Below are 241,486 nucleotides of genomic sequence, written 5' to 3'. Positions count from 1 at the left end.
GTGGCGGGAAGGCCCAGAGAGGCTTGGGGCCTCACCCCGGTGTGATGGGCCCCTGGCCTGAAGCCCACAGGTAGGTACTAGGAGACATTGGTTCCTGCAAGAGCCCAGGTGTGACTGAGCACTGTGCGGGGCCCTGTGGGAGGACGTTGTCTGGAGATGAGGAGAGAGACGGGGAGGCTGACGATGTGGTCAGAACTGCTGTCTGCCGAGAGCCACAGAGAGAGGGGCAATGAGAGCAGGCTGTGGGCCAGTCTCAGGGAAGGAAGCTGGGGGCAGGGCCAAGGACTTGGGGGGGGGCATCAGTAAATCCCACTGGTACCCCCAAGCGATGGGCAGATGAGGCTCCCGGGGAAGAGTGGGAGTGTGGACTGTGCCTCTGTGATGAGGGGCAGATTTGGGATCCAGGAAAGTGGGGCCTTGGGCCAGGGCTGCTGCAGAAGTGGGAGGGACAGCTGGCCCCCTTAAGTCTGGACGGCTGCTCTGTCTCTAAGGAGAGCACCCCGAGCTCATGTCCGGCCTCGCTCATATTGAGCCTCACTGACCAGGCTCGTATCGCTGGTGCTGCTTGCTGACATGAGGACCCAGATATGACAGGGAAAGTCTTGCTGGTCTCCTTGGAGAGTTGGAGGCAGGGGGAGCGCCACAGCTCAGAATGGGGGACCCCACAGAAGCTGGAGAGAAGCCCACAGTCTCCCAGGGAGGACTGAAGGGTCCCCAGAGCACTTGAGATGAGGCTCATCGTCCTAATTACAGGCGTCTTTGCTTTCTGCAAGTGAGACCCTGGCTGGCGCACTTGGCATCCGGTCCCCAGGCCCATAGACCCCAGGGCTCCACATTTCACAGGGCGGGTGGCTGGATCACAGATCACGAAGAGCCTTGGACTCTGGGGGCAGTGGGCTCTTGGGGCCCCTTCAGGAGCAAAATGTGGGGCCCTGGCCCCAGGCCTGCCCACTGAGCGTGCCCCGTCAGGGAGAGGCTCTACCATGGTCTGACAGCAGAAAGCAAAGAGCCAGGCTGTCCTGGGCTCCGGGCTCTGTTCTGCACTGAATACATGTGTGCCCACTTAACCTCTCTAAGGCGGGGTCGGGGTCCGCAGGGGGCGGTTCACCTCTGACACAGGTGGCTCCACCTCAGGATGGCTGTGAGTAGTAACCTTCATTCATCAGGCACAGTGTCTGGCAATTAGAAGGTGTTCCACAACTGGTAGTGTTTGCATATTACTATAATTTTCTGACAGACAAGACTGGACAGTGCTTCCACCTTGCTTCAGTCTCAGGTTTGTATTCTCTGGAAACATGATAAAAATGACCGTCAAGTCCTGCTTTTCGGAGTTCCAGGATGAAAAGAAATGAGGGTTCTTCCCTGGCTTGCACGCTCAAGCTCTGGAAGGGCGAGGGCGCCCCCTGCCGGTGAAATGGGGGAATGTGCCGCAGACTGTGAAGGCAGTTTGAGGCTGTGGAAGTATTGTCTCCTTACTTACCAGCTGAGTGACCTTGGCAAATCGCCTAAGGGCTTTGATCCTAGGTGTTTGCATCCGGTATAATGGACTAAATAAATCCTTATATCATAGGCTGTTCTGCAGACTAAAAGAGAGAATGCATTTAAGGCACTTAGCATGGTGCCTGGCCTACGAAATCACTCACTGCATGAAAGGTATTTAATATTAAGAGAAATTCTCTTTGTAGAGCTGCTAAATGGAGAGAATGCATGGGAAGGTGTTTTATAAAGTCTGCAACACATTAGTTATTAACATTGTTTCATCCGGGCTATCTGTTTGAGGGCACACATCTGCATATTTACAAGATGATAAGTAAATATTTGCCTGGCATGTTTATAGAAATGTGTAGGTATGTGAATTTGTGTGTGTGCATATGTGTATCTATTGACCTAACCGGTACCCCCTCCTCTCCCTGATTTTTTAAAGGGTGCTAGACCAGAATGCCTTTAATTATGATGCACCTTCCAGGTTTTCTGGCGGAGAAGGCAATGGCACCCCACTCCAGTACTCTTGCCTGGAAAATCCCATGGACAGAGGAGCCTGGTAGGCTGCAGTCCATGGGGTCGCTGAGTCGGACACGACTGAGCGACTTCACTTTCACTTTTCACTTCCATGCATTGGAGAAGGAAATGGCAACCCACTCCAGTGTTCTTGCCTGGAGAATCCCAGGGACGGGGGGAGCCTTGTGGACTACCATCTATGGGGTCACACAGAGTCGGACACGACTGAACTGACTTAGCAGCAGCAGCAGTAGGTTTTCTGGAACCCTTGCTTGAGTTTTTTGTTTGCTTCCTAAAATCGTGTCCGTTCTCCAAGATGACTGATTTGCTGTGAAAAGAAGCTACATCCGTGATTATTAAAGACATGGAAGTTATCAACCAGGACCACCTAGGTTTATCCAAATGTAGCGTAAAATAGTACAAGGGTAGGTATTAAATGACTATAAAAAGGAAAGTTCTGGAAAGAGAAGACACACACAGAAGACAGAGCTGTAAAAATCATGGCCAAAAGATATGAATGACTGATATATCTAAAGACAGAAATTATGTATCTGTAAGGTTAATCCCAACAGATTACTCAATTAGCGTTCAAAGGAGAGAGAGAAAGGGTTCACTTCGAAAGGGCAGAGAATAATAACAATTATAGCACTTTTTGCATCGTGAATGAGACATGCCAGCAAAAGTAAATAACAAATGTAAGACCCAAATGTTGTCAGAGATGTGGAGAAAGGGGCACATTTACAGATTTCTAGTTATATTGTGTATCTGTTCCTTTTTTGAGAACAATTTGGCAAAATCACAATAAAAATACCCTAAGGAAGTCAAAAGGAAAAAAATTTTTTTTCTTGAAAAAGGAGGTCCCAGTGGCACTGTATCTAACAGTGAAAGGCTTGAAACAACACAGATACTTAACCAGAGAGGCTTGGGCAAAGCAAACTCAGATGTTTGCAACAGGATGCCAGCAATGGTGAGTCGGGAAAGCAGATCAAACTGGTCTGTGCCTGCTGCTTGTGAGTGTGGACCAACAGGTAGGTGCAGGAACCGACCTGGAGAGAATTTGGGGGATATAAACAGGGTTAATATCCATTCGGCTCTTGATAATTGTTTTTAAAAGTGAAAGTTTTGTTTGCTTAGGGCATGTTCTAAAGAGGAGTGGGCAAATGTTTGGAGCATAGACAGCAAGGATTCCTTTGGAGGGACTCCGGGTGGCACTAATGGTAAAGAACCCGCCTGCCAATGCAGAAGGCATAAGAGACGCGGGTTCGATCCTTGGGCCAGGAAGATCTCCTGGAGGAGGCCATGGCAACCCACTCCAGTATTCTTGCCTGGAGAATCCCATGGACAGAGGAGCCTGGTGGGCTACAGTCCCTAAAATAGGGTCGCAAAGAGTCGGACACAACTGAAGCAACTTAGCACACACGTACCTCACTGGATGTGAAACTGGGGTGCTTGCTGATAGGTGAATGACCACATCAGGTTTTGCTCACATTTTGCACTCACGTGTGTATGTGTGTGTAGACACCAGAAGGTTGCCTGAAGCAGGGGAGCTGGGCCCAGGCAGGCCCCAGTGAAAAGTGGGATTTGCTTAATTACTCCTAACCTGTCAGCCCCATAGGGTTTCCCGATACCCAGTTCAATACTGAGGATAAAAAGGCTCGTGGTCACAGTTACAGGGTTTTTCTTTCTTTTTTAACCTCTTCTCCTTGCATTAGGCTCAAACTTACCTAACCTTCTGGGGTTTGTGTCTCTGCCCACTCCAGGTCCACTTTCCATACGATTGTTTCCATCTCAGAATTCTTCGAAGCCCAGGATGCAGTAAGGTTGAGGCAGGTAGAGATGGATTTAGCAGCTGTGTGGACACACCCTGGGCACTTAATTGGTGCCTGTATCTTCCTCTGGTTCCTCCAGTCAGCCGTCACTGTGAGCCAAGCGCAGGAAGAGGGAGCTGGGGGTGCACCCGCCCCTCTCCAAGACCTCACAGCCCATCGGGGAGGGGGCACAGACAGGGTAACGACTTTCTTCAGTGACCTGCAAACATACTGCGGAGCAGGGAGGTCAGCCCACAGCAGAACAGAAAGGCCGATGCCACCTGTGTATCTACAGGGGCTTAGAGCGCAGAACCCCACCTGGGGCCCACAGGCTGAGTGAAGGCGGAGTTGGAGGGGGAGCTCAGCGCCTTCCCTTCTAAAGGCTGCTGTGGGCGTAGCTTCTGGCTGCTCTGCAGAAAGTGGGCCCAGGCTTCCCAGATCTTCACATTAAAAGTCTGGAATCCCCGTTCTTATGTGAAATGTATTTTTAAAAAACACATTGCACACCAAACCCACTTTGCCGGATGAACCTGGCCCATGGGCTTCCAATGAAGACTTCAGTTGAGAGTGAGGGTAGAGGGGAGGTGGCACCTGCAGCTGGGGGCAGGACCAGGCTGCAGCCGGAGCAGCTGGCTGTGTTGGGCTCACCAGTCCCGGAGCCCAAACCAGGTGCTCCTTGTCCTCACCTCTCCGCTTCTTCTCTGGTCCCCTACTCTCATCTCTGGTCCTTCCTCTCATCACTAGAGGGCGCCACAAGCCCAGCATCTCAGTACAGAGCAAACCAGGCTCCCTAGTCGGGGAACCCCAGTTTACCTGGTAATCTTGCTACCATGGGGCACCCTGGGGACTTCTTGGCTTCTTCTTGTTTCTTCCAGTTTTTATTAAGTTAAAAAAAAAAAGTTTATGTCAGGTTTCTTCTTTCCTTCAGGCCAGTGCTGCCCAATAGAAATACAATGCAAGCCATGTTTTAAATTTTCTGGTAGGCATACTACAAGGAAAAAAGCGACACAGGTGACATTAATTTTAAAAACGTTTATGTAACTCAATATAGCCAAAATATTATCATTTCAATATGTAATCTATATACACTGTGTTAATGAGGTATTTTAGATGTTTTTGGTACTGTTGGAAATCCAGTGTGTGTTTCATATGTATAGCACATCTCAGTGTGGATGAGCCATGTTTCAGGAGCTCTATAGCCAGATTTGGCTGCTGGCTATGGAACTGGCCTGGTTGGGCTGGTCAGGGGTAGGTCCATAGGGCCTGAGTCCTCCCCACCAAGAGTGAGCTTCTAGATTGTAACATGGAATTCTGGGAAGCTGGACACTGACTTATAGTCTAGGATTCTCGGGCATCCAAACTGCCACCATCTGCAGAAGGTCTCTTATTTAAAATTTTTTTTAGTCTTTTTATTTTGGGCCCTGCCTCAAAGCTCATGGGATCTTAGTTCTGCAACCAGGGATTGAACCCAGGCCCCCTGCAGTGAGAGCTTGGAGTCCTAACCACTGGACTGCCAGGGAATTCCTGAAGGTCTCTTATTTTAAAAGCACGTTTCTAGAAGTTCCTGGGCAGAAGGGCCCAGTTCACTCCCCTTGCCCCGTCCCTTCTTCCACTTTGTGGCCAGCTCACACTCTCTGCCCATCACACCCTCTTCCAGCTTGTCTTGGCTCTTGTTGGAAGCAGCATTTCTGAAGCCAGTGTGATACACAATCCAGAGCTACTTCTTTCTGCTAAAATGGCTCATCTTGCTGCAAACCATTCTCTGGATGTGATGGATTGATGCCTAATTGGGATACAGTTTGAAATGAGTCTGGGTTTCGGTTTCCTAACCTCTGATCTCAAATGAACTCTACAACCTCTGAGACCCCTGCTCACCTCTAATTTCTCACCCCCATCCCACATGACCTACGCCCTCCTCCAAACCACAGACAAGCATCCAGATGCACACACAAACCCTGGTGGTTCTGGGTCACCTTATAAGACAATGTAAGCCGGGAGACTGGAGATGTGGAAAGAGATGCAGAGAATAGAGAAGGTGGCAGAAAGAGAGGGAGGAGATGTGAGAGAACTAGGAGAGATGGAACAGGCAGCCAAGACCGAGGCCCTTCAAGCTGGCATCTGCCCTAAGGAGCTCCTGAAACAGAAGGATCTTTGCTGGCTCTTTAAAAGCACCTCAGAAAAGCCCTAAGGGCCATGAGATGGGGCCAACGCTCCTCTCTAACAACCCCTCTGCCACCCCTCGGGAGCTGCTCAGACACCCATTCAGAGGGTGCAGACACAATCCTCTTCTAGGGGCCCCATACATACTCACTCTACCCCTCCCTCCAGAGCTTGGAGCCCGGCTCTGGTCTGGACATCTCTTGGGTTTGGGGGGTCAGGTTCAAGGTGGGATGCAATAGCTCCAGAGTTTAGCATTTCACAACAGATAGGAGAAGCAGAAGCCTGCTCCAGAAGAGGAGCAGAGGGCTCAGTCTCCCGGGACAGGTGAAGGCACACCCATTTGGACCCACTTTGCCTTTCTTCCCCATCCAGAGCCCCCAGTGCAGAGGAGGGGGTCCTGGGTCCGCAGTGGGAGCCAGAGGCTCGTCCAAGTCACCCTGGGCAGGGCTGGGCTGGGGCAGAGGCAGAATGCTGCCGGGAGGTTCTCTTGGGAGAAGTGAATTGAAAAGCATCTCCGAGGAGGGCAGGGAGGGAGGGAGGCTGGGTGGTGTGTACACACACACACACACACACACACACATACACACAGCCTTCCTGACTTAGCCCGAGCCTCACTCAGGAGAGGAGCAGTCTTCTCTCCGCTCTTGAAGCTGCTTTCTGTTCCTTCCCCGCCCATCTGAGCTGTCAGCAGCACCAGCGAAGTTGGCCTCAAACTTGAATGGGGCTGAAGGCTCCAGCTTCCTGGAGCTCCACGGGGCGGCAGGCTGGCCGGAGCCTCTGAGTTCAGCTGGCCTGGAGAAGCCGACCTTCCCAGCACCCCCGGCTGACCCTGGCTCTCCTGGGTGACACGTGTGCCCCTGACCTGTAGGCCCCCAGTCCGGGCCAAGGAATGGTGCACTGAGGTCCCTCGGAAGCCCCTCGTCCCATCCTGGAGCTGGAGCAGCCCAAGGCCCAGGCCAGCATGGCCAACCCCGGACAGCCTCAGTTTTCCCCGGCTCGGGATCCAGGCCCTGCCTCACCCCTGGACCTGCCGGAGATGGAGAAGCTCCTTGTGCAGGTCGGAGGCCAGGATGACAAGCCCCTGAAGCCGTCCAAGTCCCTCTCAGGGCCTCTGGACCTGGAGCAGAATGGCCACAGCCTGCCCTTCAGGGTGATATCCGAGAGGCACCGGGAGGTCTTGCACCCCCTCTCGTCCTCCCGGGCCAGCTCCAGGAGGGCGTCCTCCACGGCCACCACCTCCGATGCCCAGGACAGAGAAGTTCCCAGAGATTATCTCATCCTTGCCATCGCCTCCTGTTTCTGCCCTGTCTGGCCCCTCAACCTCATGCCCCTCATCTTTTCCATCATGGTAAGTGCTGCTCTTCATGGCAGGGCGGGGGCTGGTTTTGGTCAGCAGCCATGCTTCCCCGGCAGGCACCAGTCACCCTACCTAGGGTGCTGAGAGAAGAGCTGGGGTGCTGGGGGTGGGGGAGGGGAGACTCCACATCTTAGCTGGCCTATTACTCCCCCTTGGAGAGGGCTCCAGGGCCCCCCCAGAGCTTCAGTTTCCTATCCTCCTTCATCTCTGCTCCTGGACATCACAGTTTGACTTTTCACACATCCCTGCTGGGAAGGAGATCCCAGAGAGACACCTGGAGCTAAATTCTGCATAGAAAAGACAGCCAACTTGGGGGTCTGGCCTTTGCGGGGGTTGGGGGCTTTGTCTCAAGGAGTCATTCCTGAGTGGGGCTGTGAATCAGCAGAGATTGCAGCCAATATGGGGTCTCAGGGCCCCACGTTCTCAGAAGGGGAGCCAGGTAACACCTCCCCACCCCACGCCACCCCACCCCCAGGGCCTCCTGGGTGTTCTAACAGCTTCTGGCAACTCTGGTTTCCAAGAGCGAGCAGTAGCTTCCCTGCCATGGACTGCGGGCCTGGGGCCCAGCTCCCCCAGGGCTGCTCCTCTGGGGGGAACTTCTTGCTGGGGCCCTTTGGGCCTTGCCTTTGTACTGATTTCAATATCTGTCTCCCTGCAGGGGCAGGAGGGGGTGGTCTGGGCCACAGGTGGGAACGCATGTATATCAGAGGGCATGGCTGGCCTGGCCAGGGAGGGGTATGGGGGCTCGTCTTTGCTTCTCCCACGCTTGTGTTGTAGAGTTTTGAGTACCTAACCTTCGATCATCTCCAATCCAAGCCGTTGGGATCGGGCTGCTTGCAGAGGAGGAGCCCCAGGAAATGTTGGTAGCTGTTGGCAAGTGAATTCCATGGTTCAGGAAGTTGAGAGAGACAGAGAGAGAGAGAGGCTGGCAGGGAATGACTTTCAGAATGAGGTTAGGAGCAGGGGATGGTACACCGAGGGGGGAGACACTGTCTGCCTGCCCCTGGAGGGACTCCACTGTTGAGTCATCCGTCATCCAGCCCCCAGGAGCTGTGGTCTTTCCTGCTGCCGCGCTGTCCACTAAGAAAACCCTTATTTCCTTATACATCTCTCTCCACTTTACGGAGGCCCAGTTTCCAGCCAAGGGCACCTTCCCCAACCCCCAGCACCACCTGCCAGGGCTTCAGGGGGAAACTGGCAGCATTCTCAGGCCCCAGCGATTGGCGGGTTGGCGTGGGAAGAAGAGCCAGGGCTGGAGGGCCTTTGAGAAAATCCCTGTGCTGCCTGCGGCTCTTCGGGGGCAGCTGGGGGTGGAGCTGGGCCGCAGGGATTGCCGCCACTGGCTCTGGTTAGGGACAAGCTCTTGGTCACAGGGAGAAGCCCCGGAGGGGAGACCGGCTTTGGGGAGGGAAAGCAGACAAGGGTCCAGGAGAAAACAGTTGCTAAAATCCATCTTCTGGTGGGGGTGGCAGAGTGTGAGCTGGGTAAAAGCTGCCTTTGTCAAAGGAAACCTGGGCCCACAGCTGTGGGACCGCTGAACCCACCCCTGGTGTATTTCTACATCCATCTTGTGTTCTTGAACCAGGTCTGATGGTTGCCAGGCCTGGGGCAGGGACTACGGTGCTAAACCAGACACCATCACCAGTTCCCACAAGCCTCCTCTCCAGCGGGGAGAAATTTATAAACAGATCCTGACAACACATTGCAAGAAGTGCCCACGCTAGACAAAACCACAAGGTATTGTGCAACCTCAGGCAAGTCACTCAAACCTCTATTCTCCTCAGTATTCCCATCTGCAAAATGGGTGTCAACATAATACCTAAGTTATCTGCAGTGATAAAGAATCCGCCTCCAGTGCAGGAGACACAGATAATGCAGGTTTGATCCCTGAGTTGGGAAGATCCCCTGGAGAAGGAAATGGCAACTCACTCTTGCCTGAAAAATCCCATGGACAAAGAAGCCTGGCGGGCTACAGTCCAAAGAGTCCGACACGACTGAGCACCTTAGCACACTGCTATGAGCCATGCAAAGTGCTAAAGCACCCAGCACATAGTAAGTGCTAGAATGTGGAGGCAGAAAATTAGGCAAGTGTCTCCCTGATGGAGGATGGGAAGCCACCACGTGTTTGTTGGGTTTTTTCTTTTAGAGCTTTGAAATAAAATTCACATATCATACCATTTGGGGCTTCCCAGGTGGTGCTAGTGGTAAAGAATTTGCCTGCCAATATAGGAGACGCGGGTTCAATCCCTGGGCTGGGAAGATCCCCTAGAGTAGGAAATGGCAACCCACTCCAGTATTCTTGCCTGGAAAACTCCATGGACAGAGGAACCTGGTGGGCTACAGTGCATGGGTCACAAAGAGTCAGACACAACTGAGAGACTGAGTACTATCATACCCTTCACTCATCTAAAGTGTACAATTCAGCAGTTTTTCGTATATTCAGATAAGTGCAGCCATAACCACAATCAATTTTAAAATATGTTCCTCACCTCTGAAAGAAACCCAGCAACGTTTTTCTATCACTCCTTCTAATACCTACCTGCCAGACCTGAGCAATTACTCATTTTCCTTCTGTCTCCATGGATTTTTCTCTTCTGGGCATTTCATAAGCAGAAATACTTTGTTCTATTGAGCTTTATTGTTCTTCACTGATATTGCATTTTTTACAAATTGAAAGTTGGTGGCAACCCTGCCTCAAGCAAGTCTATCAGTGCTCTTTTTTGCAACTGCATTTGCTTACTTTGTGTCTCGGGGTCATATTTTGTTAATTCTCAAAATATTTCAAACTTTTCATTATTATTATATTTGTCATGGTGATCTGTCATCAGTGGTCTTTAGTGTTACTATTGCAAGAAGATCACAACTCACTGAGCAATAATGATGAGCATTTTTTTTTAAGATCTTTTTTTTTCTGATGTGGACCATTTTTAAAGTCTGGGCTTCCCCAGTGGTGCTGGTGGTAAAGAATTCACCTGCCAACGCAGGAGACTCAAGAGTCGTGGTTTCGATCCCTGGGTCAGGAAGATCCCTTGGAAGAGGGCATGGCAACCCCCTCCAGTATTCTTGCCTGAAGAATCCCCATGGACAGAGGAGCCTGGTGGGCTACCGGTCCATAGGGTCACAAAGAGTTGGACAAGTCTAGAGAGACTTAGCGTGCACGTGTTTTTAAAATCTGTACTGAATTTGTTACAATATTGCTTCTGTTTTTATAAAGTTTTGGTTTTTTGCCTCCAGTCATGTGGGATTTTAGTTCACCAACCAGTAATTGAACCCGAACCCCCTGCACTAGAAGGCAAAGTTTTAACCACCAGATTCTCCGGGAAGTCCCATGGGTTAGCATTTTTAAGCAAAATTTAAAAATTAAGGTAGGTCCATTGTTTCTTCACACATAATGTTATTGCACGCTTAATAGACTACAGTAAGGTATAAAACATAACTTTTATACACACTGAGAAACCAAAACATCTGTGTGGGTCGCTTTGTTGTGATATTCACTTTACTAGTTAATAGGACACTCCCGTGCCCCAGGGAGGGAGGGGGTCAGTTATTTATCTAGAGTTGAAAGAAGTGGTCCCACTCAGCAGTGGGGGTGAAGGAGAGCCAGAAAGTGTGGAGAGTTAAGTCTCTATGCTGGTGTCTCCGGGTCTGACAACAGACTTCAAAGCTCCTCATCTGATGTCCCCCGCTGGTTACCAAGGGAAAGATCAAGCACTTGACCCCAGGGTGGAAGGAGACCTGCAGCCCTGACGCCCCCGCTAGAGCTCACTGTCTGCAGAGCATGTTGTAATATGAGGCTGGCAGAGTCTGGTTAATCATTCCCACTTAACAGATGAGGCAACTGAGACATGCAGAGCAGTGCCTTGCCTTTGTTGACACAACCGGTAAGAGGCACATCAGCTGGCTACTGAATCCAGTGTTCTCTTCACCTGCCCCACCCTGGATCTACCTCTGTGAAGAGGATGGTATGTCCCTCCCAGGGAAGCCAAATGTTTTGGGCATTTGTGCAGGGAGGGAATAATTCTATTCCCTTCTCTCTTTTTCTTCCCTACCTCCCAGTGGCCTCCTCCCTGCCACTCACTCACTCCATCAGTGGAAGACTAATGGACCACCAAGCATTCTTCCTATTGTGGCTTTGACAGAGGCCAACTGGGACCAGGGGCTCTGTTTCAGGAGCTGTGATCACAGGTGTCCAGACCTGGCCCTGCTCAGCACCACAACCTCCCGTAAGCCTCCTGGGATAGCCAGGGCAAGGCTGGCTTCATCCATTTTACTTCCGGGTCAGGCTGCGAAATAACCATGCTTCCTGATCCAGCAAGGTCTCCTGTCAATGAGAGATGCTGGACCCCAAGCAGTGAGCCTTCAACTGCTGACCAAGCAAGCATCAGATACAGTTGGGTGTGTATCACATCTCTATCCCTTTTAAGGCACATGACCATATCCAAACCACTCAGCTTCCTTCTTTAGCTCTAGTTTCCTCATCCATAAAATATGTGTAATAAAACCATCTACCTCCTAGGGCTGTTGGGAGAATTAAATGAACTAATGAGTGTGCCAGAGCCTGGCACATAGTAAATGCTTAATAAATGGAAGTGGTTGCTGTTATTATTAATACTAAATGAAATTGCAATGTCAGAGGAAAGAGCAAACCCCCAGTGCTGTGGTCCCCAATCTTTTTGGCGCCAGGGACTGGTTTCATGAAAGACAAGTTTTCCATGGACCAGGGGGTGGGGGATGGTTTCAGGATGATTCAAGTGCATTCTGTTATTATTATTGTGCATATTTCCATTATTATTATCTCTATTATTATTACATCAGCTCTACCTCAGATCATCAAGCATTAGATCCTGGAGACTGGGGGCCCCTGCCCCAATCTGGCTTTCAGGCAATCCTGGCTTTTAGCAATTTGGATATAATGGAGTCTCACCCCTCATTACATCCCCGGAGGAGGTGGGCAGCCCTGTCTGTGGTTTTGGTGGCAGCCTCTCTGTAAGTTGTTCCCCCAGCATGTGGGAGCGATGCGGAGATCCACAGTGGCTTCAACGCTTCCTTACTTAGGCATTTTTGACAAGTTAATTATTTAACTGATGTGTTGCAGGCTCATTTTCATTCATTTATGATTCATCCCTTCCCTCAATGAGAGTGCTAAGCCTTGACCAGGGCTGATAGTCAGCTGGCATGCAGGCATATAGCTTAAAATATTAACATACTTCTGAAACCGTTGGTAAGCTGCTGCTGTCTCAAGCCCCTCAATCTCCCCAGCCCCTCCCATCCACCACTGCAGCTACCCTGACTCCTCCCCTAGGACCCTCATCCCCCCAATCCGTCCCCTCTCTCAAGCAATGGAGGAGTTAACCTATAGTCAGGGCATTTCAGGGTTTCTCTGGTGATTCAGACAGTAAAGAATCCGCCTGTAATGAGGGAGACCTGGGTTCAATCCCTGGGTTGGGAAGATCCCCTGGAGGAAGGCATGGCTACCCACCCCAGTGTTCTTGCCTGAAGAATCCCCCTGGACAGAGGAGCCTGGTGGAGTACAGTCCATGGGTTGCAAAGAGTCGGACATGACTAAGCCCAGTACAACACAGCAGGGGCCTTTCAGGATGAAGTGCACGTTTGCAGAGAGAATGATGTAAAGAAGGTATGGAGAAGCACACCTTTTGGCTTTCAGAAGCTGGGAGATGCTTGATCTCTGTGGAAGCGCTGATAACTGATCAGTCCTGGCACATCCTTTCTGTTTGTTTTTGACCACACTGTGCGGCTTGTGGGATCTTAGTTCCCCAAGTGAGGATTGAACCCAAGCCCCCTGCAGTGGAAGCACAGAGTGTTAACCAAGGGCCCTGGGCCCTGGCACATCTTGTCTCTTCTGAGATCTGCTGGGCCTTGGCCTGAGCCTCATGGGTGGAGGAAGCTCTTTCCTGAGTTCTGTAGCCTCCTTCCTCTGGCTGGTTTCAGCCTCTGGCAGTTGTCCTCAGCATCCTCTTCACCCCATCCTCCCCGCCCCCAGCATCCTTTCTCCACACTCACACTTTTCTTCAGCATCTTTCCTCACTGATGTATTAACCTGAGTTCATAAATCGTTTTCTCACTCACCATTCCCACAGCCCCTGCGATCACAAATGATCTATTAATTCAGTCATTACAACCGTTACTGCAGTTACTATTATTGTGCCTTCATCTTGAGCTGTTTTGTATAAGAGGAAGATGATGCAACTGATAGGGGTGGAGAGCAGCTGGTAATTTACTCAAAAAAAGAAATGAGGGTTTTCTTATGGATCCTTCATTTGGTAACTCATGGGGGTGGGGAGGAACTTCAGAAATGAGGGCCAGCTAGCAGTGGAGAACTTCTCATGTAAAACCAGGGCTCCGGACTTCCCTGGTGGTCCAGTAGTTAGGACTCTGTGCTTCCACTGCAAGGAGCACAAGTTTGATCACTGGTGGGAGCACTAAGCATGCCATGTGGTATGGCCAAAATAAAAAAAAAAAAAAAGAGGGCTGCATACTTAGAGGCAATTACTTTCCCTCTATTTTACAGATCTGAAAACCAAGATTTACAGAATAGTTGTGATATTTACATTGGATAGAATGTATAAAGTGCCTGACACCACAAAGCAGCCACAATTAGGTCTGCTCTGATCCATCTGGCCATTTCCAGGGTGTCTCCTTAATGGCACCCCTCATGCTTGAAGGCATGTATGGTTGATCACTCTGTGGATAAAGAAGTGCAGTTGGGTTCAGTGTAACTGAAAAAACATCTCTTTCACCTTTCCTCCTCACCTCTCATACCCAAGAAACCACATGTGTGCCTCTCTCCATGGTCCTGAATCATTGCAGCACGGACAACTGTTTTTCTGAAAAATGGGGGTGAGGGGGGGCAGGACACATCTCAAAGCGTCTGCCCTTCCCCCCACCAAGGCCATACTTACAGCCGACAATGAGTCCCTTGATTGTGATTCAAGGTAGCTCCTGGGTTTCAGAACTTGAACTTTCTAGAAATCCCGGAAGACTTTTTGTGTTTCTCCCTTTTCCTCCCATTGTTGCCTTGGTGTTGATGTCCTGAGTTTGGTGACTTGAGCTGCCGGCTGTTAGAGCATTTTATCCTCTACCACTCCTATGAGGCAGGGGTTGTCATTAGGATGTTTTACAGATGAGGAGCTGGAGCACAGAACACCACGCAGGTGTGGGGAGAGAAGTGACTGCAGAAGTGGAGAAAGGCCAGATCAGGAGGATCAGGAGGATCTGTCACAAAATGGAATATGGATTTGGTCCTGTGGGCAGTGGGGAGCTTACAACTGGGTGAGATAAAGAGAGGATTTCTTTGAGACCGAAGAGAAAAATACATAGTCAAGAAGGAGAGGGTGGGAAGACCAAGGAGAGCTGGTACCCTAATGTCCCTGGGGAGCAGAGAGAGACTGAGGTCTGGACTTGAGCTTGCATAGTTCCTGACACGAGGTAAATGTTCAGACGATGCTAGGGATTATGACCATTCCAGTGGAGGTGAGGAATCTCGGTGGGCTTCACAGAAGAGGTGGAATTGGAGCCCGCCATTGAAGGATGGAGAGGATTTGGACATGTGGTGTTGTGGGGGAGCAGGAATGCAGGTGGAAGAAATAGCATGAGCAAAAGCAAGTCGGTGCTCATACCCTGAGCAGCTCAGATCCAGAGGTCATGGAAAAGAATATCAGAGGCTCAAACCAGGAAATGCAAAGCTAACCTGAGTTTGGACTTTGTTCAGCAGACAGTGGGAGGCCATGGGAGATGCTGAGCAAGAGTGATTGCCTCAGCCACCATCATCTCTCTGAGCTTTTATATCAGCTCTTAACTCTCTTCTGATCCCCCACAACAGCTGGGCTGTGGCAGGGGTGGAGGTCTTTTGGAAACTTGTATCCAATCCTACCATCCTCTGCCCCTAGGTTTCAGGTAGCCAAAGTACTGAAACTTCAGCTTTAGCATCTTTCCAATCTCATATCTCAATCCAAATATCCTCCCTTTAGGAAGTGTTCCCTGACTCTCCCCTTTTACAAACTCTCATAGGACCAGGTACCTCTTCTTTGAAACACTACCAAAAGTTGCAATTTTACTTTTGTGGGGTCATGATGGTGGCCTGCCTCCTCCACCAGGAAGCAAGCTCCATGAGCATAACAGCTGGGGGCTCTCTCGTTCACTGCTGCATCCCACGGTCCTGGCACCAGGCCTGGCATGAGTATCTGTAGGATGGACTGGTGGTGTGGGGAGTAGAAAGGAGAGAAAGAGAGCTTAGAGCCAAGGGGGCATCTTCATGAGGCTATTGCCTTGGCTTGAGTGACAAGTGGCACCTGGAACTAAGGCAGGTGCAACAAAGCTCCAGAGGACAGTTGCAGTGGAATTGACGAGGAGAGGAAATTAATTACTATGCTGGGATGGGAGGGGAGCTATGACTCAGTGGGAGAACTCTAGGCTGTTGATAATAATCGGGGCTTGAATAAGAGGAAGGAGGAGCACAAGGCAAGGAGCAGATCTGGAAAGCAGGAAGCTGTGGTTTGGGGCAAACGGAGTCAGGGCACGCTGCAGCGGGCAGGTGGTGCTGGCCTGGAAGGAGCTTGGCAGAGGGAACCAGGGGGTGGGGCTGAGGGATCGGTTAGAATTCTGAGAGATGAAGGTAGGACCCAGGTGCACCATTGAAGAGAACACAGGTGGGAGGGTTGCTGCTCTGAACTTCAGCTTCTTCAAAAGTGGGCAACACTGCCAACCTTGTAGGATGATTCTGAGCCTAAATGAGGTAATTTAGGCTCAGTTGTTAACAAGCTGCATGACATAAAACAAGGGCTCAGTAAGTCTTTGTCATCGTTGTTCACCATCATCATCAAGGTACCTGACGCTTCCATGCTGAACTCAGGAGCTTCCAATAATCAGAACATAAAAATAACCAAACAGGGACTTCCCCACTGGTCCAGTGGCTCCGACTCTGTGCTCCAAGAGCAGGGGGCCTGGGGTCGATCCCTGGTCAGGGAACTAGATCCAACGTGCTGCAACTAAAAATGATCCTGCATCCCACAATTAAGACTTGGCACAGCTAAATAAATTAATAATAATAAAAAAACAAGATGTGAAAGCAGTCACCACCTTTAGTGGACTCCTTCCTGTTCCTGTTCTAGTGGTCCAAGTTCTAGAGCTGGAGGAATCTAGAGGTCAGCAGCCAGCCCTGGGCAGTGGTGAGGGGTCTCTAGGGACAAGCTTGGGACATACCTCCTACTGAGCCACTCCTGGGCCCCTTGGAATACCCTCTGTCTTTACATCCTCTGTTCATCCCCCTCCTCGCACCCACCTGATTTAATCCAACCAAGTGGGGCCAAGAGAAGCTGAGTTCACTGAGGATGATGATAATCAGATATGGTCCCTGTGAAGCCATCCATGGCTCCACCCCAGCCCGAACCTTGCTGGTTCAAACCCAAGACACCTCACCTTTCCAGTGTGATCTAGGAAGTGGGCTTGGTTGAACAAGGATGTGGTACCTGGGTGGGAAATTGGGGGAGGGAGGACCAGTGATTTCTTTCCTTTTATGGCAAAAGGGGGCTCATTGAGAAAAGGAGGCAGGTGTGTTGGGCCGTAGAAAAAGTTGCAGGGGCTGCCTTAGTGTGGCTACAGGAGTGAGCCTTGGGCTGGTGTTCAAGGGGCCTGGCTTATCTTTCCCACCAGCTCAGCATGGCCTGGACATGGTTCACCCTCCCAGGCCCACAGTCTTTACTGTACCACCCTGCCCATCCCTGTCCTGAGATAACACCCTGGGGGCTTCCCTGGCCATCCCGTGGTTAAGACTCCATGCTTCCACTGCAGGGGGCATGGGTTCTATCTCTGGTTGGGGAACTAAGATCCTGAGATAATGCCTGGCATTGCTCGGTTATGTTTCCAGCTGTCCCCAGCCAGCGATGGGCAAGCTTGGTTAGGGATCCCCACAAGAGGTCTGGCCACTTGAGTCCAGGCCACTTCTCCTGAAGGAGGTCCCTGCCTCTCCCCTAGGGGGTCTGCTCAAGTGTGGGCTGCAGCGGGGATGGGGGTTTGTTCGGAGGCTCAGGCAAGGGGCCCCCTGCAAGGCTGCTGAGGACAGGGTTTCTACCACCCTCTCTCTGCAGTCTCGAAGCAGCGTGCAACAGGGGGACCTGGACGGGGCCCGGAGGCTGGGCCGCCTGGCCGGGACGCTCAGCATCACCTTCATCATCATGGGGATCATTATCATCATTGTGGCTGTGACTGTCAACTTTGCAGGTGAGGCCCAGCGGCACCCCAGCTCCCTTGGTGTGGGGACCACAGAAGGATGTGGCCCAGCCCCCCGGACAGGGGTGGTGGTGGGGAGAAGGGTAAGAGCATGTGGGCGCCACAGCCTTCACCTCACACCCCAGAAAAGCAAGCACTCCAGTCGTCTGCAGGGACCGGCTGAGTGGGATTGGCTTTCTGGCTCTCCAATGGCTGGAGAGTGCTACTCACAAAGCCCAGCAACTTTGAGTATTTCTGGGCTATGTGGGTCAGTATTGTCCATTTCCCTCTAATCACACACTGGTATTGGAAGCCTCCAACCACCTCTGCCCCTTTGGTGACCAACCTACGCTTTTCCCTACCACCTGTGCCCCATGGGCCAGCAGCTTGGCTGCTGATACTGGGAACAGGTTGTAAATATAGAATCTCAGGCCCAACCCAGACCCGCTGAATAAAAATCTGCACTTTAGTAAGATTCCCAACCCCATCATTAAAGTTTGGGAGGTACTGGCCTAGAAAACAGAGCGTTCATCTTGGGGCAGAAATCCTGGGATTTGGCTGCAGGGTCATGGCCTCATAGGAGAGGGAAGAGTTCAGGTTTGTAATCAGCTAGTCTGGGTTCAAAAATGCAGGTCCTCTCCTTTACCTGTTTGAGCAGAAGCACGTTCCACAAAGTTTGAGAGGCATGCAGGTCCCTGCAAGGCAGGAGCCCACTGGCCCAGGGCATGAGCCTCAGCATCACTTTCCAGTGCCCCAGTCTCTTTGTCTTGCTCTGCTTGAATCTGACCCAAGACTCTTTCCTTGTGTATTAGTGTTAGCCACTCAACTGTGTCCGACTCTTTGCGGACAGATGGACTGTAAAGCCCACTGTAGTCCATGGAAGTCTCCAGGGAAGAATACTGGAAAGGGTTGCTATTCTTTTCTGCAGATCTTTCAGACCCAGGGATCAAACCTGGGTCTCCTGCATTGGCAGGTGAATTCTTTACCATCTGAGGCACCGGGGAAGCCCATGTTACGTTTCATGGCAAGTAACAACCGCTGAACTCAAATTTGTAAGGGGACTGTTTAGCTTTCACTAAAATATTCAAGCAGGAATGTGTCTAGCCTCAGGGGTCACCATGCCCACCTGTGAAACAATCACTGAGACGCCAGTCCTCTCCTTGGCAGGAGTTTACTTCCACCCGGAACCTCAAAACGAATCACCTCTGCTACCATTTCCCCCTAGGAAACAAAACCCCAAATCCTCCAAAAAGGGCCCGGGAGACCCCGTGTTCTGAGCTCCGTCCTGCTGTCACTGTTCTTTTCTTTACAGTTCCAAAGAAATGAAACTCACTAGGGGGCGGCGCTCACAGAAGCAGCCCCAGCCCATTGAAGAGCTCCACCCACACGCCTCCCGGAGGACAGGACGATCCCCCAGCTCGAAAAGCACAAACTTGGAGGGAACCCCCCAAGTCACCCCATTGCTAGCCCACATCAAATGGCGGGAAAAGAGAGGAAGAAAGGAAAGGAAATGGACTCTGAAACAGATGAATAATGTGGTCCAGTCTCCTGGGCACGTCCCTGTATTTTAACTCCTGGGCTCTGGCTGGTTTCTCATCCCTGTGGTTTCCTGGGATTGGCCAAGCAGGCATATACTGCCAGAGTGAGAAGAAACCACTCCCGCCAATGAGACCATGGTTGGGAGAGAGTCCCTGCGTGTCTCATGATCAAGAACAAAGACACAGACTTTATCTTTTCTATTTTTCTTGAGGTGGGATGAAAAAAAGACTGTCTGCATGCCTTGTGCCACATGCCTGAAGCGATCCCAGTTGGTACCCTGAGCTCAGAGGCCGAACTGCTGCTTAGCACCTTCCCTGTGACCCCTCGGACACATGGGACATGTAGCTGCCCTGAAAAGAGGCAACAGCCACCCTTAAATCCTCCATCGCAGGATGAGGGCACCAAGAGGAGTGTTGTAGAGACAGAAATGGGGACAGCATGACCCATGGACCTCTTCTCAAACATTTCAGCCTCAGGAGCCTCTTGGTTGAGAAACCTGGTCCCAGAACGTCTCCCGGAATGACCCAAGTCTGCCTCTTGTCCCCTACATGGGCTGCAGTCTGGGGCACCAATCAAGAATTCCCGGGGCCCTGACTCCGTCTCCAGGTCGGCTAGTGAAGAGGAACTCAGGCCTGAGCTCTCATCCGGGGACCACCTGGTTGTCTGGGGCACAAACTCAGGGTTTCATGCAGAGGGGCTCAGGGTCCCTGTGCAAAGCGGATGAAGGTCCTCACGCAGAGAGGCTCAGGTGGGGCATGGCTCCCAGCTCCCACCCCAGCTGCCTCTGATGCTCTATGCCTCACCCTGCACCCCTGATAAGCCTCTAACAGCAAAGGTTTTCCCCAGAGTCTGCCTTGGAACCACCCCTGGGGGAAATTCCTATAGGCTCCCAGGCCCTTAGGGATGTCTGTGCCTCCTTTAGGGGTGTGGGTCCAAGAGTTTTTATGAAGGTTTGTTATTTCCTGGGTCTAGAGAATTTCAAGACAGAGGGAAGAGCCTGGCTGAAAGGTCCTGTCTTCGGGAACTCTGGGCTTGGGAACACACTCACATGCCCAGAATCAGGGGCCTGGACACCATGGCCTGTGTCTCAGGACCTAATGGGGCCCCTCAGACTTCCCCCTGGTCTTTCCTGATCCCACTTCCCCAGCTGACTGCAGCCCCCAAGCCCTGGGTAATGGATGCTCTGGGCTCCCCCCACCCCCACCCCAGGAAGCCCTGCCTAGCAGCCAGGGTTCCAGGAGGCTGGGAGGGCATATTGGCTCCAAGTTGGCTGAGAATGTTTTCTCTGCCCCTGATCAGCACCCTCATGCCTCCTTTTAGGGCTCCCGAGTGTCTCCCCCCCGCCTCCTCAGAGGCTCCTGGGGAGGGAGACTGATAGAGGTTCTGTCTCCCGGGAGGAGCTCTGGGGGGTGCAGCTCTGAACCTTCTAGGAGGGCCTGTGTGATGGAGGGGAATTGAAGGGAATGTTCAGTGCCCTGGAACACTGTATAGATCCCTCTGGGGCTGGCATTCCTGCATCAGTGCCCCACCTGGGAATAAACGCCAGCCTTTCTCACATCTAAAGGAGGGGCCTGCTGAATCTGTTTTATGGGACCTTTGAAGCCAAAACAGAGATGCCCCTGTTTGTTGGGGAAGGAAGGAGATGAGTCCAGAGTCTTTATGTCACTTTCAAGGTCAGGCCAGGGGAGTCATGTGGTCTGTGAATCTGACATTCACAGGCCGCAACTCTGGAAGGAGGGGTCATGAGTGAACGTCTCCTGGTAGGCCCCAAGGGGTCCCCAGCTTCAGTCCCCCAGGGAGACAACAGCAGTGAACCAGACTGTTTAGGCATGGTCTCATGGGCAGAGGCAGGATTGCGGCCTCTGTATGCTTCGGGACCATCACACACACCCACACCTGTCCCGCTGTCCACAGTCACACCCATGAAAGCAGACCCTCACTGCTCCCTGCCACCCACACTGGCTCCTCCTCCAAACCCAGAATAGCAGAGAAAGAGAGAAGCCACTGCAGACAGCTGCAGGAGCAGACAGAGCAGGAGCATCCTTCCATTTGGGCAAGAATGACTAGAGTTTTCTACTCATACCGAGAATGTAGCTCAGAGGCCCCAAGAGGCTGGCCCTTCTGGCAAAGAGGAGCCGAGGACGGGAAACCCTTCAGAAGTAAGACTGAGAGAGAAGGTCCTCATTGCCCCTCACCCACAGGGCACCTGACACCCTCAGGCCTTGGTGAAGATGAAGGGACAGTGGCCCTGCCATCCCAGCCCCATTGTGGGTCCAGCACTGGCTGCATGAACACCGTGGTCCCCCGGCTTGTGGTGCTGAACCAGCCCCTGCCCAGGTCCCCTAGGGAACAGCACGCACTACCCCCCACCGGCCCCCAGTTACCAGATCTCGTCTCTGTATTTCTCTGCATGGAAAGAAATAAAGCTGACTGCCCATCAAGGACCTGTGTGTTTGTGCTGCTGGGCTCAAGGGGCTCCAAACAAATTGGGAGCACTGGGGAGCCTGGCAATCCAGGGGTTCTGTTGTGAGCGTGGAGCATTCCCTTGGACAAGCCATTTGTCCTCGCCTAGATGTAGTTCTCCAGTGAGTGATGCTGGTCTTCCCTTGGTTGTTCCTTCTGAACAAAGACCTCAGGAGTTGAAGAGGAGCTCAGGAGGCTGTGCAGGACATTTTGCAAACCTTGATGAATCCACATGGCCATCTGAGGGAGTCGCTGGTGTTATCCTGGGTTTCAGGTTGGTAATCCAAGGCTCAGAGAGGTTCAGACACTTGACCTGGGTCACACAGGACTTGGACATACAGAAGGTAGTGAAGAAATGTTGGTGAACTGTGTCCCTAGGTCTGACTCCAAAGTTGGTTTCTTGCTGCCATCTCTGCTGCCTGGAGAGTAGAGCCCCCCGGAAAGAAGGTGAGTTAGTTGTATGTGTGGTAGGGGGCAGGGTGCGTGGGGAGAATCTATTTCCAGGATGACTGCTTGATGGTGGAAGGTGGCAAGGGCTTTAGGAGTGGGGAGCTGGGCGTAGGCAGAGCCACTGGGCTGGGCAGTCAGCAGGAAAGGAAGGAATGGCCACGTGACCCCGATAAGCTGTTTATACTGAGGGCAAGAGGCTGGGGGAAGGGGGAGGGAAGGGCATAGCACTGGGGTGGGGCAGGTAAGCAGAGAGAGCCCCAGGACCCACAGGGCAGCCCAGCAGAATAGATCTGGGGGTGGGAGTTGGGACCAGCCTGCCTGGGTTCAAATCCAGCCCTTCCACTTATTAGCTGCGTCTCCTTGAGGAAATTCCTTCCAGCTAGACTGGGGTCCAGGGGAGGACTTCTCATGTGCCAGGTGCTGGGCTCCATGTTTTGTGCCAACTGTCTCATTTCGTGGGGCTTCCCAGGTGGCTCAGTGGTAATGAATTCGCCTGTCAATGCAGGAGATTTGGGTTCGATCCCTGGGTCGGGAAGATCCCCTGGGTCGGAAGATCCCCTGGAGAAGGAAATGGCAACCCACTCCAGTATTCTTGCCTGGGAAATTCCATAGACAGAGGAGCCTGGCGGGCTACAGTCCATGGGGTCGCAAAGAGTTGGACACAACTGAACACACACACACACACACACACACGTCTCATTTAATCCTCACATTACCCCCCATGAGGTGTGTCATCCCATTTTCCTAAGAAGAAAATGAAGCTGAGAGAGGCCAGGTGATTTGTCCAAGGTCATACAGTCAGGAACCCATGAGGCAGGACAGTCCTGGGAGCTTTGCTGATGTGAGCTTCCTCTCCCACCTTAGAGAGTCTGCGAGCGGTTCCCAGAGAGCTGGCTATTTCAGCATCCTTTACCTGTACTTCCTGGTATGTGACGGTCACATTTCTCTGCAGCTTTTTGCTTTAGCATTGCATGTGACCTTTCCAAAGGCATTTTGAGCACTACCTGGGGGTCTGAATTAGGATGAAATGCCACCAGTGAACTGCTGCCCATTTAATCACACGCAGGGATCCAGATAGCTTCTCCACATGGTGCTGTGTGTCACTTGACTGCCTGGCTTGGTGATCTGAAAGTTTTTATGGCATCAGTTTTTCAGACCCTACCCAGCTTTAGAAACTTTAAAACGGATGGGGACATGTGTCTGAGATTCAGCAAGGGGAAAGCTGCGGCTTCCACAATGCAGAAGGCTTGAGGTCACAGACGGCTGTGTCCTCCCTGAACTTGGACTCCCCACCTGTGGACAGGGTGCTCCCCACCTGTGGACAGGGTGGCCCTCACCTGTGGATAGGGTGGTGCTCTGCTCTGCACATCCACAGGGCTGGCGGAGGTTCAGCGGTGTGTCCCGGTAAACCACAAGGGCTGGACATACATGGGCAATGCTGCAGCTAGAAGAGCACCTCAGAATCTAGAAGGGCAGCCCAGGCTAGCCTTGGAGACCCTGCTCCCCTCCAGCCCCAGCCTGACCTTCTTCTCATGGACTCACTACCGAGACCACCCCACCTGCCCAGGAGAGCTCTCTAGCCCAAGCCTTAAACCTTCGCTGCCTGGCCGAGTTGTCTTGGTCAGCCCCAGTCTCTCTGGTCCTCAGTCTCCAGGTGACAGGGTGAGCTGAGCAGGTCTTGAGTGAGCTTCTCAAGCCAGACAGTTCACTGGAATCACCCGGGAGCTTGGGTGGTGTTGGCACCTGGCTTCCACTCCCTGTGAATCAGGTTTAAGTGGTCTGGGGTGTGGCCTGAACTTCAGAGTTGTTGAAGCTTTCCAGGTGACCCCAGTGGTCATTTGAGGTGGGAGCCACGGGGCTCTCGAGCCTCACCACTCAGCGTTAATGGGAATCACCAGGAGTGATCAGAGATGCAGACGCTGCAGCCACACCCTGACCGGAATCTCTGCCCTTTCACAGGATCCCCAGGGGTTCATGTGAGCTGAAGTTGGGGCCGCTTAGGGTTAGACGCCTGAAACCAGGTCAAGTGGGTCAGCTTGGCTGCAGTCTACCCCGTGGCTGTATCTTCTGGTGGGGTGGTCTTTTATATTCCCTCTAAAAATAATAATTGTTTTCCTTTCCCTTGGCTTGTAGGATCTTAGTTCCCTGACCAGGAATTGAACTCAGGCCCTGAGTAGTGAGACTACAGAGACCTAACCACTAAGCTGCCAGGGAATTTCCAATTTCATTCCTTTCTTTCAAAAATTTATTGAAACAAATGGAGAAAATATAGGCAATACTGAGAAGCCAGGAGGACATTGAAGAGAACCCCCTGATAAGTTAGGGGGGTCCCATAGCAGAAAAGGTCTTCACTCTGCTTCCCAGAGTGTTTGTGAAGTGAGTCCCCTCTTAAACCGAATTCCCTTACTGAGTTTATGATCACGCTCTCTCCCCAAAACCTGATTCATTTCTTGACCCTCTGACCTGAGTCCTGAGCTAACCAAACATAAATCAACCAGCAATCAGATGACTCAGACTGCTGCTTGCAGATATCAACGCGAATGTACTAAAATTGGTGGTGTAGAGCTTATCATTAACCTGTAGACTCAGGTTGCTTCTCCAGGGCAAGAAGAGCTAACCAACCCCTGAGCCACAGATCATCTGGCCTGAGAATCGTAAACTAGAGACATCCTGACTCCTGAAACTGCGATTAAGGAATGTCACAAGACAATGATTAACCCCAGCCAGTTTGTTCTTCCCCTTTCAAAACAAAACTACGAAGTCAAAGACCAAGTTGGAGTGGATCTGAGGCTTGTCTCCCACTGCTTGGCTGGGTGCTCAATCGGGTCCGACTCTTTGTGACCCCAAGGACTGATGCCCACCAGGCTTCTCTGTCCATAGAAATTTCCAGGCAAGAATCCTGGAGCAGATTGCCATTTCCTCCTCCAGGGGATCTTCCCAACTCAGGGACTGAGCCCATGTCTCTTGCATCGGCAGGTGGATTCTTTACCACTGAGCCACCTGGGAAGCAATAAACCTTGACTTCGCTGCAAACTCCCGCTGTTAGAGTTTGGCTTTCTGGGCTGTGGTCACACGAGCGCTTTGCTCTGTTACATTTGCCCGTGAGCCTGCAGCATGCAAAATGTGCCCAGTGTGCGTATGGGTATGTGTATGGGCGGTGAGTGTGCCCCCAAAGCACAATTCCCTAGGAAGCCAGGACCTTCTCCCCTCCCCAGCCTGTCACCCCACCCCTACCCCATGCACCTGCTGGAACCTGCATGGAGCTGGAGGCGACAAGCAGCTGTTTTAAATCTGCTTTGATGGAAACTTCTATTCACAGTCAAAATGAACACCCCGGAGGAAGCAGGAGGAAGGGATTTTGAGAAGATGTGGTGCCCCTTGCACCCCAGTGCTGTGGCAGAAATTCCTATTCCCAGGGTTGGCCCAGGTACACGTGGTTCCCCTCTACTAATGACCAGATGGGCCCACTGCAGGCAGAGGATGTGTGGAAACTGTGAAAGGTCCCCTCTTCCTGCTTTATCTGCTGCCTGATCCCAGCCTGGAGCCCTGAGAACAGTTGAATTTCCGAGGCCCTGGGCATAGCTGAATGGCCTCCCCCATCAGCCTACCCACCTTGCCCCATTGCTGGAGGGTCCCTCCCTGGAGCTGCCGGGCAGGGCTGGTCAGCTAGAAGCTGGGCCCTGCCAGGGTTTCTCCTTTTGCATTATTGATCTGCTGCCTGGCCGTGGACATGAATAATTCATCAGGGAGGAAGCATGAGGATGGCAAACCCGATGCATCCGGGCTCCTCCCCGCCTCCAGCTCAGGGTTTACTCCACTCTGCTTAATGGGCTTCCAGGGAGGCCCTGCTGATTCTCCAGGGTCTCCTCCTGCTGGATGCTGGGTGAGCCTGTTTGGGGTGCGGGGCGGCCAGAGCACAGAAGTGTGGAATCCCTGGATTTAAGTGCAGGTGAGCAAGGCTGGCAATGTGGGGCAAAGGGGCAATGTCAAAAGAATGACTCAGAACCCCCCAGGAGTTTCCCCTCTGACTGAACTTTTCCAAAGCACAGCCTCAGGGGCTTCAAAGCCTCCAGGGAGAGGCAGAGGGGCTGCGGCTGTTGGCGTCTGCCCGTCCCCTGACACTGTGGCTCTGGCATTAAATTCTGTTTGATGGTCCCACTTAACATGTATTTATTTATTTTTTAATTTATGTATTTTAATTGAAGGATAATTACAATATTGTGATGGTTTTTTGCCATACACTGACATGAATCAGCCATAGGTGCACTAAACACGTATTTATTACGGGTGATGTCTGTGTACAGTCTCAGGCCAGACTCAGGTGTGCAAGAAATGTTTGCTTGTTTTTTTTTTATACTGACTTCATCTCTCCTTTGTCTCCATTCTGCCTAGTGGCAGGAACTTAAGCCCAGTCGTTTCAGAGTTCCTTCCACTTTCCCTGGGGACGACAGCATGCCGGGGTGTCCAGGACACAAGTGGCCACAGTCTGGTCCTCGATGTCATCTCAAGGCATCCCCATTCTGTCCCCCTCAGTTGCAGATGGCTGCTGGGTCAGCTTTCAATGTGCTGAAAATGTTTACTATCTGGTCTCTTACAGAAAAATCTGTCAATCTCTGATTTAGAAGGATTTCTCCACGAGTTCTATTGAAGATATCTGTACCCTGGGCCATAAGGAAAAGTGTCAAGTCTGACAGTAGATTGCAAACACCCTTTCAAAGCAGGAAACAAACAATTTTGTACTCTTCAGCAATTGCTACTAAAAGCAAACTGCAAATAATAAGAATAATAATAATAATGCTGGACATCTCAGCTCTTTGCAGGCCATGCGGACTCTGTTGCAACTCCTTAGCTTTGTTGTTGTAGCACAGATGAGCTATAGACAATACACAAAGGAGTATGACTGTGTTCCAATAAAACTTTATTTATAATAACATGGAGGTGGACAGTGATTGACCTGTATGTTGTAGTTTGCTAACCGTACCCTAAAATCTATTCAATGTACTAGTTTCTGTGGCAGGCTAACTTTTCACTGAACTCATTTTCCTTTGAATCTTGGGCACCTAGCTATATTTCCCAGCTTATCTTGCTGTTGGATGTGGCCATGTGACTAGGTTTTGGCCAAGTGAACAAGGGTGGATGGGACATGCTTCATTTCCAGGCCTGGTCCTTAAAAACATGCCCCCAGAATCCTCCATGTCTCCCATCTGCCAACTGGATGTCAACTCCCAGGACAACTTTGGAAGCTGGTCATTGAAGACAGCAGAGATGTGGCCCCTGGGTCCCTGAATTACTACATGGAGCAGAGCGCCCCCTTCCCCAACCCCAAGCTACTGATTGGGTTTATGTGTATTATGCCACCTGAGATTTCAGGATTTATGTACCTAATTCAATTTCTTTCCTTTCTTCCTACCCATTTTACAGATGGGAAAATTGTTGTTAAGTTGCTAAGTCATGTCTGACTCATTTGCCACCCCATGAGCTGTGGCTTGCCAGGCTCCTCTGTCCTTAGGATTTCCCAGGCAAGGATACTGGAGTGGGTTGCCATTCCCTTCTCCAGGAGATCTTCCTGATCTAAGTATCAAACCCACGTCTCCTGCATTGCAAGTGGATCTTTACTGCTGAGCCATTAAGGAAGCCCTGGGAAAATTAGATGAGCTAATTTAAGATGTGACATACCAAGGGCTTCCCAGGTGGCACTAGTGGTAAAGAATCCGCCTGCTAGTGTAGGAGATGGAAGAGACAGTGATTCGCTCCCTCGGTTGGAAAGATCCCCTGGAGTAGGAAATGGCAACCCACTCCACTATTTTTTCCTGGAAGATTCCATGAACAGAGGAGCCTGGAAGGCTATATACAGTCCACAGGGTCACAAAGAGTCAGACATGACTGAGTATGCACACATGCTACACGCTACATAGCAAGGTATTGGCTAAGTGGTCTAAGAAATATCAAGTTAAAATTCATTCACCGAACAAACATGTGTTGGCCTACTTTGTGCCAGACACTGTGCTGAGTATACCATACTGAACAAAACCAACTAGGTCTCTGCCCTCAAAGATTTTACAGTCTAGTATCTAGAGAGATTGAACAAATGAATACCTAATCAGGGCCTATGACAGGAGGTAAGAAATGTCCATGAAAGTGTGTGATGGAATTAACACAGATGATGGAATCGGGGAAGTTCTCCCTAATGAAATGGCATTTACACTGAGTCCCGAAAGAGCTGCCCGGTGAGGAAGCGGGGAAGGTGTTGAGGCAGAGCCCGGTCAGTGGCCAGCACAGGCCAAGGTCCAGGTGGGAAAGTGCTGGGCTCATCACACCGCGATATCAGGAAGGCCAGTTGATGCACCTGGCTCATGGCCCATCGGTGATTAATCCCTTATTGAAGGTAAATTAATGACAGTGCTGGGGTTGACTGACTGCTCGTTTCTTACAATAAGCACCATTTAAAGAAGTGCAGAAGGAAATGGCAATCCACTCCAGTATTCTTGCCTGGGAAATCCCATGGACAGAGCAGCCTGGTGGGCTATAGTCTATGGGGTCGCAAACAGTTGGGCATGACGTAGTCATAAACAGCAACAGCAGCATTTAAAGAAGAAGGAATGAAAAGTCGGATCATCAGTAGCTAAACTGGAAACAAACATGGACTGTTATTCAGTCCAGTGCCAAAGCTCTTACTGCAAACTCCCAAGTGCCAGGCCATGGGGTGGGAATCAGGGGCAGGGAGAGGAGGTAGGATACGCAGTTCCCATGTCCAGGCACTCTGGGGGGTCTCTAGGGAGGTGTGGGCAGCCCATAGAGTGACCACCCAACAGGGAGACAGGAGGCAGAGGATGACCATGCTTCGGCCCAAAAAGGGGTCTTCACAGAAAAGGGCTCTGTTGTCAAACAGATCCAGAAAACAGTGAGTTAAATAAAGCTAAATACAGCTGCTTTATTGTTGGACTCCTCAGAACCTTGACTATACCGACGTGCAACGTGAATCCGTGAGAGAGGGTAGGGACATGGTATTTCCTAAATTTAATGCACTGCCAAGCCCTCTCTTTGAGATGTGTTTTCTTGCTAAACTGTTTTAGATTTGCTGAGCCAAACATTTCTCTATGTTATTAAAGACTCTTTGTAAATATCATTTTTTAGTGGCTGTATAATAGGTATAACCTGGAGAAGGGCATGGCAACCCACTCCAGTGTTCTTGCCTGGAGAAGTCCATGGACAGAGGAGCCTGGCGGGCTACAGTCCATGGGGTCACAGAGAGTCAGACACGACTGAGTGACTACTGCATAATAGTTATAAACCATCACTAATGTATTTACCTATCTTTTCTCCTGTTGCTGGGCATTTAGGTCTCCAGTTTCTCTCTGATATTTTTTTTCTGCCTATAATTTAAAAACAGGGCTTAAGCACCAGGGGAGCAAATTCTGAAGGTGTGTGAGGAGCAGCTCTGGCTACTAGGGGCTCACTGGGTTCCATTGCTCTCTGGAACCAGGGAGAAGAAAGAGCCGTGCCTGGTGGGGGGCGGGTTGACTCATCACCATGGCAACCACAGGCTCAGGAAGAGGGAAGATGCTGGCAGGTGGGACCACACAAGGAAGCCCCAGTGACTGGGCCCATGGAGCCCCGAGGCCGGCCAGATCTGTTGGAGGACCCTCCGGGAATGATGGATGGGCCTCTAAACTGCTTTTACTTTCTTCACAGCTGCTGGAAGCAGCAGGCTACCAGCCAGAAGACTCCTTGTCCACATGAATCTGCCTGCTGGGGCAAATTGGGAGGCAGAGGTCAGGAGCTGGGGAAGTGGGTGGCTGAGGGTAGATGAGCCCACATTCCTGCCTTCTCATTGGATGGAGAATCTTCTACACATTTCCTAATCACTTGTGAATTCAGGGAAGTTTTAACAAGGATCCCCTTGTACACAGCTGCTTGTCAGGGGAAGAGGTTTCTGGGTGAGAGGCGAAGGTCTCCTTGGAACTCTCCCAGGAATGCAGTGGGCAGGAAGGCCATGGGGTAAGCATCACGGCCCAGAAGCCTCTGTCTGCTCGCCTGACTCTTAGGCCCCTCAGATGTGATCAACAACCTTCCTCCATGAGAACTTTCTGTGTTCCCTGGCCCATGCAATATTCATTCTTAAAGCTTTTTTCTTTTTTAAACATTAAAACTACCCAAGTACTAGACACCACGCTGCTATCAGCAGTCACTATTGGGTGGGGGAGTGGCCCTGGAGTGGTGAGCCAGGCAGCCTTCAGTTTTTATGCCACATACGTCACATCCTTGGAATCTTCCAGCAAGCATTTATATCTGTATTACTTGAACAATTTATAATTTAATTAAAAAAGTAGGAATGTATGACAGAGGAAAAAATCTTTCCCATATTCCATTAGCTGAGGCAATCAATGTGAATATCTGAGCATACTTCTTCCAGGCTTTTAAAAAGGAATCTGTTTTTAATATACAGCAACTCACTTTATAATAAAAGGGCTCATCTAAGTGCTCTTAGCACTGTAGCTGGACTCTACAGTGCTTTTAAGTAACAGGTCCCTTCAAGCCCACCTCCGCACACGAGCCAGTGTCAGAACCACAAAACAGGCGCCATAGGGGTGGGGTGGGGTGGGTGCTGTCAGAGGGGCTGGAAGCCCTCAGGAGCCCTTCCCCTCCTTGGACTGACCGACTGACCGGGTGGGTCTCCAGACAGGCTCCATCCATCATCCCTCAGCAGGGCCAGCAGCCTCTCCCCAGGGCTCACATTTGACCTTTGCTTTGGAGTCAGTACTTGGTCTGGGTCCTTGCCCTAGAACTGGGTACTTCTGTCTGGCTTTTGTGTGGCGTCTCCTCTCAGCCCCGCCCCGGGCCTCCTGGCTGGAACCTGCCCTCCCACGACCAACCCCAGCTGGAGGTAGATGCCCCTGGTACCTCCATCCCCCACTGAGGTCGGAGCTCCTCCCTCTTTGCTGACCTCTCTGGGGACCTGTGGCTGCAGCACACCATCCGCGGAAGGGACAGTTTGGATGCCGTAGAGTCAACTGTGCTGGGCTTAAACCTGGATGGAAAAAAATGGGCCTGTGTGATTTCACCCTTCAAACCAGACCTCACAGTCCACCCCAAACCCATCCACCTGCTGGGAAGCTGACGGAAGTCCCAGGCCAGGCATCCTCTGGGTGGTTGGCCAGGAGAGACGTTCGAGAGCCTGAGGACATTCCCCGAAGGCAGGGACACGCAGTTCCAGGCAGGGCCGGCTTGTTCTCCCCGGGGAACCAAGCACGATGAACTCATGTTTTGATCACGGCCCGGGGGAGCCGCTCTGGCGCTGGGTGAACGGGCAGGAGGTAAACAGGCACCGAGGAGACTGGCTCCGGCTCCCTGTGCAGCTGGTCACATATAAACACAGCACAGTGACGACAGGCTAGAAAGTGGGGGAAGTGTGGGGGAAATCTCTCACCAGCCACTTCTCCCTCATGGGTAACTTTCCCTGGAGTGTGGAGTGGATTTTCCCTCCTTAATTACACTCTGATTGCAAAATTAATACACCTTTATTGTGGCACACTTGGAAAATGCAGAAAGTGTAATAAACAAAAACAAAAATGTCTCCAAATCGCGTTCTCCAGCCACTCTTTCACCAGCCTTCTTTTTGGCATCACACTGGCCAGCAACTGAACTCCTCTTACTGACTTCTTTGCTGATTTACTGTCTGGTCCTCTCCCACCACAATCTTAAATCTATCCTTTTTTTTTTTTTAAGTATCTGCTATTGGGTTTGGTTAGTTGTGTGTATAGAGAGTGTATATAAGTTGAGTTGTACAGAAACCCAAGAAAGAGTTGGTCTTAAGTCTGCCTTGCACACAGTTAATGACTGAGGCCTAGGAAAGAGCTGGGCATATAGTGTGTGCATGCTCAGTCGTGTCCTACTCTTTCACAACTCCATGGACTGTAGCCCTCCAGGCTCCTCTGTGCATGGGATTTCCCAGGCAAGAATACTGGAGTGGGTTGCCATCTTCTCCTCTGAGGGATCTTCCTGACCCAGGGATTGAACCCAAGTCTCCTGCACTGGCAGGTGGATTCTTTACCACTGAGCCACCTGTGTTTTATTGGATGTCTGACAAATGAATGAATCCAGAGTGATGTGTATGTTTTCACTCAGTTGTGATGACCCAGTTCATGCTATTTTGTATACTGATTTCTGCATGTTCTTCACCCAGTTGGGGTGGCGTGGGGGAGAGAGTAGGTGTGGCTCTGGGCCCAGACCTCTACCCAGGGAGGATGGGGAACAATACAGAGAAGGTGGTCCAGTGATGGTGATGTCAGAGTCCTACATCTGCCCTGCGTGGGGACTACATCTCATAACTCTTTGGGGTTGTCTATACAAAAATCTGAGAGCTGAGCTGAACTAGCTCAAGGCCTGAGAACTGATCAGCAGTGGAGTTATACTTGGAACTGAAGCTACAATAATATAAGCTTCTTTTTTTTTGAAAATATCAAATGAGAAATATAGGTTTCATATTAAAAAGGTTTTTAATTAAAAGAAGCTCTGAAGCACATCCTTGTCATCTGCACAGTGTTCTATCAAAAGCCTTAGTCTCTGCTGATAAGCCTGAATTCAACAAAGAGGTTTGGTTAGCTGATTAATTAACCGAGGCAGAGTTCTTACAAGCATTTAAATTGGGTGATCCTGGTCTCATTTAATGCAGAAAGATAAAGATTCTCTTGCTGTCAGATTGGTTTAATGTATGAATTTGCCTTTATCCATCTGAAAGGTAAAGCTCTATGTCTGTAAAGTATATTTGAGATAATTGTGAAAAAATTGTGGTGAAGGCAGGAGATGGTAATAGTTCATCAGCTGTATATATTCATCACTTCAAATGAAATATGTCAATTGCACTTGCCAATTAAAAATAAACTAGCTCACTTTTCTGGGTCTTTGTTCTTTCAAAACCAAAAACTTTCTCTGAATGGCTTTTGAGATGACCGTTGCAATTTGTGGTCACCTACCAGTAACAGCTTGCAAGTGCAATCCAACAAAAGAGCTTCTAGTTTAAAATCCAGCAAAGTGGGACTTCCTTGGTGGTCCAGTGGTTAAGACTTCGCCCTCCAATGTAGGGGGTGCAGGTTCCCTCTCTGGTCTGGAAGCTAAGATCCCATGTGTCTCGAAGCCAAGAAAACCAAAACATGAAACAGAGCAATATTGTAACAAATTCAATAAAGACTTTGAAAATGGTCCACAGTAAAAAAATAATAAAGCCCAGCACAGGTCCATCTGTCCCCCAAACCCAGTCTCTGTCCCAGCTGCCTCCCCCGATGTTGCTTGTCTTTCTGGTCACTCACAGCCATCAGCGCTTACCCAGTCAGAAGTGTGTCTGGTACGGATGGAACTTCATGGACCAAATCATTTCAACAAGAGGTCTTCGGGTTCTCATCTCTGGATGACCACTCCTGTTTCTGGGAGATCTGTTCCCCAAAAGTTTCCTGTAGCTCATACCCAACACCAACAGTAGCCTGGATGGGTCCAACCACACCAAGGGCAAAGTCCCCCGGCCCCAGAAGCCTCCTTGATAAAGCCACGCCCCAGGAGGCTGGAGTCCCCAGAGAACCCTCTACCCCAGGACACATCCCTTGCTCAGAAGCATCTCCCCAGGGCAGATCAGGGGTGCGTGGAGGTGGGGGGTTTGGGGGGCGGGTGCTGAGCACCAGAGGCTCATTCTCAGGAGATACCAGGTCCTGTAGGGAGCAAAAACCACCTCCCCTGAGGCTTCTCCTTGCTTGAAGGAGGGATTCACTGATGTAGAAATTAAGAAAACCTTCCCTCTGAGGACATGGACATGTAACTGGAGAGCAAGACACATGAAAAAGTCACCCCTTTCATGGATGGCTAATAGACGGCAGCTCTACAAGGCACAGGTGAATTAAATCCACAGTAAATTGCAGATTTTCATTTTCACCAAAAGCTTCAGTTTCATTTTTTAACTTTTTATTTTGTATTGGGGTATAGCTGATTAACAACAGCGTGACGGTTTCAGGCGAACAGTGAAGGGACTCAGCCACACATGTATGTGTATCCATTCCCCCCCAAACACCCCATCCATCTAGGCTGCCACACAGCATTGAGCAGAGTTCATGTGGTATACAGTAGGTCTCTGTTGGTTATCCATTTTAAATGTAGTAGTGTGTATGTGTCCATCCCGAACTCCCTACCTATCCCTTCCCCCCATCTGTCTCATTCTTAATGCTAATTACCTGGGGAAAAATCATGAGATACCCCATTTCACTCTCAGAAGCTCTAATTTATTTATTTGGCCACCCTGTGCGGCATGTGGGGTCCTTGTTCCCTGACCAAGGATTGAACCCAAGCCCCCTGCAGTGGAAGCTAGGAGTCTTAACCACTGGACCCCCAGTGGAATTCTCCAGAAGGTCACATTTCTTCTTGCCCTTAGCTGTCCTTATCAGAGTTAAAGACGGCTGCCAGACCCCTGTGAATGGTCTCTCCTTCCCTATATCAGCAAAAGATGGAACTAAGGAAGCATAAGAGACCAGGTTTCTGACCATTCATGCAAACACAAAAATCTCTTCTGTCAGGTCAGGTCTGCACCCCTGCCTCTATTGATATACTTATGAGCATTACCTCTCAGTTTTAATTATGACATAACTATGGCAGCAATCTCTATTTCCACTTAAAAAAATTTTATTTATTTACTTGGCTGTGCTGGGTCTTAGTTGTGGCATGTGGGATCTTTAGCTGTGGCATGCAGGATCTAGTTTCCTAACCAGGAATCAAACCCGAGCCCCCTGCATGGGGAGCGTGGAGTCTTAGCCACTGGACCATCAGGGAGGTCCCTCTAGCTCCAAGGAGTTGATCATTAGCTAGATTGACTGCAAGGCCATGTTGCTAAGCAGACGTAGAGATGAGATTCAAACCCCTGTCTTCTAACTCTGGGTTAATGCTCCCTCCTCCTTGGCTGGCTGTACCCCCAGAATCCTAGTCATGCTCCCCCCTCTTCTCCATCCATCTGGGTACCACCAACTTGCAGGTCCAAAGCGAGGCCCCCTTTCTTTAGGAAATAAATACTGTGACTTAAAGCAAGATGCTTTTGTCTGATGTGAATATAGTATTGCTTAGCTACATAATGTGCTTCTGGGCATTGAAAGCTCAGCCCCAAAAGAGCTTTTTCAGGCAGCGTCTGCTGAAGTCTGTGGCTAATTGACTGTCTGGGGAGGTTGATGCAGCTGTGGTGAAATGCTGATCTTCCAGTCTCATCACTCAGAGTGAGCCGTTGAGCTGGGATACCGTTTCCTCCATGTGTCAGCATTTCTGAAACAGCTGCTGATGACTCTGGTAAACCCCATTGGGAAGTGGGGACTCCCCGAGAGCAGCCTGCGACCTAAAGACATTCAGCCCCCAGGCCAGTAATCCCAGCCCTGCTGGAAGCCAGAAAGCAGAGGTTCTCAGCCCTGGCTGCAAGCTGGACTCACCTAGAGAGCTTATCAAAATTTCCCATGTCTGGGCTCCACCCCAGTGCAATGGGACTGAAACTTCTTGGGGGTAGAAATGGAATGTGCTTGCATGCACAGTTGCATCTGACTCTGCGATCTCATGGACTGTAGCCCGCCAGGCTCCTCTGTCCATGGGATTTCCCAGGCAAGAATACTGGAGTGTGTTGCCATTCCCTTCTCCAGGGGATCTTCTTGACCCACATCTTTAGCATCTCCTGCATTTGTGGGTGGTGGGCAGGTTCTTTACCACTAGTGCCACCTGTGAAGCCCTAGAAATGGAATATACATATACTCATATATATATATAGGGTTGGTCAAAAAGTTCATTCGGGTTTTTCAGTAGGATGTTAATGGAAAGCCTGAGTGAACTTTTTGGCCAACTCAATATATAGTTAACTGTCTCCTTCCCAGGTGATTCTAATATGCCATAAGGCTTGAGAACGATTGTGCTGCTGCTGCTAAGTCGCTTCAGTCGTGTCCGACTCTGTGCGACCCCATAGACGGCAGCCCACCAGGCTCCCTTGTCCCTGGGATTCTCCAGGCAAGAATACTGGAGTGGGTTGCCATTTCCTTCTCCAATGCATGAAAATGAAAAGTGAAAGTGAAGTTGCTCAGTCCTGTCTGACTCTTTGAGACCCCATGGACTACAGCCCACCAGGCTCCTCCATTCATGGGATTTTCCAGGCAAGAGTACTGGAGTGGGCTGCCATTGCCTTCTCCGAACGATCATTGTAGTGAATCAACAAATAGGAGATGGAGTGTTCCAAAGAATGGACAGCACTGTGGTTCCTTTTAAAGGAATCTTGCAAGGGAGGTCACTGAGCTCCCCTGACTCAGCCCTGCTTCCATAAAACCATCCGGCTCCCTCTAAGTGGGCGAGTGCTACTCTCTCCACTCTGGCACCTTCTCCTTTGGGCTCCCTTCTTATATTGACAACCAATAGCCTAGACCTTTCTTCACAGCAAACTGGAGAGCTCAGCTGGGTTCAGTTTAAAAAAGACAAACAAATACACACACTCACACAGAAAGAAACGATGGGGTTGCAGATGTAAGTCTGGGAGTTGGCAGAATGTATCCTGCTTTTAAGATTTTTAAAAATAAAAAGTGTTGCTCAGTTATTTATAATGGGATAAAAATGGGAAATCACTTTATAGTTTAAAAAAGACTGCTATATCCAGGGACTTCCCCTGGTGGTCCAGTGGTTAAGACTCTGTGCTTCCACTGCAGGGGGGCACGGATTTGATTCCTGATCAGGGAACTAAGATTCCACATGCCTCAAGGTGTGGCCCACCTCCCCTCCCAAAACAGTGTTTGCTGTTGCTCAGTCGCTAAGTCATATCTGACTCTTTGTAACCCCATGGACTGCAGCATGCCAGCTTCCTCTTCCCTCCACTATCTCTCGGAGTTTGCTCAAATTCATGTTCATTGAGTAGGTGATGCTCTTTAACCATCTCATCCTTTGCCACCCCCTTCTCCTTTTGCTTTCAATCTAAATATTGTAATATCTGTACAATTAAATAATCAGGAGTGAGGCATCTGCATAATGAAATTCAACACAACCATTGCAAAGAATGGTGTGGCTGAAAATTTAATGACATTGGAGGCTCTATATGCTGTATTGCATGAAAAAACCTGGTCACAAGATAATATGTACCATAGGATCCCAATTTAAAAAATATGCATGTGAGTGTTTAAGATATTTTTTAAAAATGAAAAACATTCCAAGTGTTAACAGCCAATTATCACAGAATGTTGGAGATAAATATGTAGTTTTTATTTTTATTTTTCTACGTGATCTTTATTTCTATAATAAACACCCATTAATTCTGAGGGGAAAAGCATAATAAAAAGCTTAGATGCTGAGCCATTGAACTGATCCCTAAAAATTTGCCATTTTCAACAGAAAGATGCAGAGTTTCAGGCTGAAATAAAGTTTCACAGCATAATTAATGACATTCAAATAATGACAACAATATAGATCCTTCCCTGGGATAAAAAACTTCTTTAAGGCAAATGTCCACATTTCCTTGGAGTTAAATGTTAATCTGATAGAACCCAGCCTCCTGGAGAGGAGATGGATTTTAACTTATGTGAAATTTTTATGAACTCATCAGTGGGTTGGAGCAAAGAGCAGGACCAGAATAGAGTCACAAAGAGGTCTAGGAAGACAAAGCATTTCTTATTAATTCACTACTGCTTTGTTAAAAAGATATGAACTTGGATGAAGCTCTTACCTACCTGGGGTCTGCAGAACAACACCTACAAGCCTAAGTCACGTCCCAAGGTGGGAAGCAGGACTGGAAGCAGCAAGTCTGCAAGACAGGAAAATTTGCCAAATCCTTTACCACAGACAGGCTGGGAAAGCCACGCTTGGCATCTCTTGCCATAGGTCACCTTCTGCAGGGAAAAGAGAAGAAATTAAAAAGCTGGAATGGTATTCACTTAAATAAAAATTATCAAGTTGGCTTGATGGGGTCTAGAGAGCCCAGACATCACCACCGTAAATGATTAAATACGATATGTGAAATCCTCAATGTCTCATGAACAGTCCAGAGCTCTAGTTTTCTACCAGTGTGGATCGATCAGCTCACAGTGCCTAATTTCCCTGATTGAACCCAGGGAAAGGAACCTGAAGGGCTCGGCTGCGGTAAAGCAGGGAGGCGGCAGTTAATGAAGAGGCCGTGGTATCTGACGACATTCATTTCTAGCATTACGACCGCTGCACTTCGATGCAGGGCAACCAGGTTCTTCCATTTATCTTTCTTTCCTTCCTTCTCCTTCTCAGTACTTACTGAGCACCTACTATGTTGATTGATAGTGGCTGTGGGATCAGAGAGGAAAATAGCAGGCACAGAGGAGGAGCAGGTCAGAAAGTCCTCCCAGAGGGAAGACCATTTAAGTGTCTTTGTTTTTTTTTTTTTTTTAATTGAGGTGAAATTAACATAGCATAAAATGTATCATTTATTTTATAATAAAAAATTTTAATTAAAAATTTCAAATTAATTTTTATTGGAGTATAGTTGCTTTATAATGGTGTGCTAGTTTAATGTATAATGGTGTACAGCAAAATGGATTGGCCATACATATACTAAAAATAATCATTTTAAAGTGTACAATTCAGGGACTTCCCTGGTGGTCCAGTGACCTTCCAGTGCAAGGGGTGCAGATTTGATCCCTGATCGAGGAACTAAGATCCCACATGCCTCGGGGGCCAAAAAATCCAAATACAAGCAACATTGTAACAAATTCAATAAAGACTTTAAAAAATGGTCCATATTAAAAAAAAAGTATGGCTAAGCCCCTTTACAGTCCACCTGAAACTATCACAACATTGTTCATCAGCTATATTCCAATTTAAAATAAAAACTTTTTAAAAAAGAGAAAAAAGGAGAAAAAATAATAGAGCACAGTTCAGTGGCATTTAAAACATTCCCATCATTGTGCAATTGTCCCCTATATGTCATTTCCATTCTGTCGCCCCAAAAGGAATCGCCATACCCAATAAGGAGTTACTTCCCATACATAGAGTTTAAAAACAAGAAGCAAGCATTTCACAGGCAGGCTTGGAAAGGAGGCCATTCCAAAAGAGGAAATTCACAAAGCCCTTGGGACATCAGGTCACTTGGGATGGTGCAAATGTGTGTGTTGCAGAGGTGAAGAAGTGATGGGATGAGGCAGGAAGGAAAGGCAGGAGGGGAGGGGAAGATCCTGATGCCACCTAGGTCCGTTAAGCAGCTCGAGTCAGTCAAGGGTGGTAAAGAGGAATCGTGGTGCTGGGACACAGTTGAGTAATCTTCAAGTCTGGGGAGATACTGTCAACTTTAAGATGAATGCAGTTTGAGCTAGGGTTTCTCAACCTTGGCACTGCTGACATTTTGGGGCCTGATGACTCTTTGCTGTCCTTTGCACTGTAAATTTTTTTCACAGCATCTCTGGCTTCTACCCACTACCAGAAGCATCCACCCTACTCCACCCCAGTCCAGTTATGACAACCAAAGAGGTCTCCAGAAGTTGCCAAATATTCCCTGGGGGAGAGGCATATCATTTCCTCACTTAACATATCCTGGGGATCATTCAATATCAGTACACAACAAGTTACCTTTCTTTTTTAGCAGCTGCATAGTAGTCCATGATAGAGATTTGCATAATTTATTTACCCATCCTCCTTCTGATGGATATTTAGGTTACTTACCATCTTTCTTTTACAGTCAATGCTGCTATCAACATCTTTATATATGTGATGTGAAGGTGAAAGTCACTCAGTCATGTCTGACTCTGTGACTCATGGACTGTAGCCTGCTGGGCTTCTCTTTCACGGGATTTTCCAGGCAAGGATCCTAGAATGGGTAGCCATTCCCTTCTCCAGGGGATCTTCCTGACCCAGGGATTGAACCCAGATCTCCAGCATTGCAGGCAGATTCTTTACTGTCTGAGCAGCCCACATTTCTCTTGAAAACATTCTGAGCAATTTTGTCCCACTGTTATTTTTATTTGCTCTCAACCGCTGCATCAAGTTGCTAGAGTCCATTTTGTAGATAAGAAAATTGAACTGAGAGTGGTGTAGTGACTTGCCCTTGGTCTAAGAGCATCACATCCAGTGCCAGAATACAGGATTTCTGACTCCATGCCTTGTTCTTTCCATCACTGCACCCGGTGGCTCTGATGATTCTCGAGAGAGAAGGAAACACTAGTTAGGCAAAGGGCAGCTGATGGCTATCAGGAGGACTCTGATCTCTTCGGCTTGTTTGTATGTAAAAGGAGAAGGCTCCCTCACTAAGACAACAGGATTTTGTATGTGTGATGTGTGTATGCATGCATGCACGTACAAAGCGAAGTACTGGGTGTACATTCCACATGTTAATGTGCTATAATACATTGGCAAGGATGGAAGGAAGCTGCCAAATATTCTTGAACAGAATGATGAGAGATTAGAACTTGTTTAGGAAGATAAACTAGGCAGCTATGTGCAGAGCGGGTGGAGAGAGGTTAGATGGGAGGCAGAGAACCCTGTCTAGAGGGTGGCTGCTATGTGTGGTTTGGAAGTGAATCACAGGGCCCCAGCTTGTGGGAGAGGACTCAGAACTGATTCCAGGGCAAAAAACCCCAAAATGCTATATTCTCAGACTGTTGTCTTTTTTTGGCAGCATGCAGGATCTTATTACCCCAACCAGGGATCAAACCTGTGCCCCCTGCATTGGGAGCATGGAGTCTTAGCTACTGGACCACCAGGGAAGTCTGTGCGTGTTATCCTTAATGAGGAGAACTGTTAAAAAAAAATGTGCCACATTTACTAAGAGAGAACTTGTCATTTTGCAGGAAATAATTATGTTTAAACCGTATTTTCTTGGCGCCGAGTTAAAAGGAGCTTCCAACTATAGTTGCCTGTTCTCCCTCAAGCTGTAAGTTGTTTCATCAGTAAAAGACTCACTGGATGTTTGAAAGAATCTAAAAGAAATGTACTAATTAAGAGAAAGTGACTGTTTCCTAAAGAGCTGTATATCTCAAAGGAGGGAAAATGAATAGCATAGATCAGGATCACAAATTAGCAGGCAATTTTACAAGGATGACGAGAACACTGTTAATCTCTGGGATTCCTCTAAGCAGAAAGTTATGACAGCCTTTCAGCCCCCAATCTTCTTGGCTTTTAAGTGTCTTTGGAGAGTTAGTAATAAAGAGCTTTGCAAGCTCATCAGCTCTGCCAAAGTGGGAAATCTTAGCCGAGTGGAGCAGAAGGTGTTGGGCTGAAGTGTATTCCTCTCTGTTCCAACTCAGTCAGCGAATCAGTCTTTGGAAGGAGGAGGAATACACTTGTTTTTCTCATGGCTCTTGCTTTAGAGAAAATGTCCTGAAAGCAAACACCTTTGGTGAGATTCCCTGACATTTTTTTTTTTTTTTTTTTAAACTTCTAGGCATCTCTGGTAGCAGAGGAGGCATGATGGGGTAGAACCTCAGATCCTAAGGAACATCCAGGTTAAGTAGGAGCTGGCAGCCTGTTAAAGCCACGCCACCTGAAGGGAAAGGCACCACAACATGGTCTGGGTGGCATTGACCGAGGACCGTCCTGAGGTGCTTCTTCAGGATCAGCCTCAGTTCTCATCCTCTAGGAAGACCTCTGAGGTTCTAAACTAGAAGAAATGGGCAGCAAGTTTGGTTCAAAGAGACTTAAAAAAATTTTTTTTTCCCCTACAACTTCAGTGAATTAGTTCTCATAAAGAAATAGTAACTTACAAACGAGAACCCTTTATGAACCACTTGGCTAGTAGTTAGCATTCCTTGAAAATGAGCCACTGGGCTTTAAATATTCTAAATGCATTGCCTATAAAATCAGGCAAAATTGGTAGTTCTTCTATAGCTTCTTGATCATGAATTAAAATATATTTTGCAGAACTATGACAGAACTGCAGCAAGGTTTTGAATCAAAGAGCCCTCAAGATTCAAATCCTTTTTTAACTGTCCACTCTGATTTTGAGCAACTTTTTGAAAAGTTGGAGTGGCCCACAAAGGAAAAACAGTGATACAAGGGATACAGGGGACTGGGGAATCATTACCAGTGGGGACAGGGTTTCTTCTCAGGGTGATATGAATGTTCTAAAGTTACACACAGTAGTGTTGACTGCAGAACTAACATACTAAAATCCATCAGTACATTTCGAAAGAGTGAATTTTGTGATATGTGAATTATATCTCAATTTTACTGTTATTTTTAAAAAGGATGCAGAACACACGAGTGGCAACATTTGGAGAGGCAATGGGAAATGAGGAATTCTCAAATTCCTGGAGGTAGAGAACCAATTCCTGATCTATAGGATAAAATGTCATTCTTTAGGGAGGGCAAGAACCTGTTTTTCTTGCTAAATTCTACAACTGGATATTTTTGTCATACTTCCTGAAGTTTCACTCTGATAGGAGAGGTTCTCCTTCACTTCTTGGGCTAAATTATTAGTGGAATATTCCTATGATGTTTTTGAATGATAGTTTGTTAGCTCCATTGTCCGTATTATTTCACCTTGAGTTTCAGAACGCTGTGAGAAACACTTATTAACACCAAAGATGTCATAATCACTCTCCTAAACTGCCTCAATGGTACTGTCCCAATACAAAGAACCACAGACACACTATTCAGATTTCTAATTTATTATTAAATTACATAACAAAGCTTCTTCTATACAGTCAGAAAATGCACATTTAGATGAGAACAAAAATGAAGTACAAATACAATAAACCTGGTTCCAAGAAGCCATTTTAAAAGCAAAAAATTAAAAAGTGCATTTGGAATAGATTTTTTAAAATCTGTATTGGCATTTTTTTCATGAGGAAACATCTTCCATCATGGTAAAGTGTGATTGGAATTGATTTCTCTTCCTCTCTAAGAGCTAATAGGATAGGAATAGATGCAAATCCTTTGATACCAAAGTGACACTTTGCAGTAGACACAAAGAAAATAAGATGCCTCAGGACGTGGCTCAGCCGTCTCAGCTTCTTACCCAGTAACACCCTGAGTCACTGGTTCCTGATTTCCTTTTGCCCTATAAAACTTATGGGTAGGCAGGTTCATAAAGGAGTAAGATTAGTTTATAAAGATCATGATGAAAAGCTGTATCTTTTTGGAGACCAGGCTAAACAACTCCTATCCCCAAAGAAGAATGGAACAGAATCATTTAAATTCCCAGTAGAATCCATTTCCTCTTTACATTTGCCACAAAATTCAGTGTAACACTAGACATGGCCATTCACCCTCCAAAGCTTCATATTGCAAGTTAGAAAATGCAGTCAGTTTCCAAGAAATCATATCTGGCTAGTGATCAAACATGAGGTATTAGAAAACCAAAAAGGCTAGTCCAGTTCTTTAAAGTCCTTTTCATCAGGTTGAGATCATTAACAATGAAACAGAAAAATTCCTGGTGGGAATGCAAGTCCAAGGTGCCTCAGTTCCAGAGAGGCCAAAAGTCATTGCATCAAAAGGCTCAATAAGTACATTTTTTCTATTCCGCATCCAACAGGAAAGAACTAGAGTCAGTATTATTTGGTTCCAGGTACCAAAAACGCCCTCATGCTGACTTCTCTCTCTCATTACCCATCTCCACTCTCAGGGTCATACTCCCATGGCTGATATGAGTGCTGGGCAGGATGTAAAAAGACATTCTCTAGAAAATTTTGGCAAGCAGGAGAAAGGAAGAATGGAGAAGAAAAGCCCTTTTCTAACATTAGAAAAATATGGGTGAGCAATGCTGCCTGTTACAGGGACTCCCTCAGTATCGTTAATAGTGACAAGAATATAGAAATACCCAGGACAGATCAACTAAAGTACTTGAATATCTGGGCTTGAACTTGAGTAACAGATTCATTAACCATTTTAAACTAAAGTTACTGGCACACAGTAAAGCAAACTCTCAGAGAACTATACTTTTTGAAATCTCCTGCCCTTTTTGTTACCATGATTTCTCATTTCAAGTGAAGTGGGAAGTTCTGAGTGATTTAAGATCCCTAAAAGACATGGGTTATGTAAGACATGACTGAGAGAGAATAACTTCCTGTAACAGGCAACATTTGGGACCAGGAATAGAAAACTCCTTGCACCTGGCTCCAATAAGCAACTTACTGTTGGCCCCTGAGCCTAGTAACTGGTTTGTAACGACAGCAAAAGGTTGAGAAAAGTAAGCTGTTATAAAAAACAAAAAAAAAGGCTAACTGGCATGAAACTGAAGAGAGTTCAAATCAGCCACCATGGGACCCAAAGGGAGCCTCTGCTTGTCGATGGCATACGCCTGTCCCTCCTCCAGGGCTTCCTTCCACAAAGGAAGGAACCGTAGAGGAGAAGCGAGCCCTACGTTTGGCCCTGGGTCACCTCACTATGGGTTACACCACTGCGAGGTTAGTCAGACCTGTCTGACACCAACATCTACACCACACTTTTTCAACTTCCTTAGAAGAACTTGTTTATTTTCATAAAGAAAATAATCAACATAATTCTATTACTTCATTTAAGCATGACCCTAATGGAAAGGCTTACCAGCTATCAAAAGCGTTAGTTTGCTCAGCTGCACCAAGCTAGATTAGCCCAGGTCCTAGTTTTACTCTCATGCCACCATCAGCTTTCATGAACACACCAAATAATCAGACCAGTAAAAAACACTGGTAGTATAATTAAATAAATAACTTTATTTATGATACTTCAGATTTTTATAAATGCTGACTATATAGCAACCAAAGTCCCACAAATTCTGGCTGAGGCACAACCACCGATCAAGACCCTTTGAAAAATCAAAGATAAATAGAGAGTCAGGGGAGAGAAGTTTTGTTCTCCCAGGAGACAATTTAATAAACGAACTTACTTCTCTGATCTTTCAAGGTTCACAGTGGGAAAACTTATATTTTCTTTTAAGGGCATCCCCAATCAACTGATTGATCAATCAACCCATATTTAGAAAAATAAACCCCATAGTTAAAAAAAAAATATATCAATTGTTCTTCATACCCACAACATAATGAAACTCTAATGCCAGAATGAAAAACCTCTCAGTTACTGTACCCAACCAGAGGTTAGTCTACTGATCAGCCTGTAATCAAGTTCATCTGAATGTCACCATCAACACACTGTGATGGAGTGAAGAACTACATGCTAATAGCCTTTTATTTCCTGTGGCATGGTCTCAAACCAATACCATAAACACCACAGTGCATTCCAGAAGTGAAGAGGAGCCTTCTTTCTTGGTAAGAACAGCAGATGTTGGAAGTCTTCGACCTATTTGTCGGTAGTTCAGTTAGAAAAGTTGTAACATTTACAGAAACCAGGAAATGGTTAAACTTGAAAAGAATTCTGGTGGGTGGTTTAAGATTTTGTCACTGTCCAGGGTGGTAACAGAAGACAGATTCTGACAGTGCAGACAGAAACAGATTCTGGTATTTTCTCCTTCAGTAGTAAAGCCCCTCATTCTCTGAATGTTTGGGAAAGCCTAACAGATTTGGAATGAATAGGTTTTCACAGAACACAGAATTCCTGGTACATAAGACAGGGGTTCTTAAACTTTTGCTCCTACATGTGGAACATTTACAAATGGAATCATCTGGATGGTGGCCCCTCACTCAGTGTCTTTTTACATGTGGCTTGTTGAAGAGATCACAAGGAAAATCAAGCATTTTCCTCACTTGGTTGTCAGTGTTAATCATGACATGAGGAGGACAAGTTAGGGGCACTGACTGGCTTTTTGTCGTGATAGAACTGGAATTTTGTTTTCTTGTAGTAATAGATATTACTCAATAGAAGAAATTAACAAAAAGTAAAAAACAATGACTGACCAAAAAAAGGCCTGTCATTTTTGATGGTTTTTCCAGGAATACAGTTAACCCGAGTGTGGGCATGATTAAAAAACAAGATAAAGTCTTTTTTGCAGTGTTTGTCTTCTGTTTCAGATAACCTCAACTGTGTTGAAGATGGCCTGTGAAAAATCTCAAAGATTCTTTGAAAATTGCCATTTTCCTTGAACACCAAAAAAGTTGGGGACAAAGAGTAGAAATTTATAGCACAGATTATCAAGAAATGACTTGGGATTTCTCATCATGAGTGTAAAATAAAAGGAGAAAGCTGTTTTTATTCACAACTCCATCTGGTGGCTGAAAGGAAAGCAGTCTTTGGATATAGAGAAACCTGGTTTTTTGAAGAGTCCAGCTTCATGACCTGGCTTGTCATCAGCCTTCAACACTATCATCGAAGCATGGAAATTCTGTTTCTGATGGGTTTACTTACCTCTTGGGGAGACAAAACATCTTTTTTAGAAACTAAAAACAGAGGGAAATGTGTGTTAGAAAAGATAGCACAGAAAACCTGTGACTTCCGCTCAACCTGACCATGTCAGAGTCCATCACTATCAGTCTTGAATGAATCCTGCCGGTCAGGCTAATTAGCAGGTCAGTCAACTTCTCCTTCCTATTTTTCTTCTTCTGATCAGGGTGTGAAAGTGGTGGCTGTCAAGAGTCCCTGGAGATGTCCCATCAATGGAATGCATACAGCAGCAACAGGATGGTACAGACGCCAATAACACCACCCAGGATGAGGGAGTCTCGCCGCTTCCTAAGGTTGATTCGCTGGATGAGGCTGTTCACAGCAGGAAAACGATCTTTGGGAAATCTTTATTAAGGTCATATGTGGAAGAAGCCTCTTTAATGAAAAGTCACAGGAATCACAAAAAACAGAGACCAGTCGAGCCCAGAAAGACAAACGATGAGAAGAAGCAGAGGGGAAGAAAATTGCACTGCGGGAGCTGCGGCACACACCAATGCCTTAAGCTCAAAGGCCCAGGCAAATCTGAGTCCCTTGGTGCACTGCAAGACACGAGTAAGAATAACAAAAAGGAAAACATTGAGAGAGAGGAGGAGACAGCAGTGATGACTGCTGCCATGTACTGAGGGATTACTGTCCGGGTAGGAGCCAGTGTGGTCAGGAATGAAGGAACCCTGCAAGGCAGGGAGGCAGAGGTACAGCCAGCTACCACCACCACCATCCTGCATTTCCTTCTCTTCCTCTCTCTCTCTCTCTCTTAAATCCCTTTCCTGAGGAGACAGGGAAGTTCTTCCAGAAGGGTTTTGAGGAGTACCTGATCTCCCCACAGGGTGATAAGCCCCCCTGGATCCAGACAATTGGTGGGAACAAACTCTAAGGGTCTATATAATCAAACGCTAGTTAATTATTTAAAAATTTTAAATTCACTTAGCAGGAGTGGGCAGGAATAGGGTCAGAAGGTGGGTTAAACTGCTCTGACTGCCCTTTGTGGGGAACGCAACAAAAGGAAAGAGGAAACTTTGGGTTTCAGGAGTTTTACAGCAGTCACAACTGTATTTTATTTGGTATTGTAAGATATCTTTCTATCTTACTTCGTGGTATGTTGTAATCCAAGCACATGCCTGTGCATCCTGTACCGTTTTGCATTTCCAGCAGTGGTTTCTGACTACAAAAACTTACATGGTGTCAGGTACAAATCTCATATAAAGCAGATGCTTAATCTTTTCTGGCTTGGTACAAGAAGGGTCAACACTGCCCTTAGAAGAAATAAGAAAACTTTTGACAATAGGAAGGAAACCCTGTCTGTAGTGAACACATTTCTAACTAGTTTATCTTTTAGGGGAATCTCGCTGCTCCTTCTCTAATAATCTAGTTCAGTTCATGTAACTGGGTGGGGCTGATGTTGTCCTCTGCCATCAGGTGTACATACCCACTCAGGGCTAGCAAGAGGGAAGAGTCCCTCCCCTTGGCCAGTGGCTGGGTTAGGCAGTGACTCAAGTGAGGGCAACCACAGTCCTCTTTGGACATGTGCCAGAGTTGTTAGAAATTCCAGTTTTTGATCTGGCAGGAGGTGACCCCGTTAGCCATCTCTTATCATCGCAAGGAGAAAATGTGCCTGAGAATAAGGCCATCACATAAGTAAACAGAAATGAGAGATGGAGGAGGGGAACAGAGCGCAGAAAGGCAGATTCTTGAAAATAAAATCTGAGCCTCTGCATCCCAGCCATCCATTAAGTCAAATTCTACGCCTGAATTTTACAGACATATGAACAATTCCTTTTCCTCGCTAGGTCAGTGTAAATTAGGTTTCTATTATCATCTTTCTATGGAGTTCTAACTAATTAAACCCATTTTATTTGGTTTTTTTAAAACATATTTTTGGAAATGATTCTAATTTATGGTACTAATAAAATGAGATAATGTATATCAGAGTACTCTACTAACTGCAAAGCCCTATATAAAACAGAAATGATTTTAGATATATGGTTTTATACTTAGGGTGACAAAGCAAGAACAAAATTCACCAAAAACTGGAAAATATCAATACACTTCAGGATATTCTTTTCCTTAGGCAAATAAGGGATCAAACTAAAAGTGACCTCAAATTATCTAGGATCAGAAGATACTCAACTTTTGAAATTATAGGTCCTTTCCCTATTAAATAATTGGGAAAGGAAACTTTTTTCTCTAAAAGGCTTGACTCCTCAAAGGAAACGGAATGTTTTTGGTCTCAGCAGTTTCCCTGCTGGATTACTCAGAATATGAGTAGTACTAATTTAAACTGGGAAACTGAAGAACTAAAAAAGGCAGAGGTCACAACAAACAAGCAGCAAATCTATACTAGAGTTCAGCTTGTGCAAAAAGAAAATAGTGATCAGTGCTTACACGTGTGGCTATCTACTTCCCTCCCTTTCTAAACATATGCCACTGACTTATTCTCCAAAATGAAAAAAGAAAGAAAAAGCACAAAATTTATGACCTCTGTGTAAAAACAGCATGCACTGTAGAGTTCTAACGTGGATTCAAGAGCTTTTAGGATGCAAAATAATTTTGTGAATAATTTGGAAATTATATTTATCATTTTTTTTCTAGATCTACTAGTATGAAACTTCTGGTGTGCTATCTTTAAGAAATGGCACTAAACAGTATGAACTTTCACAAAGTACAAGTGCAGGGCATATTCATAATACAGAATTACATATGACTTATACTGTCACTGACGATGGCAATCTGCCCAAGGGAGGGAGAGGGTGGTGAAGCACACGGAGATTTCCCCCCCCAAAACACAGATTTCAAACTGTCAAAAAGGATACTGGCCAAAGTGTTCATTTTACTCTGAATTGATTTCAACATTCCTCTCTGTGAAGTCATATTTTCTTTTGTTGCCATAGCAATGCTGCAAGGGAGAAAAAGAGAAGCTCATCAATTGACATTTAAGACGATCATGCATGGATTCATCGTACTTATAAAAATGAACAGAAAACCAAGGTGAATGACACCAGCTTTGAAAAGCACCTGGGAAGGAACATGAAAAAAAAAAATGATTTCCCAAGTCATCTTCCCATTGTTCTTTTTCTGAATGATCACTTTATCCCCAATGCTATCTTCTGATATTTTTTTGGACAAGGCAGTGGACCATTTCCTGTGTTTTTTTTTTTTTTTTAAATTCAAAGTAACAAAGGAAATAAGACAACTGACAAATCAACACAATACAAAAGCTTCTTCTTTTTTTAAAATTTTTTTTCCCATTTATTTTTATTAGCTGGAGGCTAATTACTTTACAATATTGTAGTGGTTTTTGCCATACATTGACATGAATCAGCCATGGATTTACATGTGTTCCCCATCCCGCTCCCCCCCTCCCGCCTTCCTCCCCATCCCATCCCTCTGGGTCTTTCCAATGCACTAGCCCCGAGCACTTGTCTCATGCATCCAACCTGGGCTGGTGATCTGTTTCACCCTTGATAGTATGTTTGTTTCAATGCTATTCTTTCAGAACACCCCACCCTTGCCTTCTCCCACAGAGTCCAAAAGTCTGTTCTGTACATCTGTGTCTCTTTTTCTGTTTTGCATATAGGGTTACCGCTACCATCTTTTTAAATTCCATATATATGTGTTAGTATACTGTATTGGTCTTTATCTTTCTGGCTTACTTCACTCGGTATAATGGGCTCCAGTTTCATCCATCTCATTAGAACTGATTCAAATGAATTCTTTTTAATGGCTGCGTAATATTCCATGGTGTATATGTACCACAGCTTCCTTATCCATTCGTCTGCTGATGGGCATCTAGGTTGCTTCCATGTCCTGGCTATTATAAACAGTGCTGCGATGAACATTGGGGTGCACGTGTCTCTTTCAGATCTGGTTTCCTCGGTGTGTATGCCCAGCAGTGGGATTGCTGGATCATATGGCAGTTCTATTTCCAGTTTTTTAAGGAATCTCCACACTGTTCTCCATAGTGGCGGTACTAGTTTGCATTCCCACCAACAGTGTAAGAGGGTTCCCTTTTCTCCACACCCTCTCCAGCATTTACTGCTTGTAGACTTTTGGATAGCAGCCATTCTGACTGGTGTGTAACGGTACCTCATTGTGGTTTTGATCTGCATTTCTCTGATAATGAGTGACGTTGAGCATCTTTTCATATGTTTGTTAGCCATCTGTATGTCTTCTTTGGAGAAATGTCTGTTTAGTTCTTTGGCCCATTTTTTGATTGGGTCATTTATTTTTCTGGAATTGAGCTTCAGGAGTTGCTTGTATATTTTTGAGATTAATCCTTTGTCTGTTGCTTCATTTGCTATTATTTTCTCCCATTCTGAAGGCTGTCTTTTCACCTTGCTTATAGTTTCCTTTGTTGTGCAAAAGCTTTTAAGTTTCATTAGGTCCCATTTGTTTATTTTTGCTTTTATTTCCAATATTCTGGGAGGTGGGTCAAAGAGGATCCTGCTGCGATTTATGTCGGAGAGTGTTTTGCCTATGTTCTCCTCTAGGAGTTTTATAGTTTCTGGTCTTACATTTAGATCTTTAATCCATTTTGAGTTTATTTTTGTGTATGGTGTTAGAAAGTGTACTAGTTTCATTGTTTTACAAGTGGTTGACCAGTTTTCCCAGCACCACTTGTTAAAGAGGTTGTCTTCTTTCCATTGTATATCCTTGCCTCCTTTGTCAAAGATAAGGTGTCCATAGGTATGTGGATTTATCTCTGGGCTTTTTATTTTGTTCCGTTGATCTATATTTCTGTCTTTGTGCCAGTACTATACTGTCTTGATGACTGTGGCTTTGTAGTATAGTCTGAAGTCAGGCAGGTTGATTCCTCCAGTTCCATTCTTCTTTCTCAAGATTGCTTTGGCTATTCGAGTTTTTTTGTATTTCCATACAAATTGTGAAATTATTTGTTCTAGTTCTGTGAAGAATACCATTGGTAGCTTGATAGAGATTGCATTCAATCTATAGATTGCTTTGGGTAGTATACTCATTTTCACAATATTGATTCTTCCAATCCATGAACACAGTATATTTCTCCATCTATTTGTGTCCTCTTTGATTTCTTTCATCAGTGTTCTATAGTTTTCTATGTATAGGTATTTTGTTCCTTTAGGTAGATATATTCCTAAGTATTTTATTTTTTTTGTTGCAATGGTGAATGGTAATGTTTCCTTAATTTCTCTTTCTGTTTTCTCACTGTTAGTGTATCAGAATGCAAGGGATTTCTGTATGTTAATTTTATATCCTGCAACTTTACTATATTTGTTGATTAGCTCTAGTAATTTTCTGGTAGAGTCTTCAGGGTTTTCTATGTAGAAGATCATGTCATCTGCAAACAGTGAGAGTTTCACTTCTTCTTTTCCAATCTGGATTCCTTTTATTTCTTTTTCTGCTCTGATTGCTGTGGCCAAAACTATGTTGAATAGTAGTCGTCAGAGTGGGCACCCTTGTCTTGTTCCTGATTTTAGGGGAAATGCTTTCAATTTTTCACCATTGAGGATAATGTTTGCTGTGGGTTTGTCATATATAGCTTTTATTATGTTGAGGTATGTTCCTTCTATTCCTGCTTTCTGGAGAGTTTTTTATCATAAATGGATGTTGAATTTTGTCAAAGGCTTCTTCTGCATCTATTGAGATAATCGTATGGTTTTAATCTTTCAATTTGTTAATGTGGTGTATTACACTGATTGATTTGCGGATATTAAAGAATCCTTGCATTCCTGGGATACAGCACACTTGGTCATGACGTATGATCTTTTTAATATGTTGCTGGACTCTGTTTGCTAGAATTTTGTTAAGCATTTTTGCATCTATGTTCCTCAGTGATACTGGCCTGTACTTTTCTTTTTTTGTGGCATCTTTGTCTGGTTTTGGAATTAGGGTGATGGTGGCCTCACAGAATGAGTTTGGAAGTTTACCTTCTTCTGCAATTTTCTGGAAGAGTTTGAGTAGGATGGGTGATAGCTCTTCTCTAAATTTTTGGTAGAATTCAGCTGTGAAGCCATCTGGTCCTGGGCTTTTGTTTGCTGGAAGATTTCTGATTACAGTTTCAATTTCCGTGCTTGTGAAGGGTCTGTTAAGATCTTCTATTTCTTCCTGGTTCAGTTTTGGAAAGTTATACTTTTCTAAGAATTTGTCCATTTCTTCCAAGTTGCCCATTTTTTTGGCATAGAGCTGCTGGTAGTAGTCTCTTATGATCCTTTGTATTTCAGTGTTGTCTGTTGTGATCTCTCCATTTTCATTTCTAATTTTATTGACTTGGTTCTTCTCCCTTTGTTTCTTAATGAGTCTTGCTAATGGTTTATCAATTTTGTTTATCTTTTCAAAAAACCAGCTTTTAGCTTTGTTGACTTTTGCTATGGTCTCTTTTGTTTCTTTTGCATTTATTTCTGCCCTAATTTTTAAGATTTCTTTCCTTCTACTAGGGTTCTTCATTTCTTCCTTCTCTAGTTGCTTTAGGTGTAGAGTTAGGTTATTTACTTGACTTTTTTCTTGTTTCTTGAGGTAAGCCTGTAATGCTATGAACCTTCCCCTTAGCACTGCTTTTACAGTGTCCCATAGGTTTTGGGTTGTTGTGTTTTCATTTTCATTTGTTTCTATGCATATTTTGATTTCTTTTTTGATTTCTTCTATGATTTGTTGGTTATTCAGAAGTGTGTTATTTAGCCTCCATATGTTTGAATTTTTAATAGTTTTTTTCCTGTAACTGAGATCTAATCTTACTGCATTGTGGTCAGAAAAGATGACTGGAATGATTTCAATTTGTTTGAATTTACCAAGGCTAGACTTATGGCCCAGGATGTGATCTATTCTGGAGAAGGTTCCGTGTGCACTTGAGAAAAAGGTGAAATTGATTGTTTTGGGGTGAAATGTTCTATAGATATCAATTAGGTCTAGCTGGTCCATTGTGTTATTTAAAGTTTGTGTTTCCTTGTTAATTTTGTTTAGGTGATCTATCCATAGGTGTGAGTGGGGTATTAAAGTTTCCCACTATTATTGTGTTACTGTTAATTTCCCCTTTCATACTCGTTAGCATTTGCCTTATATATTGTGGTGCTCCTATGTTGGGTGCATATATATTTATAATTGTTATATCTTCTTCTTGGATTGATCCTTTGATCATTATGTAGTGTCCTTCTTTGTCTGTTTTCACAGCCTTTATTTTAAGGTCTATTTTATCTGATATGAGTATTGCGACTCCTGCTTTCTTTTGGTCTCTGTTTGCGTGAAATATTTCTTTCCAGCCCTTCACTTTCAGTCTGTATGTGTCCCTTGTTTTGAGGTGGGTCTCTTGTAGACAGCATATATAGGGGTCTTGTTTTTGTATCCATTCAGCCAGTCTTTGTCTTTTGGTTGGGGCATTCAACCCATTTACATTTAAGGTAAATATTGATAGGTATGGTCCCACTGCCATTACAAAAGCTTCTTAAAATGGTTTTAAAAGGGGCCAGCTACCAAAATATCCTTAATCAGGAAAAACTCTTTGAGAGGGAAGTAGGGAATTACAATTATAAAAACAGAACTAAATGTGTAACATATCACAAAATATTTATATACAACCAGCCCTTAATTTATGAAAAGATTATATTCCAAAATTATATTTGAGAACCAACTAGACAGCATATTAAAAAGCAGAGATATCACTTTGCCGACAAAGGTCCATACAGTCAAAGCTATGGTTTTCCAGTAGCCATGTATGGATTTGAGAGATGGACCATAAAGAAGGCTAAGTGCCAAAGAACTGATGTTTTTGAAATGTGCTGGAGAAGACTCTTAAAAGTCTCTTGGACTACAAGAACATCAAACCAGTTAATCCTAAAGGAAATCAACCCTGAATATTAATTGGAAGGACAAATGAAACTCCAATACTTTGTCCACCTGATGTGAGACACCAACTCACTGGAAAAGACCCCAATGCTGGGAAAGATTGAAGGCAAAAGGAGAAGAGGGTGACAGAGGATGAGATGGTTGGATGGCACCACTGATGCAATGGACATCAATTTGGGCAAACTCCAGGAGATAGTGAGGGACAGGGAGGCCTGGCATGCTGCAGTCCATGTGGTCACGAAGAGTCAGACATGACTTAGCAACTGAACAACAACAGGAACTACACTTCAAAAAAATATAAATTGAAAGATAAAAGGAACCAGGAAAAATGCATGTTGTTGTTCCACCATTCAGTAACTGGCTACAGTAGGGCAGCTCCCTAGACCATCACATATTTCCACCACCCAATTCTTATCCTCGGTCAAGAATAGGAACCCCACTTGCAGTGTCTATAACTAGTATTCTACAAGCAACCCCCTTTCCCTTTTTAGGGGTTAACACTTACCATATGACCCTCTTACAGCTTACTGTTTTAAGTCATGGACAAGTTAGGTGATGGCACAAACTAACCTGCTATGATTAATATCATTCCACTCTTTCTAAATGCATGACTATACATGTGTCTGCCTTTTTTGATGAATATATTAATATTTTAAAAATCATTTTACATAGATACAAAGAGCTACATAGAGAAAAATAAGGAAATGCACCAAATTATTTACCAATGTAGTGGTTGTATTTTAGGTGAATTCTTTTTCTTCCCTGCTTTATTTAGGTATATTTGACAAATATAAATTGCACACATTTTTTAAAAGAAGGATCAAGAAGAAGGAGGGAAGAAAATGATAAATGTAAGAAAATTTCTCAGATCTAAAGATAAGTTTTCAGATTGTAAAAGCCCACCAAATAGACTAAAAATGATGCATGTCAACCTCATCATGGTGAGATTAAACACAAACAAAAACATAGGGGAAAAGGGATGATCCTAAAAGATTCCAGAGGAAAATAGCATATCTTATGAAAAGTGAAAGTGAAAGTTGCTCAGTTGTGTCTGACTCCTGGTGAACTCATGGACTTATACTGCCCATGGAATTTTCCAGGCCAGAATACTGGAGTGGGTAGCCTTTCTCTTCTCCAGGGGATCTTCCCAACCCAGGGATCGAGCCCAGGTCTCCCGCATTGCAGGTGGATTCTTTACCAGCTGAGCCACAAGGGAAGCCCATCATTTACGAAGGACATAAAATTTTAATTGGGACTAGACTTAAAGAGCAGTACTGGAAACAATGCCTTAAAAAATGTGAAAATTATTTTCAACCTACAATTCTGACTTTTAGCTAAACAATGAATCAAGAATATGGGTAGAACAGGGACTTCCCTGGGCCCAGTGGATGGGAATCCGCCTGCCAATGCAGGAGACAGGGGTTTGATCCCTAGTCCAGGATGATTCCACAGGCGGAGCAACTAAGCTCATGCGTCACAACCACTGAGCCCACACTCTAGGGCCTGCTGGCTGCCAACTACTGAGCCTGTGTGCCTAGGGGCTGTGCTCTGCAACAAGAGAAGCTACCACAATAAGAAGCCCGTGCACTGCAATGAAGAGTAGCCTTCATCCACCACAACTAGACAAAGCGCATGCAAAGCAGCAAAGACCTAGTGCAGTTAAAAATAAAATAAATAAAATTGAAAAAAAAAAAAAAAGAATATGGGTAGAATAAAAACTTTTTTGAGATGTGTAAAGTCCAAAACATTTACTTCTTATTCTTTCTGAGGAAGCTACTAAAGAACATGGTCCAACATAATGAGGGGATAAACTAAGAAAGTAGAAGACAGTAAATCCTAGAAATAAGTGATTCCATTTAAGGAGGTCACTGTAGGATAATGGTAAAAAGATATCCCAGGACCCAGACAGTGAATGCACCAGGTCTAAAGCACAGCCAGTCAAGCTTCGAGCAGAAAGAGGCAGGCAATGTCGATTTTATAACACATTAAATTTTATTTTTTTAATTAATTGATTTTAATTGGAGGATAATCACTTTACAATATAGTGATGGTTTTTGCCATACACCAACGTGAATTGGCAACAGGCATATACGTGCCCCCCCAATGCTGAACCTCCCTCTGCACCCTATCCCCTCTGGGTTGTCCCAAAGCACCGGTCTTGGGTGCCCTGCTCCATGCATTGAATTTGCACTGTCATCTATTTCACATATGGTAATGTACATGTTTCAATGCTATTCTCTCAAATTATCCCACCCTCGCCTTCACATTGAATTTTAGATCCAAGAAGATCATAAGAGTGAAACTAACAACATCCTTTGTATCACTAGTTCTTATTCCTAATGTTTCAGGTTAAGTGTCTATCTATGATAGAATATGATACATTTAAAGTGTAGTTGTTTTATAGTAAATTTACTTTACCAGATATTTTAAAATAGGTACTATAGCCTTGAAAAAAGCAACAATTCAAACCTGGGCTGAGCAACAATCTTTGAATCATATATTCCTCTGTTTTCTTAAACTGGGACTATCACTATCTCCTATGCACTCTGCCTCAGAAGTAGAGAAAATTAAAAAATAATTCCCACAAAGCACTTTGTATTCCTTGGAGAACAGATATTATCATCAAACATTATGTTATTATCTTGTTGAATATGCATGATTTCCAGTACCACACAAAGTATATCTAGATATCCTTTCCTATCTCATTCCATCATCTGGAGTCAATTGGAGTGAAATCTAGGCTGTTGTTATTTCAAGGGACAAATATATGCAGGAACAAAACAAATTCCAAATAATAATGCTTTTAAAATGATAAATCATTGATGATTACTGGAACTTCAACATTCTCACCTATCCTGTGAACTAAACTCAGACTTTTTTTTTTTTAACAATTGCTGTTTAGTTGTCCAGTTGTATCCAACTCTTTTGTGACCCCATGGATTGTAGCCCACCAGGCTCCTCTGTCCATGGGATTTTCCTGGCAAGAATACTGGAGTGGGTTGCCACTTCCTTCTCCAGGGGATCTTCCAGACTCAAGGATCCAACCCACATCTCCTGCTTGGCAGGTGGATTCTTTACCAATGAGACACCTGGGAAGCCATTTTTTCAACAATAGATAATACTAATTATACATTTAAAGCTTAAGAATAAACTTATAAATATTAGGTCTTTTCAACAAATTGATGCCAGTTTATATTCAGTTGTGTACATTGTTTTTAAAATGTAGCTCCAAAAGGAAAAGGAAAACTTTACAGCTAGAATTATGGGGAAACTTTAAGAAAAGAATCCCTTCCAACTAATAAAAATAATTGGGAAAAAAAAAAAAAAAGAAGTCAACAATGAAACAAATAAAGATGTGGACAAAGTAAAAAAAAAAAAAAAAAGAATCTCTGATAAAATGTGACCCAACTTCATGCACTGACGAAAGCAAATGAGCCACAAGGGAGATATTTCAGTCAACAATTAAGCAATTTTGTGAAAACTGTGGAGAGGTGGAAGACTCAGTGCATGAAATTCAAACAAAATTCCAAGATATAATAAATTCATCTTATTATAAAATTATAATTTATGATTTTCAATTATAGGAACATACTATAATCCACTGAATAGAATAAGAATCCATGAGCTCATTTCAACATAAAAATTTCAGGATATGAACACTGAAACTGAAATATTTAGAGGTAAAGAGGCATCAGGCCTGGAACTTATTTACAAGTAGTTCAGAAAAAAAAAACAGTGAGAAAGCAAATGTGGCAAAATGATAACATTTGGGGAATCTAAGGTAAAAGGTATGTGTAAACTCTCAGTACCACTGGAACTTTCCTGAAAGCTGAAATATCAAAATAAACAGTTAAAAAATATTAATAATAGAGCTGCCATTTAAATTAACTTAGTAGCAGCCAGGGGATCTTCTCGACTCAAGGGTTTTACTTATATTATCTTTAATCTTCACAACAATCTTTTAGGGTAGGTATTATCATGAATTCTGTATTTTTAAACACATAAGAACATGAAGATTCCAAGAAACTTGTTCAAGAACAGAGATCTAACTAAGTAACACAGTCAGGTTTCAAACCAAATCATACTCCAAAGCTCATCCTCTTTCAATAAGGCAGGAAATGTAGTAGTGGTTTAGACAGAGCTCCTGCTCTAGAGTTATTGACTCAGGTTTGAGGATCTGAGTCCTCAATACTATTTGTTAGTATGTGATTATGGGCAAATTACTTACCTTAACTTCTCTTTTGTATTGAAGATAGTATCTAGTGATCAGTGCCTATCTCATGAGTTACTGAGGAGATTAAACAACATATAGCATGTGCAACCCTTGAACACAATGCATGCTAAGTTGCTTCAGTTGGATCCAACTCTTTGCGACTCTATGGACTGCAGCCCTCCAGGCTCCTCTGTCCATGGGATTCTCCAGCAAGAAGACTGGAGTGGGCTGCCATGCCCTCCTCCAGGGGATTTTCCCAACCCAGGGATCGAACCCACGTCTCTTACGTCTCCTGCACTGGCAGGCAGGGTCTTCACCACCTGGGAAGCCCTGAACACAATACCAAAGTCTATGATAAGAATACAAATGTTTCTATTTCCAGTTTTTTAAGAAATCTCCACACTGTTTTCCATAGCGGCTGTACTAGTTTGCATTCCCACCAACAGTGTAAGAGGGTTCCCTTTTCTCCACACCCTCTCCAGCATTTATTGCTTGTAGACTTTTGGATAGCAGCCATCCTGACTGGCGTGTAATGGTACCTCATTGTGGTTTTGATTTGCATTTCTCTAATAATGAGTGATGTTGAGCATCTTTTCATGTGTTTGTTAGCCATCTGTATGTCTTCTTTGGAGAAATGTCTGTTTAGTTCTTTGGCCCATTTTTTGATTGGGTCATTTATTTTTCTGGAATTGAGCTGCAGGAGTTGCTTGTATATTTTTGAGATTAATCCTTTGTCTGTTGCTTCATTTGCTATTATTTTCTCCCAATCTGAGGGCTGTCTTTTCACCTTACTTATAGTTTCCTTTGTAGTGCAAAAGCTTTTAAGTTTCATTAGGTCCCATTTGTTTATTTTTGCTTTTATTTCCAATATTCTGGGAGGTGGGTCATAGAGGATCTTGCTGTGAATTATGTCGGAGAGTGTTTTGCCTATGTTCTCCTCTAGGAGTTTTATAGTTTCTGGTCTTACATTTAGATCTTTAATCCATTTTGAGTTTATTTTTGTGTATGGTGTTAGAAAGTGTTCTAGTTTCATTGTTTTACAAGTGGTTGACCAGTTTTCCCAGCACCACTTGTTAAAGAGGTTGTCTTTTTTCCATTGTATATCCTTGCCTCCTTTGTCAAAGATAAGGTGTCCATAGGTCTGTGGATTTATCTCTGGGCTTTCTATTCTGTTCCATTGATCTATATTTCTGTCTTTGTGCCAGTACCATACTGTCTTGATGACTGTGGCTTTGTAGTATAGTCTGAAGTCAGGCAGGTTGATTCCTCCAGTTCCATTCTTCTTTCTCAAGATTACTTTGGCTATTCGAGGTTTTTTGTATTTCCATACAAATTGTGAAATTCTTTGGTCTAGTTCTGTGAAAAATACCATTGGTAACTTGATAGGGATTGCATTGAATCTATAGATTGCTTTGGGTAGAATAGCCATTTTGAGAATATTGATTCTTCCAATCCATGAACACAGTATGTTTCTCCATCTGTTTGTGTCCTCTTTGATTTCTTTCATCAGTGTTTTATAGTTTTCTATGTATAGGTCTTTTGTTTCTTTAGGTAGATATACTCCTAAGTATTTTATTCTTTTTGTTGCAATGGTGAATGGTATGACCCAGCAATCCCACTTCTGGGCATACACACTGAGGAAACCAGATCTGAAAGAGACACGTGCACCCCAATGTTCATCGCAGCACTGTTTATAATAGCCAGAACATGGAAGCAACCTAGATGCCCATCAGCAGATGAATGGATAAGGAAGCTGTGGTACATATACACCATGGAATATTACTCAGCCGTTAAAAAGAATTCATTTGAACCAGTCCTAATGAGATGGATGAAACTGGAGCCCCTTATACAGAGTGAAGTAAGCCAGAAAGATAAAGAACATTACAGCATACTAACACATATATATGGAATTTAGAAAGATGGTAACGATAACCCCATATGCAAAACAGAAAAAGAGGCACAGAAATACAGAACAGACTTTTGAACTCTGTGGGAGAATGTGAGGGTGGGATATTTCAAAAGAACAGCATGTATACTATCTATGGTGAAACAGATCACCAGCCCAGGTGGGATGCATGAGACAAGTGCTCGGACCTGGTGCACTGGGAAGACCCAGAGGAATTGGGTGGAGAGGGAGGTGGGAGGGGGGATCGGGATGGGGAATACGTGTAAATCTATGGCTGATTCATATCAATGTATGACCAAAAAAAAATAATAATAATTAAAAAAAAAAAAAAAAAAGAATACAAATGTTTGTTGTTTCTATGTATTTCATGCTACCTTTCCTGAAAAAGTGCTTTAGACAGTGCTTAATTTTGAAGAGTTGAGACCATTACCAGTTAACTTTTTTTTTACTGTCTTAAAATAGGTATTTAAAAATTTATCAAACCTAGAGAATTAAGCAGTTAAAACGAACAAACAAGTTTCCCTTACCTTAAACAAGAAGTTACTTCAATATTATTACAGATAAGACTAATTACTGCAGACTTTCTATAGCTGCTATGACAGAAACCAAGTCTACATAAATGTTACACATAAGACACTTAACAAATCACATGTTCAAGACTGTTTTCCATTAAAAAGTGAGAATAAAAAAAGACAGAGGCTGAAAATATTGAGAATGAATTCACTAGGTAAAACACCCTAATGCCAATAGATCCAAAACAAATGTTTTAGGCTTCAAGTATCTTACAAGGGGAAGTCATAGTAAAAATACATTACCAAGTAATGAAATTCCCATCTTTAAGGAAGATTAACTGACTTTAACTCTAGGTATAGGATTAACTTCATCTGTTCATTAATACGTAAACAAACAAAAAAACCCCATTTTTCCTACCTTATTGTCTCTTCTATTAGACGATCTGAGCTGCAAATAAAAAGAAAATTCAAATTCTGGAATTATTAAAACCACATTTAAAACTTGCACTTAATTTTTCTATATTTTACAGATAGATTATTTTTCCAGTCCTTTATGTGAAAAACACCCAGACTTTTGAAATCAGCTAGAGAAAATTCTGGACTCTGAAATTAGTTAATCCACATATATAGTTCTCATCTTAATTTGTACGCTTAAATCTATTTCTTCCACAGAGATACTTAATGATTAAAGTCAGACAGTTTTAATGAGAGCACAAAAAAATAAAACTACTTCTTTAATCTAGATAGCTCCAAGTTGTCACCACCGTCTATCCAAAACTTCAGAATTACAGCCAAATTGTTGAGACAGGATAGGCAATATAGTTTCAATGCCTATAAGCAGTAATTATCTACATCTTAAAATTTCTTCCTTTTTTGAAAAACAAAATCAAATCTCAGCTTGGCACACTTTAGAATTCAAGAATCTGAATAAAGATACCAATGCACCATGATCGGTAAAACATTTCCACTTATGCATCAAATACTGGAAAGAAAGACTCCTCCAAAAAATCCATTTTAGGGAGGAATGCACAGGTAGCTAAGCTTGGTAAAAGGGCAGCTTTACAGTAGAAAGAAATAAAAACAAACTCCCAGACATATGTATCCATTTGGCATAAAGACAGCATAATCTAGTAAAAACAATTTAAAATTACTCTCCTTTGAGGATACATAATATATAATCAAGTGAAATCATCCTTCATAAACAAATACTTCATAACAGCCCAGAGGTATTCCAAAGAGGCACCTATTGTCTATGATTAAGCAATAAGTTTCTGTTTCTTTCAAGAAACCAATTTAAACTAGCTGAAAACAATGAGCTAAATTTCGTCATCAATTACTGTACCAAGGAATCACTAAAGCCACACTTAGATATTAATTCTGTTTAAAAAGTAACTCACTTCTCTCAATATACAAACTGCAAATGATACAAATTTCAAGCACATATTTTAAAGCAGTTTAACAAAATGTAAGAACATGGCAAAACCATTTAGGTTAATAACTAATAATCTTTTAAAAGAGGAGGTGAATAAAAGAATAAACAAGTAAATGAGTAAGCAAGCAAGAAAACAAACAAGCAAGCATGTAATAAATAAAACTTAAAAACTGATCCCTTTGTAAACTGTAAAAAAAAATCTGATGAAGTTGTCACTGACCAATGAGATAATTTACATCAAGCACTGTGGTGATTTCAGTATTCCACCTACTTATAGTTAACCAGAGGGACCCTATGCCTTATTTACTTTTATATAAATATCTTCTAAGACAGCTGAACAATACTATTAAGCTACAGTAGGACGCAAAAAGCTAAGTGCTAACAGAGTTTTATATTACAGATAACATTTGGAAAATACAGAAAAAACAAAAATGAATGTAGAAATCATTTGTAACCACTCTTCCATTAACACAGAAAGTGAAGAAGAACTAAAGAGCCTCTCAATGAAAGTGAAAGAGGAGAGTGAAAAGTTGGCTTAAAACTCAACATTCAGAAAACTAAGATCATGGCATCTGGTCCCATCACTTCATGGCAAATAGATGGGGAAACAGTGGCTGACTATTTTTCTGGGCTCCAAAATCACTGCAGATGGTGACTGCAGCCGTGAAATCAAAAGACCCTTACTCCTTGGAAGGAAAGTTATGACCAACCAGGATAGCATTTTAAAAAGCAGAGACATTACTTTGCCAACAAAGGTCCGTCTAGTCAAGGCTATGGTTTTTCCAGTGGTCATGTATGGATGTGACAGTTGGACTGTGAAGAAAGCTGAGCGCCAAAGAATTGATGCTTCTGAACTGTGGTGTTGGAGAAGACTCTTGCCTCGGACTGCAAGGAGATCCAGCCAGTCCATCCTAAAGGAGATCGGTTCTGGGCGTTCAATGGAGGGAATGATGTTGAAGCTGAAACTCCAGTACTTTGCCCACCTGATGCAAAGAGCTGACTCATTTGAAAGACCCTGATGCTGGGAAAGATTGAGGGCAGGAGGAGAAGGGAACGACAGAGGATGAGATGGTTGGATGCCATCACTGACTCAATGGACACAGGTGTGGGTGGACTTCGGCAGTTGGTGATGGACAGGGAGGCCTGGCGTGCTGCGGTTCATGGGGTCACAAAGAGTTGGACACAACAGAGTGACTGAACCGAACTGAACTGAAGTTACCTAGAGACAGAGTTAAGCACCTGACAGAATTCTTCCCAGTTCAGTCAAGGGGAGAAAAAAGAGAAAAATAAAAGCTGAATTATTAGCAATGAAATCAGAAAGTTACATTTTCTATTTAAACAAAAAATCAGTAGACTTTTTAGAACAGTTTTAAGTTTGCAGAAATATTCAGCAAAAAGTAACAGTCCATATACCCATCCTCCCACACCTACTATTAACATCTTATATTATTACTGTGGTACACTTGCTACAACTGATGAACCAATATCGATACACTATTAACTAAAGTTCACAGTTTACATTAGGGTTTACTCTTTGCAGTTGTACAGGTCTATGGGTTTTACAAGTGTATAATGTCATGTCATGTATCCACCATTACAGTATGATATAGAATAGTTTCACCGCCCCAAATATCTCCTGTGCTCCAGGTCTTCCTCTTTTTCCCTCCTCTTCCCACTCTGAACCCCTGACAACAGTTGATCATGCCTTGTTATGTAATTGGAATTATATAATATGAAGTATACAAAAAAGAAGACTGACTTATGCACTTCAGGTTCCTCTGTATCTTTTGGGGCTTGAGCCTATTTCTTATATCACTGAATAACAGTCCGTCGAATGTATGTACTTAACAGGTTGTTTATCCATTCACTTTTTGAAAGACATCTTGGTTGCTTCCAACTTTTGACAATTAGAAGTAAAGCAGCTATGAACATTCATGGGCAGGTTTTTACTTAGACATATTTTCAATTTGTTTAGGGCTATGACTGCGGGATGGTATGGTAAGACTATTTAGCTTTTTAAGAAAAACTGCCAAACTGGCTTCCAAAGTGGCTGTTTTTTATGATTTCAAGTGGTTTTTTTTTTTATGATTTATGATTACAATATTTCCCACCAGGAATAAGAATTCCTATTGCTCCATTTGGTGGTGTCAATGTTTTAGATTTTAGTCATTCTAATAGGTATGTGGTGGTATCTAGTAGTTTTAATTTGCAATTCCCTAATGACATACAATGCTGAGCAGTTTTCACATGGTTCTTTGCCAGCTGCTTATCATCTCAGATGAGATACCTGTTTGGATCTTTTGCCCGCTTTTAAATTTCAGTATTCTTGCCTTGAGAACCCCATGAACAGTATGAAAAGGCAAAAAGATAGGACACTGAAAGATGAACTCCCCAGGTCGGTAGGTGCCCAATATGCTACTGGAGATCAGTGGAGAAATAATTCCAGGAAGAAGGAAGAGACGGAGCCAAAGCAAAAACACCACCTAGTTGTGGATGTGACTGGTGATGGAAGTAAAGCCCAATGCTGTAAAGAGCACAGAACCTGGAATGCTGGGAACCTGGAATGTTAGGTCCACGAATCAAGGCAAATTGGAAGTGGTCAAACAGGAGATGGAAAGAGTGAACATTGAAACTGTAGGAATCAGCACACTAAAATGGACTGGAATGGGTAAATTTAACTCAGATGACCATTATATCTACTACTGTGGGCAAGAATCCCTTAGAAGAAATGGAGTAGCCATCATAGTCAACAAAAGAGTCTGAAATGCAATACTTGGATGCAATCTCAAAAACAACAGAATGAACTCTGTTTGTTCCCAAGGCAAACCATTCAATACCACAGTAGTCCAAGTCTATGCCCCGCCCAGTAATGCTGAAGAGCTGAGGTTGTAGGTCTATGAAGACCCACAAGACCTTCTAGAACTAACACACCAAAAAGATGTCCTTTTCATTATAGGGGACTGGAATGCAAAAGTAGGAAGTCAAGAAACACCTGGAGTAACAGGCAAATTTGGCCTTGGAGTACAGAATGAAGCAGGGCAAAGGCTAATAGAGCTTTGCCAAGAGAACGCACTGGTCATAGCAAACACCCTCTTCCAACAACACAACAGAAGACTCTACACATGGACATCACCAGATGGTCAATATAAAAATCAGACTGATTATATTCTTTGCAGCCAAAGATGGAGAAGCTCTATACAGTCAGCAAAAACAAGACAGGGAGCTAGCTGACTGTGGCTCACATCATGAACTCCTTATTGCCAAATTTAGACTTAAATTGAAAAAAGTAGGGAAAACCACTAGACCATTCAGGTATGACCTAAATCAAATCCCTTACAGTGGAAGTGACAAATAGATTCAAGGGATTAGATCTGATAGAGTGCCTGATGAACTATGGATGGAGGTTCGTGCCATTGTATGTGAGGCAGTGATCAAGACCAACCCCAAGAAAAATAAATGCAAAAAGGCAAAATGGTTGTCTGAGGAGGCCTTACAAATAGCTCTGAAAAGAAGAGAAACAAAAGGCAAAGGAGAAAAGGAAAAGGTATACCCATTTGAATGCAGAGTTCCAAAGAATAGCAAGGAGAGAAAAGAAAGCCTTCCTCAGCAATCAATGCAAAGAAATAGAGGAAAACAATAGAATGGGAAAGACTAGAGATCTCTTCAATAAAATCACAGACACCAAAAGAATATTTCATGCAAAGATGAACATAATAAAGTAAAGAAATGGTATGGACCTAAGAGAAGCAGAAAATATTAAGAAGAGGTGGCAAGAATACACAGAAGAACTATACAAAAAAGATCTTCATGACGCACATAATCACGATGGTGTGATCACTCACCTAGAGCCAGACATACTGGAATGCAAAGTCAAGTGGGCCTTAGGAAGCATCACTACGAACAGAGCTAGTGGATGTGATGGAATTCCAGTTGAGCTATTTCAAATCCTAAAAGACGATGCTGTGAAAGCACTGCACTCAATATGCCAGCAAATTTGGAAAACTGAGCAGCGGCCACAGGACTGGAAAAGGTCAGTTTTCATTCCAATCCCAAAGAAACGCAATGCCAAAGAATGCTCAAACCACCACACAATTGCACTCATCTCACACACTAGCAAAGTAATACTCAGAATTCTCCAAGCCAGGCTTCAACAGCACGTGAACTGTGAATTTCCAAATGTTCAAGCTGGATTTAGAAAAGGGAGAGGAACTAGAGATCAAATTGCCAATATCCGCTGGATCACTGAAAAAGCAACAGAGTTCCAGAAAACATCTACTTCTGCTTTATTGACTGTGCCAAAGCCTTTGATTGTGTGGATCACAACAAACTGTGGAAAATTCTTAAAGAGATGGGAATACCAGACCACATAACCTGCCTCTTGAGAAATCTGTATGCAGGTCAGGAAGCAACAGTTAGAACTGGACATGGAACAACTGCCTGGTTCCAAATAGGAAAAGGAGTACATCAAGGCTGTATATTGTCACCCTGCTTATTTAACTTATATGCAGAGTACATCATGAGAAATGCTGGGCTGGATGAAGCACAAGCTGGAATCAAGACTGCCAGGAGAAATATCAATAACCTCAGATTACAGCACCACCCTTGTGGCAGAAAGCAAAAAGGAACTAAAGAGCCTCTTAATGAAAGTGAAAGAGAGTAAAAAAGTTGGCTTAAAACTCAACATTCAGGAAACTAAGCTCATGGCATGTGATCCCATCACTTCATGGCAAATATATGGGGAAACAGTTCAGTTAAGTCGCTCAGTCATGTCCAACTCTTTGTGACCCCATGAGCTGTAGCATGCCAGGCCTCCCTGTCCATCACCAACTCCCAGAGTCCACCCAAACCCATGTCCATTGAGTCAGTGATGCCATCCAACCATCTTATCCTCTGTCGTTCCCTTCTCCTCCTGCCCTCAATCTCTCCCAGCATCAAAGTCTTTTCAAATGAGTCAGCTCTTCGCATCAGGGGGCCAAAGTATTGGAGTTTCAGCTTCAACATCAGACCTTCCAATGAACACCCAGGACTGATCTACTTTAGGATGGACTGGCTGGATCTCCTTGCAGTCCAAGGGACTCTCAAGAGTCTTCTCCAACACCACAGTTCAAAAGCATCAATTCTTTGGGGCTCAGCTTTCTTTATAGTCCAACTCTCACGTCATGACTACTGGAAGAACCATAGACTTGACTAGACGGACCTTTGTTGACAAAGTAATGTCTCTGCTTTTTAACATGCTATCCTGGTTGGTCATAACTTTCCTTCCAAGGAGTAAGCGTCTTTTAATTTCATGGCTGCAATCACCATCTGCAGTGATTTTGGAGCCCCCAAATATAAAGTCTCTCTCTGTTTCCACTGTTTCCCCAACTATCTGCCATGAAGTGACGGGACTGGACGCCATGATCTTAGTTTTCTGAATGTTGAGCTTTAAAGCCAACTTTTTCACCCTCCTCTTTCATTTTCATCAAGAGGCTCTTTTAATTCTTCTTCACTTTCTGCCATAAGGGTGGTGTCATCTGCATATCTGAGGTTACTGGTATTTCTCCCAGCTATCCCATTCCAGCATGTGCTTCCTCAAGCCCAGCCTTTCTCATGATGTACTCTGCATATAAGTTAAATAAGCAGGGTGACAATATACAGCCCTGACGTACTCCTTTTCCTTTTTGGAACCAGGCTGTTGTTCCATGTCCAGTTCTAACTGTTGCTTCCTGACCTGCATACAGGTTTTCCAAGAGGCAGGTCATGTGGTCTGGTATTCCCATCTCCTTCAGAATTTTCCACAGTTTATTGTGATCCACACAGTCAAAGGCTTTGGCACAGTCAATAAAGCAGAAATAGATGTTTTTCTGGAACTCTCTTGCTTTTTCAAGATGATCCAGCAGATGTTGGCAATTTGATCTCTGATTCCTCTACCATTTCTAAATCCAGCTTGAACATCTGGAAGTTCATCGTTCATGTATTGTGGAAACAGTGACTTTATTTTTTGGGACTCCAAAATCACTGCAGATGGTGACTGCCGCCATGAAATTAAAAGATGCTTGCTCCTTGGAAGAAAAGTTACAACCAACCTAGACAGTATATTAAAAAGCAGAGACATTACTTTGCCAACAAAGGTCCATGTAGTGAGAGCTATGGTTTTTCCAGTAGTCATGTATGGATGTGAGAGCTGGACTATAAAGAAAGTTGAGCACTGCTGAATTGATGCTTTTGAACTGTAGTGTTGGAGAAGACTTGAGAGTCCCTCAGACTGCAAGGAGATTCAACCAGTCCATCCTAAAGGAAATGAGTCCTGAATATTCATTGGAAGGACTGATGCTGAAGCTGAAACTCCAGTACTTTGGCCACCTGATTTGAAGAACTGACTCATTGGAAAAGACTCTGATGTTGGGAAAGAGAGAAGGCGGGAGGAGAAGGGGACAACAGAGGATGAGATGGTTGGATGGCATCACCGACTCAATGGACAGGAGTCTGAGTAAACTCCAGTAGTTGGTGATGAACAGGGAGGCCTGGCCTGCTGTAGTCCACAGGGTTGCAAAGAGTCGGACATGATTAAGGGACCGAACTGAACTGAACTGAAACTGTTGAGTTTTAATTAAGAGTTCTCTGTGTATTTTGGATAACAGTCCTTTCAGATATGTTTTACAAATATGTTCTTCCAGTCCATGTCATCATCTTGGAGAGCAGAAGTTTTTCATTTTAATTATGTCAATCTTAACTTTTTTGTTCATGATGTTTTTGGCATTGCATCTAAAAACACATTGCCAAACTCAATGTTACCTAGAATTTCTCCTGTGTTATAAAACTTCTAGTAATTTTGTACTTTATATTTAGATCTATGATCTGTTCTGAGTTATTTCAGGGAAAGGTATAAGGTCACTGTCTATATTAATTTTTTTGCTTGTTGATGTCTGGTTGTTCTCACACCACTTATTCAAAAGACTCTTCTCCACAGGACTGCCTCTACTCTTCTGTCAAAGACTGACTATATTTGTGTGTCTGTTTCTGGACTTTCTCTTCTGTTCCACTGATCTATCTGTCTGTTCTTTCACCAGTACCACACTTGTCTTCATTACAAACAATATACACAGGAAGTCAAGTTTAATGTGGAGACAGTTTTTGCTTCTTCTCCCCCCGCCCAAAGTATTTTAACAAATATTTTGGTGTAAAAAAAAAATTTTTTTTAATGTCAACAAATTTGTTTACAGAAGAAACAGAAAGCCTAAAAGGAAATGTGAGGAATCAGTTTCCATTTGTGGTTCTTTTGATAAATGGTATAAAAGGACTGAAATCATAAAAACCTGAGTCATAAAAAATATGAAATATTAAGGTAGCATTTTATCATTTGTTTCTGAAATCTCTAAAAAAAAACCTTGTATACCAATACAAAATAATCTATTATATAACTTAACAAGTCCTCTCAACTTCATCAGGTCATATTCCACTCATCACCTTATATTCCACTCAATTTCATCCTGCCTCAGTTTCTGTATAGAATGACCACATACAAACTTTTTCACAAGAATGCTGAAAGGAATATATGTAAAGTATATCCTACATAAAATCACCCGAGAAACAAAAATGGAAAATACCTTTTGATAGCCAATCTTACTGCTATTTTTTTATAACCCTAAACACATCATTTAAGCTGTGTGACTCTAAACTAATATATTTTTCCCTCAGTAAAATGGACAGTGGGAAGGGTTTTCTTTGAATTACTGAGTGCAAAAGTAAAAATTTTCATATAGAATTTATGACAATGTGTTCTGAAGTAAAGAATATTAATTTACATAACTGATAAACTCTTTTCAGCATCAAATCATCCTTAAAGTAAACAACTGCCATTTCTCTTTAATTCCTTTTGGGGTTGATGAATATAAAAATGTTAATGCAAGCTCATCTTTATTTTTATGCTACTTGGGTATCCTATTCCTTACATTACTTTGTACCCAAAGAATATATTAATATATTTTCAGATATAATGCAAAATTCTTTTTTGGTGGTCTTTATCAAATACAAAAAGAACTTCCATAGCTATAAATAACTATAAGCTACCCTAGGAAAGACTGCCCCCTTGTGCCAATCAATAATATTTAACATACTAAAAAAAACACTAAAATCTTTCTGACACTAGAAGTAGCCAGACTTCTACTAAAATGGTCTTGATCTTTCCATGTTCTGATTTCAACAGTTCATATTTAAAGTGGTGATCTTCAAAGAAAAGTAAATTGAACAGTACATTAAGCTTGTATGGACATGACTAATTTACAACATTCAGCAACAAAAGCATAAGTTATATCATTTAACTATCATGGTTATTAGCTATTCCAGTGTTTAGAGGTCGAGTTCAGAGAGATTAAGTAATTTTCTGATCCTTAGGTTCTATAACAAAATACAAAGAAAATAATTTAAGAAACCAGTATATTTCAGAAGAAAACTAGATGAAGCAGGAATACAGTAGAGTGGCTTGTTTTAAAATATATATATATACATTTACATATATATGTCTATGTGTGTGTGTGTGTGTGTATGTATATACACACACATACAGTTCATCCAAGTTTTTAGGTATTTTGAGTTCTTAGAAAAGATATTTTCTTTGAATTTGATGTAGGGCTAATTACCCTTTATAAAGCTTCTTGACGTATATAAGTAGTATCAGGCCATTCAAACACAAGTCAGTATCTATATTATTACTATTAATCTACAGTAGTAGACAAAGTATTAGGGCAATAGACTTGCTAAAGAAAACAAACATTAAGGTAATAAAAGACATATTACAGTTACAAATTACATTAACAAATAAGCAATGTGAAAGCAGACATTTGTGTATATATTTGATAGCATCCTATCTTTCCTAATTATGGTCAGAAACGTTGTAATTCTATTTCTACCAAATAGGATCATTAGAAGAATTAAATGAATTAGCATTGGTAAAGCATTCACTATAATAAACAGCATAAAATGTTTGCTATATATGTAAATAAATTAATAAGTATGTACCACACAGTATGCATTTATTCAATAATACCTACTTTCGAAGGTGGTCATGTTCTTTCAAAAATAGTTCAGTTCTTCTGTTGTTTACGCCAGACCCACTTTTATAAGACCTAGAAGAAAGAAAATTTTAGAACGTTTTTGGCAGACACTATAAAAAAGGATTAAGTGATTACTCCAGTAATATCCAAAGTGGACAAATTGAGCCTCTCCATATACAACTAAAATGTATAATCCTTTTTATCTCCTTTTAAAAATGGCATCTATGATAGATAAATATGCATGGCTCTCCAGCTTAAGAATTTATTTTTCACCAAAATAATCCAACATTCTTAGACAAAAATCTTACTTTTCCTTTTTTAAATTTTATATATACATTTGATAACGTCTAAAAATGTATATTTTGTATCAGTTGCCAAAAAGTCCAACTCACTAAAGTACATGAAAAGAGAATATACATTCATTAGTTTATTCATTAACTCAGCAAATATTTATTCAACATCTGTTAGCTACCACACATTCTAATAGTAAAACATGCTACTTAGCCATGAGTTGTTCACAGTTTAGAAAGGTACATAAATTTAATTTTAATTCCATGTAATAGGAACTACTACTATAATATTTATATACAAAAGAAGAGAGTAGTCATTACTATAGGGCAGAAGGTAGATTGGAGAGCTTGTGGGAAATACAGAAACCTTAAACAGAGAAAATCCATAAAGGATACCCTACAGAACAAGTGATAATTTACAGTTGTAAAAAATGGAGGATTATTTCAGGAAGGAAGGATTGCATATGAAGTGTCATGGGGTGTGGAAGAACAGTGTCTTCAAGAAACTTTGTATCGTCCATCTTGCAGAGTGAGGTTTGGGAGGATACTGTAAAAGATGAGAAAAGCAGGGGCTTTTTTAAAGCCTTTTCCTTTCTTTCTTTATTATTTCCTCTTGTCTTTATTTTCCCCAAGTGGGAAAAATACTCCTGATTGATTATGACACAGCACATGAGATAGGGAAGCCACTGAAATGGAATGTTTCCCTAAAAGGATGCTACGGATCTGCCAACTGTGGAGTACCTCAGGATTTCTATCCTGGCCTTCAGTCAGTCAGTCAGTCAGTTCAGTCGCTCAGTCGTGTCCGACTCTTTGCGACCCCATGAATCGCAGCACACTGGGCCTCCCTGTCCATCACCAACTTCCGGAGTTTACTCAAACTCATGTCCATCGAGTCAGTGATGCCATCCAGTCATCTCATCCTCTGTCGTTCCCTTCTCCTGCCCCCAATCCCTCCCAGCATCAGAGTCTTCAGTTCATTACAATTTACAAGAAAATGCTTTGTATCATTACTACTAACATTTTCATGTTTCAATTCTTTACTTACAAAATATCAAGAACCACAACAAAAAAATTCAAGTAACTGCACATATATTGCAGTGAGACAAAAGGGGGTCATGCCATTAAAAGTGAACCACTACCTGAGAGTAGGTTCTAATGTGCAAAGTGCAGCAGGAAAGAAAACACCAGGAAAAGCTGCACAATATAACCAACACCACACTGTACTTGGAAGACTAATGTTGTTTAGTTGGTCAGTCTTGTCCGACTCTTTTGCAACCCCACGGAGCCTACCGAGGCTCCTCAGTTCATGAGATTTCCCAGGCAAGAATACTGGAGTGGATTGCCATTTCCTTCTCCAGGGGATCTTCCAAACCCAGGAATTGGATTGAAACCATGTCTACTGCTTGGCAGGCAGATTCTTTACCACTGAGCCACCTGGGAAGTCCATGAACCAGTTAACCTCAAACAAGACTCCTAATACCTAGTTTTATAAAATGGGACTAATAATTTATATCTATATCAAAAGATTATATGAAGCCAAAAAAGAAACAATATATGAAAAAGCAGTAATTTCAGAAAAAAAAATTCTTAATATCAGTTATTACTACTATCAGTCGTTAAGTTCGCGTCCAACTCTTGGCGACCCCATGGACTGCAGCACACCAGGCCTCCCTGTCCATCACCAACTCCCAGAGTTTACTCAAACTCCTGTCCATTGAGTCAGTGATGCCATCCAACCACCTCATCTTCTGTCATCCCCTTCTCCTCCCGCCTTCTCTCTTTCCCAACATCAGGGTCTTTTCCAATGAGTCAGTTCTTCAAATCAGGTGGCCAAAGTACTGGAGTTTCAGCTTCAGCATCAGTTCTTCCAATGAATATTCAGGACTGATTTCCTTTAGGATGGACTGGTTGAATCCCCTTGCAGTCTGAGGGACTCTCAAGTCTTCTCCAACACTACAGTTCAAAAGCATCAATTCAGCAGTGCTCAACTTTCTTTATAGTCCAGCTCTCACATCCATACATGACTACCGGAAAAACCACAGCTTAGCCTGGATGGATCTTTGTTGGCAAAGTAACGTCTCTGCTTTTTAATATGCTGTCTAGGTTGGTTGTAACTTTTCTTTGAAGGAGCCAGCATCTTTTAATTTCATGCTGCAGTCACCATCTGCAGAGATTTTGGAGTCCCCAAAAATACAGTCTGTCACTGTTTCCATTGTTTCCCCATCTATTTGCCATGAACTGATGGGACTGGATGCCATGATCTTAGTTTTCTGAATGTTGAGTTTTAAGCCAACTTTTTCACTCTCCTCTTTCACTTTCATCAAGAGGCTCTTTAGTTCTTCGCTTTCTGCCATAAGGGTGGTGTCATCTGCATATCTGAGGTTATTGATATTTCTCCTGGCAATCTTGATTCCAGCTAGTGCTTCATCCAGCCCAGCATTTCTCATGATGTACTCTGCATATAAGTTAAATAAGCAGGGTGACAATATACAGCTTTGACATACTCCTTTCCCAATTTGGAACCAGTCTGTTGTTCCATGTCCAGTTCTAACTGTTGCTTCTTGACCTGCATACAGAATTCTCAAGAGGCAGGTCAGGAGGTCTGGTAGTCCCATCTCTTTAAGAATTTTCCATAGTTTATCATGATCCACACAGTGTATTACTTTCTTTAACAGTGATCCACAGAGTGTATTACTACCATATCTCATCTCATTAACCATATTCTGCCATACATTATACATATATATTATATATAATATATATAATATAACATGCATAATTATATATTTAAATATAATTATATGTTAAATATTATATATCAATATATATTAAATATATATTATATATAAATTATATTAAATGTATATTGATATATAATAATTATATACTATATTACAATTATATACAATGTATATAAATATATAATATATTATACATATATTATATTTGAATATGTGCTTACTCCCCTCCAGCATCTAAAGGACCAAGTTAATCTTTTCATTTCTACCTGCTACTGCAACTGACATATTGTCTAACAGTGGGTAATCAAGAAATAGTTTAGCAAATGGATGAACGTGTTTCTTTCATGATAAACTTTAAGAAAACAAGTTACTACACTGGAATGAAGTCTAGCAATTCCCACAAATCGTGTGGTAGCTAAATGACTATACATTAAAGGCTTTCTGTTACACCGGTTCTCAATGCATTCTTTAAAATATATATGTATACAGACTACACAGAAACTACACACAAGACCTATGTGTGCCTGAGAACTAATAATATTCCAAAATTCCAACAGCAAAAATGTTTCATTTTCTTTACTCCTATATGTTATACAAAGTACATGTGACTAAATGTAAGAAAAACAGATAAAACAGAGACAAACAGTAAAAATTTATTTTCCAAGATAATTTCTGCAGGTAAAAACATAACTGATGACAATCCTGGATTTAGAGTTTTGGACAAAAATTTTCAATAGAATGAATACTAAGTGGTTTGTGCTATAAAACTGTCTTAGTGTTACAACAAAATAAAGGAACTCCAAGATAATGTTTATCAGAGTACACATGATATGTAAAGTTCATAATATGGTAGTACACATCACAGTTCATGAATCATAAGTATAATACTTATGAAACCTAAATACCCCAAGTCTATACCCTAAGTGAGACAATGAAAGGTCTCAATAGATGGCCTAAAAGTGGAAAGACTGCAGCTTTAATTAGATGCCCAATGGATTTGACCTTGTCACTCAAGAACAGTTGTAAAAAAAAATTTCAAAACTGTGTATAAAATGCTATATTATTAAAGGTGAGCTAAAGGTAGGGAGGAAAAGAACACAGCCGAAAAATTATGGATTAAGAGCAGCATAAAAATGCTGGGAGTCCTTAAATAATTTGACATAAAGTTATGAGTCTGTATAAGACCTGGAAAAAACAGATTTTGAATTCTGGGGCAGTAAAGGCTACTCTAATAGCTACTTAAGTATGTAATTGTTGTGGTAAGGGAAAGGGTAGAGGGACAGAAAGGGTCATGAGGATGGGAAATGCAGAGAGCTTCGGTTATTGGTAATGTTATTAACATACTGCTCAAGGTGGGTAGGAGGCAATCAGAGAAAAACTCATGAAGACATCTAAACTGGACTTTGAATTAAGACAGGAAAGACACGGTTGGCAAGAGTCAATGATAAAACTAGGGTAAGCTGGAGATAAGATCAGCAAAGTAAATTAGGACCATATCGGACCAGCAATGTTTAAAGAACTGTGAAATGCGAAATAAAAACCTTGAAATCTAAATCATGGTTCTGCTACTCAATTTTTTGTTAATCACAGATACACTTTAAATCTAATTCTGAGTAAACACCCTACAAAATAATATAAAAGGTAACTTACTCAATATCCTTTCGTACGGATCCCATGAGATTCTCCCTTTCCCGTATTGCCACAAAGTTTGCTTTGGTTTTATGGAATTCATGTGTATAATCCTGCAATAAATTAATATCCAGTCTCAACATAAACTTTCACCTTATTGATCCAGTTATGTATTGTTATACTACAAATCTCTGTCAAGAAAACTGCTATTTAAGAAAACTAATCGTCAAGAGGTAAAAATACCGTTATAATCAGTTTTCTGAAGAGTGACCAACTTTTTTCAAATGAAAAGTTTGGCACCGGGGGGGTGGTGGTAGTGGTGTGTGTGTGTGTGTAGTCACTTCAGTTGTATGTATGTACGTGTGTTTGTGTAGTCACTTCAGTCTTGTCCGACTCTTTGCAGCCCAACGGACTGCAGCCTGCCAGGTTCCTCTGTCCATGGGATTCTCCAGGCAAGAATACTGGAGTGGGTTGTCATGTCCTCCTCCAGAGGATTTTCCTGACCCAGGAATTGAACCCATGTCTCTTACATCTCCTTCATTGGCAGGAAGGTTCTCTACCACTAGAGTGCCCCCTGGGAAGCCCAGCACGAGCTTAACAGTGCCATTAGATCACCATCCTGTGTATCCTCTCATACCCTGTCCTATAGGGCAGAATTGTAAAGAAAAAATAATCCTCAGATAAAATAACTTCAAATAGCCTAGGATAAAACTTCAGAAGCTCTTTCTACTCATTAGTGTACCCAATGGGGCTTATTTTCAAATTTCATCGTTTTGGAACTCCTGCAGAAAGTTAATTTCTAAACCAATCAAATGAATAGAATCAAGAGAGTTGTAAAGAATAAAAGAATTTTAGAATATTTCCTTTTCTTTTTTCTACCATATTTTTAAGTTATTAAGGAAAATTCACTGCTTTTAAAAATTTAGATAAGTATATTAAAAAGATAAAAAAAACCATAATCCCACCCCCCAGAGAGCCCCTATTGATCCTTTAGAAGTAAAAATAATACATGCATGTGGGGCACCATAAACTAAAAGAGCACCAAACGAAATATAAGTAAAAACATCCTGCTCCACAGTTCTTATTATCATCATTATTTTCTTTCAGTTTCTTTCAGGAAATATTTTTTTCCATATACAAGTTTATTATTTCTTTCATTTATGCTAGAAACAACATCATACCATAGTCTGCTGTAATCTTTAAGTTCATAAAATATCAAGTAATCTTCCCCTATTAGCAAACTGAATCTATATTCTTTTTAAAATTTAATATATTATTTTTAAACTATGACTGCATGCTAAGTTGCTTCAGTTGTGCCTGACTCTTTGCTAACCCATGGACTGTAGCCTGCCAGGCTCCTCTGTTCAAGGGATTCTCCAGGAAAGAATACTGGAGTGGGTTGCCATACCCTCCTCCAGGGGATCTTCCCAATCCAGGGATCAAACTAGAGTCTCCTGTGTCTCCAGCGTTGGCAGGCAAATTCTTTACCACTAGCGCCACCACTACTGTAATTTAATAAATTCCCTACTGATAAACATTTTAGTTGCCTTTTTTTCTTTTTCTGGCTGTTAAAAAGAGCTTCAATAAACAAGCTGTGTATATATTTTACTGTACTCTCTAGGTATATTTAAACGGTAAATGCCTGATAGAATAACTCGGTCAAACAGTCTTACACAAAAATTTGGTTAGTGCTAAAATGCTTTCTATAAAGGCTACAACTTACATTCTCAGAAAATGGAAGACCACCTATTTTTCTACACTCTTGCCATAAATGGGTTACAAATGCTTCAGTATTTGCTAATCTGACAGGTGAAAAATCTTATCTCATTTTGATTTGCATGTTTTCATTTGAGAATGTGGCTGATCATCTTTTTATGAATTTGGCCACTCATTTCCTGTAAATAAGTTTGAAACCTTTTCCCACTTTTCTACTGGGTTCCCTTTTTCTTATTTCTATCAATGTATCTCTGTATATTAGCAAATCAGTCACTTGTTAAAGTTTCTGCTAATAGGTCTCACTTAGGAAAGTCCTTTACTACCCCAAAACGTATAATTTCACCCACCAAGAAATTTTATAGTTTCTTTTTCTACACATAAATCCTTGACCCATTTGGAATTTACTCTGGATAGAAGGAATGAGATAGAAATTGAGTGCTTTCCCCCTCCCCCACCCTGCCAGAAATTAGCCAGTTGTAACAACTCTATTTATTTTATAATCTCTCTTTTCCCCATTGATTCAAAATATCACCTTTCTCAGAAACTAAATTTTCATGCATATTTGGGTCTGTATATGAATTCTGTTGTATTCTATTGATCTAATTTTTTCCCAGAATCAAATGGTCTTCATTATTCTAGATTCTTAACAGGTTTTAATATGTGGTAGAACTAGGCATCCTTTACTACTTACCTTCATCTTCACATGTTTTCTTGGGTATTTTTGTATGACTATAATTCCAAATAAACTTTGGTGGCATTTTGCCATTTTTTTTAAAAAAATGAAGCAAACAAGAAAAACCCTGTTTATTTCCATTGGGATAACATTCAATGAAAGTCAAAGTCTCTGAGTTGTGTCTGACTCTTTGCGACTCCATGGACTATACAGTCCAAGGAATTCTCTAAGCCAGAATACTGGAATGGGTAGCCTTTCCTTCTCCAGGGGCTCTTCCAAACCCAGAGATCGAACACAGGTCTTCTGCATTGCAGGCAGATTTTTTTACCAGCTGAGCCACAAGGGAAGACCAGGAATACTGGGTTGTGTAGCCTATACCTTCTCCAGTGGATCTTCCCGACCGAGGAATCGAACCAAGGTCTCCTGCATTGCAGGCGGATTCTTTACCAACTGAGGTATCAGGGAATATTCAATGGATAGGCTGATTTAGAGAGAAATCTTTTTTTTTTTTTTAAGCTGTTACAAGTAGAGCTGCTGTGTATAATTGTGTGATAGGTTGTCTGGACACGTTTTCAAAGCTGTTTTTTAAGTGCTAGGCATGTAGTGTTCAGGTCACAGGGGAGCCTTGTTTAGCTGTGGAAAAATCCAGCTAAGTTTCTCTGGCATGTGGGATCTTCCTGGGTAAGGGATCGAACTTGAGGGCCTTGCATTGTCAGGCAGATTCTTTACCACTGAGCCACCAGAGAAGCCCCTTTATACTCCTCAGCAGAACTTTATGTATGTAAGTCCTTCCTATACATTCTTATTAAATTATACATAAAAACTTTTAAGTTTCTTCCACTGTACTTTCTAACAGGTTATTGTTTGTGTATAGGAAAACTGCTTGCTTTATATATTAATTTTGCAAGTCATCAACTTATTGAATTTGTCTCCAATTTTTGTTTAGTTTTCTGGATTATATTAGCTACATAATCTTATCACTAGTACAGAATACAGATTTTCGTCCCCCTTTTCAATTATTTATATCTTGTTCTTTTTACTGTGTAACCGAACTACAAACAACTTCCACACAATGTTAAATAAATATCTTACAGCATGATGATAGATTTTAATCTGATGTACACATTTCTGTACTAGGTAAATAAAGTATTCTATTTCTATTTTTAACATGAGTTTTAAAAATTAGAAATGACTGGATTTTTTCACTATTAAAAAATTTGCTTTCCTATTTGTACTACTATATTTTCAGCACCCTCCCATGTAAATCTTTTAAGAGTTCATTTGTTTCATTGGTATACTTTTAATATTTTTCTCAAACAATATACTAAATATAGCAAATTACTTCTCCTCCCTGCTATGGTCAAAGCCTGATGAAAGAAACCATCATGACTGCTTATGTATAACCACTGGCTGCTTCGCTGCTTCAGCTGGGTAGCAAGATCTCCCACAGCAGTAACATACTCACCTACTGATGAATATGATTCAATTTTACCAGGCAAAAGAAAGAGCTAATGAGCATTTTTAGAATCTTATAATAACAAGAAAAACAAAAAAGCAAAACAGGACAAACCTCCATAGCACATTTACCCTCTTGGAAGATTTTTCCCTTTGTTCTCCTAAATACATGTGCACATGTTCTCTTCAAGGAGTAAAGAAAACTCAAAACCCTCCTATAATGACATAAAGATTTCAAGCCCAACGTATTACCTGCAGTATGTCTCTATGTCGCTGTAATGTATGCATCAGTGCTGCATTCAAGGAGGGGACACCTGCACTGTTGGTATATTCTGCCATTTTATCATTTACTCCTGTAAGCTAAAATAGAAAAAAAAAAAAAAGAAAGAAAATCCACACAAACATTTCAGAAAGCATGATAGAGAGATAAAAGCAAATTAAATGCCTATATGCCCTTCTGGCTAACAGCAAAAAAATAAAAACAAGAAGACAGCATGTAAGGATTCGGTATTTCCCCAAAATATCCAAAAGGGCTAATAAAATAGGACCTTGGAATGGCTGTTATCAAGACTCAAGTGGCCTGGGGAGGCACACATCTTGAATGAAAGGGTAATTTCAATAAATATGTCTGCATTAATATAATCTAGTATCGTACCTAACAAGTACACAGTTACTAGGAAAATAATCCTTTAAAAGAAGGTACTCACTCTTGCCAAAAGCTGTTCAATCTCAATCGCCATAGTTTCAAACATTCTGTCTTGGCTTGATCCATTTAAAAGGGGTGTTGTGTCAGAGCTAAAGAGAAGTTCAAATAAAAGAGAATCTATTACTTAAACCTAATCCTTTAAAATATACTTAAAATGATAAGGTAATTATTTTTAAAAAGGTCAAGTGGAACCCCTGAGACATTCTTTTTGTTTCATAAAAAAATATAATTTTTATTGACATTTTCCTATAAAGATCACACATCCTGAATATTAAATTCAGTATAAAATAAAATTGAATGTACAACTGTCCCAATCTTAATAATGCAAAGAAATTAAAAATGCTTGCTTCCTGTTTCCCAAATGAAAATAACTTAAGCTATGACAGTGCCTAATTAAATGCTGGATCTGAAGGAACAAATATTGTGAAATAAAATTGCAGAACTACATAGTACAGCATGTAAGAGGAGCCATAAAATGTACTAGAGATTATGTTAGATCTGTGAGAAATAACCTTTAAATTTTTTACCTTAATTTAAGTTCTGTCTTCCTTCCATGACTCTTTCCAAAAATAAATAAAATTGAGATTTAAACAATCCACAAACTGGATAAATAATATTAAATAATCAGGAATTGGCTTTAAGTCTAATACAGATAGCCACGTCTGGCAGGGAAGTTTTAATACCAATCTTTTACATTTCCTCTTAGATTATATAATTACTTCTGTTTTGCTTTGCAAAAATGTATTGAACTGTCTTCTAAAGTCTGGAAAGCCAAACTTAATTTTTACAAGTGAAACTTATATTTGACAGATTAAAATTCTAAAACCAAATGTCTTGAAAGTTTCTCTTCTGAAAAACCATTAACCTTCATTAAGTCTCCAAGTGGTGTGTATTACCACATGAGCAGCTGTAGCTCAACACTGATCTCAGTCACACTGAACACAGACAAATACCAGACAGTGACTATGTTCTCCAGTCTCACTAAGACTCTGTCTTGGCCTGTGGCCACTGCTTCATCAGTTTGCTTCCCCGGTGGCTCGGACGGTACAGAATCTGCCTGCAATGCAGGAGACCGGGGTTCAATCTCTGGGTCGGGAAGATCCCCTGGAGAAGAGAATGGCAACCCACCCCAGTACTCTTGCCTGGAGAATTCCAGAGACAGAGGAGCCTGGTGGGCTGCAGTTAAGTATGCAATAGTATCATTCTCAAAAAGACCAATGTACACACCAGAATTTAAAAACACTTTATGGCTTAAAAATCCTAACCATCACCTGAGCCTTCAGTGAGTAATCTTTTTGCTGATGGAGGGTCTTGCCTTGATACTGATAGCTACTGACTGACTAGGGTGGTGGCTGGTAAAGGCTGGGTGGCTGTGGCAATTTTAAAAAGTAAGACAACACTGAAGTTGTTGAATTGACTCTTCTTTTCACGAATGATTTCTCTATAGCATGTGATGCTATTTGACAGTATTTTACCCACAGCAGAACTTCTTTCAAGACTGGAGTCAATCCTCTCAAATTCTGCTGCTGCTCTATCAACTAAGGTTATGTAATATTCTAAATCCTTTGTTGTCATTTCAACGATCTTCATAGCATCTTCACCAGGAGTAGAAGTAGATTCTATCTCAAGAAACCATTTGTCTATAAGAAACTTAGACACACACACACACACACACACATCCATGCATGTGTGCATGCTAAGTTGCTTCACTCAGGTCCGACTCTTTGCAATCCCACGGACTATAGCCTGTCTGTCCTCTGTCCATGGGATTCTCCAGGCAAGAATACTGGAGCGGGTTGCCATGCCCTCCTCCAAGGGATCTTCCTGACCCAGGCATTGAACTCACATCTCTTATGTCTCCTGTACTGGCAGGCTGGTTCTTTACCACCTGGGAAGCCCACACATATCCATATGTATACATATATCTGTATCTATCTATCTGTAAATATATACAAAAAACAACCTGTCATCTGTGGCAGTTCAGTCACAGCTTCAGACTCCACTTCTAACTCTAACTTCTAATTCTCTTGCTATTTCCACCACATGAGCAGTTACTTCCTCCACATAAGTCTTGAACCCCCTCAAAGTTATCCATAAGGTTTGGAATCAACTTCTTCCAAATACCTGATAACATTATTTTGACCTCTTTCTGTGATCTTAATGCTCTTAATGGCATCTAGAATGGTGAATCCTTTCTAGAAGAGTTTCAATTGACTCTGTCCAGACCTATCAAAAGAAGCACTATCTGTGGAAGCCATAGATAGCGGCTTCCATTATTTATTATTTCTTCAGTAATTAGACTTGAAAGTTGAAATTACTCCTTGATCCATGGGCTACAGAATGGACACTAACACAGGCATGAAAATAACATCAATCTCATTGTACATCTCCATGAGAGCTCCTGGGTGAACAAGGTGCATTGTCAATGTGCAGTCATATTTTGAAAGCAATCTTTTTTCCAAAGGGTAGGTTTCATCAGTGGGCTTAAAATATTCTGTTGTAAACACATGTGCTGTCATCCAGGCTTTGTTGTTCAACTTACGGAGCACTGGCAGAGCAGATCTAGCACAATCCTTAAGGGCCCTAGGATTTTTGAAATGGTCAGTGAGCACTGGCTTCAACTTAAAAGTCATCAGCTGCATTAGACCCTAACAAGAGAGTCAATCTGTCCTTTGAAGCTTTCAGACATCAATTTCTCTCTAACTATGAAAGTCCTAGATGACACCTTTCAATAGAAAGCTGTATCATCTATATTGAAAATCTGCTAGTTAATGTCACCACCTTCATTAATTACCTTAGCTGGCTTCGCTAGATAACTTGCTATACAGCGTCTATTAATATGTCAGCACTTGTGGCTTCTCCTTGTTCTTTGACATTATGGGGATGTCTTCTTTCCTTAAACCTCACAAACCAACCTCGACTAGCTTCTGCAGCTTGCCCTCTCAGCTTCACAGAACTGGAGAGAGTTCGTGCTTTGCTCTGGATTAGGCTCTGGCTTAACGGAATGCTGTGGCTGGTTTGATCTGTTCAGACCACTAAAACTTTCTCCGTATCAGCAGTGAGGCTTTTCACTCTCTTATCATTTGTATGTTCACGGGAGCAGCAGTATTTAACTTCCTTCAGGAACTTTTCCTTTGTGTTCAGAACTTGGTTGTTCAGCCTAGCTTTTGACCTATCTAGATTTTCAGTATTAATCATTTCCAGCTTTTGATTTAAAGTGACAGACACATTCACTTGGTCACTGTAGAAGTTATTGATTGGTCTAATTTCAATATTGTTGTGTCTCAGGCACAGGAAGGCCTGAGGAGAGGGAAAGAGAAGGGAGAACGACCTGTGCATGGAGGAGTCAGAACACACACAACATTGATTAACTCTGCCATCTTACAAGGGTGTAGTTTGTGGTGCCCCCAAACAATTACAATAGTAACATCGACTAAGGCCATGTGTCACAACTACTGAGTCTCTGTTGGAGAGCTCAGGAGCCACAACTACTGAAGCTCACATGCCCTAGAGCCTGTGCTGCACAACAAGAGAAGCCCCAGCACTGCAGCGAAGAGCAGCCCCAACTTGCCACAACTAGAGAAAGCCCATGCAGCAACGAAGACCCAGCATAGCCAAAGATAAATAAAATTATTTTTTTAAATAATGTTAAACAAAAAAGCAAGTTAAAAAGTAACCATTATGAATTGTTCAGGAACACAAATATACATAGTAAAAACGTATGGAGATTATAGGGAGGGAGAAAATGGGATGTGATCAGGGGCTTCAAATGAATTGATGATGATTATTTCTTAAAGTGGGAGATAGGCACACAGGGATCCATTACACTATTCTATCTTCCTGTCTTAAGTATTTCCTAATATTTTTTTAAATAAGTGGATGGCCTAAAGTGAGGTTCAAAGATAAGACTACATTTATATCTGTTCAAAGAGCAGTATACCAGTTTCTCAAAAAAGAACAAACGTTACATGTACATGCTGCTATATTTAAAATGGATAACCAACAGGGACCTACTGAATAGCACAGAGAACTCTGCTAAATGTTATGTGGCAGCCTGGATGATGGGAGCGGAGTTTGGGGGAGAATGGATATGTGTATACGTATGGCTGAGTCTCTTCACTATTCATCTAAAATCATCACAACACTGTTAATCAGATATACCCCAATACAAAAAAAAAAAAAAAAGAACCAAAATTTAAAATAGCTTGGATCATTAACAGTGAGGACATATACTGCATTAGCTTAATTCTAAAACACCAGAATAGCAGTAGGTATACTTTGCATTTGAGTAGTCCCTCAGATCCATTTAGCAATCAGAAAATGTAAGAAACACAATGTGGGCAAAGCAACGTTTCCTTATACGAGATGAAAAAGAAATTTATTTCTGACGACTCATTCTTAAGCCTTAGCATTTCCCTCCCGATACCAACACAATATTTGCCTAAGGATTCCAAATAAATGTCAGTCTCTAGAATTAAGAATTTTTATAAATCACTTTAAAAACCACCAAAAATTCACCAATAGACCAAGTTACTATATTTTACTCTATTTTTTTAAATGCTTTAAAAATACTATATAACTATAAGGCAAAAGAGAGAGAATCTGGTAGTACCTATACCTGTCGCGTCTTCCATCTCGGGCACTGCTGTGACTGTAGCTTGTACATAGTTTACTGAAGGAAACTAGTTTCAGGTCAAGTTCATTTTCCAGCTGTCGAGCCTGTTTCCTGAGATCTTTAACAAAATTACAAAAACAAATAATTAGACATAAAAAGTCCATCAGTAGATATAAAAAACACAAAACTTTTGTGAAGAAAACAAACTATGAGGATGATAATATATCTAGAGTACTAAAAGACGCGAACCAAACATTTATCCATGAAAACAGTCACTTATTTAAACTTCAGATGAGGCAAAAAGGGGAGAAATAGTGGGGATGCAAATTTTCGGCTTTATCCTAAAGACAGCTAAACAACAAATGTTGTTCTAACAACTCTGAAATTATTTCTATAGCACTAACTAAAATTTTGTAACTCAGAGGAAAACAGAAGAGAACAAATCACCAAAGGAACTGAATATGGTTTATGACCAGCACTGTATCCATTTACTCGCTAATTTTATAAAAAGGAAACCATCACTGTTTTTGACAGGGATTATCCTATCTCTTGTGTGTGTGCTTTACTAGGCTTATGAAATTTATGAAATTCTTGACAATAGAGTAAGTGATTGTTAAAGAAAAAAAATCACTGACAAAGATTTAAAAAACTATCTTTCAATAAGCGAGGCTGAGTTTAACAGCAAATGAACAATATGCTATGACAAGGTCAACTCTCAGTACGACAGAAGTAAGAGCATAAGTTTGAAAAGAACAGAAGAAAAGATACATGGAGAGAAACTGGCATCATGTAATAGTCTGGCATCTAAGTTGAGTGAGAGAAGCCAGTCCAGTAACTCTTATCTAGAAATGAGCACTTTCATTCATGATGAAGTAGAGGTCAAAATAAAACTGTTGGAATACAGAACACATCTCATCTTTCAGGAATAAGAATATAAAACATTATTTCAATACACTAACGAGCAACCAGATGTAGCAAGCACCACGCAGGTAATACAGAGACCAAACCTCAGAACCTCAGCTCAGCCTAAAGTTCTGAAGTTTTGAGAACTGGCTCTGAGATTTATTCACAATCGATTTAACCTATGAATTTCTGCTTTTTGCTTTATAAATCTTTACCTTTAGAGTTTTTCTATGCATTACTAATCATGTACTTAAAGCACCTGGCACAGAGCAGTCAATAAGCCACTACAGACACAGGGAACAAACGTGCTGGACAGAGGCAGGTGGGGAGGGTGGGATGAACTGGGAGATTAGGTTTGATATAAATACACTGCTTAAAAAAAAAAAAATGTAGGGCTTCCCCCATAGCTCAGTTGGCAAAGAATCTGCCTGCAAGGCAGGAGATCTGGGTTTGATTCATGGGTCGGGAATATCCCCTGGAGAAGGAAATGGCAACCCACTCCAGTATTCTTGCCTGGAGAATCCCATGGACAGAGGAGCCTGGCAGGCTGCAGTCCATGGGATTGCAAGAGTTGGACACAGACTTAGCCACTAGAGAGAGAGAGAGAGATGCCTAAAATAGCTGGTGGGAACCTACTGCCTATAGCACAGGGAGCTCAGCGCGGTGCTCTGTGATAACCTAGATGGGTGGGATGGAGGGGGCAGGAGGGAGTTCAAGAGGGAGGGGATATATGTATACACATAGCTGATGCACTTCACTGTACAATAGCAACTAACACAACTGTAAAGCAAGTATACTCAATAAAAAAATAAGCTGCTATAATGATTATAGCACGATGCTTCAAAAAAGTATAGCCTAATGACTAAAGATACCAATAACCACTTCTACATAATTTAAAAATATTTTCTAGCTAGCACACACATTTCAAATAAGCGCTTTCATACGTTTTAAACTGTTAGCACGCTTCTCTGTAATTAGTCATTGTCTTCTCTAGTAATGAAATATCAAGTAAAAGCATACTGAAAGTATGACAGGCAAGTACTCATGAACTTAGAATAAAGTATTCTAGACCAAGAGGCTGATCATGACAATACTGTTATTTGTGGTGGTCTCCAGAGGCTTCAATGGGGAGCAGGAGGAAATAGTTAAAAGGGAAGGGGTTTCAGAGAGTAGTTTCTATTATATTTTGCAGTAGAGCAAAGAGACAATAGACCAAAAAAAAAAAAAAAAAAAAAAGGTGAGCTCTCTGATCTCTGTTCATCATCATGGTCCAGAAATGAGTTTTACCTGAGACCACTTTATTGAATCATATTTTCAGGAATTAAATAAACATACTTGTCAAGTCACATGATGGGGTATTTTTTTTTTTTTGGTAGAAGAGGTATAACAGATGCAATCATTACAATTCACATTGATTCTCTCAACTTTCTCTTTTTTTAACAAAACCGATCTCCGGAGCAGAGAATAAAGTTATTTCCTCTGCCTTCAAACGCGACTCGCCACCCAATCCTCGAAGTCCCAGCCCGAAGCTGCCAAGGGGACCCTACAGGAGGGAGACATTCCGCTCACACAACTTCCCTCGATGGACCGGACCGACAAGTTCCTCCTTTCTCTTTTCCTACTCAATTGTCCAACAGCGACCTCAACTCTTAAGACGCTGACTGCTCCAGTCTTCTGGACTCAACACTCGCTTCCTCTCAGAGTTCACACTCCAAACCCCTCCGTCCAAGTTCCGCTACCGCCTCAGCCCAGCTCTCCTCCGGAGAATCAGACCCTCTTCCCGTCGGCCGCGGCTTAGCCTTCTCTGCCCAATACCTGCCCCAGGTCCCGCTGCCGATCAGGTCAGCCTCCTCCCCGGACCGTACGGTTTCTACAACTCCCAGGCCCGAGGACTCCCACTAGACCAGCCCTACCCCTCAACTCAGCCGCTCTGGAAGCCAGGCTCTTCCCTCTGCTGCCTCCGCCAAGACCCGTCCTTACTCAGCCCTTCTGCCCCTTGGCAAGACGTACAAGGAGGTCTCCCCTCACCTTCCCAGTAATTGCTCGTTCCTGCCGCCATCTTTGTTGTCCAACGTCAGTGGGGATAGGAGAGTTGAGGCGAGGCGAGCCAGAGAGTCACGTCCACGCCTTCTTCCGCTGGGCGCCAGGGCCGATGGGATACGTGAGCTTCCACAGACACCGCCACCTGGTGGTCGATTTATCATATTACACCTTTTGAGTAGTGAGATGGACAGCTTCAGATTTAGCGCCTGACAGTCCCTGAACATCTTGTCTTTTTGGTGTCTGTATTCGCTCTCCGCGTCCCAAGCCCGCATCATCGCCTTGAGCTGGCTGGGTTTATCCCCTCTTTAGGCGATACCTCCCCTGGAGAAGGACATGGCACCCCACTCCAGTACTCTTGCCTGGAAAATCCCATGGACGGAGGAGCCTGGTAGGCTACGGTCCATGGGGTCGCGAAGAGTCCGACACGACTGAGCGACTTCACTTTCACTTTTCACGTTCACGCATTGGAGAAGGAAATGGCAACCACTCCAGTATTCTTGCCTGGAGAATCCTAGGGACAGAGGATCATGGTGGGCCGCCCTCTATGGGGTCGCACAGAGTCGAACGCGACTTAGCAGCAGCAGCAGCTGCAGCAGGAGCTATCTCCCAGGCTGAGAAGAAAGTCACCCTCAGACCCAACTGCCTGTTTCCTTCACCTTCTTTCAAATGTGTATCTTCAGCCACCTCTTTCTCGGAGCCAGAGGCTCTTTTCTTCCCGAGACCAACCTCTGCATCCTACCTCCGCCTTGTATTATGTTCTGTTTCAAGAACCTCCTTTAGTCATTTGTTAAAAAGTAGTTCAGCTGGAGACAAATTCTATTAGTTTTTCTTCGTCTGAGATATCTGGATTTCCCCATTCCTGAAAAATTTCGTTGCCAGATTAGGAATCTGGGGCTGACAATTGCTTTTTTCCCCCAGCACTTGAAAAACGTGCCAATTCCTTCCTGATTCCACAGTTTCTGATGAGATATTGGCTGTTATTTGAATTTTTTCCACTAAAACTAATATATCTCTTCTCTCTGCTTTAAAAACTTTTTCATTATCTTTAGTTTTAAGACGGTTGATTATGGTGGGTTTTAGGTAGGTTTCTTTGTATTTTTTCAGATCAAAAATTTTCATTTGGTTCCTTATTATGTCTTTTATTTATTTGGTGAGAGTTTTTCTTTGTGGAGATTCTTTTTGTCATCTATTCTAAGATTATTTGTAATTGCTCATTGAAATATTTTTATTATATCCTTGTCAGATAATTTCCATGTCTGTATCATTTTGATGTTGGCATCTGTTGTCTTTTTTCATTCAAGTTGAAATTTTCTGGGGTCTTGGTATAATAAGTGATTTAAAAAATTGTATTCTGGATATTTTAGGCATCATATTGAAGACTCTGGATCTTATTTAACACCTCTGTTTAAGCAGAGCACCTTTGACTCTATGCTGATGAGGATTGTAGAACCTTGTTACTACTAGCTGAGAGTGAAAGTTCACACACACACACACACCACCCCCCCACCCCCCCCATCTTGGCCTTTGTTGTTAACCCAGGTGGGAAGGGTGACTTGTTACTGCTCCCCACTGCCCTCCACTGACACCATGACAGGGGACTTCATTATCACTATGTGGTAGTGACAGTCCTAGCTCCCCACATGGCCCTCTTTGATACCACCCAGGCAGTGGAAAGAGTTCTAGGCTGTCTGTTCAGCCTATGCTGGCGGAGGGTAGAGATGGCCTCGGTTTTTTCCGTAGCAATTGGCTGAATTAGTACAATTGTTATCGTAGACTGTTCTGCCCTGGTAGATTGCCCCTTTCCTGGTTCTTTGACAGGAGAAGGCTTTTCTTTACTTTTTTTTGTCTGCGCCCTTTGGCATTTCTGGGTTGTTAATGTCTCCAGGATCCATTATGGGATACATGAGGCAACATCTATTGTGAGATACATGAGGCCAAAAAGAAAACCCAGGGAACTCACCACTGTGTCATTCCTTGGATGCAGGAGATCACTTGGAGGTTCCTGGGTGGTCTGCCTTCTCTCTACCTGAGTCTCCTTTATTTTATGTATAACGCATGAGTTTTTTGGTTTTTTGCTGTGATTGGTGGGAGGAATAGAACTACATCTAGTCCATTTTGTCCTGAAGTGAAAGTCTCTAATTTTTAATAGATGTTAATTATCTGCCAAGGGCTTCCCAGGTGGAGCTAGTGGTAAAGAACCTGCCTGCCAATGCAGGAGATGTAAGAGACACAAGTTCAATCCCTGGGTTGGGAAGATCCCCTGAAGGAGGGCATGGCAACCCACTCCAGTATTCTTGCCTGGAGAATCCCATGGACAGAGGAGCCTGGCGGGCTACTGTCCATAGGGTCGCAAAGAGTTGGACACAACTGAGCGACTTAGCACAATTATCTGCTAAAATTCTTCCATCTTATCTTTTACTTTCCAGAATTTATCGCTTTCCATTATTTTATTTTATTTTATTTTTTTTTAAATTCTATTTCAGAAGGTTTTTTGCAAGTTGCTTTATTTACAATGCCAACTTTAAAAGTCACTGAACTAAAATTAAGTGGACAATAAACTAGGCAGAAATTGCTTTACAAAAAGGGAAAGCCCAAAATGCCACTTTCTATAGGGAACCCACAGTTCAATTTTATTCAGAGCAAAGAAAAGAAACTTTCAATCATACTAGAAGAAACTGGGCCGTTAAGTTTGGGAACTGTACTGAAACTACACATGCAATGAGGACAGCATTCTGCTAATACAATTGACTTGCTGCTGCATTTGTTGACTGTTTTTCTAATATTAACAATTATAAACAAAGCAGTGCAACTAGTATTTGGAATAATCCTTACAGTGTTACAGCGTTAGACACGAAATTTCACTTCTCCTCACACCACTGGTTCTCTTTGCGTACCTGGGCTTCCTCTTCTTCAGTAAAATCATTTTTGATATTGAATGTCTTTCGAATCTCCTCAGGAGTTTTCCCCTTGATCATATTAGCAACAGTCTTGCAGGTAACATCAAGCAAACCTTTGATATCTAAGTAGTTTGCTGCCAATATAAGCTCAAAGAGTGTCCCTTGGTCAACTTTCAAGAATTCTTGATCCCAAACAGGTATATCATCTGTTCGTTTTTCTTTGTTCTCATCATCCTCAGGAGGAGGAGGATCATCCTTGTGGTGGGTGCACCACTGAATGACCTTTTTTAATATTGCTGCATTAACATTTGGCAAGGGGACTGGATCATCATCTCCTTCATCATCCATTCCCAAATCTTCCAACATAGTCTTGATGGTCACAGACTGTTTTGCAATTTCAACATCAACTTCGAATATCTCTCCATCAGAGCTCTGCAACTTAATTGAAGGCATGGTATTAGGTCTCACAGAGAGAGAAGGCCGGAGGCTGAAGTGAGCAGGGAGGCGTCGTCAAACAGCAAAACCTAAAAGCGGAGAACAAGGCCAATATGCTTTCCATTATTTTAAAGCCTGAGTGGTAACTGAAGAATCTGTGACTCCCGTGGCACTGTTTCTATTTTTTTCCTTGCTCTTTCATCATTTGAGATGGGATAATAAAAGGAACTTTTAATTGGATGTTATACATTATAGATTACAATTTGTAGTAATCATAGGAGACTCACAATTTTCTGCTTCTTGTAGGCACTTCATGTAGGGGCAGATCAGTTTACTCCAGTGTGGGGTGGGACTAATACCAAGTGGGATTCTATGTAAAAATTCGCCTGTTTCGGTTACTTGTAATTACTGCTATTTGTGATGTAGTCATGCAAGTGTCCTAATTGAAAGTCTGATGACCAGCGCCCTCTTCCTTGATAGGTGCTGATCTCACATCACCTGCTGAAAGCTTCTGTGTGGGTTCTCTGCTACTGTCTCTCTCTTACTCACCACTTACAAATCAACAATTGCCTTAGGTGAAAACTTCATTACGTTCACCTCTGAACTCCCTTTGCTAGGGTGTTGACCCTTAAGTCCTTGTTACTTTAGTAACTTTCCAAACCTTCAACAGGTTATATCTTTTTAAAAAAAGTTTATTTATTTATGTCTGTGCTGAGCCTTCCTCTAGTTGCGGTGAGCAGGGGCTACTCTCTAGTTGTGGTGTGTGGGCTTCTCATTGCGGAGGCTTCTCTTGTTGAGGGGCACTGGCTCTAGGTACTTAGACTTCAGTAGTTGCAGCACGTGGATTCAGTCATTGTGGCTCACAGGCTCAGTTGCCCTGTGGCTTGTGGAATCTTTCCAGAGCAGGGGTTGAACCCGTGTCCCCCTACATTGGCAGGCAAATTCCCCACCACTGAGCCACCAGGGAAGCCCAATTTTCATTTATCTTGCAGGACTCTAAACTGTCCTCTTTCTCTTTTTGTTCTCATCGCCCAATTGTCAAAGGGTGCTTCTTCTTTTGTACTTTTTCCCGTGTGTCCAAGATTGACTCCTTATTGTTTGTTGTTATTGTTTAGTCCCTAAGTTGTGTCTGACTCTTTTCAACCCCTTTAAGTTATACTCACTCCAAAACCTCTTCTCTGTGGTTTGTGCTCTGATCTGATCTGCTTGGACATGTTTGTTGTTGTTGTTTTTTTTAGGCCATTCAGACTTAAGATGCACTTAGTCTTTCTGGAAGTAGTTTTATCCTAACGTTAGGCCCAGTGCTGGAATTCCTCTTCTGCCTTTTCTCCACAAAGCCTTGTACTGGGCTAGGGTTGGGGCAGGGTGTGTGATAGTGTATGCTGAGATTTGGTTATTTTTCTCATCTTATTGTTAGTTTGGAGTTTTGAAATTCTCTGCCTTCAACTTACACTGAGTTTTCTGTATATTTACTTTTTCCTTCTTGTTTTTTGCATTATTTTCTAGTGAAATACTGGGAGACAGGTAGCTTAGACTGCTACCAGTGTTTTCAGTGACCTGGATGTTCATCTCAATGTTTATAACATAAACCAAAAGGTTCTTGTTCTTTCTGAGAAAACTCCAAAAATTCAGGAAAATACTTCAAATATTGGCGGACAAAGAACCATCATTACTGTTCATATTTCTCGCAGCAGTTAAGTAAGGCTGTTTTCACTGAGTAAGCATAAATATACTCTAATTTTACTTAAAACCAAATATGAAGCATTTGGCATAATTTTAAATTTTACTGCCATTCCCAGGTGGCGCTAGTGGTAAAGAGTCTGCCTGCCAATGGAGGAGACTTTAGAGATGCAGGCTCAATCCCTGGGTCAGGAAAATCCCCTGGAGAAGGGCATGGCAACCCACTCCAGTCTTCTTGTCAGAAGAATCCCATGGACAGAAGAGCCTGGTGGGCTACCCAGTCCATAGAGTTGCAAAGAGTCAGACACGACAGAAGCGACTTAGTACAGCAAAGCCATGCTATATACAATCTATGGAACCACGTGATGGAAGTTTTTTAGTATTCATGTCTAGGGATTTCTTCTAAATTAAAAAGGCCACCTGTAAACCGATCTTTTGTTTATGCTGCTGCTGCTGCTGCTAAGTCGCTTCAGTCGTGTCCGACTCTGTGCGACCCCATAGACGGCAGCCCACCAGGCTCCCCCGCCCCTGGGATTCTCCAGGCAAGAACACTGGAATGAGTTGCCATTTCCTTCTCCAATGCATGAAAGTGAAAAGTGAAAGAGAAGTCGCTCAGTCGTGTCCGACTCTGTGTGACCCCATAGACGGCAGCCCACCAGGCTCTGCCGTCCCTGGGACTCTCCAGGCAAGAACACTGGAGTGGGTTGCCATTTCCTTCTCCAATGCATGAAAGTGAAAAGTGAAAGTGAAGTCGCTCAGTCGTGTCCAACTCTTCGCGACCCCATGGACCACAGCCTACCAGGCTCCTCCGTCCATGGGATTTTCCAGGCAAGAGTACTGGAGTGGGGTGCCATCACCTTCTCCGCTTTTGTTCATATATGCAATTAAAATAACTTTCTTTCAAAGGGATCAGAAAACAGCAAAGGATACTGGTTACCAAGGTCATTCAATTTCTGAGTCACATACAATGTTGGGCCCTTTGCTAATATCATTTTGCTTCATTCCCACTGCAGTTCTATCAGGTATTATTCCTTAATCAGTAGAGAAACCGAGACTCAAGAGAACATTAAGAAGCTTGTACAAAACAAAGTCACAGAGGAAGCAAGTGGCAGAGCCAAGAGTCAGTGGGAGACTGATTCAGCTCTGAAGTCCATGCTCAACTCTGGGCTGTACCCCTTCCATAGCAGATTTTCTTCTTAGAGGACCCAGTCACAACAGAAGTACAGCTTATTTTCATTTCTATTTCTCTGGCCTGGAGTATGAATTCCTGCAGAGCCCATATTTTTTTTAATATAACTTTGTTTTTTCAATTCCTGTTAAAGCAACAGTATCAACAAATCATTGCTAAATGAAAAGGGGCTTTTAAGTTCATTACCACTGTGTCTAAAAGTGCCAGGACACATTACTCTAACTCTGCTTATCTATAAAAAGAACCAAATTTAAAACAAGCTTGAGATGGATACATAAACCTTTCCATGGCCAGTTTTATTATGTTCATTGTGGAATGACTAGACTCACACATCAATCTAGCTGACCTGTGGCTATTATGTAATTATTCCAGAAACATAGTTTTATGTTAAGCCAATTCATGAAGACAGAAACACTCTGCAGCTAACAACCTGTATTCCTTGTCTGGTACTATTTTTCCCCTCAAATAGGTAGAAACACTAAATCCGTAACTTTTGAATTGAGACAATAACCTTTTCTGGTCTACTGCTTTTGAAAAAAGATTATGAGACAAAACACAAAGAAAGACAGACATCATAAAATAACCTTTATACAGGATTAGTAGATCTGTTTACATATAAAAAACAGAAAGGACCTCATTACAGTTAGATTTCACATAAATTACACAGATTTTTTTTAAACTACTATTCATCTTCATTTAAAGTCCCTTTTAAAAATTTCGTTTTGAAGGCACAGTGCATGATAATAAACCAAAGACTGAAGCACTTGAGATGAAGGAGTCTTGGGCACCTTATGTAAATAGCTATAGATTGTTCTGGGACTGGGGAATGTCACTCTGAAAAAGTGGAGAGGTGAAAAGTTGATTTTTAATCTGAGAGTAGAAAAATACCACTATGTCATACCTCCAGAAAATCTGCAGCATGGCCAGCAGAGAATGTAGCTTGTACACTCATGTTATGCCATTTGTAGAAGTCAGAGTCATACACATTTATAGAATTTATATCCAACTGCCTCAAAATGGTAGCCTGTTTTCAAATTTCACAATAGATTCTGCCAAATCAAAATCAACTAGGATAATATTCTGAAAGTCAAGTGAAATATTCATGAATTATTGCTAAAAACAGGAGAATTGGGTATTGGGAAATATTTCTTCCTGAACTGGAAATCCAAGTTTAGCTGACATTAATCACACCCCCCCCCCCAAATCTGCTTTAATTACAACAAATCAGAAATCCAAATACTTATCAAAAATTTGCTAGCTAGAAAATCACTGAACATCTACCGTAGTGGAATTTTTGTAGTAACATTAAAGTTGCTACTGTTAAAAATGATTCTGCTCGAGAACCATAACATAGGGCACTATGATGGCATTTGCAGCCGAGAAGCTTTTAATACAGCAAGGACAAAACCTGGCACAAGTGCATTTCTGGCCAAAGGAAAATAAAATGATTTACTGCTGAGAATAAATGGAAATAGAAGAACAGGTCATGGTTATACTGAGTGACCTGGTGTTAGCTCAGAAACACAATAAGCTCAGTCTTCAGCACTACCTTTTATTTATTTGCCAACTCATAGTTAGTTTTACGTTCAATACTCATTAATTCAGCAAATCTCATTCAGGTGAAACTTACCAAAGGTTAGCCAGTCCATCACACTGGGCCAAATATACATTCTGTTTCCTTTCTGGAGGATGACAAAGTCCCAAAGCACATTCCCTCCAAAGAGAATTGTAAGCATTCCTCAACTGGATGGGGTCCCAACCACTACTCAAATGTTCAGCAAAATACATCAAAACCAAAGGGCCTTTCCTTCTGAAATTAATTTGAATTCTTCTTATTGAACTGTATAATCAGTACAAGTGCATTTACACAGGCAGACACTTTGAACATGACCTACTCAATCACTTTGCTTTTATTAAGGAGTTGCGAGGGAAGAAGGCTTACACACTGATCACCAGGACAGAAAATAAAAAAACGCCTTGTGAGTTTAAAAAAAGGCACAACTCAGGTTTTGGGCAAATTTCTTAATACTGTGATACTTACTTGCCTCCATGACTCCAGGGAAATGGAAAGTCTCTAGGAGAAATACTGAAGAAATGCATTCCCCATGCCATATGGCTTCAATGCCTTAAGCAGTTAATGTGGTCTAATATTACATTAGGTCCACAAATAAAATACCAAGCAGGGCAGAGAACACAGTCTTAGTAGTCATGATCCTGTACATTCATGTTAATAGGTAACAGGCTGAGAAGGCCTTGTTTTCCAGAGCAATGCATCATTTAGAAATTCATTAGAGATTCAAGATTTATAGCAGAATTTGGTTTTCCTTTCAGGAAACATTAATTAAAAGAACTATTTGTATGTTCATCTCTAAAAATATTTTACACATGCTGAAAAGGCATGGACTCCAGTCACTGTGATGTACAGTGAAAGATATGTTTCATTCAAGAGAGAAATGAATTTAAAAGGCACCCTCTAGTGAAGACCAATGTTAATAAAGTTGAAGTTTGTCTCATCAACTTTGTTTCACTTCTACCTGCAATTGTCCCAAGTGGAGCCAGCCACTCCCACTCACAGGCCCTTTGTGGGTTTTCTGACTTTGCACTCTTAAAAATAAAGCTGAAAAGAGCAATGCGACCACATCATCCCCTTAAGGAAAATGTAAAGTATTATCAGAAGAAACTAAATCATGTATATTTCATTAAGTTTCAGAATCTCATGACCTCTGTTCTGTGCATGTGGTGAGCTGAGAGTAGGGTGGCAGGGGCTCAAAACTGAGAGTTGTGTTGAAAACAGAATTAATACCAGAAGGGCTTAACCCTGAACCACACAAACTAGACTACAGCTACTCAGTAATAAATGTCATGACTTCATCATTCCTGCTAAACCAGATCTCTTTGCGTAAAGCTACTTTGGGTACATTTCTCAGGAAACTGGGTTGAATGACCTAGGTGGGTGGTAAACCACTCCATGTGAAAGCTTTGGGATGATGATACATGAATGGATACAGAATTCAACTTGAAAAGATGAGGGCAAGTTTTTTGATCCCCTGATTTAGTACAAGTTCAGCAGCAACTTGGCCATTAAAACATTCCAAGGCATTAAATCGTTAGATCATTGGTAAGACTCATACTCACAAAAAAGCAGAATTTCCATTGAATAGCATAGTACAGTAAAATGCAAATCTTTTAGGCGTTTGCAATAACTTCAGTGGCACTGAAGATGATACTTTCTCACTATGGTGTTTATGTTTTTTGTTTGTTTTTTTTTAATAGAGGGAGCCATATTTAAGTGCTTTCAACTGAACTTTCAACAAAATTGGTTGATCAAGAAGAGACTGCCAAATGAAACATTAGGACAAAGAACCCAATCACTTGCAGAGGCCTTTATGAATAAGGCTGGCCAAGCTATTTCAGTAACAGGATGCTATGAGAGGGTGCCGGCCTGGGCTGGACATGAAGTGTAGATATTTTGTGTTCAAATGTAGGTTAAGAATGTGCAAGGAGGTTTCTTCCATACTTCCAGGTATTTTCGGTAGAATTCAGATCTTGTCGATTGCCAGGTCATCTGAAAACCCTAAGTGTACAACATAGAAAAAAGGTTCGAATTTAGGAAGTATTAGAGAATTAGGCATTCCTAGAATAAACTAGTGCTTCACAGATAAAAGCAACAGCACCTGTGGGTTTTTACCGCATTAAAAGATAGGCAACATGAGTTTTTAGCTTTTGCTAGATCTCCTTCTTGGCTCTACTCAAGTGGACATTGAGATCTTTTTACAACAGAGTCAATGAGTGATCCCTTAAAATGGGGATGTTTAGAACTTTGCTAAACCTTAAAAAGAGGTAGAGAAATCCTCTGTGCTTAGAGCACAGCCCACCAGTTCTGATCTAGCCTTGGAACAGGTAGAAAGCCCAATACAGAAGCCCATTTATTCATTTCCTAATGCTCTATATAAGTTTCAAAATAAATTCAGCCTCCATTAAACCTGAATAATAAGAGAAACTCCAGCTATTCAATAACTAGAGAGAAATACTCCTCAATAGGTTTAAAAAAAAGTGAGTTTTTAAAGCTTTATGTCAGATTCTGACTGCTGTCCCTGCCTTAATGTTTCTGGGATTCTTTTGGCCATTTAAAATAAAGAGAAAAAGCTAAAGCCACTAGTAAACCACCTGATGTGCAAAAGACACACCACTAGTTGGCTTTGTGCAGTTGCAACATAAGCTCCAAACAGCTCATCTTAAATTATAAAAGAAAAACAAAGTGGCTGTCCCATCTCTGCTGCATAAATAGAAAGCAGATTTTTTTTTTTTTTAAGATAAGAGTACTTTAAGGAGGGGAAGTTCAAAACTGCAGCCAAATTCACAGAGAATACAAATTTAGCAAGTTAACTTCCCAAAGCTCTTTGAAGAAACAAGACAGTCTCTCTCCTTGATGCAGTGTCTCCCAAAAAGAACTGTAACTTTGCTTGGTACTTATGCTGGGAGAGATGCAAGGCGTGTGTTTCAATGTTTGCTGGAATATAACGTTTCCTCCTCAGTGTCTGTTTCGTCCTGGAACTCATGGCTTAAGAGAGACTTCTTGGAGCCAGTTGACATCATCCGAATTTCATCTTCATACTCATCGTGATGCTGCCTGAGCCGATGAAAGCCATCCTTGTGTCTGTTAGACTTGATTGAGCAGATGCACCAGATAATGCAAGCTGTTAAGATCAATGCCGACATGGTGGCACCTGTCAAACAGAACCATCACGTGAGTGGAGCTCTAGCCGAAGGATGCAAATAAGCAGCTGCTTACAATAGCACTTTTTAGCATATTCCCTTATTTATTTATCTCATGAACTTAAAAACAACCTTTTATTATTATAGAAGTAGTAACATGTATTATGCGCAAAATTAGAAAAATATAGGTAAGCAAAATACTAAAAACCCAAACCCCAAACTCTACTTCCTCACATTTCCATTATCCTGAGATCATTTTTAGCAACCATAGTGCATATTTTTTCTGGATTTTCCTTCATGCCTGTGTATGTTTACAAATATATTTTTTCTTTTACCACAATGCAGAACTATGGCTAATATTGTGCAACCCGCTTTTTAAAATCAATCAATGACTTCTACTTTTCCTTTCCAGTAAATTTTCATCTCATTCCAAATCCCTCATTTATGTAAAATATTCTTACATAAGGTTATCAGAATAAGAGTCTAAGGAACATAAAATACAACTAACAAAATCATAATAAAAATTAAGTGCACAACAGCAAATGGATGGCACAGTCAGATTTAAACTGAATCCCAGCTTCTGTCTTTCTAAGCACTTTGTGATTCATGCTTTATCTGGTTCAAGTTAAGAACTAGTCTACTGTAAACACCACACAACAGGCCCCATGATTTGCCCATGTTTCCAAAATACCACTCTCTCTCAACCAAGGATTTCTCCCCAACACACCCTGTAATAAAACTTGGTTATTTTCAAACAGGTTCAAGCTCTCCTTAGAAATAAACCAAGGTTCTTTGTGTCCAAAGATACAATACAGCAGAGTATTTATTGTTTTACCACATTTTTTCCTTCTTAAACTTTCAGTAATTCAAGCAATGGCACATTAATCCTGGAGGAAACAAATATGCCCTCCTTCCAGGATCATGGGGAAAATAGAACTAATATAAGTCAAAGTTCAAAGGACTTAAGATCTTAGCGAGTCATTCATTCAACCAACAGTGAAGTGGCTCTTCCTTAAGACCCACTACATGCCACCCATGGTTCTAGGCACTGGGGAGGCAGATAAAAGCCCTTTCCTGTCAGAGCTCATGTTTTAGTGGGAGAGATCAAATACAGACAAATAAATGACTAAACATATAATGTAATGGCAGCTAGTGAGAAGCACTTTAACCCAAACATGTGAGGCAGGGACAGTGATAGGGGTATTATTTTAGCTAGGGTAATCAGGGTGGAAGGCCTCTCTGTGGAGATGACATTTGAGTACAGACCAGAAAATGGGAAGAGGCAAGCTGTGAGAACATATGGGAAAATATTCCAGGAAAGTATTCTAGGAAAATCACGTTTAGGTAGGAGACAGTAGAGGAGAAGGTTCAGATGATTGTGGAGCTGATCCACTCTCAACCTGAAATGTCAGGATGAGTTTTTAACTTCTACTACTGAAAATTTACCTGATACAGTTACCACAAGCTCCCTTGGCAAACCAAAGATCCGGTTATCTGTGTCAAAGACTATTACCACGGAACTTGCAGCATCATGACGCACAAAAACCTAGGAAGATAAAGTGCAAGAATGAGGAAAATGTTTCCTTAAGGTATACTGTATCCACTCTATGTTCCTAGGGCCTTTATAGCAAACCGAGATGGTTGGTTGTCATCTAAAGTACACAAAATGCTACAAAAATTTCCCTTTTGTTGCTAAAGGATAGAAAGATAACTATCATAATCAGGAGATAGTCCGTTTTCCTTTGTTGCCTACAAGTTTCCTAACAAGAGTTTAATGTTAAACAGAAGTTTAATCCCTGGTAGCTCAGCTGGTAAAGAATCTGCCTGCAATGCAGAAGACCCTGGTTCAACTTCTGGGTTGGAAAGATCCCCTGGAGAAGGGATATGCTACCGACTCCAGTATTCTTGGGCTTCCCTGGTGGCTCAGCTAGTAAACAATCTGCCTGCACTGTGGGAGACCTGGGTTTGATCCCTGGGTTGGGAAGATCCCCTGGAGAAGGAAATGGCAACCCACTCCAGTATATTTGCCTGGAGAATTCCATGGACAGAGGAGCCTGGTGGGCTATAGTCCACGGGGTCACAAAGAGTTGGACATGACTAGGCAACTAACATACATATCTAACATATATATATTCCTGTTTCTAGAAGTATTATTAATAACAAGAATTTACATTATACCACTCAAGTTGAGTTTCTTACCTGTGAATGTTGTTGCTGATACCCATCAGCGATGGCATTGATGTTATGGACACCTGGGGCTAACAGTACATGGAAATAACCTCCGTCTTTTGTGTGTACCTTTATTCCTTCATTGAGTACAATGACTGCTTTAGAGATTGGTTTTCCAGTCTTATCTTTAACAAATCCATGAACTCCCTTATGAACCTAAAAAAAAAATGTTTAAAATATAAATTCATGTTTTTAATGAATGAAATATTGTCTGCCATATCAGCAAACAAAGAATGTCACAGTCATCAGCAATTGTAGCCACAGCAGATGGTGAGCTGGTAAACCCTGAGGTAACTTAGGAAGCAAAAGAATACTTGCCTTCTAACAGCCATCAAACTGCAGCCACTCCCCATGGTGAGCCCTGAGAAAACTCAGAATGTGAAACATAGGATACTGGCCCCAGACAGCTGAGGTGCATATCAAAGGAATGATTTTAGTGGGCTCACACTCTTGCATCTTCCCATGTATAGAAAATGGCTAACTTCCTTAACTTGAGATATCCGGTTTTCTTTAATTAACAACAACCTTTTGATGTTAAGACTACCTGCCCTTTGTTGCAAAACTCCTATATATCCTGGCTCCTCCCCAACTTTCTCAGAGCAGTTCTTTCAGGGTTACTGGAGATGCTGCCTCCTGGGCTTTAAGTCCTAAAAGCTCTCACCAAATAAAACATGACTCTCAACTTTTAGGCTGTGAATAATTTTTTAGTCAACATTTTCATGATGCCAGATACCTGAAGGGCAATAGCTTGAGACACGACATAAACCACACACAAAAAAAACAACCCTCCAGAAGGCTGGCTTATTCCTCCCTCCCCACTGACTCTGACCTTGTTTGCTACTCATTCACTGCTGCAGAGGCACAGAGATGGAAATAAGTGAAAAGAGGACTCTGATATAGTCAAGCCTAAAATGTTAGAACCCAAATCTCCTATGCCTTGAATGCTTTACTTCCCACCTCAGGAGTAACGCTGTGTGATATTCCAATGGAAGAACCTGTGACATCTCACAGGGTTAAATTACCTCATCAAACAGCAGATATGTGAACTCATGTCACCTATTCAGGCAATATAAAAGGAATAAAACTCTCCTTTCTACGTCATTTAAGATAAATAATATTGAGGCTTCCCTGGTGGCTCAGTGGTAAAGAATCCACCTGTCAACGTCAGAGACGTGAGTTTGATCCCTGATCTCAGAAGATCCCACATGTTGCAGAGCAACTATGCCCCGTACCACAACTACTGAGAGCCTGTGCTCTAGACCTGGGAGCCGCAACTGCGGAGCCCATGTGCCCCAGAGCCCTGCTCCGCAATGAGAAGCCACCGCAGAGAGAAGCCTGAGCACTGCAATGAAAAGGAGTCTCTTCGCCCCAACTAGAGAAAAGCCTGCACGTCAGTGAAGACCCAGCATGGCCAGAAATAAATAAAACAATAAAATTATTAATAAATAAAGTCAATAACACAAAATTTTGGTGAAAGATGAAGAAAATGTTTTGATAAAAGTTTCCATTGGACATACTCCTGGGAGTTTGCTTCTAACAGAGGACTGCTCACCTCCACCAACATGCTGAGAAGAGATTTCTTATTTTCTGCCCACAACGAAGGGAGCTGTGCTGCACTAGGAAAGTAGCAGCAGCTCGTATACACTGTGATCTCCGGACAGTGGCCATAGGTGACACTATAATCCTGGAATATAAAATTCACAAACAAATGCAGGAAGATGAATAAGCACAAGTAAGAATGGGGCTTTGTAATGCTCAAATGGGATGAATCGAAGAAAAAGACAACTTGGCTGATGCAAACAAAGAATCTGTAAAGCATTTCACAGCAAATATAAATAAACCCCTTGGTATTATAATCAGTCGCAAACACGTCTACTCCTAAGAGAATTCTTAAGACCAGGGGTTATGTCTAATTCACTTTTACATCTCCAGTGCTTCCTACAGTGCCTGGTTGGTAGATGGGCTGTTGTTACGGTTTGTTGAATAAATGAAAAGTACATTTAGAGTGTCAGCTTCCCTTTAAACCCTGGAATTTCATTGCTGTTACTGCTGTTCTCGAAGTTCTTAGCGGCAGAAGCACAAGTACTTGCTCTCTGATACTCGCAACCTGGAGGCTCAAGCCTACCATACAGCAATATAGCAAATATTTAGGTAGGAACTACTTGTGTGGACAAGTTCCAAAACCTACTTTCCACCTTCCCTCGACTGCCAAACCTCTTCTTCCTAATTCAATTCAGTTAATGAAAATAACTCATTTTATCACATGGATATGAAATCTTTTATCTTTGATTTCATGCTATCACCTAGAATTTGTTAACTCTGGTGAATTCCACCTCTACAGTATCTCTGAAACTTCATCCCTTGATTCCACTCCCATTGCCACTTTTCTAGTCTCGGACTTCAGTTGTTCTTGTCTAGGCTATTCTAAAACAGTCTCCCTGCACCACAGTCTCTCCTTCCTCCAGACCATCTTAACCCATTGTTAAGAGATTGTTTTTCCATAGCACAGCTCAGATCATGTCACCATATCCCTGTTCAAAACTTCAATGGCTTCCCATTCCTTACTAAAACAAAGCATTCAAAGCCTCAAACTCTCCTTCCATTGTTATCCTCTGTTGCTCTCCATTACACCTCATATTCTAACTAACTTAGGCTGCTTCTCTTTTAAAAAATATTTATTTTATATTGGAGTATAGCTGATTAACAATGCTGTGTTAGTTTCAGGTATATAGCAGAGTGATTCAGTTCTACATATACACGTATCTTTTCTTTTACAAATTCTTCTCCCATTTAGGTTATTACAGAGTATTGAGTAGAGTTCATTCACTTCGCTGTATCAGAAAAGCCACCTATTCTTTCACTCCATGTCCAGTACGTATTTACAATCCCATTCTCACCGTATTCTATAAAACATACCTTCATGCTGCCCAGGTGACTGTGCCATTCTGCTCCACGCATTACTCCTCCTGGAATATTCTCATCTACAGAAGCATTGGGAGATTTAGTGTCAATAAGATCATATAAGGCAAGTCCTCGTCCTCTCTCCAGACAGCAACAACAGTAACAAAGGGTAGGGAAAATACCTACCTGATTTATTGGGGCAACTGGGCTGACCCATATGCATCGATGGATGGTTATTTGCATAAAGAGATGCCAGATGCTTTAGAGTCTCTTTGTTTTCCACTACAAAAAGAAAAATTCAGAAGTTAGCAGAACAATCGAAAGGATTTTTCCCCAAGTTCAACTTCATGGACACAGAATTCACATTCTTTTCCTTCGAGTAAATCTTGTGCCTTAAGGAAGTTGATTGAGGAGTTATTATAATTAAGTACATGGTTCTGTTCACCCCAAGTTAGGGAAAGGAGTACATCGAGGCTATATATTGTCACCCTGCTTATTTAATTTATATGCGGAGTACATCATGCGAAATGCTGGGCTGGATTGAAGCACAAGCTGGAATCAAGGTTGCTGGGAGAAATATCAATAACCTCAGATACGCAGATGACACCACCCTTATGGCAGAAAGTGAAGAGGAACTGAAGAGCCTCTTGATGAAAGTAAAAGAGGAGAGTGAAAAGCTGGCCTAAAACTCAACATTCAGAAAACTAAGATCATGTCATCTGGTCCCATCACTTCATGGCAAATGGGTAGGGAAACAATGGAAACAGTGACAGACTTTATTTTCTTGGGCTCCAAAATCACTGCAGATGGTTACTGCAGCCATGAAATTAAAAGGTGCTTGATCATTGGAAGAAAAGTTATGACCAACCTAGACAGCATATTAAAAAGCAGAGACATTACTTTGCCAACAAAGGTACATCTAGTCAAAGCTATGATTTTTCCAGTAGTCATGTATGGATGTGGGAATTGGACTATAAAGAAAGCTGAGCACCAAAGAATTGATGCATTACAACTGTGGTGTTAGAGAAGACTCTTGAGAGTCCCTTGGACTGTAAGGAGATCAAACCAGTCAATCCTAAACGAAATCAGTCCCAAATATTCATTGGAGGGACTGATGGTGAAGATCAAACTCCAATTCTTTGGCCACCTGATGCGAAGAGCTGACTCATTGGAAAAGACCCCGATGCTGGGAAAGATTGAAGGTGGGAGGAGAAGGGGATGATAGAGGATGAGATGGTTGGATGGCATCACTGACTCAATGCACATGAGTTTGAGTAAGCTCTCGGAGTTGGTGACGGACAGGGAAGCCTGGTGTGCTGCAGTTCATGGGGTTGCAAAAAGTCAGACACAACTGAGCGACTGAACTACTCTAGTCTGTTCACCCCAGAATAATCTGACCAAGAAAAGAAGCAACTTTCTTATATTAAAAGGCACTGTGAGTTTAACAAGTCACTGCAGAAAAATACAAACCTATTTTGGTATGTTTTACTACATCTGGGGGCAACTGTGGCCTAATTACAACATTCCTTGTAAGCTTGAAAATGTATTGAAAATGACACAAATTATCTCCACATGCAATGGCCTCAGACAGATTCAACAGGCAACTGTTTAACTCCCCACAAGGTGCAATCAGTCAGGCACAGTTTAAAGCAGGAGAGGGGAATTCAGTACCATTGCTTCCCTGATAGCTCAGTTAGTAAGAATCCACTTGCAATGCAGGAGGACCCTGGTTTGATTCCTGGGTCAGGAAGATCGATTAGATAAGGGAAAGGCTACCCACTCCAGTATTCATGGGTTTCCCTTATGGCTCTGCTGGTAAAGAATCTGTCTGTGTTGCGGGACAACTGCTCCAGTATTCTTGCCTGGAGAATTACATGGACTATATAGTCCATGGGGTTGCAAAGAGTTGGACACAACTGAGCAACTTTCACTTTCAATGTTTGGTTACATGATGTGAATTTCTTGGGGCAAGCACTGTGTCTTATTCACTTTTGTATCTCCAATATCTACAGACATAATAACTGTTCCATAAATGCTTAAGGAGTGAACTGAACAGGTGTGACAAGATGGCTACACTGAATAAAACTAGGCTCCCTCCTACAAGGAACTGTTTGAACTGTTGACGAGTGTACAGTCTTCTTAGGCTGGTTATTCATGCAGTGTGCTCAAAAGCTCACCATTTTAAAGTTTCAGAAGGGACAGTACCTAACTGAAATTTGAAATTTCCTATCTAAGCTTAAATGCTATATATGTAAAGTGACATTCTACATACCTGTTTGCACTGGCTTGTCATATGGGTATGTGACCAGCACTGAACCACCATCTAGAGCAACAGAAAGACTGAAGTCCTGTTTCTGAATCAAGTTTTCAATGATGGCTTTAGTCTCAGGTTGGGAGGCATTACCTAAAAATTAGAAAAGTCAAACATAAAATACCGAGTTTTAAAATTTTAGTATGAGCAGCTAAGAAAATATTCCCTACTTGAACATAGTCAGAAGGTTAACTTACAAAATCTGTAGATAAACACTTTATTACACTGTAAGCCACTATCTCAAGAAAGAAAGATACATCCTAGGAGGCAGGTTATTTTGAGTTTTACATATTTTAGATAATGTTGAAAGGTCAATGACTCTTAGCAAGTTTAAGAAAATTCTTACTGGAAACAAAAAGAGATAGATATATCCTCTCTTAGAAAATGATAACCTGTTTTTGAAAAAAAATAAGATTTTCAGAAATTTTCTGCAGCACTGTTTGCAAGAACAAAAAATTAGAACGAAATTAAATGTCCATCAGCAGGGAAACTGTTGAATAAATTAGAGTACTACCATACATTAATAGCATACTAAAATGCCATTAATAAGAATGTTAGAGATTTGTAAGTATTAAAATAGATATCAGTGATGTATCCAGTGGAAAAAGTTGCAGAATATCTATAGCTGATGATCCTTATATTTAAGTAAATAAGAAACAGGCCCCTTCAAATCAACACACACATACATCGTGTGTGTGAGTGTGTATGTGTGTGTGTGTATGTGTACAGACATATATAAGAGAGTAGAGAGAGAGAATATCCATCTCTGTATGACTAGTGATGGAAACTTCTCCCCAATATTGGATTTTGAAGAAAAACCTGAATTACCTTTGCAAATGAAAAACAAGGAAAACCTGCAAAGTTTTCAAGATGTCTCTATTCATTTATACTGTACATCCTAGACAAGAAAGCACCCCTTACTCATTTAAATAACAGGATAAACCAATCTCCTAGCAAAGAGAAATGAAATTATCTGCAAAGTATTTTAATGGCCTAAAAATAAGTCTTACTTGTGAAGTCTGTATCCAGGTCTTTGCCACGAGCATTTGTCTGTCCTGTCTTGGAAGTACAGTCTTTCTCTTGTGCTTTCTCTCGCCCATCTGGATTTAGAGAAGGGACAATCACAATTCTAGTCCTGTCAACCAACTAAAACAGAAACAGAAATAAATGGGTTTATTAGCTCAATGTGAAATCAAAAGATATCTTGCCATGCCTCAAACAGAAAGTTTTCATTATTTGTTTTAAACACAGATTTAAAAGGCAAAATTGGAAAATAAATAAAATTATTTCTTGCTCCAAATACATTTTAAAAAGAATAAAAAACTGTACAACTAATGTTCCTAGAGACCTCCCGAAAACTTACATCAAGGGTCAAAAACCACTGCCTATAGACTAAAATCCCCTGGAGGAGGAAATGGCAACGCACTCCAGTATTCTTGCCTGGAAAATCCCATGGATAGAGAGGCCTGGCAGTCTACAGTCCATAGGGCTGCAAAAGAGTCAGACGTGATTGAGCACACACACACAAAGGCTAAACCCACCTGATGCTTGTTATTGTAAATAAAGTTTTACTGGCACACAGTCTTGCCCATTCATATGACTGTTTTTGTTCTGCAGGGCAGAGTTGAGTAGTTGCAACACAGAACATCTGACCCACAGAGCCCCAAATATATATTACATGACCCTTTATAGAAAAGGTTTGCTAACCACTGGCTGGCTTAGGTCAATAATAATGGCAATATGGTATTTCCAGATTAAAAACTAGAACATATAATGTTCTAGTTGACAAATATCAATGTACATCTGGAAACAATGAGACAGAAGAGTTGAAATCAGCATATCAAAGAAATATGGGGTAGGATATTTGTCTTACCTTAATAATTTCCCTTCAGATGATCCACATCCATAGGTGTTAATACCTATATTTATGGCATGAACTTCTCATGTAATTTATCCTAAATATTTCTAATAGTAAATCAGAATAAGTGATCCCTGGTTTATTTGGTCTGGTAAAACAGTCAATAGCTTGAAAATACATTTGCAACCCTTTAATTAATTTATCCTAGAATCTTTCCCCTGAGGGAGATTTTCTTCCTAAAGTATATATGTTTGGGCTTAACCACAGGTCTCTGGTTATATATATATTTCTTTGAAGTCTCCAGACAATTCTGACACTTAGGTCAAAACAAATGGCAATCTAAAGCATTGTTGTTGTTTAGTTGCTTAGTTGTGTCACTTAGTTGTGTCCCACGAGTCTCCTCTGTCCATGGGATTCCCCAGGCAAGAATACTGGAGTGGGTTGCCATTTCCTTCTCCAGGGGATCTCCCCACCCAGAGATCAAACCTGTCTCTTGCACTGCAGGTGGATTATTTACCAATGAGCTACCTGGGAAACCCAATCTAAAGTGATCTAAGCCCAATTAGACCAGTGAGGCAAAATCTCATAAATTATGAGTTTTAAAATTCATAGTAGATGTTGTACCTTTTATAACCATAAGATCAGTAGGTAGCAATTGTGGCAAAATAATAGAATAAGGAGCTTTTAAAGGAATATTGATGCTTCTGGGGATGGAGCCCAGCCACTGAGACTTTTAAAAACTTCCCAGATTTTTCAATGTGTAGCCAGGATTGAGAACCACTCTCCTAGGTAATCTCCCATTTTAAAACGACAACATCAACAAAATCTTTGAAAGTAGGAAGAAGTCAATGGGATCTCCTTTTTTGAAAAATTTTTGATCAAGTCTGATTTACGTTCACCTCACCTAATCCCACATCATGGGATCCTACTTGTGACATCAATTCTTTCCAAATTTCTCTCAGCGGAGGCAGTAGAGTAAAACAGAATAGCATAGGCTTTCCAGTGACACAAACCTGGGCTTAAATCCCAGCTTTACCACTTAGCAGCTGTGTGACCTCCTGTAAGTTATCAAATATCTCTGCCTCAGTTTTCACATCTATTAAATGGAGATAACATAATTGGAGGGTTGAGGATTAAATTATGATATATGTAAAGTACCTACAACATAGTAGGTATTAAACAAATACTATTTCCTTTTCCCTTTCCTAAGTTCTATACAGACAGTGCCAATTAGTGAGTGTTCTAAACAGAGGCGTACTCTTTCCCTCCTTTCTCTAACACAACACAGAAACCAGGCTGTTTAATCATATATAAGCAGCTTCTGGACCAGCATTATAGTCTCTAGTCATGGATGATTGAAGTTGGTGCTGCTGTATCACTTTTTCTAAAATCTCTTAGCATCCAGGGTGTCCAATACTTTCATCTTTATTACATGAAAAGAAAAACTATTTCTCTTCCACCCCATTTTTCAATACAGTACCCTAACTGTAAATAACTGGCAATGGAAGTCCCTCAAATTAGAGTGTATATCACTGTGAGTGAAGAATGAAAGGGTAATATAAAGGAATAGAGGACTGAATGCAAATCTTTATTATTTCTTTTCCTCTATGGCTCTTAATATATACAAAGAAATATAGTAGACACTATTAACAACTATATACCAAGGTCCATTTTTAAAGAGTAAAGTTTATAACGATCTTAAAAGTACCACTGTATAAAAATCTAACAGGAAATTAAATTTTTTAAAAAATGATGCCTTGATATCAGTATACAATCAGCGAGTCACTGAGTTTTATCCTTTTAAAGCATGTCAAAACAGGTTATTCTCTTACTTGTGTAACAGCTGGGTTCTTTTTGTAGTTTAGACAGAGAAATTCTGCCAGAGCCAAAAGAAGTTCAGTTCCAACTGGAGCATTGCCATGGATACCAGCAACAAAACGAATCTTTGGTTCTTCAGGCTCAGATACATTGGGTTTATTGGAGATTTCAAGGGACCAAATGTGACGATATTCAGCACTCTGTCCCAAACTGTTGAAAACCAGAATCAAAGAAAGAGTCAGTAAGTAATCAAGTTACTTACTTGATTACTGTTAATGCTGCCTTACAGATTTTAAAAACAGAAATGAGAACAAAATTCAAAAAGTCTTAAAAAATCTTTAAAGAATAAATCTCTGTGTCAGAATACTTTAAGAAAATTAGGTTCACTTGATCAAAAAAAGTCAAACAGATGTGAGATACTATCAGATTTAGGAATGACTATGATTGAGAACTGCATTCCTTAAAGTCCAGTGATTCCTCGATCATCTTCGTGATGTTTACCCAATCTTCTATAATCTATACTATTTCTTTAGTTAGTATATGTCTCTTAAGTTAACTCATTTAAATTTTTATTACTGAAATCTCTATATATACACAAATGCATAAAATCTTACTTTTAAGATCTAAATGAATTTATGTAAATAAGACATTTTATATTTTAAATGCAGTACCAGAATCACAGCAAAACTAATTTTAAAGCCCTGCTTTCTCTGATATAAAGAAAGACTTATTAAGAGTTAGATAGAAAAAAAAAATTGGCACTGAGAATTAATAGAATAGACAAAGCACTGCTTTTGCACAAAGGTATTTAATGATACTTAGTAACCATTGGAGGGCCACCTAAAACTGTCTTGCCTCCCACCATGGGCAGATGTTGTACATTAGGGGTGGACTATTTAATAAAAAATGCATGCTCAATTGCATTTAAAGGTTAAAAAACTTCACTAAGTAAACGGAAAGCAAATCAATGTCCATTTTTTTTTTTAAATAAGAAAGTCTTTAACCTCTATATGGCACTAAGATGGACAATATTAAAACATGACCTGGGTAGAAAAGTTCAAGAATCAGTTGAGGAAAAGAGGTAATTGGTATCTTCCAGTGGAAGAGAGGTAATTTCAGTTCAGTTCAGTTCAGTCGCTCAGTCGTGTCCGACTCTTTGCGACCCCATGAACCGCAGCACGCCCGGCCTTCCTGTCCATCATCAACTCCTGGAGTCCACCCAAACCCATGTCCATTGTGTCGGTGATGCAATCCAACCATCTCATCCTTTGTCGTCCCCTTCTCCTCCTGCCCTCAATCTTTCCCAGCATCAGGGTCTTTTCAAATGAGTCAGCTCTTCGCATCTGGTGGCCAAAGTATTGGAGTTTCAGCTTCAACATCAGTCCTTCCAATGAACACCCAGGACTAATCTCCTTTAGGATGGACTGGTTGGTTCTTCTTACAGTCCAAGGGACTCTCAAGAGTCTTCTCCAACACCACAGGTAATTGGTAATTGCCAAAGTAAATATGTGCAATTTATGTGCAAAAGTAAAATCCTTTGCAATCACAAACAATATAAACCAGAATTTGAGAAACTAAATTTAGTGGTAAAATTAAAAGAAACAGTGAAGGAAAAAAAAGTGAAAAGTAAAAGGCTAGATAATGTTCATTTGGTTTGGAGTAAAGACTTGTTAAGCTCAGGGCAAAATGTAAAGGAAAGACCCTACAACAGGCAAACAATAGGAATTAACAGATCAAGGAAATAATTTTGAAACAGTGAAAGTGAAGCAGAGAAGCACAATGAAATGAAGGTAAAAGTTATCTCAGTCATCAGTTTCACATAAGCCAGTACAGCATGTTTTCTCAGAACCCTTAATCACATGAGCCCCTAAGGCTTCAGGGAACATGTAACTGTGAGTAGAGACTAAAGTACAGAAAATGACAGCCAACCAGACTTCACTTTCTAATTTGAAGAAAAGGTTAAACATTATTCCTGACAAGTGAGCTCATAGTTCTAAACCTATCCCTTGCCCCTAGCAAAATAAAACTAAATAATATTTATTCAGAACATAAAATCTGCAGCTGAGAAGTGGAAAGGGTTTTGAAATCAAAGTAATCATTAGAAAGAGTGGTTTTATATTACTCAGCCATTAAAAAGAATATATTTGAATCAGTTCTAATGAGGTGGATGAAACTGGAGCCTATTATACAGAGTGAATTAAGTCAGAAAGAAAAACACCAATACAGTATACTAACACATATATATGGAATTTAGAAAGATGGTAACGATAACCCTGTATGCGAGACAGCAAGAGAGACACAGATGTATTGAACAGTCTTTTGGACTCTGTGGGAGAGGGCGAGGGCGGGATGATGTGGGAGAATGACATTGAAACATGTAAATTATCATATGTGAAACGAATCACCAGTCCAGGTTTGATGCATGATACAGGATGCTCGGGGCTGATGCACTGGGATGACCCAGAGGGATGGGATGGGGAGGGCGGTGGGAGGGGGGTTTAGGATGGGGAACACATGTACACCCATGGCAGATTCAAGTCAATGTATGGCAAAACCAATACAATTTTGTAAAGTAAAATAAATAAATTAGTTAATTTAAAAAAAGAAAGAAAGAAAGAAATCTGATCTAAGGCAAAAAAAAGAAAGAGTGGTTTTACGTTTTCTGGAGGTACAGGCCACACATTACTGAACTAACAAGTAGCTCTGCTCCAGTGTTTCTTGTAAACGTTTCCAATATTCATTGCTAGAAAGATCTCCAAGCAAATATCTGTTTCAAAATAAGTTAATGCCAACTCTATACATTCAACCCAAATATTTCTAAATGAATTACAAGAACCATTTAATGTGGTTTATGCTGAATGTAACCTCTGTAAAAAGAATAAAGGAAGGAAGGAAGGAGAAAGAAAGGCAAAAAAAAAAAAAGTCAGTAAGAAGATGACACTTACTTGGTAAGATTTGTAATAAGTGGATAGTTCATCACAAGCCCTCTCAGAAACTCTGACAAGTCCTTGTATGAATGGTAACGATAAAGAGCCAGATTTGAGGAGGAGCGTAACATGAGGCGTTCCAAACCATTCTCAGCTGAAAGGTCTTTAATTAAAGCTTCAAACTCTTTAGTGGTCGGATCGCTGACATCATCAGTATTGGTACTGTCCCCCTTGCCTTTCTTTGATTCATTGTTTGAATCTGCTGAAGATCGGACAAGTGTGAAGTTGACCTGAACAGCACCTTCACTCTTTACGGTCACATTCTTGGTGACCGGGTTATACCTGCAAAAAAGTAGACAGATCAGGGCCACACCTCTGCAGCTGGAGAACCCAAGCCCTGGGAAGACAGGGCAACTCAAGGCTGCTGAGCCTCCACAGGGCTTTCTGGCAATAACCTTCCAGAACAGAGCTGTTTCTTTCATGCTCAGGCACCCAATTTCAGAGCATTCAGTTACTCACCCTCGAGCAGATGCAGTGATTTTATAAGTTCCTGGAACCAAGAGACGCCAGTAATCTCCATTTTTGTAAGTAGTTACTGGGTGATTAATTTCAGCAACACTAATGGTGGCATTTAATATACCTCTGCCATCTGTGGCATCTAGGACAAATCCTTTGACACCCTGATGGACCTGGATAAAACACAAGGATACCCAGATTTTACTGATAAAGGTTATCATCTAGTTATTTTGGGAGTTCACATCCAACATAACAGATTCTTAATGTAAATGTGTGGAACAAACAGGAATTCAGGACTTCAGAGAAAAGCTAAATGTAACCATCCATTAAATAAAACATTTTGTTTTCCAAAAGGCAAATTTTTCATCAGTTATATTTGTCTTTACCATGAGGAATATAAACAACTGTTTAAACTTCAGCACTAATTTCAGAATATAGGACATTCAACAAGAAAACTGACCTGACTGCTTTAAAAAGGAAATGTCATTTAAAAAAAATAGAGGACTACTCTAGATCAAAGAGAGTCAAGAGATGTAATAATCAAACCAAATGCAATGCATGAATCTTGACAAGATTGTGGTTCTAAAATACAGCTATAGAAAGACATTTTGAAGACAATAAGGAGGAAATTTGAATGTGGACTAAGTATTATGCAGTATAGGGAGTTGGTGTTAATTTCCGTAGGTGCTCTCTCTCTCTCTGCTCTGCTCAGTCATTTCAGTCGTGTCTGACTCTCTGCGACCCTATGGACTTTAACCCACCAGGCTCCTCTGTCCATGGGATTTTCCTGGCAAGAATACTAGAGTGGGAGCCATGCTCTCTCCTCCAGGGAATCTTCCCAAACCCAGGGACTGAACCTGTATCTCTTGCATCTCCTGCACTGGAGGTGGATTCTTTACCATTAGTGCCCCCTGGGAAGCCCTTTTCTTAGGTGAGATAATAGCAATTGGAGATGTCAGGTAGGAGAATTAACTCTATTTTTAGACTACTTTTAAAAATTCTTAAATACTTAGGGACAAATATCATAATGCCTGCAATTTATACTGAAATAGTTCAGCAAAAATGTGTATGTGTATATACATGTGTGTGTATAAAAAATACAAATGCAGCAAATGTAAAAACTGTTAAACCTAGGTAAAGGAAGAGTAGTATTTATTGTGTTAGTCTTACAATTTTTCCTAATGTTTAAAAAATTTCAGAATAAAGTGTTCTAAGATATTAGTATGTAAAGTGAAAGTCACTCAGTCGTGTCTGACTCTTTGGGATCCTCCAGGCCAGAATACTGGAGTGGGTAGCCATTCCCTTCTCCAGGGGGATCTTCCCCACCCAGGGATCGAACCTGGGTCTCCTGCATTGCAGGAAGATTCTTTAACAATTAAGCCACCAGGGAAGCCTAATATGCTGAGCTTGCTTATCACTTGAGAAATTTTTAGGTGTGTATCCTATTGATATTGGCCTTTTATAAAGACAAGGGTAAAAAGTGACACTGTCCATTAAGTGTAAAACATCATCACTACATCGTTTAATCATTTCAAGCTTTTCTCCACACATAAAAATAAACTTATTTACATCCATAAATCTTCTAAATAGGTTTACTAAAACATGAATAGGTCAAACTGGAATTCCAATGAGGTGTATTCCAAAATCAATGCATGAAAACCACATGTACACACAAAAATCTTGCTCTTGCAAGAAATTTCTAATGTCACTCCTGAATAGTCACCTGTTTCATAAACTGGATTAGGGATCTTCGATTCTGTGCCCAAAATTTTGGCAGGTCTTTCTCAAATGGGTATTTCACACAACCTAGTTCAATAGTCACTTCAAAGCAATTTGTTTGCAAATAGTTCCAGTCCTGCATACCACCTGAAGGATAAAAACTTTGAATTAGTTACTCTGAAGAAGTTCTAACTAGCTCAGATCCCAAATTCGTTCTTTTATCAGCATAGCTGAACACCAGAAATGTGTTCATGTAAGAGTGCTTCGATGCTTGTGGTACAGGTAAAAAACATCTGTACTTTCATGTTCAGGAAGAATTCAAGTGTAGCTCATACTCTTCTAATTAGCACATCTAATGTTCTTTATAATAGCCAGAGGAAAAATATAACATTTTCATCAAGTACAGTAATTTTACTCAAAATTCAAAGTGCACCAAACATAAAAATAGTTTAAAAAGTAATTTGAATGTTTTAAACTAATTATAAAATATTCTTAAAAGAATGATTATTTCTCAAAACTAAAAACTCAGTAACAAGCAATACCATTGGGAGGACAGAAAATCCATCAAGTCACATGGCCTTGATATAAAAGAATGTTTTACCTGGGACATTGTACCAACTGGCTCCATTTGTTATTCCATGAGGAAAATACTCATTAGGGTACATATTCTTACAAGGTCTACCTTGAAACATCTGTGAGTTTTCCTTTAAAAAAAAAAAAAGAATCTTTACTTGTATTTGTTTGTACCTGCATCAAAAAAACATGAGGGGGATAAGGAAAGATAGTAAGAGTGGTTACCAATAAGGTATATGTTGGATGGAGTCATGGAAGCAGAGACTTTTCAATGTATAGCTTTCTGTGCCACTTTGATTTTTTACTATATGAATTTATTACCTACTTTTTAAAACCAAAATTAAACAGTTCATGCTCTGTTAAAAAAAAAACTGAAGACTTCATTTATTACTTGTATTTACAAGTAATATAAAAATCCAAGCCAATCCCTCTCAGAAACAAAACCAAACTGTTCATATTCATACTTTCATTTCATGATCTCAAGAGGCTTAAAGTCCCTAAAAGGTAGTTCACAAACAGGGACAGGTAAGCATCTTTCTCTGACTTGTTAGGGACCGAGGCAGCCCCTCTGTGCTCTGCACTTTGTAGTTATTTTATTTTGCTACAACTGGTTGCACCTTTTTCTTCCCTAAAGACAATACCCTGCTCCTTGAAACAGTTTGTGCCTTTGTGTCCTCAGTGTCCAGCAGTGTCTAGCATGGCATGTGTGCAATTGTTTGCTCAATACAGAGTCAAAAAAAAGATTCTATAGAGGCACAAATAAACACTATTGAAAGCTAGAGGAGAGAAAGATTATTTCTGACTGCAGTGACAGGGAAATTTTCTGAAGAAATTAAACCTTGAAAGATGGTCAAAACTTCACCTCTCTCTTTTGTAAATAGAAAATAAAAAGTACAAAAAAGTATAAAGAGAGAAATAATTTCTTACTTTCCCACCACTGAGGATTAACCATTTAACTTTAAAAGAAACAAAACAATCCCCTTTCATAAACTTAACATACCATTTACAGGCTTACCATTTACACCACTCTACTGTCAAATGAAAGTTATTACTTTAGATTCAGTTCAGTTCAGTTCAGTCGCTCAGTCGTGTCCGACTCTTTGTGACCCCATGAATTGCAGCACACCAGGCCTCCCTGTTCATCACCAACTCCTGGAGTTTACCCAAACCCATGTTCATTGAGTCAGTGATGCCATCCAACCATCTCATCCTCTGTCGTCCCCTTCTCCTCCTGCCCCAATCCCTCCCAGCATCAGGGTCTTTTCCAATGAGTCAACTCTTCACATGAGGTTGTCAAAGTATTGGAGTTTCAGCTTCAACATCAGTCCTTCCAATGAACACCCAGGACTAATCTCCTTTAGGATGGACTGGTTGGTTCTTCTTGCAGTCCAAGGGACTCTCAATAGTCTTCTCCAACACCATAGTTCAAAAGCATCAATTCTTCGGCGCTCAGCTTTCTTCACCGTCCAACTCTCACATCCGTACATGACCACTGGAAAAACCATAGCCTTGACTAGACGGACCTTTGTTGGCAAAGTAATGTCTCTGCTTTTTAATATGCTGTCTAAGTTGGTCATAACTTTCCTTCCAAGGAGTAAGCATCTTTTAATTTCATGGCTGCAATTACCATCTGCAGTGATTTTGGAGCCCCCAAAAGTAAAGTCTGACACTTTCCACTGTTTCCTCATCTATTTCCCATGAAGTGATGGGACCAGATGCCATGATCTTAGTTTTCTGAATGTTGAGCTTTAAGCCAACTTTTCACACTCCTCTTTCACTTTCATCAAGAGGCTTTTTAGTTCCTCTTCACTTTCTGCCATCAGGGTGGTGTCATCTGCATATCTGAGGTTATTGATATTTCTTTAGATTACTGGAAATTTATGTACATGCTGTGTATGTGTACAAAGGGAGAAGACAAGAGTGTTAGACTTAAAGCTTAAAATAGGTTTCTGGTGACCTTTGAGGTGGCACTTCCAGGCGAAACAGTGTAGGTGGAAGATTGATGACAAGAAACTGAGGCATGAGAGAACAACAAGGAAGTAGAGACAAGTGGAGACTTTTCAGTTTTCTCATTCTTCTTTTGAACTAATTTTAGACTTGTAGAAATGTTGCAAAAATAGTACTGAGAACCTAGATGCCCATCAGCAGATGAATGGATAAGGAAGCTGTGCTACATATACACCATGGAATATTACTCAGCCGTTTAAAAGAATTCATTGGAATCAGTTCTAATGAGATGGATGAAACTGGAGCCCATTATACAGAGTGAAGTAAGCCAGAAAGATAAAGAACATTACAGCATACTAACACATATATATGGAATTTAGAAAGATGGTAATGATAACCCTATATGCAAAACAGAAAAAGAGACACAGAAATACAGAACAGACTTTTGAACTCTGTGGGAGAAGGTGAGGGTGGGATGTTTCAAAAGAACAGCATGTATATTATCTATGGTGAAACAGATCACCAGCCCAGGTGGGATGCATGAGACAAGTGCTCGGGCCTGGTGCACTGGGAAGACCCAGAGGAATCGGGTGGAGAGGGAGGTGGGAGGGGGGATCGGGATGGGGAATACGTGTGACTCTATGGCTGATTCATGTCAATGTATGACAAAACCCACTGAAATGTTGTGAAGTAATTAGCCTCCAACTAATAAAAAAAAAAAATAGTACTGAGTTTTATACACCTTTGATCCAGTATTTCCTATGTTAGCATTTTATATAATCATAGCACATTGATCACAGAGAAGGCAATGGCACCCCGCTCCAGTACTCTGTAGGCTGCAGTCCATGGGGTCGTGAAGAGTCGGACATGACTGAGCAACTTCACGTTCACTTTTCACTTTTATGCATTGGAGAAGGAAATGGCAACCCACTCCAGTGTTCTTGCCTGGAGAATCCCAGGGATGGGGTCGCACAGAGTCGGATACAACTGAAGTGACTTAGCAGTAGCAGCAGCAGCACATTGATCAAAACAAAAAAACTAATTCAGTCGTGTCCAACTCTTTGCAACCCCATGGACTGTAGCCCACCAGGCTCCTCTGTCCTTGGGGATTCTCCAGGCAAGAATACTGGAGTGTGTTGCCATGTCCTCCTCCAGCGGATCTTCCCAACCCAGGGATCGAACCTAGGCCTCCCACATTACACGCAGATTCTTTACTGTCTAAGCCACCAGGGAAGCCCTAATATTGGCATGATACTATTAACTAAAATAACCTACATTTTATTCAAATACCATTAGTTCCACTAATGCCTGCTTGAAATTTTCTCTTCCCTTGATACCTGTCACATTGTATAGCTCTGTTTTTTCACTTTCACTTAATTGAATTAAAATTAAATTTCATTATACTTAAAATATAATAAAAGTTATTGTAGAAAATTAGAAAATTGAGGCAAGCAAAAAGAAGAAAAACAAAAAGCCAGAATTCACCAATCATTTCCTATTTCGGTATATAACTTTTGACCATTTTTTGACCCTTTTCTCTTCACTAATTGTCAAAGGGCAGGCACGTCTTCATTTCTTTTTGCTTTTCTGCTCTCCCAGAAGCTATGCATTTGGAAGATTTTCCTTTAAATCCACCTGCCCTTTTAAATTGTGCTTATCCATTTAAATACACCAGATCCTTTGATTTCTATGTACTTTGAAACCTGTTCCATGTATTCCACTGCTTTTACCTGCCCAGTTATTATGTTAGCATTTTCAGATTTAGGTTTCAGATTAAGGGCATATTCACTGCTTGGTGGTCATTCTGAATCACCTTAATGCCTGGCTTTCCTTAAACTTCCCTCTTTTGTCTTCATTGATTTTGGAAGGTTTTATGCTAATTTCAAATAAATCATACAAAGAAAGACAAATACTGTATGATATCACTTCTATGTGGAATTTAAAAAATACAACAAATTAGTGAATATAACAAAACAGACTCAGAGATATAGAGAACAAACCAGTGATTATCAGTGGGGAGAGGAAAAGGGAAGGGGCAATACAGGAGTAGGGGATTAAGAGGTACAAACTACCATGTATAAAGTAAGCTACAAGGATATACGGAATAACACAGGGAAATAGCTGATATTTTATAATGACTATAAATGGAGTACAATCCCTAAAAATTATGAATCACTATATTATACACCTGTAACATATAATATTACACATCATATGTACTTCAATTTTTTAAAAATTAGGAGAAAAAAATGAAGAATATGAATAAAACAAACAATAATTGAGAAGACAGAATCAGAATGAAATGCATATCAGATTATTCACAGTTCTGCTTTAGTTCAAGGCACAGTGATCTACTGAGAGAAAGACAGACAAAGCTGGGATTAGAAGGCTCAAGTAGAGGATAAAGGCTCAGAATCACCATAGCAGGAAATGAGCCAGGGAGTCAAGTTGCTTGCTGGGGAGAACCGAGGGCTAGGCTGAAGTTAAAGTGCACCATACATACATGTTATAGTCAATGGCCATAACCGTGTGACTTTTCTGGGATGTATCAGAGAGATGACTATAAGTAATAAGGATTGGCCATTGGCAAGGCAGATATGTCAAAAGGGCATGAAAGATCCTAAGACCCATCACTGAAAGGCATATCCATGGGTCTAGGCTGGGTAGAAAAGAAACCAAATCAAAAGGGTTAAAGGTCAAAGAAAATATAAAGAGGCTATGGAACACAAAGTTACAAAGAGGGTGAAAAGTGGAACGATAATAATGGGCAGAATGTGATGGGGATATGTATAAAATTTTATCTCTTAGTTTCTACTTTGATGATTTTTTAAAAAAATTATTTCAGGTATATCCCTCTAAAATGGCATGTCCAAATAGAAGACAACTATACTTTAAAGTGAAATAAGACACGTACGCCCTGTTAGAAACTCGAAACAATCTCACAAGGTCACCTTGTATAGAATGAGGGAGTGGGAAAAGTAGAATGACAGAAGGGTCTGTCTAGAGAGCACAGAACTGCAGTAATAAGTTTCATCTATCAATGACCAATAACATCACAGACTGAGTCAGTAGTAAGACCAAAAACAGAAACTAACAAGCCTAGTTCCCAAGCCTCAACTTTTAACATGTTTTCTAAGAACAATTTTTAAAATAAAATTTCATACAACATTTCTGATTATGAAAGTAACATATATTCATTATAGAAAGTTTACAAAATACAGAAATTTCTACCTGCTTCCTGTAGTATGTTACTACTAGGTGCTTAAATACCTTAGACTATAGGTTGGCAATTTTTTTCTGTAAAGAGCCAGACAGTAAAGATTTTAGGCTTTACAGACTCAAAAGGTTCTATTGCAATGACTTGATTCTGCCCCCTCTGCATCTACTGAGATGACTGTAGTGTTTGTCTTCTTTAGTCTGTGAATGTGGTGAATTATACTGACTTATGTTCAAATGTTGACTGAGAAAGCAGCAACAGACAATATTTTAAAGAATAGATATGGCTGTATGTCAATAAAACTTTATTTACAAGAACAGGTGGTAGGTTAGATTTGGTCCTAGAGCTGTAACTTGTCAACCCCACCTTAGACTACTTTATGAGATTTATAGTTAAGTATTTGTCAAATGAAATAAGTTAGCAGTTTGTTTAGTTTATTACGTTCCAGGTACTGTGCTAAAAGCTATAGATGAAAAGACATTACCTGAACTTAAAGGGTAATGGGGAAACACATGCAGTACATTTAGACAAGATTGGGAGCGTTCAGGGTGGTATAGCCGTAGACCACATGCAGCACATTTAAAAGGGAGGTGGGAAACAAAGAAGAAAAAGAAGTAAAGTGGTCTGCAAGGAAAAAAGGAAGGCTTAACAGAGAAGAAAGCACTTGACCTGAGACTTGTAGGGCTTTGTCTCAATGCATTTTTTAATGAAAAATTAATTTTTATAACATTTTATGTTTGAGCACAAGCCTACCTTGGAATAAGAAAGTGCTATTTGTTGAAACACAGCATCATCTGGTGATTTACTATATGTGGCAATGCCTTGTTCATCATCATCAAAGGGGTAGTTAACCACTAAAGTACCTATAAGGGAAATGAGGAAAATGTATTGTGTTATTTCTTGCAAGATGGAGCATTAACAGAAAGTAAGCTTTTCACAATACTGTGAGGGACAGGACATCAATGCAATTTTCCAAGACTAATTTCCTCAATAGAAATTAAAAAGTTGCTAATTTCCTTGAAAGAAAATCAAAGCAGATAAATAAAATATTAATATTAAACAGCTGTGCATGACACTTAAAGGCTGCGTTAACTAGAAAGGTCTTGGGAGTTCACCTGAACTCACAGGCATAATCTACACATTAGAACTGAAATCAGAAGTATAAAGGCTTAATTAAACAATTTCACTTTTGTAATACTAAGGATCAGAAAATGTGAGCAAAACTTGATTTTTTTTTGTAAATTCAGACATTTATAAGCTCAAAGAATTTTAAAATAAGAAAGAACTCCTGAAGTCCAATTAACCCACCCTCTTCGTTTTGTAGATGTAGAGTCTAAATTGGAGATGCTAAACAACTTATGTTATGGATAGGAGAACTAGTCTTGACCTTCACCCAGAAACAAATGCTAAAAATTTCTTTTATGCTCATGTTATAAATTTGTCAACTGGAGTTATATCATATGGCTTTTTCATGACCTAAAGTACAGAGAGTGTGTTTTAAAACATATAGAAAGGGGGGCTTCCCTGGTGGCTCAGAGGTTAAAGCGTCTGCCTGCAATGCAGGAGACCTGGGTTCGATCCCTGGGTCGGGAAGATCCCCTGGAAAAGGAAATGGCAACCCATTCCAGTATTTTAAAACATATAGAAAGGATATCAACTTCCTTCATGCTACCTGCAGGAGATGAAACAATTAGGATGCTTCTCTGAGCCTACTTCCCCACCATAGAATCAAATCCCTTATCTTTCTATTATTCACATCAATTTCATTTGTCCATGTGTCCATTTATTCTGCCTTCATTAGGCCATTCATTTTGCCTTTTTGTCATGCCACTTCCTGCATGTGGAAGTGAAAGAATATACTCAACTTGAATCCAGATGAAGTAATCCTGTGGTAACAAATACCAGCAAACATTCATCTGTTTTAAAAAATTGTCTTTAAGAAACAAGTATGAACACTCATTTTATTTCTCAAAACAGTTCTAATAAGGTAAGTGTACTCCAACACTTGTTTTTATACGAATTACTCCAAAAAATTCTTTAAATTTCACCCTGAATTGATGACTCAGGTTTAAAAATTACAACTGAAAAAAGTCAACTTCTACTTAATATTGCCTTTCAAATGGTTAATTTTATAAGACAAAAAAATGTCATAAAAGACTTAGGATATTCCTATAAAAGTTTATTTTTAAAAATTAGTATCAACACAAAAAGCATAAGCTTTTTACAAAATTTACAAAAAGATAAATTTGACTTCATCAATATTAAAAAAATGTGCATCAGAGGTCATTAAGAAAGTTAAAATATAGCCTATAGAATGGGAGAAAATATGTGCAAATAAGCGATTTGATAAGGGTCTAGAGCCCAGACTATGTCAAGAAATCCTGCAACTCAACAAAAAGATGAAAAACCCAATTAAAAATGGGCAAAAGACTTGAACTAGAATTTCTCCAAATAAGATATACAAATGACCAAGAAGCACACAAGAACATGCTCAATATCATTAGTCATCAGGGAAATACAAATCTAAATTTCAGTAAGATATCACTTTTCAGCCACTAAAATGGCTGCAATCAAAAAAACACAAATTAACAAGCTAAGTAAGGATGTGGAAAAACTAGAACCCTCATATATTGCTGATGGGAACATAAAATGGTTCTGCTACTGTGGAGTAGTTTGGCAGTTCATCAATAAGATTACCACATGATGGCATTTCCATCAAAAAGCCAAACATAGGTAACCCCAAAGAATCGAAAACAGGGACTCAGATATTGTATGCCAATGTGCACAGTAGTATTATTCCTAACAGTAAAAAATAAAAACAACCCAAATATCCATCAACAGATACATAGATAAACAAATTATGGTATATACCTACAATGGAATATTATTCCGTCATAAAAAGAAATAAAGTATTAATACACGCTACAACGAGAATGATCTTTGAAAACATTATGCCAAGTGAAAGGAGACAGACACAAAGGGTCATATATTGTATGATTTCATTTCTATGAAATATCCAAAATAGGCAAGTCCATAGAGACAGAACGTGGATTGGTGGTTACCAAGGGCTTGCGGGGCATGGGGATAGGAACAAGTGCTTCATGGGTAAGGGATTTCCTTTTGAGGAGATGAAAATATTTTCTAACAAAATAGAGGTGGTTATGGCACAAAATTGTGAACGCACTAAATGTCACTGAATTATTTACTTTAACATGGTTAATGTGATATGAATTTCACCTAAATAAAAATTAATATAAAATTTACAAAAGGAAATCTTACTTTTCTCTAAATTCTTTCAAAACCCTTCTAAATTGTTAAGTTGGCAGCAAAGAATTCCTCTGTTAAATATCTTTGCCAGGATTTCAAAACTCATTTAAAGATTTTAAAGATGAGAAAATGAATTATGTCATGGAAAGAAACATATCTACATGATTAAAGATGTATCCCTCACCATGCCAAGGTCTTGATACCACATGTGTACATATGTAAATTATTCTCACTGGAATGTAACTAGAATTATGTTTTCAGATTTAGTCAACATGACATTTGATGTATTCTGAGAATATTTTTAAAAGCTCAAAACAAAAAATATTTTCTCTCAAACATGGTATACAATCAATAAAGTAAGAAAAAAGCAAAAAAAAAAAAAAAAAAAAATTGCTAACCAGGCTGTAACTTCATAATTCCTATTTCGGTCTTTGAGAATTGTCCATGATTACCAGTTATAGAATACTTTTATTCTACTATTGGCAAACTTTCAAAGCCATTTTGGGGGAATCTTGATTTACTTCTTAAATACAAATATCCTTAAACATATATTGCCATTTTTAAAAAGGCAGGTTAATCTATACACCATCAAATCTCAACTGTGATACTTTCTTGTATAATCTAACAAATGTTGACAGTAAATTTCTTACCCATTGCCCCTGGTGTTAATACTTTTACTCTTTTTTTTTTTTTAATTTACTAAGATATAATTCACATACTGTACAATCCATCCATTTAAGGTATAAAATTCAATGTTGTTCCATATATTCACAGGGTTGTACAACCACCCCTACTATCTAATTATAGAACATGTCATTACTTAAAAAAACAAAAACAAAATCCATACCCATTAGCAGTGACCCCTTCTCTCCCATCTCTAATCTATTTTCTGTCTCTATGGGTTTGCCTACTTCTGAGTATTCATTAAAATGTAATCATATAATATATGGTTTCTTATGATTGAATTCTAACACTTAGCATGTTTTCAAGGCTCATTTATGTAGTAGCATGCATCAGTACTTCATTCCTTTTCATTGCCAAATAACATTCAATTATATAGCATATTTCTTTTAATCATCAGTCAGTCAACATTTGGGTTATTTATATTTTGGTGATTATGAGTACTGCTATTATGAACATCCACATACAAGTTTACATGTAGAGATAAGTTTTCGGGTCTCTTGGGTATTGACACTTATTTACACAACCATAGCTGGACATTGTAATGATTTTTAATCTTGACCTCTCATCCTATTTAACTGATAAATTCCAGCTGAACTATATGGAAGTGTATAAGCTCAGGTACTACATAAGAATGAGGTCACTGTGTTGCAGTTAAATACACAGCAAATGAAAGACAAGAGGATGTCAAAATCTAAACCTACATAAAAGGGCTTATTAAACTTTAGGGAGAAATAGAACTAAACATTTGGATCTGTTAGTGTTTAACTTTTATGAATGACAAAGAACATGTTACCAAATTCCCAGGAAAAGGGATAAATATAAAACATGTGTGAGGGATAAATATAAAATACTTGTGAGAGATAAATATAAACCACTTGAAGAACTAGGTGAGAGAGAATTGGAGGAAGGGAGAAGGAGGAAAAGGGAAGCAGGGGAGACAGAGTGAGAGACAGAAAGAGGAAAGGCGTGGGGGTGATGGAAAGAGTGAGTACAGAAGAGTATGGGGACAGGGGAGGGGGCGGGAGGGGAAAACAGCCAGCAAATCGGCTTAAAAAGTAATGAGAAAAGACCTTTGTTGTTGTCTGCCATAAAAGCAATAACAGGATACCCACTTTAATAGAACCTAAGACAATAGACACATAAAATTCCACCAGGATTTTCAAATGCTCTCAACAAGAATTAATTAGTGGAATAGCAAACTGCTGTTACCTCCATGCAGGTTTGCTGAGAGCACAAATGGATAGGTCTTCATCCAGCTCATTACAGCAATAGTTTCTGGTTGGGTGGGCTCTGTAATCTGAACGAACTGGTCTGGGAAATTCCGGTTCAGGTCAAAGTTGTTGCTGTTGTTTCTGCCGATTACACTTACTGGATCTCCTGTATGATAAAAGATTCAAATGTAAGCTATATTTCACTTACATTTTAATCCGGCACAAACGACTTCAGATATCTTAACTCAAAGCTAAGTGTGAACACATCAGGCTTCACTATGATCAATCACACTACAACTCAAAGTGAGCAGGACCCTGTGAGGCCTTCCCAGGTACAAAAGCTCCTCTGCATGCCCTGATTCCTGTTTGCAGAAAAAAAAACTTTCATTTCTGAGGTCTTCCCTAAGATTCACAAGCAATGACTAATTAGGGAAGTGAGGAAATTCTGCCTTTCATCGTACTCTGTGGGGGAAAAAAGCCCAATCATGTGAATTATATGAAAATATTGCTCAATTGTCAATAATCCACATACAACATGTGATCACAGTATTAAGTGGGCAGGACTGATATGAGGGGGATTTTATTGTACTGATAGATAAGTCACTAAACAAATTAAAAAAAAAAACAGACCAAATGAAAAGAAAAAAGTTGCAGTACGCTTATATTAAAGTGATCACTATTAAAAGGTAAAGTTAGTCAAGAATACAGTTGGAAGTTTAACCTGATGGAAGAGAAAGAGTTCAACTTGAGCTTATTCCATTTTACTAAGGGATAAGAAAATGAATGCAAGTGAGTGAAGAAAGCCTACTAGAGGGCTCACTAGTAGTAAGTATGAGTTCCATCTTTCAGAAAGATCTCAAGGGAGGAATGTGGAAGGGATTTGGGAGGCTGACAAAGAATGAGGTCCTTAAGAAAAGAATCTAAATAATACACATATATAAAGATTAACCTAGTCATTCACTAATTGATTCTCTCAGTGTTCAATCAGTGACAGTAACAAACCATGTGGCTGTATATTCATATTGTGGGATCTATTCTATTCACTGGTATCACTGTCTGGAAGGAACCACAGGTTAGGAAAAGATGGATTCTCACTCTGCAGTGTTTTGCATCAGGTGGCCCGTGTAAAAAAATTGCTCTCCTTGCCCCTACTGTGATGCCCCAGCAGAGATGGGCTAGTCCAGGGAAGGCAGAGGAATGGGAAATCAGTAACTTAGCAGGTTTAGACTACATATACATGCAGAGTAGAACCGGGAGTCAAAAAAAATTTGGTTTGAGTTTTCACTTATTAGATAAGGTGCCCAACAAAATAATTTAACAAAAATTAATGTTAAAATGGAGCAATTTATTAAAACCTTACATTTTAATAAATAAGAACCATTACCAAAGTGGAGACTTCATTAAATATAAACTTGATGGCATAATTATTGAATAAACTAGCCTATCTTATAAGAAAACAAAAGCTAAAACCAATGATACATTATAAGAATAAAACAGGAAGAAATTTTAGGGAAACAACCAGTTCAGATTATTTTCTATGCTCAAATAATTATGCCATATGATAAACAATGAACATGAGTCTGAGCAAACTCTAGGAGATGGTGAAGGACAGGAAAGCCTGGCAAGTTGCAGTCCATAGGGTCACAAAGAGTCAGGCGTGACTTAGCAACCGAACTGAATTGAACTGAACTGAATGATAATCAAAACGATTAAGCATTAATAGACAGCTATTGTTTACCTTCCTGGGCCTTTTCATACCCATCAGGATTCATGGATGGCATAAGGTGAATTCTAGTGTTAAGAACCAAATCTGTTACTTCAGGATCTGTGCCAAAGTTCTTACAAAGGTATTCGATGAGGTTCAGTAGCAGTTCTCTTCCAACCACTTCATTTCCATGCATATTTCCAATGTATTTAAATTCTGGTTCACCTGAAAACAGAATTACATGGAAGACCTTTTTTCCTCTTCATTTGTCCTAGACTTGCTCACTTTTCACCCAATACACAAAGACCTTGAACCAAAAATTTAAGCTATATTTTGACAAAAGAAATAGGAAAAAGCATCTTATAAAGCAGTTTCATTACTACTACATGTCAGATAGCAAGCTCAAAGTAAACATATATTATATATATATGAATATGTATATATACACATAAGGGCTTCTCTGGTGGCTCAGTGATAAAGAATCTGCCTGCCAATGCCGGAGACACAGGTTTGATTCCTGGGTCAGGAAGATCTCCTGGAGAAGGAAATGGCTACCCACTCCAGTGTTCTTGCTTGGGAAATCCCATGGACAGAGGAGCCTGGTAGGCTGCAGACCTTGGGGTCGCAAGAGTCAGACACGACTTAGGGACTAAACGACATATGTACATACATACATATATCATATGCTACAAAAATAATAATACTATTAGCTGGAAGAATCTAACCTATGTGTGTAGTATGCTAAATATGCTGCATAATACATAAGTTGCTCAGTTGTGTCTGACTCTCTGTGACCCCATGGACTATAGCCTGCCAGGCTCTTCTGTCCATGGAATTCTCCAGGCAAGAATACTGGACTGGGTAGCCATTCCCTTCTCTAAGTGATCTTCCCAATCCAGGGATTGAACCCAGGTCTCGGTCTCCCACATTGCAGGCAGATTCTTTATCATCTGAGACACCAGGGAAGCCCATGGTGCATAATATGGGTTATCAAATGGATTTTTTTTTTCTAGCAGAAGATTGGTCCCATTTTCTTTGATCCAGTTATAAATACTACAGGTGACCTTTCTAGATGAAGCAAAGAAATATAGCCCACAGCTCTGAGAAGCAATACTGAAATTATGTGTGAAACTACACCAATTACCTGGTTCGTGGACACCTGGGTTATCAGATATCTCCATTACATAAAGTTCTCTTGACTCTACTGATTTTCCCAATGAATAAAGTCGGGTGATGTTAGGATATTCATTGGCAAACCTTCTCAAGAAGATTTCCATGTCAGGGAAATGGTGGTGGTGAAAGTCCTGTGGTTGAATTGGCTGGTGGGTAGACTGTGTTCCAAGAGGACTATTAAGTGTAGCAACTGCGCTAGCTGTTACTACAGCCTCAGTCGTGTCAGGGATTACTGAAGCCACCGTCGGTCGTAGGGGAAAATTCACTTTTGCGGCTGGTCCTTCTTTCACTATGATATTATTAACAGTCAGTGGCATATATCTGAAAAGAAAAATTCGAAAAAGTAGATGGGCTTGGAGTTAAACTGAAACAGACAATGCTTTAACATTATAAAAGCACAACAGCCTTCTCATACTCTTGCACTCAAAAATCAAATCAAATAAAGAGAAATGTGCAAATTCAAGACTTTTAGGATATTATTTCACAAAGAATCTCAGATTAAGTCTTTAAAAAACTATTTCTCTTACCATCCTTTCAGGTTCCACCCATTAGGATGCTTATAAAAAGTTTTATTCAAAGAAGACAATACAATGAAAAATGGAGGTAGTTGATCCATTTGTAACCATTCCTACAATACTCAAAGTAGGGATAAATGATCTGATTCTTTGTAGCGCCTTATCAAACTGACATTCCAACTACTTTACCAAATAGGAAAGTTCAAAATTGAAGGTAATTTATTTGCTACAGGTAAATCCTTAGCAAAATGAGCTTACAGAAAGGGTTCCGGAGGTCGTAGGTAACCACTCATTTTGTGTATTAGAAAGCTGATGGTAAGACAGCTCTTCAAAGTGTCTTTTGTAGAGTCCTGAGTTTTTTCTACCCTGGTATTCAATTAGCCTTGAGCTTTTAAAACTCCTTCCTCCCAATTTTAAAACTATGCTTCATATCCAGTCGTATAGTTAATGTGACAAGACTCTACTGTAGTATTTTCTCATTACAAAAGGGGGAAAAAATATCAGAAAACAAGGAAAAACAAAAGCCAGATATAGTAAGATCTCCCCAAATGTATTTCTGTCTAGATATAAACAGAAGCTTGACATTTTAAGAGTCTAGTTTAAATTCTTATCTAGTTATGTTTAGAGAAGAGCTAACATTCATCCTGCTCAAACTCTTCCAAAAAATTGCACAGGGAAGAACACTCCCACAACTCATTTTACAACCATCACCCTGATACCAAAACCAGAAAAAGATATCACAGAAAAAAGAAAATTATAGGCCAATATCACTGATGAACATCGATGCAAAAATCCTCAACAAAATTCTAGCAAAGAGAATCCAACAACACATTAAAAGGATCATATATCATGATCAAGTGGGGTTTATCCCAGGGATGCAAAGATTCTTCAATATACACAAACCAATCAATGTGATACACCATATTAACGAATTGAAAGATAAAATTCATACCCAGTTAAAACTGCTGTAATGTTATAAGTTCCAGGAACAAGTAATCTGTGGAAATCACCAAATCTTCCTGTTGTGATATTATGATTAATACCAGCCACTGAGATAGTTGCATTCTCTAAGCCAGCCCCTGTTACTGAATCTGTAACAAATCCTTTAACGCCAATGTGGACCTAGAAAAACAAGAATCAACATAGACTGCTCAGAGAGAGTCAATTTGGAAGGCAAGAGAGAATAGCCTCTCTGCACTGATGCTAGAATTTCTTAAAAATAAAGTTATTCTTCTAGCCCTCTGAAACATTTTTCAATCCTTCCAAGTTTAAATAAAATACAGACCAAAAAGATTAAATCCTGAAACTTAAGTCATCTGAAACCTAGGCTGGTAAAGTACTTTTGAAATTCCCTCTTCTCAATGAGATACAATTTATAATTTAAGCATGCGTGCATGCTAAGTCACTTGAGTCATGTCTGACTCTTTGAGAACCTATGGACTGTATCACGTCAGGATCCTCTGTCCATGAGATTCCAGGCAAGATTACTAGAGTGGGTTTCCATGCCTTCCTCCGGGATCTTCCCAACCCAGGGATGGAACCCGTGTCTCTTAGGTCTCCTGCATTGACAGGCAGGTTCTTTAGCACCACCTGGGAGGCCTCAATTTCTGATACATGCAATTTCTGATACATACAGTATATTAGCCTGCCTGATATTTAAGTTAAACTTATGTTGTGGTTCATATGGTGGTAAAGGTTCTCTAGCAAATATGATCACATGGTGTTGTAAGAATCTGGTAATACTACTTTTGCTAATTATTTATTTATTTGCTAATTATTTCAAGTTGTAAAAGTGTTGTAAGATAGTCAAAGGAAGCTCTCCAGAGGAAGAGAGCTCAGGGGAAGGGAAATGGAGGTTCTGAGTATGTTCTGATAGATTCTAATACTTTCTAAAGATTATCTATCATCTTAAATAATAAAAAAAAGACAATGGGTATCTAGCATAGACTTATTCACATACACAAATTTCCCCCCTATTCAATCAATTATTTCCATACCCACCCTTCCGTATAGCTGCTTTTACCTTTTCAATCAATGTGATCAAAGACTCACGATTGTTCTCCCATTCTTGCCGAAGCTGTGAAGCAGGTGGGTACTTGCAACAGGATAGTTCTAACGTGATCTCAAAACAGTTGGCCCATACATAATTATAATCTTGCATACCACCTGAAACATGGAAGAAAAAGGAAGTTTATTCTCAGGATTCTACTCTCAAAAAGACCAAAGCCATCTCTGCCTATATAAACTCTCTTTCATTATGTTGTTTGAAATCAGAGAAAGCTCTTGAATTACAGATGAGACTAACAAGGAAGGTAAAAGGAATACACACTGGAAAGGAATATATATAAAGGAAATGTATCTGATTGACAGGTAAACAGTTATAAAGAGTATGAATATAACAGTTAATAATAACAGTAATAATGATGACAGTTACATATTTGCATGTTTACTATATGCCAGTGTTACTGAGTCCAAGTTCCCTCTGCTCTCTCTGCCACATGACAGGCCAAAGTTGAGGCAAGGAATACAGCTTTATTTGAAAAGCTGGCAGACTGAGAAGATGGCACACTAATGTCTCAAAATAACCATCTTGCTGGGGTCTGGACGCCAGGTTCTCTTACAGAACCAGAGATGCGGTGAGGAACTAAAATCAAAAGGCACAATAAAGAGGGACAGGCAGTGTGGAAGTAAAGTTTAAAAAAAAAAAAAAAAGGGCCATCAGTCTTGCAAAGTATCCCTAGGAATGGGCCAGCCAGTGAAAGGGATGTGTTCATTTCTGTGGACAGGGTCAGATTATCTGACAGGGTCAGAGCTGAACAAAGGCACTTACAGTTGTTGTGTTTTTTTTTTAATTTGAGATTTTATTCATTTATTTATTTTAATTTTTTGGCTGTGGTGGGTCTTCATTGCTTCACATGTGCCTTTTCTAGTTGCAGCAGACAGGGGCTACTCTCTGTTGTAGTGCCCGGGCTTTTCATTGCAGTGGTTTCTCTGGTTGTGAAGCACGGGCTATAGGCACTTGGACTTCAATAGTTATGGAATGTGGGCTCAGTAGTTGTGGCTCATGGGCTCTAGAGTGAGTGCTAGCCCAGTAGTCGTGCACAAGCTTAGTTGCTCCAGGGCATGTGGGATCTTCCTGGATCAGGGATCAAACCAGTGTCCTTTGCTTTGGGATTCTTAACCACTGGGAAGCCTGGTACTTTAGTTTAACAGTCAGAAAGAGGGGCAGGGTCCTTTGAGGCAGGTCAGTATGTATGATTATAGTAACAAAAGCAACAAAAAGCAAGTCAAAGAAACAGTTTCAACAAGGAGTCAGAATTGGTTCTTCTCTGCAACCCAGCTCTGTTCTATGACCTTTACACATATTAACATTTAGTCTTCACAACAATGTTATGACGCAGGTATTGCTATTTCACCCATTTTACAGATGTGAGAAAAGTAAGGCACAGAGAGGTTAAGATTTCTGACAGAATGAACATGAAAGATACTCAAGTGATCTTCAAGTTATGAAGGTCATTCATGTCAAAACATTATTAAGGGTCTACTATTCTAACTGTACTCTTCTGTACCACAAAGGTGACAATAAGGGTCTAAATCAAAACGGTAGAGTAGAGGGACCCCACCACAACTGAAAGGAACAAGCAGCCCACATAGGGAACACCCATGAAGTGTCTGGTTTGGGTAGCCAGAGGGGAGCATGCTGCTGAGCCCATAGGACTTCTCCAAGATTGGGAGACATACAGACTTACTTTACACAAAGAAATCAACACAGAAAATCAGGCAAAATGAGGAGGCAGAGGAATGTGCTCCACATGAAAGACTAAGACAAAACCTCAGAAGAAGACCTAAATGAAATGGAGACAAGCAATCTATCTGATAAAGAGTTAAAGGTAATGATCATCAAGATACTCACTGAAGAATGGATGAACATGGTGAAAACTTCAACAAAGAGTTAGAAAATATAAAAAAGGACCAATTAGGGCTGAAGAATACGATAAATAAAATGAAAAAATACACTAGAGGGAATCAACAGTATTATATACAGTGGAATATTATTTTTAAACTTTTAAAATTATATATATACAATGGAATATTACTCAGCCATAAAAAGGAACACATTTGAATCAATTCTAATGAGGTAGATGAACCTAGAGCCTATTATACAGAGTGAAGTAAGTCAGAAAAACAAAAACAAACATCATAAATAATACATATATATATGGAAACCAGAATGGTGCTAATGAACCTATTGATTGGCAGGGCAGCAATGGAGATGCAGACACAGAGAACAGATAGGTAGACATGGTGGGGGGCGAGGAAGGAGAGGGTGGGAAAAATGGGCAGAGCAGCATGAAAACATATATACTACCATACGTAAGATAGAAAGGCAGTGGGAATTTGCTATATGACCCAGGCAGTTCAAATCGGAGCTCTGTGACAACCTAGAGGGGTGGGATTGGGTGGGAATTGGAGAGAGGTTCAAGAGAGAGGGGACATTGTGTATACCTACGGTTGATTCATACTGATGTATGGCAGAAACCAACACAATATTGTAAAGCAATTATCCTTCCATTAAAAATAAATAAAATGTTTTTTTTAAAAAGATGATGGGAAAAAAAATACACTACAGGGAATCAACAGTAGATTAGATGATACAGAATACTAGATCAGTGATCTGGAAGACAGAGTAGAGAAAAATTACCCAAGCTAAACAGGAAAAAGACAAGTGAGGACAGTGTAAGTGACCTCTGGGACAACATCAAGCATACTAACATTTACATTATAGTGTCCCAGAAGGAGAAGAAAGATAAAAAAAGAAGTTATTTGAAGAAATAGTAACTGAGAACTTCCCTAACCAGTGGAAGGAAACAGATATCCAGTCCAGGAAGCACAGACAGTCCCAAACAAGGTGAACTCAAAGAGGTGCAATCCAAGACACATTATATTTAAAATGCCAAAAATTAAACATAAAGAGATTCATAAAAGCATCAAGAGGAGAAACAACTAATTACATACAAGGAAACTCCCATAAGACTATAAGCTGACTTCTCAGCAGACACTTAGCTGGCCAGTAGCGGATGACACAATATATTCAAAGTGCTGGAAAAAATACAACCAAGAATATCCAGCAAGGTTATCATTTGAAGGAGTGATAAAGAGTTTGACAGATAAACAAAAGCTAAAGGAGTTTATCACCAATAAACCAGCCCTTCAAGAAACATTAAAGGGACTGCACCCAGCAGAAAAGGTCACAACTAGAAATAAGAAAATGATAAGAGAGACAAATCTCAATGGCAGAGACAAACATATAGAAAAGATAGTGGATCAACCACTTACAACATTAGTAGAGAGGCAAAAGTAAAGAAGGTAGAAGACAAAAGTAGTAAAATCTATTACTATCTTCCAAAATAGTTGTACCGTTTTGCACTCCCATCAATGATGAACGAGAGTGCCTGTTGCTCCCCCTCTTCACAAGCATTTGCTGTTGTCAGTGTTCTGGACTATGGCCTTACTGATAGGTGTGTAGTGGAACTTGTTTTAATTCACATTTCCCTGTTGACATATGATGTGGAATCTTTTCATGTTTATTTGCCATCTGTATATCTGTTGGTGAGATGTCTGTCAGGTTTCTGGCCCATTTTTAAATGAGGTTGTTGTTTTATTAGTGTTGAGTCTTAAGTGAAAGTGAAAGTCACTCAGTCGTGTCCGACTCTTTGCAACTGCATTGACTATACAGTCTGTGGAATTCTCCAGGCCAGAATACTGGAGTGGGCAGCCTTTCTCTTCTCCAGGGGATCTTTCCAACCCAGGGGTCAAACCAAGGTCTCCCACATTGTAGGAGGATTCTTTACCAGTTGAGCCACAAGGGAAGCCCAAGAATACTGGAGTGGGTAGCCTATCCCTTCTCCAGCAGATCTTCCCAACCCAGGAATCGAACCGGGGTCTCCTGCAATGCAGGCGGATTCTTTACCAACTGAGTTATCAGAGTTTTCTAATATATTTTAGATAATAGTCCTTTATCAGATGTAATTGCCTTCTTTTTTTAGGCTGAATAACATTCCACTGGATGTATATACCACATTTTCTTCATTTATCTGTCAATAAACATTTAGGTAGCTTCTTGGCAACTGTGAATAACACTGCAGTGAACATGGGTGTACAAATTTTCAAGATCCTTTTTTCAGTTATTTTGTATTTATACCCTTAAGTGAGATTGTTGAATCATACGGTAATTCTATTTTTAACTTTTTGAGGAAGCTCCATACTGTTTTCCATAGCAACTGCACTATTTTATATTCCTACCAACTGTGCAAAGGGATTGAAATTCTCCACAACTCCATCAAACTTGCTATTTTAATTTGGCTTTTTTTTTTTTTTAATAGTGATCATCCTAAGAGGTAGAAGGTGATATCTCTTTGTGGTTTTGATTTGTTTTTCCCTAATAATGATATTAAGCATCTTTTCATATGTGTGCTGGTCATTGATGTTGTTTTGAAAAAATGTGTATTCAAGTCCGTTGTCCATTTATTAATCAGATTACTTGTTTTCTGTTGAGTTGTATTCTGAATATTAACCCCTTATCTGATAAACAGTTTGCAAATATTTTTCAGTAGGCTGCCTTTTCACTGTTGATTGTTTCCCTTGCTGCATAGAACATTGCAGGATTTTGAGCAGAAGTATGATATAATCTGAACTGCTGGGTGAAAAATGATGGTAGAGGAACAAAACAAAAAAAAAGCAGGGAGATGAATTAGAAGAGAATGATGACTTCAACTAGGCTGCTGGTAAAGGAGATGAAGCAAAGAGATCTGGCTGTGAGAAAAGATTTGTTTAAAAGGGATCAAGGATGACTTCTTGATTTTTGGCTTGAGAAACTAGGAAGGCAGTGTCATTATTGTCATTAACTGAGAGGATGAAGGAGTACAAAGGAAACAGATATGGCAAGCCTAAGGTTTTGTCTTTGGTCCTCTTCTCTTACTTTACTTATTCCCTTGGTGTCTCATGCAGCCCCATGGGGCTTGATATTATCTACAGGCTGACAATTCTCAGATCTCTATGTCCAACCTACACCTCTTTCCGGAATCCAGACTTGTCCATCCAATGGCCTATTCAATATCTCTACTTGGGTATCACAAACCTAACAACAGCCTCATCTTCCCTAAACCGGCTCCACCTGCAGTCTCTCCCACGATGGTTAACAGCACTGGAAGAATCTAGTCACTCAGGGTCAAAAGCCTTGGAGTCACATCTCACATCTAAAGCATTAGGAAATCATGCTAGTTGTAACTTGAAGATATATCCAGAATCCAAAGATTTCTCAACTCTACTGCTGCCGCCCTGATCTAAGCCATGATCCTTTCTCCACCAGGACCTCTGCAATTTCTCTAAAAAGGTCTCCCTGTCCCTGCCCTAGCATTTCTGTATTCTCTTCTCCAGAGATGCCAGAGTAATTCTGCTAAAATGTAGGCCAGAGGTTATTCCCCCATACAACGACTTTCTGTTGCATTCAGACTAAAAGCCCAAGCCTAAGGCGCTGCATCATTTGTCCACTACCACTCCCCTCCCCTAACTACCTTTTACACTCTCCCCATCATCAGCTCTCTGCATCAGCCACACTAGCCACCCTGCTGTTCACCGGCTACCTTAGGTTGGTTAGTCAGTTAAGTCGCTCAGTCGTGTCTGACTCTGAGACCCCATGGACTGTAGCCCACCAGGCTCCTCTGTCCATGGGATTCTCCAGGCAAGAATCCTGGAGTGGGTTGCCATTTGGGTCTTCACTCTAGCTATTCCCTTTGCCTGGTGTGCCCTTCCCCCAGATATCCCTACTTGACTCACTCGCTCACCTTCAGCTCTTTGCTCCAATTTCAATTTGACAATGAGGTTCACCCTGATCTCCCCACTTAGTCACTTTTCCCCATCACTGTCCCCAAGCCCATCTCACAAGCACTCACAATTCCTCTCACCCTTTTTTTTCTATAGCACTTTAAAATTTACCCATTATGTTTATTATTTATTGTCTGTTTCTCTTTGCTAGATTATAAGCAACACAAGGGCAGAGATATTTGTTATACTCATTGACAGATAGTCCAAGCACTAGAACAGTACCAGGCACATAGTATTTCTTCAATAAGTATTTGTTGAAGTAATGAAAGTAAGTAGGCTAGGACAGTGAGAAATTAAGATTTCTATTTTGAATGAGTTAAATTTGAGATTCTCATTGACCATCCATGTGGATATGTCAAATAGACTGTTGTCCTAAAAGACATGTGCACATTTACCATCACTACAAGCCTGGTGGGCAACAGTCCATGAGGTCGTAAAGAGTCGGACTCGACTGAGCAACTAACACTTTCACTCACCAGTCACATTTACTCATTTAGTGACGTTAGTCACTTTCGGTCATTACTGACCTCTGATCACCTTTGGTAACTCTGATGTGCATGTACATATGTGGACATATGTATGCTACTCATCATAAATCACATTCATTAATCTCCAATATTTACTACTATATTGGTCACAGTACAACGGTCACTGTGTGTAAGTCATCAAACTAAGATTATAGGGATTTATAAATAGGAGACATATTTCCATTCCAGAGATTAAAGTCTTGAGGAAAACAAACACAGAACACTAAAAATAATTTCAGAGCAATACAAGTGTGAACTAATCTATTTTTATGCATATGTAAAACTTAATAGGAAAAAATATTCTCATCTAAGGAAAAAAGAACTCAATAGCTATATTAAATTGCAAACACAGTCAACTCACACTTTAATTATGACAGAAGGCAGTGAAGTAGACCCTTATAATACTATAATCACCAGGCTTCATCTTGGCATTCTTTTGTTAACCCCTTAACTGTCTTACTTCAGCAGCAATTTAAGAAATACTAGCTAAGAGCAACAAGAAGACAAAATTACATGAATTTCTGTGTTAAGGTCATGCCTAATTTAAAGATTTTATATACATGTGCTAAATTGTTACCCAGATATATTCTCTATGCTTTGTCTTTATCATTTTTTTAAATCTCTTTTTTTCAATTTTTTTAAGGCAGTTTTTTAATCAAGAGATATTTTACAATTTTTGGGTAGCTAAATTTATCATTCTTTTCCTTTTATGGCTTCATAATACTTTGCTGTCTAGAAAGGCTTTTCTCATCCTGAGTATAAAACTACTTCTTGGCTTCTGGTTTTGTTTATGGCTACATTTTTACATCACGTTCCATATTGACTTAAGACTTTATTTGGTATGATCTGAGGTAAATCTCACCTATATTTTTGTCTCAAAGTTAACCAGTTATCCCTATAATTCTTTCCCCATTGTTTTAAACGGCTTTAACTATATCCCAAATGCTTTTGTTTCTGTTACTATGCTTTCTATTTTGTTCTGCTGGTCAATTTATTTTGATATCTTAATTATACCAATTTAGTAAGCATGGTTTTATAATACATTGTTCAGTTCAGTTCAGTCACTCAGTCATGTCTGAGTCCTTGTGATCCCATGGACTGCAGCACGCCAGGCCTCCCTGTCCATCACCAACTCCTGGAGTTCGCTCAAACTCACGTCCATTCAGTCGGTGATGCCATCCAACCATCTCATCCTCTGTCATCCCTTTCTCCTCCCGCCTTCAATCTTTCCCAGCATCAGGGTCTTTTCCAATGAGTCAGTTCTTCGCATCAGGCAGCCAAAGTATTGAAGTTTCAGCTTCAGCATCAGTCCTTCCAATGAATATTCAGGACTGATTTCCTTTAGGATGGACTGGTTGGCTTTCCTTGCTGTCCAAGGGACTCTGGAGAGTCTTCTCCAACACCACAGTTCAAAAGCATCAATTCTTCAGCACGCGACTTTCTTTATAGCCCAACTCTCACATCCATACATGACCACTGGAAAAACCATAGCTCTGACTAGATGGACCTTTGTTGGCAAAATAATGTCTCTGCTTTTTAATAAGCTGTCTAGGTTGGTCATAACTTTTCTTCCAAGGAACAAGCATCTTTTAAGTTCATGGCTGCAATCACCATCTGCAGTGATTTTGGAGCCCAAAAAATAAAGTTTGTCACTGTTTCCACTGTTTCCCCATCTATTTGCCATGAAGTGATGGGACCAGATGCCATGATCTTATGCCAGTTTTCTGAATGTTGGGCTTTAAGCCAACTTTTTCACTCTCCTCTTTAACTTTCATCAAGAGGCTCTTTAGTTCTTCTTCACTTTCTGCCATAATGGTGGTGTCATCTGCATATCTGAGGTTATTGATATTTCTCCTGGCAATCTCGATTCCAGCTTGTGCTTCATCCAGCCTGGCATTTCGCATGATGTACTCTGCATATAAGTTAAATAAGCAGGGTGACAATATACAGTCTTGATGTACTCCCCTCCCAATTTGGAACCAGTCTGTTGTTCCATGTCCAGTTCTAACTCTTACTTCTTGACCTGCATAGAGATTTCTCAGGAGGCAGGTCACGTAGTCTGTTATTCCCATCTCTTGAAGAAGTTTCCAGTTTGTTGCGATCCACACAAAGGCTTTGGCATAGTCAGTAAAGCAGAAGTAGATGTTTTTCTGGAACTCTCTTGCTTTTTCAATGATCCAATGGGTGTTGGCAATTTGATCTCTGGTTCCTCTGCCTTTTCTAAAACCAGCTTGAACATCTGGAAGTTCACGGTTCACGTACTGTTGAAACTAGCTTGGAGAATTTTGAGTATTACTTTGCTAGCATATGAGATGAGTGCAATTGTGCAGAGGTTTGAGCTTTCTTTGGCATTGCCTTTCTTTGGGGCTGGAATGAAAACTGACCTTTTCCACTCCTGTGGCCACTGCTGAGTTTTCCAAATTTGCTGACATATTGAGTACAGCACTTTCACAGTATCATCTTTTAGGATTTGAAATAGCTCAACTGAACTGAAATTCCATCACCTCCACTAGCTTTTTTTGTAGTGATGTTTCCTAAGGCCCACTTGACTTTGCATTCCAGGATGTCTGGCTCTAGGTGAGTGATCACTCCATTGTGATTATTTGGGTCGTGAAGATCTTTTTTGTATAGTTCTGTGTATTCTTGCCACCTCTTCTTAATATCTTCGGCTTCTATTAGGTTCATACCATTTCTGTCTTTTATTGTGCCCATCTTTCCCTGAAATGTTCCCTTGGTATCTCTAATTTTCTTTAAGAGATCTCTAGTCTTTCCCATTCTATTGTTTTCCTCTATTTCTTTGCACTGATCACCGAGGAAAGCTTTCTTATCTATCCTTGCTATTCTTTGGAACTCTGCGTTCAAATGGGGATATCTTTCCTTTTCTCCTTTTCTCCAGACTATACAGTGGAAGTGACAAATAGATTCAAGGGCTTAGATCTGATAGACAGAGTGCCTGAAGAACTATGGACAGAGGTTCGTGACACTGTGTATAGGAGGCAGTGATCAAGACCATCCCCAGAAATGCAAAAAGGTAAAATGATTGTCTGAGGAGGCCTTACAAATAGCTATGAAAAGAAGAGAAGTGAAAGGCAAAGGAGAAAAGCAAAGATATACCCATTTGAATGCAGAGTTCCAAAATAATATATTGTAATATCTGGCAATTAAAGTGTCTATTATCATTATCATAGAAATTCTCCTTTTCATTACTATAGACACCATTGTATGGATGCAGTTATCATTTAGTGGCTAAGCTGTGTCCTCTCTTTTGTGACCCCACCAGGTTCCTCTGTTCACAGACTTTCTAAGGCAAGAGTACTGGAGTGGGCTCCCATTTCCTTCTCCAGGGAATCTCCTGAACCCAGGGATCAAACCTGAATCTCCTGCATTGCAGGTAGATTATTTATGGCTGAGAAACCGGGCAAGCCCTCTATTTGTTTATTCAATCACTATGTGGTGGGTATTTGACTTGGTTTCAACTTCAGGTGATTATGAATAAAACTGTGCCTGAGTCTTAACATGGACAAATTATTTCATGTCTTTTGGGTAAATACCTAGGAGAGGTGTGGCTGGATCATGTGGTAAGTGAAAATTTAACTTCATAAGAAAATGTTAAACTGTTTTCCAAAGTGGCTGTACTGTTTCACATTCCCACATCAAGATATGAATGTTCCAGTTGCTCTACACCCTTAGCTAACAAGTTGCTCAAGCAACTGGTCAGCCTTTTGTAAGTTTAAGCATCCTGGCAGGTGGACAGTGCTATCTCATGGTGGTTCCAACCTGTATTTCCCTGACAACTAATGACAGTTAACATCCTAAGGTATCTTTATTCGTGATCTATTTTGGAAGACCTTGGAAGTGATTGTAGACAGGACAGAGATCAAAAAAGGGATCCTATAAAGTTTTCTATGAACTCCTGGACTCAACTCTGAATTGCACATGTGAGGGTCTGGCCCTGAACAGCATACCAAAGTCACCGAGAACTGATCTACACAGCAGACCACTGCTCCCTGGGTGGTATTCGCACAGGACAGGTCCAAACAGGCAGGACAAAGGTGTTGAAAACTGAATTGACATTGGAATCACAGCCCACCGAAGGCAAGTAAAAACTTGCAACTGAACCTAAGTGGGTCATTCACTACCAGAATGAATAAACAAAAAGTTACCATTTTTATAGGGTTTAAACAAGGCTCCAATCTTATAATATATGATTCAAAATGTCCAGAATATAATCCAAATTATTTGACATTTAAAGAACTAGTCAAATATCAATAGCTTGCAAGGAAAAAATAATGCACACCAACTCCAAGATGATCCAGGTATGGGAATTATCAGACTAACCTTAAAGTAATTATTATAGCCAGGTAAATACTAAAGAGGTAAGATTAAACAGTCTTGAAATGAAATAAAAGAAACAAACAGAAGAGGTTAAAAACATAGATTTCAGAAGTAAAAAATATAACCAGATTTTAAAATTTACTGGATGAATTCAATAGAAGAATAGAAATGACAAAGGGAAGTCTATTTATTTGAAGACAAATAAATAGAAATTATCTAATCTGAACAACAGAAAAAAAAAATAAAGTAAAAGAACAGAGTTTTAGGGACAGTATCAAAAGGTCTAATATTCTTGCTACTAGAGTCTCAAAAGGGGAGGAAAAAAGTGTGCCATGCTGGGAAAAAAAAAAAAAGTTGAAGAAACAATGGCTGAAAACTTTCCAAATCTGGCAAAAGACATAAACTTATAATTCAAGAAGCTTAGCAAACCTCAAACAGGAGAAATTCATGTCTAGATACGTCACAGTCAAACTATTGAAATCCAAAGACAATGGGAACAATCTTGAAAGTCGTCAGTGAAAAATGATACATTATAGGAAGACAATTTAAATGACTGTGAATTTCTCATCAGAAGCCATGAGGGCCAGAAGGCAATGACATACACACACACAAATTTTTTTTAAAGAACAGTCAATCCAGAGCCCAGAATTTTATATCCAAGGAAAATATCCTTTAGGAACAAAGGCAGAAATAGACATTGTCTGTGATGGAAAGCTAGAAGAATCCCCCACAGGCAGGTCTGCTTTAAAAGAAATGCTAAAGAAGGTTTTCTGGGTAGAAGAGAAATGATAGCAGAGCAAACCTTGGAGCTTCAGGAATGAAAGAATAGAAATGGCAAATATTTGGATAAATATGAAAAACTATTTTTCCCTCTTAAGTTTTCAAAACTATGTATATCAGTTGAAAGCAAAACATATAACACTGCCTGGTGGGAGTTTATAGATATAATACATAAACCACAACTGCACCATAAAGTGGGGGAAGATAAAGGGTATGGTGGTAAGATTTGTATGTTCTTCTCAAGGTGGTAAAATATTACTTCTAGGTAGAACTGTAAAAAATTATGCAAACTGTAATTCCCAGAGCAACCACCAAAACAAACTTTACAAAGAAATATAGTAAAAAATACTATAGTTAAAATTATATAATAAACATCCATACAATACAATGGAAGGCAGGAAAGAGGAAACAAGGGAATAAGAAACAGAGGGACAAAATGAAAAATAATTAAAAGGTAGAGCTTAATCCAAACATATCAACAATTACATTCAATGTAAATGATGCAAATACACCAACTAGAAAAACCTGTCAAACTGAATCAAAAAACAAGTCCCAACTATATGCTCACTTTAAATAGAATGGGATGGGTAAGTTAAAACAATGGAAAAAATATACAATGCAAACATAAATCAAAAGAAAGATGGAATGGCTATATTTAGATTAAAGTAGACTTCTGAGCAAGGAAAAGTACCAGATAGAAGGAGGGATAGTTATTGTTTAGTCACTAAGTCGTGTCTGACTCTTTGTGACCCCACGGACTATAGCACGCCAGGCTCCTCTATACATAGGGATTTCTATGTAAAAAGACTGGAATGGGTTGCCATTTCCTTCTCCAAGGGACCTTCCCAAATCAGGGATTGAACCCATATCTCCTGTATATGCAGGAGGATTCCTTACCATTGAGCCACCAGAGAAACCCAAGGAGGGATAGTACATAATGTTAAAAGAGTCAATTCACCAAGACAATATAACAATCCTAAATGTGACATCTAACAACAGAACTTCAAAACACATAAAACAAAAACTGATAGTACTAAAAGAAGAGATGAGCCAATCTACAGTTATAGTTGCAGACGTCAATATTCCTCTCTCAGTAGTCAACAGAACAAGTAGACAGAAAATCAGCAAAGGATACACAAGAACTGAAAAAGTGTCACTTAACCAGATCTAAATGACATTTATAGTAGATCCTACCCAACCACAGCAGAAAACATTCAAGTACATGCGGAACATTTAAACAGACCATATTCTGAGTCATAAAACAAACCTAATAAATTTAAAAGAACTGAAATTATACAAAATATGTTCTTTGATATGATGGAATTCCATAGAAATCAATAACAGAAAGCTATCTACAAAATACCCTTCTCTCAGTGAAACCTCATAAAAATTAAGCACATTTCCTCTGAGTCTATAATAATGAGCCATCCCCAGGAGGCAATTTGTGAGCCGTGATATATACCTTAATCTATCTCTTTAGAACCCCATAGAAGTCAATGTCAGAAAAGAAGCAAACTTTTAGTTTGCAAAACAAAAATGACAAAGTTCTCCTACCTTTAGAACATCAAAAAGTCTTTATTCACCAACTTCAAGCCTTAGTTTAAAAACTACTTTAAAAAAAAAAACTCATCTAAAAAGCTGGAAACAAGTGGAGATATTAACTGAGTAATGAATAAGAATTTTTGCAAGATGCCACAAATAGGCATTATTTGCCATCTGTGTTAAACTTCACATAATTTTTCCAATACTAAATATCAAAAACTGCATAGTAAGTAATCTTAGCTAAGTAGCTATTTCAGATTCATTGTCTTTTTTTTTCCTTAACAGAAAACCTACATATACAAAGTTCACTGTCACAGAGAACATTGATCTGCAGATACGCCTGACATTACTGACTGCTGCAGCTACTGTCAGATTCAGTTAATACATTTGTTTATTTTTTAAGCTGATATGTTGTACGGCTCAACATAGACTAAAGGACAAAATGTCTGATATCAGAACATTATCTTTATCCAGTTAAAGAAAAATGTTATTTTGGGAATGAAACATACACCACAGGCATCCTTCAAAGCAATAAAGCACTTTACTAATAGTAAAAAGGATCTGTTATTTATCCTACTTATTAACAATCATAAATAAGCAAGTCTCTAACATCCACTAGTCTTTTAAGCTAAGCTACACTAATGGCCTTCAAACTTTTTATTCATAGGAAAATAACTGAGAAATCATTCAATACCACATAGTTTAAAGTTGGTATCTAAAAGATTTTATTTTAAATTTAAATAGTTGCTAACAATGTGATTTCTTGCATAACATCAATTTTTATTTATTTTTTATTTTTTTATCTTTTGGCTGTGCTGCACAGCATGTGAGATCTTAGTTCCTTGACCAGGGATGGAACCTGTGCCCCCTGAATTGGCAGTTCAGTGTTTTAACCATTAGATCACCAAGGAAGTCCCAATTTTTATTTTTTAAATAAAAATTTTACACTATTATTTTAGACAAAATCAAATAGAATACTATAGAGATTTGATTCCCAGAATCAACTTTTAAAACGTGTATGAACACTCTTCTTCAACAGGAGGAATTTTATAGCTTCCCTTTCTCTTCTTGAACTTTTATTCCATTCCATTCGCTCTACAGATTGCTACTCAAATGGGACATACTTTTATGCTTGGAAGTCCTTCATTGATCACCCTATAATACTTCAATATATAATAATACATATGTATGCATGTTTAAATTTCTATTAATTTCCATTACCTTAATGCCCTATTACATTTTTGAATTCTAGATTGAATTAGCACTATAACTATAACTACTGGTATACAATTTACCAATAAAGGCATAGTTTTATTTCAGATTTTGATAAATAAGCCTAAGTAATAATTACTGAAAATATATCTTTGAATGAGATGTGTGAGTGATGCTTTTATGATACCATTAATCACCAAATTGTCCCTTCTGTTTTTGGTGTACTGAAAGTTTGTAAAACTTCAATCTATAGTGTGATTCAGATGGACAGAAAAGTATGCCTTTCTTCAGTCAAGTGGGAGAAGAGGATGTGGGATTGAATCTCCACTGCCAGCATCTTTCTCAGGCAGACCAATATTAAGAATAGGTATGGAAGAGCTGGAAATTTATTTCCTTAAAGTTATCCAAACTGACTGTTGTCTTTCTTCTCCCCACACATACCCAGTTTGAAAACCACTGATTTAGACTATTTCCTCTACTCCCAAGGGGAACTGGCAAAGAAAAGACAAAAGGTTACATTTTGCTTTTAAGCCTACCTACCAACCCAGTTTTCTATGCATAGAAAAAATTGAATGCAATGTACTGTTACTCTATGTTTTCATTCCTTTTACCTATATTAAAGAATAAAAGTGTAACCATTAGTAGTCTGTCCAGCACTACAACAAATTGTGATTAATACTAACTGTATGGGTGGCTAAATCAAAGGATCTCTTCATATTCATTCAATTCCTTCAATCCATTTGTCTCACACTAATCTTCACATGCTTTAAGATGCTCAGTTCATCGTTATCGTATCATGGAACCAACCCCTATTACTGTTTTCACCGGAGAAGTCTATCTTTAAGGAGATGGAGGGTAATTAAATAAATTCAATCTTTCATTCAAATGACTCCCTCTAATGCCTCATGCAGAAAGTCAATGTAAAAAAATACAACCAATGCTACAATGTTGAGACTTAAACAGAGCAAGTTGTTGTTTTTTTTTTAACTTGCCTTCCTAGGCCAGCTATAAAGTATCAATCTGTATGATACAAGAACCCCATAAATCTTTTACAGAAAAAAAATGCAATGTATTCTTTTTTCATTAGGAAAAGTATTTTAGAATGTGTAAATATAGGCAATTTCTATTCTATAAATTTGGAGCTTACTGTTTTTTATTTAATAAAACTACTTCACAGAATCGTGAGCAGTTCTCATAATTTTTACTTTTGTGAACAATTTATTTATACATAGTGAGTTAGTTATTAAATGATAATTTTGCACTCCTCGAGATATTTTTAAAAGCTAAAGAGCATGATGGTCATACAAAATTTTAAGTGGAAGATCTAGGTCAAATGAATGGAAAAAAACAGATTGCTCTTGAAAAAATTTTCCCATATTCCTGATCTTTAAATTCAAGTTTGCTTTGACCAAATCATACCTGAACTTCGTCTATGTATTCTGAACAACTTACCTTATGAAAATCTATTTCCTTCACCACTCCCACTGAATACATATTTGCTAATGATATGATTCTACAAATTTAAAGTACAGAGTCCTGAATCTGTGTTCAGTGTTGTCTAACTTGGCCAACCCTTTATCTCACATAATTCTTTGAACTGCATTTTCCTTTTTTTTTTTTTTTTGCATTTTCTTTTTTTAAGATTTTTTTAAATTTTAAAAACATTTTATTTGCTAATGGTACTTATTTTTAGTTACAGAATTTACTAAGTAAAGTGATGGCAAGAACAAATTGCTGTGCTCCTGTGTCCTTCTGAAAGCAATTCATTTTCCGATCAAATCCACTTCGTCCCGCTTGGTCTTGTCTGTTGCTGGCCAAGCTTCCAGGGGCAGGCCAGGAGGCACGGGGGACAGAGGCTGCCTGGGGAACACTGGAGGCAAGGTGGCTCTGGCAGCAAGGGCGGGATGGGGTAGCTGGGGTGGCAGGGGGCTGGTGAGCCTGTGGCTGGATGGACTGAGGCCAGAGGGCTGCTGCATGAGCAATGGAAAGTTTTGGTAGGTGCTGTTGGGTTGGATTCATGGAGTGTTGGCCAGGGACTGGCCCCATTGGTTGCTGGGGGACCATGGGCTGTTGAGCTGACACCATGGTGATGTGGTGATGAGGCTGCAGGGTGAGATTGTGGGAAGTCTGCTGGGACATCACAGGAATGATCTGGTGGTGCAGCCAACCACCCATGGGTTAGTAACCATAGGGAGGGTATGGGGATCTTATCATGTTCTGGTACCACTTCAGAGGGTTAAGTACTTCAGAGCTGAAGTTAATACAACTGGGGTGCCCAGGATGAGATGGTAGCTTTTATAGGGAGAGGGAAAGGAGAAGAAAACGAATGAAGGTGAAGAAGGCAAGAGGGATAGGAAGAAGGGAGAGCAAAAAGGGGAGAAAAAGATTTTTTTTTTTAAAGTACTTTCTTATTTTCTACCATCTGGGTTTAAAAAAAATAAAAACACATCTAATTTTTAGACATTGGATCTGAAGATTTAGGGGCCAAATCCTAAAGTGATATTTAGCATTTGGTTCTCAACCTTCACGAAAGTCTATTACTACATTACAAAATATACAAGCACACTATTCCTAAAGATGAGATTTTTTTCATATGAGGCTATACTTCAGTTTGCTAAAGCAAACTGGTGACTCAAACAGAAGCAAATATCCGGTTTGAGTATCATTTTACATCTTTGCTTTCCTTTTAAATGAGGTGCCACTCAGGTTAAAAGAGAGAGAAAAATGGAAGAGGTCCAATGTACAAAAGCTCCTTAATGTACAAAATCAGATAAGACCAGAAGTCCTTTACTAATGCATATTTGATTATCAATAGTATTCTTAACATATGAACAGGGTGAGAATATCTAAACTATTGGCATTCCTTAAAGAAAACATCCCAGTACAAAAATGCCAGAAGTATATTCACTTTGGAGATGAAAAAGCATCCATCTGTTCATAAATATATATTTTTTTTCTAGTTGAGTTTCTGGCTCCTAGCAATTAAATGATGCCAGGAAACAATATCAATTCAATTTTCAAAATCAAGTTCACTGACATATGCTTTCCACATGTCTCATAACTCCTAAATGTCTTTATCATCTTGACCTCTTTACCAAGCCCCAGAGCCTATCTTCCAACTGTACACTGGGTACTTATAACTGGTACACCCAGTACCACCTCCAATTTCACTCTTCTCCCATCTAAAGAAAACACACACACACACAGAGACACACACTTCTTCCAAGTAGTTTTTTTTTTTTTCCCCCATTTCCGTGATCATTCTTACTAATCCAGGCTCAAGGTCTCAAAGCTATGCCTTTCTCTGCCTAGATACTCTGTCCTACTGTCTCACTGTTAATTCTGCAACTCTTCTCACACAATTTCTTATATATCTCATACTCCCTTTTCATTCTCATGGCATAAGATAAAGTGCTTATCTCAAAAAAAAAAAAAGATCTTATTCCAAATAACTGTAAAAACCTCCCCAGTCTCATTTCCTGTAGGACTCTTTCCCTGGTGATACATTCTGTATGAATAGCACCACACACTGTCCTTATCAAGGGCTTCCCAGGTAATTCAGGTGGTAAAGAATCTTCCTGCAATGCAGGAAACCCGTTTGATTCCTGGGTCAGGCAGTTCCCCTGGAGAAGGGATAGGCTACCTAGTCCGGTATTCCTGGGCTTCCCTGGTGGCTCAGTCGATAAAGAATCCACCTGCAGTGTGGAGGACCTGGGTTCGACACCTGGGATGGGAAGATTCCCTGGAGGGCATGGCAACTCACTCCAGTATTCTTGCCCAGAGAATCCCCATGGACAGAGGAGCCTGACGGACTGCATACAGTCCATGGAGCTGCAAAGAGTCCCACAGAGACTGCATGACTGAGCACAGCAAGCCTTTATCTAAGAACTCACACTCTAGCAGAAGATACAAAAAACTCAGGACAGAAACAGATAAACATTCTACTGATGTTAAACAAAAAGCTCTAGGAAGGCAACAGAGTGACAGTTACTGTAGCAAAGGTTTCAGAGGAGGTTACAGCTGAACTGGAGAAATGCATTCCAGACAGACAGCAACCCAGTACCTGAAGGTTCACATTTTTGGAGAAGGACAAATAGTTCAGGGCTTCCCAGGTGGCTCAGTAGTAAAGAATCCACCTATCAATGCAGGAGATGCAAGAGAGGCAGGTTCGATCCCTAGGTCAGAAAGCTCTCCTGGTGTAGGAAATGGCAGCCTGCTCCAGTATTCTTGCCTGGGAAAATCCATGGACAGAGGAACCTGGTGGGCTACAGTCCATGGGGCTGCAAAGAGCCAGACACGACTGAGCATAATATAGCACAAGTCGTTCAGTGGTGGGTGAGAGGTAGGAGAGGAGGCTAGAAACGTGTACAAGGCTAGAAGGCTAAATGTCAGACTGAAAAGTTCAGACTTGATCCTATTAAAATGTGAAAGAAGCAAAGAGGTAAGAATGCTTTAAGTTTGGTACGTTTTAGTATGTTTGTTTTTGATATATATACTTTAGAACAAAGTAACACAAACCACTAACAGAACTAGACACATCTACCTTAAGTGGGACCAATGATAAGCTCCTTATCGTATATACTTTGGATTATAAAAAGACTGCAGGAAAATTAGATATGAGGACAATATTTTGTACACGTTCATTAGATCAGATTTGGTTTATTTGGTTATTTAAATCGTCTGTGTCCTTACTGATATTTTTGTCTTCATCAACTAAAAATTACTAAGAAAGGCATGTTTAAAATCCCCTACTGTAATTATGGATCTATCTATTTCTTAAGATCAGATATTATATTTCTAGACTGTCCATTTGATTCTTTTTTATTTTATATAGATTCCAATTTTCTGGTGACAGAAGAATTATAACATAATGCCCTGTTTAATGACACAGAAAAAGCTTTTCAGTCCATTTTTGGACCAAATCTAACCTTGTATGCTGTTCAAAACAGCTTGATTTTCTTTCCCCCCTGCTCTTTCCTTTGTCAGCAATCTACTTCAAGCCAAAGATACCTCAATATTTAGAGCACATTAGTGCTGCTCAGTCAGACCTCCATTTTATGCTGAGAATGGTTGCCCACATGATCAAAGGAGTTTAAATTCACACACACACACACACACACACACACACAAAACCTGAATTAGTTACAGACACATTATCTGGTCACATTTCATACCTCTCTTCTTTTTATAGGTGGCTACTTGCCCTTTTAAAAATTTCTGTCAGTTGAAAGAGGGCAATTCTTAGAGTTGACTGAAACTATAATTTAGTTTCATTAAGTTTCCTTTAGAATAAACACACTAAACCATCAGAGGATTTTTTTTTTTTATAATGTCTTCAAAAACATGAAGAAAGAAAAAATAAAGAATGCTAAACAAAAGGCATACAAATCAGCACATTGTGGTTTTAAAAAAAAAACAGAAAGAGGACTGCTGCATGAATAGGCTGAGCTTAGGCTGTTACAATAACAGGCTTTAGCAGAAGACAACAACTATTCACAGGCCTTATTAGGATAGTCATTCCCTGGATGGAGCCTGAGGTTTGAGAGACATGTTGAGAGAAGCAAGGCCACCCACGTAGGTAGCTAGATATACTGAATCAATCCTGGCAAGGAAGGTGAAGGTTCTGGGGGCCAAATTGCCTCACACCCCCACTACTAATGTACTTCCTCACCCCCAGGAGCAGGAACTGTTTGTTTTGTTCACACCATGTCCTTAATACAGTATTTAGGATCTGGTAAAGGATCAGTAAATATCTGCTCGGTAAATAAATGATGCCCACAAGTTTTTTTTTTTACCACTAAAGCCTTGATTTCCTGTAAAGCAAAAGAATTGGACTAGATCAATACATTCATTTTCAGCTCTAAAAGTCTCTACTTCTTCGAGTTAGAATTTCTCAATACATCACATAAAGTGTCAGTAAAGTTACTCCAGGACATCTGGGTTTGAATATATGTCTAGTCACAAGATTTCACAACACCTTACTCACTACAGTCCAGTATAAGATAAACAACGAATTTGCCCTGTTGAAACTACTGAAACAATATGTATGTTTCATGGGTACACACATATGTTGAAACTTACCAAACTATACACTTTAAATTTGTCCAGTTTATTGTATGTCCATTACACCTTGATAAAGCTGTGAAAACATACACACACTCATACTCTCAAGAAACTACTGAAATTGCTGAATATCGCTAAGGCAGTAAGAGATACAAGCTAGTTATTGTGGAAATAACATAAAATATGTCTGATCACCCAGCTAAAACAGGAGAGAAGCAGATGCTCACAAAAACAAGAATAGGGACTTCCCTGGTGGTCCAGTGGCTAAGACCCCAAGCTGCTAATACAAGGGGCTAGAGTTCCATTCCTGGCCAGGAAACTAGATCCCATGTGCTACAATTAAGACTCAGTGCAGCCAAATAAATTAATGTAAAAAAATAATAATGGCAGCAGCAAAACTGAGCTCCTTTAGATGCTTGAAGACTCAGAAAAACCTGTTGCCTGGCTTAACCAAATAATCTGTCTTACTGTGAAGGAAACACACTTACTTTTTAAATAGTATCACATGTATTTATCTTCCTTAGTCAACTGTCAATTAGAAATTATTTTCTAACCTTTAACAACCTTCTCCACAAAGAAAAAATTAGTTTTAGTCCATTATTTTAGATAGGATCTCAAATAATGAAGCAACTTGACAACACCACAAAACCACTAGTTCAAGAAATCTGGTTTTATTAAATATATTTGCTAAAGGGAATCCCCTAGCAGTTCAGTGGCTAAAACTCCAAGTTTTCACTGTGGAGGGTGTAGGTTCAATCCCCGGTCAAAGACCTAAGACTCCGCAAGCCCTGCGGAGTCTGAAAAATAAATATACTAATATTTGCTAAAGACTGAAATGAAATTAAACATTAAAGTATATCCCATATCTTTAAAATTTATTAATGGTTTTCAAACCACCTCTAATTGTTACAGGCAGAAAGTCTGGCTTCTATATATTTCATACCCCTTTCTAAATAGTTCAACTAGCTAGTTATATATAAGAAACATGGGTAGAAACTATAGGAGAATCAGAAAACTATAGAAAGTATCAAGTCCTGAAACTTAATCCCCAATTTGGGTATTCTTGGCTTGACATAAAAAGTCACAGAGTTATTCAAATATTTTAAAGAAGGTACATTAAGAGAAATGTCATAAGATACTTTATAATGTGACTGACTGCCAATAAAAATAATAGGGTAAGCGAAAATCCAAGGCAGCGGTCCCCAACCTTTTTGACACCAGGTACCGGTCTTGTGGAAGACAATTTTTCCATGGAGGGTTGGGGGGATGGTTGTGGGATGATTCAAGCACATTATGCTTATTGTGCACTTTATTTCTATTATTATTATTATATCAACTCCACTTCAAATCATCAGGCATTAGATTCTGGGGGTTAAGGACCCTTGACCTAAGGCATTCACCATGGGTAGATTCTAAGAAGAGAAAAAAGTTTTACACTGATAACATTTTTCATGGATTGACTGTTTCTTCTGATTACTCTTAATTAAATTGTCTAAGCCTGTGCATAAAAACAAAAAGTTGTTATTCAAAGGATACCAAAAGTTTAAAAAGAACAATAGCTGTTTTTATAACACTTAAGAGAAATGGTAAACAATTCAAGCTGACTGATTTTATGTGCCTCTTCATGTGATCAGTGTAATGGTCTTGCTGGAAGTTTGGACCTGATAATTTTATCATGAAGAAATAGACAAATCTAGAATATGGGCTGTTCTGTGGGACAACTGGCCTGGACACTTCAAAAGATTCATCATCATTAAGGAAAGAGACTGGTGACATGACTGTTTTAGATCGGGGAAACTAAAAAACACAAGAGGCACATGCAAAATGCTGGAACCTTGGCTGCATCGGATTAGGAAGAAAAGGAGCTATATGGGGTATGTGGGGGCTAATACAGGAAATTTGAGTTACATGCAAATAGCACGTGGGATGACAGCACTGAGTTACTGCTGATTTCTCAATTACAGTAATGGTACAAGGGTTATATAAGAGAATGCCCCTGTATTTAGGAAATACATACTTGAGAGGTATTTACAGGTGAGGTGTTGTGAAATCTGCAACCTGCTTTTGGATCATCTGACAAAAGAGAGAGAGAGAGAGAGAGAGAAAGAGGGAGAGAGGGAGAGAGAGAGAGGGAGAGAGAGAGAGGGGGAGAGAGAGAGAGAGAGAGAGAGAGAGAGAGAGAGAGTGTGTGTGTGTGTGTGTGTGTGTGTAAGAGAGAGAAGCAATAGTTGTGGTAAGATAACTGTTGGTGAATTTAAAGGATATACAGGTGTTCGGGCTTTCCTGGTGGCTCAGTGGTAAAAAATCTTCCTGCCAATGTAAGAGATGTGGGTTCGATCCCTGATCCAGGAAGAGCCCCTGGAGAAGGAAATGGTAACCCACTCCAGTATTCTCGCCTGGGAAATCCCATGGACAGAGGAGTCTGGCGGGCTACAGTCCATGGGGTCACAAAGAGTCTGACATGACTTAGTGACTAAACAAAACATACAAGTGTGTTCATGGAGTTTTGTTTCAATTTTACTGTGGGTTTGAAATTTTCAAGATTTAAAAAAATCATAATTCCTTGAAGTTTATTTGCTTTTTTCCACCCAGAGTATGCTCAGAAAAGTTAAATGAACATGGAGGAAAATATAGCAAATTCAGGGCTTTACATACCTTCCACATCATACCAGTGTGCACCATTCGTGATCCCATCTTTAAAAGTTTCATCTTCATCTCCAGGACAATGAGGGGCACCAGTTTTCATTATGGGATGGTTTGAAGCATAGGCTTTTGCCAGATATCTAAATACTTCATCATCTGAAGTTTTGCTATAGACTCCAGTGGCCTTATGTTCTGGAGAGTCATCAAAAGGATAGCTTGCTACCACCGAGCCACCATGCAGGTTTCCGGAAAGCACAAACCTTTGAAAATCAAAATCACACATCACTTTTTAAAAGGCACAGAAAACATATATTTAAAATTCTACACCTTTTATCAATGAACTTAGATATTCCTCTTGAGACCTAGAAGACAATTCTATCAACAGTTATAATTTGACCAAACAACATAGAGGGAAAATGGAAAGAAAACTTTATCCATTCAACAAATTTCAAGCAATTTTTACAATTCCTTAACTTCAAATAACTTTAAAGAATTTTCCAATCATTGAAAAAAATAGCTTAATAACACAGTAGAAATTAATGTTTTAGGAGATGTCTTATTCAGGGACCTCTATTAGGTTGAACAATATGAACTTGCCAATATTCAACCATGTTTTAACCTACAAAAATGACAATTTCATAGAGTTCAATCTAATTCTTGTACTTCATAATGTGTCAATCTCATAGAAAGTGTGGCTTATACAAATAAATATTTGTTGAATACACAAGTTGGGCTAATAAGTTTCATGCTTTTTATATTACTGTCCAGAGAGAATTTTTGAGATTCGGAGACAAATAAATTAGAACAAGATGTGTTTTGTCTCATTCCAGTTTCACAATACACTAAACTCACATTTTTGAGAGAGACACCATAGTTGAGAAGATTGGTGGTGGGGTTGGGGAAGAGACCTGACCCTGTGAGTTGCTTTCAGAGAAAAACAATACATGACACCGCATCACTGTAAAAGCAGCTCTCCTTCTGGGACCAAGGTTCCTGGTTGGGCCATTAAACAATAAACTGACATGAAGATAAGGCTGCTTCTATAAAAAGAAACATTTTAATTTTTGTTATGTTTTTACTTTTAAGTGAACCCACTTACAATCCAGTCACATTTATAGATATAGAAATACTGAAGAACTCCTTTTATGGTAAAAGCTAAAGGCAAAAACATGCTGCAGCCCTATTTATACATTTTCCACTCATGTAACAGCTCAACGTGTTTTTATGGCTGGAGATTAAACACTTTTTGCAGTTGAAATTGGATTTTTTGCTTCTGCCTTTTTGTGACTGAAAGAAACCGACCTACAGAAATTCTAAAGGGGGTTGATCTATAACATTTTGTATGCTTGAAAGAAAATTAAGTCTATGATATGTTTAATTTGAAAAGTTAAATATAATTAGTACCTCCCAGAGGAGGTCAAACAATGAAAATTACTTATAACACAGAATCTGTCCTCAGAAGACAGAAATGAGCTGATAAAGACAGTGAATAAATACCAGAATAGACTATGAAAAAGCCGAGTTTAATAACTAATATAATTACAATCAGCACAATTCCAGACACCAGAGGAGAAGACCATTTGGTGTCGTGGCAATAGCACAGGCTCTGAAACCAGGCAAGTATGGGTAAGAACATTTGGTTTCCCAGACAGGTCACTCACTACTAACATGATCAGGTAAATTTGCTGCCTCTAAATCCATTAAACCCTAGTTTTTCTCTCACCTGTAAAATGGGGATTAATGCTACCTCCTTCCCAGGGTGGTTACGAGAATTAAATAAGGTAATTAAATAAGGTAATATTCCAGCACAATGACTGCTTTCAAGCATCTGCTCAACAAATGTTCCTTTCTTTGGAGATATTTGCATCCTGCTCAGGGAATCACTGCCTTAAAGACTATCAATCCACCCCCAACTTCCAATGCCAGAAAGAATGATACAGAAGCAAAAATTAAGTGTATATTCTAACACTCTAACTCCACCTTACCCAATCCTGCTCCATAGCAAGGCATTAACTATTTACTTTTTGGCTTCTATGCTTTAAATAATTTAAGTACTTTTCTTCCCAGCTATGACTTGGGGAAAGTTACAAGAAGGCCAGCCCAGTTCAGGCAATCCATTCAGCAACAAATTTTCTTGAGTGTCAACTGTAAGCCAAATGTTCTAGACACCAAGGAATACAACAGAGAAGAAACAAATACAAAGATACCCTCATGGCATTCGTATTCTAGTGGGGAAAAAGTGGATAACTGAATATTCTAAGTAAGTGAATCATGCTATTTTAACTATATATTTTCAATTAAGACTTTAAATTCCAAGATTCTCTGCTAAAAGCTGTTTCTCACTTTGTCATTTCTTCTAACACTTCTCAGAAATATTATTAAAGTAGCCTAACCAAATACCTTTAGAACAATGAAATATTTGCAATCTACTCCAGGGATAAATTATTAAATTTTCCTTACTCTACTTACATAGTTTTAAAAGTACCAGTGCCACTCTGGTAAGGACAATTTCAAGAGAAAGTGATATCTATTATAGTGGCTATAAGATTATTGCTTTTAGTCTTTGTCAAACCAACTTTCATATCAATCCAATTTTATTTGAAGGGTATTTTAGTTTCCATTCAAATCAGTTCTCTTAAGTGTTTCTCACACTTGACTTCAATATCATATATCATTTCTTGCATAAGATTTAAAGTAGCTGCTAAATATATCATAAAAAATATAAACAAGTCTATAGATATTAAAAAATCCATCTCTAAGTTAATTCTATTATGGTCCCCAGATAAATCTGTAAATAATTGTAAAAAATTAAGAAAACTTGATGTCTGATAAACTAAATTCTAAAGATTTCAGGGAACTGTACTCACCCCAATAATACAATGTTTTTCACAAACATACCCAAAAAATCATTTTTGCACAATCTATTAAAGTCTAAGCAGCTATATTTAAGTAAAGAAGTGTGCCAAAAATATGAGGGTCAAGTAAACTATAAAATATTTTAATGATGGAGTTAAAATCTTATATATTTTCCTAAGCATATGAGTCAACTGTCAACAGTACAAAATCACTCAATGGGTGAAGTATAAAGTGAAACAAAGAAAATAAACTTCACTTTCCTAAGCAGGAGAAAATGAGTTTTAAAATTTTACATATCCAAAGCAACAATGACAAAAAAAAAATCTATTTCTAATACAGCGGGGTGACTAGGATATCAAGAAATTATGCAAATAGTTTATTTCACAGAATACACTGAAAAAGGTACATTCCCTATACTGTCTGTGGTTTTAGAATTTCCTCTCCATAAAGCTGACTCTGTATTTAGGAATCAATCTCAGATTATGTGTGTACTTGTTTTTTGCTTTATTCACGTATCCCTTGTTACTGAATAATCATTAAATAATATGCATTTTGAGTTATTTATGGCTGAGGATGGATGGGTATACTTTTACCCTAAATACTCACCTCCTTTTCCTTCTGATTTAGAGTTACATTTGAAAAGAGGGAGGATATGACTAGGGTAGTCCACAGCCACAAAAGACAGCAACTTTCTGTGTTAATACCAACTGACACAGATGAGCTTTTCAAATCTTCACAAGCTCCTATCATTGAACTACCCAGCCTGGACTGCACCTTGTAATCATTAAATACTGGTGATATGAAAGAACTGTCCAGAGAGCACATTTTTGCTTCCAAATTTAAAGTTCAAAGCTTTCAGTATAGTCTCAAGGTGACTTGCACCAAGACAGAGCTTATTTTTATTTTTGGTCACAGCAGAACTAATACTGAACAGAAATATCTACTCACAAAATTTACATCCTTGTAAAGGTCATGATGGAGCATTTTAGACTGTTTGCATTGCTTGGTCACACTTCTTATGCAACTGTTCAGAGAGCCTGACATCATTATCTTTAAAAGAAAAATCTTCCCAGAAAGTGTATGTGAAGTTAATGCCTTCCAGGGGTTAATGCCTACTCCTCTCAGAAAGAGTAAAGTGAAAGGTGGGGAGAGAAAACGAATCTACAATTGTCATAATGTCCATGAATTTTTCAAGGTCTGCTACATACATACTGAATCTTGTAGAAGAGATGATTCTAAGTCCTACAGGAAAACACTTGAGTTTATTATTGCTTTTATTTTATCTGTCACTCAGAAATCTTCAGATCAGGATAGAAAGCTTAATTGCTCCACAAGCCTATGTCATTGTTGTTTGGTCACTAAGTTGTGTCTCACTCTTCTGCGACCCCAAGGGCTGTAGCCCACCAGGCTCCTTCTGTCCATGGGATTTCCTAGGCAGGAATACTGGAGTGGGTAGCCATTCCCTTCTCCAGGGGATCGTTCCCACCCAGGGATCGAACCCATGTCTCCTGCATTGGCAGGCAGATTTTTACTGCTGAGCCACCAAGGAAGCCCTCTACAAGCCTTAGAAAGACACAAAAAAGAGGATATGTTGGCAAGGCCAATAGCTGAGAAAGGGAAGAGGTGCCTGGTCTCTTCGGACATGATTCCATAAGTTCCCTCTTCCTCTGTTCCTCTCCTCCTCTTTGCCAAAAATCCTACCCATCTCTCAAGACTCAAGTCCTCCCTCTTTCACAGAGATGACCCCTATTATAGCAGACCACACATGTTTTGCCAGTAGGAGCAATTCCTGTAAAGCTTAACTGGGTACATAAACACACCTCCTCTATATTTAGCATGGTCTCATGTCATACACCTATTTCTTGAGGTCCTCATGCTTCTTTTAATATTTTAAATCCCACGTGACACTAACACCTAAGGTGTGTTTGTCTGTGTTGCTTTTAAGTGTGACAATGAGCCATACGACTCTGGTCCACTAATGATGTGCATAAATGGAATCAGAAACCCTTCAGAGTCTAAAATGAGGCTGCTCCCAGGTGAAGGTTCCAGATCTGGAGGAGTTCTCCGGCCAGCCATATCTATAGGCTCCATAGCTGAGTCAGAGGCAAAGACTGGAAGAGAATCAGTTTTTATCAAACAACCAAGAAAAAGACCCCACGGGTGTCATCTGTGGGCTACACGCTCCCTCCAGGGCTCAGAACACTGACTAAATGCCGGAGTCCAGTTCCAGCTACTTCGGTAATATGTAAATGATTTTCATACTGGGTAAGTCATTTACAATCTGACTTTTGATTTCCCCCACATGCAAAACAAGGATGAGAATGCTGCCTGTCATCAGGTTGTGTCCAATGTAAACTGAGATCATGCAGTCCACGGGGTTTAGCACAGTGCCTGTAGTCATGACATAACCGCAATTTTGTCAGTTTATCTATAAAATAAGCGAGCTGACCGAGGTCATCCTGAAGGTCTCTTCCATCACTTATTCTACTGTCCTGTGAGAACAGGGACCAGAAAGCCAGAAAGGAGTCTCCCCTCCAGCCAAACGGCGGCTTTCTGCATTCTTTGAATAAATGACATCCTCCAGGCACCGCTTCTCCAATAATTATCATGGGGACAGAGGCTAAGTGGCCTTGGCCCTAGTTCCCCTTTGGGGTGTCGCCCTCCGCCCTCACTACCCCAGTCCCTTAGGCCTGCGAGCACTGAGCGCCTACGGAGTGCGGTACCCAGCCTGTGCCCCGGAGGGATGCGTGGATGGGGAGGCGGGTGGAGGGAGGGCGGTACTCACTTGTTCCTGCGGATCCACTCGATCAGGGCGCGCACCTCTGGCACGTCGTCCAGGGACGGGGGCTCGCCGGTGCTGAACTGGTCGGGGAAGCTGCGGTTGAGGTCGCGGCCGCGGCTGTTGTCGCGGCCGCTGGCCCCAGGAGGGCCGCTGTCGCCGAGGCCGCAGTCACCCTCGCGGGCGCGCTCAAAGCCGTCGGGGTTGAGGCTGGGCAGCACGTACACGTCAGTGGTGTTGAGCAGGCGGACTAGGCGCGGGTCCCCGCGGCGGTAGCCGGCCGCCAACTCGCGGGCCAGGTAGACGAGCACCTGGCGCGACACGGTCTCGTCCCCGTGCATATTGCCCACCAGCTTCACCTGCGGCCGGCCAGGCAGGAGCGGCCCCGCCGCGTCGGGCCCCAGGTCGCCGTCAGGAGGCGGTGGCCCCAGGCCGGCCGTGAGGCGCAGCACCCACAGCGGCCGGCCCTCCACCGAGCTGCCGATGCTGAAGAGGCGGGCCAGGCCCGGGGGCCCAGCGGCCGCCGCCTCCCTCAGCGCCGAGCCCAGCTCCTCTTCGTGGTAGTAGCGGTCAAACTGGCCCTCGTCCTCCTCGGCGCCCGCGCTCGTCGTCGTCGTCGTGGTCGCCTCCGCCTTCTTGATGTGCGCGGCCCGGGCCGGGCTCCGCAGCAGCTGCAGCAGCAGCAGGAGACACAGCAGCAGCGGGAGGCGCCCGGGCCGCCAGGGCGGCCGCGCGTCCCAGCCACTCGCCATCTTCCAGCAGCTCCGCTAACCCCGGCTCCGTTCCCCCGGCTCCGCGCTCCGGGAGGCCGGGGCCCGCCGGATCCCCTCCGCTCCTAGCAACCCCATCCCGCCCTCCGGCCGCAGCCAATGGTGGGCGGGCCTGCCGCCGCGTCATCATGGGCGGGGCCGTCCTTAAAGCAGCAGATGCCCCTCTGGGCGTGCCTTCCTCCTGTCTGGGTAGAGTTTGGTCACTCTCCTCTTCGGTCAGGGTTCCCGTCCCTCTCTCTCCCTCCTCCCCGTTTCCTTTACTGCGTTTGCTCCGCTTCTCCTCTACTCCCTCATTCTCTTCTCTATGGGTTATGCCTTCATTCTCACCCCTTTTCCTCTGAGTACTATCACCTGCTTCCTTCCCATCTTTGTTGCCGCTTTCCCCAGCTGCGCTTTAACGCTTAGAACCGAGAATAGAAAGAATCAGAAGGTTCGAAAAGAATCAAAGGACTTGGGGGAAAAAAAACAACCTCAAAGGTTCGAAAGAATCTACCTTATTAGAGACAGAAGACGTCGCAGCCCTTCCCACCGTGCACACTTTCCATCGGAGTGGGTCTGCCTTAACTTGAGCCCAGCGCCCCGCCAGCCAGCGGTTGAAGGGACTGGGTCACTTGGAGTGGCAGAGGGTTCACTACCTCTTTTCCAGTTTTTAGTCTTTATGTTGAAAGAAGATGTCTCCTTTATGTCTAGTGAAAATCTTCTATGTAGTAGGCTTTCTTTGTGTTGATGGATTTATTTCCTCGGTGTCACCCCAGTTTATTTCACTGCCAGAGGTTCCAGTGTGGGCTGGTCTCAGCCCTGTAAGTGGAATTCATTTCATGGTTCACTTGCCCACCTTTCACACTTCTCCTGAGCGAGTTACTTGTTTAACTGTGGCCTTAGAGTGGCATTTCAAAAGCAGCAGGTATGATATTTCTGAAAACACTTGCTTGGTGAGTATAATTCCAAAATGCCTTAAAGCTGGCAAATACAATGTAGTTATCATCTAGAGAAGAGGCCTTTAAACTGGTCTTTAAAGTAGGCTTAAATCACTTTAGCTTGAAGAAGCACAAAACCTCCTAATTCTTTTATCAAGTGTGAAATTTTACCCATCAAAGAACATAATTGCAATAACTGTTGTAGTTCCTTTCAGAGCCAGGCGTTTCCAGGCTCCTTCCTTGAACTATGATTGAACCCTAATGTGAATAGTAAAGAGTTAATTCATTCATGTATCAAATATTTATTGAGCAACTGTTGTGTGCCAGAGCTATGGTGCTGGGAAGCAGTTCACTCTGCTCAGAGACTGGATACAGTTTGTGATAAGTTTACAATTAGGGATGTAGGAAAATTCATTCAACCCAAAGAGGAGGAGCACAGGAGGAGAGAAATTAGGAGAGGAAGCAGGTAGGTATTCTGGGCAGAAGGAGGAGCAAACACTGAAAGCTTAAGAGCAAATACTGCACATCCTAGGAACTGCATACAGGTCAGGATTGTGAAGGAGCTCATGGGTATAGAGGACACAAACCAGAGAAGTAGAATAAGAATTCAAAGAGCCTCACAAGCTGGGCTCTGGGGAGCATTTGATCCATAAGAACATGGAGAGCCACTGACAGATGTTAAGCTAGTTTAGAAAAATCCCAGGACTTCCCTGGCAATCCAGTGGTTAAGAATCAGCCTTCCAACACAAGGGACGCAAGTATGATCCCTGATCAGGGAACTAAGATCCTACACCCTACAGGGTAGCTAAGCCCATGTGCCAGGACGAGGACCCAGTGCAGCCAAAAATAAAGTAATAAAAAATAAACTGAAGGCGTTAGTTGCTCAGTCATGTCCGACTCTTTGCAACCCCATGGACTGTAGCCCGCCAGGATCCTCTGTCCATGCAAGAATTCTCCAGGCAAGAATATAGAGCCCCTTTAAAAAAAAAAAAAAAAGTAACAGTAACAGTGGAGAATGCAGTGGAAGGCCTAAGACTTGAGGCTGAGAAACCTGTAAGGAAGATATAATCCAAAAAAAATGATGAGGCTCTGAACCCTTGAGGACAGTGCCAGTGGAGATGGAAAGGAGGAAATGGATTTGAAAGACCTTTAGGAGAGAACGTAGGCAGGAAAGAGAAGGTGACAGAGAGAAAGAGAAGCTGTAGGCTGACTTCAAGTTCCAGCCAAAGCAACTTTCGAGCTTTCACTGGGGAAGAGGACAGGAGAAGGCGCGGGCTTAGGTGAGGATGATGAATTTCTCACAGTCACTGTGGTCCTGTGAGCATCTCTTCTCCTCCATGCCTGTTTGGTTTCATGTGCCTCTTACACACCAGCTGCAACTCATCAGAAGCAAAGCCCCAACTCTGTACAGAGACCACCTCCGCCCCCCCACCCCAGGGAGTACTTAATCATTACTCTGTGCACTTTTACAATAATCCAAATCAAAGAGGCCCCAGGGGGCATGTTAACCTCTAATCAAATATTTCCTTTTCTACCATTTTCACTCTCCTTGGAAGCCTCTTCCTGCCAACTCACTCCTGCAGCCTCACCTAGGGAGGCAGTAAATAAACATGTGAGGGCTGTGAAATAATGTGATGTAATTTGAGCCAGTGCCCTCCCAAGAATCCCCAGGCCTCCCGCCTTGCAACTGCAACCTCTTTCTGGTCTGGAGCCTCCATCCTACTCAGGTATTCTGTGCTGGTTGTTCAAAGTGAAACCCAAAGCTCCCGACCCAGTCGCTGCTCACTGGAGGGGAAGACTCCAACTAAATAACTTCAGCTGCCCCTGAGAAATCCTAACCTTATGACAGGTGTCCCTTTTCTCCTTCCCACAAGGAAAGTCCTGGCTTCACAAGTGAAGGAACTTGGGAAAAAGTTTCCAGTTCACAGAAGCTGAGTGGTAATGACCTGGCTTTTGAAAAACAAAGCAGAGTTTGTTGGATGGCCTGCTGGTCTTCAGTAACCACTTTTTCTAAAAGACTCATAGGTAATCAAAACACAGCATAGATTATGAACTTGTAAATGTCACATGGTCTGGCAGAAACACACACAAACTGACAAGTTCAATTTGACAAATGGTTATGGCGCATCCATCTAGCGAAAGGTCTGCTCTATGGGTGATGGAGGATTGGGGGATAAATAAAGGATTGTCCTCTGCTAGAAAGCCAGAGTCTAGTGAGAGAGACAGAACACAGGCAGGACAGGATGCATCCATGGGGCCAGTGCTATGTAACAGCCACTGCAATAAACCTTTTCATCCGTTGATGCATTTAATCCTCACAATAATCCAGAGGTAGGTACTATTAACTCTCCTGTTTCAAAGATAGATACACTGAGGCACAAGATCTCACAGCTGGCAAACCACAGATCCAGGACTCAAACCCAGGGAGTCTGGCTCAAGAGTCTGTGTGTTTACTCAACAATAAAACTGCTCCTATGGCGTGAACTAAAACAAAACAAAATGAAATAAAAATGGAAAAACCTCGCTATTGGAACCCAGAGAAGAAAGCAACTAATTGTGATGAGGCATCAGAGAAAACTTCATCAATACTGAGTTCATGAACTGAGTTCAAATTCTAGATCAACCATTTTCTAGCTATTTTAACTTGGGGAAGTTATTTTATTTTTCTGAGAATTAAGTGAGATAATACAGGTATAATATTTAATGTAATTCTTGGTACTTGGCATATAACAAGCTTTCAGAAATCATCATTATTTGTGTGTGTGTGTGTGTGTGTGTGTGTGTGTGTGTGTTTAATAAGAATTCTCAAACAGGGAAGAAAATGGAGAATAGGGCAGTCAAGGCGGAAGGACCAGTGAAAACAGAGGGTAACGGTGACTGGAATATAAGGTGTGTTGGGAGGAGCAGCAGGAGCCATAGCTATGAAAAAAAAATGGTGCCAGGTGATGAAGGGCCTCAAATATGCTAAAGGAGTTTTGCTTTATTCCACAGCAAATGAAAAACTTACAGAGTTGTTTATGAAGAGAGTGGTATGGATCATATCCATGTTTCAGCAAGAGAATTCCAGGGGCTGTGTGGGGCAGACTTAAAAGCTGTTGCTGTCTAGACAAGAGCTGATTCTGGCAATATCAGGGAGGATAGAAAGGAGAAGATATGTTAGAATGATGTTTGGGTTATTGGATTGACAAGATTTAGCAACTACTTGGGTAAAAGGGAAGAAGTAAAAGACAACTTCCCAGGCTAGTGAAGGTGACCAGGTAAATGGCCTTGTCAGTATCCAAGACAAGGAAGGGCATAGGATCAAATACACCAGCAGAGGCTTGGTCTTAGGTAAGAACACAGACACTTTGCTGGTGGCTTGATGGTAAACAATCCACCCTCCAATGCAGAAGATGCAGGTTCAACCCCAGTCCAGGAAGATCCCCTGGAGAAGAAAATGGCAACCCACCCCAGTAATCTTGCCTGGGAAATCCCATAAACAGAGGAGCCTGACGGGCTACACAGTCCATGGGGTTGCAAAAGAGCTGAACGTAACTTAGTGACTAAACAACAGACACTTCACCTGTATTCACAAATGGAAAAGCAGAATGTGTGAGTGTAAGTACAATTAAGTGTGTAGATGACATGTTGGGAGCTGGTAGATATTCTCTGCTGATTGCTTTTATTTTCTAAATGAAATGGGATGTTGTAGCCATCAGTTGAGGGTAAGGATGTGGTAATAGCTGTTGGAGGTTTGAGGAAAGAGAGAAAGATGTGAAATAATCATCACAAGGAGTGGGAGAGAGAAATGGAGAGTAACAGTTTTCAGCCATTGACCATAGGGACCAGCAGTTTTTTAACATGTCATCAAGACTTGCTAATGGGATATGGAACAGAGGGGTTTGTTGGCTTGATTTGTTTGTTTGTTTTCGTTTTTATAGCATTTGCTCTTACTTCCTCAGAGTCCTTATCTTTCCAGGCCAAAGAGAAATGAAAGATGTTTATTGAAATCACTTTCAAAAATTGCCCTAGGTTAGGTCAGCCCATTCTATCTTAGTCAAGCCTGATTCTAGGGCACAGATAGGCTGCTGCTGAAACATGAGGCCATGATAATTATTTTCATCTGTATTTCAAAAAACCCCTCTCTATTTGCCAGAACCAAATGGACAGCAGTTTTATTCTCATGAGGTAGAGAGGGAGGGAAGCAGGTATCAGTTACTTTTGGTTGTACGTATCAGAAATCCTGACTCATTCTAGTTTGAATAATAAATGGAATGTATTGGCTCATGTAACTGAGAAGTCCAAAGGAGAAGTCTGGATTATAGCTATATCCTATGGCTAAATGGTCACCAAGCACCTGCTTTCTTTTTGTCCTTGACCCTTGCCTTCTATAATACAATGTTGACTTTATTCTGATTCCCTTTGTGGTCCCAAGAGGGCTGCAGAAGCTCCTAAAGCCACATGCTTTCTCAATCACGTGCTGTGCTTAGTCAGTTCAGTCGTGTCCGACTCTTTGTGAGTCCATGAACCTCAGCCCACCAGGCTCCTCTGGGTGGAAGTCCACGGGACTCCAGTCTCCTGGAGTCCATGGGATTCTCCAGATGAGAATATTGGAGTGGATTGCATTTCCTTCTCCAGGGGATCTTCCCAACCCAGGGATTGAACCCGTGCCTCCTGCATTGCAGGCGGATTCTCTATTGCTGAGCCGCCTGGGGAGCCTCATCTTATTCATACTCAGCAGCAGAGGATGCCCTTGTGCAATCAGTTTTGCTGATCACTGGAGGTCACATGCCTCGCTCTGAACCAATATTATGGCCAGTCAATACCAAACTGCTTCACCAACCAAACCTAAGCAGCAGCAGGTTTTATTTATTCAACATTATGAAGCATGCAGGTCCTGTCCTGGGATGGGGGTGGAGGCATGTGGAGGAAGAAAAAAGGGATAAGGAAGAGGAAGTGCTGTAACACAGTGAAATAGGTAACTATGTACAAAGTGCCGGTAACTAATCCCTGTACAGGCTTTAGTATTTACAATAGGCAGTTTGTCTCACTAATCCTCTTAATTTAGAAAAGGAATATTTGTCCTTATTTTTGATTGTCCAGCATCTGAAACCCTTCCCCCTCATTTGGGGAACCCTCCACCTTTGGGGTCTCGGTGGAAGGCAGGGTCTGAAAATGCCTCCTGGAACATGGGCCTCAGTTTGGCCAAGCAGATGAACCTGTGGTGGGCTTTGAATTGGGAGCCAGGCTTCCCTGGCAGCTTAAGTCGTAAAGAACCCACCTGCACTGCAGGAGATGTGGGTTTGATCCTTGGATCAGGAAGATACCCTGGAGAAGAAAATGGCAATTTCCCACTCCAATATTCTTGCCTGAGAAATCCCATGAACAGAGGGGCCTGGCAGGCTACAGTCCATGGGGTTGCAAAAGAGTCAGACAGGACTTAGCCAATGAACAACAACGATGCAAAGAAGCAGAGACTATGGATAATTCTTTTTAGCTGTGATGGGTAAGCATGGCAGCAACATACAATCTCTGGGGTGACACAGGAAACAGAACATCCATCCAGCTGTCAGCACCAGTGGTGGGGGAGGGTGTGGGGGAGACAAGTTGCAATGGTTGGTATTGGTGACAGTGGCAGCACTTTCCCAAGTTCTGCCACTCACTTTGGGGCATTGTCCCTGGGCTGCCCTGCTGGCTCAGATGGTAAAGAATCTGCCTGCAGTGCAGGAGACCTGGGTTCAACCCTGGGTCGAGAAGATCCCCTGGAGAAGGGAATGGCAACCCACTCCAGTATTCTTGCCTGGAGAATTCCATAGACAGAAGAGCCTGGCAGGCTACAGTCCATGGGGTCACAAACAGTCAGACAAGACTGAGCAACTAACACTTTCACTTTCTGATTTTCCAACTCTTCTAGCAATTCTGTGAGTCAGCCAATATCTTTTCAATAAACCAATTTTCAATCAGAATCAGTTTCTGAGGCTGCAATTTATGAAATATTAGCACAATCCTTTGAGGTCAGTATCATCATCCTTGTTTTTCAGATGAGAATACAGGCTCTGAGAGATTAAGTATCTTGTACCTAGCAGTCTGTGGGGTTGCAGAGTTAGACGAGGCTGGGTGACAGCATACACACACGCACCTAGGATCATTTGTTTAGTCTCGAAGTCATGTCTGATTCTTTGCGATCCCATGGACCGTAGCCTTCCAGGCTCCTCTGTCTATGGGACTTCCCAGGCCAAGAGTACTGGAGTGGGTTGCCATTTCCTTCTTCAGGGGATCTTCTCGACCCAGGGCTTGAACCTGCAATTCCTGCATTGGTAGGTGGATCCTTCATCACTGTGCCACTTAAGAAGCCCTTAACAAATGTTTAAGCACTTATAAAATGAGCCAGCAGGGAAGACCGACCGCACTATCGTCCAATTTTAAACCCCATACTTGTTTTAGTAGCTGCCTCTTTCATAGATAAAAGAGAAACTGAGAAAGACTCATTCATTCCTGAAACAGTCCTTTTCTCTCCCATCTGTCTAGTACCTAAAGGGTACCCCTAGACAGAGGTTCCTCTGCGTCTAAAAGGCTATCTCCTCAATTTAAAGGTAAACACACCAGGGATCTTCAGAGTTTTGTCAGCTGACACCAGGATGGACTTGTGTAATAGCTGCTTGAGGGTATGGACCCATGAGAATGGCACACAGGTGGAAGCGACAGGAGAGAGCGAGAAAAATGCTAAAAGGGGAGGAATAGGGTTGCCATGGGACTGGAGCTGAAAACAGAACTTGCCCCCACATTTCTTTGGCTTGACTGCTTAGCCTACAGGGTAGAGTGGAGATGTCAGTAGGGGAAGTTCCCGGAGAGACTAGATTGTATCAAACTGAGGGTTCTCGACACCACTTACCCTTTAAAATCACCCAGGGAGGCTGTGTGTGTGTTGCCATATATATATATGTATATACATGAGGTATAGTTGCTTTACAATGTGTGGTTTCTGCTATACAAGGAAGTGAATCAGCTGTAAGTATAGATATATCCCCTCCTACCCCCACCATCCCACCCCCTAGATCATCACGGAACACCGAGCTGAGCTTGGGCTCTACAGCAGTTTCCCATTAACTATCTATTTTGCATGTGGTAGTGGATATGTGTCAATCCCAGTTTTGAAAATACAAGTGCAAGGGGGAATGGGAGGTACTTGATGGGCACAGGGTTTCCTTTTGGGCAGTGAAAATATTAGATAAAGCTAGATAAAGCTGATGGTTGCACAATATTATGAATGTACTAAATGCCATAGAACTGTACACTTTGAAATAGTTAATTTTATCTTATGTGAGTTTTATCTCAATTAAAAACAAAAAACTAGCACTCTGCCTTCCCTAAGAGTGGGGAGAGTAATAAAGAGCATGCATGAGGGAGGAGGAATTTCAAAAAGATAAGAAGTTGGAGGAAGGTCTTGAGAAATGTGAGACTTTAAGAGAGACACACCTTAAAGATAACTTCTGTAAAGACTTACCATGCTTTCTTCTCAGGTGTTTTATGGGAGTTCCACTTGAATTTCTTTGGATGTGACAGTGCTGAGATAGGGCTGAGTACAGCTTAGTTTTATTTGGGTTACACCTTATTTTCTTTTTTTTTTTTTTTTAATGATTTGTTTACTGGCTGCACTAGGTCTTCATTGATGAGCGTGAGGTTTCTCTACTTGCAGTGAGCAGAGGCTATTCTCTAGTTGAAGTGCATCGACTTCTCATTGGCGTCTCTTGTTGAAGAGCATAGTCTCTAGGGTACAGGGGGCTTCAGTAGCTGGAGCGCACAGGCTTAGCTGCCACATAGCATGTGGCGTCTTCCCAGCCCAGGGATCCAACCCATGTCCCCTGCATTGGTTGGCAGATTCTTAACCACTGGACCACCAGGGAAATCCTTATACTTATTTTCTAGTTCTGCCTAAAGCTGGTCCTAGAGTCTAACAACAAATTCAAATGGGACTAAGCGCTCTCTTGCCCAGACATAGTCAGGTCTGCCCAGATCCAAAGACATCCTCCAATATAAACAAAAATAAACTGAGACTGTGAGCTCTTGCATAAAGGCCCCAGAGCACAACTTATACCTCCCAGCCAGAAAAATATTCAGTTACCAGGGATGCTCTGGCAGTCAGCAATTTCAGCCTCTAATTTTGATGAAAATACTTGCCGAGACTGAATTGGCACAAACAAAGCACATTCACACCCAGCCAGCTGGACTATATCTCAGAAGTACAAGACGAAGCACCAGAAGGTGAAGAGACTGATACTATTTATGGGAACAATTTGCAGTCGTCTCTCTGTTATAGGTCTGGGTGGAAACGGAATGAGAGAAGGATACCAGTGACAAGGAGAAGGCCGCTGCTGAAATGTGCAAGCCCACACAAAAGCCAAGGCTCCCCAGGAGACCCTGAGTGCCAGGGACACAGGATAAAGCAGTGGGTTTGCAAAATGATCCTCATAAGAAGCAATTACTAGCTCATTTGCTCAATAGAGAAGGGAAACACTTACACAAAAAGGAACGAACAGTGAAGTCAGATAAAAACCAGTTGAAATGGGGACTACCCTGGCGGTCCAGTGGTTAACACTGCATGCTTCCAATCCCTGGTTGGGGAACTAAGGTCCCGCATGTTGCACAGCAGGACCAAAACAAACAAACACACAAAATAATTCAAAAACCAGGTTGAACCAATGCAACCAAAGACAAGACAGAACAGGTGGAAGTTATAGCAAATCTCTAGGGGCACCAGAGCAGATGTTCTAGCAGGTTGTCTAATGCTGCTTCCCAATGCAGCTGTATACCCACTCCCAAAACTTTTCTAGCATTTCATTCTATTCTGTGGGTCTTCTATCCATTTATTAATCTGTCCAATAGAACTTGACTAAGCACTGTCTCTATGCCAGATCCAGATCCAAGCTCCGGACATAGAAGTAAGGAAAACACAATTCAGGCCAGATTAAGAAGAGCCTCAAGAACTAAAGAAATTATGGTTTCCCATTCCTAAAATAAAATTCAAATTTTATTTTTCAAAATGACACAAACCTTGCATATGTTCTAGAATCAAAATAGCTTCCTTCTGGATTTAAGGATTACAAAATTCAGATGACATGAAAGATGAATGTTTCTCTCATTCTAATGCTCCTGCTTTGCTGGTGCCTTAAGGGGTCCCCTAGCTGTGGGCACCTTCCCAACCCTTAAAAAGCTCTTAAGAGGAAGGATGATATTTGCCTTTCTCACCACTGTGGCAGCTCTTCTCTCTCCCAATTTCTGGTAACTTCAATGGTTGTTAATGAGTAGAAGGAGGATAATTTAGCAACAGGGAAAGGAATTTTTTTAATGTTTATTTATTTATTTGGCTGTGCCAGGTCTTGCAGGATCTTCAATCTTCATTGCAGCATGCAAATTCTTAGTTGAGGCCTGTGAGATCTAGTTCCCTGACCATAGAATTGGTTCATGGATGGTTAGATACGCCCATGGCTGAGAGATGTACAACATATTGAGTGAGATTAAATGTGCCTGGGCTTCCTTCTTGAGCATATATCCAGAGAAAACTCTAATTCAAAAAGATACATGCACTCCAATGTTCATAGCAGCATTCTTACAGTAGCCAAGACATGGAAGCAACATAAATGTCCATCAACAGACAAATGGATGGGTGTGTGTGTGTGTGTACAGTCTTCTACTACTCAGCCACAAAAAGAATGAAATAATGCATTTACAGCAACATAGGTGGACCTAGAGACTATACTAAGAGACATAAGTCAGAACGAGAACAACAAATACCATATGATATCACTTATATGTGGAATCTAAAATATGATACAAATTAACTTATTTACAAAACAAACAGATTCACAGACATAGAAAACAAAGTAATACTTACCACAGTGGAAAAGGGGTGGGGTGGGATAAACCAGGAATTTGGAATTATCAGATACAAACTACTATGTGTAAAATACACAAACAGCAAGGTCCTACTGTATAGCACAGGAAACTAGATTCAATATCCTGTAATAAGCCATAATGGAAAAGAATATGAAAAAGAATATACCTATGTATGTATATATACCTGAACCACTTACCGTACACCTGAAACTAATACAACATTGTAAATCAACTATACTTCAATTGATTCATATCAATGTATGACAAAACCCACTGAAAAAATAAATAAATAAATAAAGGGGGAAAAAAAAACTTTAAGGGTCTGGGCTACATCACTGATTTTTGGTTTCAGTGAATTGAAGAATGAGTGTTTCAAGACATTTGTATTTCATGGAAATAAAGATTTTCCTTAAAGTCAGGCATATATATAGCCATTTATTGTTTTATCTGCCTCAAAAGGTACTCTGCTCCTCTGGAAACTGTCCTTCCCCGTTCCAAATATACCTATGGCAGTGTTGCCCAATCACGGTTTCTCCAATCTCCAGCCCTAGAGCAGGCACACAACCCAGACAGAGCTCCACCATAAATACGGTGATTGGTTCAGGGATGGCATGAATCCCCAACCAGGATCATCAGAGTGCTCTAACTGCAACTGAGGGGAAAGTGCTTTCTTCTCTGCTCAGTTGGAAGGCTATGTGGATGGAAGCCTAGACTTGCTTGAAGACAAAGTTCTGATTTCACAGGGACAATGGAATTTCAAAAATGAAGCCAACACGCAAGGAGAGGCAGAGATATGCCAGAGAGTGATCTGAAGAGAACCAGTCACTCCTGAGGGCAGTGCCACCTCTCCATCCATCATTTGCTTGCAGGAAGCAATACCTTCTGCTTTCCACTTAAACTGGTTTAAGTCATGTTTCTTTAACTTTTATCTAAAGAACCCTGTCCTAGCAAAGCCATCTGGTAGAATATTCCTGAAGGAAGTTAGGTTGCACAGGTACTACTGAAACAGATTGGTGTCATTTCAGGGGGACTCCGAAGAGCTCTGGTCAGTTCAGTTCAGTCACTCAGTTGTGTCTGACTCTTTGCAATCCCATGGACTACAGCACGCCAGGCCTCCTTGTCCATGACCAACTCCCGCAGCTTGCTCAAACTCATGTCCATCGAGTCAGTGATGTCATCCAGCCATCTCATCCTCTGTCATCCCCTTCTCCTCCTGTCTTCAGTCTTTCCCAGAATCAGGGTCCTTTCCAATGAGTCAGTTCTTCACATCAGATGGCCAAAGTGTTGGAGCTTCAGCATCAGTCCTTCCAATGAATATTCAGGACTGATTTCCCTTAGAATTAACTGGTTTGATCTCCTTGTTGTCCAAAGGGACTCTTAAGAGTCTTCAACACTACAGTTCAAAAGCATCAATTCTTTGGCACTCAGCTTTCTTTATGGGCCAACTCTCATATCCATACATGACTACTGGAAAAACCATATCTTTGACTAGACGGATCTTTCTCAGCAAAGAATGTCTCTGCTTTTTAATATGCTGCCTAGTTTGGTCATAGCTTTTTTCCCAAGGAGCAAGCATCTTTTAATTTCATGGCTACAGTCACCATCTAGAGATTTTGGAGCCCAAGAAAATAAAGAGCTCTGGTATCATAGTCCTTTATGTCTCAATGCAGAGAAGAATTCACTGAGAACAAAGTGGTAAATAAGAAGTGAATGCTTTATTAGAATAGAACGCTTGTGAGGCTTACAAGAAGGTGAGCGAGAAATGCTGTGCCCTGAGAACTTAGTGGGCTACGGTTTTATAATCGAAGGAAAAATGCGGAGGGGGAGAAGAACTTTGTCTTTTTTGAGTAGACAGCACTTTTCCATCATCGATTCCTCCCCCAGGGAGGGCAGGGAAGTTTACTTGTCCCTCCCTGTATGGTCTGGCCAGGACTGTCATAGCACTTTGGAAACATATTTTTAGGTCTCAGTAAAATGAGGGTCTTTGATTTTGAAAAGTCACCTTCCCATAAATGATTGTTTTTTTGTGGGCACAGAGCCTATTTGGGGGGTCATTAACTTGATAACACCGTTGGGCAGGTTGTAGGCCTTATTTTCTACTATTGTTTTATTGTTTGGGGGGTATTGTGCAAAAAACATGTCTTAGGGGCCAAAGAACATGTTTTGGGGTTGCTAACTCACTTTGCTCACTGGGCAGGATGTAGGTCTCATGCAAGAATCATTTTGTTATTTGGGGGCATGTCTCACGCTTCTGTTGCATGGTTTTGTTGCTAAGCAAGCCTGCTTGGTTTTGTGATTAAGCAAACCTGTTTTCTCCAGTAATCATTAACTTTCAGGGTCTCTCCATATTTTTCTACTTACAATCCCCTAGTGGGATTAACTATTTAATCACCTATTTTGTCCCTTCATTCTGCTCCTATCACTACCATGCATCAATTTAAATGGTTAAAAAAAATTTTTTTTTAAATTTTCTCTCTCTTTTTTAAAATTTTCTCTTTTTTCCATCAGTTTTATTGTGTGAGGGAGGAAAAGCTTGTATAACTGCCAAGTCAGGGTAGGTTTTTTAAAATTTATTTTAAATTGGAGGATAATTGCTTTACAATGTTGCATTGGTTTCTGGTATACAACAATGTGAATCAGTTATAAGTATACATATATTCCTTCCCTCATGAGCCTCCTCCCACTCTCCACCCCCATCCCACCCAGCTCTGGTCTGGGCTCCCTATGTTATGTAGGAGCTTCCGACTAGCTATCTATTTAACATACGGTAGTGTAATATGCCTGGAGAAGGCAGTGGCACCCCACTCCAGTACTCTTGCCTGGAGAATCCCATGGACGGAGGAGCCTGGTGGGCTGCAGTCCATGGGGTCGCTAAGAGTCGGACACGACTGAGCGACTTCACTTTCACTTTTCACTTTCATGCATTGGAGAAGGAATTGGCAACCCACTCCAGTGTTCTTGCCTGGAGAATCCCAGGGACAGGGGAGCCTGGTGGGCTGCCGTCTATGGGGTCGCACAGAGTCGGACACGGCTGAAGAGACTTAGCAGCAGTGTAATACGTCAGTGCTACTCCTTCATTTTATCCCACGCTCTCCTTCCCCTGCAGGTGTCCATAAGTCCATTCTCTGTTAAAATAATTTTATTTGACAATACCAAATGGTGAACATGTGGAAAAACTGGGACTCTCAGACATTGATGAGAGCCAAGGGGTAAAATGGTAAACTTAAAACAAAATAAAACACTTAGAAAAACTTTTTGGCATTTTCTAATAGTTACACATACAACTCTCCTATGAGAGAGATTCCATTTCTAGGCCTTTACCTAAGAGAAATGAAAATATATGTCCACAAAAAGACATACAAGAATGGTCTTAGCAGTTTTATTCATGATAGCTCCCAACTGGAAGCAACCCAAATAAGAATGGATAAACAAATTGTATATATTTATATAATGGCATAACACTTAGCAATGAAAGGTAATGAGTTACAGTAATGTGGCTGAATCTCAAAAAACTTTCTATTGAGCAAAAGATGTCAGACACAAAAGAAAACATACTGTATGATTTCATTTTTATTAAGTTCTAGAAGAGGCAAAACTAATTGATTATGGTGATAAAGATCAGGAGAGTGGGAGGAGTTTGTTTGGGAAGAGACAGTGATGAACTTTCTGAGGTCATAGAAATGTTCTATATGGTGGCAGCTGTATTGATCAATATGTCTGTCAAAGCTCATCAAACATCGTTAAAGTCTGTACCTTTTATGTAAATCATACATCAATTAAAAAAAGAATATTTGTACACCCGTTTTTATAGCAGCATTATTTACAATAGCCAAAAGGTGGAAATAATACAAATATCCACCGACAGAAGAACAGATAAACAAAAGTGATGTTTACACACAATGGAACATTATTCAGTTCTCAAAAGGAAGGAAAGTCTGACATTCACTACACCATGGATGAACTTTGAGGACATTATGCTAAGTGAAAGAAGCCAGTCACAAAAAGACAGATACTGTATGGTTTCACTTACATGAGGTACCTAGAGTAGTCAAATTCATAGAGGCAGAAGTAAATGACAGCAACCTGGGGCTGGGAAGGGGAGGAGGGAATGGGAGTTAGTGTTTAATGGGTAAAGCAAGACAAAAAAGAGTTCCAGAGATGGATGTTGATAATGGTTGTACAACATTGTGAATGTACTTGATACCACTGCACTGTATACTTAAAAATTATTCAGATGGTAAATTTCAAGTTATGTGTATCTCAGTACAATTTTTTTAAAAAGAGAGTATTGAAAAAAGTTGTACAGAGACTATGATTGTCTCCTTTTTATTTTTCCAAACAAAACACACACGAAAAACAGCAAACAACCCACCATTTACTATCACCTTCATTTCACAAAAAGAGGGATATTTCTGAAACTATAAAGAAAAATGCAAGGGGACTTAACTGGTGGTCCAGTGGTTGAGGAACCGTCTTCCAATGCAGGGGACACAGGTTGGATCCACGGTCAGGGAACTAAGATCCCACATGCCTAGGGGCAACTAGAGAAAGCTCCTGCACCTCAACTAAGATCCAGTGCAACCAAAAACAAACAAAAACAACAAAACAAACCCCAAAACTTAAGGACATAGTCTCGGGATAAACAGTTCTTTCCCCCAAAACATCTGGACATGTTCTCCCACATTTTTCTTACTTGTCTTATTTCATTACAGATTAATTTTTAAAAATCTTCTCATATCAGCACCAGTTTAGAGGCCAGAGATTGGAACTGCTGCTGATGGAGCTTGATAGCACTGAAAGCAATAATAAAAACCCTGAGCCCACTGAACCATTATTCTGATCCTGAATGGCACTTCCGATGTCCTGAGCACAAGTTTTCATCCATGTGAAGAGACTATCACCCCCAAAATATCTCCAAGACAGTTTGTGAACGATGGGAGATCAGAGAGACCTCACCAGAGGCCGACAGTGAGGGCTGGGGGAGCAAGATTCTTCACATCCCAGCATCATCAGAAAGTGCCCTTGTGGCCTTTCTGCATCTCCGCTCTAACTTGCGTGCCTTATATAGGGCACCTGCTTAGCCTGCGAAAGCTGTTACAGCTGCCGCTTCCCCGAAGCCAGGAAGTGAAGCAACCCAAAGCTGACACAGCCAAGAAGGCTGAGTCTGCGTGGGTAGTGGCAAGGTGAGAAGAAAATGCAATAAGTGTGAAACCACAAGGAAATTCAGAACTGGCTCTAAAGTTCGAACTTTGCAGTGGGTGGTGTCCCAGGAAACCCTGAATGCTGACTGAGCTTCATGGGCCTATTTAGGAAAGAGGTGAACAGGGCATTTGCAAAGTGAGGTGGTCCAGGAATTTTCAGGGTCTTTATGCAGCCTACCAAGTCTACAGTCTTTAAGTAGCATCAAAATATTTTATTATTAAATTAGCACAACAAATTCCTTGTTGATACACTAAAAATTATTTATGCATTACTATGATTTTTCCAGTGGTCATGTATGGATATGAGAGTTGGACTGTGAAGAAAGCTGAGCACCGAAAAATTGATGCTTTTGAACTGTGGTGTTGGACTCTTGAGAGTCCCTTGGACTGCAAGGAGATCCAACCAGTCCATCCTAAAGGAGAACAGTCCTGGGTGTTCATTGGAAGGACTGATGCTGAAGCTGAAACTCCAATACTTTGGCCACCTCATGCGAAGAGTTGGAAAAGACCCTGATGCTGGGAGGGATTGGGGGCAGGAGGAGAAGGGGACGACAGAGGATGAGATGGCTGGATGGCATCACTGACTCAATGGACATGAGTTTAAGTAAACTCCGGGAGTTGGTGATGGACAGAGAGGCCTGGCGTGCTGCGATTCATGGGGTCGCAAAGAGTCGGACACGACTGAGCGACTGAACTGAACTGAACTAGATGCGAGAAAGGAATCAGTGTCATGTGATCTAATATGTTAACCCCACCATTTATAGACATTCAGTAATAAGACTTTAAATCTATTTTCTATGTTGTTTCCTGCCAGGTAAGTAGCGGCAATATCGGCGGGTTGGGGGGGGGGGGCGGGAAATCTGTGTTAAAGCACATTTAAAAAACTAAGAACCTACTTTTAGAAAAATCATAAGAAAAACTTCTGTGTCCCTCCACTGGGGATTCCTCTTCATCCTGCTCTCTCAGGATGCCAGTCTCACAACCTACACCAGTCTGGGCACCCCTAGGGAGGCCCTCCTCCACCCTATTTGGGCTCTGATACCCTCACTAGGTCACCCCAATGCATGGACATTTTCCTCATGTGGCTCAGAGTCTAAACCCTGCACTGAGCCTCACCACCACCATCACCGCTCCATGCGGACACCCTTCTTCCCTCGCACAGGCTCCCACTCATTGCACTCCAACACAGGCACCCTGCTTAGATTCGGAGGGACACCCCACCCCATGCTGAGCTGTCCCCCTGAGGGAACGCTCTCCTGGCTCCACCCGCTCTGACACTCCATACTGAGCCGCCCCACTGCGTGGATGTCCTTCTCCCTCTGCCGGCCAGCTCTTCGTCCTTGTTCAAACATGTAGGCCGTATTTTGCAACGCCTGCAGTTCTTTCGCCTTATTTTTTAAATGTGCATAGATTCGACTTCGTGACTAGTCTTGTTATATCTTATTTCCCCTGTCCTCTCGTTTTTGACTGTGAAATGTCTTCATTGGCTGGTTTTCTTCATTAGGTAGCTTTTCTGGAAAGTACTGAATGGGACTTCCCTGGCAGTCCAGTGGTTAAGAACCCACCTGCCAGTACAGAGGACATGAGTTTGATCCCTGGTCTGGAAACTATAAGATCCCACATGTCATGGGGCAACTAAGCCTGTGAGCCACATCTCCTGAGCCCACATTCTAGATAGAGCCCATGGGCCACAACTAGAGAGTAGCCCTCACTTGCCACAACTCAGCATAGGCAAAAATAAATAAATAAACCACAACCAAGAAACAAATTTTTAAAAAGTATTTGCGTGTGCCTTACCTGGGCCAAGCCTTTGCATATTTGAGACTATTTGTTGGCTGCCTTCATACACAGAAATTTGACCAGGTATAAAATTCTTGGATCACCCTCATTTTTCCTTAGAACTTTATAAATATTGCTCTAACATCTTCTAACTTGGGTCTTTGCTGTGAATAAGTCTGCACCCAGATTTAACTCTTCCTGTTACAAGTGACTTGTGTTTTTTGCCTAGATATATGAAGGATTATTCACTTAATTCATGAGTTTAGTCATTGTATGTGGCCAGGTCATGTTTCTATGCATCTGTGTTAATTTTTCCTACAACAGAGTGTATCCTTTAAATTTGTAGATTCTGCTCTTCATTTCAGCAAAGTATACTTTCTTTTCTTTGAATACTTTTTTGTCCATTTTCTGTGCTCTCTACTTCAGGGACTTTTGGGCTTCCCAGGTGGCTCAGTGGTAAAGAATACGCCAGCTAATGCAGGAGACTTGCGTTCATTCCCTGGGTCAGGAAGAACCCCTCGAGGAGGAAATGGCAACCCACTCCAGTATTCTTGCCTGGGAAATCCCATGGACAGAGAAGCCTGTTGGGGTATAGTCCATGGGGTCACAAAGAATCGTACATGACTGAGTGATTGAGCATGCATGTACTCCCTCAGGGACACTAAATGTATTTATATAGTAGATTTCTCTTATCTCTTATTAATGTATACAATTTCTATAACTGCAAAATTCTATGTAGAAGTAAGATGTCTTAGTTCAGGCTTCCACAACAAATTGTCATAGACTGGGTAGCTCATAAAGAGCAGAAATTTGTTTCTCGTAGTTCTGGAGGCTAGGAAGTTCAAGGTCAAGGCACCAGCATATTTAATGTTTGATGATATCTCACATCCTGGTTCATAGATGGCCATCTTCTCTCTATGTCCTCACATGGCCAGAGGGGCAGGAGAACTCTCTGAAATCTCTTATTTTCATTTTTAAAATGTATTTGGTTATTCTGGGTCTTAGTTGGGCTTCCCAGGTGGTGTTAGTGGTAAAGAACCTGTCTGTTGATGCAGGAGACGTAAGAGTTGTTGGTTCGATACCTGGGTCAGGAAGATCCCTTAGAGAAGGAAATGGCAACACACTCCAGTATTCTTGCCCGGAGAATCCCATGGACAGGGGAGCCTTGTGGGCTAGTTCATAGGGTCACAAAGAGTGGAACACTACTGAAGCCCCTTAGCACTCACGGATCTTAGCTTCGTCATGCAGGACCTAGTTCTCCGACTAGGAATCTAACCCGAGACCCCTGCATTGAGAGCAGAGTTCTAGCCAATGGACCACCAGTGCCCTGGAGTCTCTATTTTTTTTTTTCTGGAGTCTCTTTTACAAGAGCATTAATTCCATTCATGAGGGCTCCACTCTCCTGACCTAATCACCTCCCAAAGGCCCCTCCTTCTAATATCATCATATGGGGGATTAAACTGACAACATATGAATTTCGGGGAGGACACAAATATTGAGTCCAGAACATAAGCACACTAATTATTGTTATAAGTATAATCCAAATATGGGAATTTTAATGTTCTTTTTCAGTTCAAGTCTCAAATACCAAAAACTTTGTGAGTGACCTTTAGGTGTGTGTCTTTGAGTGTGTGTACACATTTAAGCATATAAGTATATACATTTCTTATGAAACAGTAAAAGAAAATCAAACATATGCTACATGGGTGCCACTGTTTACAGCAATATTGAAGGGGAGAAAATATTTATTTAGGAACAGACATACCACAAGGTCCAGGTTTTACAAGCACGTGAATGTGTAGATAATGATACAGCAGACTGAGATAAAAGATAACACAGTAGTCAGTTTGTTTTCCAAGAACTACAGGGACCAAGCAATATTTAGAACTAGTTTTTATTTAACCTTAAATAATGCTTCAGAACTGTACAAAGCAATGACATAAGAACTTTATTACACATTATCTCATTCAGTGCTCACAGTAAATATACAAACAAACATTATTTGACCTTCATTCAATAAAGATGAGATCAAGCCTCAGAAGAGTTAAATGAATCCCCAGAGTTGCCTCACTGCCAAATGGTAGAGTGGGTTTGGAACCAAAGTTTCCCCAAGCAGTGTTTCCACATTAATCCTCTCTCTCACCCATCTTTTGCTATAGTGGGAGGTTCTGAAGGAAAAAAAAGAGCCGTGTGTGTCTTAAAGGGTATTCATATTTTAAGAAGTCAAATCTGTTGGTTCCCATGAACGCATATTATCTTTATAGCAATATATGTCAGAATTGTAAAACATATGGACTGTAAAACTTCTCTAAAAATTCATTTTTAGTCACTGTCACTTGGTCTTTTCTCAACTGCTCCTTAGATCCTTAGATCCTTTAGTTCTTGTTCCAAAAGGCACTCAAGTTCAACATATTTAAAGTGAAACCCATTGTTTTACCCGCAAGAACTTTTTCTTTCTCTAAGTTTAGTCACTGACATCTCAGTGCTTCCTTTCTTTCTACTTTCTATTAGTCATCAAAATTATTGCTTCTGTCTTTTCATTCCCTCATTTTCCTGAATCTGTTCCTTTTCATTCAAAACGTCACCTCTGGGGACTTCCCTGATGGTCCAGTGGCTAAGATTCCACACTCAAAATGCAGGGGGCCCAGGTTCAATCCCTGGTCAGGGAACTAGATCCCACATACCTCAACTAAGAATTTGCATGCCACAATTAAGACTTGATGCAGTCAAATAAAGTATTTTTTTTAAGGGCAAGGTATTATAAATTTATGTCTGGAATATTAATAGGTTAGAAGATTCTGTTTCCAATTTTTTAAGCATATGAATTAAATTTTTCATAGGCAATGATACAGTTGTATTAATTTCAGGAATAAAATAAAAATGGAAACATTTCCAGGCATTTTAAATAAAATGCTCTCTCAATAAAAAGTGTGTCTTTGAAAAAGCAGTAACATTCATTGTTAACACCATCTTATCTTTAAAGGTACTGGTTAAATAAATGTATTTATCATTTTAACAGCTGCTAGGGAGCCTGGTAGGCTACAGTGCATGGGGTCGTGAAGAGTCAGATAGACTGAGAGACTTCACTTTCACTTTTCACTTTCATGCATTGGTGAAGGAAATGGCAACCCACTCCAGTATTCTTGCCTGGAGAATCCCAGGGATGGGAGCCTGGTGGGCTGCCGTCTATGGGGTCACACAGAGTCGGACACGACTGACGTGACTTAGCAGCAGAAGCAGGTAGCACAGTCTTTTGTGGCTCCAACGATAAAGAATCTGCCCACAGTGAAGGAGACCCGAGTTTGATCCCTGAGCTGAGAGGATTCCCCTGGAGAAGGGAATGGCTACCCACTCCAGTATCCTTGCCTGGAGGATTCCATGGACAGAGGGGCCTCAAGGGCTACAGTCCACAGGGTAGCAGAGAGTCGGTCACGACTGAATAACTAACACTTTCACTTTCACTCTCAAATGACTGGTGAATCTATTTTTTTGTTTGTTTTTGTTTGTTTGTTTCTTTTATTTGGCTGTGTCAGGTCTTAGCATGGGCTCAGTAGCCCCGTGGCCTGTGGGGTCTCATTGCCTGGATCAGGGATCAAACCCACGTTCCCTGTATTGGAAGGCAGATTCCCAACCACTGGACCACCAGTGAAGTCCCAAACCTATTTGATACAGTTGATTTTTACTGTTGCTCCCCATCTCATTACACAATATTACAAGGACTCTATCACTTAAAAATTGGGGGGTTTGGGTTTTTTTTTTTTAACATTTTTTAAATGTTCATTTATTTGGCTGCATCAGGTCTTAGTTGTATTTGTGGGATCTTAGTTCCCCAACCAAGGACCAAACCCACATCCCCTGCATTGAAAGCAGATTCTTAACTACTGGATCACCGAGGAAGTCCCTGCTTTTGTTTTTATGAAAGTGGTGTTAACAGTGATAAACTAGAGCAAACAAATTCCTCTTAGATTTCTCTTATCATTAAGACACAACTTGTGTACAGAGAAGTTAGCTAACAGCCTCTGGCTACCAGCATCAGTTCATATGTTAGATATCAGTAAAGTTTAATTTAAAAAAAAAATTGTAGTATTTTTTCTGTACCCCAGGGCAGCATCTATTGTACCCCCAGGAAAGAGCACACATGCCCTTTTGAAGGTCACTGTAGTGAAGCGCTGCTCTGATCCTGATCCTCTCCTGCTAGGAGGCCAATGTCAGTAACTTAGTGTTTGGCCTGGGCCATTCTTTCTACAGGACATGGCCTGACCTTAGCAGCTAAGTTGCCAGTTATGGCTTTCCTACCTTATATTCTCATTCATCAATGCTTGGGTTTGAGTCTCAGATTTAAAATAAATTGATCGATAAATGGTTAGATAAAATAATAACAACAACAATAAAAGCAAATACTACAGAGCTTACTTCTTCCTAGTATTGTTCTGAGTTTTTACATATATTAATTTAATCTTCATTACTTTCTGAAATAATATTATTACCCCCTTTTTAAAACTGAGACACAGAGATTATATAACTTCTCCAAAGTCACTATCTAGTAGACAGTGGAAGTGGGTGGATTGGAGTCTGGGTGGTTTAACTCTAGAGCTTGTTCTTAGAGCACTTGATTATTCTGCCCTGTTTCATGTAACACATCATAGATTATTATAACAGGGCTGGAGAAGCAGTGCTAAGCTAGATGGCTTTCAGCCAATCCCAAGTTCAATAGGAGGCAATGCTGCTTCTGACTGGATCAGATACTCAACTTCAGAAACACTGGCACTGGTTGGGGGCTGAAATATGAAAGAACCAGAAATGGCTTAAAAGCTACAGTGAAAAACAGAGATTTATGACTGATTCCAAAGAAAATGAAATGAAAATAAGAAAACAGTTTCCATTTCCACGGCATCAAAAAATTAAAACAGTAACTGATTTAACAAAAGAAGTGCAAGAATTGTACACCAAAACTACAAAATACTGAAAGAAATTAAAGATAATCTAATTGACTGGCAAGACATCCCATACTCATGAATCAAAACGTTTAATATTGTTAAGATGGCATTACTCGAATTGCCTTATAGATCCAATGAAATTCCTATCAAAATATCAACATCCGTTTTTGCAGAAATTGGTGAGACAATCTTAACATTCATATGGAAATACAAGAGACTTAGAATAGCCAAAACAATATTGAAAAAGAAGAACAAAGCTGGAGGCATCATGCTTCCTAATTTCAAAATCTAGTCAAAAACTATAGTAATGAAAATAGTGTGGTAATGGCATATGAATAGACACATAGCTCAATGGACTAGAACTGAGTGTCCAGAAATAAACCTTCTCATTTTTGGCTAACTGATTTTCAGCAAGGGTGCCAAGACCGTTTGATGGGGAAAAAATAGTCTTTTCAACAAATGGTGCTCAGACGACTGGATATCCATATATAAATGAATGAATTTGGACTCTGATCTCATACTGTAGTATGTAAAAGATTAACTCACAATGGATAATAGGCCTAAATATAAGACCCAAAACTGTGAAACTCTTAGAGGAAAGCACAGGCGTAAATCTTTGTGACCTTGGACTAGGCAGTGCTGTCTTAGATATGACACCAAAAGCACAAATGACACAAGAAAAAAATAAGTAAATTAAACTTCAGCAAAACTTTAAAATTTTGTGCTTTAAAGAACACTACCAAGAAAGTGAAAAGGCACCCTCCATGTATGTCTTGGCAGAGATGGCGCTTGTGGTCCTTGTTCCCATAATGTTTGGAGTAGAAGGAAAGGGGTAAGACTCTGGTCCCCTCAGCATCATGTCTTTGATCCCGGTGGCTTCTGGTCTACTGGTTCTGTTCTCAGGCACCAGAACATGGGGGGAAAAGAAGCAGAAAAAAGAAAAATAAGTAAATAAATATAAGTGAAAAGACAACCTAAAAAATATCTGCAAATCATTTATCTGATAAGGGATTTGTGTTTAGGATATATAAAGAATCTAACAATTCAACAATGAAGAGAAAAATAACTCACTGAAAAATTGGCAAAAGACTTGAATAGCTATTTTTCCAAAGAAGATGTACAAATGGCCAATAAGAAGGTGAAAAGAGCCATATGACCCAGCAATACCACTTTTGGGCATACACACTGAGGAAACCAGATCTGAAAGAGACACGTGCACCCCAATGTTCATCGCAGCACTGTTTATAATAGCCAGGACACGGAAGCAACCTAGATGCCCATCAGCAGACGAATGGATAAGGAAGCTGTGGTACATAGACACCATGGAATATTACTCAGCCATTAAAAAGAATTCATTTGAATCGGTTCTAATGAGATGGATGAAACTGGAGCCCATTATACAGAGTGAAGTAAGCCAGAAAGATAAAGAACATTACAGCATACTAACACATATATATGGAATTTAGAAAGATGGTAATGATAACCCTATATGCAAAACAGAAAAAGAGACACAGAAGTACAGAACAGACTTTTGGACTCTGTGGGAGAAGGTGAGGGTGGGATGTTTCAAGAGAACAGCATGTATATTATCTATAGTAAAACAGATCACCAGCCCAGGTTGGATGCATGAGACAAGTGCTCGGGCCTGGTGCACTGGGAAGACCCAGAGGAATCGGGTGGAGAGGGAAGTGGGAGGGGGGATCGGAATGGGGAATACATGTAACTCCATGGCTGATTCATGTCAATGTATGACAAAACCCACTGAAATGTTGTGAAGTAATTAGCCTCCAACTAATAAAAAAAAAAAAGAAGGTGAAAAGATGTTCCACACTATTACTCACTAGGGAAATGCAAATAAAAACCACAGTGAAATTGCTAAAAGATACAAAGTTTCTTTGAAGGATGACAAAAATGTTCCAAAGCTGATTGTGGTGATGATTATGCAACTGTGAATGTACTAAAACCCACTGAATTGTGCACTTTAAATAGGTGAATTATAGGCAGGTGAATTATAAGTCAATAAAGCTGTTACCAAACACCCACAATGAGATGCCACTTTCTACCTACCAGGATGGCTAAAAGAGAAAAAATAGTAATAAATGATGACTAATAAGTAGGAAAATTGCAACCCTCATAGTAGCTGGTGGGATTGTGAAATAATGCAGTCACTTTGAAAGTTCCTCAAAATGTTAAACAATGTTAAACACGACCCAGCAATTCCCCTCTTCGGTATACACTCAAGAGAAATGAAAACATACTTCCACACAAAAACTTGTACATAAATATTCACAGAAGCTCTAATCACAATAGCTAAAAAGTGGAAACAATCTAATTGTGCTTGAACTGGTGAATTGAATAAACAATATGTGGTATATCCACATATATTATAATATGTGGAATATTTATTTAATATTTAATTAATTAATTAATTAATTTAATATTTAACCATAAAAAGAAAGGAAGTTATGATACATGCTACAACATGGATGAATCTTGAAACCATCATACAAAGTAAAAGAAGTCAGATATAAAAGACCACATATTGAGTGATTATATTTATAGGAAATGTCCAGAATAAGCAAATCCATAGAGACAGAAAGTAGATTAGTGGCTTTCAGGGGCTGGAGGAAGGGGGAAGTAGGGAGTGACAGCTAAGGCACACAGGGTTTCTATGTAAAATTAGATAGCAATGGTTGTACAACTCTGTGAATATTCTGAAAACCACTGAATTGCACAGTTTTAAAATATTTATTTATTTGGCTATGCCGAGTCTTAGTTGCAGCATGCAAACTCTTAGTGGTGGCATGTGGGATCTAGTTCCCTGACCAGGGATTGAACCTGGGCCCCCAGCACTGGGAGCGTGGAGTCTTAGCCGCTGGACCACCAGGGAAGTCCCTGAATTGCATACTTTAAAAGGGCAAATTTTATGCAAATTATACATCAATAGACCTATTATTAAAGTTTTTTTAATCATTAATATAGTAATGTGATACCACGAATCAGAATAGAATTAAAAAGTCAAATAGTGAACAGGACTCTTGTGAAAATACAGGGTATGACCCTGTATATTATAGAATAAGCATCTGAAAATATGGCTAATTTGCACAAGTAAGCCAAAGATAACAGTGCATATAGTAGGAAAGGATGATGAGTGTCTGAAATTTGTTATTTCTGGGCTAGCAAGTTACTTACCTCTATTCTCAGTGTATTGTTTATGAACTTGCTCATATCTGAGCATAAAACCACCCTTTATTTCTTTATTGTCATTTTCAAACAAAAGTGACCTCTCTAATAAAGAAATAGTATTTTTTTCCTAGAAGAAGAACTTTTCAAATTGAAGAATTTTGCTTCTAAAGGCAGACAGAAAATATTGAAACTATGGCAACATTGTTTCTATAGTAATGAAATCTACCTTTCTTCAGCAAAACAAGGCTATAAATCATTCTATTGCCAACAAGATATGAATCCAAATGTGAAGCTAATGACACATTTCATGCTTGAAGAGAAAGTAAACAAAAGTCCTTTATAAAGTCTTTGTTGTGTTTAACTGCTAAGTTGTATCTGACTTTTTTCAACCCCACAGACTGTAGCACTCCAGGCTGCTTTGTCCTTCATCATCTCCTGGAGCTTGCTTAAACTCATATCTATTGAGTCTATGATGCCATTAATATCCAACCATCTCATCCTCTGCCTCCCCCTTCTCCTTTGCCTTCAATTTTCCCCAGCATCAGAGTCTTTTCCAATGAGTCAGCTCTTTGCATCAGATGGCCAAAGAATTGGAGCTCCAGCTTCAGCAACAGTGCTTCTGATGAATATTCAGGGTTGATTTCCTTCAGGATGGATTGGTTTGATCTCCTTGCTGTCTAAGGGACTCTCAAGAGTCTTCTCCAGCACCATAGTTCGAAAGTATCATTTCTTTGGTGCTCAGCCTTCTTTATGGTCCACCTCTCACATCCTTACACAACTACTGGAAAAACCACAGCCTTGACTATACAGATCTTTGTCAGCAAAGTGATGTCTCTGCTTTTTAATACTCTGTCTAGATTTGTCATAGCTTTTCTTCCAAGGAGCAGAAGAAGAGAAGTCACTCAGTCGTGTACAACTCTTTGCGACCCCATGGACTGTATAGCCCACCAGGCTCCTCGGTCCATGGGATTTTCCAGGCATAAATACTGGAGTGGATTGCCATTTCCTCCTCCAGGGGATCTTCCCGACCCAGGGATCGAACCTGGGTCTCCCGCATTATAGGCAGACACTTTACTGTCCAAGCTTCCAAGGAGCAAGCGTCTTTTAATTTCATGGCTGCAGTCATTATCTGCAGTGGTTTTGGAGCCCAAGAAAATACAGTCTAGGCTGTTGCAAAAACTCAACAGCATATGATGTGAAAGAACAATTATCATGTGTGCATACTGGAAGCTATTTCCCATTACAAAGGAAGGAAACGGCTGGTGTGCTATGTACAGATCAGCCTTTGACATATGTTTGCTACATATATGATGGGGAAATGCTCCATGACATTTAATTCTATTTATCACTCCAGATGCATGCTATGGGAGAAGAAACTTTTCATCTATAATACGTATCTTGTGAGAAAATACATGTTGGAGTCAGTACTGATGGAAACCTGGCTGTATGTTTAGCAAAGAAAGGTGTGATGGCAGGAATAAAAGGTTGCACTTGAATGCCAATCTCCTGCTTCATTCCCAGAGAACAATTAGCAGACAACATGCACTCTCGCCCTGAATCAAGGATCAAGGGAAGAGTAAAGATTGCAAATATGATCAGGTCACAACCACTGAGTAAATGTGATCTTAGTGAGGAGGAACAAGATTCTGCTTTTCTAAATGGAGGCATATTGTCTGTTGAAGGAAGGCACTCCCACACATTTTTTTAAATAAAGGAAGGGATTGATAGTATTTCTTCTCGACAATGCTCATAATGCCTGCAGAGATATTTCTCTGTTTTCAAGTAGATTATCTCAGCTCTGTGTTCACATTCTTGCAAGGCCTGAACCTGCCACTTCAAAATGCATATAGCAACAAGTTTTAAAAGTTAAGAATAAACCAGCAGAATTTCTTAAGGAGATCCAAACAAGCTGTATGAATTATTTATTGCCACATAACAAATCACCCCAAAGCTTACCAGTTTAAAACAATAAGCATTTATGACCTCACAGTTGCTGTGGGGCAAGAACTTGGGTGCAGGTTAGCTGGGCGACTCTGACTCAGGATTGCTCATGAGGTAGTAGTTAAGTTTTTCATTGGAGTAGTAGTCTCAAGGCGTGACTGGAGAAGAATCCATTTCTAAGCTCACCTGGGTGGCTGTTGGCAGGACTCAGTCATCCCTGGCTGTGGACTGGAGACGGCAATTCATTCACTGCCACATGTTCCCTGCCACGACATGCCCCCTCCCCTCTGCGGGGCATCTCACAACAAGGTGGCTGGCTTCCCTCAGAGCAAGTAAGAGACTGAGAGAAGGCCAGCGAGACAGAAGCCAGAGTGTTTTTGTAACCTAATCTCAGAAGTGATGTCCATCCCTTCTGCCCCAGTCGCTTTGTTAGAAATGTGTCAGGGGACTTCCCTGGTGGTCCAGTGGTCCATGGGACTTCGAGCTCCCACTTCCAGGGGGCACAGGTTCAGTCCCTGATGGGGGAACTAAAGATCCCACATGTCAGGTGTGCATGACTGAGGGCTAAGTGGCTTCAGTCAGGTCCAACTCTTTGGGACCCCATGGAAATACTGGAGAATCCCATGGACAGAGGAGCCTGGTGGGCTACAGTCCATGGGGGTCACAAAAGAGTTGGATGCTGAGCAGCTAACACTTCACTTCATGGAGACCAAGAGAGGTTTGAATTAGGGCAGTGAGTCTTTTATTGATCTGCTCTCCCAGAGGTGAGAGACTGTTGTTTGTCCCCCAATATCTATTTCCCTCTTTGTCCTTAGTAACAAAATTCCCATTTATTAACTGGGTGCATGGCTACCTGGAGTAAGGACAACAGTGATCAGTTTTCCTGCAGTTAGATGTGGTCATGTGACTGTTCTGGTCAATGAAGTATAAGCAGTAGTTGGTACAAGCAAAGTAAGGAGTTGGTGTGAGCAATTTTGAGGAAGCAGCCCTACGGGAAAGCAGTGTACCCTTCCATAGGCTTTTGTGTTGGCCAGAACATGCGTGTAATGACTGACACTCCAGCAGCCAAACTGACCCATGAGGTAACCTTGGGAGTAGAATTCATGAAGGATGAAACATGAAAGGACACTCTGAGGGGCCACACCAACCCTGGGATGGCTATCTTTGGATTTCGTATATATGGAAGAAAAATAAAGTTGCCTTTTCGTTGGAGTCATGCCTACTTTTTCCTGTTACTCCTAACTGATGATGTGACTTTGTTCAAGTCCGAATCCTAAACATGTACAATTCACATTTAGTCCTGCTATGACCTGAGCTGCAGTTCAGGTCATAGCAGTGAATTGCACAACGTCTCTTAAGTACAGGGCAAAAAGCTTTAGCAAACGTTGCCAGGTTCCCACTGGTAATGGGTGAGGACCTAGGATGGGTTGACTGGCTGTGTCTAGATTATGGGGGTAATTTATAGCAAGCTGGATGCACCTGTTGAACTGCAGAGGCGGAGCTAGGTTAGGACAGGAACTAGACTTTTTTTTTCAAATTGTGTCTTCTCCTTCATTTATTTTCCTTTTGACATGTACACACTGCTTTATTTATTTTTGGCTGTGCTGACTCTTCCTTGCTGCCCATGCGCTTTCTCCAGTTGCGGAGAGTGGGGACTATTCTTTAGCTGCAGTGCACCGGCTTCTCACTGCTGTGGCTTCTCTAGTTGTGGAGCACAGGCTCTAGGCACACAGGCTTCAGTATTTTGGGGGCTCACAGGCCCAGTTGCTCTGTGTGGCATGTGGGATCTTTCCAGACCAGGAATCAAACCCATGTCCTCTGCTTAGGCAGGCTGGTTCTGATCCACTGGACCACCAGGGGAGCCCAGGGCAAGGACTAGTGTTTGGCCTTCTCTTCAGGTCACTGAACTAGCAGAAGACTGTTGGACCATGAGCACTCCTGCCGTCTGCCGTGGGTGCTGCCTAAGTCCAAAGGCCTGACAGCTTTACGATCTGTAGGTCAAGTGTCCGTCTGACTCAGATATGCAGAGCCAGCAAAGACCTTTAAGAACAGGGAGTGGGAGCTGCCAGGGACAAGGAAGTACAGATAAAAGCAAATCTATCGAAAATAGGCAGGGAAAAGACACAAACAAAAAAACCCGTATCAAGCACCAACGTGGACAGTGTTTGTGTTGTGTGGGTCAATGCCAGGCAGAGGCCCCCGGGAAACAAAGGCTGTGTCTGTTTTCCTTTCACAGCCTGTGCTCCACGGTATCAATGAGCTTCTCTAGTGAAACCCACACCCAGGCTTATGCCAGGGCTTTGCTTAACTCCCACTCTCCTTTTCATGGCATACCAAGAAATAACTTGCCTCAGGGCATGCGTATGGGGTGTTTCTGGGGCATTTTGTGCCAAGGAGAGCAGTGGAGAATCCAAGATGCCCACCACTTTCTTAGGCTCAAAGTATCCCTATGGTAAAATGCAAGTCCAGCCTTGTGGAAAAGGCAGGAATTCACCTTAAGGAACAGCAGAGTTTCAGCAATTTTATAACCTGCCATCAAAATTCTGGATTGTGCACATTTTTTGGAATGCTTCTGAACTAAGCAACTTCAGTTTGATAAACTTACTCCACTATCTTCAGACTGTTCTGTCCAGGTATACACTGGTTCAAGAATGCCTGTAGATAAAAATCCATTCCCAGCGCCAATTATTTTAAAATATATTCCCCCAATCAGGCAGAATGAGTCAGTGTGGGAGGCTCAGTGTGGATTGCAAAGTGTTTGGGTCTTCAAGTCAGGCAGACCTTCTTTGGGATCAAGACTCTCATGATGGAGTCCAAAGATAACGACCCATAGTTATGGAACAAGAAATGGAGTACACACATTACTTAATTATAAAGATGATCAACTGAGGAGTCATAAATATTGATAAAACCTTAGCGGGTTGCTGTATAACAGAGGGAACTCCGCCCGGTGCTCTGTGATGACCTAGAGGCGTGGGATGAGGGGTGAGGGAGGGCCAAGAGGGAAGCGATATACATGTACTTACGGGCTGATACATGTTGCTATATGGCAGAAACCAGCACAACACTGTAAAGCAATTATCCTCCAATTAAAAATAAATTTAAAAATAAACAAATAAAAACTTGCACTCTTAAAAAGAAACCTTAGCAGGAAGCAACTGGGGAGATGAAAAGGAAAGGTTAGCGCACTAAATCCTTCTCTCTCACAACAGGAGGTCAATTAATAAATCAAGAAATGATGGTATACATGCATTGTTGGTGGGTATGTAAATTGGTGCAGGTGCTATGGAAAGCAGTATGAAGGTTCCTTAAAAAACTGAAAATTGAGGGACTTCCTTGGTGGTCCAGGGGTTAAGAGCCTATGTTTCCAATGCAGGGGGTGCCTGTTAGATCCCAGGTCAGGGCTAAGATCCCACATGCCTAGTGGCCAAAAAATCAAAACATAAAACAGAAGAAATGTTGTAACAAATTCACTAAAGACCTTAAAAATGGTCCACATTAAAACAAAAATCTTAAAAAAACTAAAAATTGAGTTACATACAATCCTACAATTCCACTCCTGGACATGTATTCGGAGAAAACTCTAATTAAAAAAGTTGCATGCACTTCTCACAACAGCACTTTTTATAGCAGCACTGTTTACAACAGCCAAGACATGGAAGTAACCTAAACATCCATTAACATGAATGGATGAATAAAGAAGATGTGGTATATATATGGCTGGGTGGAATATTACTCAGCCATAAAAAATAATGAAATCATGTCATTTGCAACAACGTGGATGGATCTAGAGATGATCATACTAAATGAAGTAAGTTAGAGAAAGACAAATACTTGACATCACTTATATGTGAAATCTAACATATGACACAGATTAACTTATTTACAAAACAGAAACAGACTCATAGGCATAGAAAACAAATTTATGGTTACCAAAGGAGAAAGTGGGGAGATAAATCAGGAGTTTGGGATTGGCAGATGCAAGCTACTGTGTATAAAATAAACAACAAGATCCTACTGTTACAGCACATGAAACTATATTCAATCTCTTATAATAAACTATAATGGAAAAGAACTTTTAAAAAAGAAATGCTGGTATTTTTTGATAAAAATTTATGATATGCTATGATGCACTGTTCTAGGTATTCACGATACAAATATAAATACTAAATAACAAAATCACTGTCTTCATTATTCTATACTATTAAGTCTATCGGTTAAAGATAGCAACGCTACCAGAAGAAACAGCAAAAGTCTGAAAACAGTTGCTTTGAGGAGTGGATTTAGGATATGCATGTACACACACATTCTTAGATATAAAATTTTTTAAATTATCAACAAAATATTCTACTACCTACTAGCTATGTATCCTTGAATAGATTAAACCCCCAGGTCTCTGTTCTTTTTGTCCAGAAATTGGGAATAATGACGATTTAATTACAGGAATATCTAGTATAAAGCAGTCAGGAAAATGTCAATCCCCTTCCCTCTGTCTCCTATGTAACATTTGGTAGCTCAAGGTCTTCAGGCTGAGAAGTGACATCCATTCTTGGGTCTGGCTGGCCTGAGAAAGCCGCATCACTTTTCTCTGCCTGCTTCTGTCCATCTGACACAAAGTTTCTCATCTTCAATTGCTCTAAGCGCTACAAGAGCAGGCTGTCCCTTGGTGAAAACTGAGCATCTCAGAAGAACACTGGCCAGATATTAACGTGCTTTTCACATGAATGATTCTGTGCAGTCATTGATGTCATGTTTACTACTCACTTAGGGGCCGCTTGGGAAAATCTATGGTCCTGACTATATTATTGCCCAGAACTTTCACAGTTGGGCCTCATGATGTAAGGGAGAGAACACTTGTGAATTCAAGAGAGGGAGAGACAGAGATCACTGTCTGAGATCAGGAAGTAATTAGTAGAAAAGCGCTAAAGATGCCAGCACGACAGAGCAAGGGGAATTGCTGACATCTAACCTGCCTGTGAAGGGGGAAGTGTACACAGGTGATCCTGTGTGTCTACACATGTACACAGAGGGATGCGCCTGCAGGTAGCTTCTGTGATGTGTGAGTGGGTGGGGTGGGGGGAGGGAGGGGGAGAGGAGATTAGGGGTATGGTGCATGCTCAGTCACTCAGCTGTGTCCAACTTTTTGCGACCCCTAGACTCTAGCCTGACAGGCTCTCCTAGCCATGGAATTTTCCAGGCAAGAATACTGGAGTGGGTTGCCATTTCCTACTCGACGGGATCTTCCCAATTCAGGGATCAAACCCATGTCTCTTGCATCTTTGGTATTGGCAGGCAGATTCTTTACCACTGTGCCACCTAGGAAGCCCTCAGGAATAGGGTACAGGTAGTTATGTTCTGGTAAAGGTCTAACCACCAGTCCTAGAGAGGAGAGCCCTGATTTGTAAAGGATGTTAATTTCACTGGTGTAAATGCTCCCGGTGGGGCCAATTTCAGGCTACCAAGTTGAAGTCGCTGAATGCAAAGCTGAGAAGAGACACGCAGCGTCAGCTCTGCCAGTCGGTACCAGCAGTTCCAGCACATTGCTGGCTGCAGGTTTCCAGAATATTCTCTTTCAGAAACAGAGAAAGCTCCTTACATTCATCTGCTTCTAAAGTTGTGGATATTGCTTTGCCTTTTATTACCAAATCCAATCCGTACATCCTAAACAGAATTGTTCATTCAACCCTCGTTGATTATTTAATCCTTTGTAAAGTTCATGGCTCATCACAGCTCACAGAAATTCTGGAACCGGAGTTTTGCTTGGTTGGGTTTTTTTCTCCAAAATCTAACACAATGGTTGGCAAGAGCATTTGTTTATTCAGAAAGCAGCCAACAGGATGCTACAGGTCTGTGAGTTCACCTAAAGATTTCGCGAACTTCCGCAGGCCAAGGAAAGCTCTGAGCAGGCAAGAGGGGGCTCCCTGACTTCAGGTGCCCCCACAGTTACAATTCTTTGGAAATTAGGAGGCTATCTGGTTTTTTGGCACATGTATGAACCTCTTCCTCATCCCACAGGAAACGCTCTCTCATTAGTATCTAGGGAAACGTCGCTTTGAAACTCTGCCCCACCTCCTTCCTCCCTGAAATCTGTATCAGGGAGCCAGACAGCACTAGATCCAAGCCCTATGGAGCCTAATGTTTATATACTTGGGGGCCTTCTTTAAGGAAAAAAAATACAAAATTACAACTATAAAGCTACCGAGGTCAAGGCCTTTATAGAATGAGTCCGTACAAATGAGGGTCTCTTGCAGAAGCATCCCTAACTTCCAGTAAATATGTCCCTGGAATCAGACTACACTCAGAAGGAAATTGGATGTTTGCCTGATGTGGGTGAGGGGTGGAATGCCCTGCATTTTCCCTTTTGGTTGAAGAGGAAGCTCCAGGCCCCTGTTTCTGCTTAAAACTCTGCCTTCGAGCCTTACACTGGAAGACACTATCTGACTTCTTAGGAAACCATTTTATTCTGCATCACTCATGTTGGATCGCATGGCTTCTTCCCACTGCTTGATACAGAATACCCTAATTATGCTTGTAACAGGCAGCGATCAGCCCCACTAGTCCAGGGAAATTTCTTCTCTCCCTGGTGGCTCAGATGGTAAAGAGTCTGCCTGAAATTCAGGAGACCCAAGTTCAATCCCTGGGTCAGGAAGATCCCCTGGAGAAGAAAATGGCAACCCACTCCAGTATTCTTGCCTGGAAAATCCCATGGAGGGAGGAGCCTGGAGGGAGGGCTACAGTCCACAGGGTGGCAAAGAGTCAGACACGACTGAGACTTCACTTTCTTTCTGTCAACCTCTGGCGAAGTCTAACTTCAGGATCACTGTGGATGAGAAGGGACCTCTAGTGGTCAGTCTCAAAGGTCACATCCCTGCTCCCTTCCTATTCTCTGAAAGGTGTTCTGACCTGTCAGCTCTGGGTTGCTAGTCTAAGAAGTGGAGGGAGGACAATACAAGATGCAGTTCAGTTCAGTCGCTCAGTCGTGTCTGACTCTTTGCGACCCCATGGACTGCAGCACGCTAGACCTCCCTGTCCATCACCAACTCCCAGAGCTTGCTCAAACTCACGTCCATCGAGTCGGTGATGCCATCCAGCCATCTCATCCTCTGTCGTCCCGTTTTCCTCCTGCCTTCAATCTTTCCCAGCATCAGGGTGTTTTCTAATGAGTCAGTTCTTCACACCAGGTGGCCAAAGTATTGGAGTTTCAGCTTCAGCATCAGTCCTTCCAGTGAATATTCAGGACTGATTTCCTTTAGAATTGACTGGTTTGATCTCCTTGCTGTCCAAGGGACTCTCAAGAGTCTTTCCCAACACCACAGTTCAAAAGCATCAATTCTTTGGCACTCAGCTTTCTTTATAGATACAGGATAGATAAGAAGAATTGGGCTTCCTTGGTAGCTCGGCAGTAAAGAATCTGCCTGCCAATGCAGGAGACGTGAGTTTGATCCCTGGGTGGGGAAGATCCCCTGGAGGAAGGAAATGGCAACCCACTTCCAGTATTCTTGCCTGGGAAATCCCATGGACAGAGGAGCTACAGTCTAAGGGGTCGCAAAGAGTCGGACACAACTTAGTGACTAAATAACAACAACAACAAGAGGAATTCAGGGTTTTGATATAGGTAGGTTGTGGAGGGTGGGTTGGCTGTGCCACTGCATGGTACATAGAAGATGTAGTGGAAGGACTTCCCTGGAGATCCAGTGGTTAATACTCCACTTCCACTGCAGAGGGTGTGTGTTTGATCTCTGGTTGAGAAACTAAGATCCTGCATGCTGTGTGGTGCAGCCAAAAAACGAAGAAGATGTAGTGGATATTTTTTCTGTATACTTGTACACAAAATCTACCCATCTCCTAGAATGTCTGGACCCAGTGCTTTGCCAGGGAATGAAGGGATGTAGGGCAAGCAGAAATGCAATTTCAATCCAAAGTCATAGATGTTCTGCATTTTGAAAGCAGAACATAGTCCTATGAAAGAGTACAGTTTAATATTTTATTAAAATCATGACTCTTGAGAAGCTAATTGAAAGAGCAGAGACTTCTTGTCTGCAGAGATCACGCACTCTCGACTGCTCTTAGCCTCTAAATAGGCATAACAGGAAAAGCCCTGCCAATGTTGGCAGGAGGTATCTGGTGGAGTACCATCTTTAGAGGTGCCGCAGTACCTCTCATGGGATGGGGATCTCTTCTGACTCTGAGGTTCCTTACTGGAAACCCATTTGCCTGTAAATACAAGCCACATTTCCCAATACATTCTTTTTCAGTAATAAAGTTGATATTTTGGTAAAAATAAATAAATAAATAAAAGCAGAGACTATCTCCCCAGAAAAATACCCACATGCACTTGTACACACACACACACACACACACACACACACACACGTGTTTTTGCCTAAAATTCAGGGACTTTACAAACACTCTAAAACTCATCCCTAGTGGGTCAAGAAGCCAAGCTGGGAATTCCCTAGTGGTCCAGTGGTTAGGACTCTGCATTTTCATTGCTGAGTCTGGGGTTCCATCCCTGGTCAGGAAGTTAAGATCCCACAAGCCACGCGACATAGCCAAAAAACACCCCAAAACAAAACAAAAAAGCAAAGAAGCCGTCTAAAGAAACTCTGAAGCAAGACACTGGGTAAAGGATCCTTGTGGCAGCGAGGAATCCTGAATGGATTCTAACCCCATGTCACTTTGGACAAGTCGCTTTACGTCTCTGAACTTCATTTCCTCACCTATTAAAAAACAGGAGGATTAGCCAGAAGTCGAGTTGCCCAATTAAAGATAGAATACCTAATTAAATCTGAATTTCAGATACACATGATTTTTTTTTAGTGTAAGCATATTCCAAACATTGGCTTTGTCATAAATTAACAGATGGAAGTTGCACAGGACATCCTTGTACTAAAAAATTACTTGTTACTTACCTGAAATTCAAATACAGTAGATGTCTTCGATGTTTATTTGCTAAATGTGGCAACCCTAGACAGGCAGCCTTTCAGGTCTTGATTTAAGGTCTAAGATTCTCGGTGATGAAGGAATCTAATGGAGGATGAGAAATTAGAGGATCATTAATCACTGTTTAGAAGCTGGAAATTCTGAAGTTCTATGACCAGTTTTAAGCAGTTTGGTAAATACTGTGTCGAATTCTGGATGGAACAGCACCACGCTGGGTCCCTGAGTGGCTCAAAGAACCACTCTATCATTTCAAGGCTGTGACGACTAGATTTCTCGTTTTTCTGTTACATTAAAGCCCTCAGTGGTATTCCCAGCGACCTGGCCTGACCCTGCTGACCTGTGACCTCTTCTTCCTTGCTCCTTCCTCCCATCTCTTCTTCCTTCCCTCCTTCCTTCTTTCACTACTGTTTCTTTTTTTCCTTTTTAAAATGTTTTTTTAAATTTTTAATTGGAGGATAATGACTTACAATGTTGTGAGGTTTCTGCCATACATCAACATGAATCAGCCATAGGTACGCATATGTCCCCTCCCTCTTGAACCCCCCCTCCCACTACTATTATTTTATTTTATTTTTTTTACTTTTTGGCCAAGCTGTATGGCATGCGGGATCTTAGTTCCCCAACCAGGGATTGAACCCACATCCCTTGCACTGGGAGCATGGAGTCTTAGCCGTAGGACCACCAGGGAATTCGCACTACTGTTTCTTGAGTACACACCAAGCACTAGGCACTGTACTAGGCGCTTATCCTGAGCTAAGGGGCTCCTACCTTCATCACCCTCATCAATGCTTAGTCTCATGGGCCATGGTTCTCAAAGTGAGACCCCTAAACCTCGGTGTCAGTCACCCTGGAGCTTGTTAAAGATGAGATTCCTAACGAAGGAAAGGTGGCCAGAGACTCCCCAGGTGCTTCTCGGCGCTCACTTAGCTCAGACCCCGGTGGCTGCCCGGTCTTGGACACCCTCCTCTGTCCAGAGTACGGAGGTCTGATGTGGAGTAAATTGTCTCTACTCCTGGAAATTTCCACATTCGAGGTTGCTATGTTTTCACCCTCTGGGCCTGAGCTACTTGCTGAGGACATGGAATATTGGACTCTGTTAATACTCCAACCAGCTGAACTACTTAGGCTTAATGGTTAACTATTAAGCTTTACTTCTAAGGGCTGAATGATTTCTTCTTGCTTGTCAGTCCTAGGAAAGAAAGAGGAATATTCCAAGGACAATGTACATGGTCCTGGGCAATATATCACTTCTTTGACTCTCCAGAAGGGGCGCCATGATACCATTTTTTAATCTGAAAAAGCACCCTAACTAAGTTCCTGACCATAGTTACCTTTCCCCTCTAGAATGGAAGACCCTATAAGATCAGGAGCTTCTTTGTATCATCCAGGGTACCCATCTAACGCTGTGCAGTTAAGGGGGTACCATTCATTTTATAGACATCATTGACTTGTAGTTATTAAAACAGTTCTCCACAGTGGCAGTTGAATGACTTGGAAAGCCAAGTCTTACTAATTCATAACAAAGAAACCCATCTTGGTTTGGATGGGACAGGCATCCCCAAGGCTTAGAGTACTCAGCATATAGTGGGCACTCAGTAAAGTCTGCAAAATACTTTCCCTCAACATTTCAGTTATGAAACTGTGAGGGACTTCCCTGGTGGTCCAGTGGTTAAGAATCTGCCTTCCACTGCAGGGGATGTGGGTTCAATCCCTGGTTGGGGAACTAAGATCCCACGTGTCACAGGGCAACTAAGCCCACGAGCCACAACTAAGGCCTGACACACACAAAAATAAATAAATACTAAGAAAAAGGAAAATGTCAAACATACAGAAGAGTTGAAAGAATAGTACAATGAAGATCTATATACTCAACCTGGACTCTAGATTCAGTAAATGTCAACATTTTGCTGTATTTGTTTTGTGTGTGTGTGTTTATTTATTTTTGCTGAATCATTTGAAAATTAGCTGCAAACATCATGACACTTAACTCATAAATATTTCAGCAGGCATCTCTTAAGAATGAGGACATTCTCCTATATAACCACCATATCATCACATCTAAGAGTAAATTAACCTTATTTCCCAACATCATCTAATACCCAGTTCTAGAAGTTGATGTTGTTACCTTTCTCACATCCCTTTGGCCTGCCTAGAGGTCACCTGCAAACAGTTCCCGTATGGCCAGTGACTTCCTGTCTGCCTTTACATTCACAACCAGACCAGGAGAGTGCACTGTACCTTTACAGAGTGGGTTGGAAGTGCTGGGGAGCCAACACCAAGAATGCCCCTTAACCAATGATGGAGAGAAGTTGGTGGATAAATACTCAAGCTTCCTCTCCTTACATGAGTCAATTCTGAGGTGTGTTCCCTAGAACTTGTCAAAGGGTCCATAGCAACAGTTGACCACAGTAACCTGCTCATTAACACATCCTTTATTTGTTTTCTTTCCTTTCTCATCTCACTTCCATTCTGTGCTTCCTAAGATCACCTTTAAGTAAACTAATTGCATGTGAAGTTTTATCTTCAGGTCTGCTTTGGAGGGACCCAGACCAAGACATCAATTCTCTGTTAAGTTCTAAATTATAATAGTAAAACCCAGTGCCCTTAGATCTGTACAGAAACAAACTCAAAACCTGCTTCAAGACTTCCTGGTGGTCCAGTGACTAAAGACTCAACACTCCCAATGCAGGAGGCCCAGGTTCTCTCCGTGGTCAGGGAACTAGATCCAACATGCCACCACTAAAGATTTCCCATGCTGCAACTAAGACCTGGCACGGCGAAAGAAATAAATTTTAAAATATATATATATATAAAACCTGCTTAGACAGTGCTTGCAACCCAGCCAACAGGAAATGCTCTTAGTTGTGATTCTTACTGAAACAATGCTACAGTGTGGTTATGTTTATTATGTCTTGCCCAGACTATATTAATAATAATAATAGCTACTGCTTAATAAGAGCTTATTGTGTAGCTGCTTTGAATGCTTTATCTCATTCCTCAAATGACCCTGTAGGGAGGACACTATTATTAATCACATCATATTGACAAAGAACCTAAGGCCCATAGGAGTAAAATAACTTTATAAAGTCACACAGCTAGGAAGCAGCAGGTCTCTGATGTTCTTAACCAATGTTTTAAAAATGTACAGATAACCATAAATAATTTTTTATTCTATTCTTGTATGAATGGGAACAATAGTACTTGCCAGATAAAATTCATGTTGGAACAACACCATAAACGAGTTTTTTTTTTTTTTTTTTAATTTTTTGGCCATGCTGGGTCTTCATTGCTGCACTGGTTTTTCTCTAGTTGTGGCAAGTGGAGGCGACTCTTTAGTTGCAGTGTGCAGGCTTCTCTTTGCAGTGGCTTCTTTTGTTGCGGAGCACAGGTTCTAGGGCATGGGGCTTCGGTAGTTGTGGCGAATGGGCTTAGCTGCTCTGGAGCATGTGGGATCCTCCCAGAGCAGGGATTGAACCCCTGCCTCCTGCATTGACAGGTGGATTCTTTACCATTGAGCCATCAAAGAAGCCCCTTAAATATGTGTATTTTTAAAACTTTATTTTATCGAAGTGTAGTTGATTTACAATGTTGTATTAATTTCTGCTATACAGAAAAGTGATTCAGTTATAGATATAAAATACATTCTTTTTCATACTCTTTTCCATTATGGTTTATCACTGAATATAGTTGAATATAGTTCCCTGTACTATACAGTGGGACCTGTCCTTTATACAAAATAGTTTGCATCTGCTAATCCCAAACCCCCAATCCAACCTCCCTCCACCCTTGGCAACCACAAGCTTGTTCTCTGTGAATTTCTTTCTGTTTTGTAGATAAGTTCATCTGCATCATATTTTAGATTCTGCATCTAAGTGATATCAGACACAAACATATTTTTTTCATAAATATGTGAATTTTATTATAAACACATAAACATGAATTTCATTATATAACAAAATTATAAAAATGCATAACTGCTTGCTTTTATGTCAAATTTTATAATACATGAAAATAAAATTAGATGTTTAATTTTAATTATTATTTATGTAGGTACTAACAGAAGAAAAAGTACAACTATATTAAATTTTAAAATCATTTTTGTTTTAAACTTTCTGAAATGAATTCTTGGCTTTATTATCACCCTGATTAGTTTCCATATGTGAATCAAACAGAAATGAAATGAGAAAGCCTTAAGTTTGCTAGATAACTTACAGAAATTGTTATATAAGTGTCACAGTACAATGTAGCTATTTAATTTTCTAAATTCAGATACTATTACACAATATATTTAGGTCAAATAACTGTTCCTTTGTATTCTTCTAGTTCAGATTTCATAATCTCAGAGATTGTTATAAATCAGAGATAACATGTTTAGAATAAAATATTGATTAACATGAAAAAGGAAAACAGTTATATAATGTGTGATAGTTAATAAAGATAAAAACTATTTGCAGATTCTAAAAGCAGTATTTGGTGCTGATTATCTCTTTGTTAGAGGTAAATCTGAAGTTTTGGGGGTTAGGTCTGAGGTAAAGGGGAATTAAAGAAAATGACCAAAGAAAAACAATCTATATATTTCCCATTTTATTCTTCTGTCCTCTATGAGCTTTCCCTCACACATATTCTATTAACTACACAAAGTGCCTCTATTTTTTTAACTTTCTCAGTTGAACATCATACCTTATCTAACACAACATTTTAAAATTGGTTTTATAATTTTTAACATACTAAATACAATGTTCTTAAGTACCATACACTGATTTTCTCCTTTATGATATCTGCGGGTTTTATTGTTTCAATGGACCGGGCATAAGTGAATTCCATCAACATTTTTTACTGGTGTAAAATAGCAATGTAATTTATTTTAATCAGTGTAGCCCTCAACCATTTCAGGTTCTTAAGGGAAGGGAATGGAAATTTCTAGAGAAGAAGAAAACGAAAAGTGTGAATCACCTCCATTTCTCATTTCCCTGTGCTAATTAAGACCAAGCATTTATGTAAAGTAATTAGCCTCCAAATAATAAAAATAAATGGAAAAAAAAAAAAGTTCAAAATTCATCAAAAAAAAAAAAAAAGACCAAACATTTGAAAGCTACCATCTGGAGGAAAATGAAGCCAATAAACCACTGATGAAGATAATATTCAATATTCTATCAGGAGGCAAAAGTTTTCACCAGCCCTTCTTATTCCTACTGTGGAGACAATTTCCATACTGTCTCTGAGCACTAAGAACTCAAACGTATGTCATTCCAGTTCTGGTGGTTCTAATTGTAACTTTTATTTAAATCCTGATTTTCTGCCCCACAGCTTGATTTCTGATTGGCTGGACCTGATTGCTTTCAGACCTGATCAGATTTTATTTGTACGCCGTTGGAAACTTGCGTGGATGAACATTCTCTGAGTTTAGAGGGAAATCCTCCTAAGATCTAGCTTTCCATGTCAACTGGAACATAAGAACCACTAGAGGTTCTTTAGGAAAGGGATTAAATTGGGAGTATTAATTATCAAATTATTATAGCCTATGTATAAGTTAGTCATGAAGATGTATTTCTAGATTTAAAGCTGTTTCTCAGATGAATACATTTCTTTTTAATTTTAGCATATGCAGCACTTCGTCTTTTATTGTTTTTCTCTATGCCTGCAGCCAGCTAGTATGACCAGTGTAAAAGACATATTACTGTAAAAATGCCTTTGCTAATTGAAATTGAGCAAGTTACTTTACCTATTTCTCTGCAAAATCTTTCCTTGTTTTGGGGAGGGGTGATTTCAAGAGTTAAATGAGATAAATAGAGTATCTCATAAAAAAACTGGAGTCTTTTAGACATAAATGTTGTCATTACTATTTATCTAAATATTTAAACACCTTTTGTCTTCCAGACAACAATGAACTAGCTTGCACAGAATAAAATTAAATTTAAATTGTTATTTTATGTGTGGCCCTATTCATGCTTTTAAATGATCTGAGGACTGAGTTCATGATCCTTGCTCTGGGTTCTCCACCACCAACATATATGTCCTTCAGCCTTGCTGGTTTCTAGCTTAAAGGCTTTTGGAAAAATATTATTAACCCTATTCAATAAGGACAATAAAGCAACAATATTTAAGATCCCACTAAAACTAAACCATCTTAAACTGCCCTCAATGTAAGCAAAAAGAGATAATACTGCTATGAGTCTCTCTGGAGACAGAGGTGGATATTTTAGGATGATTTTTTTTAATACAGCAAAAATTTGATTTTTATTCACTTAATATTTTTATAATAAACTTTAAAAAATAAAACTTCAAGAAATTTGACTATAATACTACCATATCAGAGATGTTCAAATAGCCTTTGGGAAAGCTGTTTTTCCTAATCAATCATTATGATCATCTGTCAATGGAAATAACTGAATAAATATTCAGTTATAATAAATATAGAAACATACATATTTTTAACCAATTAAAAAATGTTATCTTCAAACAGCTAATTCTTGAAAGTGTAAAGCAAGGATTCCCAGTCAGTTGAGAGCCTCAGAGGGATAAGACTTTCCTGGCCATAGCTGCTTCAGTGTGGCTTGTACTTACATTGCCAATGGTAAGTAATATTTTTCCAGCATTACTTAAGTTGCGTGGAATCTTCAAATGTTTTAGCTACTATGAAAATGAAACCTCCCTTTGGACTTGCTCCATTACAGTTCTGACGTTGTCAGATTATCAAGTACAGCCACCTAACTTTGAGCATGACAGCATCAATGAGATGTGCTACACATTTTTGCACAAGGTCAGGCTTTCTTGGAACAATTACATCCCTGTTAGTAATATCTGGCCCCACCCAGTAATGTAAGTACACAGAAGAACTTAGATCTCAAAAAGATGCCTTTCCCAATTACTGTCTTCTCTAAGAACCCACAAAGAGAAACAGACTTTGAACACAATGTATCTGATTTACTGGACCCTACTGTCATAAAGTGTTTGAATTCAAGTATTATAAACATGGCAACAGGAAAAGAGGTCAGGGTTCCCAGATGGAGGAACGACTGGCCACGGAAGTCAGTTTTTCAGAGCTCAGCAGGTAAGTGGTAAGACTTTGCCGTGTATAGAAAGTAGAGTGTCATGAAAATTAAAATTAAAAACAAGTCAAGTGGGGGAAATTCATTTTGAAAAGTTGCTGTCTTAATGGGGCAGGAGGGAGAGGGAGACAGCAGTCTTCCTTAAAAGGGTAGGATGAGGTCTTCCCAGAAGCTCACAGTCTCAGTTTTTATTAAGTACCTATAGTGGATAGTGCTTGAGAAAACTCTATTAATGACCAGATTCTGAGATCACTGTTAAGAGTGCTGTGATAGAAATCTTACTGGAAAAAATTTTAAATGACAAAAGAATCAATATTAGTTCTAATATCATCTTACTGAAAAATTGATGCAAGCTTGCCAGCTTGAACCTGGCAGGAAAGAAACTTGCTCCTGTCAGGACAGGCCTGGGATGGGGAGGAGCAGAGCCAGCCCCCAAGTGTCACAGGTACGTTCCAGCTCTTGAAGGTTAATATTTGTGTAAAGAGAACAAAACTCCAAGTTGCTAAGGCCCATGGAGTGGTTAGGGACCAGAAAGGATTAACAGTGGCCTCTTTTTATTTTTATTTTCTGGCCACACAGCATGTGGGATCATAGCTCCCCAAGCGGGAATTTAACCTGTGCCCCCCCCCCCCGGCCCCCGACATTGGAAGCACAGAGTCTTAACCACTAGACAGCCAGGGAAGACCCAACAGCAATTTCTTTGATTTAAAAAAAAAAAATTTAATTTGAGGATAATTGTTTTAAAATGTTGTGTTGGTTTCTGCCATACAACAGCATGAATCAGCCATCAGTATACCTATGTCCCCTCCCTTTTGAATCTCCCTCCCACTCCTCACTCCATCCCACTCCTGTAGCTTGTCACAGAGCATTACGTTGAGGTCCCTGTGTTATACAACAACCTCCCACTAGCTATCTATTTTACATATGGCAATGTATATGTTTCAATGCTACTCTCTCAATTTGTCCCACCCTCTCCTCTGCCTTTAAGGAAGAAAATATTCACATTGGCATCAGAGTGGTTAAGAACATTGCCTTAGGAGTCCTGGGTTAGAATCTTCACCCTAATATTTACAGATGATATAATTTTACCAAATGTCAAGTTATATGATCTCTCCAGACCTTTAGAAATGACCTCAAAAAGATTGTTAGGGGCTTAACTGAGATTGAAACACTGAAATAAATGAATGTAAAGTGTTTAGCACCATGTCTGTTGCTTAGAAAACATTCCATGTGTGTTGCTACTATATTTTTAGTGGTCCTCTTGAAAGGAAGTAATAAATACATGTTTCTCCCAGATGGAAGCAGGGAGTATCTTTAGGCGAGGGATGACAGCAGCAAAAACGGAGAAGGAAGAAAAGAGAACTTCGTTACTTATTATTTTTAGCCTATACTAGGTCAAGAGGGAGGAGTGTTAAGACGGAGTGGAAGGAAGCAGGAAAACAGATGAATGTGGTTTAAGACTAGAAGCTATGTCAGAATTTAGTGCTTTCTAAGGCACAAACCATTTGAATCTATGGGATTTGGAAAGTCTCAAAAACCCTCTATTAGCAGAGAACAACTTTACCAAGAACGAGTCAAGAAAGACTTTCAAGATCAGAATTACTTTGTGCAATAGGGACTATCTGAGAAGAAAGTAAATTTCATTTCTCTTTGTGTTAAAATGACATTCTGACAGGAGAGGGTGAGATGTATGGAAAGAGTAACATGGAAACTTCTATTCCCATATGTAAAATAGATAGTCAACGGGAATTTGCTCTATGGCTCAGGAAACTCAAACAGGGGCTCTGTATCAATCTAAAGGGATGGGATGAGGAGGCAGATGAGAGGGGGATTCAAAAGGGAGGGGATATATGTATACCTATGGCTGATTCATGTTAAGGTTTCACAGAAAACAACAAAATTCTGTAAAGCAATTATCCTTCAATAAAAAAAATAAATAATTTATTTTAAAAAGACATTCTATCTAGGGAAGACTAGTTTTACCTTCCCCAGGGCTTGCTCTGTAGCTGCCCTTTCTCCCATAGCCTATTTCCTTGTGGTTTCCTTTTTTTTTTTGCTCTCTTAAAAAAAAAACCCTGAATACTAGAAGTACTTTGAACAGGATTGTTTAATTAAAAACTAGAAATAGTACCGTTATAACTGGAATGACTCATCTGGGACTTTTTATTTTAAATATATAATAGACAAGAGGAAGGTTCATAAGCTCAGTGTAGACCAAAGTGCAGAACCAACTCCTGCCTTTTTCCCCTGGCAGATTAGACTTAAATTCATTAAAGATGGCACAGAAGACCAGCAGCCTAATACAAAGGTGCAGATTTCTTCTCTTAATGATTCTATTTCTGCCACGTGTGATGACAAGTAAGTTAATATTCTTTGGGGCCTCTATTTAAATAAAGAAAATTTCAGATTATAAGATGATCAAGGGAATTGGGAAAAGAGAAAATCCAAACTGGAAAGATTATATAGATGGTATGGTTCAGAGTAGAGAAGTCAGATAAAATAGTGAAAAATTAAATGGAAAAATGTTTTTATGGTTCTAACAGTAGAAGACTGGTTGAAATATTTTCTTCTCTTCAGAGCCACAGCCAGAATTTTCCTACATTTTAGAATATTTCATTATTAATCATATTTGGGCTTCCCGGGTGGCTCAGCTGGTAAGAATCCACCTGCAAGGCGGGAGACCTGGATTCGATCCCTGGGTTGGGAAGATCCCCTGGAGAAGGGAACAGCTACACACTCCAGTATTCTGGTCTGGAGAAATCTATGGACTGTATACTCCATGGGGTCGCAAAGAGTCGGACACGACTGAGTGACTTTCACTTTCTTTTACTAATCTTATTTAAAATAAACCTCTGCTGTTTATTTGAGCATACCACTTACATGAAAATCTTTTCTGCATTTGTTCCCCACCCCAACATGAAAGAAACCTTTTCCTTCCTGATTTAAAAAGTAATAAACAGACATTGTAACATAAGTTAGGAAATATAGAGAAGAATAAAGAAAAGTAAAATCCCATCATTAAGAGATAACTACTCAACATTTTGCTGTGTATTCTTCCAGGTTTTATATATATGAAAGAGAGTATGTATGTATAAATGGGATAATTCCATACACATCGTTTTCTAACCCAGTGGTTCTCAAATTTCACTGCATATTAGAATCACCTGGAAACTTTTTAAGACCCCCCCCCCCCCCACCAATGCCCAGGTTACACTAATATTAATTAATCAGAATGTCTAGGGGTGGGAGCTAGGCAGATGATTCCCATGTGCAGCAACATGTGGTAACCATCATTTCAACCTTTTATTTTTTTTAATTAATAGCTCATTATCAATCTTTTCCTTGTAAAACCACATAGGTCAATATGGCTATTTTTAATTGTTGCAGAGCATTTCATTGTACCGATGTAACAGAATTTATTTAGCCAATTCTCTAATGATGGCCATTTAGATTGTTCACTCTATCTTAATAGTCTCTTCCTGCACCCCCAGGTTCTGTTTTAAGTGTGAATGGTAAAACTGAAAACTATATTCTGGACACTGAGCCTGGCCTCCAAGAGTCTCTGAAATGTGCTGTTCAAAACCACACCCGAGATGAAGAACTTCTCTGGTACCGTGAAGACGGGAGAGTGGATTTGAAGTCTGGAAACAAAATCAACTCCAGCTCTGTCTGTGTCTCGGGCATCAGTGAAAATGACAACGGCATCACCTTTACCTGCAAGTTGCGGAGGAATCAGTCGATGTCCATCTCAGTGGTGCTGAATGTCACTTGTGAGTGAGGGGAAAGAGACGGCTAATCAGTCTGTGCGGTCTGTACTACACTAAGTAGTAGATGCAGCTTCCTTCTGAAGAGTATGTGCGTGTAGATAAATATATTGGCTGCGCTGGTCTTTGTTGCAGTGCATGGGCTTTCTCTAGCTGCAGCGCATGCACTCTAGAGTGTGGGCTCAGTAGCTGCCGGCGCATGGGCTTTGTTTCCCCATGGCATGTGAGATCTTAGTTCCCTGATCAGGAATCAAACCTGCAGGAGTCCCCTGCTTTGGGAGGTGGATTCTCAACTGCTCAAACACCAGGGAAGACCCTAAGAGTATGCGTATTTTAACATTTGCTTGATACTGCCAAACTGCTCTATTTATCACCCCACAACAGCGCGGGAGGGTACATATTCCCCATACTGGCATGAGCCTGAGCATCCTCAAAATCTAAGAATCTGCCAGCCTGATTTGAAATTTTACTTTCATATTCTAAATTAAAAATGAGGGTGTTGACCTTTTCATAAATGCATTAGCTTTTCATGTCTCTTTCCTACGAAATGCCTGTTAATGTATTCTACCCATGTTTCTATTTGGTTATTTACCTTTTTCTTATTGATTTGTTTAAGGGCTTTGTATTGGATTGGCCAAAAGTTTCGTTTGGGTTTTTTGGTAAGATGTTGGCGAAACATTTTGGCCAATCCAATACATTAAGGAAATTAGCCATTTTTATTTTGAATTAATTACAAGTATTTCTTCTTTTTGCTATATTGAAATTTTAAATGTTTACATATTTAAAATTACCAATATTTTCCTTTGTGGTTTCTAGTGTTTGCATTCTACTTAGAAAAATATCCATTGCGGATCTTTTAGCATCACCTTAAACTCTCAAAGATGAAACTCTTTGATGGTTGGGTTACAGGTATTGGTAACCCATTGGTGGAACTATCTGAGGTTGGGGTCCTTTGAATATGTTCATGGAGGTGAGCATTTAGGTGGTTTGGGTGGAAAACTGGATCTATATGAGGCAGGTGTGGCTGGTGTGGTGAGGGGTGATGTGAGTAAGGGTAATAACATGGCATGGTCTGGTAGGAAAAGCTCTGGACTTGGAACCTGGTAATAAAAAGTCAAAGCCATCTGATCCCATGAGCTCAGCAAACTTTTCTGTGAAAAATTGATGCCATTGCTCCTGAGGTAAAAGGGTGGAGAAGATGACAAGAAATTCAGGTCCAGATTCTGCTGGCATCCTGAAGCTTTCAGAATGAATCACTTACATGTTCCTGGGCAAACGAGCTTTTATTTCCTATGAACATAGGAAATAAACTCTGATTTTTTTTTTTTTCGCCATGTAGTATCTTAGTTTCCTGGCCAGGGATCAAACCTGCTCCCCCTGTATTGGGAGCACAGTCTTAACCACTGGATTACCAGGGAAGTCCCAATAAGTGATTTTTAGTCCCAATTAATAAGTCCCAATGTGATTTTTAATAAGCTATCCCTTGGCAACTTTGTTAGAATCCAAGACTATCAGGGTTACCTTGGAGGTTTTGAAATCCTTATAAAATGACAGATGAGGAAACTGAGGCCCAGAATGAGAGCCCTAATCTGGAGATCACATCTGGGGCTGAGAACAGAACACAAAATCCCCAGTCTCCTAATCCAGTGCTCTTCCCATTGTACCTTCTAAATAGAGACACAATAGAAGTGCTGATAATATGATCCAGTGGCTTAAAGAAATGATTTTCAGTTTTCCAGCCTGATTCTGTATTTAATATTATCTCTATAATAACCTCTTAAATATCATTGTTGCACATATATAAAAAAAATTGGTCAGTGATTCATAGTGACAATAACTGACATAAACTCATCAATCAATAAATCAAAATGAAGTCATAAAGTGGCAAGAATATCATGCACAATCTTGAAGAAATATTATGGATTATTGTTCTAAATGGCAGACTGAGAACTAAATGGAAGCTTCATAATACACTATTTGGTGGGGAATGTTCAGAAGCTTCTTTTATGTGTTATTGCTGAATAAATTTAGACCACCTCTTTTGCAATATCCATCAAAATTTAAAGTGCGCCTGCCCTAACTCCCAGCAGATCTGCTTTGAGATGTTAACCCTGGAGAAATACATGCACATATGCACAAAAAAAACATAGGCAAGGATGATTACTGAGGCATTGTTTAGCATTTCAAAAATGAGAATAACCTGATGCCCAACAAAATAAAATGAGTAAAGAGTCAGATATTATACTCTAGCACTCTCAAAGCAATGGGCTAGAACTCTGTGGTTCAACATGAATATCTCTCAAAGTATGCAAGTTATTGACAGAATGAAGTCTTTTGTGTAAATCCTTCTCACCGTCCTAAACCAATACATTTCCTATGGGTATAACATATGTATTTTTAAAACAATATTTGAAAAAAAGTGATCTGCAAGTATTTACATTAAAACTCGTAGCACTGGGTATCTTTGGGGAGTCAGGAAGTGGCCAGGATGGAGTCAAGGAGGACCTTAACTTTATCTGAAATGTACTAATAATTTTAAAAGGGAACATGCATGTAGAGCTGATGTGCTGTAAAATTCATTTTAAATAGTTAAATAAAAAGGAACAACTAATAGGACCTGTCCATAAGTGGAACTGGTATAGTTGGCCATCATGTTCTCTATTCTCACAGCTTCCTACATAACATCCTTGTTGGACATGGATACAGAATTCAAGCACATTCCAAAGAGCAACAAAATGTCATTCTTCTGAGAGAGTTATTAATAACACAGCCTACTTAGGGTCTAATTATTCAGTGTGCAGATTATACTAGCTCCTTTTTTCCCTCATTCTCTGCCTCTATCTCTTTCCTACTGCCCACTTTTCATGCATTTTTTATTGGAGTATAATTGCTTTACAGTGTTATGTTAGTTTCTGCTGTACAGTGAAGTGAATTAGCTATATGTATACTTATATCCCCTCCTGTTTGGTCTTCCTCCCACCCCATCCTCTATCCCACCCCCCAGGTCATCACAGAGCACAGAGTTGAGCTCCTGGTGCCAAACAGCAGGTTCCCACCTGTTACCTATTTCACACATGGTAGTGTGTATCTGTCAATCCTAATCTCCCAGTTCATCCCACCCTCCTCTCCCCATCCTCTGTCCACATGTCCCTTCTCCACATCTTCATCTCTATTCCTGCCCTGAAAAGCTTTTGAACAGCAAAGGAACCCAGAAATGAGAAAAAAAAGACAACACTCAGAATATGAGTAAATATTTACAAATAAAGCAACTGACGATTAGTCTCCAAAATATACAAACAGCTCATAGAACTCAATATCAACAGAACAAACAGGCCAATCAAAAAATGCGGGGAACACCTAAACAGACATCTCTCTGAAGAAGACATACAAATGGCCAAGAGGCACATGAAAAAAAAGGTGTCCAACCTCACTAATTACTAGAGAAATGCAAATCAAAACTACAATGAGGTATCACCTCACACAGGTCAGAATGGCCATCATCAAAATATCCACAATGAATGCTAGAGAGGGTGTGGAGAAAAGGGAACCCGCTTGCACAGTTGATAGGAATGTAAATTGATACAGTCACTATGGAGAACATATGGAGTTTCCTTAAAAAAACTGAAAATAGAGCTACCATATGACCCAGCAATCCCACCACTTTTCATGCATTTTATTACTCTTCTGTACCTTGGCCAAAAAAACATGCAAGGGGCATGGAGAAGAGGGGAGACTCAGCTTGGCCATTTCTCCCTCTAGATTTTGAAAAACACTGGTTGGAGTAAGGGTTGGAATTATTTGGTGAAGAAAAAATGTGTTTGACACATGGGTCTACAGATGTCCTTATCATGAAGGGAATAAGAAGTTGCTTACAGGGAACTCCCTGGTTGGGAAGCTAAGATCCCACATGCCTTGTGGCCAAAAAACCAAAACATAAGACAGAAGCATTATTGTAACTGATTCAATAAAGACTTAAAAAAAAAAAGAAGTCGTTCACACAGAGGGATGAGAGGGGCTCAAGGTCACGCTCACCTTTCATGGATGCCAGAGTTGCCACAACTGGAGTGCCTTCTGAGAGAAGGACATTATTTCTGGAAGATCATTGTGGAAATGCAAATATGCATTGGTAAATCTGTGGTCAGGGCAAGTGTGATTACATACAATGCAAAAACAGAGGGTGTGGGGAGCCCTCAAACCACCCCACCTCTACCACCACCACAATAATAATAGTAACTAGCATTGCGGTAAAGTCTTCACAGGCATTCTGTCCTTTCATCTTCACAGCAACTCGTAAGGTGTTATCCCACTTTTTAGATGAGAAAACTAAGCAGTTACTTTACAGTTAAGAAGCTTTCTCTAGGTCACAGTAGGTAATGTAGGTAGTAGAATTGGGGCTCACTGTAGCGCCTGCTTTCTTAGTATTACACTGTTTTATACCAAAGTAACACAGATTGGTTTTTAATAGTAGTTCTCAGCAAAGTCTCAAGGCTTTGTAACACATGCTTCCATGTGTTACAAATCATCTACTTGACAGATACTCATGTTTATATACATTTGTTTCATGGTTTATCTTCCCCACCACATTAAAAGCTCTTTTAAGTTTGAAAATGGATGTATGCAACTTCCCTGGCCATCCAGTGGTAAAGACTCCGTGCTACCAATACAGAGATGCAGGTTTGATCCCTGGTCGGGGAACTAAGATCCCATATCCTGTGTGGTACGGCCAAAAAAGAAAAAGAGAATGGATGTATGTTATTTACCATTGTATTCCTGTTTCCTAGACCAGTACTTGGCATACGGTAGGCGCTCAATAAATGTTTGTAAAATGAATGAGATAGATGGAAGGAAGACCTTCAACAGTGACAATAATGCTTATCTGCTAAATAAACCTAAACGTTTCAATCTTGCAGTTCCTCCTCTCCTAAGTGGAAATGACTTCCAAACAGCTGAGGAAGGCAGTGATGTGAAGTTGGTTTGCAATGTGAAATCCAACCCCAGGGCTCAAATGATGTGGTATAGAGACAGTGGCATCTTGAATTTAGAGACCCATCACCGAATCCAACAGACAAGCGAGTATCTTCAACTGTCAATCACCAAAGTCAAGAAATCTGACAATGGGACTTACAGCTGTATTGCCAGTTCACTGATAGAAACAAAGACCAAGGACTTTCACCTTATTGTCAAAGGTAACTCTCCTGTTTATTTATTTACTGAAATATAGTTTATTTACAATACTATGTTAGTTTCAGGTGTAATGCATAGTGATTTAATATTTTTATAAATGATACTCCCTTTCACATTGTTACACAGAATATTATTATTATTTATTATATATTCTTTATATATAATATATATATGATTAAATGTATATTATTTCACAAATATTGCCACAGAACAATGGCTATGTTTTCCTGTGTTGGACAATGTGTGTGTGTGCTTCATCCTGTCTGACTCTTATGCGAACCCATGGACTGTAGTACACCAGGCTCCTTTGTCCACAGGATTTTCCCGGCAAGAATACTGAAGTGGGTTGCCATTTCCTCCTGCAGGGGATCTTCCCCACCCAGGGAGTCTCTGGCATCTCCTGCATTGGCAGGAGGATTCTTTACCACTGTGCCACCTGGGACGCCCCTGTTGTACAATATACCTTGTTGTTTACACAGTTTGTATCTCATAATCCTATACCTCTATCTTGCTTCTCCATTCTTCCCTCTCCTCACTGGTATCCACTAGCCTGTTTTCTACATCTGTGAGTCTGTTTCTGTTTTGTTTTATACATCCATTTATTTTTATTCCACATAAGAGCTAGCATACAGTACTTGTCTTTATCTGTCAAATGGACAGAGAGCATGATACTCTCTAGGTCCATCCACAAAGGTAACACTTTTTAAGTAATATCTATCATAGTACAAAGGGCTTCCCTGGTGGCTCAGACAGTAAAGAATCTACCTGCATTGCAGGAGATCCAGGTTCAATCCCTGGGCTGGAAATATCCCCTGGAGAAGGGAATGGCTACCTACTCCAGTTTCTTGCCTGGAGAATTCCATGGACAGAGGAGCCTGGTACAGTCCACGGGGTCAGAGAGGGTTGGACACGACTGAGCTACTAACACTTTCACAGCACAGTACAAAACTCAGATACTTGGTAAATATTTTTTTTTGTGACAACAAATAATGATGGCCATTATGATTAGAAGCTAGAATTTTCTTTGGAGAATTATCTCCACCCCAGGAATTCTAGTCCTTTCTTTTAGGGGAATTATTCCCATTCCAGATAGGATACAGCTTTTTGAGCAAAGGCTCTTTTCTAGAATCAAGTAGTAGAAGATAGATCTGCTTGGTTTTCTGGAGGAGTATTTCCGCGAATTTTCCTGGGCAACAAGCTTTGTAGGAATTGGACTTTTGAGTTAATAACTTAATAAGAAACAGGAGAGAAGTCATCAACACATAGAGAAAAAAAGATACTGACTAGATAAGAAAATGGATCTGTAAAATCACTCCTAACTCTGAAATGTACCCTATAGGCCAATCAGAAGAGGGAGAGGGGGAGAATGGCGGGAAATGGGTTCTTTCTCTTGGCTTCATGCTTTCTCTACCCAGGTTTATGACCTTTGCAACAACAAGGAACAAATAAAGTGCCAAGTGTCTCGCTGTCCTCATACTTCTCCTTCATACAGAAAGAGAAAGGCAAGATACTTGGTGGAGCAGGTGCATGAAATGCTCATGCACACATTTCCTGGTGTGGGGCCAGGATGCTAGAAGCAGTCAAACAAGTTGAGGCTCCTGTATCTTGAGAGAACATGATTCTCTTTGCCACCTGCCTCCCTGTGCCCCCTCGTTGTCTTTCTTGCCAGGCCTCAGGAAGCCAAATGAACCCCTGTTGGTCATGTAACCATAGGGATTCTTACCTGGCTACCAATAGAATGGATGATGAGGAGGAAGGGTTGCCAGTTGAATGCCCATCACTGTGATTACTGGCACGTTCAGTAATTTGTTCTGTGGAACAGTGACAGTATTCCCAGTGGCTATTTCCTTTAAAAACCAAACCCACAAACTCTTGATTAAAAAGGAATCATAATTGCTCCATGTCACATTAAACAGGCAGCTTGTGCAGCAAGCAGGATGCCAGCTTGGCAAATTAGTTTTCAGGTGGGCGGTATCCTGTTTTGGGTGGACCGCTTCCAAACCAACTGGCTTTTCTGATTTCTTGCTGCTTTATGACTTCCCCGGCTGTCGGGTGCCCAAGGAGCAGAAGTGCTCTGCTGCTAGTGCCCAGGCGAAACGCCAGGTTTGCCATGAGCTCGTCTAACTTCACGGTTCAGTGGGGGTAGTTTCTAAATGAGGCCATGCAAAGTGGGAAATGACATCACGGATCTTTTCTTGAGCACAAGACTTTAGCCACATGTTGAGATTATTTTACCATAATGAATATGGGCGGGGCTGGGGAGGGGGGGAATACCAGATCTGGTTATAAATAAGAGAGTGAAGGGAAGAGATGCAGTTACAGTTGCCAGACTCACTTTCAATAGAAACTTGGAATCCAGAGTGAGCCAGTGGGTCAGGCAGTTTGTTTCAGGTTTGTGTATGGAGTGAAATCTGTTATGTGTGGCTTCATGTTATTCAGCTTGGTAAAAACATTCCGATTGGTGGCTGATTTCTGATTTTTTTCCCCAATTGCCCCACCTCTGCCTCCCCTTCATTTTGACATCTTTCCTTGGCACTCACTACAAGGGCAGGGTGTCCCCCATAAGAGGTCTTTTAGTGTATCCCAGGGCTGGCTGTTACAGAGTCAGCGCTTTTAAGGAGTCCAGTTGGACAGAGCTTCTCCAGAGGGTTGATGCTACCATACCCTCATAAGGACAACTATTAGCAACAACCAAAAGGGAGCAAGAGCCAAAGATGCTTAATCTACTCTCTAAAATTATCCAGAACCAGAACTAGACACATAATAGGGAAGAAAACGATTAAAAGGTAAGTAGTAGGACTTCCTTGGTGGTCCAGTGGTTAAGACTCCATGCTTCCTCTGCAGGGGGCACGGGTTGGATACCTGGTTGGGGAACTGAAATCCCATGTGCATTGTGGCCAAAAAGTAAAATTAAATAAATAAATAAATTGGGCAAAGATATTTTTAAAATACTATTTAAAAATTAATAGTGTGTCATACAATTATGAAGGGATAAACCCCATTTCATAACCTTGAGGTATATAGGGCTTAGACTTTGAAATTAATCTAAAATCTTCTCTTCCCCTTGTTTCTTCCTTTTACCCCTCATGTATTGTACTATCTCGTGACTCTTTGTCCTTTACAAATACAATCTCAGTCTGTAGTTTTTGTTCCTTTAATGTCTGTCTCTCCTACTAGAACATGAGATCCTCAGAGACTGGATCCTTCCATGCCTGTTCTATTTTTTGCAGGGCTAAGAACAGCACCTAGTGCAGAGTCGTCATTTAGCAAAAATCTGTTGTTGGCACTCACTGCACAAACTCAATTATACAGTAAATAGCACACTCTTTATTTCCTATAAATTTCAAAAATTTTATCATAGCCACGATTGGAGCCCTTCTCCCTCCTAAGGTGGGCATCAGAATCCAGGAGCTTAGACAGAGTCATTTAAATAGCTTTGCTGACTTTAAGCATTCTTGCGTTTATAAGTTTCATCTCATATCATATCAACTATATTAAAATGAAGTAATAATTACACTTTTTTGCTCTAAAATTTTGAAAGGGCATTTAAAACTTGCATACATTTTGAATTTTATTATAAATTAGTTATTAATTTGGCTCTTGTGGTTTAAACATTACTATTATTTAACAGTTGGGTTATAGCTGAAGCAAAGTTACATTTTATAAATGCTTAAACATTTATTAAAGTCTTCCCAGGTGGCGCGGTGGTAAAGAATCGACCTGCCAGTGCAGGAGGCTCAAGAGACATGGGTTCAATCCCTGGATGTATTCTTGCCTGGAGAATCCCATGGACAGAGGAGACTGGTGGGTTACAGTCCATGGAATCACGAAGCGTTGAACATGACTGAACGGCTGAGCAACTGAGCACACACACATAGCACACAAATGTTTACTAGTTCTGATTAATTTTGCCACTTTGTTTTTACACTTAGGAGTCAATACTTTTTTTTTTTTTCAGGTCTCAAATATTTCATAAGCTCTTGGAGAGTATACAAACACAGGCACTGTACCTGTAATACAGAAGAGCTCTGAGTTTACCAGATGTTCAGAAAACAAAATAGGGAGTGGGCTTTCACTTGTAGGCAGCTGGTGCCCTAGCTCTAGTTAAAAGTAGACTCTCTGTTCTTCCATATCATGTAATGTGTGTGAGTGTGTGCCTACTTAGTTGTGTCTGACTCTTTGTGACCCCATGGACTGTAGCCCGTCAGGCTCCTCTGTCCATGGGATTCTCCAGGCAAAAATACTGGAGTGGGTGGCCATTTCCTACTCCAGGGGATCTTCCTGATCCAGGGATTGAACCCACATCTCTTGCATCTCCTGCATTGGCAGATGGATTCTTTACTACTGCACCACCCAGGAAACCCTAGAGAGAGATGAAAATATTTGCCAAGATTGGGAAGGCTGATGCTCAGAGTTCTTCCCTAGGGGCACCGTGCAGCTCCCCTCTATAATGTCTTGGTCCTGCTGGGGGCACCATCACAGCACAGCTACAAGGGTCTTGCTGCTCCTGGGACCCACAGACCTCTCTCTCCTTAGTCCATCAGATTCCTTACCTTTCCTCTTCTTGCTCTTAAAACCTCCTCTCTCTCTTTCTCCCTTAAGGAATTCTCACAATATCATTCGGGTTTTGCAAAAAACTGGAAAAAGCATTGATTTCAGCCTACTTCTGCTTTCTGCATGGCAAAAGTTATGGATCATGCACAAAAAGATCTGACTTTGGGGGAGTTACTCATGTTGATAATATGAATAATATAGATAATAAATTATATCCTTCCAAAAAGAAATGGATTCAAAACCTGTCTCTGCTAGTTACTAATTCTGTGATCTTGGACAAGCGTTCTAACCTCTCAAAGCCCCTGGTTCCTTGCCTGTAAAAAAAGATTATAATACATTTGGGAATTGTTTGGAAATTTAATTAAGAGGATGCAAAATGTTAAGTGCAAAGCACCGTGGCTGGAACATACTTGGAGTACATAAATTATAAGCATATAAATGTTACTTTCTTATTTCCTGTCTTTGCATTTCCAACAGATAAAGCCTCGACTGTACCAATAGAACCCATTATTGCTGCATGTGTTGTGGTCTTTCTGACCTTGGTCTTTGGACTGATTGCCAGAAGAAAAAGAATAATGAAGGTATCTGAGTATTTTAAGCTATGTGTATGTGTGCTAAGTTGCTTCAGTCGTGTCCAGCTCTCTGTGACCCCATGAACTGTAGCCCATCAGGCTCCTCCATCTATGGGATTCTCCAGGCAAGAATATTGGAGTGGATTGTAATGCTCTCTTCCAGGGGAATCTTCCCATAAGGTCATCTAAATAAAGGCAAAGAACTGGTGATATAACTGACTACAGTGTCAGGAACCATACTTGAACAGTCTGGTCTCTCTACCATGAGATCTCAATTGGAAGTGGCTCAAGGGAATAAAAGCTGTTCCTATATTAGGAGTACAACTTTACGAAGGATAGAAGTGCATACAGACCAGACCTGAATGAAAATAGTTGCGGTGTTAAAAGTAGGGGCTGATTTTTCTCTCTTTAAAATTTCTCTTGATTGTTGTTATGGTGCCTTGGTACAAGAAATAAATATAGAGGCACATCAGCTCTGGATTCAGAGATCTGTGTGAAAAAGATGGCACTTGCTGCTCACCTCTTGGGCACAGCGCACTGGAGTCTGAATTGCTGAATGGTTAACTTGTTGGTTAGAGTGATGCAGACTGCATAGGTTAAGGCTATGCCTTTGACTCCACCAGTCAATCCAGTCCCAAAGGAAGGCAGAGGTGGCCGAAAGTCTCTAAAAGGCCAGTGTGGAATTACATTTTCTTAGGTTAAATAAAAATGATAAATGTGATCAAAGAAATAAGACCTAGACCTGTGCAGAGTTGGCTGTTTTCCCAGCCACCTCTGCATTGGTGTGTACTTTTCTAGATAGAAGATTAACAGACGTTTGGGTTTCCTGTCCCTTGAGCCACCTCGAGGCATTCAAAATGTTTTTCCATTAGCCTCAGCACAGCAGCAAACTCATTGTCCCTTGTGTTTGCTTTCAGCTCTGCAGAAGGGATCAAGGCCCCCAGTGCAGAACAGCTTTGTAAGTACTCCGGGCTGGGCTCAATGATTTTCCACAAGCAGATGGACAGCAGTCGGTAGTGTGCATCATAAAACCCATAGCGGGCAAACTCCTCCAGAGACAGGAGGTGCTGGAAGGTGAAGCGGTCCAGAGGAGAAGAGAGGGTGGAGGAGAATCTGCCTTCACTCTAGAGGAAGACGGGTGAGGCGAGGTTGGAAGGTTGCTTAGAATGGAGAACACCTTTGATCTTTTTGTTTGTTTTTCATTTTCCTCTTTTATTATTGGACTATAATTGCTTTACAATGTTGTGTTAGTTTCTGCTGTATAATAAAGTGAACCAGCAATCTGCACACACATACATCCCCTTCCTCCTGAGCCTCCCTGCTTTTGGTCTCAAGCCTCCTCTCTCTTTAAGTAATTGCTGGCTAATGCATGTCCAACTGCCTTTTATTGCCAAACGGTGTAAGCTTCCTAGAGAGTTTAGCCTGAGGGAAGCCACCGTTGCCTTCTCCTCCACAAGCAGGTCAGAAGCCACATTCCTCATCCAAAATACTGCCTTCTCTTTGGAGCTTCCTTTAGTCTGTTAGCTCCAGCATACCTGAGATAGGCAGTGGATAGAAAGAACGGAGGCATTCTTTCCAAGACTATGAATTTTCAAATTTTAAAAAAATCACTAAGATAATAAATTTTCTAGAATTTTAGCAGTATTACTAGATGCCAAAATACAAGGAACTATATCAAAGTTTTGAGCAAATATAAATTAGAAATCTAGCATTCTATTCATCAACAGTATGATTTTGTTTTGATTTTTTTTCTTTAGTGCTTATGATCATCCTGATGATTAATTTCTTGATTCATTTCAGATGAGAAAACTGAGATGCCATCTATTACAGCAAGAGTTTTGCATCAGGACCACCTTGATTTATGTAGTCCCATCTGTATTTATTGCCATTATTAAATTCATTTCTGTCTAATTGTCAGAGGTTTTGAAGAAGTGTTTCATTAAGCACTTTAGCAGTAATTGTTATGACTAATTTGATATACTTGCAGAACACTTTCAGGAAGAAAGCTGTTAAGATTGAAAAGTAAGATTTTTTTAAAGTCTTCTCCTTGAAGGATATGTTAATTAATTGAAATTTGTCCTGAAAACTTTGGCAACCATTTACATTTATTGTGTATTTTTCTAGGTAGGAGATTAACAGACATTTGGGTTTCACGAATCAGTACACTACCAAAAAAACACAGGAGTTGGGCACAACATAGAGGGATCGATTTCTAAAGTTACCAAGGAAACACATAAGTAATATTAATTATATCTACCTTCACTGTCATTTCAAGAGAGAAATGTTCTAGGACTAAAAAAGGAATGATATAACCTCAGAGTATAAGATATTCCTTTAAATGAAAGAATTCAGTATTATAAAAAAAAAAAACTCAACATATGTCCTTATTTTTCTCATCTTATCGTGGTTGACAGTCACAAACTTTTGTGAAATTTATGTGGTGATGAAGTTGAAAACAGCAAGGGAAAGGGGCTGGCCAGAATGTTTGCTTCCCTAGTGTCCTTTGCCCTTTTTGCATAGATCCAGCAATATTTTTAATCAGCCTGTACTCTTTTCACATGTTGTTGTTTAGTTGCTAAGTTATGTCTGACTCTTTTGTGACCCTATAGACTGTAACCCACCAGGCTCTTCTGTCCATAGGATTTCCCAGGCAAAAATACTGGAGTGGGTTGCCATTTCCTTCTCCAGGGGATCTTTCCACCCAAGGATCAAACCTGCTCTCCTGCTTGGCAGGAGGATTCTTTACCCCTGAGCCACCTGAAAAGCCCCACTCTTCTCATATACCTCAGTTTAATTTATTTTTAAATTTGTGGCTGCATAGCACGTGGAATCTTACCACAGATTGAACCCACACCCCCTGCAATGGAAGCACAGATTCTTGACCACTGACCACCAGGGAAGTCCCTATCTCAGTTTAAAATTTCAGTTCTCATCATTTATCACTGACTTTCCCCACTTCCCTTCTCTCTTCATTTTTTTCCCCTTGAGCATCTCTGCTTCACTTTCCCACACAACTGGGGTGGGTTATGGGGAGAGGTAGGGCTTCCCAGGTAGCGCTAGTGGTAAAGATCCTGCCAGGCAATGCAGGAGACATTAGAGACACGAATTCAATCCCTGAGCCTGGAAGATCCCCTGGAGGAGGGATTGGCTACCCACTCCAGTATTCTGGCCTGGAGAATCCCATGGACAAAGGAACCTGGTGGGCTATAGTCCATAGAGTTGCAAAGAATAGGAGACGACTGAAGTGATGTAGTGCACACGCACGTGGTGAAAGCCAGCCCTGACCAGAAGCACCCTTGAGCTCTCTGCTGTGTTCTCACTCTTAGAAAAAACTATTTTGTCTAACGTTGCAGTAGCTAAATGTGCCACAGTGAAAGAGAGAGAGCTTCTGTCGGACAGTGACACAGAAGTAAAGAGAAGAAATGAGCAGAATGTATGAAATCTTCACAGTCTTGTTTCTAAGAAGAATAGATACATCCTCTTGTTAGGCTCCTCTTTGCTTCCTTGGAAACGTCAGCATGAGATGGGGAGAGAGACAGACACTGTTAAAGACTGTGGTACACAGATTTCTCCTTGAGGGCCCAGTAGGTTTTGTGGGGAGGCCCTCATTCAGGATTTCTCAAACTAGAATTTGGAAGCCCTGTGAAAATGCTGTAAGGATAAGTTAGGAGCATTGTGAAAAGTTGCAAGATTAGAGACTGGGCCTTTGGAAAATGAGGAAGTTGGATTAAGAGGAGAATTGAAATTAATTTTCATTTGAGCTTGAAAATTCTGCAATCCTCAAAAGATACATAGTTTAGTTAAATGTTTAAGGGAGTTAGCAAGTAAGACTGAGAATGTAATAGCTTTGCCCCGCCTAATAGATTTATGAATCAGCTTTGTACTAGGACATATAACAATCCTTGAGAATTACAGGTCATCAAGAAAGAGTTTCTTCACCCTTATTAAATACAGTGACCTTGTACATTAGCACAGACAGGGAACCTTAACTAGTTTTAACAGAGCAGAGCAATATTACAAATGGCCATTGCTTCTCATTTTGCCTTACAGTTTGGAGAAACACAGAGGTTGTATTAAAACTATGTGTATTATTTACAATCAAAATTTAGCCTAGAGCCTGTCTTAGAAAGACATGAATTTCTAGGACTCAGCAGAAACCCCATATGTAAATAAACTATACTTCAATTTAAAAAAATAATAAAAAAAAATTTAAAAAGGAAAAAAGTCCCATAAGTTTTCCCCAATGTTTTCTCTACCTACTATGAGATTCCTGAAATTCCAATTTCTCATCTGATTTTAATCCTTTGGACTATAAGCACCAGTGGAGAAGTGACAGAAAAATCCAGTCGTTCTCTTCTTAACTTTTTTATTAATAAGGACACCTTTCATAATTATTTATTTTTTTGGCCTCATGTTTTGAAAGAACTGACCTATCAAACAAATTTTATTTATTAAATAATAGTCACCTGTTTTCCCAATTTAAAAACCATTTATCAATGATATCTACTTGTCAGTCCAAGCTTCTTTTACAGCAACACAATTACCCAGTTGATGTAATTCCATTTAAAAGAAAATAAATCCCATACTATCATTAACCTCTGCAGCCTTTTAGGGGTTAACAATATAATCATTGTAATTAGGCTTTCTGAATCATTGAAAATAGCTTACAACTATTACCAAATAGCTAGCCAACTTCACCTTTGTCATCACCTTGTTTGTGACTACTTTCCTGAACCTTTAAGCCAGGGGTCATAAAGTCAAATTCTTGCAGGGGTCAAGCTGATTAATTGGTGAAGCAGGCTAGATGTAAAACAACAGGGAGTGGTGGAGACCGTGGCAAATAGCACGTCTATGTTTAAAAGAAGGCTAATCGTCACCACTGGGGACCGATCTTTTTCTTTAAGAGAAGTCAGAAATCTGGATTTTTATGTGTAATTCTCCTAATTTAAAAAGCTTTTTTTAAAATCATGCATGTCTAGGAGTAGAAGAATCCTCTCACCTCAATATATGTCACTCTCTGCTAGGGAAGTTATTACAACCTGGTATTGATTGGGTTTTCATTGTCTTGTGGAGATTCTTGTGAAACATCTCTCATAAATTTGACTTGCAGCCTGCTAGCCCCCAAAGCTCAAGCATGATCCCAAGGAACCAAGTCAGAGGATGGTTAGATATTTGTGGAGTAAATTAGCCAAGATGGCATGTTCAGTCTCTCTCACCCCACCTTTTGTAAATAATGACTATGTAACAGTTGAGCTCATTTGTAGCACTGTGCATGTGCCTCATGAAGTACTGGCTTGGGGTGGGCTACTTTTGTTCTGTAAACATATATAAGCACCATCTGAGAAGGCTTTGAGGCACTGAGGTTATGCTGTGCTATGATTGTGTCATGACCATGTTATGCAGCTACTCCTGCATCAAGTCTGTGTCCACTGGGTCAGCCACGAGAGGAGAGAGGTTGTGGTATGGCTGTTGTGGCAGCCAGGAGAGAATAAACATGTCTGCACTTCCTACAGACTTCCCTGATAGCTCAGTTGGTAAAGAATCCACCTGCAATGCAGGAGACCCCGGTTCGATTCCTGAGTCGGGAAGATCTGCTAGAGAAGAGATAAGTTGCCCTCTCCAGTATTCTTGGGCTTCCCTTGTGGCTCAGCTGGTAAAGAATCCACCTGCAATGCAGGAGACCTGGGTTGGGAAGATAGCCTGGAGAAGGGAATGGCAATCCACTCCAGTATTTTTGCCTGGAGAATCCCTTGGACAGGGGAGCGTGGTAGGCTATAGTCCATAGGGTCACAAGGAGTTGGACATGACTGAAGTGACTTAGCACACTTACCACGCAGTTCCTACGGCCCTTCATGTCTTCCTCCAGCCTCTAAGCTCGTGCTTTGCCTACCCTGGGTTCAACGAACAGTGTGCAGGGTATGAATAGCAAGACAATTGGTCACACGAACAAGATCAGCAATATAGTTAGTAGTACGGGAATACTTTATCAGAGATGTTGTGGATACATTGCAACAAAGCAAACATTGCAATAAAGTGAGTCATAATTTTTTTGGTTTCTTGGTGCATATAAAAGTTATGCTTACTCTTTACTGTGTAGTCTATTAAGTATGTAATAGCATTATGTCTAAAAACAATGTGCATACCTTAGTTTTAAAATACTTTATTGCTAAATAATGCTAACTGTCATCTAAGCTTTCGGTGAGTTATATTCCCTTGGCTGGTGAAAGGTCTTGCCTTGATGTTAACGGTTGCTGATAGGGTGGTCGTTGCCGAAGAGTTGGGATGGCTGTTAGCCATCTCTCAAAATAAGGCAGTAATGAACAATGAAATTTGCCACATCAATTTATACTTCCTTTCACAAATGACTTCTCTATAGCATACTGTTTGATAACATTTTACCTGCAGTAGAACTTCTTTCAAAATTGGAGTCAGAAGTCAGTATCCTCAAACTCTGCCACTGCTTCATCAACTAAGTTTACATAAAGTTCTAAATCCTTTCTTGTCATTTCAACAATCTTCAGAGCATCTTCACCAGGAGTAGTTTCCCTCCCAAGAAATCACTTTCTTTGCTCATCCTTAAGAAGCAATTCCTCACCTATGAAAGTTTTATCATGAGATTGCAGCAATTCATCACATCTTCAGGCTCCACTTCTAATTCTAGTTCTCTTGCTGTTTCCACCATATCTGCAGTCACTTCATCCACTGAAGTCTTGAACCCCTCAAAGTCATTCATAAGGGTTGGAATCAACTTCTTCCAAATTCCATTTATGTTGATGTTCTGACCTCTTCCCATGAATCATGAATGTTCTTATTGGTATCTGGAATGCTGAATCCTTTCCAGAAGGTTTTCAATTGATTTTGCTCAGATCCACCATAGGAAAAATTATCAATGGCAGTTACAGCCTTACGAAATGTATTTCTTAAATAATAAGATTTGAAAGTTGAAATGACTCCTTGATCCATGGGCTGCAAAATTGATATTGTTTTAGCAGTCATGAAAACTACATTAATCTCATTGTATGTTTCTATTAGAGCTCTTGGAGACCAAGTGCATTGTCAATGAGCGATTGTATTTTGAAAAGAATCTTTTTTTCTGAGCAGTAGGTATCAATTGTTGCTGTTCAGTCGCTAAGTCATGTCCGACTCTCTGCGACCCCATGGACTGCAGCACACCAGTCTTCCCTGTCCTTCACCTTCTCCCGGCGTTTGCCCACTCATGTCCATTGAGTCGGTGATGCCATCCAACCATCTTGTCCTCTACCACCTCCTTCTCCTTCTGTCATCAATCTTTCCCAGCATCAGGGTCTTTTCTAATGAGTCGTCTCTTCGCATCAGGTGACCAAAGTGTTGGAGCTTCAGCTTTAGCATCAGTCTTTCCAATGAGTATTCAGTGTTGATTTCCTTTAGGATTGACTGGTTTTGATCTTCCTTCTGTCCAATGGACTCTCAGGGGTCTTCTCCAGCACCTCAAGAGTCTTCTCAGGAGGCAGGTAAGGTGGCCTGGTATTCCCATCTCTTCAAAAATTCTCCACAGTTTGTTGTGGTAGGTATTGATAATGGGCTTCAATTATTCAGTAAATTGTGTTGTAAACAGATGTGTTATCATCCAGGCTTTCTTGTTCCATTTATAGGGCACAAGCTTTCAATCAATACCAAATAACTGGAAAACACTTCAGGTAAGATATTAATGGTGCAAAGACAGACACATGCCTCAGTGAGACAGACAGACTTTTATACTAACTAAACAGAGAGAGCAATGCTCTGTAGGCCTGTGCTTTTCTGAAGTAAAGATTATCTGTTTCTCACTGTTTATTTGTCTACTACTTTCCTGGTGCGAGATTTGATAGGTGAACTTTGAAATGTTGGCCCCAATAATGATTGTGCTAGTTCATAATCTTTATCAGATTGACAGTATAATCCCCCAAAGCGTTAGAAATATTTCCAAGCAATTTCTGATCTTTATTCTGCATTTCTGGGCATGTAATATGGTATTCTACATGATGTATTCTACATGTAAACATGGTTTCCATGCTTTTAATTAAAGTTTATGTTTAGATGATGATTTAGCATAATTCTTAAGGGCCCTAGGATTTGGAAAATGGTAGGTGAGCATATGGCTTCAACTGAAAGTCCTCAGCTGCATTAGCCCCTAACAAAGAGACTCAGCCTGTCCTTTGAAGCCAGGCATTGACTTTGGTTCTCTGGCTGTGGCATCTCCTTCCAAAGTAAGGCCGTTTTGTCTACACTGAAAATCTGTTGTTTAGTGTTTCCACCCTCATTCATTGCCTTAGCCGGATCGCCAGGATGTCTTGCTGCAGCTTCTACACCGCACCGCTGCTTCACCGTGCACTGTGATGTTATGGAGAGAGCGTCTTTCCTTAAACCTCATGGACCAATCTTAACTAGCTTTGACCTTTTCTTCTGCCGCTGCCTCACCTCTCTCAGCCTTCACCGAATTGAAGAGAGTTAGGGCCTTGCTGTGGATTAGGCTTGGGCTTAATTTTGTCTGAAATTTTCTGCTCATCTGATTTTTTATCCAGACCTCTCAAACTTCCCCCATTTCAGTGATAAGTCTGTTTGGCTTTCTTATCATTTGTGTGTTCACTGGAATAGCACTTCTCATTTCCTTCAGGATCTTTTGCATTTACAGCTTGGCTGTTTGGTACAAGAGGGCTAGCTGCCAGCCTATCTTGGTTTTGACATGCCTTCCTCACTAAGCTTCAAGTGAGAGCCATGCACCTCTTACTTTCCCTTGAACACTTCGAGGCCCTAGTAGGGTTATCAACAGTGTTTTTTCTTAGGGAATAGGGAAGGCTGAGGAGAGGGAGAGAAACAAGGGAAGAGCTGGTCAGTGGGGCAGTCAGAACACACACAATGATTGTCAACTGTTTGCCATCTCACATGGGCACAGTTCATGGCACTCCAAAACAATTACAAGAGTAATATCAAAGATCACTAATTGTAGGGAACTTCCTTGTGGTCTAGTAGCTAAGACTCTTTGCTCCTAATGCAAGGGGTCAGAGTTCAATCCCCAGTCGGGGAACTAGATCCTGCATGCAGCAACTGAGACCTGTTACAACCAAATAAATGCTTTTGTTTTTAATCACAGATCACCATAACAAATATAATAATAATGAAAAAGTTTGAAATATTGTGAGAATTACCCAAATGTGACACAGAAACATAAGTGAGTGAATGCGATTGGAAAAATGGTCCCATAGACTTGCTCAATGCAGGGATTCCACAAACCTTCCATTTGTAGAAGACACGATACCAGTGACAAGCAATGAGGCAAAGCGCAATGGAACAGCTGGGCTGAGGACTTCACCTGCATCGTTTGATCCTGTAAACAGCTCCATAAAGTAGTCATGATTGTCCCAACTTTGATGATGAGGACACTTGGGCTCAGACAGCTTAACTAACTTATAGAGAGAGACTAAGTTGGAATTCATACCAAACTGATCCAAAGCTTGGGGACTGGAGTAAATGAGAAGCTATCATTGGCGGGGCAAAGGTTGGAATAATAAAGACAAATCACCTCTCATAATTTGCCAAGAGTTATGTCAGCATCAATCCAACTTCTAATGATTTTGTTGAGTAAAGGGAATTTAAAACAATCTTAGTTGCAGAGCCTTTTGAAAATGTTACAACACTCCTTGAGATAATTTGAGATATCCTGTAGCATTGCAGAACTGGAGCTAGGAATTGCTGTCCTAAATATTTGCTCACCTTTTTGATGATGATAATAATCACCAAGTATTTCTTTTTGCCAGTGTTGTATAGATAATTTCCTGTTGTAGCAACAACCCTAACAGGTAGGTGTTGAAATCCCTGTTTTACAGATGAGGAAACCAAGGATTGGAGAAATAAAACAATATGCTCAAACTCACACAATTAGCATGGATTATAGTTGGGATTCAAACCCAAGACAGTTTGACCCCACAGTTCACGTTGTTTCCTCTGCAATGTACTGTCTTGGAGACAAAGGGTAAGGATAAAGGTATGAGGATGTGATTGAGAATATCTTACTGCTTTAGAAGTTTGGGGGTTGTGGCAAAGACATTCAAAATTCACTGAATATCCTTGTGCTCCTCACATTTCCCTACTTCCTTTCCATTGACTAGCCCACGTGACTAGTTCTAGTCAAGGGGTGATAGAATTAATGGTGTCACTTTTGGACCAAGCAAAGCAGAATGGATGCATATTCTGTCATATCTTTCTTCCTCTGACATGGCAACTGTGGGGAACACCTGTCAGTCTGGGATTCTGAATAATGACGTGGAACAGAGTTACCTGCTCATATGTAAGTGAGAGATAGACCCTTGTGTTAAACCACTAGTCTTTAGGTTAATTTGTTACTGCATCATAATTTAGCCTATTCTGACTAAAGCAGGTATTTTCATTGGCATAATTCAAATACAAAATTTCATTATATTAAGAATTTAGGGAAAGTTTGATCTAGTTTAGTGAAAAAATGCTTAATTTTAAGGGCAAGTTCATAATAATCCCATTCCTCCTACCAGGGACCCTGAGTCACATAAAATGCTGAATAACCTGCAACAAAATCATAATTTTCCCTTTGAATATACTTATATCTATTGAAAATGCATCTTTAAGGAAATAGGGCAGCAATAGTGCAAGTCAGAAAAAAATAATTTGTTTTATTTAAAAAGACAAATTATACTTAATCTCATGCCAGTGACTATAGAAAACAAAATCTGTAAATTAATGACAAATTCCTTAACCCAGATAACCTTTTATCAATAGCTTATTTCTGCAACATCAAAGTTCTTGGATAGCAAACATCATGGATAGTTTTACATATGTAGTACTGGAAAATATGAAGGCCACTACTCTGAATTTCCAAAAACCTGAGTTCTCAGAGAACTGTGTACATCTTAAGAAGAAATCAGAGATCTGGTGTTCCTGCCAACACATTCCTAAAGTATTACTGTGGAAACGCATGAATTATTTGTCTTTATATCTTCACTCAATCTTGGTTGTTTCAATGGTATCAGCCTATGTTTAAATTTAAGGTGTTAATAGCAGTCTCTTACATTTTCATGTTACCTTATAGTTTATAAAACATTTTACATATATCTTGTTAGATCCTCACAGCCACTCTGTGAAACACATAATGATGTCATTATTTATGATGCGCAGCTGGAGATACTAAGGTTCAGAAAGGTTGAATGATCTGTCCAAGGTCACAAAGCTTGGACAAAGAGTCATTCCTCTCATCACCCTGACTTTCGGCTCTAGGTAAGTACTACAATGAGCTTCCCCGGTGGCTCAGTGGTAAAGAATTTGCTGGCCAATGCAGGAGAAGCAGATTTGATCCCCAGGTCATGAAGATTCCTGGAAGAAGGAAATGGCAACTCACTCCAGTATTCTTGCCTGTAGAATTCCATGGACAGAGGAGCCTGGCGGGCTACAGTCCACAGGGTCACAATAGAGTCAGACACAACTTATCGACTAAACAACCACAATAAAGTATTACAATTGCTCTCAGTTTTGTGCAGGACAATCATTCAGCCCTTTTGTCTTGTGGGTAATCACTATAAGCCATTTCCTTCTCCAGGGTCCTTCCCGACCCAGGGATCAAACCCAGGTCTCCTGCATTGCAGGCAGATTCTTTACCAGCTGAGCTACTAGGGAAGTACCAATCACTATATGCCAGTGATTGGCATACCCACTCTAGTTTTCTTGCCTGGAGAATTCCATAGACAGAGGTGCCTGATGGGCTACAGTCCATGGGGTTGCAAAGAGTTAGACATGACTGAGTGACTAACACGCACACTGTATGTCAGTAAGAATTGAGATAGGAGATGAGAAATGAAACTAACACACACAATTTTTAGAATTTCTCAAAACTGAGTTCTCTGAATTACCTGAAGTATAGTGACATCACATAACAATAGTTATACTTCCTTTGAACACTAATGTTATACTTTCCTAAGCACTTTACATATAACTCAATCTTTATAATAATCATATAACAAGGGTCCTATTTTTACTGCACCCATTTTACAGGGGATGAAAATTGAGGCACAGAGCATTTAAGTCACATGTCCTGGGTCACACAGCTTGTTAGTGGCTGAACAAGAATTTAGACCAAGGTTGTATGGCTCCTGGGTCTTTAACCATTAGACAAAATTGCTTCTTATGTTAAGAACCAACTTATAGGGACTTCCCTGGTAGTCCAGTGGCTATGACTTTGAGCTCCCAGTGCAGGGGGTCCAGGTTTGATTCCTGTTCAGGGAACTAAATCTCGCATGCTGCAACTAAGACTTGATGCAGCCAAATAAATATTTTTAAAAAATCAAAACTAACCTATATAGTACTTCCTATATGGCAGGAACAAACATAGACACCCATCTAATCCCTATTAGTGACACATTTAACATTTGAATTCAAACTGAAATTAGAGAGATAGGGAAAAAAAAGAGGATGAGTAAGAAAGGAGGGCGAGAGACAGAAAAAAACAGACAAACAGGAAGAACAACTAAAAGCGCCTGCAGTGAAGGCTCCCATTCAACTCAAAGAACACGTGTCCTGAAGTGAGCATGAGACGGAGAAAAGAATCAGCTCCCCTGGCCAGCTCCAGTTCCCACCTGCTGAGGATCAATCTAATGTTCACGGATTTGCCAATGACTTCATTTGGTTCTTAACCAAAGAAACAGTAAGCTCTTCCCATACTGGAATAAAAACTGCTCTGTTGTGCTTAATTTTTTTTTTTTAGGTTTCTTGTTTGTTTGTTTCTCTTTATTTTTTTGAATTTTATTTTTAATTAGAGGATAATTACAATACTGTGATAGCTTCTACCACATAACAACATGAATCAGCCACAGGCATAGCCACGTCCCCTCCCTTTTAAACCTCCCTCCCACCTTCCTCCCCATCCCACCCCTCTAGGTTGTCACAGAGCACTGGTTTTGGGTTCCCTGCATCATACAGCAAATTTTCACAGGCTAACTAGTTTACATATATTACTAGTTTACATATGGTAATATGTATGTTTCAATACTACTCTCTCAAGTCATCCCACCCTCTCCCTCCCCCCATGTTTTTAGGGTTTTTTTTTTAATATATTTATTTATTTTAACTTGTTTATTTGACTGCCTCAGGTCTTAGCTGCAGCATGTGGGATCTAGTTTCCCCACCAGGGATTGAACCAAGGCCCCCTGCATTGGGAGTGTGGAGTCTTAGCCACTAGACCACCAGAGAAGTCCCTCTGCTATGTTTATTAAGAGGAGGTGTTTGAGTCTCTGAAGTGACACTTTCCCAAGGAATTTCCAAGGATAGTGTTGACTAGAATCTATTTTTACCTGACTTTGGAACTTAATCCTTGAGTAAGCCGCAAGTCACTTGTATCACTGAACACGACCAGGGCTAAAAGGAGTAGCTGGATTCCTGGAGTTTGTAACATAACTCTGCTGTGTATATTCAACGTTGCTCATGAGAAAGTTTCAGCTACCAGATAAACATGAAACTACGGCATGTATAAACAATTGCTTTAAAAAACAAGCCTCTCCTCCTGGCTTGGCCATTAATGAGCTGTTCAGCTCAAGGATGTTATACAATCTTTCAGAGACTCCAAACTAAGGAACCAGACCAACGGACAATCTCTAAGATCCTGTGAGCCCTCATTTATTGACATTTTTAAAAAATTTAATGGTAACAAAACTTAGGAAGACTTACTACCTTCTTACATGTTATTCTGCATACTGTGTTCCTTTTGCAACAGATTCTCATCCTAAAACAGGTCATTTTTCACTCCAGCTGCCATTTGTAGGTTTTATAGGCAGCTAAAGAGCATCATTTAAAACATTGTACTAAAGAGGATATAAACTTTGCTGTCGCAAAAGAATCATAGCCTTGAATTCCTGAATTTTATAGTTATGGTACTCATAAAAGTGTTTAATAACAAACTTGGCTCACTTGGAACTCACCAGTCTAAAGGACTTTGCCCCAACTGGACATGTGGATCAGATTTGTTTTTTTAAGAAAATATTTAATCATCTATTCACAATTTCATATTTATACTAATTCCTGCACAATCTGTTTCAACCACTCTAAATGTAGAAATAATGTTTCATGATCCCACAATGCTATTAAACATCAAATGAAGACTTCTATCACTGATCTTTTTCACAATGAGTGGTTATTAAGATTTTCTACCTATATCAGGCAAATTAAAATGAGCCAGGACCTCCCTGGTGGTCCAGTGGTTAAGAATCCACCTGCCAATCCAGGGAACTCTGGTCTGATCTGGTCTGATCCCCAGTCCAGGAAGATTCCATGTGTCGAGGAGCAGTTAAACCCGTGTGCCATAGCTACTGAAGCCTGTGCGCCTCAGAGCTTGAGCTCATCAAGAGAAAGCTCTTGCCCAGCAACGAAGACCCGGATAGCCAAAAATAAATAAATAAATATACAGTGTTCTCAAAAAATTAAGATGGGCCAATGAGAAAACTTAACAGCTACATATGTATGCACCCGGGCTTCCCAGGTGGTCCTGGTGGTAAAGAACCTGCTTGCCAATGCAGGAGACACAAGAGACGTGGGTTCGATCCTGGGATGGGGGAGATCCCCTGGAGGAAGTCACGGTAACCCACTCCAGTATTTTTGCCTAGAGAATTTCATGGACAGAGGAGCCTGATGGGCTACAGTCCATGGGGTTGCAAAGAATCAGACACAACTGAAGCACCTTAGCCCAGCACATGTATGCACCCAAGAAAAACTTCCTGATCATGTTCCATGTCAAAACCTAGAGGAAAAGCACCCAGAAAACTAAACCATCCACAAATAGAATATCTACACTGGTTGCTTTCCTGCGAATTGAGAAATGACACACTACACTCAAAAATTTATAAATCTGCAAGTTTGTTATTTAAACTGACATGTCTCAAGGACTCGTTTCAAAATGCTTTCACTTATAGTCTATCTTCTTAGTCTCTGGAATCAGATTACCTGGGTATATATCCTATCTCTACCACTTCACTAGCTGTGTGATGATCGGGAATTTACCTAATCTCTCTGCGCCTGCATTTCCTCTTCTATAAAATGGGGACAGTAATAGAATCTACCTCCTGAGATTACTCTGAGGATTAAGAAGCTGAGACATGTACACTGTGAGACACACTGTGCACTCACTAAATTTTAGCTATTACAGAAAATTTTATTCATGGACCAGGGAAAGTAAAGACACTGCTTGGGAGCAATAAATAAATAAACTTTAGCTATTATAGCTACTACCTCATTTTTCAGAAGAAGAAAAGTTCTTCATTATCTTTTTTTAGATTTTTATTTGCCCTGTGTGAATGCGTTCAGTTTTCCTTCCATCTGATAAAGTATTCTTCTCGGAACAAGGAAGAAAGAAAACTAAACAAAAGAAAAATAAGATGCACAAATGGAAATCTGATGAGAAAGTATTATAAAGAATGTGTATTAGAAAAGGTGGATTTGAGTCATCAGCTCCTGCATGTTAACTTTATTTCTGAGATTTGTATGCTTTGTCTCAAGAAACACCTCTGAAAAGAGTACAAGAATGCCATGATTATTACACTTAAATATTTGCTTAAGACAGTAAAGCATGTGGTTCAAGAACAAAAGAGTTAAAGCTCTGAATTTTGTTAATTGCAGCATTAAGGAAAGCCAGTCTAACAGCATTCCTAAAGGGAAACCGGGATCTATGGCCTCCAGTGATGTTTAATTATTATTTTCTTTCAGGTCTAATTTCTCCTTTTTCATCTCTATCATTTTCTCTTCTGTGTGCCTTTCTTTTCCTTTCACATTCATATCAGTCTTTCTGTAATTCTACAATTTAGGTTTTGGTGATTACGAGTGCGGGTGATGATTTATAAAAATGTTTAGTACAAACAGAAGCATTTTCAGGACTTCCCTGGCTGTCCACTGGTGAGGACTCCATGCTTCCAATGCAGGGGGGAGGATTTGACCCATGGTTGGGGAACTAAGATCCTACATACTTCACAGCGCAGGCAAAAAACAAAAACAAAAACAAAAGCAGAGAGAGAAGAATTTTCAGAGTAGCCCAGCTAGGTTTTCCTTGTGGCTAGAACTTCACAGCCTTCTATCAATGGCTTATTTTGTTGTTCCCAAGGATCTGACAAAAGGAAAGGAAAATGGGGGGCAGTTTCCTTGCATCTTCCAGAATAAAGTCTTAACCCCTAATGGGTGCAATTGGCCCCTCATGGTTGGCCCCTGCCTTCTTGTTCTTTAACTCCAACTACGCTGAGTCTTCAGTTCCCAAACAAAGGCTTACTACCTTAAATTCTTACTATAAGATATCACCTCCAAGTAGAATGACCTTTCTCAGTTATTAGCATTTAACAAACCCTTAATTGTTCCAATGGAGAAGGCAATGGCAACCCACTCCAGTACTCTTGCCTGGAAAATCCCATGGACGGAGGAGCCTGGTGGGCTGCGGTCCATGGGGTCGTTAGGAGTCGGACAAGACTGAGAGACTTCACTTTCCCTTTTCACTTTCATGCATTGGAGAAGGAAATGGCAACCCACACCAGTGTTCTTGACTGGAGAATCCCAGGGACAGCAGAGCCTGGTGGGCTGCCGTCTGTGGGGTCGCACAGAGTCCGGACACGACTGAAGTGACTTGGCAGCAGCAGTAATTGTTCCAAACACAAACCGTCTGTCTCTCTTCTGAGAAATTCTCCCTAAAGCTCCCAGTCTGACTTACATATTCCTCTTCCACGCTCCACATTATACCATAAAAGCCTCTGCCAGATAATAATGGTTAGGGTTAGGGTGATTCACCTCCAAAATATATCCCATATTCATCCACTTCCTTTCATCTCCACTGCTGCCTCTTGATCCAGGTCACCAGTCATCTTTCTCCTGGACAAATCATAGTTTCCTGACAGGTCTCTGTGGGCCTCTCTGGTGGCTCAGTGGTAAAGAATCCGGCTGCAATGCCAGAGACATGGGTTTGATCCCTGAATTAGGAAGATTCCCTGGAGAAGGAAACGGCATCCTCACTCCAGTACTCTTGCCTGGGAAATCCCAAGGACAGGGAAGCCTGGTGGGCTATAGTCCATGGAGTCACAAATAGTCAGACACAACATAGTGACTTAGGACACAGCAACAGGTCTCTGGCTTACATTCCCTTTTCCATTCAGTCTGTCATTTACACTGCAGCTAGAAAGATCTTTTTAAGAGGAAATAGTTCATATAAACAAAAATACAGAGAATATATGAATTCAGGTATAACAAATGGGATGAAAACCCGGGTACCTGCCACCAGTTTAATTAAACACAAGCTGGCTGTGTTTAATTTGAAGCTGGCTGTGTCTCTTTCCCAAGAGGCAAACACAACCTTGAATTTGGAGTTTAATATTACCTTGTTTAAAGGTAAAACTAATTCTTTTACCAAGTATGTCTATATGTCTAAAAAATTATTTAATTTTGTTTGTTGTTGAGCTTTTAAAAAGTAGTCTGTGCCATCTGCCTTGCAATTTGCTCTCTGTACTCAACGGTAACATTTTTGAAACTCACCCATGTTGATTTTCATCTTCTCTGTAGTATTCCACTGAATACTGTAATATTCCACTGTCATAACACAGGCATACGCCTGTTGATGAACTATTGAGATTTTTCCATGTTCTATGCAATCACCAGCAATGCTCACATAAACAGTCATGACTGTGACGCCTAGTGCATGTATCTGAGAATTTCTCTAGGGCAGGGCGGTGCAATGGAACTTACTATGATAATGAGAGAGTTCTATATCTAAACTCTTCAATATGGCAGCCACATGTCACTACTAAGCACTTGGAATATGACTACTGCTGCTGAGAAACTAAATTTATACTTCAACTTTAATAAACAAAAGTAAATAGTCACAAGTGGTTAGTGGCTACCATATTGGATATGGTTTTCGAATACACAACCAGAAATAAAGTGTCTGGGCTATACGAGTACATGCATCTTCAACTTTACAAATATTGACAAATGTTCCCCAACTTGTGTGTAATATAATTTTTATCTCCACAAGCAGTATGTAATAATTGTCAATAGTACTTTTTTACTGCCTGCCTTAAAATTTTTTACCTATCAAGAAATAACGTGGCATCTTACTAGAGTTTTATTGTGCATTTCCAATGTTACTGTTTGTTTGCCATTGATTCCTCCTTTTGAGTGAAATGCCTGTTTAGATCTTTTTTGCTTCTTCATTGGGTTGTCTTTTTTTTCCTATTGATGTTCAGGAAATAGCAGGGGAGGTCTTTGGGGAGAAAAGGAAAACTGTACAAGGGAGTTCTGTACTTATTTTCAGTATTATTTTCTGATTTGTCTTGACACTGGATCCGTTTAACTATGGAAGCCCCATGGAAGCAATTTTCTTTCTAAAATTGTGGATTTCACATTTCCTAAAATTGTAGAGTTCTGCTGCCAGTAGCTTTGTTCCATGAGGTGTCACGGGGCTCAACAATATCTCTTCTGAATGGAGATGGAGGGGAAGGTCTGAAGAATCCTATTCTTAGGGAAATGTCTGCCTGGCTAGGTCATCTGGAGCAGACCCAGTGGAAAACCAGTTTCCCTTTGTTCTTCTGTGTGTCTACACGGGGGCTGAGTGTAGGGGTGTGACTTGCTGGGTGGAAAGCTGGTACTGAGGGTGACACCCTGGCTATGAGGGCAGAGCAGGAGATCTGGCAAAGTGATGATGATAGTAGTTTGGGGGCATGGGATGGGGAGATGCAGTCATTGGTATGAAAAGGGTGGCAGGAGCTTGTAAAACTGGCCCCTCCACCTTCCCCAGTGATTCCATCTCTTCTTTTCCAGAGGCTTCTATTTTAGCAATTGAACCTTCCCTTCCATGTATTTAATCTCTCATCTGCACTGGTTCCTGCCTTTCATCCTCCAGGTGGACATTACTTTAGTTTTCCTTTTCTCCCCAAAGACCTCCCCTGCTATTTCCTTCCCTCTCAGCTTACTGCAATGTGGTGGCTTCTGCCCATCCCAGCATTCACTGAAGCTGTTCTGGTCGCTGGTCGCTGTTCTGAGACTTAGACTTTCCAATGATCTATTGTATCTATTTTATCAACTGTAGGTCCCATCCAAATATCTCACGAAGGGTTAAAATTTCAGAACACAGAAAATGTTAGTAGAAAAGGTCCTTTATGTTTGGACCCTGTTGTCTCTGGGCTTCCCTGGTGGTTCAGCTGGTAAAGAATCCGCCTGCATTTTGGGAGACCTGCACTCAATCCCTGGGTTGGGAAGATCCCCTGGAGAAGGGAACAGCTATCCACTCCAGTATTCTGGCCTAGAAAATTCATGGACTGTATAGTCCATGGGGTGGCAAAGAGTCAGACTCGACTGAGCGACTTACACTTCACTTCACACTTCACTTCTTCAGTTTCTGCTGCTGCTGTTGCTATATCACTTTAGTCGTGTCCGACTCTTTGCCACCCCATGGACTGTAGCGCACCAGGTTCCTCTGTCCATGGGATTCTCCAGGCAAGAATACTGGAGTGGATTGCCATTTCCATCTCCAGAGGATCTTCCCAACCCAGGGATCGAACCTGTGTCTCTTACATCTCCTGCATTGGCAGGTGGGTTCTTTACCACTAGCGCCACTTGGGAAGCCCTAACAAACCCTTAACTGTCCCAATTCAGATGATCTGTCCTCTCTCCCAAGGATCTCTCCCTAACACTCCCAGTCTGACTTACCTGTTCCTCTTCCACGCTCCATGTTACACTATGCAAACCTCTACCAGATCATAATGGTTAGGGTTAGGGTGATTCACCTGGAAAATATATCCCCTATTCATCCACTTCCTTTCATCTCCACTCTTGCCCTCTTGAGCCAGGTCACCATTCACCTTTTGTCTGGACAAATTACAGTCTTCTAACTGGTCTCTGACTTACTCACATTCCCATTTCCCTTCAGTCTGTCATTTACACAGCAGGTAGAGTGATCTTCTTAAGAGGAAATATTTCATACGGACAAAAATAGAGAATGTATGAAATCAGACATAACAAATGAGATGAAAACCCATGTACCCACCACCAGTTTAATAAACTTGATATTTCTAACACCTTTGAAGCTGTCTCTTCCCCAAAGGCAAACATGACCTTGAATTTGGTGTTTAATAATCCCTTGTTTTAAAAGACAATTCTTTTACCGTGCATATTCATATGTCTAAAAAATACATTATTTAATTTTGTTCGTTGTTGAACTTTTAAAATGTGGTTGTGTTCCATTTGCTTCCCAATTTACTTTTTGCCTTCAATGTTACATTTCTGAAATTCACCCGTGTTGATCTTCATCTTCTCTGTAGTATTCCATTGTATGCATATGTCATAATGCATGCATACTCCTGTTGATGAATTTTTGAGTTTTTTCCAGGTTCTGTGCAATCACTAGCAATGCTCACATAAACAGTCATGACTCTGATGCCTAGTGCACATATGTGAGAATTTCTCACAGGGCTGTTCAATGGAATTACTGTGATGATGAAAGAGTTCTATATCTTACACTCTCCAATTTGGCAGCCACATGTCATTACTAAGCACTTGGAATGTGACTATTACTCTTGAGAAAGTAAATTTTTAACTTTAATTTTAATAAACAAATTTAAATAACCACGAGTGGCTAGTGGCTACCACTTTGGATGGTATAGTTTTCGAATACACAACCAGGAATAAAGTTTCTGAGCTATAGAGTACATGCATCTTCAGCTTTACAAATATTGATAAATGTTCTCCAACTTGGCCATATTATTTGTATCTCCACAAGCAGTATGTAAGAATTGCCAATAGTCCTTTTTGATAACTGCCTTTAAAAGTTTTGCCTATCAAGAGATGATGTGGAGCTTCCTTGGCTCAGCGACTAAGAATTCACCTGCCAATGCAGGGGACATGGGTTTGATCCCTGGTCCAGGAAGATTCCACGTGCCTCAGAGCAACTAAGTCCGTGTACCACAACTACTGAGCACATGCTCTAGAACCCACGAGCTGTAACTAGTGAGCCCACACGCTGCAACCACTGAAGCTGAAGTGCCTAAACTCTGCGCTCTGCAGCAAGAGAAGCCACCACAATGAGCAGCCTGTGCACCACAAGGAAGAGTGGCCCCACTCACCACAACTGGAGAAAGCCCACATACAGCAACAAAAACCCAGCACAGCCAAAAACAAATTTTTAAAAATTAAAAAAAAGAAAAAAAGAGAGATACTTGGGGTAGGAAATGGCAACCCACTCCAGTATTCTTGCCAGGAAAATCCCCTGGACAGAGGAGCCTGGCGAGCTCCTACAGGGCTACAGTCCATGGGGTCACAAAGAATTGGGACACGACTTAGCGACTAGACAACAACAAATGTAAAATTCAACCCACCCAATTCTCCCAACATCCTAGTTTCCCCTCCCCACCCCTTCTTATCTTTAGTTAATGTCCCCAGGGTTCAGCCTGGCTAGAGTTGGAGGCCAGACAAAACTTTTGGAAGCAGGGTGGTCTCCGGAGCCTCTGCAGAAAAAGGCTGGAGGCGGCTGTGTGGCTCCACCCAGACCCTGCCCCTTCCCCCAGTTAGAAAATAAGTCTCTGGTGTCTACTGGGAGAGCAGCGCGGTGCTTTGGAGTAGGGCAAGCTGGGCCCTGCCTGGACTGGCCATTCCAGCGACCTAGCCCCTGCATCGCCTGGGGCAGGGAGGTCCCAGGAGTGCTGCCGCCCGCCCCCACTCCTATATCCAGAGGCAGGGGTTTACATAGTTTTTGAGTGCCTCCCTTCCCCTGTGGGGGTGCACAGGCTGCAGTACACTCAGAAGGTGGCCCCTCACTCCATGCCATTCCCCCAAAGCAGGTTGGGAGAAGGGGTAGCTGGCTGGACCAGACTAGCTTCCCAGATGACTGGGGGGTAGTGTCAATTAAAAAAGAGAGAGAGAGAGATACTGTGGCATCTTACTACAATTTTATTATGCATTTCCAACATTACTGTTTATTTGCTATTCATTCTTCCTTTTGTTTGAAATGCCTGTTTAGGTCTTTTTTCCATTTTTTCTATTGGGTTATTTGTCTTTTTCCTATTGATGCTTTGGAGTTCTCTACATATTTTTAGTATTCTTTTTTAACTTGCCTTGACACTAGATCTGTTTGTTTAACTAGGGAAGCCCCATGGAAGCAAAAGGCAAAAGGCATAGCTGAAATGGCAGGTGATGTCATTCACTGAATTCAAATGGATTCTCCTTTCAAAAATTGTGAATTTCATGCTAGAGTTCTGCTGCCAGTAGCTTTGTTTCATGAGGTGTCACAGGGCTCAACAATATCTCTTCCGGATGGAGATGGAGGGGAAGGTCTGAAGAATCCTATTCTTAGGGAAATGTCTGCCTGGCTAGGTCATCTGGAGCAGACCCAGTGGAAAACCAGTTTCCCTCTGCTCTTCTGTGTCTACACGGGGGCTGAGTGTAGGGGTGTGACTTGCTGGGTGGAAAGCTGGTACTGAGGATGACACCCTGGCTACGAGGGCAGAGCAGGAGATCTGGCAAAGTGATGATGATAGTAATTTGGGGGCATGGGATGGGGAGATGCAGTCATTGGTATGAAAAGGGTGGCAGGAGCTTGTAAAACTGGCCCCTCCACCTTCCCCAGTGATTCCATCTCTTTTCTATCCTATTAATCAAACCTTCTCTGCTATGTATTTAATCTCTCTTCTGTACTGGTTCCTGTCTCTCATCCTCCACAGTGGACTTAAGTTTTCCTTTTCTCCCCAAAGACCTTCCCTGCCATTTCCTTCTCTCTCAACTTACTGCAATGTGGTGGC

The 241,486-nt window shown here is 41.1% G+C and overlaps 5 protein-coding genes, 1 long non-coding RNA gene, 2 other non-coding genes and 1 pseudogene across 11 annotated transcripts; 4 read left to right on the top strand and 5 right to left on the bottom strand.

Moving 5' to 3' along the window:
• The first annotated feature begins 6,693 nt into the window (after nt 1-6,693).
• On the top strand, nt 6,694-22,037 carry TRARG1 (trafficking regulator of GLUT4 (SLC2A4) 1). Its single transcript, XM_061140995.1, has 3 exons — nt 6,694-7,314; nt 17,427-17,559; nt 18,860-22,037. The coding sequence occupies exons 1-3, from the start codon at nt 6,928-6,930 to the stop codon at nt 18,871-18,873; spliced, it is 534 nt and encodes a 177-aa protein (XP_060996978.1). The 5' UTR covers nt 6,694-6,927; the 3' UTR covers nt 18,874-22,037.
• Nucleotides 22,038-44,607: 22,570 nt separating this feature from the next.
• On the bottom strand, nt 44,608-88,043 carry GOSR1 (golgi SNAP receptor complex member 1). 2 transcript variants are annotated; one of them, XM_061143005.1, is made up of 9 exons: nt 87,909-88,043; nt 84,975-85,095; nt 80,364-80,451; nt 79,909-80,016; nt 75,834-75,925; nt 71,150-71,224; nt 61,107-61,136; nt 49,059-49,141; nt 44,608-46,582 (listed from the first exon to the last, which is right to left on the bottom strand). In XM_061143005.1, exons 1-9 carry the CDS (start codon nt 87,937-87,939, stop codon nt 46,458-46,460), a joined length of 753 nt encoding a protein of 250 aa, XP_060998988.1. In that variant the 5' UTR covers nt 87,940-88,043; the 3' UTR covers nt 44,608-46,457. The 2 variants fall into 2 exon arrangements, with proteins under 2 accessions (XP_060998988.1, XP_060998989.1); XM_061143006.1 differs by having other exon boundaries at nt 84,981-85,095.
• A 2,352-nt stretch (nt 88,044-90,395) lies between these two features.
• On the bottom strand, nt 90,396-91,385 carry LOC133057008 (S-phase kinase-associated protein 1). The gene has a single exon (XM_061143004.1). It carries the CDS (start codon nt 91,271-91,273, stop codon nt 90,782-90,784), a length of 492 nt encoding a protein of 163 aa, XP_060998987.1. The 5' UTR covers nt 91,274-91,385; the 3' UTR covers nt 90,396-90,781.
• A 3,311-nt stretch (nt 91,386-94,696) lies between these two features.
• CPD (carboxypeptidase D) lies at nt 94,697-160,840 on the bottom strand. The gene is made up of 21 exons (XM_061143003.1): nt 160,039-160,840; nt 154,410-154,657; nt 131,435-131,577; nt 130,364-130,533; nt 128,868-129,217; nt 127,757-127,948; nt 126,017-126,184; nt 121,610-121,719; nt 115,721-115,823; nt 115,124-115,266; nt 113,404-113,573; nt 112,903-113,226; nt 109,972-110,167; nt 107,292-107,427; nt 106,243-106,374; nt 104,157-104,252; nt 103,986-104,050; nt 102,622-102,753; nt 101,040-101,225; nt 100,287-100,386; nt 94,697-98,851 (listed from the first exon to the last, which is right to left on the bottom strand). The coding sequence occupies exons 1-21, from the start codon at nt 160,782-160,784 to the stop codon at nt 98,625-98,627; spliced, it is 4,137 nt and encodes a 1,378-aa protein (XP_060998986.1). The 5' UTR covers nt 160,785-160,840; the 3' UTR covers nt 94,697-98,624.
• LOC133057951 (amelogenin, Y isoform-like) lies at nt 147,444-149,089 on the bottom strand (annotated as a pseudogene).
• Nucleotides 160,841-181,168: 20,328 nt separating the features above from the next.
• TRNAL-CAA (transfer RNA leucine (anticodon CAA)) lies at nt 181,169-181,241 on the top strand. Its single transcript has one exon. It is a non-coding gene; the product is annotated as a tRNA-Leu (tRNA).
• Nucleotides 181,242-183,774: 2,533 nt separating this feature from the next.
• LOC133055913 (uncharacterized) lies at nt 183,775-198,624 on the bottom strand. Its single transcript, XR_009692712.1, has 3 exons — nt 198,503-198,624; nt 197,549-197,663; nt 183,775-184,402 (listed from the first exon to the last, which is right to left on the bottom strand). It is a non-coding gene; the product is annotated as an uncharacterized LOC133055913 (long non-coding RNA).
• Nucleotides 184,269-184,426, top strand: LOC133058149 (small nucleolar RNA SNORA57). Its single transcript, XR_009693257.1, has one exon. It is a non-coding gene; the product is annotated as a small nucleolar RNA SNORA57 (small nucleolar RNA).
• A 5,951-nt stretch (nt 198,625-204,575) lies between the features above and the next one.
• TMIGD1 (transmembrane and immunoglobulin domain containing 1) lies at nt 204,576-220,619 on the top strand. Of its 3 annotated transcripts, XM_061143001.1 has the most exons (7): nt 204,586-204,630; nt 206,883-206,986; nt 208,120-208,398; nt 213,303-213,578; nt 218,608-218,711; nt 219,620-219,660; nt 220,503-220,619. In XM_061143001.1, exons 2-7 carry the CDS (start codon nt 206,905-206,907, stop codon nt 220,504-220,506), a joined length of 786 nt encoding a protein of 261 aa, XP_060998984.1. In that variant the 5' UTR covers nt 204,586-204,630; nt 206,883-206,904; the 3' UTR covers nt 220,507-220,619. The 3 variants fall into 3 exon arrangements, with proteins under 3 accessions (XP_060998983.1, XP_060998985.1, XP_060998984.1); XM_061143002.1 differs by lacking the exon at nt 220,503-220,619 and having other exon boundaries at nt 204,584-204,630; nt 219,620-219,664; XM_061143000.1 differs by lacking the exons at nt 218,608-218,711; nt 219,620-219,660; nt 220,503-220,619 and adding an exon at nt 217,264-217,439 and having other exon boundaries at nt 204,576-204,630.
• Nucleotides 220,620-241,486: the final 20,867 nt, after the last annotated feature.

The sequence above is a fragment of the Dama dama genome, chromosome 5, assembly GCF_033118175.1.
Source record: "Dama dama isolate Ldn47 chromosome 5, ASM3311817v1, whole genome shotgun sequence".
Lineage (NCBI taxonomy): Eukaryota > Metazoa > Chordata > Mammalia > Artiodactyla > Cervidae > Dama > Dama dama.
Note: the sequence above shows the minus strand (reverse complement) of the source record. Positions and strands in the feature narration are given on the sequence as shown.

Coding starts and splice junctions, on each gene's coding strand:
- CPD (XM_061143003.1), bottom strand. CDS start 160,784: ATGGCGAGTGGCTGGGACGCGCGGCCGCCCTGGCGGCCCGGGCGCCTC. Junction 113,227..113,403: donor ATCACTGCATCTGCTCGAGG/GTGAGTAACTGA, acceptor ACTTTTTTGCAG/GTATAACCCGGTCACCAAGA. Junction 104,253..106,242: donor TGACAAGCCAGTGCAAACAG/GTATGTAGAATG, acceptor TTCTTTTTGTAG/TGGAAAACAAAGAGACTCTA.
- TRARG1 (XM_061140995.1), top strand. CDS start 6,928: ATGGCCAACCCCGGACAGCCTCAGTTTTCCCCGGCTCGGGATCCAGGC. Junction 7,315..17,426: donor CCCTCATCTTTTCCATCATG/GTAAGTGCTGCT, acceptor CTCTCTCTGCAG/TCTCGAAGCAGCGTGCAACA.
- TMIGD1 (XM_061143000.1), top strand. CDS start 204,584: ATGGAGGAACGACTGGCCACGGAAGTCAGTTTTTCAGAGCTCAGCAG. Junction 206,987..208,119: donor TCTGCCACGTGTGATGACAA/GTAAGTTAATAT, acceptor CTGCACCCCCAG/GTTCTGTTTTAAGTGTGAAT. Junction 213,579..217,263: donor CTTTCACCTTATTGTCAAAG/GTAACTCTCCTG, acceptor CATTTATTAAAG/TCTTCCCAGGTGGCGCGGTG.
- LOC133057008 (XM_061143004.1), bottom strand. CDS start 91,273: ATGCCTTCAATTAAGTTGCAGAGCTCTGATGGAGAGATATTCGAAGTT.
- GOSR1 (XM_061143005.1), bottom strand. CDS start 87,939: ATGGCGGCAGGAACGAGCAATTACTGGGAAG. Junction 80,452..84,974: donor GGAAGACGCGACAGGTATAG/GTACTACCAGAT, acceptor ACTTCTCTTTAG/CTCTGACACAACACCCCTTT. Junction 49,142..61,106: donor CTAATAGAAGAGACAATAAG/GTAGGAAAAATG, acceptor TCTCCCTTGCAG/CATTGCTATGGCAACAAAAG.